Source organism: Tursiops truncatus, chromosome X (genome assembly GCF_011762595.2).
Source record: "Tursiops truncatus isolate mTurTru1 chromosome X, mTurTru1.mat.Y, whole genome shotgun sequence".
NCBI classification, from domain to species: Eukaryota; Metazoa; Chordata; class Mammalia; order Artiodactyla; family Delphinidae; genus Tursiops; species Tursiops truncatus.
Window position 1 is genome coordinate 39,443,177 of NC_047055.1, and position 288,358 is coordinate 39,731,534.

Here is a 288,358-nt window from a genome sequence, read left to right on the forward strand (position 1 = left end):
AAAAAATGTATTACCTATAGAGGGGCATCAACTAGAATGAGAGCAGTTTTTTCATCTAACACCACGGAGGTCAAAAGGAACTGGCACATATTTTTCAAGTGCTGAAATAAGAGAACTGTCAATTTTGGATTCTATATCATGTGAAAATAGTCTTCAGGAATAAAGGTAGAAATACGTAAATTCATTCTAGGATTAAAGAAAACTAAAAGGATTGGTCTCTAGAAGAGCTACACTGAAAGATTGGTGAAGGGGTGTTTTTCAAACAGAAAGGAAATGATACGAGAAGCAATCTGGAGACTCAGGAAGAAGGAAGAAAAAAGGAAAGAGCCAGAAATATGATAATACAATAAACTATCTCTTCCCTCATGAGTTGTATAAATTATAATGATATTTACATGCCATTATCTAAAAATGATAGTTGAAGACTAAAGCACAATCTGATACTCAAGTTAAAGATATTTTAAAATGGAGAAGGTAAAGGGACCTAAATGGAAGTAAGGTTTTCACATTTTACTTCAAGTGGTCAAATGTTGATATCATTAGGCTATGATGAATCCCATAAGTATATATATAATTTAAATTTTTTTGAAGTATAGTTGATATACAATGTTGTGTTAATTTCTGCTGTACAGTAAAGTGACTCAGTTATACACATATATTTTTCATATTCTTTTCCATTATGGTTTATCACAGGATATTGAATATAGTTCTTTGTGCTATATAGTAGGACCTCATTGTTTATCCATCTTATTTATAATAGTTTGCATCTGCTAATCCCAAACTCCCTGTAATTCCTTCCCCCACCCCCTTCCCCTTGGCAACCACAAGTTTATAAGTCTGTTCTCTATGTCTGTGAGCCTGTTTCTGTTTCATGGATAGGTTCATTTGTGCCATATTTCAGATTCCATATATAAGTGATATCATATGGCATTTGTCTTTCTCTTTATGACTTACTTTGCTTAGTATGATAATCTCTAGGTCCATCCACGTTGCTGCAAATGGCATTCTTTCTTTCTTTTTTTTTGAGGCTGAGTAATATTCCGTTGTATATATGTACCACATTTTTATCCATTTCTTTGGAGATGGACATTTAGGTTTTTTCCATGCCTTGGCTATTGTAAATAGTGCTGCTATGGACATAGGGGTGCATGTATCTTTTTGAAGTTTGTTTTTTCTGGGTATATGCCCAGTAGTGGAATTGTTGGATCATATGGTAACTCTATCTTTGTTTTTTTGGGAGGGTCCATACTGTTCTCCACATGGCTGCACAAATTTACAAGACCACCAACAGTGTAAGAGGGTTCCCTTTTCTCCACACCCTCTCCAGCATTTATTATTTGTAGACTTTTTAATGATGGCCATTCTGACCAGTGTGAGGTGGTACCTCATTGTAGTTTTGATTCGCATTTCTCTAATAATTAGTGATTATGAACATGTTTTCATGTGCCTATTGGCTATATGTATGTCTTCTTTGGGGAGATGTCTATTTAGGTCTTCTGCCCATTTTTAGATTGGGTTGTTTGTTTATTTTTGTTATTGAACTGTATGACCTGTTTGTATATTTTGGAAATTAAGCCCTTGTCAGTCGCATTGTTTGTAAATATTTTCTCCCAGTCTGTAGAATGTCTTTTCATTTTGTTTATGGTTTCCTTTGCTGTGCAAAAGCTTGTAAGTTTGATTAGGTCCCATTTGTTTATTTTTGCTTTTATTTCTATTGCCTTGGGAGACTGACCTAAGAAAACATTGGTACAATTTATGTCAGAGAATGTTTTGTCTATGTTCTCTTCTAGGAGTTTTATGGTGCCTTGTCTTATGTAAGTGTTTAAGCCATTTTGAGTTTACTTTTGTGTATGGTGTGAGGGTGTGTTCTAACTTTATTGATTTACATGTGGCTATCTGACTTTCCCAGCACCATCTGCTGAAGAGACTGTCTTTTCCCCATTGTATATTCTTGCCTCTTTTTTCAAAGATTAATTGTCCATAAGTGTGTGGGTTGATTTCTGGGCTCTCTATTCTGTTCCATTGATCTGTATGTCTATTTTTGTGCCATTGCCATGCTGTTTTGATTACTGTAGCTTTGTAGTATTGTCTTAAGTCTGGAAAGGTTATGTGTTCTGCTTTGTTTTTTGTTTTCCTCAGGATTGCATTGGCAATTCTGGGTCTTTTATAGTTCCATATAAATTTTAGGATTATTTGTTCTAGCTCAGTAAAAAATGTCACAGGTAATTTGATAGGGATCACACTAAATCTGTAGATTGCTTTGGGTAGTATGGCCACTTTAACGATATTAATTCTTCCAATCCAAGAGCATAGGATATCTTTCCAACTTCAATTTCCTTTATTAATGTTTTGTAGTTCTCAGCATATAAGTCTTTCACCTCCTTGGTAAGGTTTATTCCTAAATATTTTATGTTTTTGATATAATTTTAAAAGTAATTGTTTGTTTACAGTCCCTTTCTGATATTTCATTATTAGTGTAAAGAACCAATAAGTATATTTTAATACCCAGTGTAACCACCAAAAAATTATACAAAGCAATACACTAAAAATCATTATAAATAAACTGAAATGGCCAAGTAGCCCACAGGAAGTCAAGAAAAGAGAACTAGAAGAAAGAACTAGAAGAAAAAAAAATAATACAATGACAGAATTAGGTTTTAAATTACTTATAGCACTAGATACTTGCACTGTAAACAACGAAATGTCTCAAACCAATAATGTAAGTTCCTACCTCAAGGAAATAGAAAAAGAAGAGCAAAATGCATCTATAAAAAGCAGAAGGAAGAGAATAATAAAAATAAGAGCAAGAATCAATAAAAGTGAAAATTGGAAAACTATCTAGAAAATCAACAAAACAAAGACAAGGTTTTCAAAAAGTCAATAAAATTGATAAGCCTCTGGCAGGACATACAAAAATAAAGAGATAGAAGACATAAATCACCACTACCAAGACTGAGGCAGGGAATATCACTAAGGATCCAGCAACTTAAAATAATTGGACCACTCCTCAAAAACAATACACTACTAAAACTCAACCAAGATGAATTAAACAATCTTAACAGCCCTATAACCATTAAAAAATTTAATTCATAGTTTCACAGCTACTCCCCAAAAAGAAATCTTCAGGCACAAGTGGTTTTGTTGGAGAATTCTGCCAAAAATGAATATATCATATAAGCTGTAGATTACATGAGTTTGGAGCTCTGAAGAGTGGTTCAGACTGGAAGTAATTATTTGGATGTTGTCTGTGTATAGATGACATTAAAATGCACTAGAATAAATGTTATCACCTAAGGAGAAATTGTAGATAGAAGAGATATAATATACTAGAACTGAACCCTGAGATACTACAACATTTAGAGATCACGGAGATGAAAAGAAATCAGAAGAGGAGACAGGAAGAAATGAGACCAGTTAGCAAAATTGTTCATGACTGTAGAGCCACAATCAACTGCACTAGTGATGTAGGAGACAAATCAGGAGAGAGTGGTATCCCAGTGGCCAGAGAAGAAATTATTTCAAGGAGGAGGGACTGATCAATTTTGCCAAACATTGCTGATATGTTAAATGAAAGAGGACTGGGAAAAACTGGCACTGTATTTAACAATGTAGAGGTCATTGATGACCTTGCAAAGAACTCATCAGCTCTTTCTGTGGAATGATGGGAATGAAAATCTGACTGGAATTACTATAAAAATGATTTGTAGAAGAGGAATTGCAGAGAATCAACTTAATACATGGGTGGATAAGATGGTGGGAGCTACTGATTGCTTTTATTTTCTCAGTGAAGAATGCAGGTCATTAGGTGAGAAGGAGAATCAGTGGAGGCAGATTTTAGAAGATTAAGGACAGAAGAGAAAATATGAAATTTTCATCTTCCCATATGTAAGTGGGAAGAGTGAGTGGAATAGGGAAATGTTGTATAAATTACTGAGTTGCATTGCCAGCCCACTGGTGGCTTTCAGGAATGAATTCAAAATGAGACAAGTTAGCACAGTTGTGTGTTTTCTATAGCCACAATCCGCTGCACTGATGTGGGTGTGGAGGAGACAAAGAATATGATTCAAGGAAATTTATAATTTTGCTAAGCTAAAGAAAGGCAATGAAGTTAAGGGCCCATGCATAGGATTGATTATGTTGATATACCACGAAATGTTAGCTGAGCCAATAAGGGATTGAGAACTTCTCTGAGTGAGGGTGAAGGGCAGTAAAAAGATGTTAGGATCATTGAATTGTGGGTCCATATGAAGTCAAAGAATTTTTGGAGTCCAGTGATGGAGTCAGTTGGAAAATGACGGTGGTGGTCTGAGACTGGAACAATTGAACCTAAGCTTGTAAAAGTATAATTAATGGTAATGATACAGTCTAGAGTGTATTACTCTGGAGGTGGGTGGCTGAGATAATGTGGTCAAGTTTAATTGGATAGTAAGCCATGGATTACAGGCCAAAGGATATTGACAGAATCATCTAAGTAGATATTAACTTTATCAAGAATTAGAAATAGTGTTGGAGGAAATGACAGCAAGCCAGCATTAAAATTTTTAAGGAATGAAGAGGAATGATGTGGAGGTCTATACATGACTGAAACAAGGATGAGTAATGGATAGTATAGTCTGATAGCAAGAGATTCAACAGTGGAGACTACCAAGGAAAGAGAGACAATGACTTAGAAGGGACAATTGTTTGGAAGCTGCAACCGGGCACAAAGGAAAGGGTCAGGGTACTAGGGAGGGGACTGTAGAGAGAGTAATGAGAAGTGATTAGACATTTCTGTACTTCCTTATCATTGCAATAATAATGTTTCACTTTGAAATGTTCATTTCTTTGATTACATTAAGTTGAATTATTTTTTCATATGTAGGTGACAGGATAAGTAATTGTGGTCTTAATTTGTTCTAACTGAATTTACTCTCCCCAAGTTTATGGATGGGTCCTTTTCCTTGGGCAGGTACAAAGGTTATACAGTGGAACTCAAGGTAAAAATTGTGTCAAAATCTCATGCTGGATTTTTGTTTACTTTTTGCTTAAGCTCTTTGACACAATTTTCACAAAGGGAAAGGAAAGAGGTAATTACATTTTATATGAGATGAGGTGAGGACAGAAGTACAAGAGCTTAACAGGAGAGAGAGAGAGAGAGAGAGAGAGAGAGAGAGAGAGAGATATTCACCAGGAATAGGAAAGGATATGAGGAACTGTGGTTACTTAAAGCAGCAGGGACCTATGCCCACCCAGCACCCAGGGAGGTACTGTGACCACCGTGGATATGACCCTAGGTATCTGGGCTCCCTGCTTTGACAAAGATTTCCATAGCTACACAAGACACAGAAGTTGCAGAGTCACCGCAAGAGACTAAGTGAGCAATGAGTGTAACAATCTTGACCAGTGTAGACTATAGATCGGTGGGGTACCCCTATTTTTTCTGATCCCTCAGACCTTCGTACAACCCTAGTAGCTAAATAAGGAAAGAACAAATAATGATTAAGTTTAAATTTCCTCTCAGACTGGTGGGATAAGAGTTGGAGTTCAAATAACCAGTTTTTGTTTGTTTTGGATTGGTTTTTGCACATACAGGTTTGTGGAATAAAATTCATAAATACTTTCTACACTGTGAAATGAAGTGCCTATTTTCCCAGCCTGTCGTATAATATTAATTTTACTTTTAGAGAGAAGATTTTCATTTTTGTGTAGTCCAATTTACTTTGAACTTCATTATATTCATTTCTCACTATCTGGACTTGTGAGACTCAACTTCATGGTGTTAAAAGTTTGCTTTTAGAATTTTGGAAATATTGTTCCATTTGGCATGCATTTTAATGGCTACCTGCAAGTCAGACACACTCTTTCATCAGCTAAAAAAGTACCTTCAGGGGATGCCTGGAATTTGATATATCGGTTTATGGGAACATAATTTTAAATTTTGGGATCAATAGTATATTGACAAACTTTGATGACCCTTAAATATGTCTCAGGATGCTGCAACGTTGAGTCATTCTTGTGAAAAAGAATCAGATTCAAATCAAATGTTTGTACAAAACAGACAGTTATATAGCTTGTTTTTGTGCTGTTTTTATGTTATTAAATAACCTTTGTCATTTCTCATGATCCTTGGGTAATTACTAAAGGGGCATAGTGGTCCCTTATGTGTTGCTTTTAAAGGTAAACAAAACTTTAAAAGACACCCTTTTAGTTTTGTTTTGACCTACTCTTTGTTACATTTCAGGTTTGTAGGGTAAAGTAATTTGAAGTTACCCAAAATAGGTCATTACACTTTGGTCACTGGAACCCAGATGGTACTCTGATTAAACAATTGGATTTGTGAGTTTCCATTTCAGGCTGTTGTAAATTAAATAGCACTAAGGACAATCAAATCAAAAAGACTCAGTTTTCCCTTTACTCATGTTTTTATTGGGTCTTTGCTGTATAAGCACCAAATGAGGCACTTTGATGTATGGGATGGCAACATTATAAGAAAAAGTTAATCCCAAACCTGATTTTGTATTTCTCTACAAAGTAGGCTGTGCACTAGCTGCTGAAAATATAAATCCATATAGAATCAATTTTATTCCCTTAGGAACTATTCTTCTTTAATCAGTTGCCATGGTTGTAAACAATATAAAATGTAATACTGACAATGTTTTTTGAAACATGTTGGCCTTTATTACATTAGCTGTCTATTAAAGAGCAGGCACACTCAACCTGACTATCCTTAGGTGAGGGTTAAAGGACCTATAAAGAAAAAAGTGTTATTATACTGGAAAAAGATTGTTAATAGACTTGCAGTGTTGGAGTCTGTAAACCCACTGTTCCCTTTGAGAATGATAAAGTTACCAATAGCGATTTCTATTCATGACCTACACTATCCCATCCTTCGGTAAAGGATCCCCAGGATAATGCCATCTTTCAGCCTTAGGGCATCACCCTGCCTATTCTAATTCCAATCTGTGACGATATTTTTGTTCCTTGGCTCATAACACTGTCCCTTAAAGTAGTTGAAGTCGGTGGGTCCTATGTATCAAGCCGAATGAGTCAATTTGATCATAATGAAGTATTTTGAATTTAGCCTCTAAAAGCCTGAGCAAGCATGTCATGTCCACGTAACCCAACTCCTGAATGTCTGGCCATACTTGACAAATTAGGACCACACCAATTGGCTCTAACAGGAAAGTCTGATGAACACCTCTCCAGAATGTTCTGAGACAATAGGATCTTCATGGGACCGGTCCTCTAACGCTTTTGTGACCTGCTGAGAGAAGTGCTATTCCTCTCCTGATCCTAACTGAAGAACTTGGCTTCCTTGACAATCTTCCATGTTTATCTTCCATTTTCTACCATCACTCTGCACTAAACCCTTTATTGAATGTTAATAAACTATAAATCTTTACTCCACTTTTTGGATAAAGTTTCTCCTCTTTTTTCTCCACTGGACTTCAGGACAGACACTGGGATGGGATGGGAAGGAAGTCAACATTAAAACTTGCTCAGGTTTTACCCATACCCTGTGAGTCTGTGTGTCTGTTTAAAGTTCCACATATTTAGAGGAAAACTAATCCCACCACTGTACCCAGAAAGATTTTACTTTCTAATTCCACCACTGTACACAGAAAGATTTTAGTCAGGTTAATATACCCCTCCTTGGCTAGAATTCCTAATGGAACAATAGGCAGAACATGTAACACCTCCCAATCAGTGCATTATTATATACTTTATAGAAGTGAATATTCCTTGAATGAGTCTTAATTCTGAGGTATTGGACGAGTGTATTTCAAATAATGACATCAATCAATACATTTAAAAACATTTTATTTTTAGAGGTTGAACAATGATTCATTGCAGACTTTCTGATGAAACAATTAGCAGTCTCAAAGATTATTTCAATAAATTTTAAAGTTAGAGCACAGATTGAATATAAATTGATTTAAATAGGCACAGTTTTGAAAAGAACTGAAGAGTACTTAAAAGATCCCATTGAATTCATGTGGCACTATTCCTAGTTTTATCGATAGTGTCTCAATTAAATGTCCTGGCAGAAAACACTTAGTGATTAATTTATCTAGAAACTGGTAGCACTGAAAATATTAAAATGTATGCATTCTAATGGTTTGCGTGTGTATGCTTCTATGTATACATGTGTGATTTCTGCTTTGCCTATTTTACTATCTTAATGATTATCCTTTCTTACTGTTTCCTCTGAGGCTCTTACCTTACTTCAAGAGACCTAATCACACTGAACTTTTCTTGTCAGCCCTTTGCATACATCATTTTCTAGCTTTTGAACATTTTCAATAATTCCTTCTATTTTGGACAAGGGCTTTGGTGAAAGAACTAAAGTACACTAAAATAACACTGTACTCTGTCCCAATGCTACTCACAACTTGCCAGAACTTTCATGCTTCAACTCACAGGACTCGGGAATCTGGCTTTTCAGAAATCCCCCTCAATGCTTCTCTGGTGGGCCAGGGCTTCCAGGTACTGCTGCTACAAGGTGAGGTGTAGTTATAACTTTTTCTGTCACTGTGCACTGACTGTGAAATTTAATTGTCCCTTCACTTTCTTGTTTCAGCTGGCAAAGGATGTAAAAATTCCAGATGGATTAACATCTAAATTGGAAATATTCATTACCTACAAACCACTTTAAATATTTTCAGTCCTTCCTAAGTTGGCTATCCAACATCTCAATCTCCTTTCTTAATATGTGCCCAGCTTCCTTTCCTCATTAGCACCTTATCATTTAACGCTCAATTACACATTTGCAATGTCTCTTGCTTGTTTACTTTGGGACACCTCTGTAGATGCAGTTCACTATTGTGTATATTTATTAGAATAACAGCCACAGAGCACAATGGGAGTTGACTTCCTAAAATAGTTTACTGTCTTACTGTGTTAAAAATATGATTTTAAGATAAAATTTATTTTTGAACCTTAACTGAGTAAATATTATGAAGAAAAAATGAATTCTTAAAAGACTTGATTCTACACGCTACTTAAATGAGAAAATTTTCTGAAATTCAAACATAGCAAGCTCCATTTGCTCAGCGATGAGGTACTTGCACAAAGTTCCCCATGGCCTTTTTGGTGTACAAATTTATAATAATGAAGACTACTTCTAAGGAAATAATTTGACATAAAACTTTGTTTTCTCTTTAAACTACTGCATTTAAAAAGTCATTTGAGTTGTAAACACTCAAGGATAAGCCAGTTTTAAGATCACATTATTGTGTCACAGTAACAGAAATGTGAATCACATTTACTTTTAATTCATGGATTCAGGTTCTCCTAAATTCTCATTATTGAGCTACTACATTCTTGATATAAGTTGTTAGGAAAATCCAAATCATCATTCCTGGCGCCAAGGTGCCAAGAAATAACGTGCTATCATGAAATCACACATAGTCTGCTTTTGTATTTTGGTTTAACCAGGTAGCTTGAAAATTATTATCCCACTAGCACCGTCTTCAGATTTTAGAAGCAGAACTAGAGGAATTATAGTGAGGTATACTTTGTGGTAGTTCTGTTGCTTCTCTACTGCTCCAGAACTAACCATGGTATTGAGGATGGATATGCAGAAATGATGCTTTTCACCAGGTAGCAATTACCATAGGTGACCAAACGCCACCTATCTATGGCGTCTATAACTTATTGGAGTGATGACTAGAATGATTTTTTCACGACTATAAATTTGTAGACCTAGGTATTTGATGAAAGTTGTATTTTCTTTCAAAATCTTTTTTAACCTATTACATTAAGTCCCTACATGTGGACTTATCACTTTTAGATTAATTTCTGATATTACAGAAATAGAAACATGAAAAACACAAGTATTAGCAGCCAAAACTTTTTGCTGTTACATTTTGTAATTTTTGTTTAATGACTGGAGTGAAATTTTTATATAGTTTAATCTGGAATCAGGAAAATATTTAATGCTTCTGATGGTCACACTGTTGGCCAGATAAGAATTTTGATAAATCAACCAATTTGTCTTTGGGGATAGAATTTGACGCCTACTTTAAAGTATTAAAATATACAACTTATTCTACAGTACATGTGTATAGGAGTTCAGTCCTGTATTCAGGCTTGCAAGTGTATTATTCGGTGGTTTTTAAAAACGGCTATTGCACATCTTTGGAGTTTCTGAGGAAAATCAAGCATCCGAGGCTTTCTTCCTTTCTTCTTATCAGGAGAAAACCAGCTTAACATGGGGTGAAAGAACACAACTGTTCTCTGTCTGTGGGCTTAACTGTCATGGAGCAATGAGGAAATGGGTGGCCTTTTCCCCTTTATCACTGTAGTTTTCTCCAGGCATGCAGGTTGTTCAGCCTTAGTCTGGTTTATGTTTAGTCCTTATTAATAATCATTTCATAATCTAACCTTTGGTTCTTTATAGGACTTGGCAAATTTACATATGGTTTGTTGCTATTTTTATTTTTTTCCAAAAAAAAACCCCCTCATTTAGGGCCAATTCTTTTGAAAGCTGTTTGGAATCTAACTTATTACAGGTTTCTTAACTCCATGTTGTAAAATCTGAATATAGATACTGTCCAAACTGTCCAAAGAGTAATGTTTGAATTCACAGTAACAAAAGTTACAAGGTTTGTGCAAAAGATATTGTACACCATTGGAGTACATAGAGCTTGCTATAGTTAATTTTATATATAAAGCTACATTTCTCATTAAAACTATTCTGTGCTACATTAAAAGTATCTGATTTAATTTTTCCCTACCAGTAAAACTGTATGCTCATTTAATATCAGAAATTTAAAATGCAAATTGTATATTTATGATGTTTGTAATTGTTATAATAAATCATTGGAACCTTTTAAACACCATAAGTGCTTTGGAGCTCTTCAAGTTTTCCAAGGGTCATGAAGTAAACCCGGCTATGGCGATTGCGCAGGATAGAGGTAAAGAACAGCTTTAAAAAGAGAGAAAGAGACACCATCAGTAAATATTTAATACATTGCAAACTGATATTTGATAGGTACAACTATAACTTCAATTTATCTTCACCAACGAATAAAATATTAAGCCATACTGTTTTTCAGAAAGGGATTTCCTCAGATTAAAGAATACAAATTTAAATTGGTATGGAGTCTAAATTACAATTAAAAAATAACCTTTTACCATATCCTATAATTGTACTTCATATAGTTTAAATAAAATTAGATTTTTGTAGGTGGAATTCATCTGCTAAACTTCTTGATTGGTTTGGTTAACAATTCTCCTTTGCTATTTGTTTAAAATCTATTTTTATTCAAGCTGGCTTTCCTGTTTCTTTTAATATATGGAAAATATTACCTTATTTAGATGTTCACATTGTTGCTGGTGTTTAAGTGGCCACTGAAATTTTCTACTTGGTGCAAGTCTCTATTTCAGTGGAACAGACTGACATCAATAGACTGAGATTATGAGCTAAACCAATTGGCTTAGAGAGGAACATGTTGTGTAAATATGGTCTGTGCCATAAAGAAAATTAGGACAGTACAATAATATAAATAGCAAACAGAGGTATCCTTGTTAGGACTAAGGTTTTCAACGTCCACAATGGATATACTTAGGAAGGTGTGTGATGTAATGATGATGATGATGATAATAACACTAGCTACCCGTGATTTAACACTTTTATGTGCCAGTCAATCTGTGAGATGCTTACTATATACATATTATTGATAATTTTCAGAATTGTTCCCAAAGTAGTTATTAATATTCCCATTCCTGAGGTGAAAAAGCTAAGGTTCAGAAGGACTAGTCGAACTTCTAGGTTTTTACACGTAATTAGGTGGCAAAGCTGGGACTGCATCCTAGATCTATCCGATCTCAATCACTGGTTCTTGCCATTATATCCCTTTATATTACAAAAAAGTACCTTTTCTTGATGCCCAGTGCTTTACCCTGTTTGTTCTGATATTAGTTCAAATCCTTTGCAATTTCTTCCAAATGTGAATGTTTTCTGGTCTTATTAGAATTATTTCTTCACGCTATTATTTCTCATAACATGTCGGGACTGTAATGATGTCATGCAATTCATTTTTCCATCTAAACTATATGAATTGGTTAAAATTGATCACATTACACAAATAATTGCCAAATCTTGATTTTATTTTTCTTTCCTGTGAAATGGACATAATAATGTCCACTTGTGAAGATTAACTATGATAGCTTCTAAAGTATTTAGCACAAACTCTACCATATAATTAGGTGTTCAGCAAACATAAGTAACTTTTTCCTTCTTCTGTTATTGGATTACGTTGAAAACTATAAAAGGCAGATTTACTCAAGCATTCTTTTTCAAAATATCATATTAATATGAACATGAAAAGAACTATGCACCAAAGACAATAATGGAATTTGTAAGAAATAAAATAAAGGCTAAACTTTGCTTTGGACACAATTAGAAGTTTTACATTTTTGAAAATGATTTCTTTTGAAATCAAATTTCATGATTTACCAAATCAATGCTTCTAATGCAAATTGCAAAATTATTTTTATTAATTTATTATATTATTAAGAGTATGCCAATTTGGGAAATATATTTATAGCCAGAAAGAAAAGGATATAAATTTCCTTAGTTAATTTCATCACTTGCTTTATTTTTGCTTTAACTGGGGGATGTAAACTATACCTTGTCACCTCGGGTACACAGAAATCTCAGCTTCTTAATTGACCTGCGCTTCAGTTCACTTTCCAGAACCCTTGACTGCAAAGAGCGGACTTCAATGGCTTTTTGGCCCCATCCTGTGGCTCGCTGTGAACACTCATAAGCTACAATAAAAATTTAAAAATCAGAAAAACATAATATCTTTCTGTCAGTGATAGAAAATTATAAACGCAGTCAACATTTGATTATTAAGAGGGACATTATTACAGTTCAGGTAAATACATTCCTCTTTTCCTGCTTATAAGACTGTTGTTTGGCCATTATGCTGCTCAACAGTGTTGTTCAAACCTGCTATGTACTATCACCATTGTGACCAACTATTTAACATTGTGAATAACTAGATCTCAGTTAATGTTTGTATTCATATTCTCCAATACCACAGAAAAAGCTAAGGGTTAATCTAACCCTGTTTGTAGAAAGTCAAATCTAGCTACAGTGATTCTTTATTTTATAATCTAGTTGAGGTACAACATCCTGTAAGGGTTTCTACTTGTGCTTAAGTGACATATATGGAAACCTGACTAACTTTTCAAAATTAAAACTGCTAAAAAATGACTCGCTCAAATAATGACTTTAGCAACTCTAATGTAATTCAATTAATTACCATGTTATACATAGAACTAAAGCTAATTTGATACTGCTAAGCGTTTCTCTTGCTCAGGAAATTTTTATTAAGATATAAACTATTGGACCCTGTTTTATATTACTCAGTGACAATAAAGACTATGACAATTGCTTTAAAGCAGAAAACCTAATTATGTAAATAGCTATATAGTCAGCTGACACTGTAAGGTATTTTCTGACATGGGGAGCAGTATTTTTTCCAACAACTGCATACAGCAAAATTTTCTAAACATAATGCACAGTGTACTTGCTGAGCCCAAATACACAGTTCACATGGCATTACATAATTTCTATCTTAATTCTAAAACACATTAATCAGCCACTTAACCTAGCTACTGAGCTAGCTTGTGTATGGGATGGAATCCAGTGATTTAGTTCAGAATGCTTAATGATACTTGCTGTGATTGCTAAGTCTCTATATATTTGTTTGAAAAGCCAAAGCAAAGATCTTATTCGTAAAAACATTCATTATATCTAAAGGAATGTAGATTGGGAAAATCTGGATCTAGGTTAGTTTTAAATAACAAAGCAGTTGTTTTTAGACAGAAAAAGAGAGTAATTGATTTTCTTAATATTAGTGTTATAATGCAATCTTTATATACGCTCAAAATACCCTTCTTACACAGACCAAAATATCATGTTTTTATAGTGCTATAATTTAGTTTACACATAGAGGGATGCTTTTCAATTTTAGTGACTTAAAATAGCTCTTTGTTTTAGGTCAGAAGTTGTCCTGCCTAAGGACAAGAACTGTACCAGATGACTTTTTAAGACCTCTTTGAGTCCTATCATTGTCTACATGTGGCATAAATATGGCATAAATATAGGGGTTCTGTTTCCCATTTGAACTGAATTTCCTTATTCCAATTTCTGATTAATATATTGATCACAACCACTGTAAAGGTTAGAACAAGATTCATTATTTCAGGGTTTTTTTTTCCCAGATCTGTCAATTATATTGTAAGCGTTTACGTCTTGTCACAAAATGGTTTTAAACCCTCTGTGAGTTCTTACCTTTTGAAGAAATTGGAGGTTTTCAGGATAATCCTTAACACTATGTATGCAAAAGGAAAGGATTCTGCAGATGCAGTGCAAAGTGCCATCATCCCATAATGGAAAAAATGTCCATTAAAAAGAAGTTCTTTCAAACTGGTCTTTAAAGCCACATGTGGATCACATTTAGCCATTTTATAGAGATTTCAGAAGCTTCTGGCTTCTTTATTGATAAACTATTTTCTCTCTGTCTCTCTTGTCCTCCTTCCCTCCCTCCCTCCCTTCCTTCTCTCTCTCTCTCTCTCTCTCCCTCTCTCCCCCCCTCCCTCCCTCCCTCACCCTCTCCTTGTCCTTCTCCCTCTCCCTCTCCTTCTCCCTTCTCCTTTATTTGCTTCATTAACCTTATCTTACTTCCAGGCACATTTATCTTCAAGCAAATCATTCTACTCTCTCTCTAATATTTTTACTGTTCATATGCATTATTCTGTTCCCTATCTAGAATCACCTCTGTAGTCATCAAGACTCAGAGAAATACGAGTTTCAAGTTATTCAGATTGCCCAGATCAGCAGTCCTGCGATGGTCAGGAAGAAAAAAAGATGTCCTGGTCTAATGAAGATGAAAATTTTGTAAATGAAGTTTGACGAAATCTTAGTGACAACCTATATGTCACATATTCAGTTTGTATTTGATTCTTCACAGAAATATTACATGCTGAACAGAACACTATTGACTGTATAAAATGGAAGTATTTTGCTCTTCTCTTATGACTATTTGGCAGTCTCCTAAGATAAAGGTAAACCCCAAAAATCAATGTGATGGAATGAAACACTTTCAACACCTGTGTAAAAGCTGCAAGCAAAGGTATTTAAAATAAAATTACAGATTATTGTGGAAAAAAATTACTTTCCTATTTTAATTACATGATTATTAAAAATGAACAACTAAGACAGCCATAATCAGTCTCTTTGTGATAGCCTTGTGAAGTAATTAAGCATAAGACAAACATACACATTACCTTACAAGGGAGTAAGTATGCCATATCCCAAATTAACACTATATGCCTTGAGAAAAAGTGATACTTCAGGAAATAGAAGCTTTTCTGGGATCATCTGAAAGGAGAAAAATTTTATACATACCTACTGAAGATGGTATGTCTTTCCACACTTCAAGGATCTTCTTGAAGAGTTGTTCATTTGCTTCCATGGAAAGGGCTTCGGCATTGAAAGTGAGCATCATGCCAATTCCCAAGGAATCAGGTAAAATGATGATATTCTGTGGTATAATGATTTCCAGGGGCTGGAATTATGTTTCATAAGGATTTACATGTCCAACATTTTATCACTACTACTTTCATTGAAGCAGTTTGGTTGAGCAATAAAGACCAAAAAGGGGTTCAAAATGCAGGGAGGAGAGAAATTTCTATTTCAGTACTAAACAACATGCTATCCAACACTTGAAAAGAGCCTTCCCTATGTCATAAATCTGTCACTGTTTAATATTCTCCTTTATATTTAGGAGAAAACTTTGTAAAAAGCAGAGATATACTTCCAACACAGAGAAATTCATTGAAATTTCACAAACTATTATGTATAATGATAGAAGAAACATTACTTGTTTGATTTCAGATTCATTTCAGCACACTAATTAATACTTTAGTAAGGAATGTGTGAACCAAGTAACAAATACAAAATCACTGCTTATCAACCAATTTATTCAAATCAGAAATAGAAAATTAACTTTAAAATAGCTTGAGTTTAAATATTTACAAGGGGCAGCTTTATAATATCCTTCACTGCTTGAAATATATCCTCCCTTCACAAAAATATGGAATTTCTTATCTAATTTATATAATCTTAAAATATCTTCAATTCAGAGATGTATTAGGTGACAGAAGATGAAATACTAAGAAATATCTAAGAATTTCTAAATTTCATGATGCATAAAACAATGTGACAAAACTTGCCTAAACTACAGATATTGTCACATTAATCATATTTCCCTAAAAATCGAACAATTAATTCCTCTATCATTTTTCGAATTTAGCAAGTTAAAGGAAAAAATGTCAGAAACTATACTTGCCAAACCCAGCGTACTCAGGCCAAGTGCTTGAGGCCATGTCTCAGTCTCAGCAACAACAATTCTTAAAACTAAAATGGGGATCCAGAGGCGAAAAGCAATTTTAATGCGTTCCCTGGGCACTCTCATGAGCAGTTGAATCAGAAAAGAGATGAAGGAAGAGAGAAAAAGAAATTCAAGAAAAAAGATTGTCTCAAAAAATTTGTTTAGAATAGATCTGGGCTGTTGTAAATCCAGAAAGCCTCAGAGGTAATCTTCTTGCTTCTCAGATGATTCCTGAAGTAACCAGATATTCTGTAGCTTTACAGCTTTTGTAATCTAGCACTTTTGGAAAAGTATTATTTTTAGTACATTCTGTTTCAGAAGACACTCTCTCCTCCTTTATATTAGAGTCCTTTCTCTTTTAATGGGTCAAGACACTAGGGCATTTAGCTAAAAATTCTATTTTTTAATACACTTAAGGTATCCTAATTAGGCCAGAAAATGACTTTTTAAAAACCTCACCTTCTCTTATTCTTGTTTCCATAATAATTAACTGATCGTTTCAAAAGAAAATAATTCTTCTTGCTTAGTAGTCAAGTGGAACACAGAATTCAATCTTCCTAAATGACTTTCCAAATAAGTATAAACTTGGACCAACACTGTGGTGTTCAATAATGCACTACCTTCAAAATAAAGGCTATCTGACATGACATAAAAAATAAGATGCAGGAAGTGATGGAAGACACTCCAAGTGAAAAGTACTATAATATTTATAGTAAAATTAACCTACACTCATTTAAATGGCTTTGGCTGGGCTTGGTTCAGTATTTTCTGCCTTATGAACAGTGATTTCTATATAGTCATAGGTGACAACAGAATGATCAGCTAATTAGATTGTTAAATATGACCAAAACTTTAAAAAAATTCTCCACTAATGATCTGACAATTGCTCCATGTAATCTGTCAGAGATATATAGATAATTCTGAAAGCTGTGCAAAATATCACATTACTACAGTGGCTTAGCAGTACATAAAAGTTTTCTCCTGGAATTTTGTATAATGCTAAACTGCTAAAACTTTAGTGATTGTCAAAATGGGGAATTCAAAAAGGGTGAAGCAGAGATTTGTTGGTTCAGTCCTTCCTTTTTAATATAATTTTCAATAGGACAAATATCATTTCTACCATCAAATTTGAGATATAGGAGAATTATATCATGTATGGTACGTGTGTGTGAGGGGTATTGTGTTATGTTCAATCTCTTTAGACAAATGATGTGTATAGTATTTTTACAACTATCCATATTTTAGATGCTGTGCCATATTTTCATATTTATAATTATTTGAGTTAAGAGTTGATGTGCATTAGCTTTTAAAATGCTGAATCTTTGATCAGAAATTCTAAGTATAACTTATACTGTAAGAGAATACTTTATGATAATTTGCTATATATCACAGTTAAAGTACTACAATCTGGATAAAGAAAGGACATACACATAATAATGTTGCAATACTGGTGTAATTTAAAAAAATCTATTAATGCATTATGAGGTGCAGAAGACTAAAGCAAGGGTTGCAAACTCATATGGCTACAAGGGCCAGTTATTATAAATACATAATGGTGGATGGATAGAGAATGTATAGCATATGTTCCATCTAAAAGTGGACAGGCACAAATTGGTTCCAGTTGATTATGGCCAGATAGTAATGTTGGCCTGATATTGTCAGATCATTGGTTTTTCAATAGAAATCCAGATTTTAAATGTAAATGATATTCACTTAAAAACAAACAAAAATCACTGTTGCAGACAAAATCTATCTGCGGAACAGACTTAGCTGTCTGGACTAAGAAACCATCAGTGATTTTTGTTTATCCATTACTACTTTCTGGCACTTTATACTTACCTTTTACATCTCAGTTCTAATATAGATATTGATACTCATATTTTTAAAACTTTAAGAGTTTTGACAGTTGGAAAATTGTGTTATACAGTAATTTCTAGGGATCTTACATTATTTGGCAGGGTCACATCAGACATAACCTCAGATTCTGCATCAATGATGTGATATCCATCTGCTGAACTGAAGAAAATCTTTAGTCTTTTTTCAGAACCAATAGCCAGGTCAACTGTCACTGGCTTATGACCAAGTGTTGGAAACACCTGTAGATATAAAACCAAATATGGCCAAAAGGCCAAAAATGACACTCTGTCTAAGGAGAAAATTCCCCTGCCCTTTTGTTTAACAGGTTTATAAAACCCAGAATTATTTTTAAAGTTACGTAATATATTTAGAGACCTATGTATTATAACTTTTCTTAGGTCTGTTATTACAATAAGAATGATTATATTCAGGTTCTAAATATTGAGTTTTCCTTCGAAGGCCAAATCTCCAAAAATCATAAGAGCCTTGTATGGCCCTGTACTCTGTTTGCTGTCTTTAAATTCCTTGCCTTGAGCTTCAGCAAATGAAGGAGCTCATCTGGTCTCTTAAACCGGTTTGCTGGATCAGCTGCCTGTATTTTTGCCAGTATTCGTATATAGGCTTCATAGGACATGTAGTCTCCTTCGGAGTCTGCTGATTGATCAATGCACACTTGGTAGGGAATGAGAAAGGCCAGACATGTTAACCTACCATAGACTGGATGTACTCTAGGCTCTTATGGCTCCTAGTCCAAGGAAACAAAAAGCCAAACAGGATTCATTGCCAAGTTCAGGTCACAGTAGAGGACTGGGCATCACAGGTTTCACCACACTGTAGTCATGAGGTGGGATTCAAGAACTGGAGTGAGGACTTGGACCAGGAATTGTGTATCAGGCTACACAGACTGTTAGTACTTACCTTCTTTGCTTTCCAGCTCCATACCAGGCAGCTCTGACCAATCAGCAGACACCCAAGAACAAACCCATATCCAAATACTGACAGCTGACCCAAGGCCCAATTTAGGGAGATCAGATCAGGGATGTGATTTGTGTCAGGACAGACCCAGACTATCTATATAGTAGTCTGTGCTATTTATAAAAGAACATATTTATTGTACAAATAGACATTGAGGAGTAGTCATAGATATTAACCCATCTTTATTGTATACATGTGATGTTTTGGCCTACAAAATATACCACGTAATCAGATCCTGACCTAAGATACAATAGTATTTCACGAATATGTTGTTGGGGTCTATCATGATGTATCCCTATCAGTGCTTTGTAAAAACTTGTCCAGGGACCAACCAGTTCAAAATCTCCTGGGTTGTTTGCTAAAAATATAGATTCCCAGGCTCCACTTCAGACCTACTAATTTGGCCTGGAGTTGGGTCTGAGATCTAAACTTTTAACAAATGCTCCAGATGATTCTTATGTATATCCCAGGTTAGGAGCTACTGGACTCTATGTAATATTGCCAGCTCATTAATCAGTCCTTATTACTATAGAATAAATACAAAATAATCTTATTTATGTTGAATTCTGGAGCATTATAAAAAGATAATGAAGATAAAAATAGTCCCTAGTTTATGAGATGTGATTAAAAATTTAGTGTTTGGGACACTAAATGGTTACCTTAAGAGGCTGATCCATAGAAGTTCAATTAAACCATAATAAGGGTGGAAACAGTACTCATAATCCAAATAAGCCTAACCACCATTCCTTGTAATAGTTCTAGAGAAGAATGTGTTTAGAGATCCAGCTTGGAAGGAATATAGAGCCATCCTTTCCTCCCCACCCCCATCTACTGTAGCCCTGGTAATTAGAGCAAAGCCTTTCTCTTCCTTCATTCCTCTTCCAGGTTCATTCCTCTACCATTCCTCTACAATGGTAGAGGTTTCCCCCTTTACCATTGTCACACCTTTCCTTACCTTCCCTCTGCTCTCCACCCCCCACTAAGAGAGAACAGGGACTTTCTCAGCTTCAAGTCATTGGGGTGGCACCCAAAGCTTGTGTTTGTGGCTTTAGAAGAGAAGGTCTTCATGTTGACTACAGGAATTGGGAGTGAGGAGCTGGTGGGGAGGTCCTTTAAGGGGAGGGGTCAGGGATTTCCCTCACACTCTCCCTTGGTGTGGTGCCTGTGAATTATCTAAAAAAGGGTTAAATGATAATTATTGACATGGTATATTTAAATTACATTAATTGTAGAAGAATGGTATATATTTCCGCTACTCTATTCCAAATACTGTTCTGTTTACAATTTCTCAAAAGAAAAACCAAAGGAAAAGGAGACCACTCACTTTAATGGCAGTGCTTTCATCAAAGGACTTTGGTGCCCATGCATACAGGTGAATTGATGATTTCAAAGCAATTGCAATATATGTTGTTTCTTCATGTTGCACTACAGTGATAAAATACAAAGAAGTAACGATGCCACAGAGTTAACAAGAACACTCAAGTATTTGTGTTTGTTGTTGAAAATGTCATAATAACAATGTAAGACCATAGATCATTTATTTTAGAATAGTTATTTGGTTACAATTTGATTCCCAAAAGAAGGTGACAAAAATACTGTATAGTTTTATGGAGTGTATGCATTAGCCTTTAAGAACACTCTAAATTGTACACTGAAAACTACAGAAAATTGCTGAAAGAAATTAAAGAAGACCTAAATAAATGGAAATACTTCCTCTGTTCATGGACAGGTAGACTTAACATTGTTAAATGAGAGATGTGATTAAAAATCATCAGCAGTCAGCAGTACTGACCTTAAGAGGTCAGTACTATCCAAAGTGATCTACAGATTCATTGCAATCTCTATTAAAGTCCCAATGCCCCCCTATGCATAGATGGAAATGCTGATTAAAATTCACTTGGAATTGGAAGAGGTTCCAAATAGCCAAAACAATCTTGAAAATGAAAAACAAAGTTGGAGGACTCACGGTTCCCAATTTCTAAACTTACTACAAGCTACAGTAATCAAAACAGTGTAGTACTGACCTAAGGACACGCATATAGATCAATGGAGTAGAATTGAAAGTCTACAAGTAAAGCCATTCATTTATGGTCAGTGGTGCCAGGACTATTCAATAGGGAAAGAATAATCTCTTCATCAAATGGTACTGTGACAACTGAATATCCAAGCACAAAAAAATGAATTGGACCTCCTACTTCAATCCATATATAAAAAATAACTTGAAATGGATCAAAGACCTAAATGTAAGAGTTAAAACTATGAAACTCTTAGAATTAAATATAGGAATAAACCTTCATGGCAATAGAGTCTATTTGACACCGAAAGCATAAGCGACAAAAGAAAGAAACAGATAAATTGGGTTTCATTAAAATTAATACTTCTATGTATCAAAGGACACTATCAAGAAAGTGAAAAGGCAAAGTATGGAATGGGAATAAATATCTGCAAATCATATATCTGATAAAGGTTTAATGTCCAGAATGTATAAAGAATACTTACAACTCAACAACAAAAAAATAAATAAGCCAAGGAAGATATACAAATGATCAACAAACACTTGAAAAGATGCTCAACAACATTATTCATCAGGGAAGTGCAAATCAAAACTATAATGTGATGCCACGTTACACCCACTTGGATGGCTAGGATCAAAAGACTGACATTTACAGGTGTTGGTAAGAATGAAGAGAAAAATGGAGCTTTCATACTTATGGCAATGTAAAACAGTTCTGTCAGTCACTTTTAAAAATATTCTGGCAGTACTATCTAAGAGAAAAGAAAATATGCACTCCAATGTACAAAGACATGTATGAAAATGTTCATAGCAGAATTATTCCTAATAGCCAAAAAGTGGAAAAAGTGCAAACGTATAAAACAATGGATGTATAAAAAATTGGATAAACAAAAGGTGATATATATATATATATATATATATATATATATATATATACAATGCAATACTATTCAGCAATAAAAAGGAATACTGATACATGTTGAATAGGTTAAAGCATGGATGAACCTTGAAAACATTATGCTAAGTGACAGAAGCTTGTCACAAAAGACCACATAATGTATAATTCCATTTAAATAAATCGTGGAAAAAAGACAAATCCACAGCAAAGAAAGTAGATCAGTAGCTACTTAGGACTATGAGGGGAATAAGGTAAGAGGAATAAAATATGGAGTGACTGCTAATGGCCATGAGGTTTCTTTTTGGAATGATGAAAATTAGATCATGGTGATGGTTACACAACTCTATAAACATACCCTAAAGCCTTTAATTGTACACTTTAATGGGGTGTATTTTATGATATGTAAATTATTTCAATAGAGCATTTTTTTATTAAAAAAGAGAAAAAATATAAAAAGTATATGCTTGCTCTTGGCTAGACCTTCTGGCTCTCATGAAATATTTTGTCCTACTTCTAGATTTATATTTGTGCTAAAACCCCGCTTCTTTGACTGAGACACTGCTTCTATATTCGCTAGCCAGACTTCATCTGAGACTAATATATACGAATTCTCTCTCTCCTCTCCCCTCCCCTCCTCTCTCCTTCTCTTTCTCATTCTGTGTCGCTGTCTCTCTGAGTCTAGCTTTGCTTTCTTTTTTTTTAAACCGTTCAGAAGTAGGTCAAAGAAGCATGATTAATAAACCCCCAAGAAGCAAAGGAATTCTTTGTTAAGCAAATAGTTCCAATAATTTTAATAAACGACAGTAACTGATGTCGGTCCATTATTTTGTTGACCTTGGAAGGCCATGAAAATACCACGCAAGTATGGCTATGTTGTTGTCCTCCTATGTAAAGGTGCTACTGTTCCACCTGTCAGTAGGACAAATGTTATTGGTTGTTATGAGAGCTGGGATGGGTTGGAATGCAGTCAGCCAGGAAAACTGGACTAAACTAGTCCATCTGTTTACCAAAAGCATAGATTTGCAAGATGATTATCTTTGTAAACTCTCTCTTATTCAACTAAAAACTCGATAAGTTAGTAAGAGGCAGTTCTGCTATATAAACTTTTGGGTTAACATCTGGGAATATCTTTCACCTCTGGCTACCACATTTATGTAATATGATTTGGAGGAAATTAGTGATACATAAAACTAGAAGAAAGTAGTATATTTAGTTGATGCCTAAGTTGTCTGGGTGCTCATTTCTACCTTTATTGGTGTTTGTGTACATATGTACACACATATGGAAACCTATCCTTGGAAAGGCTCTTTGTATGCAGAACAAAAACGGTCAGTCAGTGTAGAAATATACTGCTGCAACTCATATTATGTGATTCCAGCTATCTCTTACCTATGCCACTAGTTCTGCCTCACAGGCAATTAGTAAAGAGGAAAGAAGAAAACAAAGGCTGAGAGTAGAGGGGATTTGCTTCAGAAACAGAAAGAATTGGATAACATTACTTCCAAGTTGTTGACAGATTAGAGCAGGACTCTAAGACCTTGGATGTGTTACTCCATTTCACAGTGGATGGTTGTGAAGAGACAGGGGAAATGAAAACACAGTAATCAGATAGGAAATATTTAGCAATTATACTCATGAATATCGACAGTGGGAATGAGAGCCAGCAGATAATTGATGAATTTTCGTTTTGACTCATGGTAAAGTTTCCTGGTCAGTATTAGGAGGGATTTTCTGATTTTGAAAAATAGGAATTATTATGTGATCCTATTTTATTGCTGTTCCAAGAAAAGATAATGTCATATAAATCTCCTTGTAGGTTATTGAAGATACATCAACACCATTTATATAATTGAAGTTAGATAGAAGCAGGAAGAAATATCAGTTCATATGAACTAATTAGAGTGACTGGGAAGGGAAGAAAGGTGAGAAAGTGAACCAAACTTAACTCCAATAGCTATTTCAGTCAATCTATATTTTCTCAATAACAGCCAAGATTGTGACATAAAAGACCTGAAAGGTATCTCAGTGAAATTCACTCATTTTTGTATTTGAAGTTGCAAATTCTTTTCTTTCTCTACTTTGCCTTTCACAATAATGTTCTTCACCAAATGAAGGGAAGCAAAATTTATATAGCTATAGTAAACACGAAATGAGACTTACAGACACTGAAGTGTTCACAGCCTGTCAACTTATCAATAGCTTTGCAGGCTTCCTCTGTCTTGAGCATTTCCTCTTGTCTTCTTTTACTTTCTGGATCATCATTCAAAATCTTGTTTCTCAGCCAGGTCAAATGATACACCCGAAGTCTGTTCTTATGGCCTAATAAGAAAAGATACAATGTTTCAATTCAGTCTATTTTTTTTATATATTAGAAGAACAAAAATGGTAAAGGTATTTTTGTCTTTTTAACCAAATGTTTTCATTAAAGTAAAAATGCACTTTAAAAAATCTATGCTGCATCAGAGTCTTCCCTTTAGAGTTTGGAAATGTGATAGCAAAGTCTCTCAGTCTCTCACTTCCAAGAGATAGCTGAAGTATCTACCAGCTACCTATGTAGAAGCAAATGTAAAATACTTCTTTGGGACAGGTTAAGACTGCCACTGTGCAGGCAACAGAATCACCATCCATTCATTTGTACCTTAGCTTCTTATCTAAGTCATGACCTTTCTGGGATTCAGAGACCCAGAAGCTATCTCTGGTAGTGTGTATATATGAGAAGGGTGTCTTATGTATTGCTTGTTAGGCATTCTGGGCCAGTGAGATGGGTCTTTGTACTCTTTCATTCCAGTATACTTACGAAGTAAGTCCCATCAAATTTCTACAATTCCTTCAGAAAAACAAGCCATTAAAATTACACATTTCTTTTCATATATAGTGACTTTACATCCATTTTTAGGGTTTATGACTGTAAGATTCCTGGGCCCAACAGTAAGATTCTCATTTATGTAATTAATCTTAAATATATTTTTATACAACATTTTTGAGCAGTGTTAGAATTCAAGCATCTATAGCTATTGCCATTCTATTCTCAAATGGTAAAATAAAATTGAAATCCAAACTATTAGATATCTTTCTATACTGACATCCTCAGTACTATTTGATGCAAAAATAATCCACATTTAAGAGAAACTTAAGAATTAAAAAGAGAACATTTGGGTTAGAGAAAGCTGGATAAAACGTAAAGAAATCTGTTATCCAGATGTGCAGTCTGTAAGCCACCCAGATGTTTTCAAAAACTAAATGTTGCTTCTGTGTGCCTCAAGCAATTAAAAATGAATGACCAAAAAATCATGACACTTTAGTATATCTGTAGAGGATTTCTCTAACCAAAACTTAAAGCAAAGTTAATCATATTTAGGACTATACATAATCATTAATTAATGTGCAATATCGTTATTAAGTACAGACAGGAAGTATATAAACACATAAAATTACTGTGATTAGCATAATTTTATTCTACAGTCGAACCATTTAAAAAATTTTTCCTAATCTTTCAACAGTCATTTTTTTGCCTAAAGTCAGCATTAATGTTAATGCTTTCCTGATACCAAGTACTGTTTAGTAATCACAATAATTATGAACATCCATATACTTGGTCTTTCATATTTCAAGGTTCAGGATCTGACTGACCAAAACTAAGAAGTTCAACTACTATGTGGGAAGAATGGAGAGATCTTAGGGGATCCATTCTTGTTACTAGTCCTATCTGTAGGCCCTTATTATACAGCTGTGGCAGAGACAACAGAGTCTCATTTTTATCCAATTATTGTCCTTTTTGTTCTTTGTTGCTTCTAACACAAGAAAGGTATATAGTGGTGGTTAGTGTGGTCGTGTGTGCATGGGTGGGTAAAGCTGTGAGTTGTGAAGATGTAGGTGGCTACTCAGAAAAGACGTGAAAGGATGCAAATGGCATGGTTTTTCTTGTCACTGACCTTGGACAGGTACATTGCAATCAAATATCCAGACACCAAAGGAGAGTCAGAAGTTTAAATTGTAAATAGGTAAGAAAATACAAGTAGGAAAGCCTGGTGTCCCAATTAAAGTGTATATTTATAGTGCTTTCCTATGAATACTTTCACTTGAGAGAGTCTTTAGCCCAGTTTGAAACCTAATTTATCTGCATAATTACTCAGTTAATTTTAGTTCTTAAACAAACCGGAGATGGTAATCAGCAAATTGAGTGGCTCTACAACTTGAATTTGACGGAATGGTCTTCGCTTTATAAGTTTAGTAATGTCTGCCTTTCCGCTTCTGTCCATCAGATACAGATTTGATCGAGTTCCCAACAGCAAATTCACTCCTGTTCGTATATGAAAAGAAAAATGCTATATTAGCTCAGATTACATTTTTATAATTGAATTTATACTAGTATTTTTGCTACTCCAGTGTGCTGATCTATGTAAAGGTGACGTTTATCATCTTAGGCTAATGTTAACTTCATTCTGTGTAAAAATGAACTCTCTGCCAACAGAACAAATTTATTTTCATTAAAATATTGAAGATAATACCCTCTGGCAATATTCTACTGGCTGGTGTCTTGTTTGCCATCACACAAATAGAACTTTATGTATATCTCAGCACCTTTCAGTAGTGTCCCAAACTTTATAAAAATCAATCAACCTTTTTGAAAGTTACCATTAAATATAAAATATGCCTAGTATATATCAAGCCTTCAATTCAGTTGATTTCTCATTGCTAACTGTAACATGGTTTTAATGCTTTTAGAATAATTGCATGTAAATTGTTTTTAAATTGAGTGATTCTGTGTTCACACATATATTAAAAAAACGTATATTGCTAAATGCCTATAAAATTAGTTTCTACTTTCATGTATTTACACTCCTACACTCTGTTATTTGTGTGCTGGCTTTATTCATTCTAATAGAAACACTGTTTATAGACTGAATGAGAAGACTAAAATAGCAGATTGAAGTAAAGTTAGAATATACTTCAAATGGGGGTCAGTCTCAAGATGGTGGAGTAGAAAGACCCTGAACACACCTCTTTCCATGGGCATACAAAAATTACAACTATTTACGGAGCAACTGTGTATCAGAATGACCTGAAGACTAGCAGAAAAGATTTTCCACAACTAAAGACATAAAGAAGGAGCCACAACAAGATGGAAAGGAGTGGCAGAGATGTGGTTTAGTAAAGACCCACACCCCAGGGTCGATGACTCATAAACAAAAGGGATATCATAACCACAGAGGTTCTACTCAAGGAGCAAGGGGTCTGAAACCCACATTGGGTTCCCCAGCCTGGGGGTCTGGCACTGGGAAAATGAGTTCCTAGAACATCTGCCTTTGAAAATCAAGTGGGGCTTATGTTCAGGGGAGCTGGAGGGGCTATAGGAAAAGGAAATTTCATTCTTACAGGGCATGCACAAAATCTCACATGCTCCAAGTGGCATGACGCAGGGCAGATGCAGTAGTGTGAAAGATGCCTGGGTCAGAACCACTTGTTGTTCTTAGAGAATCCCCCTGGAGAGGCATGAGGCAGCTGGGACCCCCCTGAGGACTGACACTGGCAGCAGCCATTTTGGGGATCTCGGTCTACCACATTGACACATATTATAATCTTTTATTTTTCAAAATATAAAACCACAAATGATAAAAATGAGTTACTAGACATTAAGTTCATCTCTGGGTAGTTGCCTGACTGGAATGATAATGAAGTAAACTTTGCTTTCTTGTTATCCAATACATTTTATTAGTAGAACTTTGAGGATGGCTTATTTTTTTCCAAATTGTTTAATCCACATAACTATAATGTTTGCTACACTGCTCTATTTTTAATTTAAAATTCTGTCTCCTGTTCAATCATACATTAAGCAAAGTCTATGAAACTGAAGGTAGGATGTTGGCATTTATTTGGGATTTTTCCCTTCCTTGCATTCATTTATTCTGTTTCATTTATGATTCAGACCCGCTTGAGGTAAAATATTGTCTCAGCATTACCAATGTGGTTACAATTCTTCTGGAACAAAAGGTTGAAAAAGTCTATCAAAGTTAAGATATTACACAAGGAACTTTCTCTACAAATCCTCAAGATATTTTAAAAACAAGAACCTGAAGAAATTTCTTTTAATATCTCATTAGGTATTATATGTTGCATTCTGCCCAAATTAAAAATGCTAAACTTGAATTTTCAAATAATCATAACCTAGTCCAATTTTATATTTTAGCCAAGTTAATTTGGGCCGTAAAGAAAAACAGAATAAAAAGGGTAGGAAGTAATTCAAACAGCAAACTGCATTGAGTAAAAATAAATCAGCAAATAAATAAATAAGCAAGTTAACTACTGTGTGTGTATATGTATGTGTATATATGTATATACTTGGAAATGGTTTTTCAATAGCAAACACATGTTTACATCTATGATTTTTCACAAGTTTGCTATATAGATAAAAATATATTCTTTAAAATATAACAACTCAGTTTTAAGAAACAAAACTCACCCCACAAAGAACCACAGCAGATCTCAGAAGTGAATTCCTTTTCATACATGTGGATTAGTGGTTTTTTACATTCAGGAGAGACATAGAGTGGGTTAACATTGACTTCAGAGGGTTGCTTAGATGATTTCTCAGGTACTTCCACTAATCCAGCATATACTGTGAAGAGAAGATATTGAGAGAACTTACACCATATGCGCTTGAGTGTTTCCACAAATGAGACATAGCTTAGAAATATTCCTTTTCCTTTACTGTATTTTATTTTTTTATTGGAGCTATAATTTCTATAAATCCTAAACCATCAGTTAACACAAATCAAGATGGTCAGAATACATTTCTGAATATGAATATACTTCAAGTTACTGTGATTAAATTGCAAGTAAAATCCAGAAGAGGGACCCAATTTCTCAATTGTAGTTCAAATTTAGGTGCCATAAAGACTAAGTGAAGAGTAGATTTAAAAATATATATACATCCATCTGAATTTATGTCAAATGAGTATCAGAATGATTTGATTCTTTTCTGATAATGAACCAGTGGTCAAACACTGTATTTAATATGTGAACAGACTGCAGCATTCGGAGATTATATTAAATACACTTACAGATGGTACTGGCAAAGTCAGCATTTGCAGCCCCTTCAGAACCTTTGGAAGGAGATGAGTGGCTGGCAGAAAAACCTGATTCTGTTGATACTTCTGATATGTCCACAGTGTCATTCTCATCACCAGGTGCTGCAGGTGCAGCGCCTGAGGCAACGGCATTTGAGGCTTCACTTCTACCACCTAACTCCTAAAAGATGATTAAAAATTTATTTTGACTTTATTAGGAAATTAACAGTGAGAGAAATATGATATGCCTAGCGGTTATTTGAAAAAGAGAATACAAAATTTGTAACATCTTATAATTCTTTATCCTTATAAAATCCACATTTACCAGTAGAACTCAACAATGTTATCAAAAAAGAAATAGGGCTTCCCTGGTGGCGCAGTGGTTGAGAGTCCGCCTGCCGATGCAGGGGACACGGGTTCATGCCCCGGTCTGGGAAGATCCCACATGCCGCGGAGCGGCTGGGCCCGTGAGCTGTGGCCGCTGAGCCTGCACGTCCAGAGCCTGTGCTCCGCAACGGGAGAGGCCACAATAGTGAAAGGCCCACGTACCGAAAAAAAAAAACCAAAACTAACTAACCTATATTGAGACAACTGATGCCAAAGTAGAAATTCAAGGAGCATGAACTCCTTAGCTGTATAATTTACGGACCTAAAATTTGTGGAGTTTTTACTATGCATTAGATACCCTGCTAGGCATCTTATTTACATATTGTTGTGAATCCTTGCAACAACCCAAAAAGTAAGATCATCTCCATTTTACTTACAAGGAAACTAAAGCTTAGCAAAGTTATATAATTTATTCAAGGTCATAGAGATAATTAAGAGGATCAGTTTGAAGCCAAAGTCTGTTTGATTCCAAAGCTTACATTCAGCTATGCTATGGTAGATTCAATTCCATTTTGTCAATTGACAAAGCTAATGATAGAAAATCAACTAACACAAATTCAAGAGTGTGAACATGCTTCAGTGAAAATTTAGCCAGATTCCATTAATTTACAGAGAAGAAATTCAACGATAAAAGTCACAAAATGTGACAGAATTTATGTGGGATGCCATATCCTGTGGAAAAACATACCAACAGGTTTTGGTAAGCCTGTTTGCTGATAAGCATTTCTTTGTTTCTAAACAGTGATTGAGACAGCTGTGCTGCCCTGTCAAAGACTTGTTTTTATGACCTTTCCTGCCACAAAAGTGTTGCCGCATAGCAATGGGAGATCAGCTCGGTGCTTTGTGACCACCTAGAGGGGTGGGATAGGGAGGGTGGGAGGGAGGGAGACGCAAGAGGGAAGAGATATGGGAACATATGTATATATATAACTGATTCACTTTGTTATAAAGCAGAAACTAACACACCATTGTAAAGCATTTATACTCCAATAAAGATGTTAAATTAAAAAAATAAAAGATTATCTCATCCTAAAAAAAATTAAAATAAAAAGATCCATTTACTCTGTAAACGTCAAAAACATTTCTTAAGATAACTGGAGATAACCAGGGGTGCTATGAAAACTGTGCTGGGACATCCTTTTTTAATGTTTTTAATTAAGATAAGTAGGTAGGCAGTTAGGTAGGTAGGTAGTAGGTAGGTAGGATGGATGGATGGATGGAAAGATAGCTAGATAGACAGATAGATAGATAGGTAGATAGATAGATAGACAGATAGAGAGGCAGACATAGATACTTTCCCGCTGATGTTGCTTTCCCATTGGAAACCATCTAGGGAGTTTCCTCCTTCCTTGTTTTCTTTGTTTCCTTCCTTCATTGATTTCTTCCGTAATTACTGTATGCCTGCCATAGACGAAGCCCTAGGTTGGACCCTGGGATTGTGTGAGTAGGTAAAGAAAAGTAATCAAGGATGGATTAAAAATAGTTCCTGCCTTTTAAGAGTTTACAATCTATCGTGACAGAAGAGCAAGTAAACAAATAAATAAATTACAAAGTCATAAGTACTAAAATAAAACGATGGGCAAAATGCTTGCAAGTGCAGATGAAGGGGTGTGTAATTCTGCCTTGGGAAGTCAAAGATGATATATGAGTTGGATCATGAAGGATGACTAGTTCACAAGCAGAGAAGAGGTAAGGGGAAGCCTTATAGACAAAAGGAAGTGCTTGAACATGGTCACTAATTCATGAAAGAGCATGGCATCTTCTAAGCTAGTTATGATAGGACAATAGGCTGGGAAAATAAATTGGCATGATTTTTCCTTTGCCTGGAATCTCATCTCTGTTTTCAGATATCCAATACTCCCCATTTGTCAAGAATTAGTTCAAAACCCACGTGTTCCAGGAAATCTCTGTGATAATTCCTATTTATCTAGCATATGTGAAGCTACTTGAGTATTTTAAAACATATCTATAAAGTCTGTAAACATTTTGTGAATGACAAAATAATTGTCTAAACACAGTACACTACTTCTGTTTTAAATTGTATGTGTTAACACTTCCTCAAATAGTTAAAATAGAAGATAACAATTCCACTCCTAGGTATATAGCTCAAAGAATTAAAAAGAGAGACTCCAACAACTGATATTTGTATACCAATGTTCACAGCAGCCAAAGGTGAAAACGACCCAAGTGTCTATCAACATATGAATGGATAAACAAAATGTGATATATTCATACTACAGAATCTTATTCAGCCTTAAAAAGGAAGGAAATTCTGATACATGCTACAAAATGGATGAACCTTGAAAATATTATGCTAAGTGAAATACAGACACAAAAGGACAAATATTGTATGATTCTGCCTATATAAGGTACCTACACAGAAAGTAGAATAGAGGTTATTAGGGACTGGAGGGAGGGATAATGGGGAGTAAATTGTTTGTTTGAGATGATAAAAAATTTCCAGAAATGAATAGTAGTAATTGTTGTAAAACATTGTGAATGTACTTAATTCCACTGAACTGTACACTTAAAAATGGTTAAAACATAAAATTTTATGTTATGTGTATTTTATCACAATAAAACCTCCCAGAAAAATGTGTGTGTTAAGAGACACTATCCCAAGCATGTGATCTGAGTAATAAAGGTAAACAAATAAGATATTTTTGTCCCTGGAAGAAAATAGGAACCATCCAAATTAGAAGAAATAAAGATCTATCTACAGCTATAATTAAAAGTCTTTAAGGCTTTGGGATAGAAGTTTAAAATATATTTGTAATGGCTGGAAATATGACATATCACATGAAGAAATGCATTCACAAGGAGAAGAGTTCATTCTCCTTTTCAAATGGCACATTACCTCTGGTTTATGTTCAAATTCCTGGGATGCTGGTCTCTCCAATACTGGATCATGTATCTCTGAGCAATTTTCTTCTCCATTGAGTTCAAGGGCTTCACTCTCTTCATTGGTTCCACTGATTCCCTCATTTCCATTACTCTCTTTGCCTCTTCTTCCACTGCCTGTATTGGCTCTGTGTCCTTCATGGTCTCCAATGGCTTCACTGCCCCTAATGGCTGTACTTCCTCCATGGCTTCTACTAGCTCTCTGGCTTCCATTGCTGCTGAAAGTTCCTTCCCCTCCATCACTTCCATCTTTACCATCTTGCTTGTAACTTCCACCTCTGCCACAGCTTGGTCTGATAACAAGATCCAATTAATGATAGAAAACCACCCAACAAAAACATATTTGAAAGTCAACAAATGAAATAAAATTAGTATGCCTTACACATATGTACTATCTCCAGGCATGTTTTTGTTCTATGTGAACACTACTGGTATGATATAGATATGAAAAATGTCCCTATGTCTTGTCAGTCTTAAATATTAAATTAACACCATAGCCACTGTCAATTCCCTGGCTGCATTTGGATGGCAGATGGAAGAGAACTTGCATCCTTTATTAGGAACATGTGTTAGGTTAGTAGCAATAATATGTTTTATTTTCTTAAACCGTAGACTACTTCATGCATTAGCAACTTCACAGCCACATGAATGATCAAGCCCATATTTTTGGTTCAACCACAACATATTTAAATAATTCTTATAATATATGTAATTTATGTTAATTTAAACATGTGCCTTTATTTTCTAACATGTGTATTGTCTGCTTTGCAACAGATTTCCATTGATTGTTCTACTATTATCATCAGGAAGTTCAGTAATATAGATCTCATTAAGTTAAGATAGTCACTTAATTATTTGCTAAGAACACCAAGCTTAGCAAAATGTCTCAATGATCTTTTGCATAAGGGACAACATAAATATGTACCTATGATAATTCTAAAAGCAAATGAATTTAAGAACGGAATTCCTGGTAGTTTTTTAGTTGGCAAAAAAGAAAAAATGTTGAATGAATTGTAGTCTGTTCTGTCATGTATATCCCCAGTAACATTTGAAAATTAAAATAAAATATGGATTTCAATATTATAAAGCAAACAATTCTCCCACTGTTAATTACTTTTCTAAAAATATACTATATTAATGAATCACCTTTGAGAGCAGTTTAAATACAAACCATAAGCACATGTAAATAAGAACACACTGGCTGCTTATAGAGCAGGAACAAGTAACTATATATATATATATAGCATACTGGTGGTATGCCAAAAACACTACTTCACTAAATATTACCTCTTTGAGCAGCTACTCTATAAGAAGATAAAATTGAACAAGCACTGAATTTAGTTACAGCAGTCTTCAGAATCCCAAGGATAATGCTATGTTAGTAAGTTGGAGCTTAAAACTATCAAGTGAGTATCATGTTTGCACTTCATTTTTCTCAGCAAATTTAGAGATTTTGTTCACAAACATCAGGGCTTCAACTTACAATTATTAATAGGCACACTACTTAATTTGTCAGCCCATTTCTCACACTCATTGTGTTTTACAGGGTAGAATGATTCAGTAGCATTAATTTTAACAGAAACACCCAGACAGGTCCAGTTATAAAGAACTTAATAAATAGTTGAATGCTAATAAAATATAGTATTACAAGAAATGCAAAATTAAGTGTTTTGCATTAAAATAATTTAAAATCTATTGTTGAAAATCAACCATTTACCAACATGCAAGTGCAATTCATTCATCCTCTTGGTAATAAATTTTAAAAGTAAACCAAAGATGCAAATAGTTTTGAAATGATAAAATATGGATAATGCAAGTAATCCAGAAAAACCAACCTTGGCCAACTAGGAGCATCATCACGACTATTGCCTTTGTCATCAACAACCTCATCATTGTCATCATCATCTTGGTCTTCACCAGCATCATTAGCCTGATCAACCTGGTTATCCAACTCATCACAGCCATTGTCATGGTCATAAGTATCTTCATAAGCATCATTAGAATCATCATCATCACCATCAGTATCAGCACCAGCATCATAGAGTTCAACATAATCACCATCCTCTTCAGGTGGCTGAATGACAGGTGCAGGAGTTAACCAATCATTCCGGAAGATTTCAGAGAGTGCATTATAGCCTACCCATTCATTTGTCAAGTAAACGGGGGGTGATATTTTTCCTACTTTAAATCCATCTGGAACCTGTGTGCACAAGAAAGGTTAATGTAGTCTCTAGTAGCCTTTCATTTTCTTCTAGATTGGAAAGCTTCCAGGCTGATAATATTTTAAAATGTATTTTCAATTGAAATGAAGATGTTCACTCACTATATAGAGCCAACATTTTTGTGAGGATGAGCTGCCAAAACCCAAACCTCAGGCTATGATCATTAATGGCCTTTCTGGATCACACAGGGCAAAATTTACTCACTTTGTTTTATATTAGTCCTACTTATCTGCTGAGAACTAGACATTTGGTTTTGGTGCTGGAGAAGAGAACAGATGATTTAACATTCTAGAGAAGACTGTCACTTTTTTCCTTTTGCTTTATCCTTTGATATTGGGATTAGCTCTTAAAATTGATATGTTAATTTCCCAGCTCTAGTTTTATACAACATAGGTTGTATTAAAGTAATGTAAACACTTCTAAGAAGTAAATTCATATAAATTCACCTTTAAGTATGGTATGTGTCCTATAAGCAACCTCTGAGCAATCTGAAAGGGGTGTATGTGTAGTAGGGTAGAGGTAATTACAAAAGTAAAACAGAATGATCTGAAAGCAAACTGCAAAAATAAGTAGAAGGCCTTTTTATTTATGAAATTGGAAGGCATTTTATTTTTTGCTAAATGTTTTATCTTTATGCATTGCCTCATCATCCACGAAATATTAGACAAAAACTGAGCATCTAAACCTTACTCCTTAATTTGAGATTAGCTTCTGCAAATAGCTTTTTATCACTCCTCTCCCGAATATGTTATGACACAAGAATGTGAAAGTAAAATATTTTATGATAGATTAAATGTTTTTATATTTTACATTACAAAACATTTTACATTAAATGTTTTTACATCGATTAAATTTAATTTCTAGATTTCATATTCTGCATACTGACATACCAATAGAAATATATATTTGAAAGATTAATTTAAAAACTGAACACTTTAGCCTTTCCCTCGAATGAAGCTGAAAATATGTAAGTTAAAAGAAATTGAAATTTAAAAAGAACAGATATAAATGCTTTAAGAGTTAAGATGGAAACCTACATGGATGTCAACCAGCAACCTCTGATCAATAGTAGAATAAGGTGGTGATGACTGGGACCTCCTCCTGGTCACAGGGCTCTCTTCCTCAGAAGAAGATTCTGTGGAATGCCAAAAAGACATTAGTAACAGTTGTGATCACAGCCATGGACTTCATTTTTATAGTGTACCAGTTCAATCCCTTGGTATTTTTCTTGTAGTCTCTTTCCATTCTGGAGATATCACTTGGTAAATTCTTATGGGGCTAAGATCCTATGTTCTGTTTTCACAGACAGTGACAGGCTCAAGGTTTGTTCTGTTAGACTTGCATGGCTTTTTTTTTTCAGTATTAAGTGTACACTTGCTAGGTATTTCTCTCTATCTGTGTAACAAGGTACATAATAAGACTGGTATACAGATAGTCCCATGGAAAAAAGAGAATGTATCAAGAAAAGGAAGGGCTGGGTGGTATTTCTGGCCTCCCATACTAACCAGTAGAAAAAGAGCCCAACAGTATACTAGAAGATGATGGATTAGACAAAACTTTCAAGAGGAGAGTTGACTCTTGAATCTTAATCCCCCAATTTCTACTCAATGATATATCTTCAAGTATTTCAATACAGTTGAAAAGTGAACAACTGAAAAGTGGCAAATCTTAGCCTTTTTTATAAAGCCAGGAACCCTTCTATAGAAGCTCTCTGCAATAGAACTTTCTGCAGTAATAGAAATGTTCTGTATCTGCATTGTCCAATACAGTAGCCACTATCCACACGTGGCTATTGAGCATTTGAAATATGGCCAGTGTGTCTGAGAGGTTGAATTTAAAATTTAACTTCATTTTCATTTTAGTTTTAATTTTAATAGCCACATTTTGCTAGTTGTATCACAATGCACAGCTCATTTCTATAGTGTAAATATTTCCATTTAAAATGCAAATTTGTCTGGATTAGAAGTCTGGATTTTTTTTTTTTTTTGCGGTACACAGGCCTCTCACTGTTGTGGCCTCTCCCGTTGCAGAGCGCAGGCTCCGGACGCACAGGCTCAGCGGCCATGGCTCACAGGCCAAGCCGCTCCCGCGGCATGTGGGATCTTCCTGGATCAGGGCACGAACCCGTGTCCCCTGCATCGGCAGGCGGACTCTCAACCACTGCGCCACCAGGGAAGCCCAGAAGACTGGATTTTTGATATTAAGATTTGTGGTATAGTAAATAACATCTGTGGTTAAAATAGAGTGAGAATATTTAGGCTCAAAGATCAGTAGATCTGGGTGAGTGTACTTAGAAAAAGCTTCACTAAGGGGACTCTCATGTCCCTTTTTATGGTTTTTGTGTGCTTGGAATTTGAAGATAAATAGTACCATCCCTCTTTTATTTGCAGCCTTGATACATAGCCAAAGTATTGACACTAGAACTCGAAAAAGCATGTATTTGAAAACATTTCTATCTTTTGAGAATATTGTACTGAACACATCTTACACTTTATGTTCACATCGTCTGACACTGTTGTACTTTTGCAATTTATTATCTTTCCGTAGGAAACTATTTTCTCTCAGGTCTTTTGGTGTATCATTAGGCTAAGTAAGAAGTTTGGGTGAATGTCTGAGATTTTGAGGCAAATTTGTAGTAAGGTGTTCTGATTTCCTGCATCATGAAGTATTGAGTCTCATGGGAACTTCAAATCATCTATGTAGCACACACAATAAAATAAAAGAATTTTAGAGCTAAAAAGAACTTTAGCTATTATCTACCCAGATACTCTCCCTTTCTCCCTCCCACCACTGTTCATAAACGTTTTGGGGCCTATTCCAGAGTTTCCTTATTTCAAAATATACAATATGAATAAACCTTAAAGTTTTAGCTGTTTCTTCAGTATTAGCAAAATTAACCCTAGTCAAACCAGAAAGATTCTGGGGAAAAAAGTCCTAAAGTTTCTCTTCACACAGGCTTATCTTATTTCTCACAAGATAATATTTCTGCACAAGGGGACACTACCATTTAAAAGAATTATGCCATTATCTGAGTCTCCTAAGAAGAAGAATGGGGTTTTAAAATTCAGGTCTTCGACTATATGATTTTCATACAGTGTACCTATATATCCATTTAATTATTGACATTTTAATAAAATCTATATGCTATATTTTACAGACAACTTGGGGACTCAGTCAGGCATTTTTCCCTTACTTAACTTACTTGAATTGCTTAAAAGTAGATAGTGCAAGATTTTATGACCCAAGGCATAACTTTTCACTTTGTTTATCTGATATGTCACAAATCTATAATTCATTTAAACTCTCTCAAAAGTACATCATAAAATAAAATACTTATTTGAAATTCATATCACAGTTTGTAAAGTTATTTTCTATGATTTTATGGATTAATTTTTCATTTTGAGTAACTACATTAATTTTTAACATTTAAGAGATACTGTATATATCTTACTTTGGGGAGGTGAAATAACAAACTGATAAATAAAACACATGCCCGCAACTACTCCATTTAATATTTCAATATTCTAAAGATTGCCTATAAATTTTAACCTGTTGTAGAAGCCTCTCTCAAATTCCTTTCCCATATTTTTCACACATGGTTTAGAAACTAAAGCTGACCCCCCCTCCCGCCTCCCTAGACACATTCTTAACTACTACCCAACTGAAAGAAGAAACTTCAGAAAAATTACTTTCCATTTCTCAAAGGTCATCACTGATCACCTAATTGCCAAATCCAACGGCCTCCTGGTCTTAATCTTACTTGGCTTCCCTGACACTATTGATTCATTCCTTCTTGAAATTCTTTCTTAACTTTTGCAAAATAAACTATTAAACATTAACTCCGTTTTGACTGTTTAAACCTTGTGCTTTGAATCACCTGATGCTGCTGGGCAATTTTGAGGATTTTGCGAACTTCTTTGTCTCATGTCAATGGGCTTCTGAGCTTGTTCCAAAAGAGACCGCTGAGGAACACTAATGAAAAGACAGAAAAGCATGTGTCACATCCTAACATTCATAAAGGGAATGTACAACTCCACATCAAGACCAACAAAAGTTTTAAGTATATGGGTATATATCAAACTAAAAAGAAGTAGAGCTTAAGTAATATTTTCCAATTTCCCCAGATCTGCTCTTTTATCTAGAAGAGAGAAACAATTTCCAAAATATAAAAAATTGTCTTTATACAAGTATGTTTCCTTCACATATATATTTCTAAAAATTTCTATGAACTTTCTTTAAGCTAATATTCAGACATTATTGCTACCTGGGTAAAACAGCAAGAAACATAAATTTATAGTGTATGTGAGTATTTTAACATGATAAAAACTAAGTTATTTTTATGTTAAATATTCCACTATTATAATCCTTATTTCAAATGCTTGGAATTTGTGTTTTTTAATGTCCTGTTCCTAATTTAGATACATGGATAAATAGATAGGACACTTTAGTTTTCACTATTCAAATTCAGGGAATATTTAGAAAGTTTCTTTGGACCAGTTCTGCTAAATTTTATAGCTGCTTTGGAATTTCTAAATAGGAAGGACTTTGGTTATTGATTTAGGCCTAGAACAGACAAGAGTCTTTTCTATGACCCCAAATTTCAGGAAAGACTTAAGTTTCAGTTAAATTGATTTCATAAATATAACTATATTTAAAGTAAATATATATGCAATTCATAAATTCAAAACCCTTTTTTGTAAGAAGAACAACCAATTCCAGTTTAGTAGCAATATTGATTTTTATATACCCCATGCTTAACAGTTATATTGATTTTATATCATACCCCATGATACCAAAACAGATACACAAAACTAAACTGATTTCTCCCCCTTTGTTGTCAGAAGGATCATGACAACTCATTCATTGAATGCATAGTAAGAGAAAGTTCCCAATCTTGCTTTAAAATTTTTCAAAATTTCTGTACACCAGTTAAATCTAAGGACACAAATACATGGGGGTTTTAAAGAATAATAAGATAAGAATATACATGCTAAATACTATCAGCTCTATGCTATCTGACCATACTGTCCAGAATCTTGAATACAGTAAGTACTCAATAAGTATTTACTGAATGACTGAGTGAATGAATATAGGTTAAGTTCTCTCCACTATGAGTTGGAGTTGGAAGGGGTATGATTTTCAAGGAACATCTAAATTAAAATTTAGCATTCAAAAAATATGTCATGAAGAACCTAGGGGTAAGACAGGAATAAAGACACAGACCTACTAGAGAATGGACTTGAGGATATGTGGAGGGGGAAGGGTAAGCTGTGACAAAGCGAGAGAGTGGCATGGACATATATACACTACCAAACGTAAAATAGATAGCTAGTGGGAAGCAGCCGCATAGCACAGGGAGATCAGCTTGGTGCTTTGTGAGCACCTAGAGGGGTGGGATAGGGAGGGTGGGAGGGAGGGAGACGCAAGAGGGAAGAGATAAGATGGGAACATATGTATATGTATAACTGATTCACTTTGTTATAAAGCAGAAACTAACACACCATTGTAAACCAATTATACTCCAATAAAGATGTAAAAAAACCCCAAATATAACACATTGCATACATCTAAAATATGAAACATGATCTTTGAAAATTACTGAAGATTATCAATATTACAGAGTTAAAAATTACAGTGACTGGTATAAAATATTGCTATAATATTGAGTTTTAGATTTGATTTTCCCTATAGGTTATTTTAGGTTTGCCCATTCTGTGGCATTAGGTTCTGAGGTTAGCGATTGTGTGTGTGTTTTACCATGTAGTACATCACAAATATCATGTAATTGAAGTGTACATGATACACATGAAATTTCACATCTTTTTATTGTAAATTACTAATTGAACACTGTCCAAGAATTCACTGCTGTTTGTGTTATTAAATTGTGAATGTTACCAGCTAATCATCAAACTAAATAACACTGAGATTGCAGTATGTCCAAAGGTGAAAGATCTAGTTAATGGATTGTTGCAGTTTTAAGGTTTTAAATATGGGCCGGTGATATCATTGATGACTATGTTGTCATTAATATTTTAGTTTTGAATTCACACAGAACTTAGTATCAAATAAATAAGCTTTAATTTCTCATATGACAGTAAATCAGAGTAATCTGAATATAGAAATCAGAGACACATACCTTGAAGAGAACTTGACACGATGTACACGATCCTGGTTGTAAGGCATAGAAATAGATCTCTCTTGAACCTTAAAGATACAATGCAATACTTTGGTAGAATTCTGAATCATACGTTTTTTGAGTTATTAATTCATGGGAAAATGTCATTCTTCACGAAGAGATATTTTCTTAAAAATCTAGCTTATAAAATCTGATTTTCATAAATAGATTGTATTTCATTATTACTTATAGTATAACATTAGAACTACTTAACCATAATTTTTGAATACATCCTTGAATTTTAGTATAACAACAGATTCTGGAGATCATATAATAAAACACCCTCATTTATTATTGAGGAATCTGTATCCCAGAGATGGAAAATGACTTTTCTAAGAACTTTACATCAAGTCAAAGGATATCTTTAATCAGACTGTAGGTCTCCCACCTGCTAATTTAATGTTCTTTCTATGTTTTCATATTACTTTTTATACCAAGTTCAAACTTCTCACTCACTCACCCTTTCTAAAGCTAATACTAGATTTTCAAAAGTTGTAACACACATACACATCACTAAAAACCTCTCAGGAGTCTAAAGTATTCCTTCTTTATTTTAAAAAATTTTTTATTGGAGTATAGATGCAATATTGTGTTAGTTTATACTGTACAGCAAAGTGAATCAGCTATATGTATACATATAGCCCCTCTTTTTTTTTTTTTTTTTTTTTTGTGGTACGCGGGCCTCTCACTGCCGTGGTCTCTCCCGTTGCGGAGCACAGGCTCCGGACGTGCAGGCTCAGCGGCCATGGCTCACAGGCCCAGCCGCTCCGCGGCATGTGGGATCCTCCCAGACTGGGGCATGAACCTGTGTCCCCTGCATCGGCAGGTGGACTCTCAACCACTGCGCCACCAGGGAAGCCCCCCTCTTTTTTGGATTACCTTCTCATTTAGGTCACCACAGAGCATTGAGTAGAGTTCCCTGTGCTATACAGTAGGTTCTCATTAGTTATTTTATACATAGTATCAATAGTGTATATATGTCAATCCCAATCTCTCAATTCATCCCACCCCCCCTTTTGCCCTTGGCATCTATATGTTTGTTCTCTATGTCTCTATTTCTGCTTTGTAAATAAGATCGCCTGTACCATTTTTTTTCAGATTCCACATATGTGTGTTAATATACAATATCTGTTTTTCTCTTTCTGACTTACTTCACTCTGTATGACAGACTCTAAGTCCATCCACGTCTGCACAAATGACCAATTTCGCTCCTTTTTATGACTGAGTAATATTCTGTTTTATATATGTACCACATCTTCTTTATCCATTCCTCTGTTGACGGACATTTAGGTTGCTTCCATGTCCTGGCTATTTTAAATAGTACTACAATGAACAATGGGGTGCATGTGTCTTTTGAATTATGGTTTTCTCTGGGTATATTCCCAGTAGTGGGATTGCTGGGTCATATGGTAATTCCATATTTAGTTTTTTAAGGAATCTGAATACTGTTCTCCATAGTGGCTCTATCAATTTACATTCCCACCAACAATGCATGAAGATTCCCTTTTCTCCACACCCTCTCCAGCATTTATTGTTTGTAGATTTTTTGATGATGGACATTCTGACAGGTGTCAGGTGGTACCTCATTGTAGTTTTGATTTGCATTTCTCTAATAATTAGTGATGTTGAGCATCTTTTCGTGTGTGCGTCAGCCATTTGTATGTCTTCTTTGGAGAAATGTCTATTTAGGTCTTCTGCCCATTTTTGGACTGGGTTGTTTATTTTTATTGATACTGAGCTTCATGAGCTGTTTGTATATTTTGGAGATTAATCCTCTGTCAGTTGCCTCATTCGGAAATATTTTCTCTTATTCTTTGGGCTGTCTTTTCGTTTTGTTTATGGTTTCCTTTGTTGTGCAAAAGCTTTTAAGTTTAACTATGTCCCATTTGTTTATCTTTGTTTTTATTCTTATTACTCTAGGAGGTGGGTCAAAAAAGATCTTGCTAAGATTTATGTCAAAGAGTGTTCTGCCTATGTTTTCCTCCAAGAGTTTTATAGTGTCTGGCCTTACTCATCTTTAAGAAAGTATGTTTTTTTCACTTTACAACTTGACTGTAATGTCATAATCAGAGTTTCAAATACTTTTCAATTCTAAATAAATAAATTTTTATTTTATTAACTATTCATTCATCTCATACAGCAAAAGACTCAAGAAAGAGCACATATAATGATCCAGCTTCCATCAGCAGTGCAGATTTACCTTCTGCCAGCATTAATATATAGGGCCATGGAGTGTTGCCTTGCCTAATTTAATTTTATATCTCTAGGTTTCTACTCAAAATAGTTTTTAGCTACCCCCCAAAATAGATCATTCTGACATTCAACAAGGCAGTCATATTAGATTCTTTAGAAAGGAAAATTCAACATGTTACAATAAAAAATAAATTTAGCATTTTCATGCTGATAACATCACGCTATAGTTTCTAGAAACTATAATAACCTTACTACACTTTTTTTTCTCTTATGTAGTAACTTATCAAGGTTGTCTTTATAATCCAACAGACAGATACATAAGAAGTGAGAAATGTTGTCAATCGTTCACATGTTTTGTTAATGAATGTTTCCAAATACAACCAGATGTTTGGCAGTATGCAGGATAAGCATCTGACTGACTTTTTCCACTTTTGATTCAGATAACTGGAATCATATTGACCCAGTCTAGGCCTCCTGGTTCATGAAGCTGATCTCAGAAAGTTTATTGAAACTAGTTTACCAGAGGCCAAAATTACTCAGAAGAGATAAAGGACCAAAATAAGTAAGGCTAATGCCTAATATGAATTGACTGTATTTGTTCTGAAAAATGGGGAGAAGAAAATGAGTAGTAAGAATAGCATATGTTATGGCAAATGATGTATTCCAAATCAACCAGACACAGCTCATTATATTTTGGGCTTAACGTATCATGCTTATAGTAATAATTCTTATCTGAGAGTAAGAGTAAAGTCATCATTTAATAAGGCAGAGAGGGGGACACATTGCCTCTTGTAATTAAATAATAAAATCCAGCCTATGTTCCTTCTGCCAGTAATTAGTATTTATAAAGCAGTACTCTGTTATTCATTTCAGAGGACTGTTAGTATCAGAAAGAACATATTTATAAAGGATGGACCCAGCAATTCCTCTACTGGGCATATACCCAGAGAAAACCATAATTCCAAAAGACACATGTGGATAGCTTCAAGACGGCAGAGGAGTAAGACATGGAGATCACCTTCCTCCCCACAAGTACATCAAAAATACATCTACATGAGGAACAGCTCCTACAGAACACCTACTGAACGCTGGCAGAAGACCTCAGACTTCCCAAAAGGCAAGAAACTCCCCACATACTTGGGTAGGGCAAAAGAAAAAAGAAAAAACAGAGACAAAAGAATAGTGATGGGACCTGCACCTCTGGGAGGGAGCTGTGAAGGAGGAATAGTTTCCACACACTAGTAAGCCACTTCACTGGCAGAGATAGGGGGTGGGCGGGCGGGGAGAAGCTTCGGAGACATGGAGGAGAGAACAGCAACAGGGGTGCTGAGGGCAAAGCGGAGAGATTCTCGCAACAGAGAATCACTGCTGACCAGGACTCACCAGCCTTAGAGGCTTGTCTGCTCACCTGCTGGGGTGGGTGGGGGCTGGAGGCTGAGGCTTGGGCTTCGGAATTCAGAACCCAGGGAGAGGACTGGGGTTGGCTGCATGAACACAGCCTGAAGGGGGCTAGTGCACCACAGCTAGCCAGGAGGGAGACTGGGAAAAAGTCTGGAATTGCCTAAGAGGCAAAAGACCATTGTTTTGGGGTGCGTGAAGAGAGGGGATTCAGAGTACCACCTAAACAAGCTCCAGAGATGGGCGTGAGCCATGGCTACCAGCACAGAACCCAGAGACAGGCATGAAATGCTAAGGCTGCTACTGCAGCCACCAAGAAGACTGTGTGCAAGCACAGGTTACTATCCACATCTCCCCTCCTGGAAGCCTGTAGAGCCCGCCACTGCCAGGGTCCCGTGATCCAGGGAAAACTTCCCCGGGAGAACACACGGCGCGCCTCAGGCTGTTGCGATGTCATGTGGGCCTCCGCCGCTGCAGGTTTGCCCTGCATGCCGTACCCCTCCCTCCCCCTGGCCTGAGTGAGCCAGAGTCCCCAAATCAGCAGCTACTTTAACCCTGTCCTGTCGGGGCGGGGAACAGATGCCTCAGGCGACCTACATGTAAAGGTGAGGCCAAATCCAAAGCTGAACCCCAGGAGCTGTGCGAACAAAGAAGAGAAAGGGATATCTCTCCATGCAGCCACAGGAGCAGCGGATTAAATCTCTACAATCAAATTAATGTACCCTGCATCTGTGGAATACCTGAATAGGCAACGAATCATCCCAAAATTGAGGCGGTGACTTTGGGAGCAACTATAGACTTGTGGTTTCTTTTCTGCACCTAATTTGTTTCTGGTTTTATGTTTATCTTAGTTTAGTATTTAGAGCTTATTATCATAGGTAGATTTGTTTATTGATTTGGTTGCTCTCTCCCTTTCTTTATATATATATACATACATATATATATATATATATATATATATTTCCCTTGTTCACCCTTTGTGAGTATGTATGCTTCTTTGTGTGATTTTTTTCTGTATAGCTTTGCTTTTAGCATTTGTCCTAGGGTTCTTTCTGTCGGATTTTTGGGGTATTTTTTTAGTATAGTTTTTAGCACTGTTATCATTGGTGGATTTGCTTTTCGGTTTGGTTGCTCTCTTCTTTCATTAATTACTTTTTATTTTTAATAATATATATTTTATTTTTTATTTTAATAACTATTTTTCTTTCTTTCTTTTTTTTCCTTCCTTTTCTTCAGAGCCATTTGGCTGACAGACTCTAGGTGCTCCAGCAGGTGTCAGGCCTAAGTCTCTGAGGTGGGAGAGCTGAGTTCAGGACATTGGACCACCAGGGACCTCCCAGAGCCACGTAATATCAAATGGCGAGAGCTCCTTCAGAGATCTCCATCTCAACGTGAAGACCCAGCTCCACTCAACGACCAGCAAGCTACAGTGCTGGACACCCTATGCCAAACAACTAGCAAGACAGGAACACAACCCCACCCATTAGCAGAGAGGCTGCCTAAAATCACAATAAGTTCACAGACACCCAAAAACACACCACCGGATATGGTCCTGCCCACCAGAAAGACAAGATCTAGTCTCATCCACCAGAACACAGGCACCAGTCCCCTCCACCAGGAAGCCTACACAACCCACTGAATCAACCTCACCCACGGGGTCAGACACCAAAAACAACGGGAATTGTGAACCTCTATCCTGTGAAAACGAGACCCCAAACACAGTAAGTTAAGCGAAATGAGAAGACAGAGAAATACATAGCAGACGAAGGAGCAAGCAAACCAAATAAATGAAGAGGAAATAGGCAGTCAACCTGAAAAAGAATTCAGAGTAAAGACAGTAAAGATGATCCGAAATCTTGGAAATAAAATATACAAGAAATGGGCTTCACTGGTGGCGCAGTGGTTGAGAGTCCGCCTGCCGATGCAGGGACCATGGGTTCATGCCCAGGTCTGGGAAGATCCCACATGCCACGGAGTGGCTAGGCTCAGCCATGGCCGCTGAGCCTGTGCGTCCGGAGCCTGGGCTCCACAATGGTAGAGACCACAACAGTGAGAGGCCCGCATACCGCAAAAATAATTTAAAAAAATACAAGAAACGTTTAACAAGGACCTAGAAGAACTAAAGAGCAAACAAACAGTGATGAACAACACAATAAATGAAATGAAAAACTCTCTAGAAGGAATCAATAGCAGAAAAACTGAGGCAGAAGAACGGATAAGTGACCTGGAAGATAAAATAGTGGAAATAACTACTGCAGAGCAGGATAAAGAAAAAAGAATGAAGAGAATTGAGGACAGGCTCAGAGACCTCTGGGAAAACATTAAATGCACCAGCATTTGAATTATAGTGGTCCCAAAAGAAGAAGAGAGAAAAAAAGGCACTGAGAAAATATTTGAAGAGATTATACTTGAAAACTTCCCTAATAATGGAAAGAAAATAGTCAATCAAGTCCACAAGCACAGAGGGTCCCATACAGGATAAATCCAAGGTGAAACACGTCAAGACACATATTAATCAAACTATCAAAAATTAAATAAAAAGAAAAAATATTAAAAGCAGCAAGGGAAAAGCAACAAATAACATACAAGGGAATCCCCATATGGTTAACATCTGATCTTTCTGCAGAAACTCTACAAGCCAGAAGGGAGTGGCAGGACATATTTAAAATGATGAAAGGGAAAAACCTACAACCAAGATTACTCTACCCAGCAAGGATCTCATTTAGATTCAACAGGAAATTAAAACCTTTACAGACAAGCAAAAGTTAAGAGAATTCAGCACCACCAAACCAGCTTTACAACAAATGCTAAAGGAACTTCTCTATGCAGGAAACACAAGAGAAGGAAAACACCTACAATAACAAACCCAAAACAATTAAGAAAATGGTAATAGGAACACACATATCAATAACTACCTTAAAGGTAAATGGATTAAATGCTCCAACAAAAGACACAGACTGGCTGAATGGATACAAAAACAAGACCTGTACATATGCTGTCTACAAGAGACCCACTTCAGACCTAGGGACACATACAGACTGAAAGTGAGGGGATGGAAAAACATATTCCATGCAAATGGAAATCAAAAGAAAGCTGGAGTAGCAATTCTCATATCACACGAAATACACTTTAAAATAAATACTATTACAAGAAAAAAAGGACACTACATAATGATCAAGGGATCAATCCAAGAAGAAGACATAACAATTGTAAATATTTATGCACCCAACATAGGAGCACCTCAATACATAAGGCAAATGTTAACAGCCATAAAAGGGGAAATCGACAGTAACACAATCATAGTAGGGAATCTTAACACCCCACTTTCACCAATGGACAGATCATCCAAAATGAAAATAAAAAAGGAAACACAAGCTTTAAATGATACATTAAACAAGATGGATTTAATTGATATTTATAGGATATTCCATCCAAAAACAACAGAATACACTTTCTTCTCAAGTGTTCATGGAACATTCTCCAGGACAGATCATATCTTGGGTCACAAATGAAGCCTTGGTAAATTTAAGAAAACTGAAATCTTACCAAGTATCTTTTCTGACCGCAATGCTATGAGACTAGATATCCATTACAGGAAAAAACCTGTGAAACATACAAACACATGGAGGCTAAAAAACACACTACTAAATAACCAAGAGATCACTGAAGATATCAAAGAGGAAATCAAAAAATACCTAGAAACAAATGACAATGAAAACAAGATGACCCCAAACCTATGGGATGCAGCAAAAGCAGTTCTAAGAGGGAAGTTTATAGCAATACAATCCTATCTCAAGAAAGAAGAAACATCTCAAATAAACAACCTAACCTTACACCTAAAGCAATTAGAGAAAGAAGAACAAAAAAACCCCAAGGTTAGCAGAAAGAAAGAAATCATAAAAATCAGATCAGAAATAAATAAAAAAGAAATGAAGGAAACAGTAGCTGAGATCAGTAAAATGAAAAGCTGGTTCTTTGAGAAGATAAACAAAATTGATAAATCACGAGCCATACTCATAAAGAAAAATGGGAGAAGGCTCAAATCAATAGAATGAGCAATGAAGAATGATAAGTAACAACGGACACTGCAAAAATACAAAGGGTCATGAGAGATTACTACAAGCAACTGTATGCCAATAAAATGGACAACCTGGAAGAAATGGACAAATTCTTAGATTAGAAAAGCATGACCTCCCGAGTCTGAACCAGGAAGAAATAGAAAATATAAACAGACCAATCACAAGCACTGAAATTGAAACTGTGATTAAAAATCTTCCAACAAACAAAAGCCCAGGACCAGATGGCTTCACAGGCGAATTCTATCAAACATTTAGAGAAGAGCTAACACCTATCCTTCTCAAACTCTTCCAAAATATACCAGAGTGAGGAACTCTCCCAAACTTATTCTACAAGGCCACTATCTCCCTGACACCAAAACCAGACAAAGACGTCACAAAAAAGATAACTATAGACCAATATCACTGATGAACATAGATGCAAAAATCGCCAACAAAATACTAGCAAACAGAATCCAACAGCACATTAAAAGATTCATACACCATGATCAAGTGAGGTTTAGCCCAGGAATGCAAGGATTCTTCAATATATGCAAATCAATCAATGTGATAAACCATATTAACAAATTGAAGGAGAAAAATCATATGATCATGTCAGTAGATGCAGAAAGAGCGTTCAAAAAAATTCAACAGCCATTTATGATAAAAACTCTCCAGAAAGTAGGCATAGAGGGAACCTATCTCAACATAAAAAAGGCCATATATGACAAACCCACAGCCAAAATCGTTCTCAAAGTTGAAAAACTGAAACCATTTCCACTAAGATCAGGAACAAGACAAGGTTGCCCATTCTCACCACTATTATTCAACATAGTTTTGGAAGTTTTAGTCACAGCAATCAGAGAAGAAAAAGAAATAAAAGGAATACAAATTGGAAAAGAAGTAAAACTGCCACTGTTTGCAGATGACATGATACTATACATAGAGAATCCTAAAGATGCTACCAGAAAACTGGTAAACGTAAATCAGTGAATTTGGTGAAGTAGCAGGATATAAAATTAATGCACAGAAATCTCTTGTATTCCTAAACAGTAATGATGAAAAATCTGAAAGAGAAATTAAGAAAACACTCCCATTTACCTTTGCAACAAAAATAATAAAATACTTAGGAATAAACCTACTTAAGGAGACAAAAGACCTGCATGCAGAAACGTATAAGACACTGAAGAAAGAAATTAAAGATGATACAAACAGATGGAGAGATATACCATGTTCTTAATTGGGAAGAATCAACATTTTGAAAATGACTCTACAACCCAAAGCAATCTACAGATTAAATGCAATCCCTATCAAACTACCACTGTTATTTTTCACAGAACTAGAACAAAAAATTTCACAATTTGTATGGAAACCAAAAAGAGCCCAAATAGCTAAAGCAATCTTGAGAAAGAAAAACGGAGCTGGAGGAATTAGGCTCCCTGACTTCAGACTATACTACAAAGCTACAGTCATCAAGACAGTATGATACTGGCACAAAAACAGAAATATAGATCAATGGAAGGATAGAAAGCCCAGAGGTAAACCCACGCATCTATGGTCACCTTATCTTTGATAAAGGAGGAAAGTGTATACAATGGAGAAAAGACAGCCTCTTCAGTAAGTGGTGCTGGGAAAACTGGACAGCTACATGTAAAAGAATGAAATTGGAACACTCTCTAACACTATACACAAAAATAAACTCAAAATGGATTAAAGATCTAAATGTAAGGCCAGACACTATAAAAATCTTAAAGGAAAACATAGCAGAACACTCCAGGACATAAATCCCAGCAAGATCTTTTTCTGACCCATCGCCTAGAAAAATGGAAATAAAAACAAAAATAAACAAATGGGACCTAATGAAACTTAAACGCTTTTGCACAGCAAAGGAAACCATAAACAAGACCAAAAGACAACCCTCTTAATGGGAGAATATATTTGCAAATGAAGCAATTGACAAAGGATTAATCTCCAAAATATACAGACAGATCATGCAGGTCAATGTCAAAAAAACAAACAACCCAATCCAAAAATGGGCAGAACACCTAAATAGACATTTCTCCAAAGAAGATATACAGATTATCAACAAACACATGAAAGGATGCTCAACATCACTAATCATTAGAGAAATGCAAATGCAAATACAGTGAAGTATCACCTCACACCAGTCAGAATGGCCATCATCAAAATATCTACAAACAATAAATGCTGGAGAGGGTGTGGAGAAAAGGGAACCCTCTTGCACTGCTGGTGGGAATGTAAATTGATACAGCCACTATGGAGAACAATATGGAGGTTCCTTAAAAAACTAAAAATAGAACTACCATACGACCCAGCAATTCCACTACTGGGCATATACCCTGAGAAAACCATAATTCAAAAAGAGTCGTGGACCACAATGTTCATTGCAGCTCTATTTACAATAGCCAGGACATGGAAGCAACCTAAGTGTCCATCGACAGATGAATAGATAAAGAAGATGTGGCAATATGTATACAATAGAGTATTACCCAGCTATAAAAAGAAATGAAATTGATTTATTTGTAGTGAGGTGGATGGACCTAGAGACTATCATACAGAGTGAAGTAAGTCAGAAAGAGAAAAATAAATACTGTATGCTAATACATATATATGGAATCTAAAAAAAAATGGTTCTGAAGAATCTAGGGGCAGGACAAGAATAAGAGGCAGATGTAGAGAATGGACTTGAGGACACGGGGAGAGGGAATGGTAAGCTGGGAAGTTCTGAGTGAGTGGCATGGACATATATACACTACCAAATGTAAAATAGATAGCTAGTTGGAAGCAGCTGCATAGCACATGGAGATCAGCTTGGTGTTTTGTGTCCACCTAGAGGGGTGGGATAGGGAGGCTGGGAGGGAGATGCAAGAGGGAGGAGATATGTGGGTATATGTTTATGTAAAGCTGATTCACTTTGTTATAAAGCAGAAACTAACACACCATTGTAAAGCAATTATACTCCAATAAAGATGTTAAAAAAATATGTACAGCTGCATGTAAAGGATGTTTTAAAACATCTATCATGCCATTCTGTGTGTGTATGTGTACAGATATGGAATTAAACACATAAGAATATATAAAAAATAAGTCACATGCACCCCAATGTTCATTTCAGCACTATTTACAATAGCCAGGTCATGGAAGCAACCTAAATGCCCATCAACCGACAAATGGTTAAAGAAGATGTGGTACATATATAAAATGGAATATTACTCAGTCATAAAAAGGAACAAAACTGGATCATTTGTACTGATGTGGATGGACCTAGAGACTGTCATACAGAGTAAAGTAAGTCAAAAAGAGAAAAACAAATATCGTATATTAATGCTTTTATGTGGAATCTATTAAAATGGTACAGATGCACCAGATTGCAAGGTAGAAATAGAGACAGAGATGTAGAGAACAAACATATGGATACCAAGTGGAGAAAGCAAGGGTGGTGGGGTGGTGGTGGGATGAATTCGAAGATTGGGATTGACATATATACACTAATATGTATAAAATAGATAACTAGTAAGAATCTGCTGTATAAAAAATAAATAAGTGAAATAAAATTAAAAAAATAAGAAGGATGATTGTCCATGACATACATCATAATGGACTACTGTGAAGTATCTTGAAAGAGGAAATATAGTGATCTTGGGCCCTTGTCCTAATTAAGAACAGCAATGAGACTCATGACTCACTATGAGTAAGGCAAGAATTTCTGAGTTCTTCACCCATCCACCTATCTGTCCTTAGTGACCAAAAATTTTTTAGCTAGCTAGCTGTAAGGAATGCTGTCTATAATGACACTACCTTGTCCACACAGGAATTGAAACTGCTACTTGGTCCTCACCAATACCATGTGCTAAATATCTATTAATAAACTCGTGAAAACAAAAGTCAACCTGGACACCAGGACTGACTTGATTATTCCCATAAATCTAAGAAAATAAGTGACAGATTAAATAACCCAGACCCTGTCATAAACTACGTCTCAGGACAGAAATGATCAAGGGAAGAAGTATGTGTGATTGTGTTACAAGCTGAACTACTGAATATTTCATGGGCAATATTTTTACTTAGAAGAATGACTGATGAGACAAACTGTAGTTATTCAACTTGGGTATCTGGCAGGCATTTTATTTAAAATCAACAAAGTAAGCCTATCAATTCAAAGATAAAACAACTGATGTTAGTTGTTAGCAATGATAAAATTGAGTTTTCAATTGAATATTAGAATTTTAAACTCATCTATCACTGTGCATTTGACAGCTTATCAATACTCAATAATTTTTATGATGAAATTGATGATATTAACAAATGCCATTTTTTGGTGTTGTAAAATAAAACATGTAAATATTTGGAAAGATCTACATATACAGTGAACCAATATTTTCCGACTGAGCAATGCACGAAGATACAAAATTGTGTATGAGCAAAACATATATTCACAGCACACAAGAGACTTACAGATTTTAATATTACTGAATATTCAAAATTTCACTGATATGGTTTTGGACTCCACTTCTCTAGTTGTGGTGTATTTCAAAGAATATCCACAATTATCTGAAAAATCTATGGAAATTCTCTTTTTCCAACCACCTATATGTGAGAAGTCAGCTTTTACTCATATACTTCAACCTAAACAACATATGGCAACAGGTTGAATGCAGAAGCAGATATGAGAATCCAGCTGTTTTCCATTAAGCAAGATGGAAAATTGTTATTTTCACTATAATTTGTTTCTTATATTAATATCTAATAGTTTTCTTACTTTTTAAATGAAGTAATAAATACTTTAAATTTTTTGGTTTTAATTTCTAATACATCATACATTGAATGACACAATCCAACTAAGTAAAAGCTTTTGGGGTCTTCAATGTTAAAGAGTATAAAGACATCCTGAGACCAAAATGTTTAAGAACCATTGTTCCAGGCACTTATTAGTGCCACAGCAACTCATATAGAGAAACTCACCTCATTTTCTTTAGGATTTGGAATGTATGGCTGCAATGGTTCTATTTGGACTTCAGCCTGAATCGAATGAAATACTTCATCATTATCTGATGATTCATCTTCCTTTTCCTTGAAACAAAAAGGAAAATAAATATTTTAAACTGTAAATAATAACCTGTAAATAATACGAGCAATTCCCATCATCTTAATGTTCAATTAAAAAATAATTTTCAAATATTCAAATTGATTTAAGCCTCTAGTTTCTAATAGTTTTTGGTCCTGGATCCCTTTCAGAATCTGAGTAATGCTACAGATTCTTTGTAGAAAACTGCATACAGACAGACACATATCTCTGCAAGTATTTTCAGGGGGATCACTGGCCACCTGCAACTCACCTATTAAACCCAGGTTAAAAATCTCTGGTCTAAAGCTTAACTCATAGCCGCAAACTGTCATATTTAATAAGCGGTTATAGCTACAAAGTTTGGTCCTTCTGTGCAGTGGAAGATCTGCAACACAGCAGTGCAAATATTTCTTCTTGATTGAGTCCTAGTAGTTTAGGAAAGTTTCTGTTTTCCCATTTAAGCCAACTGATATTTCTTCAACTCAAACAGAATAATGGGAATGTGTTTTCTTTCCTTCTAGTGAGTTGAAGCACTCACATATGTCTTTAAACTCTAATAAATTTTCAGGTATTTCAAAAGACCTATGACTTTGACTAGAACATCAATAATTTTCTTTTTCTTTATGCTTTCTTTAAGAGTTACACATAAAGGCAGGAATGCCTATACAAGATCCTAGGGTCATGGGATTAGTAACTATTATTTAGTGACTTTTTCTTCCATTTTAGAATGGCTTCTCACATAAATATTTAAAACACTGAATGCCAATAAGTATGGGTCATGCTACTAGTCTTGCAGAAATGCATAAAAGTCTTTTTAAAAAATGCAAAGCCCATTAGATCCAATTGTTACTAAGGCTCATTGGGAATAGTCATTAGCATTTTAGATGCCTTAATGTCAGGCAAATAGTAGCATTCTAGACTCATGCCACCCTTTCTCTATTTGGTTTCTTTTGCTTCTTATCTTCCTGTTTTTTGGGGGACTAGACATTCATTTCCCCTTTTGGGTCTTTCTTTTCTTGTTGCTTTTACCTTTTCTCATGTTAAACATATCAGGGAAATAGTATTTGTTCAATTAACTCAATGGACAAAAACCAAAAGTCTCCCTTATTCAGACATTCAGACAAGGTTCATTTGTAATAACTACATTAATTATTATTAGGTAAATGGATGTTGATACCAGGGTTTAATTTAGGATCTTCACAATGATTCCTTTTATGTAAATGGATGCTATGAAGTATTAGGAAACAACTGCTCTCCTGGTCTTTTTGACCTCTATAATTTGCTTACAAAGCCCACAAACCCTTCAGGATCAGATTAGATTTGCCAGATTGTATCCATGAACTCCAGCCCAATTATATCCATTTATATTAGAGAATTTTGAAAGAATGAAGTTTTGTTGACTAAACCAAAATAAGATAAAGAGATTAACATATTGTACCCCACACTTCAAAAGAGTGCAGAGATGAATTTGTAACTTGTGTCATGTTCTATGCAGGTACTTCATCAATTATGTAAAATGAGTGAAAAATAAGTGAGACAAGTCATACTTATGGTAACCATGTACAAAATGTTTTAGAAAATGCTTTTCCTTCTCAGTTTGACCTTTAACATCCTGATGTACAAAAGCTAGTGCAATTCTCTTAAATAATACGTTCAGCATTCTATGGGAAGGAAGAGCAAAATAAACTTAGAAGTTGGAGGAACAAAATCAAATTTGTTTTTGTGTTTAGTTTTAATGAGTTATATTTGAAATTTTGACCTATGAAAGTAATTTTTTTTTTTTTTTTGCTGTATGCGGGATGCACAGGCTCAGCGGCCATGGCACACAGGCCAAGCCGCTCCGCGGCATGTGGGATCTTCCCGGACCAGGGCACGAACCCGTGTCCCCTGCATTGACAGGTGGACCCACAACCACTGCGCCACCAGGGAAGCCCTGAAAGTAATTTTTAAAGATCCAGTATAGTAACTTTAAATGTGCATATGACATCCCTTTATTGGCTAAGGGAATAATAGGTAGAAATTTAACTAATAATTAAAGCTATATCTCTACAGAGATATTAAGCAATTACCTGGGTCATTCAAGCAAATTTTTCTTTCTCAAATTTAGTCACAATTATCTGGAAATTTCAGGATAATTTATTTGAAGCACAAGTTATTTAGATAATCTTCTCTGGGACACAAGGAATATTTATTTCATTTGGTTTTTACAGAGAGAACACTTGAGTATGAACTAGCATATTTTCTCTGCATATTTGACTTAGGAAAAATATCAGAAACTCTTACATTTGCAACTTGTCTCAATTCTTCCTCATGCTGATTAAAGATATCCTCCCATCTGCGTTGGCGCCTTTGCCTATGGGCTTCTAAATCTGATAGCTCAAACTCTTCAGGTCTGCGTGACAACTTTGCCCGGAACCTCTTTGGTGATAGTCTTTTTGCCAATGCCTGCCTTAGACTAGAAACTTTTGATTTTTTCTTCCGTGCTTGTTCTGGTTGAGAGTAAAACACGTCTGATGACAGGTTTTCCATCAGTGTTTGCAGTAGACCAAGCGGCTTTGAATTATGTGAGTTTGGTGCTCGAAGTAAGTCTCTTGATAGTCCCTCTATCAGTGCTTGAACAGAGCCAACTGCCTGCGTGGGCTCTAGTGCCCAGGCCTGTGCTTGAGGTGACCTTTCATTTTGCCCCTCTACTGGAATGAGCACCTGAGTATCCAAATGTAGTGGCAACAGCACGTGGTGGTTCTGTGACAGTAGGGGCAGGAATACCTGGGCATGTACTCGTAATGACTCAGGTTCCTCTGCCTCTGTCTCTGCCTGTGTAGGCTCAGCAGCCTGTTCCTGTACCTCTGGCTGCTCGGGTGCCCTGTTCTGCTCCAGCTGCTGTTCAGGTACCTGGTTCTGTCTCTGCTGTTGTTCAGGGACCTGGCCCTGCCTTTGCTGTTGTTCAGGTACCTGATCTTGCCCTTGAACTTCCTCTGGTACCTGGTCCAGATCCTGCAGCTCTCCTGAGGCCTGGGGCTGGGCCTGAGCCTGCTGCTCTTTGGGTACCTGGGCCTGTACCTTTAGAGGCCTAGGGGCCTTAACCTGAGCCTGTAGTGGCATAAGCATCCAGGCTGTCCTCCGTAGTCGTGGAGGTGCCTTCATTTGCATCTGTAGGGGCCTAGATGCCTTAGCCTTAACCTGAGCCTGTAGTGGCATGAACACCCGAGCTGCCCCCTGTAGTCGCTGAGGTGCCTGGGCTTGCCCCTGTAGAGGCCTAGGTGCACTGTCATGAGCCTGTAGTGGCATGAACACCCTGGCTGCTCCCTGGAGATGCTGAAGGGCCTGAACCTGTGGCTCTTCTCGATCAGGTAACCACCTTGGCTGAGACGGTTCTCCATGCAGGACTCTAAGTGGTCTGCATCTACTGCTCGTAGGCAATCTCAGAAGCTCATGAGTACAAGAAGGTCCCCTAGAAATAAACATACAAATGAATGCTGTACAATTAGAGTTGTCAGTAGAGTGAAGTCATTCAGGGGAAATGCTTTTATTTTAAAAGATGAACATTTTCTGCAATAAAGGTATCTTCAGTAAATCTTTCTTGAATCATTCCTGTAATGTCTGAAAGTCTTTGCATTACTAATATATTCAGTACAAACGGTCTAATAATATACTTGATCATTCTATTACCAGAAATTAAGGACTCTTTGGGTAGTAATAAAAACTTTTCCTCAACATTTCCACTCAAATATCTCTTGCAAATACAGATCTGTTTTTATTTTATCAGAAAGGATTAAGTTTTCTGAGTCACATACAACAGTATGGAATCAACTGTCTTACATGAATTGCTAACATCAAATTATATATGTAATATGTCTAACGCACCTGAATCTTCTCATGGTATACTGCTCCTTAATAGCTTCTTCTCTTTCAAAGATCAGAGGTATTCCTTTTTATGAAAGAGGAAAAAAATGCATAACAGTCAACAGAGATTAAGATAATCCACCTTAGTCAATGTGCACCTTTACTGCTCAGGAAGCTGAGTGAATTTATAAGGACAAGAGGACTGTAACCCTTCACATAACGCCTAGTTGGTAATGTAGACAATATCCTTGTTCCTAGGCCTACTTCTGCAGCACGGTGCATCTATTCCATAGAGACTAATTTCTCTCAGCATAGGAAAAATATTTAGCAATCTGATTGCTGCAATTCTAAAGAGGAAAAATTGAGAAAGGTAAAAAGGGAAAGGGCCAAGAGAAACTAGATGGTTGGTGAGCATGGCTTACAGGTGTGTACTCTGGATTTAAGGACTTTATGGCTTGGGCTCACATCTATCTTTTGTCCTTTCAATGAGAAGGTAAAAATCTAAATTCTGGGTTTTACACTTGACACACTGAAAATGTTTGGCATCTTTCCTGTCAGCTGTGCAGTACTGAAATATAGAAGCTTAAAAATAAAAGACTTTTCTTTTGAATTTCCTATATTAAAGACTTCGGGAATGCGGCCCCCACTTTTCATGCATCACCTCAGGGACTTCTATAGCCTCATGAAGAAGCTCAGGGTAAAGGCACAGCTGCCAAAGCAGGAGTAAGAGATACTTGACACCAGGAGGGAGATCCCAAAGAGGCCGCAGCTGCAGAAGGTGGGAGTCCTGGTCACTGTTGGCCTTCCCTGAGGGCTTTGACTGGGTTCCTCAGGCTGTGCACTGGCTGAGCATCACCCGCCTCATGGACCCATCCTGCCTCACGTCACCAAACCAGTCACCCTATTGCCAAAATGAGCTAAAGTCTGAAAATTGCTCAGCAGGACCAGGCATAGCACGAGCCTCCTATCTTGTGGTTTCACTTGCCAAGGACCACTATCTAAATAATTCCGTGTGGCTGACAGGGTCTTGGTGCTCCAGTCAGGTGTCAGGCCTGAGGCTCTGAGTGGGAGAGCTGAGTTCAGGACATTGGACAACTGGAGACCTCACAGCCCCACATAATATCAATCAGTGAAAGCTCTCCCAGAGATCTCCATCTCAATGCTAAGACCCAGCTCCACCCAACAGCCAGCAAGCTCCAGTGCTGGACGCCCCTTGCCAAACAACTAGCAAGACAGGAACACAACACCAGCCATTAGCAGAGAAGCTGCCTAAAATCATAATAAGTTCACAGCCATCCCAAAACACACCACCAGACGTGGCCCTGCCCACCTGAAAGACAATATCCAGCCTCATCCACCAGAACACAGGCACCAGTCCCCTCCACCAGGATTCCTACACAACGCACTGAACCAACCACACCCACTGGGGGCAGACACCAAAAACAACGGGAACTATGAACCTCTAGCCTGTGAAAACGAGACCCCAAACACAGTAAGCTGGGCAAAATGAGAAGACAGAGAAATACACAGCGGATGAAGGAGCAAGGTAAAAACCCACCAGACCAAACAAATGAAGAGGAAATAGGCAGTCTACCTGAAAAAGAATTCAGAAAAATGATAGTAAAGATGATACAAAATCTTGGAAATAAAATATAGAAGAGAGGACGAGGGGAAGATGGCGGAAGAGTAAGATGCGGAGATCACCTTCTTCCCCACAGATACACCAGAAATACATCTACACGTGGAACAACTCCTACAGAACACCTACTGAACGCTGGCAGAAGACCTCAGACCTCCCAAAAGGCAAGAAATTCCCCACGTACCTGGGTAGGGCAAAAGAAAAAAGAATAAACAGACACAAAAGGACAGGGAATGGGACCTGCACCAGTGGGAGGGAGCCGTGAGGGAGGAAAGGTTTCCACACACTATGAAGCACCTTTGCGGGTGGAGACTGCGGGTGGCAGAGGGGGAAGTTTCGGAGCAGCGGAGGAGGGCGCAGCAACAGGGGTGCGGAGGGCAATGGGAGAGATTCCCGCACAGAGGATCGGTGCCGACCGGCACTCACCAGCCCGAGAGGCTTGTCTGTTCACCCGCCGGGGCGGGCGGGGCTGGGGGCTGAGGCTTGGGCTTCGGTCAGAGCACAGGGAGAGGACTGGGGCTGGCGGCGTGAACACAGACTGCAGGGTGCTAGTACACCACGGCTAGCCGGGAGGGAGTCTGGGGAAAAGCTGAACCTGCAGAAGAGGCAAGAGACTTTTTCTTCCCTCTTTGTTTCTGTTGCGCGAGGAGAGGGGATTAAGAGTGCTGCTTAAAGGAGCTCCAGAGATGGGCGCGAAGCGCGGCTAAAAGCGCGGACCACAGAGACGTGCATGAGACGCGAAGGCTGCTGCTGCCGCGACCAAGAAGCCTGTGTGCGAGCACAGGTCACTATCCACACTCCCCTTCCGGGGAGCCTGTGCAGCCCGCCACTGCCAGGGTGCCAGGATCTAGGGACAACTTCCCCGGGAGAACGCACGGCACGCCTCAGGCTGCTGCAACGTCACGCAGGCCCGCCCCGCACTCCGTGCCACTCCCTCCCCCCCGCGGCCTGAGTGAGCCAGAGTCCCTGAAGCAGCTGCTCCTTTAACCCCGTCCTGTCTGAGGGAAGAACAGACGCCCTCCGGAGGCCTACATGCAGAGGCGGGGCGAAATCCAAAGCTGAACCCCGGGAGCTGTGCGAGCAAAGAAGAGAAAGGGAAATCTCTCCCAGCAGCCTCAGAAGCAGCGGATTAAAGCTCCACAATCAACTTGATGTACCCTGCATCTGTGGAATACATGAATACACAACGAATCATCCCAAATTGAGGAGGTGGACTTTGGGAGCAAGATTTATGATTTTTTCCCCTTTTCCTCTTTATGTGAGTGTGTATGTGTATGCTTCTGTGTGAGATTTTGTCTGTATAGCTTTGCTTCCACCATTTGTCCTAGGGTTCTATCTGTCCGTTTTTAAAATTATTATTAATTTTAATAACTTTATTTTATTTTACTTTATCTTCTCTTTCTTTCTTTCTTTCCTTCCTTCCTTCCTTCCTTCCTATCCTTCTTTAGACAACGAATCACCCAAATTGAGGAGGTGCACTTTGAGAGCAAGATTTAGGATTTTTTCCCCTTTTCCTCTTTTTGTGAGTGTGTATGTGTATGCTTCTGTGTGAGATTTTGTCTGTATAGCTTTGCTTCCACCATTTGTCCTAGGGTTCTACCATCTATTTTTATTTTTTTCTTAATAATTAATTTCTATTTTAATAACTTTATTATATTTTATCTTACTTTATTTTAATTTATCTTCTTTCTTTCTTTCTTTTCCTTCCTTCCCTCCTTCCTTCCTTCCTCCCTCCCTCCTTTCATTCTTTCTTTCCTTCTTTCTTTCTTTCTACTCCTACTAATTGCTTCTTTCTACATTTTCTCCCTTTTATTCTGAGCCAGGTAGATGAAAGGCTCTTGGTGCTGCAGCCAGGAGTCACTTCTGTGCCTCTGTGGTGGGAGAGCCAACTTCAGGACACTGGTCCACAAGAGACCTCCTAGCTCCACATAATATCAAATGGCGAAAATGTCCCAGAGATCTCCAACTCAACACCAGCACCCAGCTTCACTCAACGAGCAGCAAGCTACAGTGCTGGACACCCTATGCCAAATAACTAGCAAGACAGGAACACAACCCCACCCTTTAGCAGAGAGGCTGCCTAAAATCATAATAAGTCCACAGAAACCCCAAAACACACCAACAGACGTGGATCTGCCAACCAGAAAGACAAGATCCAGCCTCATCCACCAGAACACAGGCACTAGTCCCCTCCACCAGGAAGCCTACACAACCCACTGAACCAACCTTAGCCACTGGGGACAGACACCAAAAACAACGGGAAATACGAACTTGCAGCCTGCAAAAAGGAGACCCCAAACACAGTAAGATAAGCAAAATGAGAAGACAGAAAATATGCAGCAGATGAAGGAGCAAGATAAAACCCCACTAGACCTAACAAATGAAGAGGAAATAGGCAGTCTACCTGAAAAAGAATTCAGAATAATGATAGTAAAGATGATCCCAAATCTTGGAAATAGAATAGACAAAATGCAAGAAACATTTAACAAGGACCTAGAAGAACTAAAGATGAAACAAGAAATGATGAACAACACAATAAATGAAATTAAAAATACTCTAGAAGGGAAGAATAGCAGAATAACTGAGGCAGAAGAACGGATAAGTGACCTGGAAGATAAAATAGTGGAAATAACTACTGCAGAGCAGAATAAAGAAAAAAGAATGAAAAGAACTGAGGACAGTCTCAGAGACTTCTGGGACAATATTAAACACACCAACATTCTTATTATAGGAGTTCCAGAAGAAGAAGAGAAAAAGAAAGGGACTGAGAAAATATTTAGTTGAAAATTTGCCTAATATGGGAAAGAAAATAGTTAATCAAGTCCAGGAAGCACAGAGAGTCCCATACAGGATAAACCCAAGGAGAAACACGCCACGACACATATTAATCAAACTGTAAAAAATTAAATACAAGGAAAACTTATTAAAAGCAGCAAGGGAAAAACAACAAATAACACACAAGGGAATCCCCATAAGGTTAACAGCTGAACTTTCAGCAGAAACTCTGCAAGCCAGAAGGGACTGGCAGGACATATTTAAAGTGATGAAGGAGAAAAAACTGCAACCAAGATTACTCTACCCAGCAAGGATCTCATTCAGATTTGATGGAGAAATTAAAAACTTTACAGAGAAGCAAAAGCTGAGAGAGTTCAGCACCACAAAACCAGCTTTACAACACATGCTAAAGAAACTTCTCTAAGCAAGAAACACAAAAGAGGGAAAAGACCTACAATACCAAGCCCAAAGCAATTAAGAAAATGGGAATAGGAACATACATATCGATAATAACCTTAAATGTAAGTGGACTAAATGCTCCCACCAAAAGACACAGATTGGCTGAATGGATACAAAAACAAGACCCATATATATGCTGTCTACAAGAGACCCACTTCAGACCTAGAGACACATACAGACTGAAAGTAAGGGGATGGGAAAAGATATTCCATGCAAATGGAAACCAAAAGAAAGCTGGAGTAGCAATTCTCATATCAGAAAAAATAGATTTTAAAATAAAGACTATTAGAAGAGACAAAGAAGGACACTATATAATGATCAAGGGATCGATCCAAGAAGAAGGTATAACAATTGTAAATATTTATGCACCCAACATAGGAGCACCTCAATATATAAGGCAAATACTAACAGCCATAAAAGGGGAAATCGACAGTAACACATTCATAGTAGGGGACTTTAACATGCCACTTTCACCAATGGACAGATCATCCAAAATGAAAATAAATAAGGAAACACAAGCTTTAAATGATACATTAAACATAATGGACTTAATTGATAATTATAGGACATTCCATCCAAAAAGAGCAGAATGCATATTTTTCTCAACTGCTCATGGAACATTCTCCAGGATAGATCATATCTTGGGTCACAAATCAAGCCTTGGTAAATTTAAGAAAATTGAAAATATATCAAGTATCATTTCTGTCCATGACGCTATAAGACTAGATATCAATTACAGGAAAAGATCTGTAAAAAATACAAACACATGGAGGCTAAACAATACACTACTTCATAACAAAGTGATCACTGAAAAAATCAAAGAGGAAATCAATAAATACCTAGAAACAAATGACGATGGAGATATGAGGACCCAAAACCTATGGGATGCAGCATAAGCAGTTCTAAGAGGGAAGTTTATAGCAATACAATCCTTCCTTAAGAAACAGGAAACATCTCGAATAAACAACCTAAACTTGCACCTAAAGCAATTAGAGAAAGAAAGACAAAAAAACCCCAAAGTTAGCAGAAGGAAAGAAATCATAAAAATCAGATCAGAAAAAAATGAAAAAGGAATGAAGGAAATGATAGCAAAGATCAATAAAACTAAAAGCTGGTTCTTTGAGAAGATAAACGAAATTGATAAACCATTAGCCAGACTCATCAAGAAAAAAAGGGAGAAGACTCAAATCAATAGAATTAGAAATGAAAAAGGAGAAGAAACAACTGACCCTGCAGAAATACAAAAGATCATGAGAGATTAGTACAAGCAACTCTATGCCAATAAAATGGACACCTGGAAGAAATGGACAAATTCTTAGAAATGCACAACCTGCCAAGACAGAATCAGGAAAAAATAGAAAATATGAACAGACCAATCACAAGCACTGAAATTGAAACTGTGATTAAAAATCTTCCAACAAACAACAGCTCAGGACCAGATGGCTTAAGGCGAATTCTATCAAACATTTAGAGAAGAGCTAACACCTATCTTTCTCAAGCTCACCCAAAATATATCAGAGGGAGGAACACTCTCAAACTCTTTCAACGAGGCCACCATGACCTTGATACCAAAACCAGACAAGGAAGTCACAAAGAAAGAAAACTACAGGCCAATATCACTGATGAACATAGATGCAAAAATCCTCAACAAAATACTAGCAAACAGAATCCAACAGCACATTACAAGGATCATACGCCATGATCCAGTGGGGTTTATTGCAGGAATGCAAAGATTCCTCAATATACGCAAATCAATTAGTGTGATATACAATATTAACAAATTGAAAGAGAAAAACCGTATGATCATCTCAATAGATGCAGAGAAAGCTTTCGACAAAATTCAACACCCGTTTATGATAAAAACCCTCCAGAAAGTAGGCATAGAGGAAACTATCCTCAACATAATGAAGGCCATATATTACAAACCTACAGCCAACATCGTCCTCAATGGTGAAAAACTGAAGGCATTTCCACTAAGATCAGGAAAAAGACAAGGTTGCCCACTCTCAGTACTCTTATTCAACATAGTTTTGGAAGTTTTGTCACAGCAATCAGAGAAGAAAAGGAAATAAAAGTAATCCAAATTGGAAAAGAAGAACTAAAGCTGTCACTGTTTGCAGATTACATGATACTATACATAGAGAATCCTAAAGATACTACCAGAAAACTACTAGAGCTAATCAATGAATTTGGTAAAGTAGCAGGATACAAAATTAATGCACAAAATCTCTGGCATTCCTATACACTAATGAAGAAATATCTGAAAGTGAAATCAAGAAAACACTCCCATTTAGCATTGCAACAAAAAAGAATAAAATATCTAGGAATAAACCTACCTAAGGAGACAAAAGACCTGTATGCAGAAAATTATAAGACACTGATGAAAGAAATTAAAGATGATACAAATAGATAGAGAGATATACCATGCTCTTGGATTGGAAGAATCAACATTGTAAAAATGAATCTACTACCTAAAGCAATCTACAGATTCAATGCAATCCCCATCAAACTACCACTGGCATTTTTCACAGAACTAGAACAAAAAATTTCACAATTTGTATGGAAACACAAAAGACCCCGAAGAGCCAAAGCAATCTTGAGAACGAAAAACGGAGCTGGATTGGTGCTTTGTGACCACCTGGAGGGGTGGAATAAGGAGGGTGGGGCGGAGGGAGATGCAAGAGGGAAGAGATATGGGACATATGTATATGTATAACTGTTTCACTTTGATATAAAGCAGAAACTAACACACCATAGTAAAGCAATTATACCCCAATAAAGATGTTAAAAAAAAAAGAAAAAGAAAAACGGAGCTGGAGGAATCAGGCTCCCAGACTTCAGTCTATACTACAAAGCTACAGTAATCAAGACAGTATGGTACTGGCACAAAACAGAAAGATAGATCAATTGAAAAGGATAGAAAGCCCAGAGGTAAACCCACGCACATATGGTCATCTTATCTTTGATAAAGGAGGCAGGAATGTACAGTGGAGAATGGATCGCCTCTTCAATAAGTGGTGCTGGGAAAACTTGACAGGTACATGTAAAACTATCAGATTAGATCACTCCCTAACACCATACACAAAAATAAGCTAAAAATGGATTAACGACCTAAATGTAAGGCCAGAAACTATCAAACTCTTAGAGTAAAATATAGGGAGAACACTCTATGACATAAATCACAGCAAGGTCCTTTTTGACCCACCTCCTAGAGAAATGGAAATAAAAACAAAAATAAACAAATGGGACCTAATGAAACTTCAAAGCTTTTGCACAGCAAAGGAAAGCATAAACAGGACCAAAAGACAACCCTCAGAACGGGAGAAAATATTTACCAATGAAGCAACTGACAAAGGATTAATCTCCAAAATTTATAAGCAGCTCAATAACAAAAAAACAAACAACCCATTCCAAAAATGGGCAGAAGACCTAAATAGACATTTCTCCAAAAAGATATACAGACTGCCAACAAACACATGAAAGAATGCTCAACATCATTAATCATTAGAGAAATGCAAATCAAAACTACAATGAGATACCATCTCACACCAGTCAGAATGCCAATCATCAAAAAAATCTAGAAACAATAAGTGCTGGAGAGGGTGTGGAGAAAAGGGAACACTCTTGTACTGCTGGTGGGAATGTGAATTGGTACAGCCACTATGGAAAACAGTATGGAGGTTCCTTAAAAAACTCCAAATAGAACTACCATATGACCCAGCAATCCCACTACTGGGCATATACCCTGAGCAAACCATAATTCAAAAATAGTCATGTACCAACATGTTCATTGCAGCTCTATTTACAATAGCCCGGAGATGGAAACAACATAAGTGTCCATCATCAGATGAATGGATAAAGAAGATGTGGCACATATATACGATGGAATATTACTCAGCCATAAAATGAAACAAAATTGAGCTATTTGTAATGAGGTGGATAGACCTAGAGTCTGTCATACAGAGTGAAGTATGTCAGAAAGAGAAAGACAAATACCATATGCTAACACACATATATGGAATTTAAGAAAAAAATGTCATGAAGAACCTAGGGGTAAGACAGGAATAAAGACACAGACCTACTAGAGAACAGACTTGAGGATATGGGGAGGGGGAAGGGTGAGATGTGACAAAGCAAGAGAGAGGCATGGACATATATACACTACCAAATGTAAGGTAGATACCTAGTGGGAAGTAGTCGCATAGCACAGGAAAATCAGCTCGGTGCTTTGTGACCACCTGGAGGGGTGGAATAGGGAGTGTGGGAGGGAGGGAGATGCAAGAGGGAAGAGATATAGGAACATATGTATATGTATAACTGATTCACTTTGTTATAAAGCAGAAACTAACACACGATTGTAAAGCAATTATACTGTAATAAAGATGTAGAAAAAAACCAAAAAGAAACCAGGGAATGAATGTGCAGGTAACAATTCACCATAATGCATATTTTACATTAATTCATAAAATATGTAGCAAGTGTCAATGTGATATATTCATATATATGAATATATATGCATATATTCATATGCAAGTATAAATATTATTATATGGTTGTTAACTGAAGCAGAGTTTAACCTCAACATGCATTTTCCCTAATTTTACCTTTATTCTGAGAGAATGAGAATAAGTTCTGTACCTGCTTATGCTCAGGGGAAATCAAGTCTATGCATTGAGATTTAAACAATCCAAACTCATTAAGAGGAGGTTGGGGAGGGTTTACACAAAGTCTAGTTTAAATACTGAAAACTGAAATAAATTTTTAGAAACCATGAAAAAAATATATACAAGAAACATTTAACAAGGACCTAGAAGAACTAAAGAGCAGGCAAACAGTGATGAACAACACAATAAATGAAATTAAAAATTCTCTATAAGGAATCAATAGCAGAAAAACTGAGACAGAAGAACGGATAAAGGACCTGGAACATAAAATAGTGGAAATGACCACTGCAGAGCAGGATAAAGAAAAAAGAATGAAAAGAATTGAGGACAGTCTCAGAGACTTCTGGGACAACATTAAATGCACCAACATTCGAATTATAGGGGTCCCAAAAGAAGAACAGAGAAAAAAAGGCACTGAGAACATATTTGGAGAGATTATACTGGAAAAATTCCCTAATATGGGAAAGGAAATAGTCAATCAAGTCCACAAGCACAGAGAGTCCCATACAGGATAAATCCAAGGTGAAACACGTCAAGACACATATTAGTCAAACTATCAAAAATTAAATACAAAAAAAAAAATTAAACCCAGCAAGGGAAAAGCAACAAATAACATACAAGGGATCCCCATATGGTTAACATCTGATCTTGCAGCAGAAACTCTACAAGCCCGAAGGGAGTGGCAGGACATATTTAAGTGATGAAAGAAAAAAACCTACAACCAAGATTACTCTCCCCAGCAAGGATCTCATTCAGATTCAACAGGAAATTAAAACCTTACAGACAAGCAAAAGTTAAGAGAATTCAGCACCACCAAACCAGCTTTACAACAAATGCTAAAGGAACATCTCTAGGCAGGAAACACAAGAGAAGGAAAAGACCTACAAAAACAAACACAAAACAATTAAGAAAATGTTAATAGAAACATATATATCGATAATTACCTTAAACGTAAATGGGTTAAATGATCCAACCAAAAGACACACACTGGCTGAATGGATACAAAGAAAATACGTGTGCATATGCTGTCTACAAGAGACCTACTTCAGACTTAGGGACAAATATAGACTGAAAATGAGGGTATGGAAAAAGATATTCCATGCAAATGGAAATCAAAAGAAAGCTGGAGTATCAATTCTCATATCAGACGAAATAGAATTTAAAATAAAGACTATTACAAGTGACAAAGAAGGACACTACATAATGATCAAGGGATGAATCCAAAAAGAAGATATAACAATTGTAAATATTTATGCACCCAACATAGGAGCACCTCAATGCATAAGGCAAATGCTAACAGCCATAAAAGGGGAAATCAACAGTAACACAATCATAGTAGGGGTCATTAACACCCCACTTTCACCAATGGACAGATCATCCAAATGAATCTAAATAAGGAAACACAAGCTTTAAATGATACATTAAACAAGATGGACTTAATTGATATGTATAGGACAGTCCATCCAAAAACAACAGAATACACTTTCTTCTCAAGCGCTCATGGAACATCTTCCAGGATAGATCATATCTTGGGCCACAAATGAAGCCTTGATAAATTTACGAAACTTGAAATTGTATCAAGTATCTTTTCTGACGACAACGCTATGAAACTAGATACCCATTACAGGAAAGAATCTGTAAAAAATACAAACACATGGAGGCTAAACAATATGCTACTAAATAACCAAGAGATCACTTGAAGAAATCAAAGAGGAAATCAAAAAATACCTAGAAACAGATGACAATGAAAACACAGTGACCCAAAACCTATGGGATGCAGCAAAAGCAGTTCTAAGAGGGAAGTTTATAGCAATAAAAACCTACCTCAAGAAATGAGAAAAATCTCAAAGAAACAACCTAACCTTACACCAAAAGCAATTACAGAAAGAACAGCAAAAACAACAAGAAAACAACCCAAAGTTAGCAGAAGGAAAGAAATCATAAAGATCAGATCAGAAATAAATGATAAACAAATGAAGAAAATGATAGCAAAGATCAATAAAACTAAAAGCTGGTTCTTTGAGAAGACAAACAAAATTGATAAACCACTAGCAAGACTCATCAAGAAAAAAAGGGAGAAGACAAAAATTAACAGAATTAGAAATGACACTGGAGAAATAACAACAGACACTGCAGAAATACAAAGGATCATGAGAGATTAACACAAGCAAGTATATGCCAAAAAAAATGGACAACCTGAAAGAAACGGACAAATTCCTAGAAAAGCACAACCTCCTGAGCCTGAACCAGGAAGAAATAGAAAATATAAACAGACCAATCACAAGCACTGAAATTGAAACTGTGATTAAATATCTTCCAACAAACAAAAGCCAAGGACCAGATGGCTTCAAAGCCAAATTCTATCAAACATTTAGAGAAGAGTTATCACCTATCTTTCTCAAACACTTCCAAAACATAGAAGGGGGAGGAACACTCCCAAACTCATTCTATGAGGCCACCATCACCCTGATACCAAAACCAGACAAAGATGTCACAAACAAAGAAAGAAAACTACAGGCCAATATCACTGATGAACATAGATGCAAAAATCCTCAACAAAATACTAGCAAACAGAATCCAACAGTACATTAAAAGGATCATACACGATGATCAAGTAGGGTTTATACCAGGGATGCAAGGATTTTTTCAATATACGCAAATCAATCAATGTGAAACACCATATTAAAAAATTGAAGGATAAAAACCATATGATCATCTCAATAGATGCAAAAAAGTTTTCGACAAAATTCAACAACATTTAAGATAAAAATCCTCCAGAAAGTAGTCAGAGAGGGAACTTACCTCAACATAATAAAGGCCATATATGACAAACCCACAGCCAACATTGTTCTCAATGGTGAAAAACTGAAACCATTTCCACTAAGATCGGGAACAAGACAAGGTTTCCCACTTTCACCACTATTATTCAACATAGTTTTGGAAGTTTTAGCCACAGAAATCAGACAAGAAAAGAAATAAAATGAATTCAAATTGGAAAAGAAGAAGTAAAGCTGTTACTCTTTGCAGATGACATGATACTATACATAGACAGTCCTAAAGACTCTATCAGAAAACCACTAGAGCTAATCAATGAATTTGGTACACTAGCAGGATACAGAATAATGCACAGAAATCTCTTGCATTCCTATACACTAATGATGAAAACTCTGAAAGAGAAATTAAGGAAACACTCCCATTTACCATTGCAACAAAAAGAATAAAATACCTAGGAATAAACCTACCTAAGGAGACAAAAGACCTGTATGCAGAAAATTATAAAACACTGATGAAGGAAATTAAAGACGATACAAACAGATGGAGAGATATACCATGTTCTTGGATTGGAAGAATCAACATTGTGAAAATGAATCTACTACCCAAAGCAATCTACAGATTCAGTGCAATCCCTATCAAACTACCAATGGCATTTTTCATAGAACTAGAACAAAAATTTTCACAATTTGTATGGAAACCAAAAAGAGCCCAAATAGCTAAAGCAATCTTGAGAAAGAAAAACGGAGCTGGAGGAATCAAGCTCCCAGACTTCAGACTATACTACAAAGTTACAGTAATGAAGACAGTATGGCACTGGCACAAAAACAGAAAGATAGATCAATGGAACAGGATAGAAAGCCCAGAGGTAAACCCACACACATATGGTCACCTTATGTTTGATAAAGGAGGCAAGAATATACAATGGAGAAAAGACAGCCTCTTAAGTAAGTGTGCTGGAAAAACTGGACAGCTACATATAAAAGGATGAAATTAGAACACTCCCTAACACTATGCACAAAAATGAAATGGATTAAAGACCTAAATGTAAGGCCAGACACTATAAAACTCTTAGAGGAAAACATAGACAGAACACTCTATGACATAATTCATAGCAAGATCCTTTTTGACCCACTTCCTAGAGAAATGGAAATAAAAACAAAAATAAACAAATGGGACCTAATGAAACGTAAAAGCTTTTGCACAACAAAGGAAACCATAAACAAGACGAAAAGACAGCCCTCAGAATGGGAGAATATATTTGCAAATGAAGCAACTGACAAAGAATTAATCTCCTAAATATACAGGCAGCTCATGCAGCTCAATATGAAAAAAACAAAAAACCCAATCCAAAAATGGGCAGAAGACCTAAATAGACATTTCTCCAAAGAAGATATACAGATTGCCAACAAACACATGAAAGGATGCTCAACATCACTAATCCTTAGAGAAATGCAAATCAAAACTACATTGAAGTATCACCTCACACCAGTCAGAATGGCCATCATCAACAAATCTACAAACAATAAATGCTGGAGAGGAAACCAGCAAGGAACACTCTTGCACTGTTGGTGGGAATGTAAATTGATACAGCCACTATGGAGAACAGTATTGAGGTTCCTTAAAAATCTAAAAGTAGAACTACCATACGACCCAGCAATTCCACTACTGGGCATATACCCTGAGAAAACCATAATTCAAAAAGAGTCATGGACCACAATGTTCACTGCAGCTCTATTTACAATAGCCAGGACATGGAAACAACCTAAGTGTCCATCGACAGATGAATGGATAAAGAAGATGTGGCACATGTATACAATGCAATATTACTGAGCCATAAAAAGATACGAAATTGAGTTATTTGTAGTGAGGTGGATGGACCTAGAGACTGTCATACAGAGTGAAGTAAGTCAGAAAGAGAAAAACAAATACCGTATGCTAACACATATATATGGAATCTAAAACAAAAAAAGGTCTTAAGAACCTAGGGTTAGGACAGGAATAAAGATGCAGACATAGAGAATGGATTTGAGACACAGGGAGGGGGAAGGGTAAGCTGGGACGAAGTCAGAGAATAGCATTGACATATATACACTATCAAATGTCAATTAGATAGCTAGTGGGAAGCCGCCCCATAGCACAGGGAGATCAGCTCGGTGCTTTGTGACCACTTAGAGGGGTGGGATAGGGAGGGTTGGAGGGAGACACAAGAGGGAGGGGATATAAGTCTACATATAGCTGATTCACTTTGTTATATAGAAGAAACTACCAGAATATTTTAAAGCAATGATACTCCAATAAAGACATTAAAAAAAAAAGAGTTTAGGACAACTATATTTACATCTTCCATGTAATCTCCATATAATCGTGTCTTTTCCTGCAGGTTACATTTTGAAAATCTTGCAGCTCTGGTAATTAGCGAATTCTCAACTAGATGTGTGGTCTTCCTGTATCCATTTGTGACTGGTCGGCTTCTGTGTTGCTGGTCCAATAAATTCTCCACCATGGGTAAATAAATTAATTCCTTCTGCTTCTCACTCCAAAATAAGATATGTATATTTATGTAGATGGAAGGAGCTCACTGCAATCAATCTTAGAGTGAATCTGAGAATGCCTGCTATCTTTTTCAGGCTCCCCCCTTGCTATTCCATTACCACTCAACCCTGCCTATGGTGCCCTAAGTTAAATGCGGAATATGGTATACAGCCTATAAAGTTAGAACTTCCTAAGTAATTTCCTCTGGGTTTGATGAACATTCATCCTGCCATTTTTGACATTAAAATCTAGAAGCTTACTTTTATTTGCATAAATGTGTTCCTTTAATTTCATCTTAAAGTTGGAGATTCGTACATAAAATCAACTTTGTATGGTACACTGATATTACTTCAAAATTAGTAGTCAGAAAATGGATAATTACAAATCCATTTATCTCATTGGAGTTAATTAACATATTAGCCAAAAAAGAATAATAAGATATAGATTTTGTTATCTTTTTTAAAATTTTATTTCTTCAGTTAGGAGTTTTCTTAAAATGAAATTGGCATATCACAAAATTCTTCTGGAGGCCTTCAAAGTCTTTGTAAATATGAACACGTGCCAGTTGTAACTGACAAAAAATTATAATCTTATGTATATATATATGATCAGGTAAGAGACAATGAATTAAATGCATATGGCATATTAGTGGAAAAACTAAATATCAGTGGTCTCAGAATTTTTACTTTCAACCTAATTCTTAAATATTTTTTTCTGAAAAAATTTAATAAATTTTGCTCTCATTTGAATATTTATTCCAGTAAAATGAAGATTCACATATTCTACCTTTTTTCTGTCTCTTTTTAATGATTCCAGTAAGGTGCTTCTTTAATGACTCAACAACATGCCCTTCATTTTTTATATTCCGAACAAATGGGTGATGAAGCATGTTTGCAGAAGTAGGACGAAATAAGAAATTTTTTATCATGCACTTTTCCATGAAATTATGGAACTTGCGGGACCTAAAAGAAATGAGTCAAAGAGATAAAAGAGCATTCTCAGGCCTGCCACACCTCCTCCCACCTCCACCCACATGCCACTCTGAAGGTTGTATTTTTGAAGAGAGTTGTCTCTAGCTATTAATAGTCTTTTCAATAGCCAAATATTCTGCAGTTTGACAATATACATTACACAGCAATGCCATTCAAACCTCTGAAGAGGCCAGAGTCAATGGCATTTTCTACCCAAATAATAGTAGAAACTTCAATGAGTTCGGAAGTATGTACATGATAAAAAGTCAAGTGGTGTGAAGGCAATTAAGTGGTTGATGTGATTTATGTAGACCATGAGACTAGATTGGTCATCCCACAGTAGTCATACTTTGAAGCCTGAGTGTTTCACTTGACTATATGCACTTTAAGCTATAAAGGTGCCAATGTAATGATCCAGAAAAGGGTGTTAATAGTACCATGACTAATTAATCTTATAAAATGGCCCACAGAAACAGATGTGACCAGAAAGCCTGAATCTGTGGGAAGGGTTAAATTTAATCACAAGGAAGAATGTCTGCAATCAAATCATAGTAACCACTTCTACCAGGAAAGCAATAAATACTAAGACAAGCAAGAGCTTCAGGTACTAGATCAAAAAGCTTCAGGAAGAAAGATTCCCAAGTTTAGTTGGGCTGTAGCACGCTGAGAGAACAAGTCCTCTTTTCTAGGTCTTTGGATGTTTAGTTTAATGGGTAAAAAGACTGGGCTATATATCACAATCACTGACTGCCTATCTGGGCTCAGTGAGAAACTTCTCAAATGGCTTCCATTAGTCCATCCCATTACTGAAGAAATAACTGAATATGCCACTAATGCCAGGACAGTAATGTCATCACAATATACTATGGAGAGTATTATTTCTGATTGGCTAGCTAGCTCTTAATGAACACTAGTCACTTAGACCCCCTTACTTAAGGTATTGGTTTTTAGGAAATATTGTCCAATAAGGATGTTGAAGCAGGACTGACCAAATGAATTCTGCTACATAAAAATGTCAGGTTAATGTGTTTAAGAGATTAAGTCATTCATCTTTACCATCCGCTGGATTTGACTTTGGGAGCAGATTCTCGCAAAATAACGAATAGGGCTTCCAAAGGCTGAAGGTTACACAGGGCTGCAAAGTAAAATAGATAAGCTTAGAATGAGTAATAAGGGTAACTACAGAACACACTTCTTATTCCAGAGGGGATTCTCACTATTCTTTCACATATCATGTTGAATAGATACTAAGGAATAGATACAAAAGAATGTAGTTAGAGGAAAGCTGATTTTAATGCAAACAGTCCATTATATAAGATCCTAAAGCTTCACTATTGCCAGGTGTGACAAATAATAATAAATTACACTAGATAAAAATTTTGAAATGTGTGATTGATAATTTATATCTAGAGAAGTAAACAATACAGGTGGAGACAAGCACTCTTCTGTGTTTTGTACTGCAGGTATCTACAGCTGTAAAATTGGAATATGTAATTATAGGCTGAAAAAGTCAACCAGACTAATAACTATTTGCAATAATATATAAACAATGATTTAGTAGTCTAAAAAGAGGAGAATAATCTGTTTTGGAAGCTGACAGTCCTAGGAAAAGAAGTAGATAGAGTAACTATTAAGAACACACCCTCTAGAGTAAGATCATCTGTGTTCAAATCCTAATTCTACCTTTGTGACCTTGGGCAAATTACTTAACCTCTCTGTGCCTTGGTTTCTTCATCTTAAAAACAGGAAATATATCAAGAATTCCTTCAAAGAGTTGCTATGAGGATTAAATGGCAACCTACATATAAAAGTGTCTGGCACAGAGTAAGCACTTAATAAATATTAGCTATTGATATTATAAGATTTTAACTATCTGGCACCTCAATTCTGTGCCAAATTACTAGACTTTCATTCTCTTTTTTTAGACACACAGCCATACAAAGAAAAGCCTATTCCAATATGTGGTATATAATTTCATTACCTCATTGGCTTGGGAATTCTGGGATTTTCTGTAAGTGTTTAAATATGTGTCTCACTTCACTTATTTCCTCTTGTGTTTTGATTAAAGAAAACAGGCAGTGCAATAATTCCCCCAAAGGAAAGCCATAGTGTAAATTTCATCTAACACTAGAAGTGTGCCATTCATCTGAGGACATTTTGATATTAATAACTCTTTAGAGGCATCCTTCCTCTCCCAAAATACATCTCCAGAGAAATTACAATGTCGAACTGGCCTCTCATAGTAGTAGAAAGAAACTCCCCAGGGTAATTTCATTAGAGTAATATAAAGGCAATTGTTCAAAGGTCAAACTTTCGTTTCAATTACATGGGTATAAATTAATAGAAGGTGCAGGTATATAAATGAGGGCAAAATTAGCCCCCAGCTCAAAACATCCAGATAATATTTGATTCTCTTCATTCCTTTACTGTGTCCAATCAATCACCAGAATCTGTCCTTTAAACATACTGTAAGTAAATTTTTACAATATTAAGCAGTTGTCATTTATTAACATCTGAGCATCTCAGTTAACTAAAAACATCTTCAGTGTCAAGAGTTAGGGCATAGGCTGGGTAAGTTTTCATGAAAGGAAAGGAGAAGTCCACAAATGAATGAGGCATAGGGTGGGTACAAGAACTATGTCAAACAGCAATTGTGGAGGTTTCCTATATTGTTTAATTTTAGGAATTCCAGTTAATGTCCCCTTCACCCCATATATCCTAATGTTGCCTAAATTTTCACCATTAGAAGCTCATTCCTTTGAAGTAGTAAATCTACTTTAAAAATACATATCTTGATAGATTAGAAACATTAAACTGGGTGTAGTTTGAATTATTTTAAATAACGTGGTTTAACACCTACAATATGTTGAGATCCAAAGGAATCTTCTGAATACTGAAGAAATGGATCTCCTGATGGGACAGGGGTAAAGACACTCAGGTAAAGATTGATCTGGGGTGTAAGGGAAGGACACTACAAGGAATAGAAGTAGGACTATAAACAAGCATGTCTGATAGTATTACAAACAATCTCTACAACACCAAGGAGAATGCTAACATAGGAAAAGATACAGTTCTGATTAAGGTAAATTGGCTGGTGTAGATCCTTGACAAGGAAGGAGAGTTGGAGTAAACTGTCAATCCAGTCCTGCTTCTCCAGGCAACGATTCACTTTTCTATAAAAAACAAAGAAACTAAGAACTACACATATTCAATATTAATTGACCTATGATATTCCGGTGTTTGAATAACTACTAGTAATGTTCTGGCCTTGGTTTAAAGGACTGCACATCAAGTTTGAATTTCTATCCAGAATCCAAGGACTTAAAGTCCTGATGTGCAAGGGTCCTGATTCTCTCTCCTCTGAGAGTCCCTACAGCACCCTTTTAGTGAGAAGGTATTCTCTATTTCTTTTTACTTCCCTGGGAGAGACTCACCAAAGGCAGAAGGGGATTTTGTTATTTGGACCTCAGAGGTAATTATCACATAACTGTCACTTTGGAAGGCCATCCTTTGTGAGATGATAAATATCACAACCTGGGGGATTTCTGTATTTAAATTGATGACAGCCATTTCCATCCAAAATTAATACTCCAGGCAATAAAGGAGACTGGTGAAAGACAAATGTTTTAGCAGTATGGCTATTTCAAGTTGTTCATGACTAAAGTTGCACCATTCCAATGACTACTTATCCAGGCATGCTGGTCCTATTTTCTACTGTGAGTTAAGAATCTCCTGGTCCTCAGCTATCTTTTGCAAAAAGTTGCCATTTGTGTATTCTGTGAAGAACTCCCTCTCTGTATTTCTTCTGTGAGTTGCTCATTACGCCTCTTTTCTCCAATGATTTATTGTTTTAGAATAAAAAAGTGAAACCAAAAAAGGTGAATCAAAAAGTACAAATCTGCAAAATGTAGAAAGCTAGTCTTTTTGGAAAGACAATAGAAATAATATACTACTTGATGCAGTCATTCATCCTAACCAAATACATGCATCAATATTCATGAAATACAATATGTGTATTTAAAGAGAGCAAGAGAGGAGGAGGAAGAGGAAGAGTGGAGGAGCTCAATATAATTTAAGCATGTTTCATAAAGAGAAATAATCATGAGATAATGAGGAATAATATGTACCTTCCCAGTTTCATCTCAATTATATATATGTGGAGTAAACAATTTTTCCATCATTTAAAAACTCACCCAATATAGGTACTTTGTAGCTTTTTGGGCACTAGCAGAGACGCAGCAGTGACCTGATCTCCACATCTGGCTCAGCTTTAATCCAAGCCCGTTCTATGATATGTGATATTCCAAGGGACACCAGGAATTCTTAACAATTCTGTTACCACTATTTCTACTCCCATTAGCCTTGAAACACAGTGATAATATAGTAGATACTGTGCAGATGAAGCAGGTAGGGACATGGGAACCTACAAGATCTGCTTGGAGAGGGAGAAGCAAAGCAATTCCAACCCCTGCCCCCTGACACACACACACTCCAGGCACTTCTCTCACTTCTCATCAATACTAGGAATGTATTTATTATTTATATCCTTGGATTTAGGTATTGAGGACAACAAATATGCTCTGCTTATGGGGTCATACATTAGATGGTTATTAATCATTTATACACAAGTTCACATTCTATTTTCACTTTCCTATCAGAAAACAGTGTCCTGAGAGAACAGAATGCTGACAGGTCATTTAAATGATGGGAAGGAGGGGGAAACAAGAGGAAATGAAGCCTTCTGAACAATTAGGGGCAATGAAGTGGCTGATAGGAGCAAGGAAGGCACCAATGATGAGCTAGACTGACTCCAAAGGAAAATAAAAAACTTACTTCTCAATGTTGTTGAGGATTGGCTCAATTAAAAGGAACTACTGGGGGATTTTCTCAACTGTCACAGTCTGAAGTAGTAGCAGGGTATAACTGTAAATGTTTGGGAACCTAAATGTTCCACCAGTGAATATGTACTGAATGCCTTTATATTCTGTTTGGTTAGGGCTATCAGGGCCAAATGTTATTGAGGCTAAATTGAAACAACACTCAATCATCCTAAAATAAGATATCTTAAGAGAGAAAAATACAAACTCTTCTTATAGACATATCTGGCCATTCTGACTGCAGCGTTCGGTAAGCAGGAAAAGGCCACCATTTATAGTTTGGCACATAGTGTGGCACCTTTGTAGCCAGTACAAGCTAGCTAGTACAAGTGACAGATTTGTACAACATGTTTCCCTAACTTTGAACAAACAACAAATATTTTTACTCACGAGGAGCCCCTTCAGCCATTTCAATAGCAGTGATTCCCACGGACCACACATCACTCTGCAAAAGAAAAGATGATCAAAAAAATGTCACTTAAAAATGGGAAACTGATAGTATTTAGAATCTCAAAACAATCTTTGGCTGAGGGGAGATGTCAATGCTACAGCCATTTTATGGGTTTTCTATAATGGGGCTTCATTAGAGACTGATGTTATAGGAAGATCTTATTGACCCTGTGACCAGCCAGTACTACACTACACAACCAGTTGACATGGGATGGGATTCAATGTAAGGAAAATTCATCTTGGATGTATTGCTATTGTTACCTTAACTGAAATAACAGAAGGAATTTATTGTAAAGAAGTCCTATCACATACTACTAGCTGTAAAGAAGTTGGATCATAGGTAAATGATTTAACTCTTTGTATCTCAATTTCACCTTATGTAGAGATGATAATGGTATACACATCATAGAACTAGTATAAGTATTAAATGAAATACTATATATAAGCACTTCAGCAGTGCCTTGAATATAGTATATTGAAGATAGAATTATTATAATTCTAGGAAATTATGTTCTAGGAGGCTCTAGGAAATGACCCTCACTACTATTAACTGTACTTTGTTTTTTAGAATGTGGAAAGGGCACAGGGCTAGAGGTGCACTGTTTGGCTTAATGACTCCTAAGCAAGTTAACTGAATTGTTAAAACACCTGTTTATAGATGTCTTAGCTTCAAAGGGTTGTTGTGATGGTTTAAGTTTTCTTTAAGTTACATGGGACTAAAAATTAAAGACATATAATTAAAATGGGTGAAAGTCCTTGGAAGACTGCCAAAAATTGTACAGCTATAAAACATTATTTTTTTTACAGCAAGCCACTTAAAGAACATTACACTTCCATTGTCTCCATAGCTCCTAATAGTACTGGGCTATAATAAGCTCTCATCAGGTCTGCTTGCAGATCAAGCAGGGGGCATTTAAGGGAAAGGGAAAAGAGATGAAACTTGAATTAATCAACTTCAAGTATTGAGTCCTAGGTTCCATACAACGAAACCACAATGAATTGTTTGGATGACTTATGATGTGGAGAGTGAGTGTGGTTTTTCCAGTCTATAGCAAATGGAGAGTTTTCTTTCCACACCAGCTTTTTGAAATGTGTACATAGATGTATATTGTCCAAATTGCAGTTTCAGTGGAAATTTTAATAAACAGCATGAATTGTTACTTAATTTGTCTATTCCACTGATTTTCTGTGGTTTGGAGGTGAACCATGCCAAGGATTTTCTCCATTACTCTGAGTAATCAAATTATTATTTTTTTCTCTCTGGAGCTAAGTTACTGTGGGGATTAATAATTGGCTTTACATTTATTCATTTTTAAGTTTACAAAGCACTCTGTCCCTGGAAGTTAAATTTCCATATAAAGCCACATAATATAATATTTTTACCAAGAAGTTGCAAGCAATATGAACTAGACATTCTTCCTCAAATATGGATAACTCCCAATGGTCTACTTTGTCTACATTCTTAGAAAATATTATTTTTATGCACATCATTAAACCACATATAGGAACAGTGTCTAGCATTTCTTATTAGAGTCTATGTGAAAGAAGCAACTGCCTGCTTTTTATAGGGAAATCAGCTTGATGCTTTGTGATGACCTAGAGGGGTAGGATAGGGAGGGTGGGAGGGAGGCTCAAGAGGGAGGTGATATGGGGATATATGTATACATATAGCTGATTCACTTTGTTGTACAGCAGAAACTAACACAACATTGTAAGCAATTATACTCCAATAAAGATATAAAAAAGAATACATTAAAAGAATCATAAAAAGGGAGCTGCCTGCTTTTTATTCTTTTATTTCATAACTTAAAATAAAAAGTCAAAAGTCCTTTCCAAAATTTGATTCCTACTATCTGAATCCTTACACTTACTCTGTAATCATAGGAGCGTCTGGGGTCCTCGTCACAGTCAATCACCTCAGGTGCCATCCAGTATGGTGTCCCAATGAAGCTATTTCTCCTCCCATTAGTTCTGCTCACCTGGGCACTCACTCCAAAATCCACTGCAAAATTCATTTGTCAAAATAATTAATCAGTAACAAAAAGGTCAATAAATTATTGCTTTAACTTGGAAAGCCAATACAAAAGCCACAATGGATAACAGATTTTCATTCCAGCCCAGCAAACTTTACCATGAAGTCTACTCCAGGAACACTGGGAAATAGGCTTTTGCTGGTATTTATATTGGAAAGAGAATCAGCAGTGCTATTATAAATCTACAGTAGGTTTGGCTGAATGTTTACCATGAATATTAAAAATAAAGTTCCATCAGTACACCCTGAACCTCTGAAGTGATAACAAATGTAGTATTTGGACCTGCCACCAAGCTGGAGGAAGACCAGCACTATAAGCAACATCTAAGAAATCTAAAACTTATTAGTACTTTATTAGGAAGTCTCATTTGTGATATTAGAAAGCCCTACCACACTGATAAAGAAAAAGGAATTTATGCTAAAATTTAGTTTAAGTTCTTCTACAGATCTTCTGAATCAGATGCAAATATTTACTGCAGTATCCATATCTTAGCTTAGACTATAAAAGGTCAGTCTTCTATTCATCTGTGGGATATATTATATGAAAATATTTAGTATGGTATCCTCAGAAACAGACAGAAAAAAGGCTAAAGTAGACTGGGGTTATTTAGTCCAGAAAAATAAGACAGGGATGAAAAATGAAGTAGATTTCCTAATTTAGAATGGTTTCCAGGAATCTAGAGGATGGCTAACAACCTTGACTGAAAAGTAGTTTAAAGAACTTGGGAAAGGAAAAGAAAATTTTTAAAGTTAAGAGTTTAAGGCAGTGTTAAAGGAAGGACTAAGAAGAACAATAACAACAAAATGTCCATAATATATGAAAATCATCATTGGGTGTTGCACGATCTCATTAGCTAGATATTTTATTGAGAATAGGTTACATCAGAGCTCAGCATTTTCACTATCCCTGAGGGCCAACATTAAGGGCCAAGAAATACCTATGAAGGCCATAAACTGATATATGACATTCAGAGAAGAAAATGAAAGGAGAAAAGACTGGAAGAAACAGTGATGAATGGAAGAAAAGGGAAAAAAGAAAAGCTGAAGTTAAAAGTAGAGATGAGACCCCAGCAGTGGCATCATTCACCTTTTCTTTAAAGACCTAGGTACCAGAATATGAGGATTATTGATCAATTGCAATTGCAACAGAATCACTGTCCAGTCTCTTTCCTTTCTGTTACTCCCTTTGGCTGTCATTGAGTTTGGTTTCTGCAACTTTCTCCTTATAACATGTTGTTTAAAAATATGCTGGGATCTAAGAAATCTAAAACCAAATGTATAAGGATTATGTATATAATAAGCCTGATTAAATTTTACTCTAGTGCTAAAAGGTCTCTCCTACAGAGTCAAGTACATGATCTTTAGTGCATGGACTTTGTGACAGGTTTTTCAGTGGCTTTTCACGTATTTACAATTTCTCTTCTGTGTTGCAAATGGTAGGGCTGGCCAGCAACTTGACCCAGATATATGGTAGTGCTGCCACATGTGAACAGAGTAGCTGTGTGACATACTATCTACCCTGCACACTTGAATGTGAGATCCAAATGACTCTCATGAATTTTAACACAGTGTCTTAAAATTCTGTTTCTAGCTTTGTAGCTTGTAGACACAAAATACACAGTACATTTTCTTGAAATTACTTTTCACTTATTTTAAGAACAATTATTGCCTCATGCTTCTTCCAGAAATATTCAGTGAAAAGCATTCTCAGTGAATGAACAAACTCTCTTCTTTGGTTATATTTATTTAGCAGAAAAATGGGAATGATTTTAAAGTCATGCTAGAGACATGGTAGGCAAGAATTGATATGATTAAAAAGTAATGCAGGGTTTGATACCAGTGATTTTATGTTCTATTGTATATATCAGTGAGGTCATCTGCCATTACATAGTACTGACATTATTCATATGGTATTATTTAAAAACAAATCAACAATATTTATTTTAAACCTTAAAAGGTGCAATATATTGTCCCCTGTGTGCCTGTGAGACATTATGTGTAGTTTTTCAAATAAATTATGCCATTCTGAACCCTGGAATAGAAAGCCAGGAACTTTTTGGTATTTTGATTTCTAATTCTCAATTTGATTTGGATATTACTGGAGCATTATTTCTAACTGATATCAGTTCTTTAAATATTTGAGGGGAAATTCCAATGAAGCAATTTGTGCTTAAGTCATTTAAAAGTTCTTTGATTTTCTTTGGAAAATATGGCTCTGTGATGTGGAAGAATTGTCTTTTTGTTTAATCCTTGTCCATGGCGCAGAAACTTCCACATAGTAAATACTCAATTCAATTGTTAAAATAAATGTAATAGCTGAATCTATTAGAGGGTTAAGCAATGATCAAAATGTAAAACTCCTATTATACTTGAAAAGTTGTTTTTATCTACATGATTTCAGAGAAGCAGTTAAGTGCATCTTTCTCTTGTCCCAACCTCCCTTCCCAAACAAATTTTCAAACTTTGACTTGTTTTGCAGGCAGGGAAGACACGGCCTAAATAAGTAGAGGGGATTGTTAGTGACATGATAGAAAACACAGTAATCTTAAAGGATTTTTCTCTATTAAGATATTTTGGGCCTCACTTAAAGTATTACAAGAATAAACTTACCTAGTTTTACTTCAGCATTATGAGTCAGTAGCACATTCTGACCTTTGATGTCCCGGTGAATTACACGGTGTGCATGAAGATGAGCTAAGCCCTGCATATATATACATATATATATATATATACACATTTATATTAAAAAGCAACATCAGTATATATTTTTCTCTTTTTCTGGTACTCTTCTTAGTATTTTTGAAAAAACTTTTGGTAAGAAAAATGGCCCAGATTTGCATTTTTCAGACAAAATTCTTTCTTTAGGCTGGTATTACCACAACCAGTTCCCAGACATACTACTTTTGGCTATAAGGAAAGGAAAATAAATCAGGACACCCATGAAAGAAACAAAACACCAAAAATTAATGTTTGTATACATTGGGCCATTTACCGTCCTTTCTAGCCTCCATTTTTCCAACGAACCATATGAGTAAAGACCTGGATATCTTAAATATCATAGCTCGCATTGTTTTACTCTATTCCTCATCCAACCATTTGTTTAGTCCAAAATATTTTCTAGTCAACCTTGTAGGCTGAGAATTTGGGGGAATATGGAAATTCATTTTAAAGCATTTGCCATTTGTATTGGCTTACCATGCTGTCTCCAGACCATTCACCACTAAAACTAACCCTTGACCTGGCTAACCCATGCCCTGGCTTCAGTGAGATTGCTCTAGATACAAACTGGGGATTAATAACAGAAGTAACAGTAAAAACAGCTAATATTTATTGGGTCCTTATTCTTGGCCAAGCACTTTGCTAAGTGCTTTACGTGGAGTAAATTACTAAGTCCTTATAGCAACCCTTTAAGGAAGGTGCTAATACCACCCCAAATTACAGATGAGGAAAATGAGATTTGGAGAAATTAAGTAATTGGCTCAAGGACACACAACTAATACATGATGAACCAGAATTTAAACTCAGTCCAGAGTTTGCACTCTTAATATTTACACTATTACCACAAGTGAATCCAATTAAGATGACAGGAAAGACATTCTAATCTTTTATCAGTGGTGCTGTTCAGTTCTGTTAATATCCTTCTTGGGTGACTCTAAGCACTTAAGACACAAAGAAAAATTTGAGTTTGGTAGATCAAGAAGATTGGCACTTTCATCCAATTTGTTGTTAAAAATAAGGAACGTTTTAAAAGTAAGCCATTATTCAGAGAGAATATCTGTCTGCAAAACAGTTTGTAGATGGTTTGGAGCCATTGAGTAAAACACTGACTTCTCAACTTATCTTAATCTCTAATGACAGTGCTATGCTTTTTAAAAAAAAAAAAACTTTAAAAATCATAACAACATAATAAATACTCCAAGTTGTCATATCCCTGATCCACTGAACACTACAGTCTGACTTTGACAGAGCCATTAAAGGCCACGATTTGGAAGGACCTGGTTAGCCATCTGCTGGCGTACCTTAAAGTTTAAGGACATCATCTGAAAATCTGCTTTCTCTAAAGCCTTTTTCAGTATCCTGACCCAGAAGTTATGTTAAGAATTCTCAAATCATCCTCTATGAGCAGGTATAAGGTACATTGTATATATTACCACCAGGTTTTTTCAAGACCAGGGGAGAATGACTATATGAATGCTCACCTGGAGGATTTCTCGGCAGATATAAGCAATCCAATCTTCTTTCAAACTCTGATTTCTGGTCATTCTCACTACATCAGTGACTGAGCCTGCTGCACATAACTCCATCACCATCTGCAGGGAAGCCAGCAAAGTATCAAGGTTTAGGAAGTAATTCTCTGAAAATATCTGGAGAGTTTTAGTTCATATGGCTTGTATTTATATGCAATGTTTAGACACTAAGACATTGCAAAGACTGGCTCAATTGTCTGGTAGAATGAAAAAGAACTGGGAAAAAATCCAAAGATCTGTGGAGGGAGAGAAGGCAGGTACCACACCAGGGATTTTTAACCAGGACCTGGGATTTGAGCTAAGCCTTGAAGGATAGGTAGTGTTTGTATATGCTGAGAAAGAAAAACGTTCAGTTTATTGAAAACCGAATAAGACTTGCCTTTAGAAAGAAGCTTGTACAGGGGTAAGTCTGAGTGATGACTGGAGTAGAACAAAAAACACAGTTGAGGGAATAGTTTGCAGGTGGAGAAGCAGGATATGGAGGATCTCAAAACAATTTACACTTCAACATTAAGACTAGATTTTTTTAAATTGTTGTTTTATTTTCAAATTCTAGAATATTTTCCCCAAGAAACTGGCAAAATACAACTCCAAGGGGGAAACTGTCAGTTCCATTACTGTAGGGCATTTTTTTCCAAATAACTTTACTGCTAAAGAAAATCTATTTTAAGGTTAATACTTTGACAGTATCTCATTCAGATTTTACTTTATTAATAAATGCAATTTCTCAGGAAATTTATTTTTGCCACTAATGAATCAGGTGCCCAACTAGTAAATTTGCTTCCCTATTTAGCTAATTAGAGGGCTGACCAATGTGAAGGAGAATGTAACTATTATAACCAACTTCACAAACTTTAAGCACAGGTTTATGCATTAATGCCCATGTCAATACTACCTTGACAGTAGAACAAGACATGCCTTTTTTAAAAATAAGTGTAGGTAAGTTAATTATTGCCATAGATGAAGGGAAGCAAAAGGATAAACCCCAAATCATGAATATTCAAAAAGTCTACCTTATTTCCTTTTGGAATACTAAGATTATCTTTTCAGAAAATTACTCCCTTATTTTATATTTGTTCACAATTGATATATCATGTGTTTTTTACCTGAGTATACTCTCCCAAAAAAGAAGAAAAGAAAAACAGCCTAACAAAATCAATAATACAGATAAACCCAAAAGGTTAATTTTCATGTCAACTATATCAAACAGGCACAACATATACACTGTGGTAATGGAAGAAAAGGGGCTCATTTTGAATCACGACAAACATGAATTAAAGCCATTCACTAAGATGAACATTGGAAAATCTTGCTAGTATTACCAGAGTCAGAAGAGCTCTACTGTGAAAGGAATGCAAGGCATTCTCATTTTCCTGGCTTTGTAAGCACAGTGCCTGGCACATACATTTTATACATGGTAATTATTTAGTCATTTACTTCCTATGTGTTCTGATTAACATGGGAAAGAAAGTGTGAATGGTCCCATGAAAATTCTTACCTCAACAAATAACTTTTGCATGCAGTGCCTATTCATCCTTCAGATCTCAGTGCAAGAAAAAGTTTCTCAAGGAAGAGTTTCCCATTCCTTAACTTAGATTCCTTTGTTATTTGCCCACACAGAAGCATGTTATTTCCCTTCTGACAAATTATACATTTATTTGTGTGATTATTTGATTGATATTTGTCTTTGCAAGTAAACTTTAAGTTCCAGTGGGCCAGGGTCATGTCAATTCAGCTTACCATGGTATTCTCAGCATCTAGCAAAGCCTGGCAAGTCGATGGGTTTCGAATGAATAGATGTTGAATGACTAAACAAATTGAGCACTAAGAAACATATCTAATAAGTAGACCGCCATACTGTCAGGAGGAAAAAAACTTGTAAGTAAAAATATATTAAAAGACAAATTTTGTATGCCCCCACAAAAGAAAAATAAAAACAGTAGCCGCGAAAAATGTGCAGTGATATTTAATAAAATCTGAACTGGAATTGTCAGAGAATAGAGGATTTAGTTAACTGGACATTTGGGAGAAAATAGGGTTAAATCGAAGATCTCTAAATTTGAGGGTTCTCGAAGTGTGGTACCCAGACGAATAGCATCAACATCACCTGTAAACTTGTTAAAAAGTCCAAATTTGTGGACCAACACCCCAGACCAATTGAATCAGTAACTCTGTGGGTGGGGCCCAGCAATGTGTGTTTTATCAGGATCCCCATGAAATTCTGATGCAGGCTAAAGTTTGAGAACCACTGTTTCAATTCAATCCCTTGTTGAAAACCATTCTATGTCCACTATCCTGCTTCCTAAAGTTCACACATAAAATGTAACAGAATCTTTCTTTGACTCTTGAAGATCCTGAAAAGTCTCAGTCATTATTTTTTTAAAAAATGCTGCTCTTGACTTGGACTAGAAATCGAAATGTAAGCAAGTGTACACTGACCCCAGATTATGTTCTAAATATTCCTTTTTAAATAAAGATATCGTTGATCAAAGCTCATTTTCCTGTGATTTGATTACGTCTCCTATAGGGGGAGGCAGCAACAATTCTGGTAACTGTAGCATGGGTCTCATTTAGCCTCTAAAATTTATATCTTCATTGATTTGTAATTCATGATGCTATAGGCATGAAGCCTAAGAAAAGGATGTCAACTAACCACTTAGAAAACAGTTTCTAGGAATTATGCTTAAACATAAGTGTATATACTTAGCAAACACTTAAATTGCATTCATATGCTCTTCCCAAATGTGAATTAGAATCTATATTTATCCAGTCATTATTCCCAGGTCCCTCAGGTAGTCTCCTTAGCTATACCTTTAATTTACAAGTAAATGTAGTAACTACATAAAGTTAAAAGCAACAAAACTCTATTAAAAAATATGTTAGATATTTCCAGAGTTCGAGTCTTCTCCCATCCTACCCCTGAGCCCCTTGACAGGCACTTAATTTATTTTTCCATATTTTATCACTCCCATATCCAGGAATCAGAGCACTTTTTTTCCATACTACTTTGATCAGTTGAATGCTTAAGTTTTCCTGTAGGTGCACAAAAATGACATCTCAGCTTATGAAAGTTTATGCCCTCAAGTGAGACTTAGTCTTATGCAATAAGATCAAGGTAACTGAATACACACCCAAAGTTGATGTCTCTGGCCAGGGGGACTCAGCTTGAAAAATGCACCGTAGAAGGACACAATGTTCTTGTGGAAAGAGTACTTCTTCAAAAGGTTGAGTTCAGTCCTGAGATCTTCTTCTTCATCCTGTAGAATAAGAATAGACAATAAAATTCCGAAGCTATGCCACTCAATGACTATGGGACCCTAAACTATAGTAGATCAAAGAAGGAGAATCCTATGGCAACCCATTATATCCCACAGCAATTTATAATAAGATCTCAACTAGAATTGTCAGGATGGAGATCTGGGGTTAACTGGGAATTGGGAAGAAAATAAAGGTTAATTAAATATCTTTTAATTCAATGGTTCTTTAAGTGTGATCCCTGGACCAGCAGCAATGGCCACTGTGTAAAGTTTTCACTAACTGGAATCACCCAATTAAAGTGTAAAATTCAATGGTTTTTAGCATATTTACAAAATTATTCAACCATCACCACAATCAATTTTAGAACATTTTTATCACCCCAAGAGGAAACCCCATACCCTTTAGCTATCACCCCCAAATTCTGCCACACACATTCCAGCTTTAGGCAACCACAAATATATTTTCTATCTCTGTAGATTTATCTATCTTTAACATCTTATATAAATGAAAATCATACAGTATGTGAACTTTTGTGACTAGCTTTTTTTCCCCAGAATTCATCCATTTGTAATACATATCAGTATTTCATTCCTTTTCATTTACCATTCATCAACTGAAGGAGTTATTTCTACCCTTTGGCTCTTATGAATAATGCTGCTATGAGCATTCATATCAATTTTTTGTGTGGATATGTTTTCATTTCTCATTGGTATATACCTAGAAGTGAAATTGTTAGGTCAAATGGTAATGCTATATTTAACATTTTGTTGAAATGCCAAACTTTTCCACAGTGGCTACACCATTTTACATTCCCAGATCAATGATGGTTCTCATTTCTCTATACCCTCACCAACACTTATTATTTTCTGTTTTATTATAACCATCATAGTGGGTGGAAAGTTGTATCTCATTGTGGTTTTGATTTGTAATTCCCTAAAGACTGATGGTGTTAAGGATCATTTTATGGGCAGAGGCATGTCTAATAGAATATCTTTGCCCCTATTTTTAAATTGGGTTAATAGTCTTTTTATTATTGAACTGTAAGATTTATTTATATATTCTATATGTAAGTACTTTATAAGTGTATGATTTGCAAATATTTCCTCCCATTCTGCATGTGCTCATTTCACTTTCTTGATAGTGCCTTCTGAGGGACAAAATTTTTAATTTTGATGAAGTCCAGTTTATCAATTTCTTATTTTGTTGATTGTACTTTTGGTGGCATATGTAAGGATCCATTGCAAATCCAAGGTCATGAAGATGAACTCCAATTTTTCTTCAAAACATTTTATAGGTTTAGCTCTTACATTTAGGATTTTTATCCATTTTGAGGTAATTTTCATATAAAGTAGGGGACTAACTTCATTCTTTTACATGTGGATATCCAGTTGACTCAGCATCATTTGTTGAAAAGACTAGTCTTTCCCTATGAATTGTCTTTTCACCCATGTCAAAAATTAGTTGACCACAGATATATGGAAATAGTTCTATTTCACTGATCTATGTATCTATCCTTATGCTTGCACCACACTGCCTTGATTAATTTGTGATTGACTGAAGTTTAAAGGTATTGGATTGATTTGTCCTATCTTTTTAAATGCTGAAATTCATTATTTTCCTAATCATTACAGTGGTAAATATGTAAAAAAATACTATCTATCTATCTAGAGAGATAAGTGGTCTGAATTTCTACTAGCTATAAATTTCATTTCATTGTAAATAAACAAAGCTCTCCTACAGCATCTATAACACTTCAATTTAAACTTTTCAGGAATACTATTATTGTACAAAGTGAAATATATTTGTAGTATGTAAAAAAAGACTTATTTTTTTAACATCTTTATTGGAGTATAATTGCTTTACAATGGTGTGTTAGTTTCTGCTTTATAACAAAGTGAATCAGTTATACATATACATATATCCCCATATCTCTTTCCTCTTGCGTCTCCCTCCCTCCCACCCTCCCTATCCCACCCCTCTAGGTAGTCACAAAGCACCGAGCTGATCTCTCTGTGCTATGCGGTTGCTTCCCACTAGCTATCTATTTTACATTTGGCAGTATATATACGTCCATGCCACTCTCTCGCTTTGTCACAGCTTACCCTTCCCCCTCCCCATATCCTCAAGTTCATTCTCTAGTAGGTCTGTGTCTTTGTTCCCGTCTTGCCCCTAGGTTCTTCATGACCATTTTTTTTGTTTGTTTCTTAGATTCTATATATATGTGTTAGCATACAGTAATTGCTTCTCTCTTTCTGATTTACTTCACTCTGTATGACAGACTCTAGATCCATCCACCACACTACAAATAACTCAATTTCGTTTCTTTTTATGGCTGAGTAATATTCCATTGTATATATGTGCCACATCTTCGTTATCCATTCATCTGTTGATGGACACTTAGGTGGCTTCCATGTCCTGGATACCGTAAATAGAGCTGCAATGAACATTGTGGTCCATGATTCTTTTTGAATTATGGTTATCTCAGGGTATATGCCCAGTAGTGGGATGGCTGGGTCGTATGGTAGTTTTATTTTTAGTTTTTTAAGGAAACTCCATACTGTTCTCCATAGTGGCTGTATCAATTTACATTCCCACCAACAGTGCAAGAGGGATTCCACACCCTCTCCAGCATTTATTGTTTGTAGATATTTTGATGATGGCCATTCTGACCGGTGTGAGGTGATACTTCACCGAAGTTTTGATTTGCATTTCTCTAATGATTAGTGATGTTGAGCATCCTTTCATGTGTTTGTTGGCAATCTGTATATCTTATTTGGAGAAATGACTTTTAGGTCTCCTGCCCGTTTTTGGATTGGGTTGTTTGTTTTTTCGATATTGAGCTACATGAGCTGTTTATATAATTTGGAGATTAATCCTTTGTCCATTGATTCATTTGCAAATATTTTCTCCAATTCTGAGGGTTGTCTTTTCGTCTTCTTTATGGTTTCCTTTGCTGTGCAAAAGTTTTGAAGTTTCATTAGGTCCCATTTGTTTATTTTTGTTTTTATTTCCTTTACTCTAGGAGGTGGGTCAAAAAGGATCTTGCTGTGATTTATGTCATAGAGTGTTCTGCCTATGTTTTCCTCTAAGTGTTTGAGAGTGTCGGCCTTACATTAGGTCTTTATTCCATTGTGAGTTTATTTTTGTGTATAGTGTTAGGGAGTGTTCTAATTTCATTCTTTTACATGTAGCTGTCCAGTTCTCCCAGCACCACTTATTGAAGAGGCTGCCTTTTCTCCACTGTATATTATTGCCTCCTTTATCAAAGATAAGGTGACCATATGTGCATGGGTTTATCTCTGGGGTTTCTATCCTGTTCCATTGATCTATCTTTCTGTTTTTGTGCCAGTACCATACTGTCTTGATTACTGTAGCTTTGTAGTATAGTCTTATGTCAGGGAGCCTAATTCCTCCAGCTCCATTTTTCTTTCTCAAGATTGTTTGGCTATTTGGGCTCATTTTGGTTTCCATACAAATTGTGAAAATTTTTGTTGTAGTTCTGTGAAAAATGCCATTGGTAGTTGGATAGGGATAGCACTGAATCTGTAGATTGCTTTGGGTAGTATAGTCATTTTCACAATGTTGATTCTTCCAATCCAAGAACTTGGCATATCTCTCCATCTGTTTGTATAATCTTTAATTTCTTTCATCAGTGTCTTATTATTTTCTTCATACAGGTCTTTTGTCTCCTTAGGTAGGTTTATTCCTATATATTTTATTCTTTTGTTGTAATGGTAAATGGGAGTGTTTTCTTAATTTCACTTTCAGATTTTTCATCATTAGTGTATAGGAATGCCAGAGACTTCTGGGCATTACTTTTGTATCCTGCTAGTGTACCAAATTCATTGATTATCTCTAGTAGTTTTCTGGTAGCATCTTTAGGATTCTCTATGTATAGTATCATGTCATCTGCAAACAGTGACAGCTTTACTTCTTCTTCTCTGATTTGAGTTTCTTTTATTTCTTTTTCTTCTCTGATTTCTGTGGCTAAAACTTCCAAAACTATGTTGAATAATGGTGAGAGTGGGCAACCTTGTCTTGTTCCCGATCTTAGTGGAAATGGTTTCAGTTTTTCACCTTTGAGAACAATGTTGGCTGTGGGTTTGTCATATATGGCCTTTATTATGTTGAGGTAGGTTGCCTCTATGCCTACTTTCTGGAGAGTTTTATCATAAGTGGGTGTTGAGTTTTGTCGAAAGCTTTTTCTGCATCTATTGAGATGATCATATATTTTTTCTCCTTCAATTTGTTAATATGGTGTATCACATTGATTGATTTGAGTATACTGAAGAATCCTTGCATCCTTGGGATAAACCCCACTTGATCATGGTGTATGATCCTTTTAATGTGTTGTTGGATTTTGTTTGCTAGTATTTTGTTGAGGATTTTTGCATCTGTGTTCAACAGAGATATTGGCCTGTAGTTTTCTTCCTTTCTGAAATCTTTGTCTGGTTTTGGTATCAGACTGATGGTGGCCTCATAGAATGAGTTTGGGAGTGTTCCTCTCTCTGCTATAGTTTGGGTGAGTTGAGAAGGATAGGTGTTAGCTCTTCTGTAAATGTTTGATAGAATTTGCCTGTGAAGCTGTCTGGTCCTGGGCTTTGCTTGTTGAAGATTTTTAATCACAGTCTCATTTCAGTGCTTGTGATTGGTCTGTTCATATTTTCTATTTCTTTCTGGTTCAGTCTCAGAAGGCTGCGCTTTTCTAAGAATTTGTGCATTTCGTCCAGGTTGCCCATTTCATTGGCATAGAGTTGCTTGTAGTAATCTCTCATGATCCTTTGTATTTCTGCAGTGTCATTTGTTACTTCTCCTTTTCATTTCTAATTCTGTTGATTTGAGTCTTCTCCCTTTTTTTCTTGATGAGTCCTGGCTAATGGTTTATCAATTTTGTTTATTTTCTCAAAGAATCGGCTTTTAGTTTTATTGATCTTTGCTATTGTTTCCTTCATTTCTTTTTCATTTATTTCGATATAATCTTTATGATTTCTTTCCTTCTGCTAACTTTTGTATTTTTTTTGTTCTTCTTTCTCTAATTGCTTTAGATGTATGGTTAGGTTATTTATTTGAGATGTTTCTTGTTTCTTAAGGTGGGATTTTATTGCTATAAACTCCCCTCTTAGAACTGCTTTTGCTGTATCCCGTTGGTTTTGGGTCCTCGTGTTTTCATTGTGATTTGTTTCTAGGTATTTTTTGATTTCCTCTTTGATTTATTCAGTGATCTCTTGGTTATTAAGTGAAGACTTTCAAATTAAAGATACAGTTAAACTCCTGTTCTTAAATCCAGTGAAAAATGATACCTTTGGCTTATTTTGGGCAATGAATTAGAACAGGGCCAACTGACATTAAAAGCAATTAATGTGTGAACTTTTAACTATCTTTAGTTCTCCTCAGCATTTCCCTCAATTACCTTGACTTGAAGACCTGGAGGTAGGGGAAAATGCATCTCTAGAACATTTTTTAGCATTTCCCTAGGCTTTTCCAGTGGATTTATCCATAAACATTCAATTACTATAAAAAAATCTAGACACCTGTATGTCTTTGGGGGAGGGGATGGAGCCATATTTCTCCAGTTGGAAACCCCAATGACAGTTTCTCTTTGTACTTATTGTGTAATAAAGGCATGAATGAATAAAACAATCACTTGTAGCATGAGAATTATATGGAAGTTCAGGTTCCCGTTTCGTCCCAGCCTCCCAAGGAAGCTTGGTTAATAAGTTTCCTTCGAATCCCCTTAACCTGTTTTCTACAAGGTAAAGATCAATCCTTGTGGCTTTCATTCTTGCCATGTAGGACCCTTAAACGTTCTGCCTCCCTTGTGATGTTGCCCTTCTTTGAAATTGTAACAATATCTGCAATCATATAGGAATAAACCTCAGAACCTAGCAATTCTTTATGTACAGGGGCACTCTCAGTTCCTAGCAAAGCATCAAGGTTCTGCTGAGAGAAATATGAACTCATAAAGAGTGCAATAAATAAGAATGAGATGATGGGTGTGAGGATAAGAACTCAAAGAACAGGTTAAAAAGAAGCACAGGTTAGATTGAGTCGTTTAACTTGTTTGGTAGTTTGATATCAAAGAGCTTCCTTTTCTTTTCTGGGTAAGAAATCTCATGTCCTCAGGCAGGAAGAGGAGAATGGCTCGGCTCTAGGCAGCTCTGTAGTTACATTTAAACCGTACTTTTAACCTTGTTTATAGGCAGGCCAAATATTCTGGTGCCATTTTACCTATGAGAAACCTGAAGCCTAGAGAGGTAAGACTACTTTTCCAAGTACTTCTTGGGCTATTTAGTGGTAGACTTGGCATTTGAACTCATGTTTCTGGACTTCCACTTTATTGCTCTTTCCATAAACTCCTGACTTAATGAGATGTGTGTGCAAGTCACAAACTCTTTACCCCAAAGGATTCAGGGTGATTTAGAGACGCTAACTGGCTGATCACTTATTTTTCTTACTAAAATATATAATCAGAGGATACAAAGTTCCCAACTAGAAAAACTTTTAAGAGTGGGTTTCCCATATAAATGTAACTCCCCCAAAACCAATAGACCAAGATCAGATATGTTTGGAAAGCATTAGTATGTTTGTCATTCTCAATTAACAGGAAGTTGAGCTTGTGAGAAACACATAAGTACATTATATCTATCAGGCCAAGTGGGTAATTTAAAACTGTCACATATATCCCAGTAATATGATGCTATAGCATTTCCTGGCTCAGGGCCAGTTGATCCCAGAGTGGACTGAATATCCTGCTTTTTGTCAAGAAGAGGCAGCTCAAGGATGCCAAAACTTGCTTGAAATTTCACCCAGTTCTAGAATCAAAATGTTTTTCCTTATAAAAAGAATATCAGAGAGGGTTTGAAGATGAACTTTAAATGAATTTATTAACACAAATGTTTGATGAAACCAAAATTGGTGAAACAATTATAATTTTCATACCTTACCTTCCACAGCTTTTTTTAAAAAGAATGTGATCATTTTATTATTATTTTATTTATTTTTTTGGCTGCATTGGTTCTTCGTTGCTGCACACAGGCTTCCTCTAGTTGTGGTGAGCGGGGGCTACTTTTTTTGTGGTACGCGGGCTTCTCATTGCGGTGGCTTCTCTTGTTGTGGAGCACGGGCTGTAGGAATGCGAGCTTCAGTAGTTATGGCATGTGGGCTCAGTAGTTGTGGCCCGAGGGCTCTAGAGCGCAGGCTCAGTAGTTGTGGCACACGGGCTTAGTTGCTCCACGGCATGTGGGATCCTCCTAGACCAGGGATCGAACCTGTGTCCCCTGCATTGGCAGGTGGACTCTTAACCACTGCATCACCAGGGAAGTCCCTTTCACAGATTCTTGATCAACCAAAGCATGTTATTAATCAGTACTGGCCTGTTACTTTTGGATATGCTTTGTTTCCCAAGATACACTGTAAACAAAACAGGAGCCCAGTACTTACTAAACCAATCATGAAACTCTTTACCAATACCTTCCTAATATAACTAGAACGTTCTTCCGGATGTGATTGTTAATGGAAAAGGTATTTTAAATGAGCCTGAGAGCATTTATTAAGACACAAAAGGTTGAAAATATCTGACTACTAGATAGTTAACTGCAGGGGAGACAATTAAGAAAAAAAATATCAATTATATTGTAAGAGCAAAATTCTACATTTAGGCCCAGAGAATATTTTGATAGATCACTAACATCTAGATCATCAACATCTACTGAAAAAGAATTTCCTTTGCCAGAGCTTATTCTAGAGCCAGCAAATTATCAGAGTAATAGAGATTGCTTTGTAAAGCAGTTAAAAAGCTTCAAGTAGAAAGCACTTTCACACTCCTTCATGTATTCAAGTACTGTGGCCAGATGTCTGAACACTCTTAGGCTGGGTAGCCTGTTGGTTTTCTGTCTGCTACTGATCTCACACATACAAAAAAGTAGTCATCATTGTGCTCATATATGATGGCAATGTTTCTTAGAATCATAATGGGGGGAAAGCCAGTCAGTCCGGAATACCGTGTAAAAGGTGTAAAAAGGACCTTGCCAAGGCCAATTTTAGGCAAAATTCACTCTTGTTCGCATCATCTCTTTTGTTATTACTCAGCTAAAGGGCATAGAGCACTGTGAATTTACTCAGTCCTTCATCTGCAGTCAACGCTTACCTGTTCAGGGAACCATTTCTTCTAGGCCCTGCTTTCTGATAGATGCTAGTGTTCACATATAATGAATGAAACTATGTGAATATGTTAAAAACATAAATATGTTATCACTTTTAGGCAAGAAAATTTTAGTGGTGGCCTTCTAAAGATAATGATACAACACAAAGGGACTTGTTTAACTTGAAAATTAAAGGAAAGACGGCTTGTGGGCTAATGAGACTTTCAGTACTTACACTGTATCTCCACCCGACAGACTTTTGATATTATTCACTCTCACTCGCCTCCCTATTTCAGGTAAAGGGGTCTGCAAAACCAAGAACAAAATGTTATTAAACCCACTGGTACACTCTGAAAATGATTTATTCTTAAGTGCTTTGTGCTCTTCTAGTACTAAATGGAAGAGTAACATAATATTATTCCTCTCTCAATTTTTACTAATAGTTTTAATAAAAAATCATATTCTAATATATACAGAAACTTGGCACCAAATTCATAGTAACAAATTTTACTGCCATTAATGGTATATTACAATTTGATATTAGTAAAGTGCTATTTCCCCTAAAAAATAAACAAGGTAATTGACACTATCTATGGGCTGAACATGAGTTTTAACTATTTCAAGTTAGAGTATCTGAAATGTAGATTGTGGGTCAAAGTCTCTCAAGTTAAAAAAAGGAAATAAGTATTTTAGAGAGTCTCACTCAAAAAGCACAGGCTGATTATTTGGAAGTCATGGTTTATAGGGCAAAATAAATCCACAAAACCTCAAAATTCATTGAAACTCACGTTGGTTTGCAACATTTGACATTTACTGGCAAAACAAAAAGCATGCAACTCTTTAAATAGTTTCAGCAATTCACTTCCTGCACAAATTGGAAAAGAACAGTTTATGGCATTGATAACAACTCAGTCAACATGTACAATTTTTCAGATATAATATTTGAGAATTTTCCTTTAGGGTGTAGTGAAGTGAATATGTTTTGACCTTGCTATGCTCATGCTAATATTATCTTGAGAAAGTGAGGCACTCATGCTAAAGAAAGAGGACAGAAATCAGGGCTTAACAAATTCTATGACAATATGTTATGAACCACGACACAGCTTTATGAATGTTAGCAGGAACAGTGCCAATTAAACTGCCTATCTTGCGCATCTGTCAGAAAATACATGAAAAATGTGCATCTCAGACAAGTTCTTTTCCTTCTACCTGTCATTGAAAATCTAGTGTCCTCAACTCTCAAAACAAATGGTTGGGGAGGGAAAGAAATAATGATGAAACAGAGGATTAACACAACATTAGAGGAAATCGACTTTTTACTATCCCTGGAAACAGATAATCAACTAGAAATAGACAGGAGTACAGCTATTTTTTCATTTTTACAGAATACTAAAATATATAGCACTTTCATTGTGAATAAAAGTTTTTTATGTGTAAATGTAATAAATAATAAAAATAATATACTAATGATAGAAATAATATTAAATTCTAAATATAATAAATGCAGATTAAGATAATTATATATAACAATGATGGAAAAAACAAATACAATATTTTCTGAGCCGTTTATCACAAGACCATAGTCCACTAAGGGAACAGAATACAGATAGGAGGTAATATTACCTTACGAGCATTCATCACTTTAACAGCTGTAAGTGCACCAGTCTTTTCATGGAGTCCCTGAAACACAGGATAGTAATAAACATCAAATGCTGGGCTATATAATCTAGCAATCAAGAAGTAAACAAAGTAAAAAATATTAAAATTAAATAAGGTTAAACATTGTAGCCTATTGTGAAATATAAAATATTATATAGAGATTAACTATAAGGTATTATGTAGAGGACAGAAATATTAAATTACGAACATTTTAAAGAAACCCCAACCATGTCACTCAAAAAAATCAAGCAAATTTATGCAGTTTGCTTTTTATGTTTTGATTTGAGTAGTGGACATGATTGGCCATTTGAAGGCATTGCTTTCTTAGTATCTTTAATCTAGGTTTACATGGCACTGAAGCACCCAGATAAAAAGTAAAAATTTCAGACTGGAGATAGGGTAAAAGGAAATGTTTTATTGAACATTTTTCCAACTGATTATGTGGTACTATGCAGACAGATATTTCTATTGAACACCTCTTCATATACTAAAAAAGTTTTTTCCATAATGATCACAGATAAGAGTGATACATAATTAATTCAATGGCCTTTAAACCATTTAGTGTGCCCTCAATCATATGAACCAAAAATATTTATGAACAGGAGTTCTGAAAGATTCTTTCTTATTGAAAACACTCTGAGTTCTAAGTACTTGGACTTAGGAAAATGTGAGTACAAGTTACAAGTTTATAATTTTTCATAAATGAACACAGAGGTTTGGAACAAGAGTTCTTGTTTTGTGGCTGGTGCCTTTTAAAATATTTCAAGCTGTAGTCATAGAAAAAATCAGTCTGATATTGATATGAGTAAAGCTTGAACTTGAAACAGAATGCCTTTTATGATAGTTCTCCAGCAGATTTGATTCTTCAGCTGTACTGGGTTAGACAGTATCTCCACAGAATTCAGGTTCACCCATAACCTCATATTGTGACCTTCCTCGAAAATAGGGTCTTTGCAGTTGTTATCAAGTTAAATGAGGTCATACTGGATTACAATGGTCAATGACTAGTATGTTTATAAGAGAAAAGGGAGGGATATTTGCGCACACACACACACACACACACACACACACACAAAGGGAAGATGGTCATATGAAGACAGGAAAAAAGTGGAGTGATGCAGCTATGAGTCAAGAGATGCCAAGGATTGCTGGCAACCACTAGAAGCTAGGAAGAGGGAAGGAAGTATTCTTCCCTAGAGCCTTCAGAGGGAGAATGAATCTGCAGGACTTATAGTCTTGAGAACTATAAGAGAATAAATTTCTGTTTAAAGCCACCTAATTTGTGGATTTATTACTGCAACTGTAGTAAACTAATATAGGGGCAAAAAAAGGACTGTCACTAGTCACAGATCTCATGTGAAAAACAGCCACACTTTTTAACTTATAGAATGATCAAATGAGGGATGGTATTTCTGTATAATATTTTAAATATCTTGGGTAACCTGTCAAGTGAGTAACTATGCAAAATATCGAGATTCCTTGATTTCAGGACAGTGATACTTAAATATATTGTTAGTTTGTTGTTAAACCTCTCTTATAAAGCATATGCTTTGAAGTATATGAATACTGTTTTTAGATGATTCCTACAAGTTTTCTTCATCAAAATAAAGCCAACTGATCAAAGAAGCTCAAAAGAAAAAGAATCCCACTCTACCTATTACTATCAATGTTACATGCTACATGAGTGTCAAAACTCCATTTTATCCACTGATATGTTTGATAGGATTTAATCCCATACATTTAAGGTTACTTCAATCCTATTGATCAAGCACTGTTTGTAAATGAAGCCATGTGTCAGAAATGGATCAGAAAACTTTCAAGGAAATACAGTAACTCTAGAAACACCAGCACTTTGATTTAACTCCAGTTCATGCCTAAGAACTAGCATTAAACAGCTATACTGGTTAGATTGTTGTAGCACTGATGGGGAATGGCATGGATTGTTGGTTTCACTTTATTGCAGTCAGGCCTGTGAGAGTCAGGTCAAGGTGTTGTTGTGTTCAGTTGTGTCCTCCAAAAAAATATGCTGAAGTTCTAACCACTGGTACCTGTGGGTGTGACCTTTTCTGAAAATAGAGTCTTTGTAGATGTAATCAAGTTAAGATGAAGTCATACTCAATTAGAGATGGCCCTAAAGCCAATAACTAGTGACCTTATAAGAAGAGGAAAATTTAGACACAGATACCCAGGGAGAATGCCATGTGATGACAGAAGCAAAGATTGGACCAGTGTGTCTACAAGTCAAGGAAAACCAAGGATTGCTGGCAATCGCCCAAAGCTAGAAGAGGCAAGGAAGTCTTCCTCCCTAGTGCCTTCAGAGGGAGAATGGCCCTACAGACACTTTGATTTTTGGAATTCTAGCCTCCAGAATTGTGAGGGAATAAATTTCTTTTCTTTTAAGCCATTCGGTTTGTGGTAATTTGTTACAGCAGACCTAGGAACTAGTACACAAGGCTAGAAGGATAGAAACTAAGCAAAGGAATAGGGCTGGACTTGGGATACAGTTCAGAAACTAATGATCAAGGTATAAGGAAATGTCTAGGATCAGGCGAGCAGTTTTGGGTGGAGCATGACAGCTACCAAAGACTAGAATTTTTAAAGGAAAGGAAATGTTGTAGGTTATTGACTGATCAGAGAAAAGTAATTAACATTTTAGATATTAACCCCTCATCAGATAGATGATTTGTAAATATTTTCTCTCATTCTGTAGGTTGCCTTTTCATTTTGCTGATTGTTTCTTTTGCTGTGCAGAAGATTTTTTGTTTGATGTAGTCCCACTTAAGTTTTTGATTTTGTTGCTTGTGCTTTTGGTGTCATATCCAAAAAATCCTTTCCAAGATCAACGTCAAGAAGATATTCCCCCTATGTTCTCTTCTTAGGAGCTTTACAACTCCAGGTTAAGTCTTTAACCCATTTTGTGTTAATTTTTGTAAGTGGTGTAAGATAGGGGTCCAATTTCATTCTCTTGCATGTGGAAATTAAACATGTTGGAGAGTCCCACATTTATTTACAGCTCTGGGAGAAAATATATATTAATATTTTAATCTATTTAGCCCCATCATGACGTAGAAAGTATTGTTTTTCTAATTATTCCCATAAACACTTTTTAGTCAAATTTTACTCACATCTGTGTGCACAAATACAACATGTTGGAAACTGGTTCTCACACACCCTTTAGAGGAGTTAAAATGTTTACTCCCTTGATTCTAAGAGGTTTTTGTGAGCCAAAATACTATCCTGTGCAACACAAATATTCGGCTTGTTAGCAAAGGTATTAGCATATATTGCATTATTTGATCTATGGTTAGTAAACCACAAAAGTTTTTAAAGTCTGGAATACACAGCCATCATACTCATGTCACATATTAGTGAGATAACTGAATATCTTTAAAAGGTGCCACCAATTGCCATAGAACAGAGAAAATCAACTTGGTTCCATCCTCATTATCTGGGATTTATTCTCTCACTTGAAAACTGCACAAAATTATTTTGACAGACAAGGAATCCTAATGTGGGGTTTTAAAAACATGCTCACTGTGTCTATAGAGGAATTAAACCCCAGATCTTGGAACCATATATGGGGTTAATATGCCTAACCATTATGCAAGCTTCCATAGAAGTCTAGAATATCCAGATAATAGATAAATGGAAAACTGCTTCCTGTTAACTTAGTATTTCAGAGACTATCTTTTGTATCTGGACTTTTAGACTATTTTTATTTTAAATAATAATTTCAGACTTAGAGAACAGTTTCAAAGACAGTAAAGAGTGTTCCTGTATATCCTTCACCCAGCTTCTTTTAATGTTAACATCTTATATGACCATGGCACAATTGTCAAAACTAAGAAATTAATATTGGTCTAATACTCTTAACTGCATTATAGTATTTATTAGGATTTCCTCAGTTTTTACACTAAAGTCCTTTTTGTAGGACTTGCATTGGGAACCTGCATTCCATTTAGCTGTCATATCTCCTTAGGCTCTTGCAATCTGTGACAGTTCCTTAGTCTACTTTTCTATTTTTCATGAACTTGAGACTTTTCAGGAATACTGGTCAAGTATTCTATAGAATGTCCCTCACTTTGGGTTTGTCTGATGTTTTCTCATGATTAGACTGAGGTCATGGGTTTGAGGAAAGAACACCACAGAGATGAAGTGCCTTTCCTCATTACATCATGTCAGGGGTACATGGTATAACCATGACTTATCACTGGTGAAGTTAACCTAGATCACTTGGTTTAAGTGATGTCTGCCAGGTTTCTTTACTGTAAAGTTACTATTTGCCCCTTTCATACTCTATTCACTCTATCAATCAGAAGTGATTGATGTTGCTTTTGAAGAGGGATAACACTATTCTTGAGCATTTATCTAAAGAACGTAGAAGTCATCTTGAGATAAACAATATTTGTTCAGTGGTGCCATCCTGTGGTTCACTGACTACATAGAAGCTGTTTTGTGATCTTAGCTGAAGGTCATGTTGTCATAAACAGATTGTCTCCCAAATGAGATGTTGAAACCAGCACCAGCAAATTCAATTTCTAGAATGTGTCTTTTATCAATTACAATGTATGTTTTATGGAAATTTAAACACCATTTGTTGAAAACACACATAGAGAACGCTAAGAAAGGAGTTTGGCTTTGAATTCTAGATTGAATGTTAAATAATCTCACATTTCCCACTGGTCTTAGTGACTATTATACAGGAAAATCACAAGGAAAACCTTAAACTATAAATGTGGGTTTTTTGGGTCTGATTTTCCTACCATCAGTAATTCCAATAATATCATGCAGGAGGTACTAACTGCACTGGATTAGCAATGCTCCCTTAAATAGAGTTTGTGTGCAAAGAATGACCTTTTAATTCTCAAGCATCACAGAGCAAGAAGAATATTTTCCTAGCTCTCATTCCTACCATAAGAAAAGAAGCCCTCTCATATTTTTAAATTAATTTTTATTGGAGTATAGTTGTTTTACATTGTTGTGTTAGTTTCTGCCGTACAGCAAAGTGAATCAGCTATACGTATACATATATTCCCTCTTTTCTGGATTTCCTTCCATTTAGGTCACCACACAGCACTGATTAGATTTCCCTGTGCTATACAGTAGGTGCTCATTAGTTATCTATTTTATACATAGTAGTGTATATATGTCAATCCCAAACTCCCAATTCACCCACCCCCCTTTCCCCCCAGTATCCATACATCCATTCTACATCTGTGTCTCTATTTCTGCTTTGCAAATAAGTTCATTGGTATCATTTTTCTAGATTCCATATATAAGCGATATTACACAATATTTCTTTTTCTCCTTCTGACTTACTTCATTCTGTATGACAGTCTCTAGGTCGATACACATCTCTACAAATTGCACAATTTTGTTCCATTTTATGGCTGAGTAATATTCCACTGTATATATGTACCACATCTTCTTTTTTCCATTCTTCTGTTGACATACATTTAGGTTGCTTTCATGTCCTGGCTATTGTAAATAGTGCTGCAATGAACATTGGGGTGGATGTGTCTTTTTGAATTATGGTTTTCTCTGGGTAAATGCCCAGGAGTGGGATTGCTGGGTCATATGATAGTTCTATTTTTAGTTTTTTAAGGAACCTCTATGCTTTTATCCATAGTGGTTGTATCAATTTACATTCCCATCAACACTGCAGGAGGGTTCCCTTTTCTCCACACCCTTTCCAGCATTTATTGTTTGTAGATATTTTGATGGTGGCCATTCTGACCAGTGTCAGGTGATACCTCATTGTAGTTTTGATTTTAATTTCTCTAAAAATTAGCGATGTTGAGCATACTTTCATGTGTTTTTTTGGCCATCTGTATGTCTTCTTTGGAGAAATAACTATTTAGGTCTTCCACCCATTTTTTGATTGGGTTGTTTTTTTGATATTGAGCTGCATGAGCTATTTGTATACTTTGGAAATTAATCCGTGGTCAGTTGGTTTGTTTGCAAATATTTTCTCCAATTCTGAGGGTTGTCTTTTCATCTTGTTTATAGTTTCCTTTGGTGTGCAAAAGTTTTTAAGTTTCATTAGGTCCCATTTGTTTATTTTTGTTTTTATATTCATTACTCTAGGTGGTGGGTCAAAAAAGATCTTGCTGTGATTTATGTCAAAGTGTTCTGCCTATGTTTTCCTCTAAGAGTTTTATATTGTCTGGCTTTACATTTAGGTCTTTAATCCATTTTGAGTTTATTTTTGTGTATGGTGTTAGGGAGTGTTCTAATTTTATTCTTTATGTGTAGCTGTCCAGTGTTCCCAGCATCATTTATTGAAGAGGCTGTCTTTTCTCCATTTTATATTCGTGCCTCCTTTGTGAAAGATAAGGTGACCATATGTACGTGGGTTTATCTCTGGGCTTTCTATCCTGTTCCATTGATCTATATTTCTGTTTTTGTTCTGGTACCATACTGTCTTGATTACTGTAGCTTTGTAGGATAGTCTGAAGTCAGGGAGCCTGATTCCTCCAGCTCCATTTTTCTTTCTCAAGATTGCTTTGGCTATTTGGGGTCTTTTGGGTTTCCATACAAATTGTAAAATTTTTTGTTCTAACTTGGTGAAACATGCCCTTGGTAATTTGATAGGGATTGAATTGAATCTGTAGATTGCTTTGTGTAGTATAGTCATTTTCATAATATTGATTCTTCCAATCCAAGAACATGGTATATCTCTCCATCTGTTTGTGTTGTCTTTAATTTCTTTCATCAGTATTTTATAGTTTTCTGAGTACAGATCTTTTGCCTCCTTATGTAGGTTTATTCCTGGGTATTTTATTCTTTTTGTTGCAACGGTAAATGGGATTGTTTCTTTAATATCTCTTTCTGATCTTTCATCGTTAGTATATAGGAATGCAAGAAATTTCTGTGCATTAATTTTGTATCCTGTTATTTTACCAAACTCATTGATGAGCTCTAGTAGCTTTCTGGTGGCATCTTTAGGATGCAAACAGTGACAGTTTTACCCCTTCTTTTCCAATTTGGACTCCTTTTTTTCTTTTTCTTCTCTGATTGCCATGGCTAGGACTTCCAAAACTATGTTGAATAAAAGTGGCGCGAGTGGACATTCTTATCTTGTTCCTGATCTTAGAGGAAATGTTTGCAGTTTTTCATCATTGAAAATGATGTTTCCTGTGGGTTTGTCATATATGGCCTTTATTTCGTTGAGGTAGGTTGCCTCTATGCCCACTTTCTGGAGTGTTTTTATCATAAATGGGTGTTGAATTTTGTTGAAAGATTTTTCTGCATCTATTCAGATGATCATATGGTTTTTATTCTTCAATTTGTTAATATGGTGCATCACATTGATTGATTTGTGTATATTGAAGAATCCTTGCATCCCTGGGATAAATCCCACTTGATCAGGGTGTATGATCCTTTTAATGTGTTGTTGGATTCTGTTTGCTAGTATTTTGTTGAGAATTTTTGCATCTATGTACATCAATGATATTGGCCTGTAATTTTCTTTTTTGGTGATACCTTTTTCTGGTTTCATTATCACCAGGATGGTGGTTTTGTAGAATGAGCTCAGGAGTGTTCCTCCCTCTGCAAATTTTTGGAAAAGTTTGAGAAGGGTATGTGTTAGCTCTTCTCTAAATGTTTGATAGAATTCACCTGTGAAGCCATCTGGTCCCAGACTTTTGTTTGTTGGAAGATTTTTAATCACAGTTTCAATTTCATTACTTGTGATTGGTCTATTCATATTTTCTATTTCTTCCTGGTTCAGGCTTGGAAGGTTGTACCTTTCTAAGAATTTGTCCATTTCTTTCAGGTTGTCCATTTTTTTGCATATAGTTACTTCTAGTTGTCTCTTATGATCCTTTGTATTTTTGCAGTGTCAGTTTTAACTTCTTCTTTTTCATTTCTAATTTTGTTGATTTGAGTCCTCTCCTTTTTTTCTTGATGAGTCTGGCTAATGGTTTATCAATTTTGTTTATCTTCTCAAAGAACCAGCTTTTAGTTTCATTGAAATTTGCTATTGTTCTTTTCATTTATTTCTGCCCTGATATTTATAATTTCTTTCCTTCTACTAACTTTGGGTTTTATTTGTTCTTCTTTCTCTAATTGCTTTTGGTGTAAGGTTAGGTTGTTTATTTGAGATTTTTCTTGTTTCTTGAGGTAGGATTATATTGCTATAAACTTCCTTCTTAGAACTGTTTTTGTTGCATCCCATAGGTTTTGTGTTGTCATGTTTTCATTGTCATTTGTTTCTAAGTAGTTTTTAATTTCCTCTTTGATTTCCTCACTGATCCACTGGTTATTTAGTAGTATATTGTGTAGCCTCCATGTGTTTACGTTTTTTACAGTTTTTTTTTCTGTAATTGATTTCTAATATCATAGTGTTGTGGTCAGAAAAGATGCTTGATACAATTTCAATTTTCATAGATTTACTGAGGCTTGATTTGTGACCCAAGATGTGATCTATCCTGGAGACTGTTCTGTGTGCACTTGAGAAGAAAGTGTATTCTGCTGCTTTAGGATGGAATGTCCTATTAACATTAATTATGTCTATCTGGTCTAATGTGTCATTTAAGGCTTGTGTTTCCTTATTAATTTTCTGTCTGGATCATCTGTCCATTGGTGTAAGTGGAGTGTTAAAGTCCCCAACTATTATCGTGTTACTGTCGATTTCCCCTTTTATGGCTGTTAGCATTTGCCTTATGTATGGAGGTGCTCCTATGTTGGGTGCTTAAATATTTACAATTGCTATATCTTCTTCTTGGATTTATCCCTTGATCATTATGTAGTGTCCTTCCTTGTCTCTTGTAATTGTCTTTATCTTAAAGTCTATTTTTCTGATATGAGTATGGCTACTTCAGCTTTCTTTTGATTTCCCTTTGCATGGAATATCTTTTTCTATCCCCTCACTTTCAGTCTGTATGTGTCCCTAGGTCTGAAGTGGGTCTCTTGTAGATAGCATATATACGAGTCCTTGTTTTTGTATCCATTCAGCCAATCTGTGCCTTTCGGTTGGAGCCTTTAATCCATTTACATTTAAGGTAATTATCGATATGTATGTTCCTATTACCATTTTCTTAATTGTTTTGGGTTTGTTTTTGTAGGTCTTTTTCTTCTCTTGTGTTTCCCACCTAGAGAAGTTCCTTTAGCATTTGTTGTGGAGCTGGTTTGGTGGTGCTGAATTCTCTTAGCTTTTACTTTTCTGTAACGCTTTTGATTTCTCCATCGAATTTGAAATGAGATCCTTGCTGAGTAGAGTAATCTTGGTTGTAGGTTTTTCCCTTTCATCACTTTAAATATATCTTGCCACTCCCTTCTGGCCTGCAGAGTTTCTGCTGAAAAATCTGCTGATAAGCTTATGGTGATTCCCTTGTATATTATTTGTTGCTTTTTCCCTTGCTGCTTTTAATATTTTTTCTTTGTATTTAATTTTTGATAGTTTGATTAATATGTCTCAGCATGTTTCTCCTTGGATTTATCCTGTATGGGACTCTCTGCACTTCCTGGACTTGGGTGACTATTTCCTTTCCCATGTTAGGGAAGTTTTCAAGTATAATCTCTTCAGACCCTTTCTCTTTCTCTTCTTCTGGGACCCGTATAATTCAAATGTTGTTGCATTTAATGTTGTCCCAGAGGTCTCTGAGACTGTGCTCAATTCTTTGCATTCTTTTTTCTTTTTTCTGCTCTGCAGCTGTTATTTCCACCATTCTATCTTCCACCTTACTTATCCATTCTTCTGACTCAGTTATTCTGCTATTGATTCCTTCTATTGTATTTTTCGTTTCAGTTATTGTGTCATTTATCACCGTTTGTTTGTTCTTTAGTTCTTCTAGGTCTTTGTTAAACATTTCTTGTATCTTCTTGATCTGTGCCTCCATTCTATTTCCGAGATCTTGGATCATCTTTACTATCATTACCGTGAATTCCTTTTCGGGTAGCTTGCCTATTTCCTCTTCATTTATTTGGTCTTGTGGGTTTTTATCTTGCTCCCTCGTCTGCAACATATTTTTATGTCTTCTCATTTTGTCTAACTTACTGTGTTTGTGTTCTCCTTTCTGCAGGCCACACGGTCATAGTTCCTCTTGCTTCTGGTGTCTGCCCCCAGGTGGGTGAGGTTGATCCAGGGGCTTGCGTAGGCTTCCTGGTGGGAGGGACTGGTGCCTGTGCTCTGGTGGGTGGAACTGAGTCTTGTCCCTCTGATGGGCATGGCAGCTTCAGGTGGTGTGCTTTGGGGGGTCTGTGAGCTTAGTACAAATTTAGGCGGCCTGTCTGCAGATGGGTGGGGCTGTGTTCCTGTCTTGCTGGTTGTTTGGCATGAGGCTTCCAGCACAGGAGCCATCTGGGTGGCCGTCTTGTCACAGAGACACCTGAGGGGTGGCCATCCTGTCATTGGCTCCTCCTCCAGGTGCAGTCTTCTGAGGGCCAGGCACTAGGTCTGAGGCATGCAGGGCGCTGGGTGCTCGGGCCTGGAGGGCTACATCTCAGCTCCAGAGTGTAGTGTTAGTAGGCTCAGCTGGTGCCTGGGGTCTAGTTTATGTCTCAGATCTGAGTTTCACCCTCTCATATTTGAGTAACAGAAGATATGTAGTAACAATTGTTTGTAGCCATTCCTGACTCTAGGCTCAAGCCTATTGACATTTGGCACCAAATCACCTATATTTCCACCTCAGGCAACTGTCTGTCTTGTCAATAAGCTCATTTAATTTATTTAAGTTCAGTTATTAATAGATGAAGCTCATATGATATGATTTTAGGGGCAACAGAAGGTCAACTACTCAAAAAATCTCCCCCTCCTATCCACCTTACAACCCACTACAAAGTATAAAATCACTATTATGGCCTCAATTTTATTAAAGGAATGATACTCTCTGATCATTCAAATGTTAGCTGAGAAAGACACATTGATTTATCATTTGTCATTAACACTTTAGCATGAGTTATAGGATCCGATTAAATAACTGCAAGATTGATAATGAACAGTTAAGTGTTGATGGAGGAAGGAAAGGGCTAGAGTCTGAGGAGTTCCAGGAGAGATTGCTCCTCAGCCATAATGAAGGTAGGAGGTGCCTAGAATGGGTGAAGGTGGCTGAGAAGGCATTCTCAAAGTGTGAGGGAGTAAAAAAAATGGGTGGCGGGGTGGAGAGATGAAGAGACAAAATGCAACAAGTCCAATTTTACTGGAGAAATATACAGTATTTAAGATGTATTACCTGAAACAATTACAGAATGAAACCAAATACAAAGACTAGTTAACAACATGAACTCGTTGGTCCCAAATATAGTCTAAGTACAGTTTAAAGGGTTCAAGAGACTAAATATATGATAAAACAAGAAGGTCTTAAATTAAAGTCCTAAGAAACATCCCTTACTAATTTATGATGGTACTATTTTCTAGGATTGTACTCCAAAATATAGTAATTAGGATAAACTTGTATTCTTTTTCCAGGACCATTTGAAATTATCCAGGAAAGAACATAAATTCCTCAATGTGTTGATTTCAATTTGGCAGTGATTTGTGTTCTTATTAATTAATTAATTTAGATAATCAAATAAACAGCATTATTTCATCTGCCTCCCCCAGGAAAAACAGAGTTTATTGCTGTGCTGTTGTTCTTCAATGGCTCCAAGCTGAATATAAGCATTGTGAATCTGTCCTATGAACATAAAATGTGACATGTCCCTGAATTTAGGGCACTAGTTACATATAAAACATTGTTAAAAAGTATATGTGTCTGCTTTAAACAAAAAACATTACAGGAAAATCTTTGTATACATAACAAAATAAATGAAGTAATGGCCATAAAAGAACTCTCTGGTTTACAAATGGACTTATACTAGCTTTCATTAAACACCAAACTCCTCAAATTTATTTTTGGAAAGTCAAATTACCACATTTCAGATTATTTCCAATTTGAGGGAATGTATCAAAAGTAGTAAAGCAAGGTCAACTTGTAGATTGGGAATCCAGAATCAAACTATAGATTACCTAATGATTACAAAAGAAAATTACAAATTGTCAGTATCCTGGTCACTTGAAACTTAGCCTTATTGACTTCTAGCAGACCAACCAGTCCACCATACTTCCTTTTGGCCCACAGCATCTCAAGATTTCCATTTTTGTTTGATTGGCTTATCTTCTGCCTTTGGACCTATTCAGATGGTGATAAATAGCTATTCCACTTATTCATTATGATTTCTGTTAGGAAATCTAGAAGATAGATGTAGATATGGAAGGAAGAGTAGGGAGAAGGAAGAGTAGGGAGAAGGACAGTAGTAGAGCAGGGAACAGGTGACTGCCCCAGGCAGGGCCCAATCTTCTCAAATCCGTTATTATACAGAACCACATTGACAATGATAAATAAGATATATGGGTAAATTAATTACATGCAGACAATTACAATGGAAAAATAAATTAAGGCAATAAAGTCTAGTTCTCAATCACATAATCATATCAAGGATTTAGTCACTTCATCAATAAACTCAGGTAAAAAATAAAAGTTCCTGAAATCTGGGAATATATGTCTTATATTTTGGTATCTCTAGTGCCTAGCACAACGGCTAGTATATAAGACCCTTTTAACGAATACTAGTTAAGTGAATGATGAATAGAGTAACTGGGAAGGCTTCCTGGAAGAGGTAGAATATCAATTGGACCATGAAGATGGCATAGCATTTGAACAGATTCTGAAGGGCAGGATGGACCCAGTGAGTGATACACCATGAACAAAGACTATGAGGTAATACAGATTATGAAGGCACAGCCACTGAAAAAGAAAAGAAAAGGAAAATGTGGGAGTGGCCATAAATAGAAGAGAGATGAAAAGGAGAGAATACAAGAGTGCACCTGTTTTTGTAATGCCAGAAATTTCAGTGTAAATTTTTAAAAACTAAAATCTTGTTTAAAAGAGGACAGAAGTGATCACTGAGAAATTAGCCATTAGTAGTATAGTACTTTATGACTGGCTTTTGTTAGCTAATGGTCTAATGCAAAGCTCAGGTGGTTAAAGCAATGAAAAACCAGCACTGAATTTCAGTAATGATCAATTTCTTGGGGATTACACATTTTAAACCACAACAAATGATTTAAAATAGCAGTTGTGACAGCTGTGTTGGAAAAATCCATCATTATGCAGCAGTTAATTACCACGTTTTCCCCCCCCCGGAAAGAACACAAGACAGTCCTCAATGGCCTTGTAATTTTGATTAGGCTAAAAACTTTATTTTTAATAATGCAGTTAAGGAAACTCTTGTGGAAAGACTGCCAACTATTCGGCAGTTCTTACATAGTCCTTCTAGTTATTTACTTTGCCTTCTGTTGGCAAATCTAAACCACATAATCTCCAGGGCATTCTTTCTTTCTTTTCAATTGGTTTTGTGGTGGCAAAAGGCCACAAGGCACTCACTGCACTCATGTCCATTTGGTAACCTTGTTTTTCATTCACACAGTTTTGTCCTTCTAGTCATTTGTTTGGGTGCCAGCTTTCTCCTAGCAAACAAACCAAGTGAGGCTTCAAGGCCACCAAGAGTGCAGCCCTAAACAGCATTGACTGAGTACTTCATGCTGTGCTGTGGAGGGATAACACAACATGGCTAACAGGATAGTTTTTGTCAGCATCGTGTCTATGCAGAAAAACAGACATGGGTCTCAAGAGAACTTTCAAAGGTTAGCAAGCCCATAACCCTGCCTCCAAGCAGGGACTTTCCTTAATCAATGTTTGAGATGGGGAGTAATGGTGGTTTGGTCCTTGTTTGAAAAGTCTTTTCCTTTGCTTCCCCTTTTAGTCTTCATCACTACCAACAAGCTCAACGATGCCAAAGGAACAGATGAATTTGGAGAAGTCAGGGTTTGGAGGTGTGGCCAAGACTGGAGAGGATCTAGCACAGACTGGTAGTAGTGGTGAGTGGGCAGAGTTGGGAGACGTATAAGGGAACATGTTAACCACCTTACACCTCACTGCTTATCCATCAGGAAGATTTATTTACTCTAAAGATTGCCAAAGGAAGAGATGCAGTCTGTTAGGGGAGCTCCTTAAAGGAACTCCATAGACTTTAACTTTAGATTTGCTTTAAAATGTTGCAAGGAACTCACAGATGTGTAGATGTTTGAAAAGCACAATTTGATAATTGACAAGATTATTAAGACTCACAATTTTTATAACTCCCACAAAGCCTAGTACAGTGCTAGGACACAACAGCTGTGTTCATTAAATTTGATTGAGGGGAAATAGTTATTTAACTGACAAGGGGTACTAAAAAGACTCTTTGATTTGATATTTGCATGAGTACCCCATCATCACAAAAGTCTTGATACAACCAAATGTATAAAAGTTGGAAAATTCTTTTTGGATGTGACTTTCTCCTTTTGGAGAGAATTCAGAATAAGCAGGAGCAGATATTTCTGGCTTTGAGCAGATGGAGCCTGGAGTTGAATAAATACTATTTTAACCTTGACACCTTAAGATAGAAAGCTTCCATAATCAAGTTGCTACAACTTGCAGAACTTGCAATTTTGGGGGAAACAGGAGATACACTTCCTTCAAGAATAGTAACAAACAGATTGTTGCTGGACTTTATATTTTTTATGACACAGTTGTCACTTCTAGGTCCCTATGAAGAAGTGTCATATCTGTATAAATATATCATGAGATTTAATCTGCATTCATGTTGTTTCAGCAACATAAATGAAACTTACATTATAAGTTGGTACTTTATATTTCTGAGGCCTCATAAATTCCTTTTACCTAATTAGTCTATTTACCTATCCATCTCCACTATTAGACTGGCAGCTCTCTAAGGACAAATTTCCTCTCTGTATATCTTTATAGTCTAGCACAAAGCCTGGCATATCACCATCACACAGCAAATATGTGTTAAACTAAACCAAGTCAGTCTCCATATGGAGCTCTAAATAGGGGAGGACAACGCATGGGCAAAGGTGTGTATGTATGTGTGGGTGTGATGGTGGGGGAGTGTGCAGAGAAATGCCAAATTATGTGGGCAAAGATTTGGAGAGAGGCCAGAGTCCAATGTGCCTTATGATACACTGGGTTTTCTGACAAAGACTGAAATGCTGCAGTGCAGCAGGCTACTCCAGGAACTCAAAGACCGTTACTTGTCCATAGATGAATTTCATTTTTTGACCCTATAATCACCTTTGTGGTTCCACTCTGAGGCCACTCAAAGTTCCTCATAATTCTCTTTTGTCAGAGATCCTCAAGGGAGATGATATGTGCTAGTCAGAGGGCATGATCTTACATAAATAATAGAAGTACCAAGGCTCTTGCCAAATTGGTACAAGTTTGGTTTGTCAGGTGAAATTACCTAATTCTTATCCATGCTTCCCTTAACCCATGGCTACTATTCCCAAAGCTTCTTTAGTAAAGAACTGCTGTTTATACCCCTTGTGGCTATATCTACTACAACTACATGAGACAGAAAGAGTTCCAAGTTCCTCGCTTCTTTTTTTCTTTTTGTTAGCAAGCCCCCAAATTACCCAAATTACCTGGCTAAATGGAGCCAAATAATATGTACTGAAACAGAAATTTTGTAGCTAAAAAGCTACTAACCATCAGCATAATCCAACAGAATAATGTTTTTCCTCATCCAGAAATCTGGGACAGTCATAGCAATGCTTATTAGAACTGTGAAGGGAATCGGAAGAGGGCCTTCATGGTTTAGGTGCCTATGTAGCTTAGAAACTGCCCTGTAATTTGAGGCAGTTATGTATGCTTATACAGCAGCTTCAAATGAGTTTTATTACCCTTGTTATTACTCCTGCAGGAAAAATAGGTCAAAATATGTAGCAACATCATTTGCAAATGGAGCTACTCTCTATTGTGCTACAGCATTCAAACAGCAAATTGCTCAAAATGGACAATAAAGCTCAATGTTCTTGGCTGCAGGATACACACAACATTTGCTGGAAATAAATGAATAGCTACTAGTAGGCCACTAAGGGAAGCTCTCAACGCACTGCTATGTGGCAAGCACGTCAGTGTCCACGAGGGACAAAAGTATAAAGCCATTGAGTATTTGTGCTACAAATGGGTGACATCATGAAAACTTTGATGCTGGTCACAAACTCAGGTTTAAAGTCAGTCTGTAACTATGCTCATGCTGAGTAAACTGTGTAAGAACTCTGTGAGACTAGGGACCACACTATGTCAAATGCTCTGAAAACACTTCCAAACAGCTTTGTCTATAATATATAGTGAAATAATGATCAAGTGAGAGATGATGATTTAGTTCTCCATGTGTGAAGCTTCCCCACAGTGATATCTTCCCCCTCTGAAGGCCCAATACACTACAAAAATAAAGAAAGAACTCAGCTACTAGAAGCCACTTTTGTATTCAGATTTTTTTCCTCTCAGTTTCCATTTTCTTCCATTGCCATAGATAGTATCCTTTTTTTCTTTAAGGTTTGTCTGGGCTTCACTATGGGGTAGTTGGTGAGGGCATGGGCAAGGGCAAAGGATGAACCCCTCTATAAGCAAACAGGCTTCAGCATACACTAGATAATGCTTCTTTGCAATGTCACAATGTTTTAACGCAGATTGCTGTCTTTATGCAATGCATGAATCAGTTAACACTCAGGCAAAATGCATTCCATCTGCTCACACAGATGAAAGCTACAGTGTTTTCAATTCCATCAAATAGCACAGCTAGTTGAAAGAAAAAGACAGATGGGTAAGGAAAGAGACTCAACCAAAAGAAGCAGCTTTGCCTCAAAATCTACCCAATCAAAACAGGATCCTCAACTCTCCCAGGTCTGTCTACAGAGGTACAAACACAACACCCTCAGTATGAAGCTAAGGTGGAGAGGATGCTGATGCCTTAAAGAAAAAAAGTCCTTAAAAACCTAATTGTCGGGCTTCCCTGGTGGCGCAGTGGTTGAGAGTCCGCCTGCTGATGCAGGGGACACGGGTTTGTGCCCCGGTCTGGGAGGATCCCACATGCCGTGGAGTGGCTGGGCCCATGAGCCATGTCCGCTAGGCCTGCACGTCCGAAGCCTGTGCTCCGCAATGGGAAAGGTCACGTCAGTGAGAGGCACACGTACCGCATAAAACAAACAAACAAAACAAAACCTAATTGTCTCCATAATCTACAGCAGTGATTAGCAGTTCTCTAAGGCACCTTTGAAGCACCTATATTTGACAGGGATGGACACTAAGACTTAGGGAAATGCCAAGGAGAAGGGAAAATGGAAAAAGAAGGAGTAGTGGGGGAAGTGAGAGAACAGGCAGGGCATAGAAAAGATTGAGAAAGGAGGTGAAGAGAGAAAAATGGTTTCCACAGAAGACAGGCCAAGAAACACCAACAGCTTTCAGGGTCTAATCAATGCTCTAAAGCATAGATGTGAAGAAATTAAAGGGCATTTTCCACCAATATTAATTTGGTAATTTACCACTAACTCCCCATCTCTGCCAGCCTCAAAAAGTTTGGGAGTCCTCATTCTAGCCCCTAAGATGACTTAAACATACATCTCATTGAACTGACCTTTAACTGACCTTTGTGGGCAATACTTCATGCCTTAGATGTTTACCCCCTTATTACTCCACTGATACCCCATTCCTTCAGGATCCTGCTCTGGCCTTTCCAAAGTCAAAGCATTAGCTAACCTTCTCTTACTGATGTATTGGGAAGGTCTTGTCTAGTGACCTTCCTTCTCACCAAGGAACTACACGTGCATTTTAACTAGAGCTGTCTGCTTTTTGGAGGGCCTTTTTAACTCAAAGGAATTATCTAGGCAAAGGGAATTTCAACACATTTTGGCAACTATAGTGCTGGATTTGCCAATAACAGGCTGTTTACATCAAGTCTGCAGAAATGAAATCTGAAGAGTGTGAAATCAACTAAAAGGCTCGAAGTTAAACCCCTCAGTGCATCTCTCACAGTTGTGTGCAGACAGAAGTGGGTGGGGAGAAGGGATAGCGGGATATAGCCTCCCAAAAAATGCTGAGTTGAAAATTGTAACAGGATAAAAGGAGAATGGTGCTAGTACACAGGGAAATAAAAGTACAGGAAGATCTTAGATAAGGCTAATCAAAAGAGGAAAGCTACCGAGGCAAGTCAAATCTAGCAAGGCAATATGGAAGACTAAGAGACTAAGGCAATAATAAGGCTGAATAATAAGGCTGAAAACATATGTTTATGCCAAATACATCATTATTTCATTAAATTCTGTGTGTGTGTTCACACACATGTGGGAGGAGCATCAGTGGGGAACAGTGTGTGCGTGTGTGTGTGTGTAGCAATGACGACTCCCAGATTTGCAGGAAAGGAACAAAAGAGATCTAAAGGATCATGGGGGCGTATAGAAATAAACTTTGGCTTTTACACAATTTTGACTTTTTCCTTTCCTCTTTCAAATAGTTTTGCCATTTTTTCCTGCTGTATTCTCTACCACTAGTCCCCCAGATTAGCAGCAGAGGCACAATTAAGCCCAAGACTTCCTTCACAGTCTGATGCTCCTTTCACTCCTTCACACAACCTCCATATTTAAGGAATATTTATTAAATCCCACCTATATGCTAGACACCAGGCAATATATTATAAAAATTAGTTATAGTTTCTACTTTTAAATAATTTTCTAGATAGTAATAAAGGTACACAAACTACCAACATGAAGGAGAAAAAGTGGCAACTTTTATAAGGGTGCACATGAAAACTTATGAGGTCCTTGAAAGTATCAGAATTATACTTAAGATTTTCCTATTGAAAGTATTTCACAAATCCAGACCAGCATTCCTGTAAATCAGTGAGATCCTATATATTTGACTATTTTCAAATTCCTAGTATATAACTGAAATCATACATAACAGCTACATTTTCTTAGGCCATATGTTCTATATGGTCTCATATTGATGGCAATGCCACATATTACTGTTATAATTATAAGCTTCAGGGTGGATTCTTGATGAAATCCAATGGAGCAATCTGCTAATATTTAGAGGATATAAGGAAAAGAACTGATATAATAGGCTATTTGAATTTTTTGTTTTAATTTTTATTTGTAATGGAAGGAAGAGTTTCATCTGTAAAGATCCCTGTGAATTCAAATGCAGGCACAGATGTGCTGTTTAAATATTATTTTAGCCAGATAAGTGTTTCTTTGACAATGCTGAGACATTAAATAATAGAAATATGTTTGATGAGATTTATTTTCAGGGTGGGTTTGTGTAAGTCAGGGACTGTGGCCTAATTCTTAGTCTGTCATTAGGCCACTACATTTAGGTGGCCTATATATAACCTTAGCAGGCTCATTTTGGCTAATAATCAGACCTTTCAAAAACATATATCAGTTTTCCCAGCACCACTTATTGAAGAGGCTGTCTTTTCTCCATTGTATACTCTTGCTTCCTTTATCAAAGATAAGGTGAGCATATGTGCATGGTTTTATCTCTGGGCTTTCTATCCTGTTTCATTGATCTACATTTCTGCTTTTGTGCTGGTACCATACTGTCTTGATTACTGTAGCTTTGTAGTATAGTCTGAAGTCAGGAAGCTGGATTCTTCCAGCTCCATTTTTCTTTCTCAAGATTACTTTGGCTATTCGGGGTCTTTTATGTTTCCATACAAATTGTGAAATTTTTTGTTCTACTTCTGTGAAAAATGCCATTGGTAGTTTGATAGGGATTGCATTGAATCTGTGGATTGCTTTGGGCAGTATAGCCATAGTATTCCTCAGAACCTCCAAAGAAACAAAAACAAACATATATCACACCTGGCTTAGGATCAGAGTACAGAGTCCAGAGAAGACACTTCACCCATACCTCACTTTGTCAAAAGAGCATCTGTAAGATGTAGCTTTGATTGTCATTTTGCCTTTTCAGAAGATTAAGTAGATTATGCTTCATAATTTAGAAGAATTTTCAGAAAAGACATTCTGAATTATTTCAAAATCTAAATTGAAATAACTTCAGTATATTTAACCAGGTTGCCAAATAGACAATATTAAGAAATCTACTTTAATGACTGGGTAAGAATGATTTTCAATTAACTCATCAAGACTATACCAAGGATAGTTTTTCATTAATTTTTACTGCATAAAATCCAACAAAAATTAATTGAATGCCTGTTTGCAAAGCATTTTGCTAGGAAGTGTGTGATAGAAAATCTAGTGCTGCCAAAGGACTTGAAAAAAATTGTTATTCTTAACAGATTAAATAATCTTACGATTGTCTATTATATTAATTTGCTTAACACTTTTTTCCAATCAACCAACCAGTATTATTAATTATTATGCTATGTGTTTACTACTATTATTTGATATCCATGGGAGGTTCAAAATAGCCCTTTCCTATTTAATCAAAATTATTGCTGGATTGGATAAATATCTGAGTAAAAAAATATTTTTGAGTATATATTAAAATATTAATTTCTCTATGAACTATTTATATATACAAGTTTTTGATTCCTAAATACATGAGGATTTTTGTTACCATTTTGTTGTTGCTTTCTAAATTGTATTGACTTTTGGTCAGAGAGTATGTTCTTTGGGATACAGATTTTTTAATATTTAAGATTTTCTTTATAGCCAAGCATATAACCAAATTTTCAAAATGCCTCTTATGTGCTGGGAAAGAATGTTTGTTCCCTAATAGTTGGTTGCAGAGTTCTACTTATTTCTAAGAAATCAAGTTTGCTAATTATATTTTCATTAATTTTATTTTTGTCAACTTGGTCTGTAAAATTCTGAGACAGGGGTCAAAGTCTTCCACTGTGATTGGGGATAGACCAATTTCTCCTTGTAATTCTATCAATTTAGCTTCACTTACTTCTGATATTTTAATATTTTACCGATACATTTTAAATTTCATCATTATGCAATAAACTTCTTTTAATAAAAATACACTTAAGCCAGGAAAAAAATCCATTTGAGTTCATAACACAAATTAAAATCTATCATGAAAAAAATCCTGCTTTTATTACTTACTTTTTGTTTTGGTTTGTTTTAAGCACCTGACTTACACTTTTTGAGAGTTATGCCACCTAGAGTACTTCCCAGGCTAAGGAGTGTCCCTTGGGCCAAACTTTGAAAACAAAACAACTGACTGAACTGGTTTATCCCTGAATTGACTGACAAATGGCTGTGTTGGCAGAATCTAAAAGAAGAAAAGATTATTTTGCCGTAGTAATGCCTACAAGGCTGTAAGACCAATATCTTTTTCCTAAATAAGTGTTCAACAGATAGGGAAATAGAGCTAGAGACCTGCAAAGCAAGGTAGCAAAGGCAGATTTTTTCTTTTATTCCAATTTTATTTATTAATACACAAAGTCCAATTCCTTTCAGGCCCAAATTACAATATTTACATAAACAGTAGCTCAGCAGCCTTCACCACTTGTGTGGGTTTAAATGTTTGTTGCACCGCTTATCAGAGGCTGCAACATATTGCAGGGTTTCCACTTCAGCAAGACAATTATTTAAAAAAAGATTCCACTATCTCTCTAAGTCCACAAGTGGGATTTCACAAAACCAAAATACTCTGGTTCCAAGGGTCTTTGCTGGTGATATGGTCATGAGTCACTGTCAGTGAGGTAATACAGAAGTTGCTCTTATTTATCATATAGTGTACCTTTATTCCACTGTGAATTATGAGAAGTCAGAAAATTCCTTGTCTTTGTGGGGCAGTACCTGAAAGGGTGTGAGCTCAGGGGCCTCCTCTGGGAGGACACTGTACCTGTAAAAATTGAGCCTTCCCTCCAAGGAATAAAATGCTATCTGCTATCCTCCATTATCTCTCCTCCTGTCTTCCCCAAACTACCACTCCAGGCATAAGCTTAGAGAAATAGTGAAATTGTTTTATAATTGTCTTGCTGAAATGGAACCCCTGTAATATGTTTCAGCAGCTGAAAGGAATGCAAAAACATTTACGTTCAGGGGAGATTCACAAATTAAAATAAACATCTGGGGCAATCATGAAGGGGAAAAATATTTCTGAAGAGGACCCTGAAGAGGAGCTGTGTAGAAGAATGGAGTAGACTCATCCACTTTGACTGGGTGAAGGTGGGAAACTGGGGGAAGCAGGGAAGGGGAGGGAGGGAAGGAAGGAAAGGAGAGGGAGAGAGAGGGATGGGGAGGGAGGGAGAGAGAGAAGGAGAAGAGGGAGAAGAAGAAGAAGAAGACGAGGAGGAGGAGGGAGGGGGGAGGGAGGAGAAGGTAGAAGAGGGAGTGGGGAGGAAGATGATGAAGGCAGGAAGAGAAAGAGGTGCAGGAGGAGCAGGAGAAGGTGGAGAAGAAGGAGGAGGAGGAGGGGAGGGGAAGGAGGAGAGGGGAGGAGATGAGAAAGACTGACTCTCTTTGAGAGTAGGCAAAGTGTGCAGCCAAAGCAATTCATTTTACAAGTCCTTTCTTCTTAGTATCTGTGAAGTTTACTAGTCTCGTAGCAAAATTCAGACACCTTAAATGACTTAGGTTTACTCTTTCAAATTAACTCTGGACTAACCAACTCTTGCCTCAGAGAAAGCCAAATGGAAACTAGTTTTCTACCTTGACAAGTTTAACTACCAAATTACATCAATAAGATTATTCAGGTATTGAGAACCATATATGTGTGTGCATGAGCATATGTGTGTTTCACTTATTAGGTATATATTCATTAAACTTTGGATGGTTTGGTACGTTTGCCACCAGCTAAAATAAATGACAATTTTCTATAAAGATCAGATTTTTTCCTCTACTTGGTACATTTGATGGTTTCAGAGTTTTCCCACTAATACATATTTTATTCCTTTTACTTTTAAAGGATTTCGAAACTTCTAGCTCAAACAATAGGGAGAGATTTTTCTAATCAATAGGGTGAATAAATTTGCAAAATTGGCCGGATATAACTGGGCAGTGGTCTATAGATATGTTAAGATCTCCTCTATACTTACAAGGTAATGAGATGTACTATACCACATTACAGACTAAATATCTGTCTTTTGTCTGTGTCCCATTTAGAGTTTTGAAATTAAGCAGCACCGAGAACTGCAGGATCATTTCTTCAGGAATTTGTAACTCTATGCTCTGCCCCTTCGGATATATAAATTAAACTCAGCATGTCCTTGCAGTATGCATTCTAAATATACTTATAACAATAGAGAAAAACCTTTTTAACCCTTTTTTAAAAGTTTCCATTCAAATTACAACTTTATACTGTTATGCATGACACTGAATGACCATGGATAAAGAAGAACTTAGAAGATCATCCTCTTGCAAAAAGTGACTCAGTTTGGTTTAAACACATTGTTCTCCTGCATTAATGACCAAATTGACTCCAAAGGCAGAGCATCTGAGAGATGCTTTGGCATAAGGTTTTCTTATATAGTTTTCAGATATGACCACACATGGTGAGAAACAACAGTTTGAGAAATGTCAAGGTGAGAAATGAAAGTCTCCTAAATAGAATTCAGAGATTGTTAGGCTCCCTCTTTCATTTGAAAAATACAAAAAGTTCAGACGCTCCTGAAGAGACTCTACTTAAGCCAATTTGAGCATTATCATTTTTTAAAGAGAAGAATATTCTTTTACAAAGAATAACAGAAATCACTGAAGTGATGGTAATTGAATCTTTCCAGGAAAGTTTAGAGGTATTAAGGTTATAAAGCTGAGAGAAGGTTCAATGGTAACCTGGAAGATTGTCTTCAAATATACACATATATATATATACATACACACACACACACACACACACACACACACACACACACATATATATACATATGGTGTGACTACAGGAAAGTGATAAAAAGGAAATAGGCTTTAATTAAAGCGGGAAATATTTTTTTAATTTAATTTTATTTATTTTTTTATACAGCAGGTTCTTATTAGTCATCCATTTTATACACATCAGTGTATACATGTCAATCCCAGTCTCCCAGTTCATCATAAAGCAGGAAAGATTTTGACTAAATGGAAGCAAGAATTCTTTGACAATTAGAATGATAACACATGGGAATGGGTTACCTTCTTTTCACAGAGACTTTTAAAAACTGTGTGTGTGTGTGTGTGTGTATAACTAACTTGAAAGTATGAAGTTTGGCCAGTCTAAATATAGGTTTTGGTGTTGAAACAAAACTCTCTATTCTCTGATATTAACAGTATTCAATAATACAACTGCCTTCTTATCTTTTGCGACTTTAGCATCCTTAGAATCATCTCTAGTGTTTTCATAGTGGCTTTCCTTCTTGTCTTTCAGGAAATGTAATCAATGTAGTACAAAAGACTGGGCTAAGGTTTCATAAAAATCATATATCATACCATCCCATAGCTTAACTATTACTCCTTGTCCACCATTTATACAATATTGCTTTTGTTTTTCCCAGGCCTATCATGCAGGATAAATGGAATATAAACTCCCATGCTAGTTCCTAATTTTTTGGTGAATACAATTCCTAATTCTCAAATCAGTCACTCAGCATTCAGAAGATTTAAGGACAGTTAAAGTATGAATTTGCTAAGTACTATGCAGGGCCTCTCTCACCCAAATGTATTGCCCACTGGAAACAAATTCAGTCAACTCTTGATGCTGCGATGCATCAAGAGCATAACAAGCACAAGCCCCTCCACCCTGGTTTTAACATCTGCCATTAATTGTATCCATCATAAACGCTGACTTAGGAAAGTTAAAGCTACAAACACATGCATTTCATATTTTTAATTTTTTTCTTCCAGTTTTATTGAGATATAACTGCCATATAGCACTGTATACATTTAAGGTGTATAGCACAATGACTTGAACTACGTACATCATGAAATGATTACCACAATACGTTTAATGAACATTATCTCATAGATACAAAATTAAATAGCAAAAATATTTTTATTGTGATGAGAACTCTCAGGATTTACTCTCTTAACAACTTTCATATATAACATACAGCAGCATTAATTATATTTATCATGTTGTACATTACATCCCTAGTAGTTACTTATCTTACAATTGGAAGTTTGTAGCTTTTGACCACCTTCATCCAATTTCCCCTTCTCCCACCCCCACCTCTGGTACCCACAAATCTGATCTCTTTTTTCTATGAGTTTGTTTTTGAAGTATGATTGACATATAGCACTGTTAGTTCCTGTTACACAACATAGGGATTTTACCACCTGTTTTTATAAATAAAGTTTTATTGTAATACAGCCATTTACATATTGCCAATGGCTGCTTTAGTACAAACACACACATTTTAAAACCAACTTTTTCTCTGTATACTTTGTGTATTAAATGATCCATATCATAATACCAAAATATTCTGTCCTCCATTGCTATTTTTTGAAACAAATCTATGAATAATCTTAGCCAAAGGAAAGTTCTAAGGAAAGCACTTTAGAGACTATAAAATATATTTCTTCTTCATTTTGGAGATGTGTGACAACTTTCCTTTTATTCTGATTTTTTAGTGTCTTATGATTATATTTCATTTGTGTAGGATAATTATCTGGCTGTGTTTTTTCTTTTCCCCCTTGTAATTTTAGTGGTTAACCAGTAAAAAATTATTCTTGCATTTAATAGAAGGCAGTCAATGATATTTATATATTACTGTGTTCAAAACTAGCTCTTGAGTAATCCATTTCACAGTTAAGGTGAAAGTACAGTAGAGAATAATTTACTGTAACAAAGACCCAAGTATAATTATTTTCAAAATTAGAAGCCACTCACTTTTTCTTCCTTGATGACAAAATTCTTTCAATAACTATTTTAGAGCAAGTAAGTTTGTATCTTATCACTGTTTCATTTTGTGTGAAGCTCAACTATCTAAATTAAATTCATGGCAGACATCATAAAAATTTGATAATATATGAAAATAATTTTTTAACATTTTTATTGGAGTATAATTACTTTACAATGGTGTGTTAGTTTCTGCTCTATAACAAAGTGAATCAGTTATACATATACATATGTTCCCATATCTCTTCCTTCTTGCATCTCCCTCCCTCCCACCCTCCCTATCCCACCCCTCCAGGCGGTCACAAAGCACCGAGCTGGTATGAAAATAATTTAAATTATTTAAAACTATGTCTATATGTTTATATTTATGTTCAAATTGTTGTTGACAAGAGTGTCAAGACAATCGTGGAGAAGTAATAAATTTTTTTAACAAACGGTGTTGGGATAACCTGCAAAAGAATTAAGTTGTACCCCTCCCTCATACCATATACAAAAATTAACCTGAAATGGATCAGCTGCCTAAACATGAGAGCCAAAATTATAAAACTCTTAGAAAAAAACATAGGAGTAAATCTTTGGATCAGGTAATGGTTTCTTAGAACAACTAAAGAAAATATAGATAAATTGGAGTTCATCAAAATTAAAAGAAAAGAAGAATGGGAGAAAATATTTGCAAATCACGTGTCTGATCAGGGACTTATATCAGCAAAGGATTTGAGTAGACATTTACCCTAGGAAGATTCACAAGTGGTTAATAAGTACATTAAAATATACTCAACAACATTGGTCATTAGGGTAATGCAAATCAAAGCCACAATGAGACACTACTCTGTCTCCACAAGGATGGCTATAATATTTTTTTATAATGAAAAAGAGTGTTGGTGAGGAGGGAAAGAAAGCAGAAATTTTATACACTTTTAATGAGAATGTAAAATGGTGCAGCCATTGTGGAAAACAGTCTTGTAGTTCCTCAGTCATATACTTATCATGTGATCCAGAAATTTCATCCCAAGGTGTATACCCAATAGGATAGAAGACATACATCCATGCAAAAACTTGTACATGAATCATCATAGCAACATTATTTATAATAGTCAAAAATGTTGAAATAACCTAAATCTCTATCAAAACTGAAGAATGGATAAACAAAGTGTGGTATATCCATACAATGAAGTATTATTCAGCCATTAAAAAAGAATGATGCACTGATTCACACTACAACATGATGAACCCTGAAAATAGTATGTTAAGTGAAAGTATCTGGTCACAAAAAGGTCACATATTGCATGATTCTATTATGTTTATGTAAAATTTCTAGAATATGCAAATATTTTGAGATGGTATATTAGTGATTGTCAGTGGCTGGGGGAAGGGGGAATGGGGAATGATTGCAAATGGGTACAGGATTTCTTTTGTGGGTAATGAAAAGGTTGTGGAATCAGATAGTAGTCATGGTTGCACCAATTTGTGAATATATCAATACTAAAAAATACTGAATTACACACTATTAAAAGGTGAAATTTATGTTAATTTTATCTCAACAAAGCTGTTATTGAAAAATGAAAATAAGTTAAATAATGACTGTAGGAACATTAAGTATGAATCTCCTCTAGTCTTAACAGAACAATGTAGCAAAAGAAACAGCTTAATAATAATTGCTAATATATTAGAATGGCACATAAATATATGTTTAATCTCTTTGGACAGTGAAGCAAGCTCTGGTATGGTAAAAAGAGTGTGCTGGTCTTTGAATTTCAGATGTTTACCATTACATGATTATGTGACCAGCTATCAGGCAAGTTACTTGACCTTCCTGAATCTCAGTTTCCTCATCTGTAAAATATGAATGATGATACCTTTCTCACAGGAACGTTTTGGAGGTCAAAAAAATAACGTACATGGAGGACGAGGGGAAGATGGTGGAAGAGTAAGACGCGGAGATCACCTTCCTCCCCACAGATACACCAGAAATACATCTACACGTGGAACAACTCCTACAGAACACCTACTGAATGCTGGCAGAAGACCTCAGACCTCCCAAAAGGCAAGAAACTCCCCACGTACCTGGGTAAGGCAAAAGAAAAAAAGAAAAAGCAGAGACAAAAGAATAGGGACTGGACCTGCACCAGTGGGAGGGAGCTGTGAAGGAGGAAAAGTTTCCACACACTAGGAAGCCCCTTCGCGGGTGGAGACTGCGGGTGGTGGAGTGGTGGAGCTTCGAAGCCGTGGAGGAGAGTGCAGCAACAGGCGTGCAGAGGGCAAAGCAGGGAGATTCCTGCACAGAGGATCGGTGCCGACTGGCACTCACCAGCCCGAGAGGCTTGTCTGCTCACCCGCCGGGGTGGGCGGGGCTGCCAGTTGAGGCTCGGGCTTTGGTCAGAGCGCAGGGAGAGGACTGGGGTTGGCAGCGTGAGCACAGCCTGAAGGGGTTAGTACACCACGGCTAGCAGGGAGGGAGTCCGGGAAAAGGTCTGGAGCTGCCAAAGAGGTGAGAGACTTTTTCTTCCCTCTTTATTTCCTGGTGCACGAGGAGAGGGGATTGAGAGCGCTGCTTAAAGGAGCTCCAGAGACGGGCACGAGCCGAGGCTAAAAGCGCGGACCCCAGAGACGGGTGGGAGATGCTAAGGCTGCTGCTGCCGCCACCAAGGGGCCTGTGCGCGAGCACATGTCACTATCCACACCTCTCTTCCGGGGAGCCTGTGCAGCCTGCCACTGCCAGGTTCCCGGGATCCAGGGACAACTTCCCTGGGAGAACGCACGGCGGGCCTCACTCAGGCTGGTGAAACGTCATGCCGGCCTCTGCCGCTGCAGGCTCGCCCCCGCACTCCGTGGCCCTCCCTTCCCCCGGCCTGAGTGAGCCAGAGCCCCCGAATAAGCGGCTCCTTTAACCCCATCCTGTCTGAGCGAAAAACAGATGCCCTCCAGCGACCTATACGCAGAGGTGGGGCCAAATCCAAAGTTGAGCCCCTGGGAGCTGTGAGACCAAAGAAGAGAAAGGGAAATCTCTCCCAGCAGCCTCAGAAGCAGCGGATTAAAGTTCCACAATCAACTTGAGGTACCCTGCATCTGTGGAATACATGAAGAGACAATGAATCATCCCAAATTGAGGAGATAGACTTTGAGAGCAAGATTTATGATTTTTCCCCTTTTCCTCATTTTGTGAGTGTGTATGTGTATGCTTCTGTATGAGATTTTGTCTGTATAGCTTTGCTTCCACCATTTGTCCTAGGGTTCTATGCGTCCGTTTTTTTTAAAAAATTATTTTTAAAATTTTTTTCTTAATAATTAACTTTAATTTTAATAACTTTATTTTATTTTACTTTATCTTCTTTCTTTCTTTCCTTCCTTCCCTCCTTTAGAGCAACGAATCATCCCAAATTGGGAGGTGGACTTTGAGAGCAAGATTTATGATTTTTTCCCCTTTTCCTTTTTGTGAGTGTGTATGTGTACGCTTCTGTATGAGATTTTGTCTGTATAGCTTTGCTTCCACCATTTGTCCTAAGGTTCTATCCATCTGTTTTTTTAAAAGTTTTTTCTTAATAATTATTTTTTAATTTAATAACTTTATTTTATTTTACTTTATCTTCTTTCTTTCTCTCTTTTTTCCTTCCTTCCTTCCTCCCACTGTCCCTCCCTCTTTTCTTTCTTTCTTTCCTTCTTTTCTCCTTCCTTCCTTCCTTTCTTTCTTTTTCTTTCTTTCTTTCTTTCTTTCTTTCTTTCTTTCTTTCTTTCTTTCTTTCTTTCTTTCTTTCTTCCTACTTCTACTAATTCTTTCTCTCTACTTTTTCTCCCTTTTATTCTGAGCCGTGTGGATGAAAGTCTCTTGGTGCTGCAGCCAGGAGTCAGTGCTGTGCCTCTGAGGTGGGAGAGCCAACTTCAGGACACTGGTCAACAAGAGACCTCCCAGCTCCACATAATATCAAACAGCGAAAATGTCCCAGAGATCTCCAACTCAACACCAGCACCCAGCTTCACTCAACGACCAGCAAGGTACAGCGCTGGACACCCTATACCAGACAACTAGCAAAAGAGGAACACAACCCCACACATTAGCAGAGAGGCTGCCTAAAATCATAATAAGTCCACAGAAACCCCAAAACACACCACCAGACGTGGACCTGCCCACCAGAGAGACAAGAACCAGCCTCATCCACCACAACACAGGCACTAGTCCCCTCCACCAGGAAGCCTACACAACCCACTGAGCCAACCTTAGCCACTGGGGACAGACACCAAAAACAACGGGAACTACAAAGCTGCAGCCTGCAAAAAGGAGACCCCAAACACAGTAAGATAAGCAAAATGAGAAGACAGAAAAACACATAGCAGATGAAGGAGAAAGATAAAAATGCACCAGACCTAAAAATGAAGAGGAAATAGGCAGTCTACCTGAAAAGGAATTCAGAATAATGATAGTAAAGATGATCCCAAATCTTGGAAATAGAATAGACAAAATGCAAGAAACATTTAACAAGGACCTAGAAGAACTAAAGATGAAACAAACAATGATGAACAACAGAATAAATGAAACGAAAACTACTCTAGATGGGATTAATAGCAGAAAAACGGAGGCAGAAGAAGGGATAAGTGACCTGGAAGATAAAATAGTGGAAATAACTACTGCAGAGCAGAATAAAGAAAAAAGAATGAAAAGAACTGAGAACAGTCTCAGAGACCTCAGGAACAACATTAAACATACCAACATACGAATTACAGGAGCTCCAGAAGAAGAAGAGAAAAAGAGAAAAAGAAAGGGACTGAGAAAATATTTGCAGAGATTATAGTTGAAAACTTCCCTAAGTTCTTCCCTAAGAACTTCCCTAAACTCCCCTAAGAAAGGAAATAGTTAATCAAGTCTAGGAAGCACAGAGAGTCCCATACAGGATAAAGCCAAGGAGAAATATGCCAAGACATGTATTGCCAAATATGCCAAGACACGGATTAATGAAGCTGTCAAAAATTAAATACAAAGAAAGCATATTAAAAGCAGCAAGGGAAAAACAACAAATAACACATAAGGGAATCCCCATAAGGTTAACAGCTGATCTTTAAGCAGAAACTCTGCAAGCCAGAAGGGAGTAGCAAGACATATTGAAAGTGATGAAGGAGAAAAACCTGCAACCAAGATTACTTTACCCAGCAAAGATCTCATTCAGATTTGATGGAGAAATTAAAATATTTACAGACAAGCAAAAGCTGAGAGAGTTCAGCACCACCAAACCAGCTTTACAACAAATGCTAAAGGAACTTCTCCAGGCAAGAAACACAAGAGAAGGAAAAAACCTACAATAACGAACCCAAAACAATTTAGAAAATGGGAATAGGAACATACATATTGATAATAACCTTAAATGTAAATGGACTAAATGCTCCCACCAAAAGACACAGATTGGCTGAATGGATACAAAAACAAGACCCATATATATATGCTGTCTACAAGAGACCCACTTCTGACCTAGAGACACATACAGACTGAAAGTAAGGGGATGGAAAAAGATATTCCATGCAAATGGAAACGCAAAGAAAGCTGGAGTAGCAATTCTCATATCAGACAAAATAGACTTTAAAATAAAGACTATTACAAGAGAAAAAGAAGGACACTACATAATGATCAAGGGATCGATCAAAGAAGAAGATATAACAATTGTAAATATTTATGCACCCAACATAGGAGCACCTCAATACATAAGGCAAATACTAACAGCCATAAAAGGGGAAATCAACAGTAACACATTCTTATTAGGGGACTTTAACACCCCACTTTCACCAATGGACAGATCATCCAAAATGAAAATAAATAAGGAAACACAAGCTTTAAATGATACATTAAACAAGACGGACTTAATTGATATTTGTAGGACACTCCATCCAAGCACAACAGAATACACATTTTCCTCAAGTGCTCATGGAACATTCTCCAGGATAGATCATATCTTGGGTCACAAATCAAGCCTTGGTAAATTTAAGAAAATTGAAATTGTATCAAGTATCTCTTCCGACCACAATGCTATGAGACTAGATATCAATTACAGGAAAAGATCTGTAAAAAATACAAACACATGGAGGCTAAACAATACACTACTTCATAACGAAGTGATCACTGAAAAAATCAAAGAGGAAATCAATAAATACCTAGAAACAAATGACGATGGAGATATGAGGACCCAAAACCTATGGGATGCAGCATAAGCAGTTCTAAGAGGGAAGTTTATAGCAATACAAGCCCACCTTAAGAAACAGTAAACATCTCAAATAAACAACCTAACCTTGCACATAAAGCAATTAGAGAAAGAGGAACAAAAAACCCCAAAGTTAGCAGAAGGAAAGAAATCATAAAAATCAGATCAGAAATAAATGAAAAAGAAATGAAGGAAATGATAGCAAAGATCAATAAAACTAAAACCTGGTTCTTTGAGAAGATATACAGAATAGATAAACCATTAGCCAGATTCATCAAGAAAAAAAGGGAAAAGACTCAAATCAATAGAATTAGAAATGAAAAAGGAGAAGTAACAACTGACACTGCAGAAATACAAAAGATCATGAGAGATTACTACAAGCAACTCTATGCCAATAAAATGGACAACCTGGAAGAAATGGACAAATTCTTAGAAATGCACAACCTGCCAAGACTGAATCAGGAAGAACTAGAAAATATGAATGGAGCAATCATAAGCACTGAAATTGAAACTGTAATTAAAAATCTTCCAACAAACAAAAGCCCAGGACCAGATGGCTTCATAGGCGAATTCTATCAAACATTTAGAGAAGAGCTAACACCTATCCTTCTCAAACTCTTCCAAAATATAGCAGAGGGAGGAACACGCCCAAATTCATTCTACGAGGCCACCATCACCTTGATACCAAAACCAGACAAGGTTGTCACAAAGAAAGAAAACTACAGGCCAATATCACTGATGAACATAGACGCAAAAATCCTCAACAAAATACTAGCAAACAGAATCCAACAGCACATTAAAAGGATCATACACCATGATCAAGTGGGGTTTATTCCAGGAATGCAAGGATTCTTCAATATATGCAAATCAATCAATGTGATAAACCATATTAACAACCTGAAGGAGAAAAACCATATGATCATCTCAATAGATGCAAAGAAAGCTTCTGACAAAATTCAACACCCATTTAAGATAAAAATCCTGCAGAAAGTAGGCATAGAGGGAACTTTCATCAACATAATAAAGGCCATATATTACAAACCCACAGCCAACATCATCCTCAATGGTGAAAACCTGAAAGCATTTCCATTAAGATCAGGAACAAGACAAGGTTGCCCACTCTCACCACTCTTATTCAACATAGTTTTGGAAGTTTTAGCCACAGCAATCAGAGAAGAAAAAGAAATAAAAGGAATCCAAATCGGAAAAGAAGAAGTAAAGCTGTCACTGTTTGCAGATAACATGATACTTTACATAGAGAATCCTAAAGATGCTACCAGAAAACTATTAGAGCTAATCAAAGAATTTCGTAAAGTTGCAGGATACAAAATTAAAGCTCAGAAATCTCTTGCATTCCTATATACTAATGATGAAAAATCTGAAAGTGAAATCAAGAAAACACTCCCATTTACCATTGCAACAAAAAGAATAAAATATCGAGGAATAAACCTACTGAAGGAGACAAAAGACCTGTATGCAGAAAATTATAAGACACTGATGAAAGAAATTAAAGATGATACAAATAGATGGAGAGATATACCATGTTCTTGGACTGGAAGAATCAACATTGTGAAAATGACTCTACTACCCAAAGCAATCTACAGATTCAATGCAATCCCTATCAAACTACCACTGTCATTTTTCACAGAACTAGAATAAAAAAATTTCACAATTTGTATGGAAATACAAAAGACCCCGAATAGCCAAAGCAATCTTGAGAACGAAAAACGGAGCTGGAGGAATCAGGCTCCCTGATTTGAGACTATACTACAAAGCTACATTAATCAAGACAGTATGGTACTGGCACAAAACAGAAATATAGATCAATGGAACAGGATAGAAAGCCCAGAGATAAACCCGTGCACATATGGTCACCTAATGTTTGATAAAGGAGGCAGGAATATACAGTGGAGAAAGGACAGCCTCTTCAATAAATGGTGCTGGGAAAACTGGACAGGTACATGTAAAAGTATGAGATTAGATCACTCCCTAACACCATACACAAAAATAAGCTCAAAATGGGTTAAAGACCTAAATGTAAGGCCAGAAACTATCAAACTCTTAGAGGAAAACATAGGCAGAACACTCTATGACATAAATCACAGCAAGATCCTTTTTGACCCACCTCCTAGATAAATGGAAATAAAAGCATAAATAAACAAATGGGACCTAATGAAACTTCAAAGCTTTTGCACAGCAAAGGAAACCATAAATAAGACAAAAAGACAACCCTCAGAATGGGAGAAAATATTTGCAAATGAAGCAACTGGCAAAGGATTAATTTCCAAAACTTTCAAGCAGCTCATGCAGCTCAATAAAAAAAATAACAAAAACAACGCAATCCAAAAATGGGCAGAAGACCTAAATAGACATTTCTCCAAAGAAGATATACAGACTGCCAACGAACATGTGAAAGAATGCTCAACATCATTAATCATTAGAGAAATGCAAATGAAAACTACCATGAGATATCATCTCACACCAGTTAGAATGGCCATCGTCAAAAAATCTAGAAACAATAAATGCTGGAGAGGGTGTGGAGAAAAGGGAACAGTCTTGCACTGCTGGTGGGAATGTGAATTGGTACAGCCACTATGGAGAACAGTATAGAGGTTCCTTAAAAAACTACAAATAGAACTACCATATGACCCAGCAATCCCACTACTGGGCATATACCCTGAGAAAACCATAATTCAAAAACAGTCATGTACCAAAATGTTCATTGCAGCTCTATTTACAATAGCCCAGAGATGGAATCAACCTACGTGTCCATCAACAGATGAATGGATAAAGAAGATGTGGCACATATATACAATGGAATATTACTCAGCCATAAAAAGAAACGAAATTGAGCTATTTGTAATGATGTGGATAGACCTAGAGTCTGTCCTACAGAGTGAAGTAAGTCAGAAAGAGAAAGACAAATGCCGTATGCTAACACATATATATGGAATTTCAGAAAAAAAAATGTCATGAAGAACCTAGGGGCAAGACAGGAATAAAGTCACAGACCTACTGGAGAACGGACTTGAGGATATGGGGAGGGGGAAGGGTGAGCTGTGACAAAGCGAGAGAGAGGCATGGACATATATACACTACCAAACGTAAGGTAGATAGCTAATGGGAGGCAGCCGTATAGTACAGGGATATCAGCTCGGTGCTTTGTGACCACCTGGAGAGCTTGGGATAGGGAGGGTATGGGGGAGGGAGACGCAAGAGGAAAGACATATGGGAGCATATGTATATGTATAACTGATTCACTTTGTTATAAAGCAGAAACTAACACACCATTGTAAAGCAATTATACCCCAATAAAGATGTTAAAAAAATAAAGAAATAACGTACATGAAAGAAGTAGCACAGTGCCTGACACAAAGCAAGCCAAAAAAAAAAAAAAGAATCCAAACAGAACTAATTCATTCAATGCAAGGTGCTGGGCTTGAGCTTTAAAAACAAATTAAGTCAAGGACTTCACCTTCAAGAAGTTCAGGGTCAACTAGGCTATTAAAAATTACCATAAAACAGGTTTATTATTCTTTCCAAGCTTTCTGTGTAGCAAGGGCTACTCAACTGCCTATTTACCCCTCAGAAGATTTCTGTACCCTCCTACCCCCACTGTCACACATGATTATGGAAACATCAAGTAAGTTAGTACAAAGAATTCTACTTGTATATGTTGTTGTTAAATGAACACTATAAAGCAGTTATTTCTCACTGGGGATATCTATAGTATATTTTTAAAAAGTAGTTTACAGTAGAAGCTTGGTTTCCATGCACTCTGTTGAGAAACACATTCCAGTGTGTTTCTGAGATATATGAGGACTTCTCAGTTGCTGCTGTTCTCTAGGTTCAAGCCACATTTTATCTTAACCACACCCTTGTTGGGTTATGAGTAACTAAAATAATGCTGATACTGGCTATATATAATTGTTTGACAAGTCACTGACATAAAAGTACTCTAATTTATCACTGGGGATTCTTGTCTCATAGGTTTCATTTATAGATGCTCTTTATAGGTTGAAGACAACCATGTTCAACCAGAGAGCATAGTTTGCCTTGGCTCCTCTTATTTCTTTTTCAAAATTATCACCTTATCAAGTTTACTATTTTAATAGGTCTATTTGTGCTTGGAAATGGAAATCAGGTCTCCCAAACATAATTAGGTTATATTACAGCATATATTGCTCAATATTGCTCAATGAATTATTCTTTCACATTCAATACTGATACAATCAATGATACAGGTTTTCCTCATTTCTCTAACTGAAAGAAATATTTTTGAGCAAGCAATTACAGGAAAGCAAGACAGTAAAATATTCATAAAATAATACCCACTCCTCTTAGAGGCAATCTTTACTCTTCTAAGATGAGTATAATTCTCTTACACTGAGAATAACTGTTCATTAATTCTTTCCCCCTTCCCCCATAGCTTAAAAAAAATCTACAACAATTCCCAGTGAAAGTGAAAATAATCCTAAAAACTATAAAACTGATAATAGTCTTTTTTACATTGGCCAAAATGTCTTGGGTCAGTTAGATTCTGATTTCGGCAACCTGATACATCACTTTGACCCAGGTGACTCCATCTTGACCCAGACACTGCGATAGGCTAACAGATGTTTCTCAAATTTCACATGACATTATCCATTCCACCTGTTTTTGTGACAGATGATTTACTTTCTGACACTTAAACAAATCTCCCCTCCTCCCACCCTCCCCCCAAATCAGGTCACCTCAACAGAGAATGAGGTGACCTTAATGAGGTTCTAGTCCAACCCCTTAAGCTTATAAGAGGCAGAAACAACCTCCAGAAAGTGTAAGTAACCTTAGCGGTGTCACTTGGAGGAGGGGTGTAGCCAGTGGTGTGGCTGAGCCTGAAATTATGCCTCTGGGGTTTCAGTCTCAGTGCTTTTCTATAACTACATAATTTTATCTCTATAGCATTTTGGATATCTATCCATTCATCCATCCAGATATCTTTTAAATCACTCCCTTTCAAAAATCCAAGGAGAAAACAATTGGAGATGGAGCACATTTTGGGGGGTCGGGTTTACTTAAGTAAAATTTACATTAGTAAAATTTACTTGTTTTACTGTATATTTCTATGTGTTTTGACAACCACAGTCGTGTAACTACCACCATAATCAAGATATAGAGTAGTTTCATTATCCTGGAAAATTCCCTTGGGTGGCACTTTATTCTTACTATATTGACAGTGCTGGTAATGAACTTAGCAGTCAATGGAAAGTTCTGTTTGACTAAATGTTTAGCTTAACTGTGAGGTAACCATAAACACTTTTGGTTCCACTTTTGCTGAAAAGCTTTCTAAAATGCCAGAGTACATTTGCTGCCTTATTATGTAGAAAAGAGAAAGGCAGGAGATACAGACCGATTTACTTGATCAAGTAGGGTTCCTCAGGTGACAAGTCTGGGAGGGATGCTACCAAGTTAAGGAAGGAAGGAAGGAAGGAAGAACAAAAGAGGAAGGGGAGATGGCAAAGGAAATTTTGCTTATTCATATATTTTGCAGACAGTCTTAAAGGTTGATATAGACAGAAGATTTGTGAAACCGTGGGGAATGTGTGCTTGCCTGACAGCAAATGCCTGGAAATAGCTTTTTATGCTTATTTTGTTATTTTCCTCCTTGTCCTACAAGTTATTTATGTAACAAAACCCCAGTAAATTAAGGCTCCCTTAGGTTGGGATTAACCAATCAAGATAGGATTGTAAAAAAATTAGTTTTCTTTTTCTTTTAATATAGTTTTCTACAAATTGATATAAATGCCATCAGGATTTTTTTTAAAAATTTCCTTTTCTTGGCCTCAGATGCTGAGAAATCCAGATCTTTATTATTCAACTAACTCATTTTCTGATGTTAGATTACTGGTGTAATTATCTTTATTCTTCTCCTAATTGGTTTCTGATCTCTCACCTTGATCTTAACAAATGTATATTAACATTATAAATTACCTCAACATTATAAATTACCTAATATTATAAATTACCTTTTTCTCTGAAAAAGGAGAGGTTTAATTTACATATTATTTACATCCGGTTGCTTGGAAACTGGCTAAAAAAGAGTAATGTGGAATCTAAATCTGTACCAACCTTTTGCTTTTTAACTGACAGCCCATTTTATGAAGAGTGTGATTCTAATCAAAGATTATAGAGCAATACTACTTTGTTAATAATAGATCAGAGCAATAAAAATAATGATTGCTTTAAAAAGGAAATAAATCAATCTCAATTTCTTCTACATGCTGGTTATTGTTTCACTATTACTGCAGGACAAAGAGCCATTAGACTCAAATAACTAATGACAACGATAAAAATTAAAATTTTATATGGCTTTCTATGTACTGGGTTTTGTTCTAACAATTATTACCATATATAAGCCCAATTAATCCTCACTACTACCTTATTGGGTAAGTAGTATTATTACACCCACTGTGCAGATGAGAAAATTAAGGGGTCCCATGTCCAAGATCACATAGGTACTTAAGTGTCAGAGCCAGGATACAAATTCAAAACTCCAGATCCTATGTTTTGAATGATTATACAACACTGCCTTTCACTATTTGTTGAGTCAAATAATTCTCTTAACTGAACCCAACAACCCACTTACTGATCAAACCTATTTGATTTAGCATCTATTTGAAACAGCCTCATATATATGGATAGTTAAGTTTAGATACTACTGTATCTAAGAAAACCAGGCCCTTTTACCTGTATAAGTGGTCCTGAGGTACCTATTTCTGTCCCTAAGTAGTCAGTGATCCTGTGGTGGTGGTATCCTTAGCTTGGTATATTGTTTTTTTCTACTTGGAATTGCCTACAAGCATAATAAACATTGATGTCGTTTTCTACTGCTATTGCATCCATGAAGAGTCTTAAATAAGGATCACGCACATTGGCAATAGTGATGTGATGCTGTAATCAAACATCTAGATGTTTAGCATCTTATGTACATAAGCACTAACCCTATGACATAGTGGACTACAATGAGACTTCTCATGGCATCCCAGGAGCATTAGTGTTACTTTATTACAGACTGTTTACATACCACTGAAGACAAAGTGGCAAAAGTGGAAAATAAACACACTCCCAGAATTTGGAATTCCTTTAAGAACAAGAATTCTGGTGAGAGTTGTTAGATACCTAGGTATTTTCTCAGCAAAGGTTTCTCATAAATTTCTTGATTTTCAAATTTTTTGTAAGCAACAATTAATGTATCTAAATAAAATGATTAGATATATTTTCATAAGGTATCAATTCAAAGCTTTGACAAACTGTCCCAAAAGATTTCTTTTTAATTAAAGAAGGAATGATTACAGGACATACATCAATAGAAGCAACAAAAAAGTTACTATCCCCAATTTTTCTTTTGAGTGTGGTTGATAAACATAAAACTTGAAGAAAGATGGTAAAAATTAGGTAAAAAGTATCTTCATGGATCAAATGGCTCAGAGGAAAACTATCAATATAATGACTGTTGATTGACTAATAGCTATAGAGTGACTACTCATCCTAATGACCCTTAGTTTATTTATTAAATTTGTTGTTCTGTTAATGTTAGGTACATTAGAGTGGTGTTTAAAAGTGAGGCATGAACAAAGAAGTGAGGCCTAAGTTAATACCTTAATTACATATTTTATCTTCCACAAAAATATAGTATCTACAGTGGTTTAGTGGATTTCACGCTATCTTCTTTGTGTCAGAGTCAGACCACAATTAAAAAATATTACTGATTCACTTTGTTATAAAGCAGAAACTAACACACCATTGTAAAGCAATTATACTCCAATAAAGATGTTAAAAGATATTACTGTCTCAATAAAAAGTGAGGCATGAATATCTATGGGTCTCTACTGCCAATAATTTTCCTTCATTCTTTTGTTTTATAAGATAAAGATCATCATTTAGGAGATAGTAACCTGAGGAGATAAACAATTATGTATGCTGCAAATGCAGACTTGTCCCCAGCTAGAGGAGGTGAGAGGGCATGAGGAGAAAGCTTCCAGAAACTCCCCCAATTTCAATCTTCTCAATCAGAATAATTTCAATGTCTTTCCCTCCTTCTCTCCCACAAACCCCCACTGTCATTCATAGCTCCTTTTATAGTACTCATTTCAATATCCACTGTATTACAATTATTTCTGAATTCTCTCCTGGTTGAATTATGAAGATACATTTCCCCTTCTCCCAATTCTAGTTTTTGCTTCTTCCCTGAGATCAGTACTTCCATTTTACCGTTCAATATTGTTTCTTCCATTGAACCAAAACTCTTTTTTATCCTTGTTATTGAATCAAAGCACAGAGATGCCAACCTCAGGCCCTTTCACCTTCTCTTTCCCTCTGTTCAACAGCTTATGTATTACCATGTGCACAGTTCATGATTGATTCTGTCAGGAAGACAAACAGTATACTCCCTTCAGGTCACTAGGACAACCCAGTGTTTATGCCTCTTAATTAAGATTAGTTTCTCAAGTGTAGATTTCTGTGTCCTGAAAGGTGGTAACTAACATTTACTGAGTACTTCTTAAGTATCAGGTACTGTATCTTGTGAGGTAAGTATTATTATCATTAATTTTGCAGATGAGGAAACCTGAGGCTCAGACTGGTTAAGGAATTTGCCTAAGGTCACACAGAAAGGGGCAGAGTTAGGGTTAAAACCCAGGTCTGAGTGACTCCAAAGCTCATGCTTTCTGCAATACACTATGCAGCTCCCGAAGGCAATCCAGGAGAGCTAGTACAACTGAGGATTCCCTTGCAAATACTGAAACTCAACCTCAGAGAGAGCAGAATATTTATCATCTGACATGTGCACTTATGATGTCATGTACCAGACCATAGTGAACCTGGGTTTAGTCAACTTGGGTGCAGGTTAAAAGAAACACAGGTGAAGTGTACTTTACTATAAAAAGTTTGGTGCTTCCTGTGACTCAAATGATTAAGTTTCATCTGAAGCCCATCAACCAGATATAAAATTATATTCATGTGGCTTGCAGATGTTAGCGTTTCCTCAGTTTCTTTCTGGGAATATATCAAACGTAGGTTGTGTCTTGAGGCTATTGTGTCTTGAATGAAATAGCCAGCCATATAGTTAATCAAGAGTTAATTTAACCAAATAATTGGTTTGACAATGTTTCTTTTTCATTATTAAACTGATTGGCTAAGTTGACTGGAATAGACCAATCTGTTTGGCGGCAAAACAACAAAAGTTCTAAAATCATTTGCAAAGTATTTCACTCTGTAAATCTTACCAGGAGAGGGGATCATACATCTCTCTCCATTACCATCCTCAACTTCTGCCCTTTCTGAGAAATCTTGCACTGGTTTACAGATCTGAAAGTTCTGCAGAAACATTTAGTGAATTCTAGCCCATCATCACAGGGAAATTTACTGCAGAATGCTGTTACAGTATTCCAAACCATGGCACTAAGCTGCCACCACTAACTTGCCAAAAAAGAACTTTGCGAAGACAGCCCCAAAATGCTACTCGACTGTGTATTAAGATATAAGGAACAAATTGCTTAAGTTTCCAATTCACTAACAGGATACATATGCAAAGCAAGGAAAAGTAACTAATTCTATAATCAAAACCAGGGCTACATGTATTTCTAAACTTTTAGGGATTTGCGGTGTGGGAGTAGAGGAGTGAGGAGATTTGCTTTTATCAATGCCCAAGGACATGCTTGCATAGTTTATAGTTTATTTTTACTGTGAAAGAGAGTCTTAAATACCTTCCTCGAGTCTATATCCTCTAAGAACTTAATCTGAAGGATAACCTATATAAATGCATGTGCTTAACATGGGGACATAGAGTATGTGCAATGGAGGGACAAAAGAGCACCTACAAGGATGGTATATAGCTAAGGAATGTACTAAGGCAGTGGCTCTCCAGGTTGGTGCATGCATCAGAATTATTTAATCTGTTAAAACAAACTGCCTGTCCGCACAACCAGCACTCCTTCCACAGAGTTTGAGTTTCTGATTTAGTAGTTCTGAGGTGGCAACCAAGAATTTGTACTTCTAACAAGTTCCTGAGTGATACTGATGCTGCTGGTCCAGATGCCAAACTTTGGGAACCACTGTGTAAGGGTATTAACATGTGAAAGTAGAATCTGTGAATCAACTGCTCCAAAAGGTCATAAAAATAAAAAATAAAGAGTAATTCTAAGGACCACTGGGACACTGCACTGAACTTTACAGGAAGAACCTGGTAAACCAGGGGAGGAAAAAAACTAATTTCATTACTCAGTTGATGGATGTGAAGTTCACAAGGGTGTAATAGGGTATTCAAAAGGATTTTTAAGTCATTATATCCCACCTTCCTTTGCCACCAAGGCTGTTAAGGTCTTACGGGTTTTGGGAAGTTGAACATATTTCCAGTAAGTCCATATTGACTAGATTTTAATTCTACTGTATGATCTGCCAAGACGTCAGTACCAGCTTCTGGGCTCCCCGTAAAGAAAGTGGTCCCCACTCATGCCACTTCAGCTGGCTTCCTTAATTAAAAACATTGGTGCTGCTTTAGGGAATAGATGCTAACTTGGGAGCCAGGGGAGTAAAAATGAGTTCATGTGCTTGGCTTGGTTTAAATCCTGCTGCTTAGATTTGATATGTGCTTTAATCCCTGTTTTACATGGCCAAATACTAAAAAGAAAAAAAAATAATAAAAAGTCCAAGACTCAAGTCATCTGACCAAAGAGCAACGAAAAAATCCAAGAGCAGATGAATTAAAACCACATTTTTTAAGGGAACGTAGTCTCTTAACTATATGTTGCTCAGGACGTCTGGACAAATGGGCTTTATTGATATCTGGAAAGAAAGATAAAAGTCATGGTAGAATTCATGATTACCAATGTCCCAAAACTTCTTTTTAACGAGACCAGTACTTTCAATATTTCACTATTTTTCATTTAACTTAAAACAACCTAATCTACAAGACCATTTTCCCCATCCCCTCTAACCAGCCTTCAGCCAAGATCCCTGTGCTTGCATTTTCAGCATATTGAAAGGTTCTGACAGGTCTTCTGAAAGGTTTCTTTCACCTAAGAGTCAGTTCCCCTATCTGCCAGAGGACGTAGTAGGACACACAACTCTGGCTGAGGTTCACGTGAGCAAACAGAAAATGGCATTTCAAAATGATATGACATAGTTTAACTAATTTCCCTGAATTGACAAATAAATTTAAAGTTGCTTTGAATTTGTGTTTTTGCCTGCGTGTGTGCATGCGTGTGTGTCTGTGTGTTTCTCTTCACTGAATAGGCCACATCAATCAGCTGTTAAATACAGTGTAACCTAAATGGTAGGGTTAAGTCCCTCCAGCCTTTCTCCTTTTGTTGCTTTGCATTTAAATGAACCAGGGTCAATGGAGGGTCATTCTAAGCAAAAGTGACTTGAGCCTGTGAGAGTAAGAGAAACAGGCTCCCTCCATCAAGGGCAAATGGATAACCTCTGGCAAAGTGTATTTTGCCTTCATCTCCTGCCCCACTTTCACTGGCTCCTCCCATGTCGCCCTTAAGGCTCTCTCTTACAGAGGTGCTACATCTGGCTTTGCTTTCCTTGGGAACAACTCCCATGTTACAAAACTCTCCCTCCCGACTCTCTCATAGCCACCAAAAATAATTTACCTGCCTTGTGCCTCATTTCCCTTGGGATTAGGGTGAGAACTAATCTCATCTGTGCTAAAATGTTAATTAGTAGTTTAATGTATTACTTAATTTATAATATGCATGTAAATAGGTGATTTCTGGTGAGAAGTCCAAAGAAATGACTCTTTAATAATGGGAATTTTCAGGAATGCAGCAGGTTTGTCTTTGGGATATATATTTGGTCTGGGATATCTTTCCTGAAACTCATACCATACTGAGTCAAATCTCTGCCCTCCCAGCACATATGCTTAATTTTTTCCACTTATGAAAAAAGTAATATACCCTCTCTGAGATTTCTAGGTTACACGTAGAATTTCAAGTTCACCTAGGCAGTGGTTCCCAGTCAGAATCTCTTAGTGTGGGTCTTGAACATTTGCATTTTTAAATGATTCCTCCAGAGGATTTTGATATGCACTCCTGCTTGAGAACCATGGAAATACAGAAGTAAGGGCATTCTGCTCCATCAGAAGGCAGCAAGTCCAGGCCTGATACTGCCTTTGCTCATAATGCTGCTTAAACACAGTTTCTTAGTTCATGTCAAATTATGAATTGCTCTGGAAAAAATGCAACATTGAAATCCATGAGTATATATTCTTTCATTCATTCTCTCTCCCTTACTGCCTCTCACCCCACCCCTGCATATCAATTATCAGTGGTTATTTGACCTGCTACAGGGCCATAAGGAACAATACAGAGAGACATTTTAAGATTAGGCAGGCCAGGACTTCACTTAATTTCAGTGCTTTCAAGTGTTCATCGCCATCTAATGTATCTGGGACAAATTACTCAAAATTTTACATAATAATACAAAGCATATGGAGATAAGCATGGTGAAAAGTGACTCTGGAAAGTCAACTAATAAGTCACTTTTACATTTCTCCAGATTTTGTCCAAAAAAATTAAAGAGACTTATAGCAGTCAAGGTCATTTACCACACTTAGAATTGTCAGTATGTAAAGAAAAAAATGAGAGGGTATATGAAACGAAAATAAAAGAACTTGTCAAGGCAAAGAGATGTAAAGTGGGGCTGATGTGAGTTGAAGATAGAGGATTCATTTTTCAGAGGCTGGAATAACTAAAGCCTGATTTATGAAATTTCTTTTTCTCCTTGTATTTTGATAAATACTAATAAGCCTCCTTAATGTAAATTGAATAATATCCTTTATTCCTAGCCGTCACTCAGAAGAGTCTGAAGGTACATTTGAATCGTCATTCTGATTTCAAAAATTATAGTTTCACTGGTATAATAAGAGAATAATTATAACTATAAACTTGAATTATTACAGTTTTAATTAGTCATAATCTGGTATGAGAGGGAAAATGAAATATTTCATCTCAGGTCCCTATGAAGAATTAGCATACTTAGGGGATGACTATCTGGAAATTAGAGCATTAGCTAACATCTAAGAAGCCTTGAACAACTGAGTATGAGTTAACAAGGAATTGGAACATGGTACTTCTAAAACAAAGTGAGGCTTTACACCTTTAGATATTTGACCTTAAGCAAGTCACATCTCCTCTCAGGGTTTGAGTTTTGTCATCTGTAAAAATCTGACCTCTAGGGAGTCCTTCCAGCTCTATCCTGCAGTCAAGTTTGATTCTTCCTCACTTGTCTCAGCTTTCTGACTAGCGAATCTTAAAATAACTTTTATATTAAAGAAAGGCATCCCTCCATCAATTCCTGCACTCAGTGGTAATAACATTTTTATAATGCTTTCAGTCTTGATGAAAGGCTTTTTGCATGTTCTCTCCTGGGGATAATAACAGATGCACTGAATAATGTGTTTATTATCCCCATTATTTTTGTGAAACTGCTGCTTAGAGATGTTAAGTGACCCACCTCCTGGTCACTCACTTCATGGATTAAATTCATATCTGTATGACACCAAAACACATGCTCCCACTATGGCATGGCAGGGGACTAGACAGACTTGATTATTCAAGGATGGAAGCTGCATACTTCAAACTTGTGTCAAAATAAGTCCCTACATGAATTTTTAGCTGACTACTTAGAATCTATACTATGAACCTAAACTGAAACCTTCCTGGCCAGGGCTCTCATCAAAGGGATTAGTTTTTTAAACAGTATGTGTCTACTGTCTAGTTTTTTTGAGAGAAGAGCTTTTCCTCTTGAAATTGTATAGCACAATATCGATAGCATGTCTAATTTATTTCTGTTCTGGTTGGTTCCAAAACCTATATTGTGCACCAGACACTTTGCTGTTGAAAGATTTTACATAAAATTTATTCTTAAAAATAAAAGCCAGTTCTCAGTGAGAAAATTTAATTGAATCCTTCTTAAATATTTACTATTCAGAATAGGCACTTCATGAATGGCTAATTAATTTCTCATGTAGCTTCTAATGTTCCCCATAAAATATACCATGTAATTTGGCTTTGTCAATTGACTGAAAAGATAATTCTCTAATTCTCTCTGTCTTCATTAGAAAGGCTCTCTGAGACTGAGTGGAAGAAAACAATAATGCTTGAAACTGGGAGAATTATATACACTGGAGCCTTATCCTAAACACTCCTTTGGGGCTTGGTGGAACCACCTTCTAGGTTCTCATTGATCTAACTATATCATGTATCAATAGAAAGGTGTTACTTTTTGTACTTACCAATCCTCTTGTGGTTTTATATAGCATAGTTAAAGTGAGGGCTTTGAAGGCCAGAGAGATCTGGTTTCAAACCTGGCTTGGCCACTTACTGCCTGACTTTAGATGGGTTATTTAACTTCTCCATACCTCAGTTTCATATACAAAATGAGAAATAAGATTTATAAAATCTACCTCATGGGATTTCTATGAGGCTCAAGTCAGTTAATGTCTATAAAGAATATAGAATAGTGTCTGGTATATAGTAAGCAATTAATGGTAATGAATTGTTTTGGGCTAGGGTTCAAGACTGATTTACTTTTTATCTATATATTAGAGTGCATGGCCTTCCCCACTTATTATTTAGGAACTACTTTTGCCTGAAACACTAGAAAGAGTTGATGATGGCAGAAGGTCCAATAAATTAAGTCACTGAGAAAGCTGGGAGATGGTGACCTTGTTTCAGGCTCTATTTCTCTCTCTACTGGGGACTCTTAGCAAATCCAGAGAGGGCATAACTAACAATGTCACATCAAGTAGAGAGCTCCAGTATATCACTGCCCCTTTTGTAATCTTCTTAAAATCTACAGAAGCATTCTTCCTGTGTGATTATCAGTTGTCCTTGAGGACATTCTCTGGGCCACCCTGAGGGAATTAGGAGCAGAGCGAGATGGTTGGATTTAAACAGTTCTGCTGGCAATGTCTCTATTCTGCACTGTAGATCAGTCATGCCCTATGTATCCTTCTTTAAGGTAAACTCCCAGTATCATAGGCAAAATGATTTAACTCACAACTCTTAAAAAGAAATGACCCACATGCAGCGGGGCTCTAAACAACACAAATGGTCTTCCTATGAAGAAACAACTCTGTAAATTGAAGCCAGTGATATCCTGGCCTGTGAAACAAAATAACGAAGACTGTTTACCGAGAAACAAAACAAACAAACATCATTGACTGATATTGGCTGAAATCACATTAGGTGCTTGGGTCCATATTAGGTACAATAAAACTGGAGAGTGACTAATCAAGTCATCAGCCCGGTGCCCTTCCACTTTTAGAGAAGGAAAAAAAAAGTGATATTGATTCTCTTTTTCGGCCCAGGGGACTGAGCAGGCAAAATGTTCTCCTCGGCATGTCAAAGAGAAATTTCTCCTTTCCTCTACTCAGCCTCTCAGCAAAGAGAAAATTACACACTTGTACTAGGTGGGCCCTATAGCTACCAGCAAAGCAGCCTTGCTATGGAGCCTGAAAGCACACCAAACATTTGCCAGAAGAAGCAAGGAGGAGTAGCAGCTCTTCTAGGACCAGAAGACCACTCCTATCTAGACATTGGAAGCTTCTTAGTAGGCTGAACTGGCATTCTCTACCATACCACAGCAGGTGGGTGAGATAATCTCCCTCTTACTTCTTAACACAGGGCTGGTGGATGGCAAATCTGTGACCTGGGGAAAGCTGTTCTAGATAAGGCTGGCAGATAAACTATAGGACAGGCCCAGTTAAATTTGAATTTCAAATAAACAAACATTTTTTAGCATAAGTATATACTATTGGGACATACTGACACACACACAAAAATTTGTTCTTTATCAAAATTAAAATTTAACTGGGCATCCTGTATTTTTATTTGTAAAATCTGGCAGCCTTTATTGTAAGTTCTCTCTTACCCTTCTATTTTTAAAAAAATTTTATTTTATATTGGAGTATAGTTGATGTACAATGTTGTGTTAGTTTCAGGTGTACAGCAAAGTGAATCAGTTATACATATACATTTATCTATTCTTTTTCAGATTCTTTTCCCCACATAGGTTATTACAGAGGATCGAGTAGAGCTCCCTGTACTATGGAGTAGGTCCTTGTTGATTATATATTTTATATATAGTAGTGTGTATATGTTAATTTTTTCCTCTCCATTTCCCCCACTCCCCCATCTGATCATCAGGGCCCTGGAATATAAGATTTTAATAAAGAAAACCACAAAGTATAGAATTAACCAATGAAATTTCATTCATCATAATGCTACTTCAGGGGATATTAAAGAAACAATGTATAGTATCTAGTCCCTGACCTCACAGCCTTTTTACAATAAAAAGTTTGATTGGGGCCAAGTGAAGTTACTTGGGGCCACATTTCATTCTGCATATTTTAATGCAAATAAAGGGCAAGTTGCATCCTTAAAGGCTCAAGTGACTTTTGCTTCTATATAAACCTGAGATACAACCTTAGGCACTAAATCTCTGTTGCTATAACTCATTCAAACTGCATTGCATTTCTCTACTAAGTACATAATGATATATTAAATGCAAATAAATGGCAAGATAATTCGCAGCACCAACAGAACTCAGAAGAGATAAGTATTTATAAAGGAGTTGATACCACATTACTATATTTACCAATACTGTAGAAAGGCCAATCATTTGCCTATTTTTTTAAAAAAATACAAACTCTGCTGATTTGTAGAGAGTTAGGAAGGCTTTACAACTCAATTTCAATGGAGTCATGTAAATAGTTACTTTGATATTTATTTCTTTAAATGAATTATCCTTATAAATTAACTGGCCATATTCTAATTGATTTATGTAAACCCTCTCCCAACCCAACTCATCACTCATGCCACTGCCAGATCCAAAATGGTGAAGGGAATGGGGGGAGGTTAATCTGAAAAGTTCTGGCCTCATACTGGAGCATCCCATCTGAAGGGCGTCAGGGAGGTAAGTTGACAGTGCGTTATGCTTCTCTAATCTCCCTCCCTTGATGTCCAAGCATTAAGATCTGTCTGAGAAGTCCCTTCTAAAAACCATTTTGGACACAATGTAAAACATCCATTTTCCATTTTAGTAAGGCTATGGGTACTAGATGGCAACAAACATTTTGGTAATTTCTGTCAAATAATCAGTCAATTAATTATGTCAGTTTATTTTTGGAGGGGATGGTGGTGGTGGTGAAGAAATCAGTCAAACCAATTTTCACATTGTGCTGGCTGGGGTAAACATAGACTCTGCTCCCTACAAATATCACCACTCTGTTTTTCACTTCTCTTAAACTACTTTGCACCTTTCTACTCCCATCTGTTAGTTCTGTCCTGAGTACGGTTGAGGGGAGGATACAACTACCTCTTACTCAGTACAATATGTTGCTCAAGTATGAAAAGGCATAAATCAAGCATGTATGTATGGTGCCCCTAACTGATGGGAGTTTCCCAAGACATGGGACTAGAAATGTAACCCAACAACCAAGGTGTGTATATATATATATATATATATATATATATATATATATATATACACACACACACACATATATATATAGATATATACATAGATATATACATATACATATATATGTATATATATATCAGTGTAGGGCCTTGCAAAATCCACATTACTAAAACTTTTAGAGTTTAACATTTTGGAGCATTTAATTTTTTGAAACTCACTAAAATTTAAGGTAGTTTAAAAACCCATTACTGCAACTGGCAAGCGTGGGTAGAAGGCTGAGAGAAGCAAAGTCATTTGAAGGCTCTTATTTATGTGTTTTTCTTTCTAATGGCTGCCAATCTTCCAAGTCAGGAAATATTTGCACATGTTCTAGACATCTTCCTGAAGGTATGAGGCTCTCTTGAAACCATCCTTACCCTTGGCTGTGCCAAAGACACTACAGCAAACTACAGTACCCCAAGAAAAAATATACTCTTTCAAGCTTCTTAAATGACTCATTCAGCAGAAAGTAATTAAAAAAAAAGTAAGGCTAATATTTCCATCCTTTGGAAATATTTGTCTCTACACAGTGCCACCTTTTTCTAATAGTCAGAGTAGAAATTTACTTAGGTGGCATAATTTTTTTTTTTAGGTGGCATAATTTTTAAAGGCCAACCTGTCTCCAGCACTGGCTTAACAGGGTGTCATTAGTCAATCCTTTCCATCAAGGCACATCTGCAGACAGCCCCTATTAAAATATGTCATTTGGGAGGGGGTCACTTTTGTACACATCTTTTTAGTCCCACAAGAAATTGTGCCAAGCACCCACATGTAGAAGGTATTCTGCTAGTCCCAAAGAGATTAAAAAGGTGATTCAGATAGATTTTTCTGGACACACCTAATTTTTTCATAGCACATACTTGTAGAATGACAACGATGATAATAAAATGAGAAAATGAATGTAGGCAATAGAAAACATACTAAGACATTTACATTGAATTTTTTGCTTGGCATACATTCCTGATGCTCTTTGTGCCTAGTACGTGCAAGGCACTTTATGAGGTGTTCTGGAAGTACAGCCAAAATGAAAATGTCCTGGTCTCTGCCTCTGAAGAAATTTGTGAACTAGTTTTATTTATATATTTATTTATTGTGAACTAGTTTTAAAGACTAATGAATTCTTAGGCATCAACTGCAAGCTTTGGAACTGGTTTTTTACTGTCATTGCAACACATTATTTTGTGACAAGGTGGGAGGAACTTGGCTGCCTACAAAATTCTTGTAGAGGCTAACCACCAGGAAAGCCTCAAGTTCTGCTAAAACTTGCATCTCCATCTGGAGGGATACTATAAGAAGAATTTTACTTAAGCAGCACACCTGGTATACACCTCCTCATCTTCCTCATCTCAATGCCAAACCTGCCTCCATCTACCTGTTCAACTCTCTTCCTCTGCCAGCCTCTAATCTTCCAAGCTATAGCCACTTAGCCCCTACATGTAATTTATTCCCAGCCTAGACTGTGGGAGAAGTTGTGCTCTTAAGCAGGAAACAAACAATTATTCCTAGAAATGCATCTATTAGATAATACACAGATTATTTTTAATTTGTTAATTTTAAAAATACCCACCAATCAGAAACCAATCATCCACAAAGGAGATCCTGAGGTTCTGTTTCATCTTTGAGAGCCACTAATTTTCAATGATCATTTGTTGCCTCGCCCTTCCCTGGGGCTCCCAGTAGGAGCAGTAAGTGAGGCAAAATATCTCTGGCCCTGCTCACTAGACGAGAGTAAAGCATTAGCAAGCACTTCTTTGCCTTTCTAGGGCTTCTAAGGGTTTGAGTGGGGATTTAGTCATGAGCTTCGAGTGTCCTATAAAGCCCATCTGCTTGCTCCAGTCCACTTCTGGAATTCTACTAAGTCCCTCAGACTAGACTGTGCCTTAGTGCCCATCATGAAAAAAACAAATATGCCAGAGGGACAAATCATAAATAATCGTCATCACTGACCTCAGCTCACCAGTCTCCTGTACATTTTTATATTTGGGCAGATATATTTTTCAACTGGCTGATCTAGTTTAGTGTTTTTTGACTCTGGCTTGTACCTGTTGATCTGAATATAATGTAGTAGAGTTAGGAACACAGACCTAGTGGCCAGGCAAATTTTGGTTTGACTCCTGACTTTGCAACTTAATAGCTTTGTTCAGTAACTCAAATTTTGGATCCTTAATTTCTTCTTTTATGAGATGGGGGAGATGATGATAACAATGGTACCTACCTCAAAACACTTGTATGAGATATAAATGATAGTGTAAATTAAGCACTAGGCGCAATGTAAGCACTCAGTGAATGTTACCCAGTTTTTCTTTAATGATACCAGTTCTTAGAACACTGAGCTCACTATCTCTAAAGTGACAAACATTTCATTCTCCATCTTTTTTTCTCACTCAATTTGTGTACCAAATAATTTTATTTAATTTTAATTCTTTTCTCAGAGTTAGGAAAAGCTGTCCTTCTCTGAGGACTCTCAGACGTGTCCTTTTTGATCATGGTGGTGTTTTTGTTTTGTTTCTCTTCAGAGTTAATGATTTATACAAAATGTTACTGGCAGTGCTTAGAATGTAATCAATCTTCTTTTCCCTCAGGGGAACCTGAATAATCCAACCTCCTTTTCCTAGTCATAAAGGAACTCTGCCTATAAATGACATACCTAAAATGAGCTTTATTATTTTTCCAGCACGAATTACACATAAACCACCTCCATATTATTATTTCTCCAATTGAAAAGACACATAATTTATGCCTTATTGTTCCTCTCTCCATGCTCTGCTAGAGGAGGAATACAAATTACTGAGTGTAGCTGAACAGAGAAAAATAAGAGTACTGGTTAAATAACTGCTTAATATTCTGACATTCTTTGATATTTTAGCATTATTTTACTCATAGCCTCTTTATAAGAGCCTGCCTTTAATGTAGCCCCAGCAACATAAAAGTTTAAGAGCTTCCACTTTTGCTTTGGCACCTCCAGAGAGCTACAGTGGCACATTAATTTCTAAATGCTATTTTGGCATCATCTACAAAACTACCTTAGACACAGATACACAAGTATGGTATAATGTTGAAAAGTCCTAAAACCAAGTTAGGGCTCATTGTTATTTTCAAGAGTTAGAAATGCCTAAATGCTATTTTCCAAAGTGTCTGTTTCAAGAAATGTGGAGAGGACCCGGCTAACTAATTTTTTGTGGTCAACTATTAGAGGATCAAGGAAAGAAAGAACTTTTGATCCTTCAACCACCTTCACCGAATTTACTGAAAATCTGACAACAGTGTCATATATATATACACACACACACACACACACACACAGACACACACACACACGTATATAATATTCTATGTAGTATAAATAGATGGTATGTAGAGCTTAGAGGGGAAGATGGCGGAAGAGTAAGACGCGGAGATCACCTTCCTCCCCACATATACACCAGAAATACATCTACACATAGAACAACTCCTACAGAACACCTACTGAACGCTGGCAGAAGATCTCAGACCTCCCAAAAGACAAGAAAGTCCCCACGTACCTGCATAGGGCAAAAGAAAAAAGAATAAACAGAGACAAAAGGATAGGGATGGGACCTGCACCAGTGGGAGGGAGCTGTGAGGAGGAAAGGTTTCCACACACTAGGAAGACCCTTCTCGGGCAGAGACTGCGGGTGGCAGAGGGAGGAAGCTTCGGAGCCGCAGAGGAGAGCGCAGCCACAGGGGTGTGGAGGGCAAAGCGGAGAGATTCCCGCACAGAGGATCGGTGCTGACCGGCACTCACCAGCCCGAGAGGCTTGTCTGCTCCCCGCCGGGGTGGGCGGGGCTGCGAGCTGAGGCTCGGGCTTTGGTCGGAGCGCAGGGAGAGGACTGGGGTTGGCGGCGTGAACACAGCCTGCAGGGTGTTAGTGCACCGCGGCTAGCCGGGAGGGAGTCCAGGGAAAAGTCTGGACCTGCCGAAGAGGCAAGAGACTTTTTCTTCCCTCTTTATTTCCTGGTGCGCAAGGAGAGGGGATTAAGACGCTGCTTAAAGGAGCTCCAGAGACGGGCGTGAGCCGTGGCTAAAAGCGCGGACCCCAGAGACTGCATGAGACGCTAAGGCTGCTGCTGCCACCACCAAGAAGCCTGTGTGCGAGCACATGTCACTATCCACAACCCCCTTCCAGGGAAACTGTGCAGCCAGCCACTGCCAGAGTCCCGGGATCCAGGGACAACTTCCCTGGGAACGCACAGCACGCCTCAGGCTGCTGCAACATCACGCCGGCCTCTGCCGCCGCAGGCCAGGCCCACCCCGCACTCCGTGCCCCTCCCTCCCCCCCGGCCTGAGTGAGCCAGAGCCCCCGAATCAGCTGCTCCTATAACTCCGTCCTGTCTGAGCGAAGAACAGACACCCTCCAGCGACCTACACGCAGAGGCGGGGCCAAATCCAAAGCTGAGCCCCGGGAGCTGTGAGAACAAAGAAGAGAAAGGGAAATCTCTCCCAGCACCCTCAGAAGCAGCAGATTAAAGTTCCACAATCAACTTGATGTACCCTGCATCTGTGGAATAAATGAATAGACAACGAATCATCCCAAATTGAGGAGGTGGACTTTGAGAGCAAGATTTATGATTTTTTCCCCTTTTTGTGAGTGTGTATGTGTATGTTTCTCTGTGAGATTTTGTCTGTATAGCTTTGCTTTCACCATTTGTCCTAGGGTTCTATCCGTCCATTTTTCTTTTTCTTTAAAAAAATTTTTTTTCCTAATAATTAATTTTTATTTTAACAACTTTATCTTACTTTCTTTTACTTTATCTTCTTTCTTTCTTTCCTTCCTTCCCTCCTTCATTTCTTCCTCTCTCTCTCCCTCCATCCCGCCCTCCTTTCTTTCTTTCTTTCTTTCTTCCGTTCTTTCTTTCCTTCTTTCTTTCTACTATTTTCCCTTTTATTCTGAGCCGTGTGGATGAAAGGCTCTTGGTGCTAGAGCCAGGAGTCAGTGCTGTGCCTCTCAGGTGGGAGAGCCAACTTCAGGACACTGGTCAACAAGAGACCTCCCAGCTCCACATAATATCAAACGGTGAAAATCTCCCAGAGATCTTCATCTCAACACAAGCACCCAGCTTCACTCAACGACCAGCAAGCTACAGTGCTGGACAACCTATACCAAGCAACTAGCAAGACAGGAACACAAACCCACCCATTAGCAGAGAGGCTGCCTAAATCATAATAACTCCACAGACACCCCAAAACACACCACCAGACATGGACCTCCCCATCAGAAAGACAAGATCCAGCCTCATCCTCCAGAACACAGGCACTAGTCTCCTCCACCAGGAAGCCTACACAACCCACTGAACCAACTTTAGCCACTGGGTACAGACACCAAAAACAACGGAAACTATGAACCTGCAGCCTGCAAAAAGGAGACCCCAAGCACAGTAAGATAAGCAAAATAAGAAGACAGAAAAACACAGAGCAGATGAAGGAGCAAGGTAAAAACCCACCAGACCTAACAAATGAAGAAGAAATAGGCAGTCTACCTGAAAAAGAATTCCGAATATTGATATAAAGATGATGCAAAATCTTGGAAATAGAATATACAAAATGCAAGAAACATTTAACAAGGACCTAGAAGAACTAAAGATGAAACAAACAACGATGAACAACACAATAAATGAAATTAGAAACACTCTAGAAGGGATCAATAGCAGAATAACTGAGGCAGAAGAACGGATAAGTGACCTGGAAGATAAAATAGTGGAAATAACTACTGCAGAGCAGAATAAAGAGAAAAGAATGAAAAGAACTGAGGACAGTCTCAGAGACCTCTGGGCCAACATTAAATGCAACAATATTCGAATTATAGGGGTTCCAGAAGAAGAAGAGAAAAAGAAAGGGACTGAGAAAATATTTGAAGAGATTATAGTTGAAAACTTCCCTAATATGGAAAAGGAAATAGTTAATGAAGACCAGGAAGCATAGAGAGTCCCATACAGGATAAGTCCAAGGAGAAATAGGTCAAGACACATATTAATCAAACTGTCAAAAATTAAATACAAGGAAAACATATTAAAAGCAGCAAGGGAAAAACAACAAATAACACACAAGGGAATGCCCATAAGGTTAACACCTGGTCTTTCAGCAGAAACTTTGCAAGCCAGAAGGCACTGGCAGGACATATTTAAAGTGATGAAGGAGAAAAACCTACAAACAAGATTACTCTACCCAGCAAGGATCTCATTCAGATTTGATGGAGAAATTAAAAGCTTTACAGACAAGCAAAAGCTGAGAGAGTTCAGCACCACCAAACCAGCTTTACAACAAATGCTAAAGGAACTTCTCCAGGCAAGAAACATAAGAGAAGGAAAAAACCTACAATAACAAACTCAAAACAATTAACAAAAAGGGAATAAGAACATAAATATCGATAATTACCTTAAATGTAAATGGACTAAATGCTCCCACCAAAAGACACAGATTGGCTGAATGGATACAAAAACAAGATCCATATATATGCTGTCTACAAGATACCCACTTCAGACATAGAGACACATACAGACTGAAAGTAAGGGGATGGAAAAAGATATTCCATGCAAATGGAAACCAAAGGAATGCTGGAGTAGCAATTCTCATATCAGACAAAGTAGACTTTAAAATAAAGACTATTACAAGAGAAAAAGAAGGACACTACATAATGATCAAGGGATTGATCCAAGAAGAGGATATCACAATTGTAAATATTTATGCACCCAACATAGGAGCACCTCAATACATAAGGAAAATACTAACAGCCATAAAAGGGGACATCGACAGTAACACATTCTTATTAGGGGACTTTAACACCCCACTTTCACCAATGGTAAGATCATCCAAAATGAAAATAAATAAGGAAACACAAGCTTTAAATAATACATTAAACAAGATGGACTTAATTGATATTTATAGGACATTCCATCCAAAAACAACAGAATATATATTTTTCTCAAGTGCTCATGGAACATTCTCCAGGATAGATCATATCTTGGGTCAGAAATCAAGCCTTGGTAAATTTAAGAAAATTGACATTGTATCAAGTATCTTTTCCGACAACAACACTATGAGACTAGATATCAATTACAGGAAAAGATCTGTAAAAAATACAAACACATGGAGGCTAAACAATACACTACTTCATAACGAAGTGATCACTGAAGAAATCAAAGAGAAAATCAAAAAATACCTAGAAACAAATGACAATGGAGACACGACGACCCAAAACCTATGGGATGCAGCAAAAGCAGTTCTAAGAGGGAAGTTTATAGTAATACAATCCTTCCTTAAGAAACAGGAAACATCTCGAATAAACAACCTAACCTTGCAACTGAAGCAATTAGAGAAAGAAGAACAAAAAACCCCAAAGTTAGCAGAAGGAAAGAAATCATAAAGATCAGATCAGAAATAAATGAAAAAGAAATGAAGGAAATGATAGCAAATATGAATAAAATTCAAAGCTGATTCTTTGAGAAGATAAACAAAATTGATAAACTATTAGCCAGATTCATCAAGAAAAAAAGGTAGAAGACTCATATCCATAGAATTAGAAATGAAAGAGGCGAATTAACAACTGGCACTGCAGAAATACAAAAGATCATGAGAGATTACTACAAGCAACACTATGCCAGTAAAATGGACAACCTGGAAGAAATGGACAAATTCTTACAAATGCACAACCTGCCAAGAGTGAATCAGGAAGAAATAGAAAATATGAACAGACCAATCACAAGCACTAAAATTGAAACTGTGATTAAAAATCTTCCAACAAACTAAAGCCCAGGACCAGATGGCTTCACAGGCGAATTCTATCAAACATTTAGAGAAGAGCTAACACCTATCCTTCTCAAACTCTTCCAAAATATAACAGAGGGAGGAACACTTCCAAACTCATTCTATGAGGCCACCATAAACTTGATACGAAAACCAGACAAGGATGTCACAAACAAAAAAACTACAGGCCAATATCACTGATGAACATAAATGCAAAAATCCTCAACAAAATACTAGCAAACAGAATCCAACAGCACATTAAAAGGATCATACACCATGATCAAGTGGGGTTTATTCCAGGAATGCAAGGATTCTTCAATATACGCAAATTAATCAACGTGATACACCATATTAACAAATTGAAGGAGAAAAACCATATGATCATCTCAATAGATGCAGAGAAAGCTTTTCACAAAATTCAACACTGATTTATGATAAAAATCCTCCAGAAAGTAGGCATAGAGGGAACTTTCCTCAACATAATAAAGGCCATATATGACAAACCCACAGCCAACATCATTCTCAATGGTAAAAAACTGAAACCATTTCCACTAAGATCAGGAACAAGACAAGGTTGCCCACTCTCACCACCCTTATTCAATATAGTTTTGGAAGTTTTAGCCACAGCAATCAGAGAAGAAAAGGAAATAGAAGGAATCCAAATCAGAAAAGAAGAAGTAAAGCTGTCACTGTTTGCAGATGACATGATACTATACATAGAAAATCCTAAAGATGCTACCAGAAAACTACTAGAGATAATCAATGAATTTGGTAAAGTAGCAGGATACAAAATTAATGCACAGAAATCTCTGGCATTCCTATACACTAATGATGAAAAATCTGAAAGTGAAATCAAGAAAACACTCCCATTTACCACTGCAACAGAAAAGTAAAATATCTAGGAATAAACCTACCTAAGGACACAAAAGACCTGTATGCAGAAAATTATAAGACACTGATGAAAGGCATTAAAGATGATCCAAATAGATGGAGAGATATATCATGTTCTTGGATGGGAAGAATCAACATTGTGAAAATGACTCTACTACCCAAAGCAATCTACAGATTCAATGCAATCCCTATCAAACTACCACTGGCGTTTTTCACAGAACTAGAATAAAAAATTTCAGAATTTGTGTGGAAACACAAAAGACCCCGAATAGCCAAAGCAATCTTGAGAACGAAAAATGGAGCTGGAGGAATCAGGCTCCCTGATTTCAGACTATACTACAAAGCTACAGTAATCAAGACAGTATGGTACTGGCACAAAAACAGAAATATAGATCAATGGAACAGGATAGAAAGCCCAGAGATAAACCCATGCACATATGGTCACCTTGTCTTTGATAAAGGAGGCAGGAATATACAGTGGAGGAATGATAGCTTCTTCAGTAAGTGGTGCTGGGAAAACTGGACAGGTACATGTAGAAGTATGAGATTAGATCACTCCCTAACACCATACACAAAAATAAGCTCAAAATGGATTAAATCCCTAAATGTAAGGCCAGAAACTCTCAAACTGTTAGAAGAAAACATAAGCAGGACACTATGACATAAATCACAGCAAGATCCTTTTTGAAACATCTCCTGGAGAATGGAAATAAAAACAAAAATAAACAAATGGGACATTCAAAGCTTTTGCACACAAAGGAAACCATAAACAAGACCAAAAGTCAACCCTCAGAATGGGAGAAAATATTTGCAAATGAAGCAACTGACAAAGGATTAATCTTTACAATTTATAAGCAGCTCATGCAGCTCAGTAACAAAATAACAAACAACCCAATTCAAAAATGGGCAGAAGACCTAAATAACATTTTTCCAAAGAAGATATACAGACGGCCAACAAACACATGATAGAATGCTCAACATCATCAATCATTAGAGAAATGCAAGTCAAAACTACAATGAGATATCACGTCACACCAGTCAGAATGGCCATTATCAAAAAATCTAGAAACAGTAAATGCTGGAGAGGGTGTGGAGAAAAGGGAACACTTTTGTACTGCTGGTGGGAATGTGAATTGGTACAGCCACTATAGAGAACAGTATGGAGGTTCCTTAAAAAACTAAAAATAGAACTACCATATGACCCAGAAATCCCACTACTGGGCAAATGCCCTGAGAAAACCATAATTCAAAAACAGTCATGTACCAACATGTTCATTGCAGCTCTATTTACAATAGCCAGGAGATGGAAACAACCTAAGTGTCCATCATCGGATGAATGGAGAAAGAAGATGTGGCACATATATACAATGGAATATTACTCAGCCATAAAAATAAATGAAATTGAGCTATTTGTAATGCGGTGGATGGACCTAGATTCTGTCATACAGAGTGAAGTAAGTCAGAAAGAGAAAGACAAATACTGTATGCTAACACATATATATGGAATTTAAGAAAAAAATGTCATGAAGAACCTAGGGGTAAGACAGGAATAAAGACACAGACCTACTAGAGAATTGACTTGAGGAAATTGGGAGGGGGAAGGGTAAGCTGTGACAATGTGAGAGAGTGGCGTGGCCATATATACACTACCAAACGTAAAATAGATAGCTAGTGGGAAGCAGCAGCATAGCACAGGGAGATCAGCTTGGTGCTTTGTGACCACCTAGAAGGGTGGGATAGGGAGGGTGAGAGGGAGGGAGATGCAAGAGGGAAGACTAATGGGAACATATGTATATGTATAACTGATTCACTTTGTTATAAAGCAGAAACGAACACACCATTGTAAAGCAATTATACTCCAATAAATATGTAATAAAAAATGAACAAAGTAGTGGTACCGACAACAACAAGGATGAATCTCAAATGCATCATGCTAAGTGAAAGAAGCTAGACTTAAAAGGATAAATATGTGTGCATCTAATTATAGGACATTCTGGAAAACGCAAAACTATGGGGATGGAAAACAGACCACTAGTTGCCAGTGGCTGGAGTTGAGGAAGGGTTGGCTACAGAGGGGCATCAGGAGGTATTTTGGGGGGTGATGGAACTGTTCTATATCTTGATTGTCAAAATAAACTGTATGCCCCCTCAAAAATATATATGGTATGTATATACATATATTTGCATTTTGTGTATATATGTATATACAAACATATATGTATGTATATACATATATACATTTATATGTATATATTATACATATATAAATGTACATATATATACATATATATGTACATTTATATGTATATTCCTATACATAAATGTACATATATAATTTATATAAATATATTCATATATATGCAAAATAAAACAAAACTTGATTTTAAATATATTAGACAAAGAGCACATTAGTATTTTTAGCAATACTCCCAGCACTCTTTAAAATGGGCTTTTTCACATAAATTTTCCTAGGACTGATATATTTAAAACATCTTTAAGTGTAAAATTGAAGCATCAATTTTGTATATCAATTTTTAAAAATTTATTTAAAAAAAATTATTGGAGTAGAGTTGCTTTATAATATTGTGTTAGTTTCTACTGCACAGCACAGTTAGCTATACATATACATATATCCCCTCTTTTCTGTATTTCCTTCCCATTTAGGTCACCACAGAGCAGTGAGTAGAGTTCTCATTAATTATCAATTTTATGCATAGTATCAATAGTGTATATATGTCAATCCCAATCTCCTAATTGTACGCCAATTTTTAAGTAACTGCATTATTTCCCACACAGAGATTTATATTTTATTAAAAATCTATAATCGGGATGCTTTTATCTGATTGAACAAAGCCACCATGCTATAGTTTATTAGTCTTGGCTTTTGTTTAGAAATATGTATTTGTCTCCATTCATTTAAATTTGTCTTTTCTGCTCATAAAACCCATTTATAAAATCAACTGGATTAAGTATATGAAGATATGAAGACATGAGACCATGATTTTTGTATTACCCCAACACACCAAATATAGAATTTCAATTTCTCCCCATATATATCTGTGAACTTATTAAATAGATGTGTAGTTGTGAAAATTTTTTATTGTGGCCTCCAGAGAGCACAAATTCTACATACGACTTTTATTTTTACCTTTCATTTCTATCATGCTATTGCTTCTTCCTCCCTCAAGTTTTATCAGGAGGCAGAAGTAAATTTTGGTATAACACAAAAAGAAAAAGACAAGCCTACAACTCAGAGACTGGGTTATATTCCACAGTTGGAGAGATGTCATGGACATGATAGAAATATTCCATTTTCTCCAAGGCCGCTAAGCCTCAGCACTTTCCACTAATTTGGTCCCCTGAGTCTCAATTTATTTAGTGTATGTTGTTTCTTTCACCCCCATTGCAAATATTCAAACTCAGTTTTCTTGTTGAGGAAAAACTTGTTCCTGGAGGGTGAGTTAGAAGGTTCATTAGACTTTCCACATCCAAAAAAAAAAAAAAAAGGACATCCCTATGTTCTCCCTCCTTTTGCCCAATCTCACCCTGGCACTCCCTTTCCTTTCTGTTACTCATCACTCCCTCCTTAATATAGAGCTACAGTCATAGGGAAAATAACTTCCTTCTTTAAGTCCACTAAAACTAAATCAATAAAAATGACCATCCCCCCCAAAAAAATGGTTTCTGGTAATTCTAACTAACACCTAGTACTTAATATATTGCTTGGGACACAGTGAACATTCGATAAATATTTTTTAATTGTATTATGGAAAATTAAACATTCAAAGCAATGTTTTTATTTAATGGATAAATTGATGTTTCCTATGCTAGAGAAGCCAGAGGATTACTTAAGAAAGACCAACCTCTACTTTTGAGGCATATAATCACAAGGGGGTGATGTCATAGGAAGAAGGAGGAACCAAGAGAGGGATCTGGTCTTATGGTACTGCACCAGGAAGGCACAACAGCCTCGTAAGCCTGTGGCCTCAACTCAGCTTCAGCTTCAGTTCCTGCTTCTGAGGCTTGCAATGTATAATGAAATGCACAGTGTTATGCACTTTATGGGTGCTTAAGCAATATTTGTTGGCTGACTTAATTGAGCTATATTTGCAAAATGGCAAGGATGTGAGGAAACTTTCCTACCTAAAAAGAAAGCATTCACAGTGCTAGACATTTGTTAGGCAAATAAACAGTATAATTTCAGCCTAAAAGGAAAAATATTCAAACCCCTATCCAATAGGCCTAGTGGCTAGGCAATCCAAATGTCAGCACCATGTTTCTGAAACTTAATTTAAAATATCATAAATTGTATGTCATCAACTTTGAGGACGTTTCTTTCCTGCCTTTCTGTTCCCGTTCCCTGTCCTAACTGCAAATCCAGAAAACGTAACTAGTAAACCTAAATATCACCTGTCTGGTGAGATTTCCAAGTAAAAGCAATGTGTCAAGCAGTGATTTAAAAAAAATCAAACTTAACAGGGACGCATTGGACAGTGTTTTAAAAAGAAATTACCGTATTCAACAGTACACTTCCAGAGAGCAATAGATTCAGGAATTTGCTCATCATTGTAATGACACACCTTCTATATCTGACTTAATCTGCTGAGTGCCAAGGGGCAGATGACCCCTCTAATATATCTCAAGGACAGATGGTTACTTATGCCCAGGGTATGTTTTTAAGTTTTAGGACAATAATATATTTGGCCCAGTCCCTTCCTTCCACCAGCATTAACTGAGTTCCAACTAGGCATCAGGGACGTGTGAAAATTAAGCTCTAGATCCAACTGTAAAGTTTTACCCTATTTCAGGTGAATTTTTCCTTTGCTTGAAACAGTTGCCTTGAACCTTTTCCCACTTCTTTTTCTGCCTTCACCACCTGCAAATGGCAACGTGGGAATAGGTGATTAAAGTTAGAAGTACAGTCAAGACGTCATGAAGGGCACGGCAAACTGGTTCACTCTGGCGATTCAGTTCATTGTCTTACCCCAATAGTATTCTGCTTAAGAAAATGCTGTTAATCATTAATCATTAGAGAAATGCAAATCAAAACTACAATGAGATATCATCTCACACCAGTCAGAATGGCCATCATCAATAAATCTAGAAACAATAAATGCTGGAGAGGGTGTGGAGAAAAGGGAACCCTCTTGCACTGCTGGTGGGAATGTGAATTGGTTCAGCCACTATGGAGAACAGTATGGAGGTTCCTTAAAAAACTACAAATAGAACTACCATATGACCCAGCAATCCCACTACTGGGCATATACCCTGAGAAAACCGAAATTCAAAAAGAGTCATGTACCAAAATGTTCATCGCAGCTCTATTTACAATAGCCCGGAGATGGAAACAACCTAAGTGTCCATCATCGGATGAATGGATAAAGAAGATGTGGCACATATATACAATGGAATATTACTCAGCCATAAAAAGAAACGAAATTGAGCTATTTGTAATGAGGTGGATAGACCTAGAGTCTGTCATACACAGTGAAGTAAGTCAGAAAGAAAAAGACAAATACAGTATGCTAACACATATATATGGAATTTAAGAAAAAAAAAAAAAATGTCATGAAGAACCTAGGGGTAAGGCAGGAATAGAGACGCAGACCTCCTAGAGAACGGACTTGAGGTTATGGGGAGGGGGAAGGGTGAGCTGTGACAGGGCGAGAGAGAGTCATGGACATATACACACTAACAAACGTAGTAAGGTAGATAGCTAGTGGGAAGCAGCCGCATGGCACAGGGATATTGGCTCGGTGCTCTGTGACAGCCTGGAGGGGTGGGATAGGGAGGGTGGGAGGGAGGGAGATGCAAGAGGGAAGAGATATGGGAACATATGTATATGTATAACTGATTCACTTTGTTATAAAGCAGAAACTAACACACCATTGTAAAGTAATTATACCCCAATAAAGATGTTAAAAAAAAAAAAAAAAAAAAAAAAAAGAAAATGCTGTTAGATAACAGTAACACAGTTTTACCTTTGCATTGGGCATCATAGTAGTTACTGAGATAAATATTAGGTCTTGCTATCAGGTAGTAAAGTGGACGAAAGAATGGAAAAACATGATGAGAATCATTTTATTTGGTGAAATGAGGAACTACTTCACCTAATAGCCAATAATCAACTTCTATTTTGCAAGGTGGTGAAAGAACTATAAGCTAGTTATTATTATGCTGGTGACAGTAAGAATAAGAATAGTTTACATTCTTGAGTTCCAGGCACTGTGCTAGGTGTATTGTTGAAGAGCCAGAAGAACGCTGGAGATTATCTAACGAAACACATTTATTTTATACTTGAGGAAACAGGCCCAGAAAAGTCAATTTATAAGTATTGTGTCAGTTAATGGGAGAGTCAGGTTGCCACTCACTGAGCCAACCTAAGGTGCTTTGGTCTCTTTCTTAATATTTCATAAAATAACTGTGGTCTCTCCGTGTATATTGCTCTTCAGGAAATTGTTTATTTTTTAAATAGTAACATTAAAAACAAGTTTCAAACTATTTTCTTTTTGTTAATTTGGTCTCACATGGGCAAATTCTAATTCAAATGACAATTCTTAAGCTATGAGACTAGCATCTAAAAGTGAAGAGGAAACTACGTTTTATAACTCTACTAGAGGAAAAAAAGAAAGAGCAGTACTTTCTCCTAAAAAGAGAGAGAAAAATAAAACCCACAATTTTAAGTGAGGTTTGTACTGGCAGGAGGTGGGAGAGGGTAGAAAGACAGGCATTTAATTAGAAGAAAAAGAAGGAAAGGAAAAGGGTTTCAATGTGGAATGTGCAACTCAGCCTTCATTTCAACGTGCACAGACCTCAGTAGATAGCTGGAAACCTGCCAGAGAACGAGGCCTTGGAAACAAGCTGGAAGACATTGGAGAGACTTTAACCAAAACAAACACCAGCAGGGGATGTGGTTGGCAGAGCTGAAAAAGCAAAGGACTCTATGAGTCACTCTGACATTAATTTTGAATGGTATCATGCTTCCATTTTGTTATACAGGGTATCTATACAGAATTGTATATGTATGTATATATATATATATATATATATATATATAAAATATACATACACACATACATATATATTATTTAGGTAAAGAACATGTAACATTACAGTCATTAGAAATATACAATTAAAAAATATAGAGTAGAAAAGTACATCCAGTATCTCACTATTCTAACCATTTAATTCACCATTTTTCATGTGCAAGTTTTAACAGAACTGTAAGAGTATACAAATAATATGCAATACTTTACTAAATATCATAAACATAGTTCTATGCTGCTAGATACCTTCATAAACATTGCTTTTCAGAGAAATAATATATTAACTGAGATAATTTACTTCATTTAATTTTTTACTATTTAGTGTTTTGCTGAATTTGTCTTCCTACAAGTAATAGGAACAGTGATAATGATATCAGTAGCTATCTTTTAAGGATAGCTACCATGTGCCAAGTGCTTTATATGCATTGTTTTTAAATTTTATAAAATCTTGCAAGGTAGGTATTATTAGCTCCATTTTATAAATAAGGAAATTTATACTCAGAAGTTAAGTGACTTGCTCAAGGTCATAGCTAATTAATGGCCAAGTAAGCACTGAATTAAGTCTGTCTTGTTCCAAAGCAGGTCCACTTTTCACCACAAAATGCCACCTTTCTGCTAAAATGAATATATGCTTTTTCTATATTTTTGTATTTATCATAGATTTCCAGAGGCGGAATTATTGGTATAAAGAGTATGAACATTTTAAAAGCATTTACTACATACTCAAGGTTGTTTTCCATGAAGGAGGTATTTATATAAAGTGCCACTATCCCAAAAATTTTTACAGAAGGAAATAAATTTGAGGGAGAAAAAAGAGGTTACATCAATGAGTGACAAAGGAAAATCTGTCTAATGTAAATAAAGCATCTGTAATCATTCACCTTCTGTAACATAGAGGTTTCTAGTTTGAAGATCTGATGGTAGGAAGTGTTCTCTATCTCTGGATGTGAATAGGTACATATAAAAGTCTTAGGAATTATAAATGTGTACAGGACATAGCATATAGTAGATGCTTCATGAAGGTTCAATTTGACATGGACTTCTGGCTCCTGATGAAGATGTGGAAAGCTGAAAGGAGTGCCACCTCCACCCTAACAACAATCAAAACATGAATAACCTACGAAATCATTACTTTTCTTGAACCCAGAGAGAAGTCTCAAGGCAACCAGCCAGCCTGAAGTCTGAAAAAAGACAAGCACTTGCAGGGAGAGATGGGACATGAGCACTGGCTCACCCGTGGCTACAGAGGGAAGACAGGATCACATAGAAGCTGGTATAAAGAATTCTGCTGAACATGGATGGACCTGGAGATTATCATACTAAGTGAAGTAAGTCAGACAGAGAAAGACAAATATCACATGATATCACTTATATGCAGAATCTAAAAAAATGATACAAATGCACTTATTTACAAAACAGAAACAGACTCACAGACATAGACAATGAACTTATGGTTACCAGTGGGGGAAGCGTGGAGGGGAGGGACAGATTGGGAGTTTGGGACTGACATGTACACACTGCTATATTTAAAATAGATAACCAACAAGGACCTACTGTATAGCACAGGGAACACTGTTCAATATTCTGAAGTGACCTAAATGGGAAAATAATCTTAAAAAGAATAGCTATGTGTATATGTATAACTGAATCACTTTGCTGTACACCTGAAACTAACACAACATTGTTATTCAACTGTTTCAATAAAAAATAAAAATTAAAAAAAAGAATTCTGCTGAATTTTTAATGAACTGCTAAAGGCCAAGTATGGGCTAGCATAAGAGTACAGTACGCTCATGAGCCACAGATACAAGAGGAATACATGCACAGTCATAAGCTTTTCTCCACAGATTTCTGGTACTGATCTGATGGAGAGAAGAAGCCCTTGCAGTAGGAAAAGCGTGAAACCATGTGTAATTTCTCTCCCCGCCCCCCATGGAATAAAAGCCCTAAGCCTTAGGGGAAGGGCACATCAAACCCTATTCCCCGCAGGGTGCAGAGGAAGACCTGATATAGCTGGGGGAAATGTAAAAAAAATAATAATTCACTCCTCTATTTCTGGGGGGTAGCGCAGGAATTAGTCCTGGGTCCAAAACATTTAGGATGTCTTACCACTAATAGAGGGGCAGGGTAAATAAGAAAGTCTCACTCTCATGACCTAGAAGCACAGTATCTGCCTAAGACTGGGGTTGAATCAGGAAAACAGAGAACTCCCTGCCCCACACCATCAGGCTAACAAGCACTTAAAGAAGCGATAGCAGTATACCACTAGGGGAGGCAGGAGAGCATTGAGCGAGAATCTGAAGCACAGAAGCACGAGGAAGAAGCTCAGAGAAACCCGAGGACGGTAAATACCCCACCAAACACACACACACACACACACACACACACACACACACACACAAAATAAAAACAAAACCCCTAGACATTTCATATTTAAACTGCTGAAAAACAAAGATAAGGAGAAAAATCTTAAAGGCAGCCAGAAGATAGAAGGAGGAACGAAAATGACAACGGACTTCAGAAACTATGCAAGCCAGAAGACAATAGAGTGTTATCTTTAAAGTGCTGAAAGAAACTACAGTAACTGTCAACCCCAAATTCTATATCCAGTGTAAATATCTTTTAAAAATGAAGAAGTAAGGACTTCTCACACTAAAGCAGAGACTTCATTACCAGAAGCCCTGCACTAAAAGAAATGTTAGAGGAAGTTCTTCAGGCTTAAAGAGTATCGTACCCAGATAGAAACTTGGATTTACCCAACGAAATGAAGATTCCAGAAATAGCTCAAATGAGTATAAATATAAATTTTTCTTCTTTTTAAATTGCTCTAAAAGATAACTGACTAAAGAAAAAGTAGTAGTATTGAGTAGAGGGAAAATAGTAGTAGTAGTGTAGGTTCACATCATACCTAAGAGCAAAATGTATAACAACCATAAGCATAGTACACAAACTAGGACACCACACAGTGAAGTGGTAGAATACTACTTGAAGGTATACTGTGTAATTTAAGATGTATATTGAAAAGTCTTGATTGTGGTGGTAGTTACATGTCTGGACATGTTTGTCCAAACTCATAAAATTCTACACTTAAAAGGATGAATTTACCAAGTGTAAACTATACCTAAATAAGCCCTAGTTTATTTATTTTTTTAAAGATTTTTTTGATGTGGACCATTTTAAAAGTCTTTATTGAATTTGTTACAATATTGCTTGTGTTTTCTGTTTTGGTTTTTTTTGGCCACAAGGCATGTGGGATCTTAGCTCCCCAACCAGGGATCGAACCCACACCCCCTGAATTGGAAGGCGAAGTCCTAACCACTGGACTGCCAGGGAAGTCCCCTAAGCCCTAGTTTTTTAAAAAAGAGAATTATCATGCACAACTCACCTTTTTACCCTCTTGACTTTTCTTCTTATGGCATCACAATTCTGATGACTGCTGATGAGAAACCATCTTTTTGTGTTATCTAGCCTTACCTTTGCTTTTTGCCTTATATAACTGAGGTTTTTACTCCTAATATCTGATGGTGGAGAGAGCTCTATACCTTCAAATCAAGCCAAGTATACACACGCGCACACACACACACACACTTAACTACACACCCCTCAGGAATTAAAATGTGCGTGGAGCCATGGAAATTATAAATGTGCCATAAAGAAGAGAAACTTCTATGTATAAGGTGTAGGTATCTATGCACAAAGTGGCAAAATTTGCTTAGATCACACAAATGTTAACTAATCATTCAGTCTAGAATGCAATTGAAGTAACAGAAACAATATATTTGTGTCTGTATCACATTTCCGTCTATAGCTTATTGTTTCTGTTAATAGGTCAGGTCAAAATGGCTTGAAAAAACTTTTGTCATGAATATTGATACTCTCTCTGTTCCTTATACTCACCAAGGTTCTTTCTGCTTTTAGGATCCTTCCACAATGCTATTTCTCCTACTCAAAGTCTGTGCTTTAGGCACATTTGCGCAACTTTTAAAGATCTCCCCACCCTACCTGGGTAGATGAATTTAAAAAATAAGCTACTTCTGGGCAGATGCAGCCCTAAGGTTACAAGGCTTGGCAGGCAGAGGGCACCTTTGTCTGAACTAGAAAGAGGCCCCTTCCACTGGACCCATTTCAAGACACGTCTACACAACCCATACATAGAGGACCGGTGGTCAGTCGACAGTAAGGATCAGCCTAGGGACAGTGATCTGGTTTTTGAGGGACATTCCTGGGGAAGAGGAACCCTGCATTTGTACATAACATTATACAAGGTTGAGAAAATGTCTATTCACCATATTAGAGAGTGAGGGAAGGGCACCTGATCAAGGTGATAGGGCCACTAAAGCACCCCCCATCTCCAATCCAGCCCTTACCACTGCCCCTGCTCTACCTAGAATGAATCAACATCATCCTCTACAACCATACCTTTGCTTGGTTATCTCATATTTGTCCTCCTGATGTCATTTTAACAGTGATTCCCCCAGGGAGCCTGACTTTCAATCTAAATTAAGCCCCCTGTTCTTTACTTTTATATCACTATGAATTTTCTTACAGAAATATATTACAATTGCAATTATATAGTTATTCCTGTGCTTACTTATATATTTGCCTCCTCCAAGCCCCCACGCACCCACACACAAATACACACATTTAATCACTTACATATTTCTAGACCATAAACCCTGGAAGAGTAGGGACTATCTGTTTTGTTCACCACTTAAGACTATCACAGTGCCTGGCATATATTTTATGCTTAATAAATATCATTAAACAAATGCAGAGATTTTCTTGTTAGATTATTTGGGAAGCTATCACATACGTGTGCACATTCATGTACATAGTATGATATAGAATGCTATGGAAACTTTTTGTAACATTCAGCTTAAAAGTTGAATGTCAGTAATTAGAATGGTATGGACATATAATATCAAACAAGTGATATTTTTATTTGGGTACATATTATTTGAATTAGTTCTCTTTTCCTTTAGTGATTTTATTAATTTTCTGCTAATAATGTTTAGATCTTATGTTTTGTTGGTTGGTTCACTATAGCTTTCCAATCCATTTTTTCGTAATAATTCTCACAGTTGTTACTGAGCTATCTTAATTTGATCATTCTCTCAAAGTGAAATATGTTTTGGCATTATTTGATTTGCAGTGTAGGGTTTCGACTTAACAATCATTTTTGTTATTAGAAAATGCAGAATGAATACCTAATGTAACTCCACTTACCAAATAGATTCTGCCATAAGTACCAAGGCCAATGGTTTTATCCAGTGAGAATATTCCAGTGGGATCCTGCAAAAATGTAGGATAAAACTTTTCAATTTTCTTGGAAAAACAGCCAAGCATTAAATTATCTAGAGTGGAATTTCTAATCTGTCTTGTTCCTTTAGAATTTCCATGGGAAGAACCTAAGTATTATTTACCAAAAGCATAGCGTTGTCACAATCTCCCTGGACTGAGTGTAGTCATTTATAAAAAAGAAGCAATGGTGTGAACATTAACTGTATAATTATCATAAAACTGTAAAATGCATACAATTATGTCTAGTTGAGGCATATTCATAAGTTAATTAGAAAGGCTATTAAAAGTAGAACTAAATTAATTTACTTGCAATTGAAATACTCTTTTGATATCCATCTTTTGAGTGCTAACCAGACAGGCAGAAAGTTTACCATATGGCAATGGTAATATTGAGTAGATATGTAATGATGAGTAGGTACTGGCTACAAAGTCTAGATTGTTTATATAATAGTAATTCTTAAGAAAGAATATTGCCTCTAAATATAAATAACAAAATAACATCATGGTATTAAAAGAGCATCATTTTTTTAAAAAAAAACTAGACAATATGTTTATCAGCAGATTCTTAAGGCTTCCATATTTATCCTTAAACATTGTTTCCTTACCTTAAAATATGGATATTCATTTCTTGTTCACCAAAAAACATGGTTTCTTGAATTTTATCACTATTTAAACTCTTACTCTAGCAGCTTATTTTGCTATTTTAGCAAAAGAGATATGAAGTATGAGTAGATGCCAATTTATGCACAAAGTAATAGGAGCACTGGCAAATTCTTGGAAATTCACATGCCTTATAGAAAGCACATTTTATATATACAAACTTTGTATAACTTTGTTTAAAAATATTTTTATCACTGTGACAAATGTGAGCTAAACAGAAAAACTATTGAGCAAATGCAATGTATATGACAAATTATAGATTCCTTTAAACTGGTGTGATATTTGTTTAATCTAGCAAAAGTGTCATAGGAAAATGACACAGCTCTGGGATTACTTCAGTCAATAAGTATTCAACTGGACAGAGTCAGGAGACTAAAGTTATAGCCCCAGTTCTGCCATTAATTAACTATATGACTTTGTGTAAGTTATTTACTCTCTCTGGGACTCAGTTTTCACATATATAAAATAAAGGTGCTGTGTTAAGTGATTTCCTAGCTCTAAAATTCTTTAGAAAAAAATCAGATTCTGACATTCTAAAATCCAGATGTTTCCAATGCATTGATATGACAATTGTTAGCAGCCCACTTTCTTAAAATTAGCATTAAACTCAATGTCACAATATGCACAGCATTACTGTAGGAAAATATTTCAGGGAACATACTCCCAATGAAAATACAAATTTTTTTTAAATGATAATTTTGAGGATTCAAGAAAACTAAAAATAGATTGTTATAGTGGACTTTGATAATAGGCATATCATTGCTGTTATAATTCATTGAAAAATTTATGGGAAAAAGCCAACAAAGAAGTTCCTAAGGTTTGGCTTGAAGAGTTTATCAATTTAGCATATTTCTTTAAAGGAGATCTTTGAGGAACTTATATGAGACATTATTAATTCTGGAGAAACAGTCTCTGGTCATCTGTCAAAAGAATCAAATATGTTAGCTGATTCCTATCGGTAAACCATTCTTTGTTACAGTTGAGGCTGCATTTTAGCTAAAAACAAACAAACAAACAAACAAAACCCCGATATCATATATCAGAGAATTACTGTATTATCTGAACAAGTTTATTTCCGAATCTTTGAGCACGGTCTTTAATTTCTGTAATCCTTTTTCTAGCCCTCAATAATGTAAGTACTTTACTCATATTTGAACCCAGGTATCTACCTACTCAAAAAAGACACCAAGGAAATGAACGGGACAACAAAATGCCGGTGGAATTCTTGAAGGCCTTATTTTATCTATATTCATGTTGTTTGGAAAATTTTTCCTGCTCACAAATGACCAGAACATCTTAATTCTCCTCATGTTCACATTTAATAAAAAAAAGGTTTTTAAAAACTTTTTTTCTGTTCTTAAAGGCAGCTCATTTTAGTATTCATCTAAGACTATTTTTTTCATTAGTTTTATGCAATATTTTTTGTTTCCATCTCCACACTAATCTCTTTCAAGACTAAATGATTGTCAAACTCGGCAAAAAGAGGAAGGGAACTATGCTAATTACTAGAGTAATATTACTCAATTTCTTGTATCAGATTTTCCACTGAATTATAGTCAGAGAAAGCTTATTCTGGGCTCCCAAAGAAGGAAGTATTGAGAAGTCAACTTTTTTTGGTCACTGTGAAATTTAAAGTCCTCACCAAGGGGGTCTCTATGATTACTTGGTCTTCTCCTCTGCCCTGCTACTCGGAGATAAGAAAACCAGAAGAGGAAAGATCTTTATATTTATGACTGCTATATCAATTTAGAGAATACTTGGTGGTTCAGTATGTTCCGGTGTTCCATTTGGTTAAAAGAATGGTCACTTAACAAGAAAACTTAATTTGTGAAAGTTTTTTTCAAAAGATATTACTAAAAGTCTAAGTTTTAAAACATTTTTGAACCATAAAATGTTGGGCAAATACTCCATACTTCGTTATGTTTTTCTATGTATCTAAATTAACTCTTGCAATTTAAAAGTCCTAGTCTGCCCCCTGAAATCCTGAAATTGGGGAGTTGTTTCTGTCTTCTGAATTCAAGAAGAGGGGGGAAAATGGGAACATTGATGGGTAATTTTATTAAAGGCAGGGGGTTGGGGGTAACAGGAAGAAAAAGAACCACTAGAAGGCAGTGTTTGCTGGTCATGGAAGAGACGCAAAAGCAAAGGCTGATCTACAGGACCAAATACAGCAGAAATTAAGAACAAAGTGGAAATGATAAATGGTCATCATAGGTAGCAATAAATTTCAGATTTAGGGCAGTAAAAGAGAATCATAGAACACATTCCAGTAGTTAGACAGCTAAAGGAAGAAAAGAGATTGCACAGTACCTAGAAAGAGCAGAGGCTATTGTTCTTTTGTTTTAAATATTAGAAAATGTGATTTTATGAAAATAGTTTATGGAGAGAGAACCTGAAAGTGGCAGATAAAACAAAATAAGTGTCAGAGTAAGTTTCAGAGATATTTGGAGGAATGGGCTTCACAATTCAAGTGGAAAATTTAAAAAGGATAATCTCTTCCTTTAGACTAGTGTTTCTCAAACTGTGAACTGCATAGACTCTCCTTACATGAGACTCATCTGGAGAATCTTGTTTAAAATACAGATTCCTTGTCCCAACCATGGAATTATGAAACTAGAATTTCTGTGGATGGGTCTCAAGATCCAAGATCATTCTTGGGCACTGTTCTGGTGCACTAACATAAAACCCACTGCTCTAGATATTGAGGGGAAAAAGACTGAGAAAACTGATTGAAGTACAATGTCATTTTGAGGTGATGCTCTGGGATACCTAATGGAGGATATGTTGAATATTTCAATCTTTGTGGACTAGAAGGTAAAACTGATTCAAAATAGGGGGCTAAGGGACTTGAGAAAGTGAAAGTTTCTCATGACTGAGTGTGGAAAGCAGGCTTGGTCTGGGTGAAGGAAGACTGGGAGAGCTGGCAGTTATATTTAAATATAAACTTAATGTAATTCAAATATAGTTTTTTGGATCATGTACTATTTCAGATCACCTCTGCCACCACTGTCCTCCAGGCCTGTCTAATCCTGACCCCAATATAGATTAGGACTACACACGGCAGTGTCAAATACCAAGGCCAGAGTTGTGAGGAATGTCACTACCATACTGGGCACAGAAGGCAAAGGGGACTATCATAGTGAAAGACATGCCAGATTTGGAGATGAAGAAATAGTTTCCAGTCCCAAGGATTGAGTGACATATGCATAGTAGGGAAAAAACCTTATATATATATATATATATATATCTCCCCAGGTATTGCTGCTGGCAGACAATGTGAAACACACACAGATTATATATATATATATATATATATATATATATATATATATATACACATACATACATATGTATATATATGTATATATATATACATATATATATGGTTTTGCCATTCTCTTTTTCAAAAAGGAAGCACAAACCACAAATCTCTGTACTTTCTTTTCTGTTTTGTCACCTATAGGAAATGTTTATTCAATAGTAAGTCAGGAAAAATGGAAAAATGACAGTAACCCACTAATTAACAAAGAAAATGTAGCTTACCCACCTGGCAGTCTCTGGTTATTATGTTTACTCTTTTATTTTACGTCATTAACTTTAGGGAATTATGCAAAAAAGAAAGTACATTTCTCTCTCCCCTCTCCCTGCTTCCCCAGCTTTCACTATTGTTTAATATTTTAGGTCTTAAAAGATATCTATCTAATAACAAAAATGCCAAATAACCTTCTACTACTTTCTTTAAATCACAATTTGCACAGCCAGCTTGGTCTCTTTCAAAGGTCCTTGTCTTGTGGTCATTTAGCTGGCCAGCCCTAGAATGGACATAATATATCAATCTTAAACTAGACCCATATTTAATCATTCTATACTCTTCAAGATTCTTTTCTTGCTCAGTGTGAAACTCCAAAGTCTGAATCCCCCCTCATTATCTGGCTGTTGCCAAGTTGGTATACTTGGTGTTGACAGATGCCAACTTTCTGACCTCATATGTATCCTATTGAGGATAATTATCACAAGGGATCTCACCATATGCAGGTTTCTTTGCTTGCTTTATCATCTCTACTTTGCATCAAAATGCAAACTTCCAAACAGATAACTTAGATATCTCTTGACCTTTTCATTTACTCTTATTTCTTCAGCAACTTAGGAAATAAGTCAAATGCAAAGAAATCCAAAATCACTAATCTATACCTCAGTGACCAAAACAACAGTGAATGTTTTGCATCTCTAAAAATTTGATGTAAAAAAAGAATTCTAAATGGGGGTGCTCTTCTTCTGCTTGATTTCTCAGGGTTTAGACCCTGATGGATGTTCAGGAAGAGGGGAAACTTATGCATAATTTGCTCACATGGTGAAGATCTCCATGATATAAAATAGCTCCTATGTAATAGAAATTTAGAAATTGTTAGAAGTTGAGGACCTTACGAGACTTTCATGAAGTCTGTAAAATAAGGCCAAACATCAATGCCCTGAAATTTTGTCTTCTCCCTATCCCTATATTAAAAACTAACCTCATCTTTCTCCCCTCCACACCCCCACCAACCCCCAGAAAACTATTTAAGTGAGCTGCAATGTAAAGATTGTAGCCTTTCCCCTTATCTTCTTGGCTCTCACCAAGTTCTCATGTCCAGGGCCATGACCGGGTCAGTTAGTCTGGGCCATTTCCCCCCATTTTTTTTTTTTTTGCAGCAATCAAACCTTTTCTCCTTGTTTTTGGAATTCCGTGCTCTATCATTTCTAGGAGGTCTTTCCCATTCCTCCCTTCAGTCAATTTAAAAAAGAGTTTATTTCAGTTTGCCTATGTGTGGTTTCCATATTTGCCCTAGTTTTTTTTTTTTTTTTTTCTCTTTCCCCCACCGTACACAGAGAATGTTGGAGGAGGGTAACATTTCATTCACTGGTTTTACACTTGGGAGCAAATCTAGTCAGAATGTGAAAGTGCTGTTCAGAAAGGAAACCACCAATTGAGGCCTCCATATTCCAGAAATCTCATGTATACACTGAGTGGAAAAATATTTAACTTTTAAAAATTCTGTGACTTTATTTTATGAAGCTGCATCAATAACCACAATGCTGATTATCTGTAATTCAACACGTTTACATTGAGGCTCCTTTAAAAAAAAGGCTGAGAACAATTTGCTAAAATGTTACCCATGTGCATCACCTCCTCCTCCACATTGTTTTAGTGTGAAATTATATAGGTGAGCCTTGGGGAATGCCCCATTTTTGAGGGGGACAGGTGTCTGCCATCATCAGGAAAACAATATTTAAATGTAAATATGTATAAAATTAAGGCACTGCTACTTTGAATAGTCCCATAACCTCAAGGTTAATATTTAGCTTTCCCCAAAGCAAGCAGGCCACTGCCCTGTACTACAGTTGCCTGGTGATCATTCCAGCACGGTGCATGCTTATTCCCTTTAGAGAGTCCAGGGGCCCTTTGCATTCAAGAGAGGGTGCGAGTGAAATGCCAATCTAAAACGGGAACTTGAAAAACGGATTTGGGTGGGATCCAATATCTGCCAGAAACCAGATGCCAATGAAATAAACGGTGCTGCTAAAATAATAAGTCTACTAATAACGACGGCGATAATAGCTCACCAATCAATTACAACTCTGGAGGAAAGCTGGGCATTTGGGAAAAGGAGAATCCGCAAACGAAAACCACGAGAAAAAGCTAAATCTGGTTAGCAAGTGAGCGCAATACATTTTATTTTTTAAATTGGGGTGTGCAGAATTCACTTCTTCCCCAAGCGGCGTCGAGTTCTTTAGCTCCAGCAATACTAAATCAGGACCAGTGCCCTGGCAGAGTAAGAAGGTTTTAGAAAGTGCTATTAGAAAGTGAGACTTCAACGCTTGAATTTTCTGGCCCGCTGGCACCTAGAAGGAAAGGTCACGCTGAGAGTGGGCATCTCTTCTGGCAAAAGAAGAAGCAAACGACGGGGCGGCAGGGTGACAGAGAGGCGTGCTTTCAGGAAGCCACGCGTCGTCGCGCTCTTTGGCCTCTCCTTGGGCCCCGCTAGGACAAGTACCCGAGCGCCGCTAGACCAAACGGGCCACATTTAGAACAGGTCCCGCTGTTTGTGGCCCGCACCAACCTACTGCCACCTCTTCCCACCATCCCTCTTCCCCCGGCCCTTTGCCTTTCCGTGAGTTTGGAGCAACCCGGGTACCCAGGGGGCGCCTTTCCCGCAAGCCCACTCCCGGGGCCCCCTCCTGCAGTCGCGGTCTTATCGAAGTCCTGGCCTAGCCAGGCTTTCGGACGTCTGTTCCCTCCATCGATGCTCAGAACTCGCAGAAGAGAGCACTTCGGGGGTGACGGGCGTCCTCTACTCACCGGCAAGTGGCCCAGATCCGTGACCTCCTTGTCCCTCCAACCCCCAGGTCCCGCCATGACTTCGAGCGGAACCGGAGCGGGTGACTGAGTTAGGCACGCTCGGGGAGTCTGAGGTGGAAGCGGACAGAAGTCGAAGGAGGAGAAGGGAAAGGGAAAGGGCCGGGGAAGGCAACGGGGTCCAGGGTTTGCGGCGTGGGAGAAAGAGGAGGGGAATGTGGAGGGAAAAGAGCGAGGAGTGGAGGGAAGCCGGAGTTTGAGAGGCGGGAAAACGAGTCTGGCTAAGGCGAGAGAAGAGTCTGAGCGTCCGTCCCGGAGACCAAGGAGTGAGAAGGGTGCTCCGAGGGCGAGAGCGCAGCGTCTGTCCCGGCAGGGTGCGCCTCTTTCAGGGTGGGGAGGGGGGCGGTGCAAGGAGGGGGCCCGGGAGCAGCTCGAAGGGGATTGGTGCAGCGTCACGTCGCCAGGTGGGCAGCCCCGCGGCGGGGAGGCGGGCGAGGGGGCCACTGGCCGAGAGAGGTGCTGAAGGACTATAACGGTTTGCGAGCCGGCCCCCGGCGCCCGCCCCCTCCCACGTCCACCGCTGAGCCCGCCGCCCCCGCCCCCGCTGGCGAGTGTTCCACAGGAAACTTTTTCGAGGCAGCTGCCAGCCCCGGAAAACCGGTCCCGCTCCGCGCCGCTCCCAGTCTGGGCCCCACAGCTCTGCAGTCCAAACAGCCCGCGCCCTCACCTCTCCACGAAACACTTGTGACTTTTCTAGTTGTCTATTTTCTCTTTCTGCTCCTCTAATTTTATTGCTCCATTTATTGCAAAGACCCATCAAGATAGATAAGGAAATGACTTACCACTGGGTTAGGGATCAGACCTAGGCGAGCCCCTGTGCGGGCGGGGCGGGGAGAAAACACCAAGTGCGCCGCAGGGCTACCACAGCTTGGTCTTCGAAGCCACTAGCCTAGGGCAGCGCAGCGTGGACAGGGCCGCTGCGAAGTCCCCTCGAGGGGGTCTACATCTCTTCTAGCCCCGGGCTAGTTGGTACTAGGCCCGGGCTGCCCAGTCGGAACCGCACCTGTTCACAGGTGCTGGGAGTTAAGAGAGACTGAGTCTCAGAAGCCCTGGTTACCCCGGGTCCTAAGTTTGTAGTTCGCCGCGTTCGCAAAGCGCAGAGAAAGTTCCTGCGTCCTTCCCAGTCTCCAGCTCTTGGGCCGGGTTTCATTCATTCGCTCCTTTGTTGCAGAACATTTCCGGGTGCCCAGGCTGTTCGCCTCCGTTTCCCCACAAAGCGCAGGAGGTCCGATACACGGTTTAAAAGAATCTGACAGAGGCGATTTAACCTTGAGAGGTAAGGCACCTCTTGAAGAGTTTATGGGAAAGGGAGATGGTGTGTACGACTAACCGCATTCTAAGCTCTTGCACTGCAAAGAACTTTAGAAAACGTCCCAAAGCTGCTTACTTTCCCTGGAGCTCATCGACTGCTTTCGCGCACCCGCACTCCGGAGTCAGAACGCGATGTGGGGGGTTGTTTCCGGTTTCTTTCTTTTTTAAGTAAAAAATTTCTACCTCCTCTAGGAAGATTTACAGGAATAATTCTTCCCACAGACCTGGAGCTCACCATTTCTGACCCTGGCTTCTAACTTTTGTTATTATTTTCTTTATATATTGGTGGATTTTGTTTATTTCGTGTCTGTTTCAACTTCCGAGTTTGACCCCTTTACATTCCTTAACCTCCGAACCTCAGTGAGTTCTGTAATCGCCACAGTCTGAAGAACCCGGTCTCGCTAAATAAAGAAAATTCTCTGTGAACGGGTGCGGGAAAACCAACTGCCGCCTCCCCCCAAAAAGAGACTCGGATGTTCTGGATCGAATTTTCGTGTTAATTCAAATATGATGTAAACCAAGCAAATTTTATTTTCCAAGAATTCAAATCTTGACAATTCCACCGCACAAAATCTTGCCTTTTTAAAATACAGTTTAAGCATTCCTGAATGATCAGAAAAACTCTTCTAGATCTTGCTAAATATTAATCTGAAAATAACATTTCATAGCTACAGCTGGGCAGGTGAACTAATTAATAGAAAGTTACACTTTTTAATACATATCTAGGTTTTAGAAATCAAGAGAGTCAAGAAATACAACATTTAAAGGAAATCTGAAGAGAATCTTTGCTAAAGGGAAGAAGTGTTGAGACTTTTTTTTTTTTTAACAATGCAGTTTGCTGACGGTAGGGTGTGGGGAAATGCCCCGTGGCCCCCGATGGCAGAGAGTGTTTTAGCCTGTCTAAGGGGACAAGTCCAGACCAGGCAAAAGAATCCAGGCTAGATCGTTGGGCTCTCTAGTTGCAAGGCTCCGTGGGAGGCTAGCGGCTTCTTGACTCCATGGGGATTAGCCGCATCGCCGGGTGGAACCCCCGTGGTAGGGGGAGGGGAAGCTAGGTGTTTGATCAGAACTTGACAGACAACCTACACATTTTTAAAGTTATTATTATTTTCAAGGAAAAAAGAGTTATGGAAGAGCGTGGAAACTTTGCCTTGTAAGCTGCCATTATGGGGATTTTTGTGGCCAGTTTGGGGAAGGTCAGCCCGGCTAGCCGACCAGAAGGCAAATAGATGGCCCCCAAGCATGAGGCTGAGACAAACCCTGAAGTAGGGCACTTGTTTTCCAACTTCAGGACTTCTTTTCCCCTCACCCCACAGCCATCACTTCCCCTTCTCCCTTCCAAAGTGTTTTTTCTCTCTTTATTTCCTGACCTCAAACTGCGTGAAAATAACCCTAGTCAATCCAGAGTCTGGGAACTTGTCAGATTGTATTTTACCCAGAAATAATTTCTTTGCCAACACTTTATGTCCCATATTTATTCCATCCATTTCTCCTCCAATCCATTCTGTTATCTTAAGGCCCTGTGCACTTTGTAACTTTTGATTGTTGTTATTTTTTTAATAGCTAAAATTTATTGAGTACTTGCTATATGTTCTGGACAAAGTGTTTTGTATATAATTATCTCATTTAATTTTGTCAAAAATTCTTCCAGCTTTTAAATTATCTCTGTTTTATAGGCAAGGAAGTTGAGGCACAGAGAGATGAAGTAACTTTCCTAAAGCCTCACAGCTAGTAATTGGAGGAGCCTGGCTTCCAATTCAGGCAGTCTGACTCCAGAACCCACTTGTCAATGACTGTTGAAGGGCCGGTGCATATTTTGAGACTGTGTGAAGAGGAGCCAAATTCAAAAAAGCTTCAGGGTAAGTGAGATCAGATGACATTAGCTAGGCCCCTGAATATCCAGTTCCCCTTTCCCCGCTTTCGGCCTGCAAGCCCTCCTAACAGAAATAACAAGGGCTTTATAAGAAGTAATGGAACCCAGCTATACCCCAAGAGTAGCCAGTGACTTGCCTGTGCAGAGAGTACCAAGTGGATCACCTCACAGGGAAAAATCATGGATTTCAAGCTTAAGAAACTTCCAGAGAAAAAACCCAGCAATTTTCAATGCTTAGAAAATATTAAAATCCATTCCTATTCCTTCTAGAGAGTTTTTTGGCTGAAAAGAAACCTTATTCAGTGGAGGCTTGAAGGAGGCTGTGTTTGTGAGCAATCGTGCTTAGCAGACCGGAGACGCTAAATGGCAAGGTTACAGCCAGTTAGCTCAGTTGGTAAGAGTACTGCAGACATGGTGCCAAGGGTATGGGTTTGATCCTCCAGAGGGCCAGTGTGCATCTCTCTACTCTTTGGCCCTTGATAGCACCTCACCTCTGGCCAGCCAGCGATGCTTTCATCTTTGTATACAAAGAATTGCATATTTGTTTTTTCATGTAAATTGCTAATTGCCGTAATCTGGAGAAATTATACTGTAAGAGCATGTGTGTGTTATGAAAAATACAGATTCAAAAGATTCTAGGCTGCTTTTTCTTCTTTTTTCATTTATACATTTATAACTGGTAATATATATCTTAATCAACACTAAAAATGAATCTCATAAAATGCTTTATTACACATCTGTTAAGCATTTAAACACACAAAATGGTCTGCCATTTATTGTTTTTCCTCCATTCTGACACCTTGGGTATGAAAATGAGTGTCTTGTAAACTTCTGTTAGGACAAGTTTGCAGCCTACATTACTGATCCTTAGTGGGAATAGCAGAATTAGGTTACACAGCAATCTTCTTGACAAGATACTTTGCACATTTGTGATTGTAAATACTCAAGGTCCAATATCTCCCAGTATACATGTGAATGGCTGGGGCAGCCTATCGTTAAAAGTCTCAGGATTCCTCTTTGAGGAAGGAACCTCCTTTGGGAACCATTGGGCTAAAGGACCTTCTTATGGTTTTCATTCTTCTTTTTGGAGACAACTTTGAAACTGTAGGATTTCTGCCACAGTCCCCAACACTCTTGCCACTGATTCTTTGGATTTTTCCTATGTGTCAATCTTCTGGGGACAAAGCAAAAAAAAACACCTGATGTTTCTCAGGCTAAAGGTCATGAAATGTGCCTTCTGACCATAGTTTGCAAAGCTTCTGTCACTTGTCATGGAATGCTCTTAAGCTCGGCATGATTTGAGCTATGCTTGTTTCTAAAATGGGGCCCTAGAAATCTGATCCCAGCTGAACATGGGTCTTGTCGCTATTGAAAACTGGAATGCTACTCTAAAAAAAGACAATTGTTTTATAAAGAGACCTAAAACAGGGAAATTAAAACCAAAAGTCAGTTGAATTTCTGAAGTTAGCCATGGGGCTTCCTTTTTTCTCACTCTTTTCCCTCTTTGAAGGCCATACCATCCTAGTCCTGGAATTCCCAACCCAAGAACTTCAGGCTAGCCAGCCTCCCTCCCTTAGCACAAACACATATAGGAACACATCTACCAGGATGGTAATGAAGCTTATGCTTCAAGATACCTCACTTGCACTTCTAAGGTCCTGGGAGTAGTACTAGTAATTCTGCATTGGCAATTTTATATTCTGTTTTGAAGTGGGCTCCCAAAATTATAAAAGCTTAAGATCCAACAGAACTTGGATTTGGCCCTGAATGCATAATGTATAAAGAACATAGTAAAGTTGAAGTATGTGTGTGTGTGTGTGTGTTTAATCTCCATAATATTACTGAGACTTAAAAAAGTGAGTTGCAATTAGCAATCCACAACTAGAGTGTGTGTATTTTGAAAAGACAGAAAAATAAAAGGAGGAAGAGAGAAATAGCACGGAAGTTTAAGAAATTAAACATTTACGTAGAAAGGAATACATTACATAAGTAGGATGGATATCCTTTGAATTGAGGATTAAAAGGAAAGAGAAAATGGAAGTGATATTGTTATGAGAGTGTGCTATAGACTGATGACAGGAAATATATGGGCAATGCTTTCCTAAATCTAGGTCACAGCACTGCCACTGGGGGAGGAAGTAATAATGATAGAATATTTTTAATGTCTTATATTATTGTATTAGAAAATATCAACTCATTGTGATGTCAAACAACTCAAAGTTGAATGCAGAAAAAGGTAACAGTCTCTACCTTCTCTATCCAATCACATACTACCACCACAACCCCCTCCCCCAAGTTGTTAACAATTTGGTGTACGCCATTCTCGATGACAATAAACTTTAGGAAAACACACACACATGGCATTCTCTCCTTATTCTTTTGTTCCCTTATTTTTTAATTTATTTCTCAAGAAGCAGGATTCTTGTTCATGGCTCTGTCCTGTAGAGAGCAACACATACACGCACAAATACACACAGAATCAAGAATGTCCTGAGAGAACATTACTTCAACAAAAAAATATTGTGGTATACTACACAATAGTGTTGGAAAAGAGAGAAAATTGATAAAGTACTCAGCTGTTGTTCTGAGGGGCAAATCTCTAGGCTCAGAAAAATGACAGACTTAAAATTTTTTTAAAAACCCTACATATGTGATTATGGTGATCTTCAGAATATAATAGAAGTGCTGCAAATTTGAAAACAGGCAAAATTCCAATTTTCAAAACAGAACAAAAAGATAGATTCCAGAAACTATAGACCAGTAAACTTGATATTGGTTCTAAGGGAATTCTCACAGAATATTATATAGATGGCTCCTACGAGGTACTTCCCAGGAGCAAGCAGGGATACATTAATAAGGTACCATGACAAATCACCTCATATTTTATTTTGAATGATGTGACATCAACCTTCAAGGTAACCCCCAGTGAACCAGGCATCTTGTCATTCATGACATGACCTTATGTGGTATCCTCCCACAATTAATGAGGGCTGACCTGTGTGGCCAATAGAATATGGATGAAGTGCTAATGTATGACTTATAAAGCTAGGTCATAAAAGACATTGAAGCTTCTACCTAGGTGTCTCAGATTGCTTGATCTGGTGGAAGCCATTTGCCAGGGTTTGAAGACATTGAAGCAGCCCTGTGGTGAGACCTACATGGAGAAGAACTGAGACCTGTGGACAACATCCAATACCATCTTGACAATTATGTAATGAGTTACATTGGAAGTGAATTTCCCAGCCCCATTCAAGCCTTAAGATGATAGCACTCACAGGTAACATCTGACTGCAACTTCATGACAGACCCTGAACTAAGCCACTCCTAAATTCCTAACCCATAGAAAACATGAGAGATAAGAAAAGATGATATTTTTACACCGCTAAATTTTGGGGTGAATTGTTACAAAGCAATAAATAACTAATCAGATGAGTTGCTCACCAAGTAGACCAGGATACTACTATAGTCAATTTATTTTTATTTCAGTAAAGAATCTTATAATATCCTCTTAGACTAGATAGGCAAATGTGGGATGGAAAAAGCACAGAAGGGCATGATTAGATGAACAAAACAGTTGACCAATGAATCAATAGCAAATTGAAGAGAATTTGTGATACTGATATAAGGTTATGCTGAGCATAATGAAATATATATTCTGGAGTAGCACTGTTCAGTAGAACTTCTGTGGTGGTAAAAATGTTCAATATCTGCACTATTAATTAAGTATGATAGCCTCTAGAAACATGTGGCTGATTACTTGAAATGTGACTATTACAACTTAGTAATTGAATTTTAAATTTAATTTAATTTTAATTGAGGTAACTTTAAATTTATTTATACAGTGCATAATTTATACAGTGTATAATTTAAAATTATACAATGGCTAGAGGCCACTATACTGGACAGTGCAACTCTCTATGATTTAAGAAATAAGGTTTGTTAAAATTAGTGGAAAAATAAATAGAATCCTAAGGAGAGTAACTCTAAAAGGAATGTGATACAGATTTTCTATCCTTGTCTTGGTTTTCAACTTATTTATCAATGTTTTAGGTGACAACATGAAAGACATGCATATAACTTTTGTTGATGAACCCAAACTGTGAAGAATTATTAATATATAGGTTGACCACCTCAAGGCTGAGCAAGAAGGGAGTAGAGCTAAGGAAGTGATTGGGCTGAGACATAAGGTAGTCTTTAGGGTTAATTCAAGGGAAAGGGTCCCAAGGTCAGAATAGGGTAGAGAAGACAAGCAATAAATTGGCCATAGGTTTGGGAGGCAGTGAAGCAGATAAGCTGAGAAGATAAAACTAGAGATGAGACTGGAGCTGCCAGGAAGCTAGAATGATGAATGAGCAGGGGGTTAGGAAAGGGAGGCAGGGGGCAAACTGAAATGCAGCAAAGAATAAGCACAAGTGAAGGCCCATTCTGCTGGCTTTTGGCTGTCTTGTTCCTCTGGTTGTTTTTGCTTATGGCATTTTGCATTCCCTCTGGGCATGGACTAGAGCATTAAAGTAGCAGAGGCATTCTGTAGAGAATCGGACTGTGCAAGAACCTAGAATTATTGGCCTAAACCAACCAGGTGACATTTTACAGATATAAGTGTGAATTTTTGCATCTTGGTTTGAAAAACAAATAATCAATTCCATAAGAACAAGAAGGGGAGAAACAACTTTAAAAGGTAACGTTAATCTAGTATTGCAGTGATACCAGAAAGACCAGTAAGATAACCAAATCAAGGACAATTTTTAAAATTGTACCCAGGTAAAGACACCAGAAGAGGGCTGATTGTTTCAGAATATTATATTTAAACAAATTAAATATTCTCCAAACTAGGGAAAATGAATAATGGTTAATAATTTAGAAATTGTGACATTTGGAAATGTTGAGGTACTGGTGATGTACAGCCTTTTGAGGAGAAGGCTTAGGGAGATGGAGTAGCTATCTTCACATATTTTTAATGGGAAGTCATAATAAAGAGGGATCAGTGGATAGATGTTCCAAGAAGGTAAAACATTTAGCAATTTAAAGAACATTCTAATAGTTGTCACTATAAAGAATTAGCTGCTTTATGAAGGAAAGAACTCTCTCTAAGTGGAAATATTTCAGGAGGAGACTACCCTGGATCATCTTCCCTGGATTTGTACAAAGAACTCATGGATTAGAAGGTAGATTGAACTAAAGCAACCCTAAATCCTTTCCAATTCTGAGAAACTGCAACTACTGTTCTTTCCCCCTATGTATTGTGGTATCTGGCTATTCACTCAGAAGTCATTGCTATTCTGTTTCCAACTTAGGGACATGTACTATCCTTAAGTCACACCCATGAAACTACATTTTATATAAAGTCACAGAACAAATGCTACACTTGGTTAGAATTCAAAGACATAACTAGCTATTTTTATATGTGGAGCAAGTGCCAAGCAATGCAAACATTGCCACCCCTCCTTCCCTCTCCCTTTAGCCTCCTCCTGATCCTAGGCGTTACCACACAAAGTGCACTCTCAATCACAATCTGCAAGTATGTACTTCCATTTCTTCTGTTTTTCTCTTTGCAGTATTCAAACATTAAAGAGGGTCTTTAAGGACAGGTTTTTGTGTGTGTATGTGTGTGTGTTGGGGGGGTAGTGTGTTACTTCTGGGAATGTATGCCTATGCTACTCTCCCAACCATAATTTAGGGAACAAATCCAATCAATTATTCCTCTTATAGTGCTTCCAAGAAGAATCTGTGAGAGTGGTACATGCCCTACATGATATACATTCTCATCCAAGGAGGATACTGAAAGCACAGTGATAGTATTCTTTAATATTTTTCCATTTACAATAACCATACATACTTGCTGTAACAAGTCAAGTCATATATGGATGTGTAAAGAAAAAGTTAATAATCGCTTCTTCTCCCATCTCACATCATTGAGATAATCAGTGTTAATAGTCTGGGTTTCATCTTTCCATACTTTTATCTTTTCTCATAAAAATATGCAAGCATAATATATTTTCCTCTATTTTTTAAGTGAGAAGATAAGATTGTACTATACATATCACTCAGCAACTTGTTTTATTTCACTTAATATTTTATACACAGCAAAGCATATAGATCTAACTTACTGTTTTAAGCGTGTCAGGAAAAGACTGTTAGCTTTGATCACATAAAAACTAAAATAATTCAATGGACCTGGAAAAATATTTGTAATATATATGACCAAAAAATTCTTAATCTCACTAATAGGCAAGGAGCTATTAAAAATTGATAGAGAAAAAAGTCTCTCCAATGGAAAAATGGGCAAAAGCTATGAATAGGCAATTCACAGAAGAAGAAATACAAGTAACGAATAAATATATAAAAACTTGCTCTACTTCATAGTAGTCAGGGAAAACTAAATCCAGAGAAAAAGGATATTTCATTAAAATTATGAAACTAATAAAACTTTATTGTAAAAAAGGGTAACAGTAAAACTATGAAATAAAAGTATATAAAGTAAAGAATAATAATCTCATCTTCACCTTTGCAGTCTCACTTTCCGTGAGTTAACAGTATTTACTATTTACCACACAATTCTCCATTCTTTTACAAACCTAAACAAACCCATAACAAAGACTATTCTTTTACATTATTTTTTTCTTTTTAAATTTTATTGAAGTATAGCTAACTTAAAATATTATTTTAGTTTCAGGTGTATGACATAGTGATTAGACATTTATATACAATATGAATTGATCACCACAATGTATAGTAATGATCTGTCACCACACAAAGTTATTACAATATTATTGACTATTCTCTATGCTGTACATTACATCCCAGTGACTTATTTATTTTACAACTGGAAGTTTGTACTTCTTAATCCTTTTCATCGATTTCACCCAACCCCTCAAACTCCTCCTCTCTAAAGACCATCAGTTTTTTCCTGTTTCTATGGGTCTGTTTCTGTTTTGTTTGTTAATTTGTTTTGCTTTTTAGATTCCACATATAAGTGAAGTAGTATGGTATTTTTCTTCCTCTGACTGACTTATTTTATTTAGCACAACACCCTCTTAGTCTATCCATGTTGTTGCAAATGGCACAATTTCATTCTTCTTTATGACTGAATAATATTCCATTATATATATATATACACACATATATATGTATATATATATATATATATATATATATATATATATATATATATACACATACACATATCACATCTTCTTTACCATTCATCTGTTGATGGACACTTAGGTTGCTCCCACATCTTGGCTATTGTAAATAATGCTGGAATGAACATAGGGGTGTATGTGTATATATATATATATGTATATATTTATATATATATATGTGTATATATATATATATATATATATATTCTAATTAGTGTTTTAATTTTATTCTGATAAATGCCCACAAATGGAATTTCTGGATCATATGGTAGTTCTATTTTTAATTTTATGAGGAACCTTCATGCTCTTTTGCATAGTGATATTACCAATTTTCATTCCTATCAACAGTGCACATGGGTTCCCCTGTCCTCACCAACATATGTTAGTCCTAGCCTTTTAGATAGTAGCCATTCTGACAGGTGTGAGTTGATATCTCATGGTGGTTTTGATTTGCATTTCCTTGATGATTTGTGATGTTCAGTATCTTTTCATGTACGTGTTAGCCATCTGTATGTTTTCTTTGGAAAAATATAGATCTTCTGCCCATTTTTAATCAGACTGCTTTTTTCTTTGATATTGAGTTGTATGAGCTTGTAATATGTTTTGATATTATCACCTTATCAGATATGTGATTTGCAAATATTTTCTCCCATTCCATAGGTTGCCTTTAAATTTTGTTGATTGTTTACTTTGCTGTGCAAAAGCTTTTTAGTTATATATAATCTCATTTGTTTATTTTTGCTTTTGTTCCCCTTGCCTGAGGAAACAGATCCAAAAAAGTATTGCTAAGATCGATGTCAAAGAGCATATTTCCTATGCTTTATTCAAGGAGTTTTATAGTTTCAGGTATTATATTTATGTCTTTAATCCATTTTGGGGTGGTGTTTCTTTGTTTAGGGAATAAAAATGTGGTCCAAAAAAAAAGTGGTCCACTTCATTCTTTTGCATGTAGCTGTCCAGTTTTCCCAGCACCATTTATTGAAGAGACTGTCTTTTCCCCACTATATATTCATAGCCCTTTGAAGGGACTGTCTTTTCCCCACTGTATATTCATAGCCCCTTTGTTGTAAATTAATTGACCTTGTAAGCATAGGTTTGTTTCTGGGCTCTCTTTTCTGTTCCACTGATCTGTGTATTTGTTTTTGTTTTGGTGTCAGTACCATACAGTTCTGATCACTATACCTTTGTAATAAAGTTTGAAATCAGGGAACATAAAACCTCCAGCTTTGTTCTTCTTCTTAAGACTGCATTGGCTATTCAGGTTTATTTTTGTGTGTGTGGTTCCATACAAATTTTAAGATTGTTTGTTCCAGTTCTGTAAAAAATGCCATTGGGATTTTGATAGGGATTGCATTGAATCTGTAGATTGCTTTGCATAGTATGAACATTTTAACAATATTCATTCTTAAAATCCATGAGCACAGTGTATATTTCCATTTGTTTGTGTCACCTTCTATTTCTTTCATCAATGCCTTATAGTTTCCAGAGTACAGGTCTTTCACTTCCGAGATTAAATTTATTCCTAGGTATTTTATTCTTTTTGATGCAATTGTAAATAGGATTGTTTTCTTACTTTCTCTTTCTGATAGTTTGCTATTAGTGTATAGAAATGCAAATGATTCTGTTTATTGACTTTGTAACTACAACTTTACTGAATTTATTTATAGGATATAACAGTTTTTGGTGGAGTCTTTAGAGTTTTCTTATATAGTGTCATGTTATGTGCAAGTAGTGACAGTTTTACTTCTTCCTTTCCAATTTGGCTGGCTTTATATCTCTTTTTTGGTCTGATTACTGTGGCTAGGACTTCCAATACTATGTTGAATAAAAGTGGCAAAAGTGTGAATCCTTGACTTGTTGCTGATTTTAGAGGAAAAATTTTCAGCTTGTCATTGTTGAGTATTATGTTAGCTGTGGATTGGTCATATATGGCCTTTACTATGCTGAGGAATGTTCCCGCTATACCCATTTTGTTGAAAGTTTTTAACATAAATGGATGTTGAATTTCGTCAAATGCTTTTTCTGCATCTATTGTGATGATCATATGATTTTTATACATTGTTAACATAGTGTATCATGTTTGCTGATTTATGGATATTGAAACAACCTTGTATCACTGGAATAAATCCCACTTGAACATGGTGTATGATCCTTTTAATGTATTGTTGAATTGTGCTTCCTAATAATTTGTTGAGGACTTTTGCATCTATGTTCATCAGGGATATTGGCCTGTAATTTTCTTCTTTGTAATGTCTTCATCTGGCCTTTGTTTCAGAGTAATGCTAGCCTCATAAAATAAATTTGGAAACATTTCTTCCTGTTTATTTTTTTGAAATAATTTGAGGATAGCTATTAATTCTTTAAATATTTGGTAGAATTCACCTGTGATGCCCTGGACTTTTGTTTGTTGGGAGCTTTTTGATTACTGATTCAATTGCATTACTAGTAATCAGTCTGTTCATATTTTCTACTTTTTCCTGATTCAGTCTTGGAAGATTTTATGTTTATAGGACTTTATCCATTTATTCTTGGTTGTCTAATATTTTGGTGTGTAGTTGTTCATAGTTATCTCTTATGATACTTTGTTCTTCTGTGGTATATGTTGTAACTTCTCCTTTTGCATTTTTGATTTCATTTATTTGGACCCTGTCTCTTTTTCTCTTGATGAATCTAGCTAAAGGTTTATCAATTTTGTTTATCTTTTCAAAGAAGCAGCCATGAGTTTCATTGATCTTTTCTATTGCTGATCTTTTTTAATCTCTATTTTATTTCCACTATGATCTTTGTCATTTCCTTCTTTCTACTAACTTTGGGCTTCGCTTGTTCTTCTTTTCCTAGTTCCTTTAAATGTAAACTTAGATTATTTGAGATTTTTCCTGAGGTAGGCCTGTATCACTGTAAACTTCCCTCTTAGAACTGCTTTTGCTGTGTCCCATAGCTTTTGGAATATTGTGTTTCCATTTTCATTTGTCTATAGGTATTTATTGATTTCCTCTTTGATTTCTTCAATGACACATTGGTCATTTAGTAGCATGCTGTTTAGACTCCAGGTGTTTGCATTTTCTTCAGTTTCTTTCTTGTAATTAATTTCTAGTCTTACCTCGTTGTGGTTGGAAAAAATGCTTGATATGATTTCAATCTTCTTAAATTTGAGACGTTTTGTGACCTCACATGTGATCTATCCTGGAAAATATTCCATGTACACTTGAAAAAAATGTGTATTCTTCTATTTTGAGGTGGAACGTGTTACATATATCTACTAAGTTTATCTGGTCTAATGTATCATTTAAGGTCAATGTTTCCTTACTAATTTTTTTTTTTTTTTTGGACTGGATGATTTATCCACTGATTTTTTCTTTTTTCGGTACGCGGGCCTCTCACTACTGTGGCCTCTCACGTTGCAGAGCACAGGCTCTGGACAAGCAGGCTCAGCGGCCATGGCTCACAGGCCCAGCCGTTACGTGGCATGTGGGATCTTCCCGGACCGGGGCACGAACCCGTGTGCCCTGCATTGGCAGGCGGACTCTCAACCACTGCGCCACCAGGGAAGCCCCTACTGATGTTTTATAAGTAGGGTGTTAAAATGCCCTAATATTATTGTATTACTCTCAATTTCTCTCTTTATGTATTTGCTTTATGTATTTCAGTGCTCCTATGTTGGGTGTATAGATATTTACAAGTGTTATATCGTCTTTTGGGATTGATACCTTTATCATTATATAATGGCTTTGTCTCTTGCTGCAGTCTTTGTTTTAAAGATTATTTTGTCTGATGTAAGTATTGCTACCCCAGCTGTTTTTGGTTTCCATTTTCATGGAATATCTTTCTCCTTCCCCTCATTTACAGTCTGAGTGTGTCTTTAGCTCTTAAAGTGAGCCACTTGTTGGCAGCATATATATGGATCTTGTTCTTTTAATCCATTCAGCCATGCTATGTCTTTTAATTGGAACATTTAGTTCATTTACATTTACAGTAATCATTGATAGCTATGTACTTATTGCCATATTGTTACTGTTTCTTGGTGGGTTTTATATTTCTATTTGTTTTTATAGTTCTTCTCTGTTTCTTTCTTCTCTCATTTTCCCTCTGTGATTTGATGACTTTCTTCAGTGTTTTGTTTGTATTCCTTTCTTTTTATTTTTTGTGTTTTTGTTATAGGTTTTTGATTTGTGGTTACCATGAGATTCATGTATGAAAACCTATGTAAGAAATGGAAAAATTCTTAGAAAAGCACAACCTTCCAAGACTGAACCAGGAAGAAATAGAAAATATAAATAGAACAATCACAAGCACTAAAATTGAAACTGTGATTAAAATCTTCCAACAAACAAAAGTCCAGGACCAGATGGCTTCACAGGCAAATTCTATCAAACATTTAGAGAAGAGCTAACACCTGTACTTCTCAAACCCTTCCAAAATATAGCAGAGGGAGGAACACTCCCAACCTCATTCTACAAGGCCACCATCACCCTGATAGCAAAACCAGACAAAGGTGTCATAAAGAAAGAAAATTAAAGGCCAACATCACTGAAGAACATAGATGAAAAAATCCTCAACAAAATACTAGCAAACAGAATCCAACAGAATATTAAAAGGATCATACAGTATGATCAACTGGAGTTTATCCCAGGAATGCAAAGATTTTTCAATATATGCAAATTAATCAATATGATACACCATATTAACAAATTGAAGGATAAAAACCATATGATCATCTCAATAGATGCAGAAAAAGCTTCTGACAAAATTCAACACTCATTTATGATAAAAACCCTCTAGAAAGTAGGGATAGACAGAACTTTCCTCAACATAATAAAGGCCATATATGAAAAACTCACAGCCAACATTGTTCTCAAAGGTGAAAAACTGAAACCATTTCCTCAAAGATCAGGACCAGGACATGGTTGTCCACTCGCACCACTATTATTCAACATAGTTTTGGAAGTTTTAGCCACAGCAATCAGAGAAGAAAAAGAAATAAAAGGAATCAAAATCAGAAAAGAAGAAGTAAAGCTGGTGCTGTTTGCAGATGACGTGATAGTATACATAGAGAATCCTAAAGATGCTACCAGAAAACTACTAGAGCTAATCAATGAATTTCATAAAATAACAGGATACAAAATTAATGCACAGAAATCTCTTGCAATCCTATACACTAATGATGAAAAATCTGAAAGGGAAATTAAGGAAACACTCCCATTTACCATTGCAACAAAAAGAACAAAATACCTAGGAATAAACCTACCGAAGGAGACAAAAGACCTGTACGCAAAAATCTATAAGACCTGATGAAAGAAATTAAAGATAATACAAACAGATGGAGAGATATGCCATGTTCTTGGATTGGAAGAATTAACCTTGTGAAAATGACTATACAACCCAAATCAATCTACAGATACAATGCAATCCCTATCAAACTACCAATGGCATTTTTCACAGAAGTAGAACAAATAATTTCACAATTTGTATGGAAACAGAAAATACCCTGAATAGCCAAAGCAACCTTGAGAAAGAAAAACGGAGCTGGAGGAATCAGGCCCCCAGACTTCAGACTATACTACAAAGCTATAGTAATCAATACTGTATGGTACTGTCACAAAAACAGAAATATAGATCAAAGGAACAGGATAGAGAGCCCAGAAACAAACCCACACACATATGGTAAACTTATTTTTGATACAAGAGGCAAGAATATACAATGGAGAAAAGACAGCCTTTGAAAAAGTGGTGCTGGGAAAACTGGACATCTACATGTAAAAGAATGAAATTAGAAAACTCCCTAACACCATACACAAAAATAAACTCAAAATTGATTAAAGACCTAAATGTAAGGCCAGAAACTCTAAAACTCTTAAAGGAGAACAGAGGCAGAACACTCTATGACATAAATCACAGGAAGATCCTTCTTGACCCACCTCCTAGAGAAATGGAAATAAAAACAAAAATAAACAAATGGGACCTAATGAAACTTAAAAGCTTTTGCACAGCAAATGAAACCATAAACAAGACAAAAAGACAACCCTCAGAATGGGAGAAACTACTTGCAAATGAAGCAACTGACAAAGGATTAATCTCCAAAATTTATAAGCAGCTCATGCAGCTCAATATCAACAAAACAAAAAAACCCAATCCAAAAATGGGCAGAAGACCTAATAGACATTTCTCCAAAGAAGATCACAGTGGTCAGAGTGGCCATCACAAAAAATCTACAAACTATAAGTTACATCTCACACCGGTCAGAGTGGCCATCATCAAAAAATCTACAAACTGTAAGTGTTGGAGAGGGTGTGCAGTAAAGGGAACCCTCTTGCACTGTTGGTGGGAAAGTAAATTGATACAGCCACTATGGAGAACAGTATGGAGGTTCCTTAAAAAACTAAAAATAGAACCACCATATGACCCATCAATCCCACTACTGGGCATATACCCTGAGAAAACCATAATTCAAAAGCACACATGTACCACAATATTCACTGCAGCACTATTTACAGTAGCCAGGACATGGAAGCAACCTAAGTGTCCATCGACAGATGAATGGATAAAAAAGATGTGGCACATATATACAACGGAACATTAGCCATAAAAAGAAATGAAATTGAGTTATTTTTAGTGAGGTGGATGGACCTAGAGTCTCTCATACAGAGTGAAGTAAGTCAGAAAGAGAAAAACAAGTACTATATGCTAACACATATATATGGAATCTAAAAAAAAAAAAAAGGTCCTGAAGAACCTAGGGGCAGGACAGGAATAAAGATGCAGACGTAGAGAATGGACTTGAGGACACAGGGAGGGGGGAGGGTAAGCTGGGACGAAGTGAGAGAGTGGCATGGAGATATATACACTACCAAATGTAAAATCGATAGCTAGTGGGAAACAGCCATATAGCACAGGGAGATCAGCTCGGTGCTTTGTGACCACCTAGAGGGGTGGGATAGGGAGGGCTGGAGGGAGATACAAGAGGGAGGAGATATGGGGATATATGTATATGTATGGCTGATTCAGTTTGTTTTAAAGCGGAAACTAATACAACATTGTAGAGCAATTATACTCCAATAAAAATGTTAAAAAAAAACAGCCTATGTATATAGCAGTCTACTTTAATTTAATGGTTGCTTATGTTCTGGCATATATTAAAAGCACTACATTTTTACTCTCCCGTTCTTGTCTTATGTTTTTGACATCATACTTTACATATTTTAATATTTTGTCTTGTTTAATTATTTTAGATATAGATGATTTTACTAATTTTGTCTTTTAACCTTCATACAAGCTTTATAGGTGATTGATTCACTACTTTTACTATATGTTTGCCTTTACCAGTGAGAGTTTTTCTTTCATGATTTTCTTATTTCTAAATATGGCCTTTTCTTTTCTTTTATATTCTGTTTAAAGAAGTCCCTATAATGAACTCCTTTAGCTTTTGCTTCTCTGGGAAAACCCTGATCTCTCCAATTCTGGACAATTTTGCTGAGTAGAGTATTTTTGTTTGTAAGTTTTTTTCTTCCTTCAGCCCTTTGAATATATCATCCCAGTCCCTTCTGGCCTCTAAAGTCTCTGCTGAAAAATCAGCTGGTAGTCTTCTATTGGTTCCCTCATATATAACTAGTTGTTTTTCTGTTGCTGCTTTAAGATTCTATCTTTATATTTAACTTTTGACATTTTAATTATAATTTTTCTTGGTGTAGGTCTCTTTGGGTTCATTTTGTTTGGGACTCCTCTCTGCTTCCTGGACGTAGATGTCTGTTTCCTTCACCAGGTTAGGGAAGTTTTCAGCTGTTATTTCTTCAGATAGGTTTTCTGTAATTTTCTATCTTTTCCTTCCTGGACCCTTACAATCTGAATGTTAGTATGATTGATTTTCTCCAGAGGTCCCTTAAACTGTCTTCATTTTTTATTTAAATCTTTACTGGAGTATAATTGCTTTACAATGGTGTGTTAGTTTCGGATTTACAACAAAGTGAAACAGTTATACATATACATATGTTCCCATATCTATTCTGTCCTGCGTCTCCCTTCCTCCCACCCTCCCAATCCCACCTCTCTAGATGGTCACAAAGCACTAAGATGATCTCCCTGTGCTATATGGCTGCTTCCCACTAGCTATCTATTTTACTTTTGGTAGTGTATATATGTCCATGACACTCTCTCACTTTGTCACAGCTTACCCTTTCCCCTCCCCATATCCTCAAGTCCATTCTCTAGTAGGTCTGTGTCTTTATTCCTGTCTTATCCCTAGGTTCTTCATGACAATTCTTTTTCTTAAATTCCATATATATGTGTTAGCAAACGGTATTTGTCTTTCTATTTCTGACTTACTTCACTCTGTATGAAAGACTCTAGGTCTATCCACCTCATTACAAATATCTCAATTTCGTTTCTTTTTATGGCTGAGTAATATTCCATCGTATATATGTGCCACATCTTCTTTATCCATTCAACTGATGATGGACACTTAGGTTGTTTCCATCTCCTGGCTATTTTAAATAGAGCTGCAATGAACATGTTGGTACACGACTCTTTTTGAATTATGGTTTTCTCAGGGTATATGCCCAGTAGTGGGATTGATGGGCCATATGGTAGTTCTATTTGTAGTTTTTTAAGGAACCTCTATACTGTTCTCCATAGTGGCTGTACCAATTCACATTCCCACCAGCAGTGCAAGACTGTTCCCTTTTCTCCACACCCACTCCAGCATTTATTGTTTCTAGATTTTTGATGATGGCCATATTGACTGGTGTGAGATGATATCTCATTGTAGTTTTGATTTGTGTTTCTCTAATGATTAATGATGTTGAGCATTCTTTCATGTGTTTGTTGGCAGTCTGTATATCTTGTTTGGAGAAATGTCTATTTAGGTCTTCTGCCCATTTTTGGATTGGGTTGTTTGTTTTTTTGTTATTGAGCTGCATGAGTTGCTTGTAAATTTTGGAGATTATTCCTTTGTCAGTTGCTTTATTTGCAAATGGTTTCTCCCATCCTGAGGGTTGTCATTTTGTCTTGTTTATGGTTTCCTTTGCTGTGCAAAAGCTTTGAAGTTTCATTAGGTCCCATTTGTTTATTTTCATTTTTATTTCCATTTCTCTAGGAGGTGGGTCAAAAAGGATCTTGCTGTGATTTATGTCATAGAGTGTTTGGCCTATGTTTTCCTCTAAGAGTTTGATAGTTTCTGGCCTTACATTTAGGTCTTTAATCCATTTTGAGCTTATTTTTGTGTATGGTGTTAGGGAGTGATCTAATCTCATACTTTTATATATACCTGTCCAGTTTTGCCAGCACCACTTATTGAAGAGGCTGTCCTTTCTCCACTGTACATTCCTGCCTCCTTTATCAAAGATAAGGTGACCGTATGTGCGTGGGTTTATCACTGGGCTTTCTCTCCTGTTCCGTTGATATATCTTACTGTTTTCATGCCAGTACCATACTGTCTTGATTACTGTAGCTTTGTAGTATAGTCTGAGTCAGGGAGCCTGATTCCTCCAGCACCATTTTTCATTCTCAAGATTGCTTTGGGTATTCGGGGTCTTTTGTGTTTCCATACAAATTGTGAAATTTTTTGTTCTAGTTCTGTGAAAAATGACAGTGGTAGTTTGATAGGGATTGCATTGAATCTGTAGATTGCTTTGGGTTGTAGGGTCATTTTCACAATGTTGATTCTTCCAATCCAAGAACATGGTATGTCTCTCTATCTATTTGTATCATCTTTGATTTCTTTCATCAGTGTCTTATAATTTTCTGCATACAGGTCTTTTGTCTCCTTCGGTAGGTTTATTCCTCGATATTTTATTCTTTTTGTTGCAATGGTAAATGGGAGGGTTTTCTTGATTTCACTTTCAGATTTTTCATCATTAGTATACAGGAATGCCAGCGATTTCTGTGCATTAATTTTGTATCCTGTTACTTTATGAAATTCATTGATTAGCTCTAGTAGTTTTCTGATAGCATCTTTAGGATTCTCTGTGTATAGTATCATGTCATCTGCAAACAGTGACAGCTTTACTTCTTCTTTTTCGGTTTGCATTCCTTTTATTTCCTTTTCTTCTCTGATTGCTGTTGCTAAAACTTCCAAAACTATGTTGAACAAGAGTGGTGAGAGTGGGCAACCTTGTTTTGTTCCTGATCATAGTGGAAATGCTTTCAGTTTTTTACCATTGAGGATGATGTTGGCTGTGGGTTTGTCATATATGGCCTTTATTATGTTGAGGAAAGTTCTCTCCATGCCTACTTTCTGCAGGGTTTTTATCATAAATGGGTGTTGAATTTTGTCAAAAGCTTTCTTTGCATCTATTGAGATGACCATATGGTTTTTTCCTTCAATTTGTTAATATGGTGTATCACATTGTTTGATTTGCATATATTGAAAAATTCTTGCATTCCTGGAATAAACCCCCGTGATCATGGTGTATGATGCTTTTAATGTGCTCTTGGATTCTGTTTGCTAGTATATTGTTGATGATTTTTGCATCTATGTTCATCAGTGATATTGGCCTGTAGTTTTCTTTCTTTGTGATATCCTTGTCTGGTTTTTGGTATCAGGGTGATGTTAGCCTCGTAGAATGAGGTTGGGAGTGCTCCGCCCTCTGATATATTTTGGAAGAGTTTGAGAAAGATAGATGTTAGCTCTTCTCTCAATGTTTGATAGAATTTGCCTGTGAAGCCATCTGGTCCTGGGCTTTTGTTTGTTGGAAGATATTTAATCACGGTTTCAATTTCAGTGCTTGTGATTGGTCTGTTCATATTTTCTATTTCTTCCTTTTTCAGTCTTGGCACGTTGTGCGTTTCTAAGAATTAATCCATTTCTTCCACGTTGTCCATTTTATTGGCATAGAGTTGCTTGTAGTAATCTCTCATGATCTTTTATATTTCTGCAGTGTCAGTTGTTACTTCCCCTTTTTCATTTCTAATGCTATTGATTTGAGTCTTCTACCTTTTTTTCACGATGAGTCTGGATAATGGTTTAACAATTTTTCTTATCTTCTCAAAGAACCAGCTTTTAGTTTTATTGATCTTTGCTGTCGTTTCCTTCATTTCTTTTTTATTTATTTCTTATCTGATCTTTATGATTATTTTCCTTCTGCTAACTTTGGGTTTTTTTTTCTCTTCTTTCTCTAATAGCTTTAGGTGCAAGTTTAGGTTGTTTATTCGAGATGTTTCCTGTTTCTAAAGGTAGGATTGTATTGCTATAAACTTCCCTCTTAGAACTGCTTTTGCTGCATCCCATAGGTTTTGGGTCGTTGTGTTTCCCTTGTCATTTGTTTCTGGGTATTTTTTGATTTCCTCTTTGATTTCTTCAGTGATCACTTCATTATTAAGTGGTGTATTGTTTAGCCTCCATGTGTTTGTATTTTTGCAGATCTTTTCCTGTAATTGATATATAGTCTCATGGCATTGTGGTCAGAAAAGATACTTGATACAATTTCAATTTTCTTAAATTTACCAAGGCTTGATTTGTGACGGAAGATACGATCTAGCCTGGAGAATGTTCCATGAGCACTTGAGGAAAATGTGTATTCTGTTGTTTTTGGATGGAATGTCCCATAAATATCAATTAAGTCCATCTTGTTTAATGTATAATTTAAAGCTTGTGTTTCCTTATTTATTTTCATTTTGGATGATCTGTCCATTGGTGAAAGTGGGGTGTTAAAGTCCCCTACTCTGAATGTGTTACTGTCGATTTCCCCTTTTATGGCTGTTAGTATTTGCCTTATGTATTGAGGTGCTCCTATGTTGGGTGCATAAATATTTACAATTGTTATATCTTCTTCTTGGAATGATCCCTTGATCATTATGTAGTGTCCTTCTTTTGCTATTGTAATAGTCTTTATTTTAAAGTCTATTTTGTCTGATATGAGAATTGCTACTCCAGCCCTCTTTTGGTTTCCATTTGCATGGAATATCTTTTTCCGTCCCCTCACTTTCAGTCTGTATGTGTCTCTATGTCTGAAGTGGGTATCTTGTAGACAGCATATATATGGGTCTTGTTTTTGTATCCATTCAGCCAGTCAGTGTCTTTTGGTGGGAGCATTTAATCCATTTACATTTAAGGTAATTATCGATATGTATGTTCCTATTTCCATTTTCTTAATTGTTTTGGGTATGTTATTATAGGTCTTTTCCTTCTCTTGTTTTTCTTGCCTAGAGAAGATCCTATAGCATTTGTTGTAAAGCTGGTTTGGTGGTGCTGAACTCTCTCAGCTTTTGCTTGTCTGTAAAGATTTTAATTTCTCCAGCAAATCTGAATGAGATACTTGCTGGGTAGAGTAATCTTGGTTGTAGGCTTTTCTCCTTCATCACTTTCAGTATGTCCTGCCACTCCCTTCTGGCTTGCAGTGTTTCTGCTGAGAGATCAGCTGTTAACCTTATGGGGATTCCCTTGTGTGTTATTTGTTGTTTTTCCCTTGCTGCTTTTAATATGCTTTCTTTGTATTTAATTTTTGACAGTTTGATTAATATGTGCCTTGGCATATTTCTCCTTGGATTTATCCTGTATGGGACTCTCTTGCTTCCTGGACTTGATTAACTATTTCCTTTCCCATATTAGGGAAGTTTTCAACTACAGTCTCTTCAAATATTTTCTCAGTCCCTTTCTTTTTCTCTTCTTCTTCTGGAACCCCTATAATTCGAATATTGGTGCATTTAATGTTGTCCCAGAGGTCTCTGAGACTGTCCTCAGTTCTTTTCATTCTTTTTTCTTTATTCTGCTTTGCAGTAGTTATTTCCACTAATGTATCTTCCAGGTCACTTATCCGTTCTTCTGCTTCAGTTATTCTGCTATTGATCCCTTCTACAGTATTTTAAATTTCATTTATTGTGTTGTTCATCATTGCTTGTTTCATCTTTAGTTCTTCTAGGTCCTTGTTAAATGTTTCTTGCATTTTGTCTATTCTATTTCCAAGATTTTGGATCATCTTTACTATCATTATTCTGGAGTCTTTTTCAGGTAGACTGCCTATTTCCTCTTCATTTGTTAGGTCTGGTGGGTTTTTATCTTCCTCCTTCATCTGCTGTGTGTTTTTCTGTCTTCTCATTTTGCTTATCTTACTGTGTTTGGGGTCTCCTTTTTGCAGGCTGCAGGTTCGTAGTTCCCGTTGTTTTTGGTGTCTGTTCCCAGTGGCTAAAGTTGGTTTACTGGGTTGTGTAGGCTTCCTGGTAGAGGGGACTAGTACCTGTGTTCTGGTGGATGAGGCTGGATCTTGTCTTTCTGGTTGGGAGGCCCACATCTGGTGGTGTGTTTTGAGGTGTTTGTTGACTATTATGATTTTAGGCATCTTCTCTGCTAAAGGGTGGGGTTGTGTTCCTGTCTCGCTAGTTGTTTGGGCTAGGGTGCCCAGCACTGTAGCTTGCACGTCATTGAGTGAAGCTGGGTGTTGGCGTTGAGATGGAGATCTCTGGGAGATTTTCACCATATGGTAGTATGTGGAGCTGGGAGGTCTCTTGTGGACCAGTGTTCTGAAGTTGGCTCTCCCACCTGAGTGGCATGGCACTGACTCCTGGCTGTAGCACCAAGAGCCTTTCCTCCACACGGCTCAGAATAAAAGGGAGAAAAAGTAGCAAGCAGGAAAGAAAGAGGATAAAATAAAATAAAATAAAGTAAGGTAAAATAAAGTAAAGTTATTAAAATAAAATAATTATTAAATTTATTTTTAAAAGTAAAAGAAAGAAACAAACAAAAAAAACGGATGCATAGAACCCTAGGACAAATGGTGAAAGCAAAGGTATATGACAAAATGTCATACAGAAACATACACATACACACTCACAAAAAGAGGAGAAGGGGAAAAAAAATAAATCTTGCTCTCAAAGTTCACCTCCTCAATTTGGGATGATTCGTGGTCTATTCAGGTATTCCACAGGTGTATGGTACATCAAGTTGATTTTGGAGATTTAATCCGCTGCTCCTGAGGCTGCTGGGAGAGATTTCCCTTTCTCTTCTTTGTTTGCACAGCTCCCAGGGTTCAGCTTTGGATTTGGCCCCACCTCTGCGTGTAGGTCGCTGAAGGGCGTCTGTCCTTCACTCAGGTTGGGGTTAACGGAGCTGTTGATTCGGGGGCTCTGGCTCACTCAGGCCGGGAGGAGGGAGGGGCACGGAGTGCGGGGCGAGCCTGCGGCAGCAGAGGCCAGCGTGACGTTGCACCAGCCTGAGGTGCACCGTGCTTCCTCCCAGGGGAGTTGTCCCTGGATCCCGGGACCCTGGCAGTGGCAGGCTGCACAGGCTCCCGGGAAGGGAGGTGTGGATAGTGACCTGTGCTTGTGCACAGGCTTCTTGGTGGTGGCAGCAGCAGCCTTAGCATCTCCTGCCCGTCTCTGGTGTCCGCGCTGTTAGCTGCGGCTTGCGCCCATCTCTAGAGCTCCTTTAAGCAGCGCTCTTTAGCCCCTCTCCTCGCGCATCAGGAAACAAAGAGGGAAGAAAAAGTCTCTTGCCTCATCGGCAGGTCCAGACTTTTCCCTGGACCCTCTCCCGGCTAGCCGTGGTGCACTAACCCCCTTCAGGCTGTGTTCATGCCGCCCACCCCAGTTCTCTCCCTGGGCTCCAACCGAAGCCTGAGCCTCAGCTGGCAGCCCCGCCTGCCCCGGCAGTTGAGCAGACAAGCCTCTTGGGCTGGTGAGTGCTGGTCAGCACCGATCCTCTGTGCAGAAATCTCTCTGCTTTGCCCTCTGCACCCCTGTTGCTGCACTCTCCTCCGTGGCCCCGAAGCTCCCCCACTCTGCCACCCATAGTCTCCGCCCACGAAGGGGCTTCTAGTGTGTGGAAACCTTTCCTCCTTCACGGCTCCCTCCCACTGGTGCAGGTCCCATCCCTATTCTTTTGTCTCTGTTTATTCTTTTCTCTTTTGCCCTACCCAGGTACGTGGGGAGTTTCTTGCTTTTGGGGAGGTCTGATGTCTTCTGCCAGCATTCAGTAGGTGTTCTGTAGGAGTTGTTCCACGTGTAGATATATTTCTGATGTATCTGTGGGGAGGAAGGTGATCTCTGCATCTTACTCTTCCGCCATCTTTCCCCTCTCCTGTCTTCATTTTTAAGTCTTTTTTCTTTTTGCTGCTCTGATTGGGTGATTTCCACTACCTTGTCTTCCAGATCACTGGTCCATTCTTCTGCATACTCTAATCTGTTGTTGATTCCCTCTATTGTATTTTTCATTTCAGTTATTGTATTCTTGAGATCCATTTGGTTCTTTTTTTGTATTTTCTATCTCTTTGTTGAAGTTCTCACTGAGTTCATCCATTCTTCTCCTGAGTTTGGTGGGCATGTTTTTGACTATTGCTTTCAACTCTTTTCCTGGTAAACTGCTTATCTGCCTTTCCTTTAGTGAGCTTTTGTCTTGTTCTTTTTTTTGGAAGGTATTCCTTTGTCTCCTTTATTTTACCTAACTCTCTGTGTTTGTTTCTATGTGTTAGGTATATCAGCTATGTTTCCCTATCTTGAAAGAGTGGCATTATGTGGAAGATGTCCTGTGGGGCCCAGTGGTACAATCTCTCCAGTCAGTCATCAAAGCCAATTTTTCCAGGTGTGCTTGGTTGGGCTCTGGTTACTATGGGTACAGTGGTGGGTAGGGTTGGTCCCCAGACTGGCTGGCTGTGAGGCTTGGCTGATACTTCTGTGTGTATGCTGGTGTATGGGGCTGGTTCCCGGCATTGCTGGCTCTATGGGTTGGTCATGACTGCTGTGGACATCCTGATGGGTGGGACTTGTCTCTGGCCCTGCTGACTATGAGGACTGCCTATGACTGCTGTTGGCATGCTGGTGTTTGGAGCTGGCCCCCTGGATTGAGAGCACTTTGGGAGGGGCACTGGTGCTGGCCAAGGTGGCCCACTGGGTGGGGCAGGGCAGAGCTACTTTGGAAGGGCCTGTGGGGTCGGGTCATGGTGTTAGCTAGGTTGGTGGAGAGTGACAGAAATGGTACCCATAACTGTCAGGCCAGCTAGGTGAAAGATTTTTTTTTTTAAATGACACCTATTGTCACTTCTATGCCCAGAGAAATTTCCACCAGTTTCCCTTCTATCACATGCCCTGAAATTAGTCAATTTATCTCTTTCTCATATGACACAGGTACTCTGTAAGCTGCTGCCTCTGCAGTTGGGCCTTAGAGTAAATGAATATGTACATGAACCCTTCAAGAGTACACTCTCCGTTTTCCACATCCCTCTGGCTCTTCTGGACATAAGCCTGGCTGGTTTCAAAGCCACACAATATGGGGACTTTACTTCCCAATGCAGTCCTCTGGGCTGGGGAGTCTGACATAGGACTCAGAGCCCTTTCTACTTAGAGCAGACCTTTGTAGTTTTGATATTCCTCCTGCTTGGGGGTTGCTACACTAGGAGAGTGGATTCTGACTAGACTACCTCTCTGCCTCTCCTACCTATCTTGATATGGCCTTTTGTTTGTATTCTTTGTTGTAGAAAATCTGTTCTGCTTGTCTTCAGGTCATTCTTGGAGATAGTTGTTCTATAAGTAGTGGTAGTTTTGGTGCATCCATGGGAGGAGATGAGCTCACGATCTTCCTACCACACCATCTTGATCTGGACCAACAAAAGCTATTTTAAATAAAATTGTGACCTCCTAAGTATATTACCTTGAAACCTGCTTTTTTTCATTTAACAATTTTCATGGATACCTCCCTGGTGTATATGCAAAGACTCAGCCCATTGTTTTAAATAGCTACATAGTATTCCATAGGTTAGATCTATCACAATTTATTCAACCTATTGGTGGATTTTCAAGTAGTTTCCAGATTTTATTCCCTTATAAATAATCCTTCAATAAATATCCTTATAGTTATACCTTATGTGCTGATGCTTATATTATCTATTACAGATTTTCAGAACTGAAATTTCTGTCTCAAAGGTTATGTCCGTTTAAAATTTTTAATAATATTGTCACATTGCTTTCCAAATGTTTGGTGGTAAGCACATTCTTACCAGCAGTTTACAAGGGTTCTCCTATTTCTATACATTTGCTCCAATAGATAATTCCAATATTTTTTCTTTTTCTTTGTATTTAATTTATTTATTTAAACATCTTTATTGGAGTATAATTGTTTACAATGTTGTGTTAGTTTATGCTGTACAACAAAATGAATCAGCTATACATATACATATATCCCCATATCCCCACCCCTCTTGCGTCTCCTTCCCACCCTCCCTATCCCACCCCTCTAGGTGGTCACAAAGCACCGAGCTGATCTCCCTGTGTTATATGACTGCTTCCCACTAGCTATCTATTTTACATTTGGTTATGTATACATGTCCATGCCACTCTCTCACTTCGTCCCAGCTTACACCTACCCCTCCCTTTGTCCTCAAGTCCATTCTCTATGTCTGCGTCTCCATTCCTGTCCTGCCACTAGGTTCTTCAGAACTTTTTTTTTTTTAGATTCCAGATATATGTGTTAGCATACGGCATTTGTTTTTTTCTTTCTGACTTACTTCACTCTGCATGACAGACTCTAGGTTTTCTTTGTATTTTAAAATAACAATTGTTTTTCCATGCTGCTTGGTTCATGACAAAATATAAGCCTACAAATGTTCATCCATATCAATAATTATTCTCATTTTAAGCCAATATAATGCATATACATATGCCTCATATAAAATAAAAGGTATTTGCTATTCGACTCTGTGTGCCTAAATTATTTTGTGGGACCTTAATTTTTTAAAATTAAGACTTTATATATTTTGAGCAGTTTTAGGTTCACAGCAAAATTGAGGGGAAGGTACAGAGTTTTTCCAGATACCCCTGCCCCCACACATGCATAATCTCCCCCATTATCAACATCTCCCATAAGAATGGGATATTTGTTACAAATGATGAACCTACACTGACACATCATAATGACCAAAGTCCATAGTTTAATATTAGGGTTCACTCTTGGTGTTGTACATTCTATGGATTTGGACAAATGTATAATGACATGTATGTATCATCATGGTGTCATACAGAATATTTTCACTGTCCTAAAAATCCTCTGTGCTCCACCTATTTATTCCTCCCTCCCCAACTGCTGGCAACCACTGATCTTGCTGTCTATAAAATTTTACCTTTTCTAGTAAAGGGGAAGTCCCATAGCTGGAATTATACAGTATATAGTCTTTTGTGATTGGCTTTTTCACTTAGTAATATGCACTTAAGTTTCCTCTATGTATTTTCACAGCTTGCATAGTGTTGCATAATGTTCCATTGTCTGGATGTACCACAGTTTATTTGCACATTCACCTACTGAAGGAAATATCAGTTGCTTTCATATTTTAGCAATTATGAATAAAGTTGCTACAAACATCTGTGGGCAAGTTTTCGTATGGATATAAGATTTTAATTCCCTTGGGTAAATACCAAGGAGAATGACTGTTGAATTATTTGTATGTTCAGTTATGTAAGAAACCACCAAACTATTGTCCAAAATGTTTATACCATTTTGCATTCTCTCTAGTAATGAATGAGAGTTTCTGTTGCTCCACATCCTTGCCAGCATTGTGTTTCCAGTGTTCTGTATTTTGGCCATTCTAATAAATGTGTGGTGGTATCTCATTATTGTTTTAATTTGCATTTCCCTGATGACATATAATGTGGAGCATCTTTTCATAAGCTTATGTGCCATCAGTATCTCTTTGTTGGTGAGATTTCCATTAAAATTTTTGGACAATTTTTAAATTAGATTTGTTTCCGTGTTGTGGAGTTTTAAGAGTTCTTTGTGTATTTATATAACCAGGCTTTTATCAGATGTGTCTTTTGTAAAAATTTTCTCCCATTCTGGGCCTTGTTTTATTATCTTGACATTGTCTTTCACAGAGCAGAAGTTCTTAATTTTAACGAAGTCCAGCTTATCAATTATTTCTTTCATAGGGTATGCCTTTGGTATTGTATCTATAAAGTCACCAGCATACACAAAGTTTTTTTTTTTAATTTTTATATTTTATTTTATTTATTTTTTTTATACCACAGGTTCTTATTAGTCATCAATTTTATACACATCAGTGTACACATGTCAATCCCAATCACCCAATTCATCACACCACCATCCCCACCCCCCTGCGGCTTCCCCCCTTGGTGTCCATACGTTCATTCTCTACATCTGTGTCTCAACTTCTGCCCTGCAAACCAGTTCATCTGTACCATTTTTCTAGGTTCCACATACATGTGTTAATACACGATATTTGTTTTTCTCTTTATGACTTACTTCACTCTGTATGACAGTCTCTAGATCCATCCACATCTCAACAAATGACCCAATTTCGTTCCTCTTTATGGCTGAGTAATATTTCATTGTATATATATACCATACCTTCTTTATCCATTCGTCTGTCGAAGGGCATTTAGGTTGCTTTCATGACCTGGCTATTGTAAATAGTGCTGCAATGAACTTTGGGGTGCATGTGTCTTTTTGAATTATGGTTTTCTCTGGGTATATGCCCAGTAGTGGGATTGCTGGATCATATGGTAATACTATTTTTAGTTTTTTAAGGAATCTCCATATTTTCTCCATAGTGGCTGTATCAATTTACATTCCCACCAACAGTGCAAGAGTGTTCCCTTTTCTACACACCCTCTCCAGCATTTATTGTTTGTAGATTTTCTGATGATGCCCATTCTAATGGTGTGAGGTGATACCTCATTGTAGTTTTGATTTGCATTTCTCTAATAATTAGTGATGTTGAGCAGCTTTTCATGTGCTTCTGGGCCATCTGTATGTCTTCTTTGGAGAAATGTCTATTTAGGTCTTCTGCCCATTTTGGGATTGGGTTGTTTCTTTCTTTAATTTTGAGTTGCATGAGCTGTTTATATATTTTGGAGATTAATCCTTTGTCCGTTGATTCATTTGCAAATATTTTCTCCCATTCTGAGGGTTGTCTTTTCGTCTTGTTTATGGTTTCCTTTGCTGTTCAAAAGCTTTGAAGTTTCACTAGGTCCCATTTGTTTATTTTTGTTTTTATTTCCATTACTCTAGGAGGTGGGTCAAAAAAGATCTTGCTGTGATTTATGTCAGAGTGTTTTTCCTATGTTTTCCTCTAAGAATTTTATAGTGTCCAGTCTTACATTTAGGACTTGAATCCATTTATTTATTTTTATTTTTAGAGTTTATTTTTGTGTATGGTGTTAGGGAGTGTTCTAATTTCATTCTTTTACATGTAGCTGTCCAGTTTTCCCAGCACCACTTATTGAAGAGACTGTCTTTTCTCCATTGTATATCCTTGCCTCCTTTGTCATAGGCTACTTGACCATAGGTGCGTGTGTTTATCTCTGGGCTTTCTATCTTGTTCCATTGATCTATGTTTCTGCTTTTGTGCCAGTACCATATTGTCTCGATTACTGTAGCTTTGTAGTATAGTCTGAGGTCAGGGTGTCTGATTCCTCCTGCTCTGTTTTTTTCCCTCAAGATTGCTTTGGCTATTCATGGTCTTTTGTGTCTCCATACAAATTTTCAGATATTTTGTTCTAGTTCTGTAAAATATGCCATTAGTAATTTGATTGGGATTGCATTGAATCTGTAGATTGCTTTGGGTAGTATAGTCATTTTCACAATCTTGATTCTTCCAATCCAAGAACATGGTATATCTCTCCATCTGTTTGTATCATCTTTAGTTTCTTTCATCAGTGTCTTGTAGTTTTTTGCATACAGGTCTTTTGTCTCCCTAGGTAGGTTTATTCCTAGGTATTTTATTCTTTTTGTTGCAATGGTAAATGGGAGTTTTTTCCTTAATTTATCTTTCAGATTTTTCATCGTTAGTGTATAGGAATGCAAGAGATTTCTGTGCATTAATTTTGTATCCTGCAACTTTACCAAATTCATTGATTAGCTCTAGTAGTTTTCTGGTGGCATTTTTAGGATTCTCTATGTATAGTATCATGTCATCTGCACACAGTGACAGTTTTACTTCTTCTTTTCCAATTTGTATTCCTTTTATTTCTTTTTCTTCTCAGATTGCCGTGGCTAGGACTTCCAAAACTGTGTTGAATAATAGTGGTGAGAGTGGACATCTTTGTCTTGTTCCTGATCTTAGAGGAAATGCTTTCAGTTTTTCACCATTGAGAATGATGTTTGCTGTGGGTTTGTCATATATGGCCTTTATTATGTTGAGGTAGGTTCCCTCTATGCCCACTTTCTGGAGAGTTTTTAAAATAAATGTGTGTTGAATTTTGTCAAAAGCTTTTTCTGCATCTATTGAGATGATCAGATGGTTTTTATTCTTCAATTTGTTAATATGGTGTATCATATTGATTGATTTGTGTATATTGAAGAATCTTTGCATCCCTGGGATAAATCCCACTTGATCATGATGTATGATCCTTTAAATGTCTGTTGGATTCTGTTTGCTAGTATTTTGTTGAGGATTTTTGCATCTATATTCATCAGTGATATAGGTCTGTAATTTTCTTTTTGTGTACTATCTCTGTCTGGTTTTGGTATCATGGTGATGGTGACCTCCTAGAATGAGTTTGGGAGTGTTCCTGCGTCTGCAATTTTTCTGGAAGAGTTTGAGAAGGATGGATGTTAGCTCTTCTCTAAATTTTTGATAGAATTCACCTGTGAAGCCATCTGGTCCTGGACTTTTGTTTGTTGGAAGAATTTTAATCACAGTTTCAATTTCATTACTTGTGATTGGTCTGTTCATATTTTCTGTTTCTTCCTGGTTCAGTCTTGGCAGGTTATACCTTTCTAAGAATTCATCCATTTCTTCCAGGTTGTCCATTTTCTTGGCATAGAGTTGCTTGTAGTAGTCTCTTAGGATGCTTTGTATTTCTTCAGCGTCTATTGTAACTTCTCCTTTTTCATATCAAATTTTATCGATTCGAGTCCTCTCACTATTTTTCTTGATGAGTCTGGCTAATGGTTTAACAATTTTGTTTATCTTCTCAAAGAACCAGCTTTTAGTTTTATTGATCTTTGCTATTGTTTTCTTTGTTTCTATTTCATTTATTTCTGCTCTGATCTTTATGATTTCTTTCCTTCTGCTAACTTTGGGTTTTGTTTGTTCTTCTTTCTAGTTCCTTTAGGTGTAAGGTTAGATTGTTTATTTGAGATTTTTCTTGTTTCTTGAAGTAGGCTTGTATAGCTATAAACTTCCCTCTTAGAACTGCTTTTGCTGCATCCCATAGGTTTTGGATCGTCGTGTTTTCATTGTCATTTGTCTCTAGGTATTTTTTGATTTTCTCTTTGATTTCTTCAGTGATCTCTTGGTTTTTTAGTAATGTATTGTTTAGCTTCCATGTGTTTGTGTTTTTTACATTTTTTTCCCTGTAATTCATTTCTAATCTCAAAGCATTGTGGTCAAAATGTGGTCTCAAAGCAGTGAGGTGTTAACCTCTCCTACTATTATTGTGTTACTGTCGATTTCCTCTTTTATAGCTGTTAGCAGTTGCCTTATGTATCGACGTGCTCCTATGTTGGGTACATATATATTTATAATAGTTATATCTTATTCTTGGATTGACCCCTTGATCATTATATAGTGTCCTTCCTTGTCTCTTGTAAACACTCTTTATTTTAAAGTCTATTATTTCTGATATGAGTATTGCTACTCCAGCTTTCTTTTGATTTCCATTTGCATGGAATATCTTTTTCCACCCCCTCACTTTCAGTCTGTATATGTCCCTAGGTCTGATGTGGGTCTCTTGTAAACAGCATATATATGGGTCTTATTTTTGTATACATTCAGCAAGCCTATGTCTTTGGTTGGAACATTTAATCCATTCACGTTTAAGGTAATTATCGATATGCATGTTCCTATGACCATTTTCTTAATTGTTTTGGGTTTGTTTTGTAGGTCCTTTTTTCTCTTGTGTTTCCCACTTAGAGAAGTTCCTTTAGCATCTATTGTAGAGCTGGTTTCGTGGTGCTGAATTCTCTTAGCTTTTGCCTGTCTATGAAGCTTTTGATTTCTCCATCGAATCTGAATGAGATCCTTCTGGGGTAGAGCAATCTTGGTTGTAGGTTCTTCCCTTTCATCACTTTAAATATATCATGCCAATCCCTTCTGGCTGTAGAGTTTCTGCTGATAAATCAGCTGTTAACCTTATGGGAGTTCCTTTGTATGTTATTTGTCATTTTTCCCTTGCTGCTTTCAATAATTTTTCTTTGTCTTTAATTTTTGCCAAATTGATCACTATGTGTCTCGGCGTGTTTCTCTTTGGGTTTATCCTGTATGGGACTCACTGTGCTTCCTGGACTTGTGTGGCTATTTGCTTTCCCATGTTAGGGAAGTTTTCGACTATAATCTCTTCAAATATTTTCTCTGGTCCTTTCTCTCTCTCTTCTCCTTCTGAGACCCCTATAATACGAATGTTGTTGCGTTTAATGTTGTCCCAGAGGTCTCTTAGGCTGTCTTGATTTCTCTTCATTCTTTTTTCTTTATTCTGTTCCACAGCAGTGAATTCCACCTGTCCACCTGAATTCCATTCTGTCTTCCGGGTCACTTATCCGCTCTTCTGCCTCAGTTATTCTGCTATTGATTCCTTCTAGTGTGGTTTTCATTTCAGTTATTGTATTGCTCATGTTTGTTTATTTGTTCTTTAATTCTTCTAGGTCTTTTAAAAATATTTCTTGCATCTTCTCGATCTTTGCCTCCATTCTTTTCCTGAGGTCCTGGATCATCTTCACTGTCATTATTCTGAATTCTTTTTCTGGAAGGTTACCTATCTCCACTTCATTTAGTTGTTTTTCTGGGGTTTTATCTTCTTCCTTCATCTGGCACAAAGCTCTCTGCCTTTTCATCTTGTCTATCTTTCTGTGAATGTAGTTTTTGTTCCACAGGCTGCAGGATTGTAGTTCGTCTTGCTTCTGCTGTCTGCCCTCTGGTGAATGAGGCTATCTAAGAGGCTTGTGTAAGTTTCCTGATTGGAGGGACTGGTGATGCGTAGAGCTGACTGTTGCTCTGGTGGGCAGAGCTCAGTAAAACTTTAATCTGCTTGACTATTGATGGTTGGGGCTGGGTTCCCTCCTTGTTGGTTGTTTGGCCTGAGGCAACCCAACACTGGAGCCTACCTGGGCTCTTTGGTGGGGCTAATGGCAGTCTCTTGGAGGGCTCACGCCAAGGAATACTTCCCAGAACTTCTGCTGCCAGTGTCCTTGTCCCCACGGTGAGCCAGAGCTACCCCCCGCCTCTTCAGGAGACCCTCCAACACAAGCAGGTAGGTTTGGTTCAGTCTCCCTTGGGGTCACTGCTCCTTTCCCTGGGTCCCGATGTGCACACTACTTTGTATGTGCCCTTCACGAGTGGTGTCTCTGTTTCTCCCAGTCCTGTCAAAGTCCTGCAAACAAATCCCACTAGGCTTCAAAGTCTGATTCTCTAAGAATTCCTCCTCCCATTGCCAGACCCCCAGGTTGGGAAGTCGGATGTGGGGCTCAGAACCTTCACTCCAGTGGGTGGACTTCTGTGGTATAAGTGTTCTGCAGTCTGTGAGTCACCCACCCAGCAGTTGCAGGATTTGATTTTACTGTGATTTTGCCCCTCCTACCATTTTATTGTCGCTTCTCCTTTGTCTTTGGATGTTGGTTATCTTTTTTGGTGAGTTCCAGTGTCATCCTGTCGATGATTGTCCAGCAGCTAGTTGTGATTCTGGTGTTCTCACAAGAGGGAGTGAGAATACCTCCTTCTACTCCACCATCTTGGTTCCTCCATACCCAAGATTTTCTAGGCATTCTCCTATGTTATCTTCTAGGAGTTTTGTAGTTTTGGCATTTTACAATTAGGTCTGACTTATTTTGATTAATTTTTATAACAGGTATAAGGTCTGTATCTAGATTCTTTCTTGTTTTATTTATTTATTTTTACATATCGAGGTCCAACTATTCTAACATTATTTGTTGAAAATATTATTTTTGCTCCATGTATTGCCTTTGCTCCTTTGTCGAAGATCCATTAACTATATTTATGTGGGTTTATTTTTTTAGCTTTGTGTTCTGTTTCCTTGATTTATTTGTATGTTCTTTTACTAATATCATACTGTCATGATTAGTGTAGCTTTATATTAAGTCTTGAAGTCTGGTAGTGTCAGTCTTCCAACTTTGTTCTCTCCTTCAATGTTGTGTTTGTTATTCTGTCTTTTGCCACTCCATATAAACTTTAGTGTTAGTTGTCAATATTCACAAAATGACTTGCTGGGATTTTGATTGGGATTGCATGAAATCTATAGATCAAGTTGGGAAGAATCGACATCTTGACAGTATTTTCTTCCTATCCATGAACATGGAGCATCTCTCCATTTATTTAGCTCTTCTTTGATTCATTTATCAGATTTATGCAGTTTTTCTCATGTAGATCTTATACATTATTTTTTTTAGATTTATACCTCAGTATTTCATTTTGGGGGGTCCTAATGTAAATGATATTGTGTTTTAAATTTCAAATTCCACTTGTTCATTGCTGGTATATAGGAAAGTGATTGACTTTGTATATTAACCTTGTGTCTTCCATCCTAGCTATAAATGTTTATTAGCTCCAGGAGTTTCTCTGTTGATTCTTTCAGATTTTCTACTTAGGCAATCATATCTTCTGCAAACAAATAGAGTTTTAATTTTTCTTTCTCAATCTGTATACTTTTTATTTCCTTTTTTTGTCTTATTGCATTAATTAGGACTTCCAGGATGATGTTGAAAGGAGTGTGTATGGTTAGGCCATGCAAGATGGCTGTTCTCTTGCTCTCTGTACATCCCCCTTGCTCGACCAGCCCTGCTTTTCTCACATGACTATCCAATCCTCTTAATTATAGGGCTTAATTAGTAACTGCCTTTGAAGTTGCCCCCTACCCCAGCTGCTGGTTTCCCTGCTAATTGATGAGTCAACCTGACGTCAATCTCTCCTATTAATGGTAACTTCCTTCTTACCCGAGTAGTGAAGATGGCTACCATGTTCTGCTTGCCGTCTGCTGGCCATGGTGGAGTGTCACTCCAGGACCTTTGTTTCAGACATGTAAGATCCCCTGTCCAATAAACCCTTGATATCTCTGTCACTGTCTCTGGGCTCTTTCTTCAGTCTCAAGGCTGGGCAACTACAAGGCTTGCAGGCCCACAGGGTGTAGTTTAACAATTGACAAGACATCCAGGAGGCCATGGAAGCTCCTGTGAACACTGAGATGTTGGGAATTAAGGACAGGGAATGGAACGTTGTGGAGGAAATCCTGAGGTGGCTGTCCACTAGCATGTGGGTCCCTGTGGCAGCTGACTACCATGAGAGATGTCTTTCTCTGCCATTATACTGATGATATTTTGTTGACCTCAGGGTCTCTTTCCAGTTTAAAAGTTGCAGCCCTGTGCTCATAGTTCCTCTGACTGCATGTGAATGGCTGGTGAATACAAACAAAACACAAGGACCTGGATTACCTACAAAATACAAGCATACTCCCAACACGCTACCCATAAACAATAACAGACACAGGATTTAGGGATATTGACTCAGGGATAGACTTGTGAATTGGACATGGCCAGTTACCCAGAGGCGTTTGGTTGGGGCCTGTGGCAATGGCAAAGTATCCTTCGGCTTCTAGTCCCAGCTATGGTGGGGGCAGAGCAACAATACAGTGTAGTGGAACAACATCTATATGCAGGCTACAGTGCATTACAACAGGTCGAAGACATTACAAAAGGCCTACCCAAGTCATTGAGCAATGCAGAAAAATGCTATTGGGGGTCTAGAACACCTGTGCATGACATAGAGGACCCCCATGGGCATCGATAGCGACCAAGGAATCCACTTTACCAGCCATGAAGTTCAGGAATGGGCCAATAAAAATGACATACACTGGTATTTCCACCTGCCCTACAACTCCATTACTACCACGCTAACTGGAGGGATGAATGGGCTGCTTAAACAGCAGTTGAGACTGGAAACTTGCTCTCAACATGTGGACCAGAGGCTAACTCAAGCCCTGTGAACTATAACTGAACATCCCAGGAGAAATCGTCCCAGTGCCTATGCTATGTTAACCCAGAAGCAACTAGTCAACACCATCAAGTTCAACTGTTGACCACCGAAGGACCTTTGCTAACTATTGATCAGGACAATAACTTACTTTTGCCCTAGCTACAGGATCTACTTCCAGGTGAATACGTTATAAAATGGCCCTAGGACTGGCAGGTATGTCCCTGGTGGTTTGGGTTTGCCACCCCATGGGGAATAGGATTAGAAAGGGACTTACAGGTTTCACCTGTGTTCTACCCGACCCCACCTAAGACTACTAAGGTAATTTATCCAGATCTCCTACTGGAGAAAGACATCACTCTATTAACCATATGGTCTGTTGTTATACTGCCTCTTCAGTATTTGGCACCGGCTGTGGAAACTGAGGGTGGACCGGTAGTATGGTACTGCAGGCCAGGACAAAGACCAAAGGCAGGGGTGGTATTATCTCAGAATGTTGTTACTGCTTGTATTTTGTTTAATGGTCATGATATTCTTTGTATTGTGCCTGTTAAACATCTCACTTTCATCCCTAGTCTCAGTGGAGGGAATCTCTTCATGGACTGGGCAAAAATGGTGGCCTCACTGTAAAACGAGTTTGATTGCTGGGTCTGCAGTGAGATGCCATTGTTGTCCTCCTCTGGACTTCGATGAAAAACTGACCCAACAAGCACCTGGCTCCAAAGTTAGCCTACCTCCAGGACTCTTGATACTCTTTAGTTGCTGTCTTTATTGCACTTGTGGTATTTGGCGGCAGTGCACTTCTACATACCTGACCCTAGGGATATCATGGAAAAGGGCAGACCAAGACTGTAAGTGTCATGCAGAGTGTGTAGCGGTTGAGTGTATGATCAGGCCACTCAAGATGGCTGTTCTCTTGCTCTCTGTACATCTCCGTGCTCAACCAGTACCTGCTTCTCTCACATAACTATCTAATCTTCCTAATTATAGGGCTTAATTAGTAATGCCTAGGTATTGAATACTTGCCCCTTGCCCCAGCTGCTGATTTCCTTAGTAACTGATGAGCCAACCTTACATCAATTCCTCCCTGTAAATGGTAGCCTCCTTCTCCCCTGAGTAACGAAGATGGCTGTCAGGTCCTACCTACCGTCTGCCATCTGTGGTGAGGAGTTACTCCAGGACGTTTGTTTTGGATGTGTAAAATGCCCTGTCCAGTAAGCCACTGATGTCTCTGTTGTTGTCTCCAGGTTCTTTCCTCAGTCTCAAGGCTGGGCGACTACAAGGCTTGCAGCCCAACAGAGTGGTAAGAGAGGACATCCTTGCCTTGTTCCTGATCTTAGTGGAAAAGCTTCCAGTTTCTCATTATGAAATATGTTAGCTTTATCAAGCTGAAGAAGTTCCCATTTATTTCTACTTTCTGAGAGTTTTAATCACAAACACATGTTGGATTTTGTCAATTATGATGACTTTTTAGATACAGTGTTTCTTCTGTCTATTAATATTTTCATGTGATTTTTCTTTTCTTGCCTGTTATTTTTTCCTTCCCTCTTAGTTGGGATAGAATGGTTAGAGTGGGCTGGAGTTGGATATTTCACTTCACCCAGGTCAGTTAAGCTCTGATTATACCCTGGAAGGTTAGGTTCTGGTTAACAAGTTTCCCATGAGGGTGGGCATTAAGGAGAACCGAGTACTCTGATGTATTGATATTTCAGAATGGTTCCTTTACCTTTTCCCCTGCTGGAAGCACAAGAAGATTTTTCTCCAGTATCTACTGTGAGAACCTATTCAACTCCGGGAGGTAAGTTTCACAATATCATTGGGGCCCCTCTGACTGGGTCCCCCTGGAGTTTTAACTCTCAGACTTGTCCACACTGAGCCTCCAGCAATTCCTCATTTACAGTTCAGGTTTTTCTACCCAGGCATTTGTTCCCACAGCAGTTTCCGCTCATGAGTTTCCATTCTTATAAGCTGCAAATCTCTGTATTCCCGTTTGTCTCTCCAATTTTGAGGACAGTGGTTTGACTTGTGCCCTCTCCTCTCTTATGGTTGTTGATTTTTTTCACTCTGTTCAGCTTTTTACTTGTTTGTTAGAGTGGTGATTTCCAAACACCTTACATACAGAACAGGGTCTTGAATCTATTGATTTTTTTTCTTTCAAGTGTATGGGTTTGTGGCCGGGGGTGATAGTGGTAGGGGAAAGTGTTTAAATATAGCAGAAAGTATTATTACATTGAGGCCTATCATTCATTTCATTTTATCTAACTCTGCAGAATTCTTAGCTCATTCTTTGGTGTCTGGCCTATCTGGTAGACTGATGAGAAGACGTTCAACTAACACAGCCAATGTGCCAACTAAAATTTAGAGGCAATATTTTTGCACACCTCCTGGCCAGACTAGCATAATAATCATCATTTCACTGAGGAATTAAGTTATCATTGTAGTAGTATGCTTTTATGGAGATTTTCTAGCAGATTAGAAACTTCCTAAAAAGAAGGTTCTGATGCTTTATTTGGGGTAAGAAAAAAATAGCAAATATTGATTTTCCAGATTGCAGCCTAGAACTTCTTGGTCAGATATCTCAGTAAGAACAACAGAACTGCCACCAAGGGTCTTTCATGACCCATACAGCCCAGCATTTTGTCTCAGACCCAGAGAAGATTATTTATAATACCTTTGATTTATTGAATGCTTAAATCATGAAAATCACTGTGCTAATGTTTTACATTAATCATCTCATATGAGTTCTATGAGGATGACATTAATATCTCCACTTTTGCATAAGACAATTGAGGCTCACAGAAGTAATTTGTTCAAGGCAGAGTGAGAACTTAAACCCAATTCTGTGAAATTTTAAAGCTACTATGGTCCATGGCAGGTCAGCAAACTTTTTCTATAAATGGTCATATAGTAAATATTTCTGGCTTTGCAGACAATACAGTCTCTGCAACTAATTCACTCTGCCATTGTTGCATGAAAGCAGCCATAGATAATACACAAACAAATGAGAATGGCTGTGTTCCACTGAATCTTTATTTAAAAATACTGAAATTTGAATGCCACATAATTTTCACTTGTCATGAAATACCATTTTCCTTTTTCTTTCAACCATTTAAAAATATAAAAAACATTCTTAGATCATGGGTCTTCCAAAAGCAGGTGGTGGTTCAGATTTGTCTTGTGGGGCCATAGTTTGCTGATCCCTAATCTATGGCATCTCAAAGGTTGCAGAGCTTATCAAGCACATGAATTGAAAGACTTCTTCAGCCATTAACTTTCTCTTAATAGCTCAATATGGGTCAGTCATTCATGCCCACATCTAAGCCTTTTTGGAGATGTTTGTCTATTCAGTACCATATATATACTGATTTTATCTGGTACAAAGTAATCCTCTTCTAAGGACCTATTCAAATATTCTAGCATTCACTGAACAATCCTGTATTTATTGGAGTCTTTTATTTTTTTTAAACTGGCTCTTCATTTTACATACCATGCTAAACGTCTGCCCACTATGCCAACATTTGTTCTACAACATATTCATCCTCCAACAGCTTAGGGGCATCTTCTACACAGCAATTAATGACTCTCATAAAAATAACAAATATGGGGCTTCCCTGGTGGCGCAGTGGTTGAGAGTCCGCCTGCCGATGCAGGGGACACGGGTTCGTGCCCCGGTCCGGGAGGATCCCACATGCCGCGGAGCGGCTAGGCCCATAAGCCATGGCCGCTGAGCCTGCGTGTCCGGAGCCTGTGCTCCGCAACGGGAGAGGCCGCAATAGTGAGAGGCCCGCGTACCGCAAAAAAAACCACAACCCCCCCCAAAACCCCCTAAAACAACAAAAAAACAAATATGTAACTTTTAAAGTATTAAGAGTGATTGAAGGATTATACCATTGTCAGTGATTTCAATAATAGACAGCATTACTAAAAAGCTCTTAGACATTGCAGTCCATTCCAAGAAATGCCTTTTTTTCTTTCCTGATTCCTTTAAACATTACTCTTTTGCACTTTATCCCTCAATGCCAAGAGATAATGGGAGCAGTGGCAGCAAATGTCTTGCTCACCAGTGCCTAGCACAGTGCCTGTCACATAGTAGGTACTCACTTGTTAAATAACTGAATTATTCAGCGTCCCATGTTAGCTGGAAAATTCCCACACTGCTCAGATCATGGGCTTTGATGACTTTGTTGAGATACAGCATAAGATTTAGTCTCTTCAACAGGATTAATGGTCCCCCAAATGCTGGCAGGTCAGAGATATTCTAAAGCTTTGGGAGGAAGAAAAACGGGAGACGTTTTCAACACTTTTTATTTGTCAGAGGATTTGCTGGTAGGCCAGAAAACTACTTTAGAATGATACTGCCTCCTCTTCCACAACTTCTGGTGACTGATGGGATGGAGAATCCCCCAAGTTATTCTATACCACTTTTTTTTTGGCTGCGCCGTGCAGCTTGCGGGATCTTAGTTCCCTGACCAGGGATTGAACCCGGGGCAGTGGCAGTGAAAGTGCCGAGTCCTACCCACTGGACTGCCAGGGAACTCCCTATTCTATACCTTGAAGATCATCATTTGGGCCAGAGTTACTGTCTGGTGAGGGGAATTGCGAAGTTATTTCTTGGTGTCTGTAGGCTTGGCTTTATTATTTGTATGCTCTGTTATCTGAATAAATGTGAGGAAAAAAAGGTTAACAAGATCAAAATTGTGGGTATAGTTTTCATGTGTACCTTTTAGTTTTTGCTGTGTTCCAGAACTGTAGACCCCAACACTAACCATTGTCAATTCTATGGTGTAACTTATGGCTTTCATCATAAGATGGGCAGAGTGTGTATGTGAATAGCTGAATACAAAATCTCCCTCCACTACATTTAAATAAGTTCATAGCCTATGTCTTACTAGTGGTGATGGGTCAGAAGTGTCTGTCACCCTAGAAAAGATGTCCAAAGGGAAACAAAAGTAAGTGGGGAGTGATGGAAGATTATTATTTCAGTGTGCAAAATAGGGAAACTATCTGCCATATCTCTAGGCCCTGACTAGACTTTCTTGGAAATAAGTAGGATTCATTCATTTAAGGAATATTTATGGGGTACCTATTATGTGTCAAATAGACAAAAACTGCCTTTTAACAATTGCTAGGAAAATAATAAAAAGGATAGGAGAATAATAATGGGACTGTCCTTATATAAGGTAGTAAAATTAAAGTCTCATTGAAAAGGTGACATTTAGCTGAGAATGCTACCTGCTATATATGTTTTATGCCTCATTTTGCCGTAAGACCAACTGTTTTATTGAGTTGGGGTAAATATTTTCTATCCCTCTTTTTTTTTTCTGGCCATGCTGTGCGGCTTGTGGGATCTTAGTTCCCTGACCAGGGATCAAACTTGCACCCTCTGCAGTGAAAGCACAGAGTACTAAACACTGGACTGCCAGGGAATTACTGAGAATATTTTCTATATGAGAACTTTTCCCACTAAAATAATCTGTAGATGTTAGAGAGCAAGTTTTTAGGTTCTGTGCAGAAAGGAAGAGAACTGATATTTATTGAGCATTTGCCCTCAACCAGACTCCTCACATGTATTATTTCATTATATTTATTTCCTAAAAGAGGTCCAGGCAGTCTGCATTATTATTTCCATTTTGTGGATGAACATACTGAGACTGAATAAGGTAAAATAACTTGCCCAAAGTAACGTAGGAGTCCGGGATTCAAAATTAAGATTGCTTTTCCTCTGAAATCCATGTTCTTGTTATTATACCATGATGCTACCCGGCAGTGTGAGTTAATTCACCAAGAATACTCATTGCTACCATATTGGGAGAGGTACTGCATTAACAGCTTTAGGGACATTCTTTCACTTGACCCACAGTTGGTTCCTGCAGGAACTACTAACATTCTATGTATGAAGAAATCAAGCATGGACTAGGAGACTTAAGCAACTTGCTCAAGTCACATAGCTAGTCAATTACAGATACCCACTTTCACCACCTGATAATTTTTCAGGAGGTGCTCTGCTTGTCAAGCTTTAGACTTATGACTGGGCCAGTTTGATGTTCCCAAAGTGGCTTTCTCTCAAAGTCAGGTTGAAGGAAATGCTAACCATTCAGTTGGGTCCTCACATTTCTTCCATCCAGGTCCAGATTCTCTGGGACCAAAGTGAGACAGTAAAACAAGATCACTCTCCGAATGCAAAGCAAACGGAATAAGACAGGGGATACTGTTGGTACTTTCCTTTGCCAAAGAAATGCTATTTCCCCTAGGAAATAAAAAAAAGCCAGAAGTCACAAGGGAAGCTCAGCAAGAGAGTGAATTCAGCCTACTGCCAGAAGTAAAATGCCTGCCTGTGAGCACCCCTTCCTTTTAAATACAGTTTTCAATACATTACTACTTTTTTAAAAACACCTTTATTGGAGTATAATTGCTTTACAATGTTGTGTTAGTTGCTGCTGTATAACAAAGTGAATCAGCTATATGTATACATATAATCCCATATCCCCTCCTTCTTGCGTCTCCCTCCCACCCTCCCTATCCCACCCCTCTAGGTGGTCACAAAGCACCGAGCTGATCTCCCTGTGCTATGTGGCTGCTTCCCACCGGCTATCTATTTTACGTTTGGTAGAGTATACATGTCCATGCCACTCTCTCACTTTGTCCCAGCTCACCCTTCCCCCTCCCCGTGTCCTCAAGTCCATTTTCTTTGTCTGCGTCTTTATTCCTGTCCTGCCCCTAGGTTCATCAGGACCATTTTTTTTTCTTTTTAGATTCCATATATATGTGTTAGCATACAGTATTTGTTTTTCTATTTCTGACTTACTTCACTCTGTATGACAGACTCTAGGTCCATCCACCTCACTACAATTAACTCAGTTTCGTTTCTTTTTATGGCTGTGTAATATTCCACAGTATATATGTGTCACATCTTTTTATTTTTAAACATCTTTATTGGAGTATAATTGCTTTACAATGGTATGTTAGTTTCTGCTTTTTAACAAAGTGAATCAGTTATACACATACCTATGTTCCCATATCTCTTCCCTCTTGCGTCTCCCTCCCTCCCACCCTCCTTATCCCACCCCACTAGGTGGTCACAAAGCACCGAGCTGATCTCCCTGTGCTATGTGGCTGCTTCCCACTAGCTATCTATTTTACGTTTGGTAGTGTATATATGTCCATGCCACTCTCTCACTTTATCACAGCTTACCCTTCCCCCTCCCCATATCCTCAAGTCCATTCTCTAGTAGGTCTGTGTCTTTATTCCCATCTTACCCCTAGCTTCTTCATGACCGCTTTTTTTTCCCCTTAGATTCCATATATATGTGTTAGCATATGGTATTTGTTTTTCTCTTTCTGACTTACTTCACTCTGTATGACAGACTCTAGGTCCATCCACCTCACTACAAATAACTCAATTTTGTATCTTTTTATGGCTCAATAATATTCCATTGTATATATATGCAACATCTTTATCCATTCATCTGTCGATGGAAACTTAGGTTGCTTCCATGTCCTGACTATTGTAAATAGTGCTGCAATGAACCTTGTGGTACATGACTCTTTTTGAATTATGGTTTTCTCAGGGGTTATGCCCAGTACTGGGATTGCTGTGTCGTATGATAGTTCTATTTTTAGTTTTTTAAGGAACCTCCATACAGTTCTCCATAGTGGCTGTATCAATTTACATTCCCACCAACACTACTACTTTTTTAAAAGATGTTTTGAACATTTTTATTATGAGGACAGATGTTTTGTTGTTCTACTCGGAAAACCAAGGCTCACAAACCTGATTTGTCTAAGCAGCTGGAAAATATCGAAAGCAGAAGGGAGAGGGGCTGAAGCCTAGAAAACTTGTGAGGTTGAGGGTATATTTTAGGTTCTGCATTGCTGTTCACGCATCCCCTCCCCTCACCTAGAGTGACGGTGCTCTCGCCATCACACATAGCCTCGTCTATAACCTGGTGTCCTCTCTGCATTTTTACCTCCTCATGTACTGTTCTGAGGAAGGGAGCTGCTAAATTCATCAGAAAATGATGGATAAAGCTAAACATTTTCTCTTCCTAAGGAGGGTGGCTGAATTTTAATAATTTAATGTGTATTACAAACTTCTTGACACTGTGCTAAATATTAAATTTAATAAATTTAATTAAGTTTAATCTGTGATAATCCAATAAGGTAGGCATTGTTATTATTAGCACCACCCTCATTTTATAAATTTGGGAAAATGGGCTCAGAGAGATTGAATAATTTTCCCAAGCCCACCAAGCTAATAAGTAGTACAGATATGATTAGAATATAAGTCTGACTGAATCTTAAGTGTGTGTTCTTAACCAATACTACAGTATTTTGGCCTTAAACCAAAAAGACAAAGCACTAACTGCAATTTAGGTATCAGCAAACTGGATGAGGGAGGTATTTGTGGGGTAGTGAGGAACAGGGAAGAAGACAAAAAGTGTCTTCATGATATCCCTATAATCACACCATGAATTAGGCTGCCTATTCCACTCACTACTCATCCACTCACTACTCATAATGATGAAGAACGGCTCTTCCAAGCCGTGTCTCTCAGTCTATATCATTACTGAATGGGTGAAAATATCATTGTTCTATCCTATGCATGAACAATGCAAGCTGGTTCTAATGCTAAATCATACCCTTTTGGAGAAAAGGGAAAAGGAAATTTTTCTCTAGAGAATTGTTAGCATATGTCCCAAGGGGTTTAAATCTGTATACTACTTGATACTAACCTTTGATTTGTTAGCACCCTTTGAAAGTGAATAAACATTGCTCAGTTGGTACAACAGAATCCAAAAGTGTACTAAAGTTTACTCTTCTTGACTTGTGGGTTCTACCCGCTTTGACCATTATGCCATGATCAGTTTGCAGGTGAATGAAATAGTCCCAATTCCCAGAAGAATATATTGAATTCTGAGTTGGGTGATATAGCCATTAATTTGGGGATCTTAAATTATATTGGTCTTGCATTAGTAATGGGAAAAGACAACTGGCTTTTTATCTTCATGGATCTACTAACAGATAAAAGGTTGCTAATATACATGCCATTTAATAGCCTTACTTTAGTAGATGGTAATTTTTAACAACTTTTATTTCTCTCAGACTTCTGAGTTTATTTCAGTGGATTCTGCCCCACCCCAAATTTCACAAGTTCTGTTTCTCCCTTCCCCCAAGTATTGAAGGAGGCAAGTTGGAAGAGGATCTTAGTATGTTAACCATGTTGTACCCTTAATCCCCTTAGCCAAACTTGAGCCCCAAGTCTCACTCACACCATATTTTAGTCACTGGAAAATGTACTCCTTGACGCTTTATTCAAAAATACCACCCATTAAATTTGTGCAAAGTAGCATTTTCAGCAATGTTTCTGGGTTTCTCAGGAGATATATATATATATATATGTATAATTTTTTTCCCTCACAGTATTAGCCTCTATGCTCAAATCTGTCTTACAATATGACATGATTTCTCAAGTAACACTGGTTATTAGAGGTTTTCTGTTTACATTTACAAACACACCCACACAGCGAATTTTCCTTTGGGGAAATTTTCAACAGTATTTCCATAGGCCTGTCTGGCTACCAAATTACTTTTTAAATTTTTTTGCTTACTGGGCTAGGATTTGGCTTCCTTGGGTCTATGCCCTTGGCTTGGAATGTACTCTCATTTATGCAAATGAGGACCCCAACTAATGAGAGATTTTTTTGTTTGGGATGAATATTCTTCAAATATTAAGTATTTAAAATTTATAGATTAAAATTAAATTTAAGTAATATTAATTATTTTTTCAAGTGCCTTTAAAACAAACTACTTTGCTGTGAGAAGAAATCCTCAAGTTCATCAACACAAATACTATATTTTATTGATTTCTAAAGGACAAAAAAGTACTTTCTGGTTCATTTAATGCAGTTTCACTCTGACATATTGCTATTTGTACTGTTACAGGATGTATGTATTGTTATAGGATCAGGATAAACTAGGTTGCAGTGAAAGGAATATGCTCCCTAATTATGTCTTTGTTTTTATCTAAACACATAGTTGGAATACATCACCCCGGTGTCTAAATCTTTACAGAAATTCTGATGGGAAAAAAATGTCATTCTATTTTCTTTTTATTTTCAACTTGAATTGAGAGATTTTTAACATCTTCATTTTATTTAACTTTTTCTTGCTGCCACTGTCAATTTCTATATGAACTATTGGATCACTTGGCTGTTAGCAGTGTGATGACAGCATTTTTATGAGGAAAGGAAGGGTCCTGCTAACCCCCACCATATGGGTACTGGCATGTCGTTAGTTAGATGGCCTTAGAAGGTGAAATAAGAGGCTTAGCTCTGTATTTGATATCACTGGGGACACCCATTTAAAGATGAGTAGCTTTATGTAAATGGTTATTATGTGTTTGCTACATTCTGTTTAACACTCTTCTCCTTTTGAGCAAAAGAGTTGCCTTAATTCTCAGGTCTTCCTGATTGATTCATTCTTGATTCAATATCTTGCCCTATTATGAAGAAATGTCATTATTTTTTGTATTTTTAGACAAGAAACTCATACTGTATTTTTTAAGTGATAAGGAGTTCAGTACTTGCAAAGGTTGGAGTGAGTATAGGCTGACAAGAGTAGAGCAGGAAGAACATTATTCCTGTGTTTGGTGACATTAGGTCTGCTCTTTGACCTGGAAGCTACCTACTAATACTTCCACCCTCCTGGACACTCCTTTTGCTCTTCTTTCTCTGCAAGTGCCAAAAAATATGTTGCTTATGTATGGTGTTGTGGACAGTAGGTGGGAAATATATGTTATTGAGAGATACATTGCCCCCCAAGATGTGATTAGTATTGAATTTATGTTATTGCCTAATGCAATACTTTTAATCATATTATTATTGTTGTATTTGTTGTCTAATGTAGTTTATCAACTTTAAAATGGCCCTGTTTCTCAGCAATTTGTATTTCACTATGTGTAGATTCCATGGTATAAGTTGAAAGATGTTGAAATCCCTCCCTGCTCCCCATTGTCTCTGTAGTCAGCCTGTGCCAGTGCCTGAAGTTCCCAACTTAGGGTATCCTTTCATCCCTTGGATCAAGTCTTTGTCGAAGTCTCCTGCTAAAATATATAGATACATGGGAGTTAATAAATCACCCTGAGCCTTTAATTCCTTAGCTTATATGAATTTACAAGATTATATCTAGTATAAAACAGGCTGCTAAAGGAATATGACACAGGGTAAGGAAGTTTAAATAGGAAGAAATGGGGGAGGAAATATTTTAGATATTTCTGGAAATTGGGCAGCAGGTTGGATTAATTCAACAATTTTGCCTGTTGATCCCAATTAAAGGTACATCAAGTGGCCTAACCCTACCTGCATAGCAGTATATTGCATTAACATTGCCTATCTCAATGGTTTCCACATTGTTATTGTTGCTGTTGTTGTTTGTTCTTATTTACCATCTTTTTTCCCCTTTTTCCCACCTTGCAAACCATGTTGGAGGTCTATCTTTCCTTTTTAGTCTCTCTCCTTTTCAAAGACTCATTTGAATTCTCTTTTGAAGGCCATTTAAATCTGTTAGATTCATCTTCTTTCTAAATGATTTCTAACTGAATAGAGACATGCGGTTGGAACTTGTTTACTGATAGGTTAAGGCATTCAGATAAAAACTGAGAAAATTACTTTATTCTGTTTCTTTTTTTAAAAAAACTACCTTTTTTTGCAATTTTTAAAGCATTCAAGGACCAACAGTGAATTTTCTTAATTTTCTCTTTTACTTCCAAACAAGGAACATTCTGTCTGCTATCCTTTTTAATTTACTGAAGTGAAAGCTACAGGAGATATTAACTATCTCTGCTCCAAGGTTAACATCTTTCCTCCAATCAATAGAACTCACAATAATCAGGCTTACATTGTAGTTTCCAATTTCTCACCTTTTAGCTTCCAAAGCTTTTTGGGTGGTGCTTTAAAAAAATTTTTTTATTGGAGTACATAGAGTTGGTTTACAATGTTGTGTTAGTTTCAGGTGTACAATAAAGTGAATCAGTTGTGTGTATATATATATATATATATATATATATATATATATATATATATATATATATATACATTCCAGAAATATCTTGTAAAGGATTTTATATTTAGACTTGAGTTTATTGTTGGGAATATTAATACCTGCCTTGTGGGGTTATTGTGGGAATTAAAGGAGATAATGTATGAGAAAGCATTTTGTAATCACAGAAATGTAATTCTGAAAGTCTACCTGCCAGCCTCAAAAAAAGCCAGAAAAACCCTTTATGCTTCTCTTTCTTTTGGCTGAGAATCTCTGAATGAGCATTAGTCCTAGAATCAGGCTACCTTGGTTCTATTTTCTGTCACTTTTTAGCTGTGTTATCATTGGACGAGTCACTTAACTTCTATGGGCCTTGCTTTCTTCTTCTATAAAACAAAGATAATATCTACCTAACATAAGTATTGAGAGGATTAAATATGATGATATGAAAAATGCATGCACAGTGCTTGGAACACAGGAAGTACTTAATACATTGTAGGTCCCATCCCACTGGTACCATTGTAGGTAACCATTAAAAGCATGAAGAAAACTTTGTCAAAGTAGAACCTCTATTTTGTCTTACTTGTTGAATTCCACCTTTTCAAAATTGCAAGATCCCCTAAATACCTTCTTCTGGATTTGTGATTTGGTTAAGATGATGATTACCGAGGCAGGTTTACAGTGAAATCTGGAATGATCAGCCTACAGCATTGCTCAGTTCTCCTTGTGCAGTTCCATGAGAGACCCACACTTGTTGGAAGAAGCTAACCTTCACAGAGAGAAGAATATGTTCTTTGGTTAAGGTTACAGGAGCAGCTATACACTCCTATGAAAAGGCTCTAGATATATGCATTGGCACCTCTGATAACCTTTTCTCTGTGTGTTGACGTTTCTGTTGCCTTTGCATAGTCCTTAATGTTTTAATATGTTTAGGCAAAGTTGATAGGCTCTTGCCTAGCAAAGTAGGACTTAGCTACAACAGAGCCTGGTGATTTCCATATGTGGACCTTAATATATGAATTATCTTCCAAGATTTGCTTTCAGAATGCTTGACAGGCACATAAATTTACTGATATCAACCTCATCTGTCATTATAATTAGAAAATGAGGCTTTCATGTCTCAATGATATTCTTGACTTACAAACTAGGCATTATATTCCAAGTATCCCATATGCTCTAGATTTCTTTTGTCTTTTAAGACACTCATGGAAGCTCTGCCAGAATTAAGAGGCTGTCAAAGTTCTATTACAAGCATGGTTTAATTACTGATGTAGGGCAAGGGTAAAGAACATATCATAGATGTTATGGCCAAAGCTGAGCCTTCCTACATTGCAGCCCCAGTTATAAACATTTTTCTGTGATGCATATAAACATTAGTGACTTACATGTCTATCCACCTTTTAAACATAGATCCAAGGGCTTCTGCAAAGCAACTAAGTGGAGGTGGCAAACTTAACATGCAGAAGTATACAGAAAGATTGATTATGGGGTCTTTTGAATATTTTCCCTTAAATATCCCAAGGAATTCAGAGACTCTTAATCCCTAGAAAGGATCCTGTCAAGTTTAACCAAACCCAAGGAATTATTTGGGCCCCAGCTCAGTGGATACAATGGACATATTCCAGGTTGAGACTGGAATTGATATGGGGGTAAAAAGAATGTGAACAGGTTTTGTTCATTTTCCTTTCCTTCTATCACACAGACATGTTTGTTCCCCACTCTCATAGGAGGGTCATGCAGAGGGAAAAATAGAGTGGGAGAGACATAAAGCAAGGGAAAAGTGTGTATGTGGGAACCAAGAAGGCAAAAATGGCGAAAATGTCAAGATACAACTAAGCAGGGTGTTGCATTGGGTTTTGTGCAGCAAAAGAAAATGAAAGTTGGAACCAGAAACTCCAAGAGACCAGAGTGGTCTTAAGGGTCTAGCTGGCAAGAGGTTAGTTAGCTTAGGGAAGGTTCTGGGAATCTGAGCTCAGATTTTTATATAGGATTGGACTCACCCATTAAAATCATTTTCTTTTCACATTTCTGGTATCCACTCAGCTAAGTTTATTGAAGCAGCCATTTGTATAATCAAGGTCATAGTTTTCACTGTTAGACATTTATTTCCTTTTGTATTGTGCTTATCTATGCAGATTATCAATGTGTCAATTACAACATCTTGATCAGCTTAAAGAGGATAAACCCCATTGCACCCAAAGAAAATTGGGGTGGTTACCATCACTGTACCTTTGGAAATAAAAAAGAGTCATGTATGCCTCCCTCAAGAACTTACAATCCAGCTGGTTTTCTCCCAGTAGTTTAGCAGCTTGTAGAATCCCCTTGATATCTCAGTTCTTATTGGCTAGGTTATACCATAATAATATGCCAAAATCACAGTTCTTAAAAATGGCTGATGTTTGAGCCAGATTTCACACTCATCTGTGTGGAAGCTTGATTCCTATTAAGTAAGAGGTTGTGAAATATATGGAAAATAGGAGGTACTTGCCCTCATACAGATCAAAAGATTAGGTTGATTGACACTCTTCAAGCAGGGTTGTACCATTTACTATCTTTTTTCTTTTTTCCACCCAACCTAAGTGGTTTTATAACTCTTCAAAAGTTACTTAACAGAGACTGAGCGTTAAAGTCCTCATCTGTATAATGGGAGTAATATTATTTACCTTACAGGGTAATTATGAGAATCGATGGGATAAAAATACGTAAATTGTCTGTGGTAGAAACCATGAATTGTTTCCCCAAATTCTGCACTATCCTTCTTTCTTTATAGCAGAATGGGTACTTTTATTTTGCCACATGCCCATCTAGAATAAAGGCTTCATCTCCCAGTCTCTTTTGAATCTGGATATGGCCATGTGACTAAGTTCTGACCAAAGCAATTAGGTTGGAGAAGAAGGAAATGACAAGGAACAGGGAGCAACCTCCAGCCAACTGCCAGGAAAGAACTGAATCCTGCCAACTGTGAGTTAGCTTGGAATCAGATTTGTCCCCAGTCAAACCTTCACATGAAACACAGACTCAGTCAACACCTTGATTGTAACCTTGTGAGAGAATGTGAGACAGGAGTTGCAACTAAGCCATGCCCAGATTCTTGACCCACAGAACTGAGTCATTTTAAATTGCTAGATGTTGGGATAACGTATAATGCAGCAGTAGGAAATTGGGACAGGGATAAATTATGAATGGAATATGTGAATTCCAGAAAGTGTCCTTAAGGAGACAGAGTGTGCCCTTCTTCAGCTCCTTTGTCTTGATAGATGGAAGAAGTATACAATGACTGGAACTATAGCAGCTATTTTGAACAGTGAAGTGAGAACAGAGCAGAGCAACAAGTAAACAGGGACCTGGATTCCTGAAATTATTATGTGAAATACTGCTATAGATCATCTGTATCTATCTAAACAACAGAGAGAAAAAATACCAACTTTTTGTTTATTTTATTTTGTTTATTTTGATTTTATTCTTGGGTCTCCTGTCACTTGAAGACAAATCTAGTCCTAGCTAATAGGGGTGTCTGATACTACTCTTAACACCTGATAAATATTTAATAAATACTAGTTTTCTTTCTTTGCATCAAAAAGAATAAAATACCTAGGAACATATTTAACCAATGAGGCAAAAGACTTCTCCACTTAAAATTATAAGACATTAATGAACGAAGTTTAAGAAGACACAAATAAATGGAAATATATTCCATGTTCATGGATTGGAAGAATTAATAATGTTAATATATATATACTACCCAAAGTGATCTACAGATCCAGTGCAATTCCTATCAAAATCCCAATGGCATTTTTCACAGAAGTGGAAAAAAACAATTCTAAAATTTGTATGGAACCACAGAAGGACCCAAATAGCTAAAGCAATCTTAAGAAAGAAGAACAGAGCTAGAGACACACACTCCCTGATTTCAAACTATACTACAAAGCTATAGTAATTAAAACAGTATGGTTTTGGCATAAAAACAGACTCATAGATCAGTGGGACAGAATAGACAGCTAAGAAAAAAACCCTACATATATACGGTCAATTTATTATAAGGAAGCCAGGAATATACAGCGGGAAAAGGACAGTCTCTTAATTAAATGGAGTTGGGAAAACTGGAGAACTGCATACAAAAGAATAAAACTAGACAACTACCTAGCACCATATACAAAAATTAACTCGGAATGGATCAAAGACTTGTATGTAAGACCTTACACTATTAAACTCCTAGAAGAAAACACAGGCAGTAAACTCCTTGACATCAGCCTCGGTGATGATTTTTTGGAACTGACAACAAAAGCAAAGGGAACAAAAGCAAAAATAAATGGGTAGGACTACATCAAACTAAAAAGCTTTTGCACAGCAAAGGAATAATCAACAAAAAAGGCAACCTATTAAATGGGAGAAAATATTTGCAATTCATAAATCTGATAAGGGGTTAATATCTAAAATATATAAAGAACTCATACAACTCAATAGCAAAAACTCAAAAAATCTGATTTTAAAATGGGCAGAGGATCTGAATAAACATTTTACCAAAGAAGACTTTCAGATGGTCAACAGGTACATGAAAATAGGCTCAACATCACTCATCAGAGAAATATGAATCAAAACCACGAGATATCACCTCACACCTGTCACAATGGCTATCATCACAAAGACAACAAATAACAAGTGTTGCCAATGATGTGGAGAAAAGGGAGCTCTTTTTTTATTTTTTTAACATCTTTATTGGATATAATTGCTTTACAATGGTGTGTTAGTTTCTGCTGTATAACAAAATGAATCAGCTATATATATATACATATATCCCCATATCCCCTCCCTCTTGCATCTCCCTCCCACCCTTCCTATCCCACCCCTCTAGGTGGTCACAAAGCACTGAGCTGATCTCCCTGTGCTATGTGGGAGGGGAGGGAATGTATCAATTTACATTCCCACCAACAGTGCAAGAGGGTTCCGAAAAGTCACCTCTTGTGCACTGAAGATGGGAACATAAACTGGTGCAGCCATTATGGGAAACAGTATGGACATTCCTCAAAAAATTAAAAAATAGAACTACCATATGATCCAGAAATTTCACTTCTGGGTATTTGTCAGGAAAAAGTAAAAACATTAACTCAGAACATATTTTCACCCTCATGTTCATTGCAGCATTATTTACAATAGTAAAGATATGAAAATAACTTAAATGTCATGGATAGATGAATGGATAATGAAAATGTTACACACATACACAATGGAATATTATTCAGCCATAAAAAGAATGAAGTCTTGCCATTTGTATCAACATGGATGGACCTTGAGGGCATTATGCTATGCGAAATAAGTCAGAGAAAGACAAATACCATATAATCTCACTTATATGTGGAACCTAAAAAGAAAAAAACTCAGAGATACAGAGAACATATTGGTGGTTACCAGAGGCCTGGTGTGAGGCGTGGGTTAAATGGATAAATGGGGTCAAAAGGTACAAATTTCCAGTTAAAAATAAGTAAGTCATGTGAATTTAATGTACATCATGGTGACTATAGTTAATAACACTGTACTGCATATCTTAAAGTTGTTAAGAGAGTAGATTCTAAAAGTTCTCATCATAAGAAAAATAATGAAACTATGTATGGTGATGGATATTTACTAGACTTATTGTGGTGATCATTTTGGAACATAAACAAATATCAAATCATGTTGTACACCTGAAGCTAATAAAATGTTATATGCCAATTATACCTCAATAATTTAGAAAAAGAAATTCTAGTTTTCTTTCTACTCCAAGTGTCATGGAAGAATGAATACAATATACATTATGGTGAAGTTCTTGTCTTTCAGAAACATGCAGTCTAACTTCAAAATTGTTTTAATGGTTTAGCTAAATTTTTCTCACTAAACTCCATTCCCAGAAGTCTCTCCCTCTTAACATTTAAATATGCCAGATTCTCTAAAGAATGCTGAATCTGTTTTGTAATGGGAAAAATTTATTTTGTGATAGCAATATTCACCCCTAATTCTATCCATTGGGTAAAAAAATGGAGCTTTCTATATTTTTCTTCTTACTTAACTAAGAATCTTTACATATATAATGCGTTCTGGTTTTATCACTGGCAAATTGTATTAATTTACCCAAGCTCCTTACCATCTTGGAGACTCAGACTCCCCATTGGCAAGACAAAAATAATATTACCCTCCTCATAGTGTAGACTAAATGAGATAATGCACCTAAAATATTTATCATAGTACTCCACACAAGTAAATACTATATAAATTCAAGTATCATGTTATTTAAAGTGTTATTATAAATACATTTCTCTAGGGCAAAATTTTTGAGTTGATCTTGGCCTATTTTAAATTAATATATTGACTCTGAGGTCCTCTGGAGACAATGCTTAAACCTGAAAGAATGAGTCTGATGTTGAAATACTCAGGTACTAAGGCAGACTAATAGGGTGGATTTTTTTGTTTTGTTTTGTTTTTGTTCAGGGGGTGAACTTTCCCAAACATCCATCAAATTCCTCTCCATGAAGGAAGGCACCATCGATTCTTATATCTATGGCAGGCCCAATAACAACAGATGATTACATTTTTTTTAAGAACTTCACAGGTGGAAACTTTATCCACCCTACCTCACCTTTATTCAGTATTCCATTATGTTTTCCTGTCCCTTAGCTCTTCAAGAAGCTCTTCCTTAGGTCTTGGTTTGTATACCTGGACTCATAGAAAGACCTAAATACCTAGAAGTTTCTTCACTAGCTGACCTTTGGTATCATTTACAACTTATACAATGTATATATTTAAGGACAAAATGGAGCTCAAATTTTGGTCTCTCTGGATTTTATGTGCTTTTGGCTGTGGGGCTCATCTGTGGGATAATTAATTTTGGCAAATATTTGCTGGCCTGGTTTTCTGGAAGTAAGAGATTGTCATTAATCTGGTCCTAGGTTCTTATGAATTTCTCTATGCTGCTCATCCAGCTGCTTTGGCTTGCCAGAGACTCCTCAATACTAAAATTTTCATACAAAGCTCTGTGCTCTCCACCCGGCTCAAGCAGCTTAGTTCCCTCAGGAGTGTGCTCAGAATTGAAATCACTGGAAAATTATTGTAGCTCTAATTGATGATAAAGAAATCCTGAGCTGGCCCCAGGGTTTAACAGGATCAGATATTTTATAAAAATGAGATTTTGACAGAACAAATAGCATCTATAGGCTTTAATGTTAATGAAGAAGTACATTCTTCATAGAAGATAAAGATGTTCTAACTTGTCATCATGAGATTTCAGTGTGGTTTTCTTTCTTTCTCTGGCTGTGTAGCTAGATATGGTTATACACTTTACTCTCCTTTCGAGGATTTGGGTTGAGTGTGTGTGTGTGTGTGTGTGTGTGTGTGTGTGTGTGTGTGTGTATATATATATATATATATATATATATATATATATATATATATATATATATATACACATCTCCTTATCTCCAGAATGAAGTAAACAGTCTTTTTTTTTAGAAAGTGTGATACTTGTGACTTATTGATATTCATGGTTTTTAACCAGTGGTGCTAAATGTCCACAGGTTTTAATGCTCTAGTCCAGAGACCAACGGAATTTTCCACTAGTTGATGTGATTGCCCGTCAGAGTGTATTTGGAGTCTATTTATTTTCTCTCCCTGTCTTGTATTGTGGCATATCCTACCTTATTCACACCCACTTGGATGGCCATAACTTAAAATAAAAACCTGAAAACAGTAAGCGTTGGTGAGGATGTGGTGAAATTGGAACCCTTATATATTGCTGGTAGGAATATAAAATGATGCAGCTGCAGGAAAACAGTTTAGCAGTTCCTCAAAAAGTTAATCATAGAATTAATACAGAACCCAGCAATTCCACTCCACTCATAGGTATATACCCAAAAGAACTGAAAATGGATGTTTAAGAAAAAAACCTATACATGAATGTACATAACAGCACTATTCACAATAACCAAATGGTGGAAACAACCCAACCCAAGTGTCCATCAGCTTATGAGGAGATAAACAAAATGTGGTATATCCATATAACGTAATATTATTCAGCCATTAAAAGGGGTGAAGTACTAATACATGCTACAGTATTGATGAACATTGAATATGTGATGCTAACTGAATTATGCCAGACACAAAAAGTCACATATTGAATGATTCCATTTATATTAAATAACCAGAATAGGTAAATACATAGAGCCAGGAAGCAGATTGGTGGTTGCCAAGGGCTGGGGGGAGGAGGGAAGTAGTAGTGATTGCTTAATGGGTATGGAGTTTTCTTTTGGTGTGATGAAAATGTTTTGGAACTAGATAGAGGTATTGGTCACACACAAAACATTCTAAATGTACTAAATGTCACTTAATTGTACACTTTAAATGGTTAATTGTATGTTACATGAATTTAACCTCAAAAATGTTAAAAATTTTTTTATCTTATTGGTTTATCAAGGAACTCTACTGGCTTCTTTAGTAGGCTGTCACATTCATGTTGCTTTTGTGGGAATGTGTGTTATAGCAGTGAGGTTCACATTTTGCACTCTGAAATGAATTGGGTTTTAGAGGGCAGAAGATACAGAAAAACACCTCTTTGAGGTAAAGGTATATATTTTTAAAAAACAGTATTAGCCAGTTGAGAGCCCCAATGTCCAGTTAAAAGGCTCTTAAAGTCATCTGGGTCAACCTAATCCCTAATTATAACTCTCTTGGGTGCCATAGATCATGGCTATTGAAAATCAATGAGCCTAACTGAAACGCTAACTTTCTTCTGTTTAACTTGTCGCATGTTATGCTTCAGCAACAGTATCCTGTTTGCACATCTCCAGATATGAATTTTATTTCATTTCTTGTTCTCTTTGTATTTACTGTACATTTTCTTTGGAATGTTCTTCTCCTTGGTCACATAGCACACTTTTACTCTTCTTTTGAGACCTAAGTCAAAGTATCACCTCTTCAAGAAGACTTAGGTAGAATAGCAGAAGGAAAAACTAATATCTTGTACATACTTCTATTAGTCCACTTAGGACAGGTAATTATAATTGCATGCTTGAATTTCTAACTTCCACACTAGACTGTGTTCCTTAAGGACAGGAACTATCCACTATGCTCTCTGCTATGTTATTTTCTGCCTGGGAAATTGCAGGGCCTATAAGAGGAATTCATAAATGTATGTTATGCAAAAGACAGTATGATGTTGGTTTTCTTGGAGGCAAGAAAATAATGAAAACACCCTTGGAAATCTAGTACTATCTGAGAGTGATCTCAGCTGCCATAGAATTCTTTTTGAGAATTTTAGCTTCAAGGAATCCTGTCTCAAAGCCTTAATCATCTATCTCCTCCCAAGATATAATGTCTCTGCTGTTTTGTTCCCAGCTTCTCCAGTTCAGAAAGGTTCCTGATTATTTGTGCTGGCAAGAGTATTTCCTGTAGATGCTCTTAATGTAAAATACAGCATTCTGAGATCATGGGATCTACACTGAAGAACTTTTTTTCTACTTGTATCTGCTGCCATGGCTCAATTGTTCTGAAGACTTGGACACTTCTTTTGTGACCTGATTTTCTCTAAAAAAGACAACTCCCTCATCCCTAGAGCCCTTGAAGGTCTCTAGAAGCTTTAGCGAGGCAGATGAGTCCGCCAACCCCAGCACTCTGCCAGTTTCCATCCTGTACATGTTTTTAACCCTCAGGGTAGAGTGAATGCCTGGAGATATTCTTTCATAACATTTGTTTGGCAAGAAAAATAGAAAAAAATGATAGCAGCCAAGGGTCACAGTTTCTACATTCTGCAAGAATATCTTTAAGCATATTCTGCTTTTATTTTTGTAAAGTAAAAAAGCTCATTTTTGTAACAACTCCTTGCATTCTTTTTTGTTTTGTTTTGTTCCTGGGATGGGACTATCTCAGCTCTAATTCTAGATTGCTTGTATCATTTGCATTTTTGTTTTACTTGAAAGTGTTATGCTATACTCCCTACCTTTTCTCTTATTATGCATCCCATCCTTCCCATATTTAATTTTCAACTTCTAGAGGAGGCACTCTTAATAAGGGACCACTGGCCCTTAATGGCACACATAGATGGGCTTCTGGAAATACATGAAGCCTCTCAGATTTGTGAGCTGAGCAAACTTATGTATATTCATATATTTTTTGAGGAATCGAATCCATAAATTTCACCAGATTCTCAACATGGTCTATGAGCCAAAAATATGTTCAGAACTATCACTGTATACAAACCTAGACAAATCTGCCTTAAGAGACTTCTTCAGAAAATAAAGTGTCTCTGGCCTGAAAAGGAGTTTCTTCTCAAGAGGAGCTTTCTTTTTCTTTGGGGAGTTCTCATGAAATGAGACTAGAACTTTCTGGACTGTAAAAAACTGGTTTTGGAATTACACCCTCACACCTAGAGATTGAGTCTCCTTGTTCAAGCTGCTGGAACTTACAGACTACTAGCTGAGCTGTTAGAAATCACATAAAAAACACCAGTTGTAGCTCCTAAAGGAGAAACAGCAAAGGAACTGTTGCTGGACTTATAAATCTTTTTCAAATATTTGAGGTCCAGTTGTTATTTGTAGGTTGCTGGGGAAAATGTTCCAGCATATTAATATCTGTGAATTTATATGTGTAAACCTGTGTACATTTCTTTATCAATCTGCATTTATTCAGCACTCTAAAATGATTTACACCCTCCCAGTCCCTGAATACCCTGAGGACAGAGTGTTACACATACTCCCAATTATTTATGCATAAAAATATGAGGTTTGGCTATTGGACCCACTGACATAGCTAAACATTTTTGGCCTCCTCACAAGGTAAAGAGTGGAGATGTGGCGGTTTGTGGACTTACATTCCATAGTCTGCATTGGTCTGTGGGGGAAGTAAAAAGTGGGGAGAAAAAGTTTCTTCAACTTCTTAAGCTACACTCTCAGAAACAGTTTCACCCATTGAGGCACAATATCAGAAGTAGGGCACTTTCAGCTTTTGTCAACTTGGAGCTTTAATTTCTGCCCTTAAATCATCCCCTTCCCCAATACTATACGCTATGCATATGTTTGCCTTGGTGAGATGGGGGAGGGTTACATATGAAGTGCATATATTTCATACTTGGTACATTTCTTGTCTAGGATCATAAAAGCAGGGACCATGATTTAAACTTTACATGCACAATGTTCAGCATATAATAATATCTACTGATTGATTTCAATTTTCATGTTGACTAGTAATTTCTGACCTTTGCTGACTTAAAATGATATCTCTGAGTCCTAGAGATAGGGTGGTTGGACTTTCATTTAAAGGTACAAAACCAAAAGGCAGAGATCACCAAATACAGGCATTCTTTTCTTACTGGTGGTCAACTTGGTTTGGATCTAGTTAGATTGGATATAACTAGTTAGACTGGACAAGACTGGAAGCTTCCAGGACTTACTTTCATTCACACAAGCATGACAGATGACCCTTCTAATAGGTGTATTAAAATACACGGAAAAGAATCCAGTTTCCAAAATTGTTCCACATGGTAAGACCTGTGTTGTTTAGTTCAAGTCAATTTAGCGATGAGCAAGGAAGTTTTACAGAAGGGCAAGTCAGATGAACTATTGTTTCAACAAACCCTTCTTTTCTGGGAGCTTATTGGCCATCCATTAAAATGTAAGTGCTATGGGGACAGGCATTTGTATTTGTTTTGTTCACTTTAGTGACCTAGTGAGTAGAACAGTGCCTGGCAGAGAGAGTGCGCAGTAAAACTTTCCAGGTAGACTCAATTAACAAGAGCTTAGTGAGCAGTAATTATATGCCTAACAAAGTGGTAATTTCTTTGAAGATACGAAGAAAATTTTAAATATGAAGCACTCCTTATCCTCCATAAATTTAGAATCCACCTGAGAAGATTAAATAAGCAGATATAAAAACAATTACAGAGACGCAAAAGGGAGGAGATATGGGGATATATGTATATGTAAAGCTGATTCACTTTGTTATAAAGCAGAAACTAACACACCATTGTAAAGCAATTATACTCCAATAAAGGTGTTTAAAAAAACAACCCCAAAAAAACCAAAACCGAAAAACAATTACATGCTAAAACACCCAGACCAAAAACAGATGTTTGAGTTCTCTTTATGGCTCTGCTACTAATATGCTGGGATACCTTGGACAAGTCACTTTATTTGGGGGCAATATAATTTCCTTATTTGGAAAATTGTGGATTACATAAAATTAGAGATTGAAAATAAGACAGTGCTATATTTACAAATTCAGAGAAACAGGAGACACAGTGGACTTGTAATAGCCAAGGAAAGTGTTAGGCAAAAGATGGACTAGAACTTGGCCCTGAAAGATGAATGTCAGTTAATTTTGTGGATGGAAGGATTAAAAGAATTTCAGGAAGAAATACAGTACATACAAAGGCATAGAATAAAATATGAGTTTGACTTAGTTAGGATGTCTTCAATAGTTGAGAATATATTTTGGAGAAGAGGGAGGGATAAAGTTGCCAAGAGGGAGAAGTTCATGTAGTAGGAGGTGCAAAGTGTCAGAAAAGAGACTTGGACCCAATTCAGGAGATAAGAATCAGTCATGTATAAAGTGTGTTTGTATGTGTACATATAGTGTTTATAACAGTGCCTGGCACACAGTGAACTCCATCTATGTCTAAACAATTACGTGCTTGTGTGTGAAATAGAAGGGGAGGTGGAATGTAGTAAATAAAAATTGAGTGAAAAGATTAGTCTGACGAGTGTAGTAATAATAGTGTTCAAGGTGGATTAGAAGAGAGATCAGCTAGATGGGTATTTCACTATTTGAGCATATAGTCATGGAACTATAATCATAGATCCCAGTTGAAAATATTCTTAGATATCGAGTACTTTAACCTCACACTTAAGGTAGAAATCCTTTCTGCATTCTCCCAATCTCTGACAGTTTGCAGTGACAGAGTTTACTGTTTTGCAAGGCAGCCCATTCCATTTATGGGTATTTTGTATCCTTAGAGCTTTCTGATCCTAAGCCTAAATTTGCCTCCTCATGACTTCTACTCATTATCTTGGTTCTCCCCTTGGTACTGCACTGTATATGTCTAATTTTGTTTCCACATCATATTCTGGCTAAATTTTCTCTTTTTCAGGAAAAAAACATTTTCAGTTTATTCAAACATCCCTCCTTGGCATGATTTTAGAAACTTCACCATCTGGACTATCTTATTCTGAAATGTCTTTAGACTGATAGACTTCCCATTAGAATGTGGGTGCCCAGAAATGAACACAGTCTACAAGATGTGGTCTGACTAGTGCTGAGTCCCTCCTTTGAACTGGGCATTCTCTTTGTATTGCTCTCTTCTAACACTGCATTTGCTTTCTAAGAAGCTACATCACACTATTGACTCATTTCAACTTCTGATTGCCTAAAAGCCACAACTATGTAATGGCTTGTTGACCTGGTGAACTTCCTCTTTACTATTTTGGCCTTTCAAACCTGTTGATATCTTGTGAGTAGAAAATCCAGGGGACTAGGCAGGTTGAAAAACTTCTTTCTTAAAAATGTCTAGGTTTGTTGTTATTTTGGGGGAGAAGGGAGTGTTGAGGTATAGTTACAACTCAGTAATTCAAGAGTAGTTGGAAGATCTATCTACTGAATCAGTGAAAAGTCTGAATCACTTTCTAATGTGAAAAAAATGATGTTTGAAATAACAATAGTAATTGGAATAAAGGCTTTGAAATTTTCAAGGAAAGGATGTGTTAGTCATCTTTGAAGAACAGGCATGACTAGTAATTAACAGTACCCTACCTTACACATATTTCATGTTTAGAATCCTTTAAAATAGTCCCTGTAATGGTCAATGTTGGACATTAATTTGATGAGCCAACATTTTTTCCCTATACAGCAGAGAGAAAAATACAAGTAATAGCTAACTCTTTTATAGCAACTACTATATGTGAGGCTGTCTTCTAAGCACTTTACATGTTCATTTGAACTTCTCAATGATTCCATAATGTGAGCACTATTGTTATAATCACTTCCTCATCTCTATTTTACAGCTGAGGAAACTGAGGTATTGAGAATTTAACTAAATTCTGCAAAGCCAGTAATTTCAAATATGGAATTTGAATCCAGATAGTCTGGCTCCAGAGTTGGTGCTCATAGTATTTCTCATATACAATCACTCATTTCAATCAGAATAGCATAATCCAAATACTGATTTACAGTATCTAGAAAATGTCCCCAACTTGCTTGGGCTAAGAAGACCAAACTTAAGTAAGTTAAGTTTCTATACTCCAGACTAATATATCTTCTCTCCTGCAAGTGGTGGTGGTGGTTGTGGGGGAGGAAGTTTTTCAATTGATTCCAGTCCCTTTGTGCATGTAGTATATTTGATTAAACATTTTAAAATCTCACAGATGAATCCACATGACATAAAGACGTTTGAAAAGATTTAAAGTTATATGAATTGGCAAAACATTGGCTGCCCTCCACCTGAAAAGGTGGATGGATGGATAAATATCTTAAGGATCCAGTTTATGAATTGCTGAGAGCATGACTGAAATAGTGGAAAGAGAGGTCAAATAGAAATATTGGATTCTACTTTTGCCTCTGTCACTAATTAGCTCTCTGGCCTTGGATAAGTCACTTAACCTTTCTGAGTCTCAGTTTCCCCCTCTTTAAAATAAGAGGATTAGATGATCTTTCAGGACTCTTCCAATCCTAACATTCCATGTTTTAAAAGATTAAAGGAAACCAATGGTAGAGAAGTAGAAAAAATGTTTAAAGAACCGCCATGAATGGAGCAATAAAACCTAGCCTTGGCCTCACCAGTTTTAATCATCCTGGGTTGTAACTGGAGCTGAAAAACAAAGGAGATCAATGACCCTCATCCTCCACAATGTGGCTCAGAACTGGGTTTGCTCACATTAAAAGAAAGGAAAGGGAAGGGAAGGAAAAAACAAATATTTCAACCTAATAAAGCTAATTTCATGTGAATTGGCATCAGTGCAAAACAAATTAGATGAGTAGTTTACAGTATATCTCCCATAATAATCTGGCTTGTCTTGAAACGTTGAGCTTTTTAAACAAATTTTACTGCCTAGTCTACGGCTTTGTGGTTTCATCGTGCTCAAGGAAAAATGCTGACAACTTGTTTTCTGTTTCCACTGGCAGCATTACTGTTTTTAAATTGAAATGATAAATGGTTGGGTATGGTGCAATGGTAGAACTCTGAATTCTATACTGATATTCTATATTTCTCTTTAATGAATACATTTTAATTCCCTGGTAGGTTTCAACTGTGTTAGACAAAATGGCCATCATGTGATAATTGTAATCAGTGAACAATTATATGTATTTTGGTCCTAATACTTGAGGTTACATCCTAATTTAGGCTTTTTTTTTTTCATTATATGGGAGTACTTTCAAGAAGACCAGGGAACTCTGAAGAGAAAATTCCTTTTTGTTTTTTCTACTTGGGGAAACACAGGTGTGCAGAATATTTTTGTAAATTTTTTTGTCTGTGACTTTCAAAACATTTGAGAACAGTTGATTTGTATTTTCTCCACACATATTGCCAAAGACAGTGCTAGAGACCTTGGAAAGATACATTTTGATCTGAAGCAAGTTTTTTTTTTGTTTTTGTTTTTTTGCCATGTGCTTATGAAATTGAGCACCTGATAATCAAAACCAACTCACCAAATTTGAGCTTAGTTCTTTGATGCCTTATTTGAGTCTTTGGGGGAAAGCTTAAACCTTTACATCTTCATCTGTCAAATGAGCTGATCCAAGCCCCAAACAACATTATGCTCAATGGTTTTTAACCACTGTGGAAGATGGAGCAAAGGCAGCTATCTGTGTTAAGTAGTGTTGTTTATATTGACAAAATTATTCATGGGTGAAGCATATTCTTGTTGGGTCCTCTGCTTGGCGTCCATCTAAGTCTTACTCCTATCTTCAGCATAATCCCAGCATTTCCTGTGTACCCAGTGCTTTCACGAATTCCAGAATCCTTTCTATTTTCTGTCTCTGTCTCCTTCCACCTTTATGAAAATGTATACATTAATTGCCTCATAATTATAGGCTTTTGTATTCCATGTCACTTGAGCAAGTCACTTAGTTTCTGGGCCTCAGTTTTCCCATAAGTAAAATAAAGGGGTTGAAATAGATGACCTTGAAGGTCCCTGTTCAGCTCTAGAATCGTATGAGTTAATACCTGTGTTAATGTGGTATCTAGTAAATGTACTTTACTTCCTGATAGAAGAGTTTGGTAGAATCATAAAGGCCAGATTGTGGCAACTCCCTGGGAATATTATGATTTAACGTAGTTAAAATTATTTTAGAACACCAATGATAGGCATTTCAGGGAATTCCTCATGGTTTTTGATCCTTAAAATCACATTCCATAAATGGCTACCTATTTTGTTTATAGTCAACTCCTTTTGTTGGTTTTCAGGTAGCAAATATCCAGTCATTTCATAACCAGAAGAAAAGATTTATATGTATTCTTTTGGACTTAACTCCTTATTTAGTTGAGTTCAGATCCTCTTAGGGAAATAAATAATATTTCTGAAGTTTCTTTAGCAAATTGTCCTTTACTGTTGGTATCATCCCAGCCACACTTCCCCAGATAGTTCATTATGATCAACTCTTCCAAAATATTGTCTCACTCTGAAAAGCATCACTTCTCACAAATGCTACTCGTGAATCAGATGTCTTTTTTAAGTTAAAAAAAAAACTCCTCTTGAAAACAGCTCATCTAGTGATATTATCAACAAGATTCCTAATAAGCTTTGGTGCATTTTAAATTTCTACGACAAAAAAGTAGTTCAATTTTGCCCAGGTTAAGGAAATAGACAAACCATGGTGGAATTTTTTTTCTTTTGGCTTCTTTTTCTTTTAAAACAAAGAACAAAATGACAAATCCAAAATCTGAGACATCTGGATGTTTCCCATCATGTGGCTTAAGCATCTGCATTTTTTCACTTCTCATCCAGATGTTTTGGTCTTATGTAAACCTAGCTAAAGTGAAGGAGAATATCAAGCAATCATCTGGGGACTTTGATTAACATGGACAGCAAATCTGAATAATCCATGTTCTGAGAGTCCTGTTTTTTGTCTAGCTCAGAACACATTACTAATGAGGTCAAAGTTACCATAGGTTTGTTCCTTGTATGGGCCAGTTAGCTCTGATTTTTTCCATGACCACAGAATGCACCTCTAGCCTCAGCCAGCTGTCTGGAAAATGAGTGTCCTTGGTCCTACAGGTAGTCATGCAAGAAACTGAATAGCTGATCTCTACCAATTGGAAAGTAAAATAAAAATGCGTTTCCTATGGATGGTGGGTCAGTGGTGCCATTTTTGTATGAAAATAATTATAATTATTATAATATTAACTCTTATATAGTGACTATTTTGTGTCAAACACTGTTCTTAGCACTTTATGTGCTAAGAACATTAAATCACAATGTTCACAACAACCCTGTGTGTATTATTATTATTCTCATTTTACAGGTGAGGAAATAGGGTCACAGAAAGTTAAGTAATTTGCCCAAGATGAAAATGGATGACATTCTCATTTTTCTGTTCATTTTCCCACATTCCCTCTGTCAAGAAGGTCAGGTTACAATGTACTGACTGTCTAGAAAATATGTCAAAAGAGGAGAGAAACTTGGATATTTTTGCATAGTGAATTAATTGGTGGACCTGCTACTGTGGCACGCCAGTTGCCCAGTAAAGGAGGTTAATCTAATTCCTATTCTTCCACCCAATATGATAATTATCGGCATAAAAGTACCTTTTGCAAAAAAGAAAAACAATGTTTTTGTTGACAATAAGTCAGTATATAAAGTATATATTTAAGAAACAGGACTATGTGGTTAGGAGCAATGAACTACATTGGGTGGCCTCATAGAACTAAATTGTCTGAATGTTCTGAGGAAGAATGATTTCTTTGACTGGAAAAATGCTTAAGAAACTTTGATCTCCAACCACAAATTGACTTAGAATCCTAAAATTCTAGACCTAGACAGGATGTAAAGAGATAATCTGTTTTTCTTTTTTTTTTAATTGTAAACAATAAATTACTTGTTGAAAGAAGCAAAAGAAAAAAAATTCCTCTTATAGTTTTAAGGACTCCAGGAATTAAAAGTTCACAGATGCTCTCAAATTTATTTGTCCATTTATCAAGAAATGTGATGTGAGCGTCTGCTCTGTGACCAGCACTGTTACGTGTGCTTGGATTATAACAAGGAATAAGACATGACCATTGATCTTCAGAAACTCTTCATCTAGTCTGGTGTATTCTGCTTTAGAAAGTAAAGGCTCTCCTTCCTATAACTTTCCTGCCTATTTTAAATTAATTAATTAATTAATTATTGACTGCATTGGGTCTTTGTTGCTGTGCACCGGCTTTCTCTAGTTGCGGCGAGCAGGGGTGACTCTTCATTGCAGTTCGCGGTCTTCTCATCGCGGTGGCTTCTCCTGTTGCAGAGCACGGGCTGTAGGCGCATGGGCTTCAGTAGTTGTGGCACACAGGCTCAGTAGTTGTGGCTCACAGGCTCTAGAGCGCAGGCTCAATAGTTGTGGTGCACGGGCTTAGTTGCTCTGTGGCATGTGGGATCTTCCCGGACCAGGGCTCGAACCTGTGTCCCCTGCATTGGCAGGTGGACTTTTAACCACTGTGCCACCAGAGAAGTCCCTTTCCTGCCTATTTTTAGTTTAATCTTCTAGCATTATGGAAAAGAATTGCTCAGCATCTTACTAATGGAGACTATGTTCATTAAGCTACATTTCCTTTTCCTTCTGGGCAATGCTAGACTACATTTCCTACCCCCTAAACTCTCTCCCCCTTTCCGCCCTCTTGGCATATGAGTGTTTTTTATGGGCCATTTGGTACCAGCTTCCATGTCCTCTTTCTTTACCAATCTACTGGCTAAATGGTGAGGATTCCTTGGACCTAGAGGATATCAGAGAAACAAAATGGAAAAACCTTATCTCTGACTGTGGAGCAGAGCCTCTCCTCATAACCCCATCTAATCCTCATTGGACTGATTTGAGAAAACAATGCATGCAGGATTGGGGTTATTGACCTTAACAACAGTTATCTATTCTTACTAATACGATGTCCCTTATAAAATTTCTTCATACTTTAAAAGATGGTAATCACTCTGCCTTCAATTTTGGTGGAAATTTGGTTCCTTGTGTTCAATACTTATATGGTTATTAATTCTTTATTGTTCATCAACAGTCCACTCTCTGCACCCCCTCCCACCACTCCAACACACTTCAACATGTCCCATTTTTCTCTTTGTGAACATTGTCCACTTTCTCTGTTTTTCTTCTTTCCTATTACCTTTTTAATTTAAGTGTAGTTGGTTTACAATATTGTGTTAGTTTCAGGTGTACAGCATAGTGACTCAGTTATATATATATATATATATATATATCCTTTTTCATATTCTTTTCCAATATGATTTATCATGGGATATAGTTCCCTGTGCTATACAGTAGATCCCTCTTGTTTATCTATTTTATATATGGTACCATGCATCTGTCAGTCCCATACTCCCAATTTACTCTCCCCCCCCAACTTCCCATTTGGTGACCATAAGTTTGTTTTGTATTTCTGTGAATCTGTTTTGTAAATAAGTTCATTTGTACTATTTTTTAGATTCCACATATAAGTGATATCATATGATATTTGTCTTTGCCTGACTTTGCTTAGTATGTAATCTCTAGGTTCATCCATGTTGCTGCAAAAGGCATTAGTTCATTCTTTTTTATGGCTGAGTAATATTCCATTGCGTGTATGTATGTGTGTGTGTGTGTGTGTGTGTGTGTGTGTATGTATGTATGTATACCACAGTTTCTTTATCCATTCATCTGTCGATGGGCATTTAGGTTGCTTCCATGTCTTGCCTGTTGTAAATAGTGCCACTGTGAACATTGGCATGCATGTATCTTTTCTGATTAGTGCTTTCGACCTTTCTGCCCAGAAATGGGATTGCTGGATCATGTGGTAATTCTTAGTTTTTTAAGGAACCTCCATACTGTTTTCCATAGTGGCTACGCCAATTTACATTCCCACCAACAGTGTAAGAGGGTCCCTTTTCTCCACATCCTCTCCAGCATTTATTATTTGTAGACATTTTGATGACAGCCATTCTGACCCACGTGAGGTGATACCTCATTGTAGTTTTGATTTGCATTTCTCTAATAATTAGCAATGTTGAGCATCTTTTCATGTGCCTGTTGGCCATCTGTATGTCTTCTTTGGAGAAATGTCTATTTAGGTCTTCTGCCCATTTTTTGACTGGGTTGTTTGGTTTTTTGTTGAGTTGTACGAGCAGTTTGTATATTTTGGAAATTAAGCCCTGGTCAGTTGCAATGTTTGCAAATATTTTCTCCTAGTCTGTAGGTTGTCTTTTTGTTTATGGTTTCCTTTGTTGTGCAAAAGCTTATAAGTTTGACTGGGTCCCATTTGTTTATTTTTGCTTTTATTTCTACTGCCTTGGTAGACTGACCTAAGGAAACATTGGTACAATTTATGTCAGAGAATGTTTTGCTTATGTTCTCTTCTAGGAATTTTATGGTTTCATGCCTTATGTTTAAGTCTTTAAGCCATTTTTAGTTTATTTCTGGGCTCTTATTCTGTTCTATTCTGATCTATGTGTCTGTTTTTCTGTTTTTGTGCCAGTACCACACTGTTTTGATTACTATAGCTTTGTAGTATTGTCTGAAGTCTGGAAAGGTTATGCCTCCAGATTTACTCATTTTCCTCAGGATTGCTTTGGCAATTCTGGGTCTTTTGCAGTTCCATATAAAGATTAGGATTATTCTAGCTCTGTAAAAATATGTCATGGGTAATTTGATAGGGATTGCATTAAATCTGTAGACTGCTTTGGGTAGTATGGCCATTTTAACTATATTAATTCTTCCAATACAAGAGCATGGCATACATTTTCATTTCCTTGAATCATCTTCAATTTCTTTTATCAGTGTTTTATAGTTCTCAGCCTATAAGTCTTTCATCTCCTTGGTTAGGTTTATTCCTAGGTATTTTATTTTTTTGATGTGATTTTAAATGGGATTGTTTTTACTTTCTCCTTATATTTCACTGTTAGCGTAAAGAAGTGCAACAGATTTCTGTATATTAATCTTGTATCCTGCTACCTTGCTGAATTCATTTATCAGTTCTAATAGTTTTTGTGTGGAGTCTTTAGGGTTTTCTATATAGAGTATCATGTCATCAGCATATAATGACAATTTTACTCTTCCCTTCTTGTTTGGAGACCTTTTATTTCTTTTTCTTGTTTGATTGCTGTGGCTGGAACTTCCAATACTATGTTGAATAGAACTGGTGAGAGTGTGCATCCTGGTCTTATTCCAGAATTTAATGAGAAGGCTTTCAGCTTTTCACCATTTAGTATTATGTTGGCTGTGTGTTTGTCATAAATGGCTTTTATTATGTTGAGATATGTTCCCTCTATACCAACTTTGGCAAGAATTTTTATTATGAACTGATATTGAAGTTTATCAAATGCTTTTGCTGAATTTATGTGTTTTTTTCTTTTATTGATGTGTAATATCACATTGATTTGCATATGTTGAACCATTCTTGTGACCCTGGAATGGATCTAACTTGATCATGGTGTATGATACTTTTTATGTGTTGTTGAGTTTGGTTTGCTAATATTTTGTTGGGGATTTTGTATCTATATTCATCAAAGATATTGTTGCTTTTTCTATTTTAAAACTCATGGCAAACACCCCCAATCTCTGCCTCCTAGAGTTTCCTCTGATTGAATAACTTCAGTGTCTTTAAGATCATAATTCTTTACTCCAAAGTGAAGTGAAGAATTTGAAGAGAATCAGATGAGATATAAATGATCAAATTCCATCAATTCCTTGTTTAAGATTTTGTGATTATACTCAGTGGAGTAAATGTAATTTTGTTTCTAAATCAGATTTGCTGAAGCACTTTGCCTTTCCTGACAAATATTCTCCTGCAAACACTTCAGGTTTGATCCAGTAGCAAATATACCTATTGTTATGTTGTCTCTATCCTTGTCTTTACAGTGTGAGGGTGCTCAGTTAAGAAGGTAAGTTAAATATTCTAAAATAATTCCTTTGATACAACTAAATTTTCTGAACTTTGGAGTCTTTATTGACTGTGTTTTCTCTTCATTTCCATTTTTCACATCCCACATCCTGCCTATTCCTCTTCATCCTCAAATTTGCCTTTTTTTTGAGAATATCCAGGCCATCACCCTCCATCTCTTATCACCTCACGTGTGGACTATGACAACAGCCCCCCGACTGGCCTCCCTGACACAATTGTTTCCCTCCATCTAGTTCTCCGTACCAGGTGCATGTTGCAGAGATTCTCCTAGCCTTATTTTTTATTATGTGCTCACATAGATTTCTGCCCTTGCTAGCCAAATTTGCTCATCACCTAATAGGACTTACTTATTTCCCCCTCAGTCTTTACATGTGCTATTCTCCACATTTGGGAAATTGCCTTTTTTTCACTACTTGTTCCCTCTGTCCAAACTTAACTCTTGCCCAATTCAGGACTAAATCACCCCACCTCACTTATCAGCTCTGTGTGTATGATATTAATTTTTCTACACTGGACCGTGTTCTGCAAATACCCCTTTCTTCTTGCATTTGATGTGTAAAATACTTGAGAACAGGGACTTCAATTTTTTAAAAATATTTCTATCATACTTTTTGTAGTGGAGAGTACACAGTGGGCATGTAATAGTCACGATTGACTTTAGTAATATCTGGAGAAATTTGTTTGATTAACTAGCAGTGAGCATTTGGGAAGACAAGCTTTGATGGGTGTAGGTGATTTTACAAGTTCTGATTTCACAGCAATTAGAGTGCTGAATAATCTTCTTAAATTGCCTATGGCTGATTTTAGTTCTAAAAAGGACAAATTTGATATGAAAGAGTTTGAAGTGAATTATTGTTTATCAAACAGCCCCGTATATTCATCAGAGTGCCTTGATGTTCAACACTGTGACCTCCTATCAAACATCTTAGAACAAAAATGCATGAGTCATAGAGAAATTTGAGCCAGACAATTTTCTACATTAAATTATCTCCCAGAAAAGAGCAACAACAATTGCAAGTGTTCAAACTTAGCTGGACACTATGGAACTATTTTCTGTCTTAACTTCACTCTGGTTTTATCAGATCACTACCTCACCTTGGAAAATGAATACAAGGAGCATAAAGATTTATATGTGCAATTTTCAGGATATTTCCCTTGGTCATTATTTAATCTTCTAGAAAACACTTGGTGAAAACCAGCTAATTTATTTAAAAATAAAATGCCAAAGGGCAGTAAATGCTTGAAACCAGTGGTTCTATATACTTGTAAGCCCTTCAACCACCAAGTGCATCAGAGAGTCTCCTTCTTTTACTTGCCATGATTTCCTTCTTTCTCACACCAGCCATTTTCCAACTTGTTACAGAGGTAATACATAGGATACTACTCATTTCCATGTTCTCTTGAAAATCTTGTATAAATTTCTATAAATTTCCTTCATAACCGAACTGTTTCTCCTCTCACTGAAGCCTATTTCCTACTTTTAAACAGCCACAGATCTTCAACAAAATATCAACTTTTCACATGATGAAAAGTTGGGTTTGTCTTATCAGAAGCCCTCAAGTGCCATTTTACCCATTTTTAAATGAGAGTGATTGAAAGCAGAACATATTTGGATCTAATTCAATTAAGACTTAGAGGGGATGAGAAGAGATACCTTCTTACGTCTTTTCAAGAACCATCCAGCTACCTTTCAGAGTCTCCAGTTAGATTGGAGCACATAGATTGCCAAACCTGCTGGATTTCACACTTTGTCAAATTAAAACCATGTATGTGTTGTCCATCTCTCTGAGCGTTGTTTATTTTTAATGCAGTTTTCATTTCCTATGTATCTATTGCTTTTGTGCATTTCTCACTTGTCTCATAATTTCTGACATTTTCAGAATTTTTCACCTTAAAATAGCCTCAATTTTAAAAAGTAAGCATACTGTTGGTGGATGAGCTATATAAAGTTGTTATGAATGTATGGGAACTAGTTACATCAGTATTTTTCTAAATTTCCAAAATCCATTTCAGTGAAAAACTGAGAAGAAAAATTTTTCCCACTGTGAAAGCAACTGGAAGAATGCATCATGTTCTAGACTAAATACTTATTATGTCCATATGGGCTATATCTTTTTAAAAAATCTCAGATGAAAATTGAATTTTGAATTGCCATCTAGAAATAAATTTTTATAGATAGTGTACACATTGGTTCCTGAAAATGGTAGAAAAGGTTTCTTGTCAAGTTCCCCAACACAAGTGTGAATGCTCTGTTTTTGACTACCTACTAGTAGTGAAAGGACACATTGTGGCCAGCCAACTCAAATTGCTACCCACGTTTAATCATTGTAAATAAAGGAAGCAGAGAGACCCATGTTATATTTTCAGAACTGGCATGCTCAATACAGAACTATTAGTTTAAAAATACCACTGAACATTCTATTTGAATTAATCTAGACTTCTGTGAAAAACAAACTAATAAAAAGTACAATTGGTCACTTAAACATGTACTACTCATTTCATGCAGGTTATTAACTTAGTAATTACACATATCACTAAAGAACAATGAGAGTAAATACAACTTTGTAACACTTGGAAAACAGTTCAGAATCGATAAATTTCCATTTTGAAATACCTAAAGTTTCTACAGAAGCAAAAATCACTTTTCTCAGTGGAAAAAAAATACATCTATGAAACACCTATGCGTTGGACAGTACTTTTTAAAGGAGCAACTAATTGTCCCACTGTGAAATGAACATGTATCACTGCTAAGGTTTCACATACTGTTGGTGCATAATGCATTTTCTGAGCAGCTGGATATAGAAAAGCAGCAGAAAAACAAGTACTTTGAACAAAACCCATGGATTATAGGGAATCAGTCATGTAAAGAGGTTGAAAGAAATAATCAAAACATGTTACCTAATGTTCTCTTACACATTTGAGTTTCACAATTACAAGGACTGGGAAAATTCTTACACACTGTGTACATTTGTACTTGTTTATATTTGCCCCAAAACATGACTTAAGAACCATATACAAAATGCCAGAATGAAACTCAATTAACAATTGACCCCCCACAGGAATCTTTGTGGAGAGCACACCAAAATTAATCGGAAAGAACATAAAGTAGTAATTCACAATAAATATTAGAATAGGGGCACATTCCTTTCAGCAAATTCATAATATGTTAGATATTCACAGGAATTTTCTGATATGGTACAGTCACAGTCACAATGTGAGGGTAGAGAAGTTTAGTCTATAAAATATACATATTGAAGCATCAGGAATAGAGATACTTCTGAAGGAGCCTTGCACACATGGCCAAGCAGATATTGTGTATGTACAGAATAGTCTGTTTCACAACTAAATTTCAGATGAGAATCACTGCAATTGCTGCTCTAACACTAGTAAACTTGAATCATTTAGTACTTCATCTGTGAATATTGTTTCATTTCTTTTCTACTGCTGACTCTTGCAGTCAATATTTATTTAAATTCAAACTCCAACGATGTTGAAATAAAAGTAGGAAGATGTGAGCATCTTCATATAAAGCTTATAGCAGGTCAAGAGATCATTTGGAAAAAATCCAAATCTGAATTTTTTAGCAAGCAATAAAATGCATAACTTAAAATGTGTTTTCAAATGTGTAAAACTTTGTTAATAGGCTAAAATGCCATAAGATTTGTTTAACACCATCCTAAAAGAACAGCCTATTCATTTGCTTAAGAAATGTACATTGTTTATCTACCTACCAGTTTGCCTACAGAAGATGTGCTTCCCTAATAAAACTAAAAACTCTCATTATGAGTGTTGATTTAGTACACAGAAGTTGTCCATTATGTTGAAGAAGTTCTAAACGTTTCAATCAGATTTTTTCTTAACTGATCTTCCTCTACAAACAATCTTCCACTTGGGATGCCTCAACACTTCTTTCTTGATAATTCCTGATTTTCGGTTACTCTATAGAAGTTGTCTTTTCCCCTTAAAACTTAGTTCAGAAATTTCAAATTCAGTTAAAGTCTTTAAATTTCCTGCTTTCAAATAACATGTAAATACTGAAATATTCATAAATATTAACTTACCTACCAAACTTGCAGTCTAAGTGGTATCATAAAACCTACTCTATAGAATAGAATTTAATATTGTTTTCTTTTAAGGAAGAAATCAAAACTGTACATTGGAACAACGTACTATACTACAAAAGCAGGTCCTTCTATCCCCCCACTACTCTGGAAATGTAAACAAAAAAAATTAGATACAAAAGTGATTTCTGTGCCTTTTTCTTTGAACACCTTTTCAGCACCTCAATGTTATTAGGTGTACTTTTTGCTTGGTATAGCAGAAATTTTTATGCTCACATAGCTGTTCAGAAGACTTCAGATTTTCCGCTACCAAATATCACTGGTGAAGCTAAGCTCTTTGGATGATAAAGGTAGCAGGGAACTGTTCCTATGAAATTCCTGGGTATCTTTCAGGGCATTATTAAGGGGTAGCTGTCCATTGAGTAGTGTCAGAGGCAGGTTGCAATAGGTGTGGTGGTTGTCTAAGGAAGGTACTGGCAAGGTGGTGGTTGGCATCTCGTGTTTATAACCTCTGCAACAGTGCCTCATTTGCATCGAATCTGAATGGTGGAAATCTGGGAGGTCAGCTTGAGATGACACCAGAGAGGCCGAGGTACTGGTCATGGCAATAGATGGTATAGGCTGGAGTTCTCCAAAAAGTCCTTGTTCTGCGGAGTCCAGAACATGACACCGAGAAAGCATTTCTTTTTTCCTGATGGGCATTTCATATACTAAGTGCTTCCAAAACTTAGAATTTAATTTGCTGCTCTTGGGTCCCTTCCACTTGATCAAGGACAGAAGTTTGATGCTGCGCTTTAGTGATTCCACTTCCTGGCAATTCACCTTCCCCTTTAATTCTGTACATTCAATCAAAATCACTTTGATTTCTCCACTGACTAGCATGTTATGGAGTCTGCTTTCCAATTCGAAAACACTCCATCCTCGTCTGAGAATATAGTCTGGAGTTAGCACAATAATAAGTCTTCTGCTTTGCTCAACACATCTTGTGAGATCTTCAATGTAGGCTACAAATCACAGAAAGAGAGAAAAAGTAAAACAAAGACATTTCCAGTCTTTAAAGCATTAGGTTTGCACCCTAGTATAGCAAAGATCCAGTCTTTCACTAAGGTACATCACATTTTCTTTTCTTGTATTGCACACTCAGAAGGCTCGTTGCCTTAAAAATAAAAATGAAAAAAAAATCTTCTAATACTTTTCTTTCCCCTCATCATTACTTACAGTGTTCTGTTAGCTATATAAACTCTGACTTCTTAAGAGCTTAGGTGTAGTTCAGTTATTTTTATTTACTTAATCATTTAATTCAAGGCAGGCTTCAAGGTTAGTACTCTTAAGTGAACAAGCAATCAGCGGGTTGATGAAAAGAGAAATGGAACCTTTTAATGAAGGTCACTGTATTTACGGGTTTGGTTTGCTTTTCCCCCAGTTTCCAACTACTAAACAAGTAGGGGGTCTATGTATATATAATATATATATATATATTATATATATATATATAAATATATAAATGCTTCAAAGATAATGTGCTAGAGATGGTGGAAAATCTCTTCTACAATCCTAGCTTGTTTCTCAGAATACCTTCTGTTCTTTGCAACCTTACATTCTCCATTTTGCCCTTCAAACCCGGAGGTAGGGAAGTGGGGTGTGTGTGTGTGTGTGTGTGTGTGTGTGTGTGTGTGTGTGTGCCCATGAGTTTAATCTGAACCAGCTGCTCTTTGTTCAGAGGAGGAGTGAGGGGTGGAGTCAGAGGTGGGGGGTGGTGTGGAAAGAACAGTAAAGGGGGAGGAGTCTATCAACTGAGAAGTCTTTGCTCTACTTTGTGGAACAATTCTGAAAGTGAGGTGAACAAGTTATGTCCTTTTCCTAGTAGAAAAACACTCAACGAACTCTAGATTTGTTTATCCCATGGAATAATCCTTTTGCAACCGTGCTTCCCAAAGTCTTATCCGCCAAAAAGGGAAACACACACATGTGTTAACAAATGGAGACTTGGACACAGGTGCTGCAACAGAGAGCTGTCTTTACTAAGCAGAGCACAAGGCCTTGTCTAATGTACAGTGCCCTCTAGCAGAAGCAGTGCTTACAGAAGCATAGCAACATTTGTCATTGCAAATCTGCCCAAGGTTACAGACTGCTTTCAAGGAGTCACGTCCAGTACACAGTGAGGGGCCACCAAACAGCCCAGTACAAGCCATTTGAAAAGAGAAACTTATTTTACAGATGCATATTTTACAGATGATCTCTCTTTTCCAGGGTTTTATTTCTACCATTTGGCAGCAAGAACACTTTCACAAGTGAAAAAGAGCAAATTTTCTATACACCCTACAGATAAACAAAAAACTTTTTGAGAGATACACAGAGAATTGCCCATTTAACAATTTGTTGTTACTGCTGTTTTGGTTTTTACTTAATACATTTCAGGACTTTCTCATGCAGTAGTTACAGAGACTGTATCTGAGGGAATAAGGCAACTTCTAAGTGGGGAGGGAACCCATTAAGAATTTTATGCATTTTCTTTTAGAGATCACGTTTTCAAGGAAAAAAAATCAGCATTGAAATCTGCAAAAAATAAAAATGAAAACAAAAAACCAAACAAAAATACCACACAAGTAGCAATGGGGAAGTTATCACTCTGTAATTGTCATTTAGAGAACTGGTGAAACAGAATGGAAGGAAAGGTAGAAAGTTTCAATAGAGTGGAAAAATATTATCCCAATGTATCAACAGCTCTGACTCTTCATTTTCTTCCTTTCTTTCTGCTCCCAAAAAGAAAGAAGTTATGTGGGAAGCTTCATCATTAGAAGTTGGATCTGTAAGATACAGTAAAATAAACTATCATGCATCTTTCCCATTATTCTTTTCACCTTTCCTCCAAACAAAATGAAACAAAACCAAACCCCAAACTTATACATGGTATAAGTGCAGGAGTCCATGAAAACACAGTTTTACCAGGTTATGTATGAGTTAATTGTTATTTTTACAGAAGAATTCCTTACCAAATGATTTACTGAGGAATTATTCCAAGTAGCATTCGTCCCTCATTAATTGTAGCTTTACATTTAATTTTTAAAAATTGATCTGTACAAACCTTGGCAGGAGCACATTTGTCACAGAAACTATACCTCTATGAACAACGCTGTTTCTATGTGTTGGGATGTAATTTATTTTTAAAATATACTTTTAAAAACAAAAGGTATAGCTATACATATCTCTATCCATTTCAAGAAAATTACAACTCAAGTGTTCAGTCATAAGAGAAACTATATACATACACACTAATGAATTTGACTGGGAAGTCATAGGCTTTGGCTTTATTATCCTCTTTCTTGATTGGGGAAGGGAACAGGGTACAACATTTTTCCGCATTAATATTGTTCTCCCCCTTCACCATTCTATTACACTTTGCCATTTGACAGCTAAGCAGAATGCAAAATTTAGGGTTTGGGGGGCTTCTTAGAGATTCATTAAACAGAATTTTCACTTGCCCCCAGAAAGAATGCCTGTCAGGACAGATCCCACTACACTCAGCTGCACAGGGTGTGGGTGTTGAAGGGAACCTTGGAGAGAGGGAGTGGTCCCTGTCTCCTGCATACTACACTGGCTGTGCTTATCCTGGCAAAGCCTAGTGGAGAGTTGAGGCAACCATCCAGATAATTCCGGCTGAAAACCTGCTCTGGAAGAAAAAAAGGTCTGAATTATCCTGGTTTGCCCTATATATACATTAATCATATGCACTGGAGTCAGTCAGTCAGTACATCTAAATTTTCCCTGGGTAGACACAGCCCAAGTGTCCCAAAGAAAACATGAGCCATTTTCTTGGGCCCTGAATTTCGTGTTCCATTTCACTTGGTGAAAAACCAAGTGGAAGTTTTCAGATGTGAAGCCCACATTTCACTTCTTGGGATGGTGATCAGTGGCTGGGCAGCAACCTCAATGTTTGAAAGCAGCTGGGGAGGTGCCGCTAAGAGCTGCCTGGCTCTCAGGAAAAGAAGGAGAGACTGTGCCCTAGCTTCCATATTCTGGCTTGTTCTCTCTGTTTTTCTATGTTTTTTTTTTCTTATTCTCACCCCCTTTGCTCCTCTTTCTTTCTCCATTTCTTTTTTTTTCTTTTCCTGTGCTGTTTCTCTTGTCCTTTTACCTCCCTCTTTGCTTTCTTTCTCACTTTTTTCTCCCTTCCCCTGTCTTACTCTCCCTTCCTCTTTTGCCTATCTCCCTTTGCCCCCTTTCTCCCTCCCTTCCTAAATCTTTTCTTTCTGTCTCTTTATCTTTGGGAAAAAACAAGGACCTAGATATCATGAAAAGTATAAATAAATTAGCAAGGGACCCAACAGGTAGAGTTAATATTTTTTACTTGCTAATCTTTAGCCAGGCAGTCGTTGCTGGCTCCTACACAGCAAGTGCCCAAAATAATTTTCCCCTTACCCTGGGGTTGCATGTCTGTATCCAATGACTGTGAATTGGAGCCTGATCCATTAGGACCATGTCCTGTTTTTGTATGGCCTGTGAGCTAAGGATGATTTTTTAAAACATTTTTAAAGGGTTGTAAAAGAAATAAAGAATATGATGCAACAGAGACCATATATAACCTACAAAGCCTAAAATATTTATTCTCTGGACCTTTACAGAGAAAGGTTGCCACCCCGGAATTAGAGACCAATCAGGATGTTTAGGTTTGGAAAAGTTCCAAATAAACTAAGCAGAAACAGGCATCAAGTTAAGGCATTGCTGGTCCATAGCTAGTGTAGTCCATGACAGGCAGTGGTGTTTGTCATGGTAGGGCTGTGGTTTTGTGGGAGACATGTTAGAAAACTTCAGAAACCATTTTAAAAGGTTTCTTACCACGAAGAGATAATAAAGAAATGTTTTTCAAAAAAAAAAAATCCCTAAATCCACAGCACATAAGAATACTCGCTAAATCTTGCCCTGACTTGTTCAGGCAAATTTAGCAACTGAGTAGCAGGAATCCCTTAAAAGACTCTTTTTTCCACATAAAAATATAAAGTATCCCTTAAATGAAAGGTCATTATTTCTTTGCAGATTTTAGTTTGAAGTAACTTACGATGACAGAAAAAACTAAAGAGGGTTGTGTCTGACAGCATTCTGTTTCTCTAAACAAGGCTATGAAACCACACTAGATTATCAGCCATGAAACAAAGCTATTACACTTAACCTATTTGTGATCTTCACAATTTTGTAAAAAAACAAACAAACAAAAAAAACGGACAGTTGTATAAACCAAAATTCCAGTGTATTTAGAAAAATAGAATTCAGTCTACAAAAGTGACTTGAAAACAGGACACATTAACAAAGCAAAATGTAAACTGAAGGAAGAAATAAAAGGACAAAATAGAAGCAGAAAGAATATAATGGCAGCCCCAAGAAATTGCTTCTAATGGGATGTATATTCTTTCCCAAAAGAACTCAGTACTCTTAAATGCCAGGCCTTGAATCTACTGCAGATGTAGGCAGAAGGACAAGGTGAAAACACTCTCATTCATGAATTTCTATGTGGTCTTGCTACTGCCTACTAACCATATGATTTATCAAACTAATCAATTAGCTACTTATAAATTATCTTTGTGTTGACACTTCCACTTATGTCAGGATCATTATTAGGGGCAGATAGCATATTAAAAATTAAAAGACAAATACTTAGTCTGTAAACAAAAGCATAATTTATTACTTTGCCAGGTTCAAATAATAGAATCTTGGTTGGCTTATATTCACAGCTATGTACAACCAATATCAGTTAAACAGAAAAATCATTAGGGTGAGATAGGATGCATCAAAACTGAATAATACCCCACCAATTTTAGTGAATATTAGTTAATTGATAGCTATAAATGGTGATATTTATTAAACCTATGGGTTTAATAAACCAGTCAATACTTAAAATCAAGACAATTTCTGACAGTGATTGATCCACTCCTATGACTGGTGAGGAAAAACCAGCAAAAATAATACAGGTTTCACATGTATCAAAAAAAGTGTATTACTCAGCACTAAATATTTGGTAAAAAATTATTAGACCTCTGGTATAAATAGAGGCATACAGTGAGGTACTTTATAATGTAGTCTTACTGAAAATACTACCTGCATGTAAAATAATGATACTTAATACTAACCTATTGAAAGAGATACAGGTTGACAACTTCACTCTTTGTCTTGGCCAACGTTGCTAAAGCTTTTGGGTCTTGCTTCTGTATCTGGCAGATGTAAGAATCTGTGTTGTCTGCCACAGATATTGAGGGTACAAAATTTTTTATTTAGCCAGGTGTGTGTGAGGGGAGTAGGGGGCTTTCTGAACAGTGTGTGATATTACTTGCCCTATAAAAACCTTCCCTGGCCCCTCCTCTAAGTCCTTGGCTTGATAATTCATAGTTCACTGGGCTAAATTTTTTGGCAGGAGTTTTGTTTTCTATTGACTAGTGTAAGTGTTCTAACTGATTCTGATTAAAAAGTTGATCAACATTAACATGGATTTGTTGAGTCCTTGTGAGTGCAGGGAACCACAATTTATTTACAGTTTTGAGTTTGGAGGCTGTATTTCTGGTAATGAATCCTTTACTTTTGCTATAGCATTTCACCAGTGGATGGACAGGGAAGCATGACAGTGGGCAGAATTTACTCTGGAATGTTGTCCACATCTCTAAATTCTTTCTCTTCCCTCTTTACCTCTTCACTGAGAATAGAGGTAAGTAATAGAACACATTCAGAGAATACTAAAAGAAAGAAAATGTGGAGAGTAGCAAACAAAGAGAGTCTGCAAAATGTTCTTCCCCTCCTCTTTTCCCCCTTAAACTCATGCCCTAAAAATTTGTAGATATAACTAATTCTAATCAGTGCAATCTTGATAAATATGGAACAAGACAACTTGCTCCTTATATAGTCTTTTCTGTGGTTCCTTTGGTACTTAAGACAATTTTATCCTGGTCTTCTACTTTTTTTTAAGGTGTCTGTTCTTTGTGCTACCCAAAAAGTAGATTTCCTGATTGAAATTCTACACAGTGGATTCTTCCTTTACCTCAAACATTGATGAGAAACCTCAGTCCATTGACCGCAGTATTTTGCTGGGCATATTGGATACAGTTCCCTCTCTCTTGACTAACATGAAGGGGATGGTGGGCTTATCTAATTTTATTCCATGTGAGTAAATTGTACACAATGTGTTAAATTTTCATGCCTGTGCATGTCACCCCTGCCTCACACTTTTTAGGTCACAGACGTCAGATTGCCTGGAAAAGGAATTTATTACTCCCCAAGGACAATTTCCTTGAATGGTATCCAATATGTCCAGCTATTAGAGGAACTATTGGCAATGAGTAGCTACAGATCCATGTACAAAAATGTTTTTTGCATGCCTCACTTCATAAGTGACTAGGGATCATGTGACACCAGATGTATTCTCTAGTCATTTGTCATTTCAATGTCAGCACAATCACATGGCCATTAAAGAACTGAAGATTAGAATAGGGAGGAAGGTCTAGCACATGCAAGAATGTAATCAGACATTATAATTTTCCCTTAAATTACTGAAAGAGTCCTAGGATTCTTGAGTGAGAGAAACTAATAGAAATTTGAGCATGAAAACAAATGGAAAGACAATTTGATATTTGAGGCCAAATTCATAAATATAATTTCAATAGACATGGCTGATCAGCCATACGCACGATAATATTTTTCACTCACTAGTGTCTTTCTCTGGTGCAATAATGCAGGAAGAACTCACACAGAGATCCCCATAGTCTTCCTATGATTAGAAGAGGAAACTGAGCTAAAAGACTTTAAAAGATTTTTTTCTCTTTAATGTGCACTTAATCATCTATAGATTTTTCTAAAACTTCAGCCAGAACTAGCTCAATTTATAATTGTTAATCAGTATTGCACATGCACTTTTAAGCACCTTGCTTGCTTTCTCTTAAGGGCAAACAAAAGCTATAAGATTGGGTTGTTTCTACTTTTAGTCTTGGAGTACTATTCTCTCCATCTGACCAGTTGATTAACTTTTATATTTTTATGCTTTTAAATCTCTGCAGAAACACTGAGATAAGATGGGCTCAAAAGCCTAAATGGTACTCATCCAAAAATGTCCCCAATCTCAGGATCTCAACTGCACAGCTGGGTTCTGTTGGTCACTTGTCAGCTTCAGAGCACATCTGTTCATTCCTAAAGGATCCACTAGGCCCTATGAACACAATGTGCTCTGTGTAGAGTACTTTACACCACAAAACCCAGCAGCTGCATGGGTGAGAAAATCTCTACTTCTCAAGTTTGTGTCTCTAGGCAGTTTGAGTAGGGTGTTTTCTCTCTGGCTTTCTTTTGGTTGCCTGTCACTCCTGACATTCAGATGCCTGTTGGCAACAAAGTTGCTTTTGCTATTCTACTACAGATGTTTCTAGCCTGGGAAGAGACAGACCAAACTTTTACTGGAAAGTAGAAATTCTTGCCACATTCATGCACCAAACCTGAGAAAACATAAGGAAGATCCTGGCCACAGGCTCAAGAATGGAAAGGTAGGTCACTGCCAGGAAAATAATGTCCAGATCTGAAGACTTTTAGTTTTAGCATTTAGGAAAAATGTTTGTGTCAAATCTTCCCACCTGTGCTGTTCCATGATGGTCAAACGACACTTCTCTAGTAGGGCATGCGAGAAGGGTACAGTTACCTATACCTCACCTTGGAGAGTGACATCTTTATATTGAAGCTTTCTGTGAACTCACAGTCATGCGTGCATTGGTGTCAGGGGGAGGAAGAAGGGTGGGGGACACCCATTCATGTACTTCTGAAACTGTATACATTAGAAATATTTGTGTGTTGATGAGGTTGAATTGGAATACCACGAGAGTGGTACAAATGAAACTGAAGATACATCAAAAGTGAAGGCATTAAACATGAATGGGTTTATGTCATAGACTTCATTAGTTTGATTCATAGAAAATTATTGTTGTAGGTCAAGAATGATATTATGAAGTCTGATTTTACAATTCTCAAAGGCCTCATTGCTAGTTTTTAGAGGAAGGAGCAGTCTTGGGTCAACATGTTTTAAATGAGATGTGAGGGACAAACATAGCTTATAATATTGTAACTACTTCCCCCCCCCACAGGAATGTGTCTATATTTATATAGCATAGCCTGTTAAATCTGTACCAATGGCTGCAACTACAGACCACAGAAGCTTCTTTAATAACACACATACACCAAGTCCAAAATGTTCTACTCTGTCATTCATGTGTAAATCAAGTATATTATTCATATACTTCATCGACTTCCTGAATGCGTGCTAAAAATGCCAAGGAAAAACTCGTTAATCGTGACATGGTGACTGCTCAGCCAGCTCTGAAATGTTGATGGAAAAGAAAAATGGTCAAAGGGCCTTTTTAAGAACCTTTGCAGGTTACACTCGCAAATCGGAATTCAGAGAACATGAATTTCCTCATTCAGGAAGGAAGGATTAAAATCAAACACCCTCCAGTGGTTGCATCTAAAAACTGCATAGTTGTCCCAAATGGCTTAGTTGTAAAAGGAGTCTTCCTGTGTACCACTGAGTACCCAGGATCCAAGTCCCTGCTCAGTCTAATTGTTGTACAATCTCAAAAACACTAAAATGATCTTCTACGGACTATAAAAATCTCTCTTCTCCCTAATAACATCATCTTGAGTATTTTTATTTTGAGTTCTTTAAATGCCAGGGTATATGAGGTGACAACCTTCTATTATCTCTTATGTAGCGTGTTATAGTCCTCAACTAAAATCTTGTAGTTTTGTGCTAGGAAATATGGCTTGTGTAAGCCTCATACCCCATGGTCAAGGAGGACATTCAGACCTGTCTGTGATACACCAAAACAACTAATCAATTTCAATCAATTTAGCCAGTCAACTAGCTGACTCAATGAGGTGTAAAATACTCTACCACCTGTTTGGCTAAATTGACACAGCAGGTTGATTCAATTGGCCTGTCATCATCAAAATAGACTATCTGAGAGAACTAAGAGAACACAGTTTGGGGATGCATCTCTCTCACTCTCATGCTCTCTGGGTCTCACTCTCACCCATGCACAATAGCTGCTTCTTTATATAATAAGCAAGTGTCATCTACTGAGTCTCAGGTAAAGTGACTCGCCTGTATTCCATGTTGTCCCTATTTCCTTTTCTGATGTGCACAATGTTGAAGCATTGTTTTCCAGGTCAGAAGAAAGATAATCAAATTTGATGTGTTCGGACATGAAGGGTGACATTTTTAAGTCACTTGGGTTGATAAAGACTGTCTATTGTGGTGCCAACAATTTTGTAATGCAATAAGGCAGAAATTGAATCCATATTGAATCCTACTGAAGGTGACTTGACATAGAGTATAAATTCCACTTTGGTAATGATATTACTTTAATACAATTTAGTACACTATCACTCTAAAAATCGATGTTGCAGAATTTTGATAGTTAACAAGATGCTCTTGGCAAAAATGCAAAAAGTGCATAGGAATCTAAGAAATTAAACCAAAAAATAGTAAAGGGATATTTTTGATATTTCATTAATGATTGCTCAACCTCTTGTAGATATTCTTTCTAATATCTGAAAAAATAAAAGTAGTATACACATTAGGACTGAAACTATTCCTATTAACTACATTTTTTTTCTTTCAGCAGAAAGCTCCTTGTTTAGATTTCACATTCACTTTGTTAAAAAAATGCCTTTCAGATACTGTCATGCAAAAATTAACATTTTTACTTATTTCATTCTTATTATTTCCTCTTGTCTTAAACCAATACTATTAAAACAAAATCAACAAGCATCTATGAAGCATCTACTGAGTTTAGGTATTTTGGTAGATGATAACAGGTGTATGAAGATGAATGAGAGACAGTACTTGCCCTCATGGAGCTTATAGTTTTGCTGAGAAGATAAGACAAATAGCTGGAACACTACATTAAAAAAAGAAAATAATACAAAATATCACAGGAGTAAGGAGTACAAAATTTATAGTCAAACAAGTGATTATACACCACATACTCTAGGGCTAGAGAAATTATTATGGACTTTTCACAGAGGCAGTGTTATGGAGAGTATACATAGTATTTGTAAAGGTGTAGGAGGCTAACATGAACAAAAGTGTTGCACCAGACTGTAGCAGTGTTTAGCTAAGGGTTAATGGATATTATCCTATAAGAAATGGTGAAGAATTTAAGGTTGTTGAATAGGGGAGAGACATGATCAAGGAGGTATACATATTAGTGGGACTAGATGCGTAAGAGGAAAAATAGGGAAGGCAGAGAGTAATCAACATTCAGGAATGAGGTGATTAGGGCCTATACTAGAATGGTGGAAGTGGTAATGGAAAAGATGCAATGGGCACTGGATTTGGGAGAGAGATACAAAAGAATCAAAAATGACTCTGAGGTATCTGCATGTTCCTTGGGGCTCGATCAATGTAGAAGTGGTATTTAAAGTCATGAAAATAAAGGAAATTACAGAAAGAAGTGAGGAGAGGACCATGGGAAGAAATTTGGGGAAATATTACATTTGTAGAAAGTAATATACCAGAAAATATTGTCTGGTTTCTTTCTATACATGTGTAAGTGTGCATACTCATGTGCAAACCCAAACATATACAGAAATGTATGCACACTGAAAAAAGAGATGAACAAAAAAACTCAGTTGTTTCAATTTGTTTCCTGTCAGTTTAGTGACCACAGTAGACTTCTGATAATCTGAATAAAAGTTATTGAGGAATAAATAGCGTGATCTAGAGGAGTGAGAACCGGAATCAAACAGATATAGGTTCTTATTCCATCTCTACCATTTGCCAGCTGACTGGTCTTGGACTTCTTTCAGGCCTTATTTCCTCATCTGTAAGATGAAGATAACAGTACCTGCTCTTTCTCCACATAGGGTTATTGTAAAGATGAAAAGAAATAATGTATGTGAAAATAATGTATGTGAAATAATGTATGTGAAAATATTCTATATACTGTGAAGTACTAAATATATAAGCTTTTAAATTTTGTTAGCCCATGTGTATAAATTACCATATTCTGATTTGTGGTCACAGCTTAATCTCCCCCTCTCAAGGATATTAATATAGACATGCAAATGAATTCTAGCACTTTTATGTTCCCTCAATGGCATTTCAAGCTCGAGGGCAGAGACCATATCTTTTCTGTATTTACCTCACACTTTACTGTGTACAGTACACTGAACAGAAACAGGAAAAAAGTATATATTTTTACTTGAACCTGAATTTATTCTGTAAGCTCATATATAGCTTTCAATATGTAGCATAATTTAAAAGTAGCACTCAAGCCTACATAGTCTAGAACTTCTTAAAAAGAATTTAAATACACAGTGAAGGTGCCATACGCCATGGCCTCACTTTCATTTTTAAGTGGATTTTCTTCTGCAAATCTGGAAATGAGTATTAAAGCATAAATTCAGAGTTATTAGTGACAATGATTGTAGGTATAAGTAGAAGCACAATGACAGAAGACCAGATTTGGAACTGAAATGCATTGAAAATCTGAAATGCAAAAAATCTGAAATGCAAAAAGTCTGAAATGCAAAAAATATCTGACTTATACACATTTTTTAATGATCATCATTTTCTCAGAACACTAAGGCAATATAATAAAGCATACCATTAAAGCACAATTTAAAAACCATACCTAAAATATAAGTGAGAGTGCCTTTAAAAAAATTTGGATGCTAGAAAGTCAGAATACAGGTATTGGGGAAAAATTTGAATTTAATAAAATCTCCTGTAAGAAAAACTATCTAAATACTTGGCTCTGACATATGAAGTCTCCACATAACTTAAGTGAAGCCAAACTTTTAAAATACAAAAATTGAAAGTACTTACTTCCACTTGGAATTAGGTCCCTTTCTGGGATGAAGAGTTTATATCCATAGTGTTTTTCTAGCACATCTGGCAGTATTTCAAGAGCAAACTGCTCTTCTTCAGGGTTGTCACATTCCAAAGTATCTTGGTCCACTTTTGTGTAAGAGAGATAGGCATCATATTCCTTGTTGTCTTAGAAACAAAGAAAACAAAAGGGTTGTATGTATCATTAGGTTCTCTTTAAGTACTAAATGTCTATAATCATTAACAGGCTGGAATATGCACTATAATTAGTGACTGTCATTAATAACTGGAAAAAATAAGTTACATGCAATGCTATAAGAAGTCTAGTACATTTCAACATAACTTAGTTATAGTCGTAGGATATGAACTGAAACTGTTATGCAGTGGGCAACATATAGTCAGGACAGAATAAAAGAGAACTATTATTTGTGACTTTTGGTGTGAATGATCAGCTCAGTGTGTTTGAATGCAGGACTAAATAGACTCATGGATTTGAACTCTTTCTGTGCCAGTTGGCTTGGCTCTGTTACTCGGTCACAGACTATACCTTGTTTGCACAAATATGTGTAAGAGCTCCAAGAGGGGCTGGGCCCTAGAGTGTGGAAGATCGAAATAATCCAGCCTCACTCCTGGAGACACTACTTGTAGCACATGCCATACTTCCAGTTGGTTAGTGTCGTCATCCTTATATACAAAATGCAGTTCATTACCAAATATTAGAGACAGCAGCTGGGTTTTATACAAGTGCATTGCCTGTTTTTCTTGTTCAATCCATGGCCAACTAATTTGACACAAGCTACCAAAAGAACCCTTTGTTTCAGAATATACATCCTTCCAATATTGCCAAATTAGGTTTTCCCTTCACACATTTAGTCAGAGGGTTAACTGTGCTTTGAGAATGTATTTTTTCTTCCTTTGCTATATTGGCTCAGAACCAGTCTCCCCAAAGAGAAAATTCTCTCTCTCTCTCTCTCTCTCTCTCTCTCTCTCTCTCTCTCTCTCTATATATATATATATATATATGCAGTTCTTTCTCAAAATATTAGTCCCCGCTGGTTTTAGAAGGAACACATTGGAAAAGTTATATTGGTTTTCAAAATTCCCTTATTTATAGAAAAAAATTTAAAAGTTAATGTAATGAACCTAGACTCATATGGAACTATTAGTATTTTTTAAATCTAGTTACTTGCAAATAATAATTTTAAAAGACCAGCAAACATTTCAGGATTTGTTTCTAAAACACAGAAATATTTTCCATTAAAACAGACCTGATTAGAATATAGCTAAAACTTGACCAAAAGTTAATTTACAAGATGAAGCAGCCACTCACTTCCCTATACCACTAAAATGTGGTTCTACCTGCTGAAAGAGGAATATGTGATAGGCATATAAAGAGATATAAATACCCTATGGTAGGAGTACGCAGCACCCCCTGACTATCTAGTGATAACTGAGGCAGGATTATATTGTTCTAAGTCTAGTAAGATTCCAGGCTTCACTACCCCCACATGAACGGGACTCTGCTTATTTATATTAAGATGGTGCCTGAAGCCAGGAGGCTTCCCTTTAGCCTGTCCTCTATCTGGAAAAGACTGCTGTGAACCTTGGTTGGGTACTTGATTGCCTAGAAGCAGATGCACATGAAGGACTGCCCTGATAGTTGAGATCACTTGGCTTACAAATGGGGCACATTCTGCTGTTATGCATAAAACGCCACTTGGAAGTGAGAATGTTCATAAGCAATGCTAATGTAAGAACCTCCTGGTAATCCTAGCACCTCTGCCCCTGTTCCAATCAAGCTCAGGATGCACCTGCAGGCCCTTGACTTTCTCCAGCTATAATTACTCACCTGGGACTGAGAGCTGCCGATGATACACAGCTGGAAGAATAAAATAGGCCAAAGGACAAACAGATCCATTTCTATGAGCAGACTGTATTTCATTGTTCTTGATGGATGGTGTTGCTGCCTCAAACTTCATAATGTTAGACTAGACCCTAGTTTCCTCTGACTTTGATAACTCTATGTTACAAACCTCCTGAAATGCAACCACTTATTAATTCATTCAACAGTGATTTGTTGAGCATCTATTATGAGCTAGCCATCTGCAATGACTACCTGACTCTTTCACCCATCTGGCCAGAACTTCTAGACTCATGCCATATTGCTTGTCCTGACTATGACTATTTGCCCTCCAACCATGCCTAATCTCACATATCCCTGGTCCTATCCTTACTTGCTTCACCTATATTCTAATATAGGTGATGCTACAAAGACTTTTTTTCCAGAAAATATTGCTATATTTGCATATCCCAAGTCAAGTTATGAGAAAGAAAATGGATATCTTTGCTATGTGTTAACACCCAACACATCTGGATAACAAATTGTACATAACATTCTAGAAACACATCATTCTTTGGAAAATGGTTGCTTCTGTTTTCAGTCATGTCCCTTTAAGGTGAACTAAAGGTGAAGAGCTTATGGTAGCTGGCCAGAGCAGGAAGAGAGCTCTCAAGCCACCATGTCAGATGTCCCAGAAGGTCTAGGATGCCAGCTAGTGAGCAAGCAGTGATGCAGATGCAACAGTTTTAAAAGTGCACTTCAGCTCTATGTAGACAGCCAAGAAAACCTCATGAAGAGCCACAGCTGTTGCTCACAAAGAGGAGCAAGATGGATAGAGCAATATCAACAATATGATGCAAATAAAGGTTAACAGCAAGTCCTGAATATTGTTTTAAAACCGAATGGCAATTCAGCAACACCACTTTGCTAGGTGAGGCTAATGAGAATTCCTCTGTGTTAAATCATGCTGACTAAGTTCAACTGAGGAACCAGAAAACAGCACGATGGAGACAAAACATTACAAGGAAGAAGGCTCGCACAGTGGTCACCATAGGTATGCTGTTACCAATGAAGAGAGAAGTTATGACAAAGGGAACCAAACTCTCTGTGGAAGAAGTTTCCTGTTGTCACACTGTCCTTTCCATTTTAAAATCTCATTTTAATCCTGTTCACCATTAGGAAGCCATTCCTGTTTACAATGTAGTTCTTCTGGGGCTCTGCTAAACACAGTGCTAAATCCTTAGCTTCTAAAGTGCAAAGACTGTGTAACTTTGTTGATTATTGTGTCTCCAATGCCTACTATACTACCAGTGTGTGTGTGTGTGTGTGTGTGTGTGTGTGTGTGTGTGTGTGTGTGTAGGGTTAATCCAGGTGAAGAATATATGTAAGTATATACATCATTCATAGTGCTTGGCACACAGTAGACACTTAATAAGTATTTAATGACTGCATAATTCAAAGATCAAATAAATGAAGCAACCATTGATGAAATGAAATGAATTATATCAAAAATGTTTAAGAAGTCAGTTTGATAGATTTTATTTTATAAAAAATATGGCATTTTTATAAGAACTTTCAGGAAATGCTACCATAGATATGAATCCAAGAGAAAACATGAACAAAAAGTACATGGGTAAAACTATGGTGTGTCTATGAGATGTCAAAATATTTAAATAAAGAAATGAAAATTCAGTAGGCTATCCAGCTGACATTTGGCATCATGAAACTGGATATTTCTAGAAGGGCTTTAATATTCATTTATTCATCCTCACTACATATCTGCTGACTTTTTAGTATTCTATTCAGCTAGTACAGAGATTGTGTGTTTAAAGTCCAAGTTTCCATGTAGGAATATAAACTATTTTAATTTTCCTTCCTGCTGAAAATCCTTGAAGTTCCCCCCCAATTGAATTTTTCCCTAAGATAATTGGTTTGGAACCAATACACACAATTCTCTAACCAAAATGCTCTAGATTACTTGTCATCTTTGGCCACATGGGCCACATTGGCGATATAGATGCAAAATGTCGTATGATATTAGCATGAATTTAATCTTACAAATATGTACTACAACTGATCAGTTAGTCTGGATTATTGGATATGGGTGATGAAAGTAATTATTTCAGATTAACTTCATAAACTATATCACCTCTTGCAGAAAGTATTAACAAATTGCTTGTAATCATGACCTAAAGCAAATGAATCAGAGCAGACTCCCTTTCATGTACTTTCATATAGACAATGCATCTTTAACATTCCCAGTTAGATACTTTAGCCATTTGTTGGCGCTTGAGAACCAGTGAAATTTTCCTCAATAGCATATTTCATCTCATTATTTTATGTGTGCAGGTTAAGAAGTCAGATCTTTCAATATTAATTATTGTATACAGAAACTGAAGGTAATTGACTACATTTTCATACATATTGTTGGAGCATGTAATTATCATCAGAACAGGCCCTAATTTCTCATATTGAAGATATATCTAAATAAGGGTCTTTGGTACTTTTAAATAGGCTGCTATAATCATTAGGTAAATACACTGCTTTGATAATGAGCATGCATATGTATTCACCAAACAGCATTTGTCGAATTTACTGTGGAAACATAAAAGTCAATTAAAACACACTCATATCATTGTTCATATAATAGTAACAATAAGACCAAAATCAAAGATTCTTCAAAAATTTTGATGTTACATTCACCACTCTGCCTTTCTCCTATCACTATATAAATAAAACAAAATCATAAACTGCTCTCCTTTGAGGATCTCAAAACAAACAAAAGCTCTAACTTTCATTATTCCAATAGAATGAAAACTAAAATTTATTTATTTATTTATTTATTTTTTATTTATTTATTTTTTTTTAACATCTTTATTGGAGTATAATTGCTTTACAATGGTATGTTAGTTTCAGCTTCACAACAAAATGAATCAGTTATATATATACATATATTCCCATATCTCTTCCCGCTTGCGTCTCCCTCCCTCCCACCCTCCCTATCCCACCCCTCCAGGCGGTCACAAAGCACCGAGCTGATCTCCCTGTGCTATGCGGCTGCTTCCCACTAGCTATCTACCTTACGTTTGGTAGTGTATATATGTCCATGCCTCTTTATCGCTTTGTCACCGTTTACACTTCCCCCTCCCCATAGCCTCAAGTCCATTCTCTAGTAAGTCTGAGTCTTTATTCCTGTTTCACCCCTAGGTTTTTCATGACATTTTTTTTTTTAAATTCCATATATATGTGTTAGCATACGGTATTTGTCTCTCTCTTTCTGACTTACTTCACTCTGTATGACAGACTCTAGGTCTATCCACCTCATTACAAATAGCTCAATTTCGTCTCTTTTTATGGCTGAGTAATATTCCATTGTGTATATGTGCCACATCTTCTTTATCCATTCATCCGATGATGGACACTTAGGTTGTTTCCATCTCTGGGCTATTGTAAATAGAGCTGCAATGAACATTTTGGTACATGACTCTTTTTGAATTTAAATCTGGCTTTTTAAAGTAATGACTTACAATTGAACTTCTTTTTTATCTTGGCTTACCTAAGGCATTCCATACACATGTTTCCAAGGCTTATAGTAGTTTGTGGGTGAGGACTGTATGCATAAGGAGTGATATGTAATGATTTCTTATTGATATTGATTGGAAATATGATAATTTGTTCTCTTGAAAAATTAAATCATTTTTGAATGTTCAAAGAAACAAGGCTCAATACAACGTTTTGTTGATATTTCATATATAAGATTTTCAAGGGCCATAAATGGCAAACAGAAGAAAATTATAAGCCACATTCTGAATTTTTTTCCATTGAGGTCACCTTTGAGAATTGTGCTACAATCATACAAAATATATCAGTCCAGATGTACTATGAGCTTTAAAATGAGTATCTCCATAGCTTTTAATATGTTTTTTGAATACTTTGTTTTTTTCAATGCCAGGAAGAGCTAAATATGATCTGTGCCTAAATTTGAATTTTCTGGAAGAAAAAAATGAAATTGATTCTTAATTTCTTTCTTAATAAGGGAAAGGGCTTTGACAGCAATTGTTTGATCTCCTGACCAACTAATATCTCCTTGTTAAACTATTTTTTTGGAAATAAATTTCAAGAAATAAAATTATTTTAAAGAACACCCATATATTCTTTACCCAGGTTCATCTATTAATATTTTCTCCCCTTTGCTGTCTTTCTTGATAGATTAATACCATTTTTTTCTGAACTATTTGAGGGTAAGTTGCATTAGTCATAGCCTTTTAACTCTAAATTTTTCATCATGTATCTCCTAAGAATAGGGATATTCTCTTACATAATCACAAATTCATGCCTTTTAATTGAATTTGAACAATAAGAGATAGCTTACCATCTGCAGTTTCATCACCTCCAAAATGCTGTCGGTAGAAGAGCATCAATTCAATATTGTAGCACTTGTAGATGACCACGAGCAATACAAGGAGGAGAAAGATTGCTCCCAGGCCTCCTGCAAGTTCAATTTTGTAGATTAAATCTGGAACAAATAAAATAAACAGGAAAAGGTAATTAAATCAGCAACACTGAGGAACTTCCCATATTTCTAGTCTCTAAGATGTACAACCCATTCTGTTTTTCTTTACAGAAGATTCTTGCTTAATGCAGTAAGTAGATGCATTCTTGATACATTTGTGTAAATCAATTTCTTGTTAAATTAACTCTTTTCTAAATATTTGAAAATTTTTACTGTTGAAAGTGATGTCTATCTGAAAAAGAATAGTCTCTCCCACTTTGTTTTGAACACATCTAGACCTCACATGTATACTTTTGCTTTAAGTGTACTTCAGGAAACTATTAGAGCTGCCTTTTACTGGGTTCAGGTCCAATATTTTGTTGTTTCTGTTAAATTATCTTTTGGCTTAGCAAGATTACAATCTAATACTTCTTAGGCCACAGGCCCTATTCTTCTACAGGAGAACAGCATCATAAAATTATTCTCAGAATCAAATAAAATCCGATGAGCCTACAGGATTTAACTGTTTCATTTAACCACAGTAGAACATAATCCAATAGAAGGTAGGCAGGGAAATTAGCTTATCCATTTCCCCTACTTATCTGAATAAATGACTATAATTTGTATGTGATATAATATGCCCAATGGGGCTAAAAGAGAATGAGAAATCTAGGCTAATCACTTGGCCTATTCAGCCAACACCAGGCTACCTGATAGCAGCCTTAGGCTTTTCCAGTGGGGCACCGCTAGAACTCTGAGAGTTGGAACAATTAAATCAACACATAATGGAAGGAGACATAGTATATCCTAGGCCCAGGAAATAGTGACTTACATGTAGCTTAATTAGTGATATTAACAAAATCTAGGGTGTATCATCAAAAGAGGGGATAGCATCATGGAATTTAGAGAAAGGGGAAGTCAGAGAAGAATTTAGAATATGAATTCAGCAATGTCCAGAGGAGAAATGCTGAATCTGGAAGACACTAGACCAGAGATATTTTCCACTGTGTGACAGGGAAATTCACTGGTCTCAACATAATACAGATAAAACTATCTTAAAAATTAGCTAAGCTCCCCTTAATCTAATTCCACAATTACCAAGTGATTCTTTTAGTATTAATTCAGCTTACCATGTAACTACAAACTGAAAAAGGGAGTGGCATTTTAGTTTGTACATCAGTTGCTTATGAGTTTGCTTGGCAGCAATCAGCCTCCCTGGATGGATCAATTCTGGGGTACTGCCAAAATCAAATTGATGACAATGACAGACTGCCATTCTTGAAGGTCTCTTGACAGTAAAATCATGAGCCTTTCCCTGGGATTGTCCCTTGTCTCTATATAGGCTTATTGCTCAAGATGAATTAGGCTCAGTATAACAATAAGATTAAGAAAAAAGATGAACATATATAATATATACTACAAGTAATGTATATTATAGATAAAATTTTCTACCAGTCTACTATCTATTCTCTAAGTAATCCTTTAGGGCAAGAATTGTTGGTCCAAATTCATCACTAAAGAATCTAAGACTCAGTAGTTTAATTCACTTACCCAAGGTCATACACCTAAGAAGTGGCCAAGATGGGACTTGAGTCCAGATATCCTAACTTCATATTTAAGGTTCTTTTTATTACACCACAGTTTTGTAAGCTCCTCTGGAAAGTGACGATGAAATTCCTTCTCCCTCTTCCTCCATAGAACTGTTGGTAATGCTTTTCAAGAACATGTGACCTGCGGTGAATTTTGGATTCTTCTGCCCTTTCAATTCCAAGGAAAGAAGCTAAACTACAATTGCCAGGCAGAATGATAGGACCGAGCAGATCTCAGACAGTTTATTGGAGGGTATTGAAGAATTCTGCAGCTATATCAAGAAGGAACGAGGGGCTCCTTGGAGTCCAGCATATGAAAAGTTTTAGGTTTTGTAGGGAGATAGAGAGTTTGGTATTTTAAAGGAGGTGGAGTAATAGAGAAGATGGTAGTGGCCAGAGACAGCATGGCCAATGAGGAGAGTCGCTGAGTAGAAATGTAAGAAATATAAATGTATTCTTTTTCAGTAAGGAGAGAGGGAGAAGGATAGAAAAAAGAAGGGAGTGAAGCTGTTGTGAGAGACAAAATATATTAATAAGGAGCATTATGAGGGGCCACATAATGAGTAGGGATAGGAAATTGGAATCTATCTCTGTCATGCCTACTGCAAGAGGTGGTCATTTGGAAAACTAAGCCACAAAATTTCAGGTAAAAATAATCCTACCTCATATTAGCTCTGCCTCCTGCCCTCCCTATAGAAAATGACTCCCCAGGAACCACTGCCTGCCTCTATGTGGTTGGTAAGGCAGGCTTGCTTATGAGACCTCTGTGGGGCTGCAGTATCACAACCTTTGCTTGTTTTCTTACTGTTTTATCAATTATGCATTCTTTTTTTATTCAAAAAAAATATCAAGTGTCTTTATATTTTTTAACATCTTTATTGGAGTATAATTGCTTTACAATGGTGTGTTAGTTTCTGCTTTATAACAAAGTGAATCAGCTATACATATACATATACCCCCATATCTCCTCCCTCTTGTGTCTCCCTCCTACTCTCCCTATCCCACCCCTCTAGGTCGTCACAAAGCACCGACCTGATCTCCCTGTGCTATGCGGCTCCTTCGCACTAGCTTTCGGTTTTACATTTCGTAGTGTATATAAGTCCATGCCACTCTCTCACTTCGTCCCAGCTTACCCTTCCCCCTCCTGCTGTCCTCAAGTCCATTCTCTATGTCTGTGTCTTTATTCCTGTCCTGCCCCTAGGTTCTTCAGAACCATTTTTTTAAAAAATTCCATATATATATATTAGCATACGGTATTTGTTTTTCTAGCCAGTGTGAAATTGACAGGGCAATATGATTTTTTTTTGTTTACTCTGAAAACTGAATTCTCTTTGATCTTAGGTCATTGATTGACTTGATTCAACATGTTTTTCCTGTTGTAAAATGTTCATTTAATGTTGTAATTTTGTTAACTCTCTGTCTCTGTCTCTCTCCCTCTGTCTCACTCTCTGGTCAGAACAGTTTTCAACTGTTTTCAAAGTCACTGAATGGGATTTTTTTCCAGCAATTTCTATGTTATTTACAGAGTAGAGTTGCTATTAGGTAGATGGAAAGCTTCAGCAGCAGGAACAATTTGTGCTCCCAAGTAGCAGACACCTTTTTCAGCAGTAAATATATGGAAGAAAACTGTGGTGTGAAAAGTACCTTTGTGGTTTCGGGGTCCATTTTATAAAAATATCTTTGAAAGATATTACCTAGTGATGGCTGTTTACATTGAAAACTGTGGACCGAGTCCCTGAGACTCAACCAGTATTCTTTGATTCAGCACAGGCAGTCACATTAAAAGGGAAACATGTATCCTATAATCAGAGGGCAGAATTGCCATCACCCAGTTGACACCTAGCTTTTCTTTTGTCTTCTGTTTTCAACTGCCATTTTCCATCTCAGCAGGATCTATACTTCTAGGGACATTTCCTGACTGAGAAGGTGGAAGTCATTTTATTTGGACTGTGTCGTGTATACGCTTCACAAGGATAGAGATAGCCAGAAGAGCAAATATTTATGGGATTGTAACTTTTTCCAGGCACCCAAAGTACAAGTGTAGTTCTTTTTAACCTTCTTAGTTTGAACCCAGCTAGTTCTTCACTTTGAACATGAAGATCAGACAGCATAGAATGGGACAAATAATAGCTGAAGTCAAGGAACTGGAGAGCAGGAAGACTGGAACTGTTCTGAGCTTGCTCATAAGTTGGGAAGCAGGTTAGGAGATCCCACCTGAGGGTCTCCTATACAGGTTGGGGGTTCAGGGTGGGGCAGTAGCACTAGGAATGAAGAGAAAGAGAGAGTCATTGATATGTCTCTGTTTGTGGGAAAGGGAGTATATACAGAGAAGGCATAATTATCAGAATTTTCCTAGCATTAAGTTCAGAGTCTTGGTTCACCAAAAAAAAAAAAAAAAAGAATTTCTTACTAAAATGTTAGCTGTACTTGTTGGCAAATAGTTCATTGGAGAGTGAGGGCATAGCAGGTTAGTAAATGAAGGTAGAAGTTGCATAGGTAAGAGACATCTTGCTTTGAGAATGCCTGACCCTGTTAATTGCATATATTAGACATGAGTTTTCATTTTACGAAAGGCCTTTTCACTTTGTGAAAGGATTCATGAAATGTTTCTTCTCTATAATGATCACTTATGGCATTTTTGATATTTGACTTATAGATCATCAGGAAGTTATTGTTCCATAAAACGAACCATACTCATATTCCAGGTGGAAATCCTGTGGCTACTGATGCCAGGCTATGTTGTGATAAAGCCTGAAAGGTTCAACTCCAAAGGAAATAACTGAAATTTTGCAATACAAGCCAGAGCTCAGTCTGATTTAATATGCTGGATCAGGACCATAGGGCTTATTGTTCTTTTCTTGACCTCTACCATATTGTCGATAGCTCCTAAAAAAATGGAGTAAGGGAAGATGAACTGCATCCTTTTGCAAAGCGCAGTGAAAAAATTTAAATGCTACCTAAAACAGGGAGTACAAACTGGTATACAATGGGCCAGAAAAAAGGCTTTTGTTGGTCTATATGTTTCCCAAAAAGTAGATACTAATATTTTAAAATAAAAATATTGCATATCCAGACTTTCAACTTCACTTGAAAACCTTGAAGCTCTCATATCCTTAGGTTCACATTTCAGCAAGCATGGCAATAATCTAGAAAAGAATAGTGACTGCCCTTTAAAGAAAGGCATGTTTCCTCTAGCCTGTGTTTAATATCCAGCCCTCTTTTTCTTTTAATTTCAATATCTACCTGGCTATTAATGTCTTTGAGTTTTTATCCCCCAATCTGGAAATTGAATGTTTTGAAAAGAGAAATGCATTCAGATAACCCAGAATAGACACTAGTCAAGGCCAGATCTCAGGGAAATCCTCTCTTTACCAATCCCCGTTACCCATCCTCTATCCTATTGCACCTGTCCTCTAGGAGGACCATTTTCGCCCAACAAATGTTTTTGAGCACTTACTATATTCTATGTGCTAGGGATACAGCAGTAAATAAGGCAGGAAAACGTCCCTGTTCTTATGAAGTTTACATCCTAGTGTGTGTGGGGGGGGGGGGGGTGGGGGGAGTGGGGGGGAGACAAGAAGAAAACAAGTATGTAATATGATATCAGATAGTAGTAAATACAATAAACAGAAATAGAGCCAAGTGAGAGGGAAAAGAAGGTGATGGGTAGTCCATCGATGGATGAATGGATCCAGAAAATATGGCATATATACACAATGGAATATTATTCAGCCTTAAAAGAGGAGATTCTGTCATTTGCTACAACATGGATGAACCTATAGGGCATTATGCTAAGTGAAATAAGCCAGAGCGAGAAAGATAAATATTATAGTGCATGGTATCACTTATATGTGGAATCTCAGAAAAAAAGCTGAAGTCACAGAAACAGAGAGGAGAAAAGTGGTTGTCAGGGGATGGACGGTGGGAAAGGAAATAGGGAGAGGTTAGTAAAAGGGTACAAACTTTCAGGCAGATGAATCTGGTCTGAGGATCTAATGTATAACATGGTGACAGTAGTGGATAACACTGTACTGTATAAACTGAAATTTGCTGAGAAGGTACAACCTAAATGTTCTTACACACACAGAAATAAAATGTAGATGTGTGAGGTGATTGATGTGTTAATTAACTCAATGTGGGGAGTCATTTCACAATGTACACATATATCAAATCATCACGTTGTACACTTAATATATCTATATATCATACAATTTTATTTGTCAGTTTTACCTCAATAAAGCTAAAAATTTTTTTAAAAGAAAATGATTGGGTAGTACTATTTTATAAAAAGTGGCCAGGGAAAGGCCTATTGAGTAGGTAATATTTAAGCAGGCACCTGTATGAAAAGAGGGAATGAGTCATGGGAACAGCTGGGGGAAACAGCAGTGTTTCAGGCAGAGGAAATAGCAAGTGCAAAGATCATGAGCCAGGACTGTGCTCGGTGAGCGTGAGAAATAGAAAGGAGGCTAGTGTGTGCAAGGTTTGAGGCAGATTGTGGTAGAAAATGAGATCAGAAATGTCTTGAAGGCCATGGCAAAGATTTGGGGTTTCATTCTAAGTGTAACAGTGAGGGTCCTGTAATTGGATGGTTCTAATTAGGGAAATAATATGATCTGACCTAGATATTAAAAGGATCACTCCAGATGCTGTGATGAGAATAGACTGTGAGGGGACAAGGGGGAAGCAGGGAGACCGTTCACGGGGCTATTGCAGTGATCCAGGCAATTGATGCTGGTGGCTTAGACTCAGATGATAACAGTGAAGATGGGGAAAGTGCTCAGAGTACATATGTTTTAAAAGTAGAGCCATGGAATTTGCTGGTAGACTAGATATAGCGTATGAGCAGAGAAAAGAAGAAGTCAATGATGACTCCAAGGATTTTGGGCCTGAGCAACTGGAAGGATGGTGATGGAGATGAAGAAGGCAACTGGAGGATCAAGTTTATAGGGAGGAGAAATCAGGAATCCTGTGTGGGACAAGTGAAGCTTGATATGCCTGCTAGATATGTCTACTAGTGGAGTTTTTGAATAGTTGCTGAATAGGCAGTTAGGAATACAACTCTGGAGTTTAGGCGAGAAGTCCAAGCTAGAGATATAAATTTGGGAGATGTCAGCATATAAATCGTAAGCAAAACTGAGGTGGAGATGGAATTGAAATCATCTAGGGAGTGAGTGAGAAAAGGGGACCTGAACCCTGGGGAACTCTAATATTTAACGATTAGGAAGATGAAAATTAATATTCGCAGTTATTCATGATTTAGACACATTTCCTTGCAGAAGCCATGGGAGGCAGCAATTTTGCAGCGTACCTTGGTTTCTAGTGTCAGATTATTAGAAATTTGAAGGGCTGCTAGTGGTTGCTTTACTTATTAAAGGGAAATGGATTTATTTTAAAACTCAAGGCTATTTCTGTCTCTACTGACTGACTATATGGTAAGACCCCCATTATTTTTCCTCAGAGCAGGCTTTTAATTGTAACACCATACACATTTTGTGCAATTTTTTGTTTCATGTTTGAGCTTTGTCTTTCTTTGCACCCTCACTGCCCTGAAGACTATAAGCCCCCCACAGACTTGGGGATGACTATTCCCTAGTACCTAACACGATGCTTGCTATACATGATCCTCAATAATAAAAGAGAACATTATTCATTTATTAACCAGAATGAGTTCTAAGTGCCTATTAGTGGCCAGACACTGCCCAAGTTGCTGAGGATACAGAGGTGCAGCAGAGTCTGGCTTGGAGGATCTCTAAGCCTAAAATAAGACTGAGATGGACAGGAACAAAGCAATCCTTGCAAGAAGGTATCTGGACATAATCAATGTCTGCCCTTCAAGTAGGTGGACAAGTGGTTGCTTAGTGGATACAAGTTATCCAAATTCCATTTAATAACAAATCTTGTTTGAGCATGGTATATTTCACACCATATCATTATTATTTGAACCTTAAAGTGACTCTACAAGGTAGGTATTTTTACCCCTATTTTATAGATGAGGAAACTAAAGTTTAGGATGTCTAATCAGACAAGTTAGTCCTACTGAAGTAGGTAGCCAAGGCAGTGGCTGAACCAGGATCTCCTGAAGCAGGGTCTCCTAGTTTCACTTTCTATATTAGACTCCTCTATACTTAAATACTCCATTATTTTAAGATGAAATCAAGTCCAACAGAGTAAGAAATGGTGCTAGAGAGATAAAAGCATTATTCTCAGAATAATGACATTTCCCTGCTTCTCCTAGAACTGCTGGTCAAGGTTATATATTAGGGCTGGTTGGAAAATAGAAATTCCATCTTGGCTACAAGGTACAACTAGTGACCTTGCTGATTGAATCTGTTCTAGCTCTATAGCCTAGACAAAAAGAACACTGATTGAGAACATTTGTTGTGTTACATTTACAAAACCTTTGCCAGATGCACACATACAGAAAGTATTTAGCCTTTTGCAGTAATCAGGAGTTATTTCATGGTAAGAGCCAATCTCAGAAGTTGCTCCAGCAGCTGGGATTGTTGTTCCTATGTCTGTTTTTATCTCTTTTATTTGTAAATTTATAGTTTCTTTTCTTTGCTCATTATATACAATTTCCACCCCATATGGAATCAACTCTAGAGAGGGATCTACATAAATGCCAAAGTATTTAAAAATATATGCACCTGCTGAAGGCCTTCAACACCAGGTCATATCATGAAATATTGTTCATGATCTTTATTATAATAATTGTAAAAATTATATGATACTATCTATTATTTTTATTTATATTTTAGTCAGGGAATAAAGAAGTGATTTTGTTTCTCATCCAATAGTAAAACCCTTATTATTTAATTTAAGCAATATAGGATGAAGTGAAATATAGAGAAAATGTTTAATATCAATGCCTATCAAATTTTATGTAACACTTATAACCAAGGTATATTTCACCTCACTGGATTTAACAAATAACAACATTTCATTTAATTTATCCACTTCCTAATGGTATGGAAGATCATAGGAATTTTATGCTAATATCCACAGCAAGAGAGAGATATTTCCTTAAAAAGACAAAATGTTTAATAGACATTTATACTAAATGATAAAATCAGGCCAGGAAACATACCTAACTTCAATAGTTACTTGATAGGTAAACAAACTATAGTAACAGTTATTTAAAAAAATACCCTTTTTACGCAGCAGAACACTTGCATGTTTTCGTCCATTTCGGTTTTCCACATGGCAGGTATAATTTGCCAGGTCAGCCTCCACCACTGAATCAAAGATGAGTGCCAACTCAACTTCTTTTTCTCCAAGATGCTCTTTGAGGAGCCTGAAATAAAGGAAAGTATTCTTGGCTGAATTGGTTTGATTTGGGGAGAGCCCAGCCATGCAAGGACTAAAGATGGTTACGTAGCTTACTAAGGTCTCCAGTGGGCTGGAGAGTCCTGACGGGGTGTATGTGCAGAAACTTGGAAAAGAAAACACAAAAAGTGACTCTTAATGCAAAGATCAGATGGAAAATGAAAAAAGTGAGGAATTCACTCAGCAAAAAGAAATATTATCATGCCACTAGGCTTTGATAAATGAAGCCAATATGATTTGTGTGGCAAAGAGGAGGAGACGTTGGACTCCATATTCTAAGCTGAGCTTATGAAAACAAATTGGATTTTTGCAACACGGCATGAAGGGAAAAATGTCTGTAGAAATGTAGAGTTTATGTCAGAGGCTAGAGTTTTGACAACGGGGGCAAGATGGTAAAGAAATGGGCCTTGAAAATGACTGCCTTATGAGAATTAAACTAAGGGTGTTTAGTGGCCTTTTATCCCCAAATATCAGTGAGAAGCCTGTTCTCTACTTTCTCCTGCCTTCTGTCCAATGCAGGTATATACCCCTAATCCTCCAATGACCTACCATGGCCCTGCTTTCTCCCGACATTGCTCGCCATTTGTCTTTCTCCTTCCCTCCACACCCTCCCATGCCCCTAGGAGGAACTGCCCTATGTGACATTTTCTCATAGTGCTGCCTTTTGCTTTCTCAAGTGAAGTTGCAAAGGTTCTTGAATGGCCAGTAACAGTTGTTCTTCACAGAGGAGCTGAGTTGCCAGGAACCTTTCCTGAGGAGCGTGCCTCTTGTTTCTCTGGAGAGTTATATTCTTGTCAATGGCCAGCTGCCTCCTGGGTGAGGTGAAAGTAGGTACACTGCCTACTATTACTTTCTAACTCCTGGTTTTGACCAAAGAAAGAGAAAATTGTGAGTCTAAATAGTGGAAAGCCTGCTGTTAAGTTCTGGGGTGAGGTTGTTAAATACATGAATTTGCAAGATGGAACATTTGGGGCATTTAAAGTAATTCTCATCTCCTTTTTGACACCTGGTTAGGAAGGCAGAGAAGAACATTCAGATTTACTGGCATTTAGCATAAAGTTGGAAAAGACAACTGTACTCAGAGAAAACTGGGTTATAAATATGGGCCTCCCACTTACAAGCTCAAGCTGTATTCTTACAAAGTAATTAACTCAATGGCACCTTAATATAACTCATCTTTAAGTTGGGAAAAATACCTGCCATACTTAACTTTGTTGTGGGGGTAAAATGGGTAAAATGATTTCAAGATTAAATGGCATATGCAAATGCAAATGAATGTTATTAAACACCAACATTTCATTATCCAAAGGTGAACTTTATAAATTTTGGCTCCTCGAAACATATTTGTATTTATACTTATTGATATTTCAATTTGGTTTGGATTAATCTCTTCTGGCTCCCCTTTAAGAGAAGGAAAGACTTAAAGTTGGGTTGGTGAGAGGGAGTTCTTAGAATCTGAGAATCTCCCATACTGAAATCCTAAACCCAGATTATATTCCAAATAGAGATGCTTTTAAAATTAACCCTATTTCTGTTACCTTCCAATAATATACATATCAGAGAGTTGACAATACTGGCGTTGGTAACTTGAGTAAGTCTCTTTAGTATAAGAATTTTCTTAACCATATTTCACTGGTAGTCTATTCATTTTTTTCTTCCTGGCTAAACTTGCAGTTTTCCTCTCTTTCTCCTCTCCCAACACATACCTAAACAAGGAAAAATGGGAATTTACTGTCCTAATGGTTTATATTGAATTTTACTCTATTTTCCCCCTGCTATGTGTATATCACACTATACTCAATTCTTTTAGTTCTGTGTGACCTGCTATGGGATAACCCCCTTTAGGCCAGAAGCTGCTTAAGCACCACAAATTAAGTTTGATTTAAAGCTTCACATGTAGGGCAGCCACAGCCTTTGCCAGGCATAAGGCAGAAAGCTGATCCTGTCCCTCCAGACAAAGCCTTTCCCTCTTCATTTCTAATGCAGTTTCCAAAAACAGCTCTTCACAGGCTGCAGAAAGAATCTAGAGAGAGGATTTGAAAAATGATCCTTCATCTATTAATATATATGAGGTGTCTTAATTATCAGCTCTTGAAAATCTAGAGTAGACCTGCTTTTTTGTAATTAAAGAGAAAATTGGTGTTTATGTCTATAAATCATTCTGCAGAGCAGTCACAATTTCCTAGCAAATATTGATATGTAACAATCTATCAATTATTCTCTGTCATTCCCCTGAGTGCCTAGCTCTGGGATAGGTATTTGGTGTAAGAGCAGTATAAGCACTAAAAGACCAGATGCCTGCTCCCAGTAAGCATTAAAATTTAAACAAGGAGACAAAATCTACACAGCTGAAAAAATTATAGGCGGAATGAAGTAAAACAGGATGGTACAGTCATTCTTACAATGGAATTTCAAAAAAGGGAGAGATTATTATTTACTAAATTAGCTGGAGAAGGCTTGAGAAGACTCTGCCTAAACAAAAGGAAGAAGGAAGTGTTTTCTAGGAGGGAAGATAGGAACAGGTTTTTGCAAAATGTTTGAAAGAGAGACACTGAAGGGACTGGTTTTGGAATGGAGGATACAAATAAGGGGGTCTTGGGATATACTTCAAATAACTTCAGAAGTATCTCATTCCAAGGATTAATATTGAAGGCAAGTTATAGGCAACAGTGAACACTGGCAAAATAAAAAATACTAAATTCAGGTGACAGAAATCACTAGTTTCAAAAGTTTTATTGTTAAGACCTATTATTAAAAAGTAATACTAGAAAATGTTTAGAAGTTGTCACTCTCATCCTTACAAGAGAAAAAGCAAACAAAATAAAAGTCAACAACTTTTCGTAGATCCATCAGAGAATTGAGGTCACAGGGCAAACTCCTGCCCCCTAAATTTGAGATAGCTAGACAATTACTGAGAATCACAGTGTACTGGGAGCAGAAACCCAGGAGCAGGAATCAGCATGAATAAAAACACTTAAAATGTAATTGATGAGTCACTGTAGGCCCAATATGGACTAGATTGAGAGTTAAAAAAAAAAAACAAAACTCCATGGGATCTAATCTTAGGGGTGCCCTGTACTTTCATGAGTTTTGCTTCCAAGAGCCTGTCCAGAGTTTCAGGGTGAAGATCAGAGAATCCTTTATGCTTTTGGCACAGGAAGGGGAAAAGCAACTATCTTGAAATGAGCCCAGAGCACTCTTTCTTCTTAACAAAGGCACGCCCTCAAGTGAAACTCTTTAGCAGAACCTAAATTACTTGGGTTTTACCGAAACTGGGGGAAGAGAAATATCCAACTCCAGCCTCCTCAAGCCTTCCTGTCTCATCTAAGAAAAGGAGGAAAGCTGAGGAATACTTGTAAAGGTCACAGCCTGAAGGTACAGGTTCATTGAAAGACTAAGACTTTACCATAGGATTATAGAATACTTACCACCACACCAATCAAGCTCCTGTATGATTACAAAGGTTTTCAGCTGAAAAACCTGCAAAGCTCAGACCTTATTTAAGAAGCAGTCTCTAGGAAAACTGAAAGAAACAGTGGAGACATAAACAAGTACATTATAGGAAATTTTAGCCTCTTACACCTACGACTACAGAAAACAGTAAACACAGCCTAACTCCTAGCCACATAAACATAAAATCTCACAATAAAGGCCTATTTACTTCAGTTCCTTTTATCTGATATATCACATCTGGCTTTCAATCAAAAAATGATAAGGCATGTTAAAAAGAAAGTCTGAAAAGACAATGCAAGTGTCAGAACCATATTCAGGTATGGCAGAGAATTATCAGAATGGGAATATAAAATAACCATTATTAATATGTTAAAGGCTCAAATGGAAAAAGTGAACAACATAAATCAATAGCTTGGTAGCATAACCAGAGAGATGGAAATTCTAAGTAAGGCTCAGAAGGAAATGCTAGAAATAAAAACACTGTAATAGAAATAAAGAGTGGCTTTCATGGGCCATTAACAGACTGGACGTGGCCAAAGAATCAGTGATCCTGAAGACAATCAACAGAAATTTCCTAAATTGAAACACAAAGAGAAAAGAGCATGGCAAAAAAAGGGACAAAACATTGAACACCTGAGGTATAACTACAAAAGACATAACATACATGTAATCTAAATACCAAAAGAGAAAGGAACAATAGAAATATTTGAAGTAGTAATAACTGAGAATTTTCCAAAGATACCAGACCACAGATGCAGAAGTTCAGAGAATACCAAGCAGAGTGAAAATTAGAAAAGTTACACCTTGATGCATCATATTCTAACTGTATAAAGTGAAAAAATGAGAGAAAATCTTAAAAGAATTCAGAGGAAAAAGCTTAGCTATAGAGGAATAAGAATAAGAAATACATCAGACTTCTCTTTAGAAACTATGTAAGCAAGAAGAGAGTGGGGTGAAATATTGAAAGTGTTGAAAGAAAATTACTACCAACCTAGAATACTGTATCCATTTATCCTTCAAATGTGAAGGAAAAATAAAGACTTTTTCAGACAAATAAAAACTGAGGGAATTTGTTGTCAGTATACCTGTCTTGCAAGAAATGTTAAAAGAACCTCTTAAGAGAAAATGAAAATGATATAGGTCAGAAATTTGGATCTACATAATGAAAGGAAGAGTGTTAGAGAAGGAATAAATAAAGAAAAAATATTTTATTTTTCCTATTCATAATTGATCTAACTGGTAACAGTTTGTTTAAAATAATAATAGCAATAAAAGCAGTTATAAGAAGTTCTGAGGATCTAATATACAGCATGGTGACTATAGTTAGTAACATGTATTTTATACGTGAACGTTGCTGAGATTAGATCTTAAGCATTCTCACCACATTAATAAAAGAGTTAACTATGTTAACTATGTGAGCTTAACTAATATAATGGTATATGTCAATTATACCTCAATAAAATAAAATGAGAGTGAAAATGTAACCTGCAGAATGGGAGAAAATATTTGCAAACCATATATCTGATAACGGGTTAATATCCGTTGGCAAGAATGTGGAGAAAAGGGAACACTGTATACTAATCGTGGGAATGCAATTTGGTGCAGCCATTGTGGAAAAGAGTACAGAGATTCCTCCAAAAACTAAAAATGGAACTACCATATGATCCAGCAATCCCGCTTCTGGGTATATATCAAAGGAAATGAAATCAAGATCTCAAAAAGATATTTGTACTCTCACGCTCAATTTAGCATTATTCATAATAGGCAAGATGTGGAAACAACTTGTGTCCATCAGTAGATGAATGGAAAAAGAATATATGGTTTATGTGTACAATGAAATATTATTCAGTCTCAAAAAAGAAAAGAAAAGAAAATCTTGCAATTTATGACAACGTAGGGGAACCTGGAGAATATTAAGTCAAATAAGTCAGACAGAGAATGAAAAATACTGAAAAATACTGTATAATATTACTTATATATGAACTCTAGACAAGCCAAACTAATAGTGACAGAATGGTGGTTACCAGGAGCTGGAGGGTGGAAGAAATAGGGAGATGCTGGTTGGTAGATGAAATGGGGAATTGCTGGTCAAAGAGTACAAACTTTCAGTTGTAAGATAATAAGTTCTGGAAACCTAATGTACAGCATGGTGACTATAGTTAACAATACTGTACTGTATCCTTGAAATTTGAGAGGAGAGTAAATCTCAAGTGTTTTCACCATACACACACAAAAATGATAACTGTGTGGTGATGGATATGTTAATTAGTTTATTGTGGTAATCATTTCACAATGTATACATATACCAAAACATCACATTGTATACATTAAATATATACAATTTTTATTTGTCAATCATACTTCAATAAAGATGGAATTTTTTAAAAATCAAAAATGAAATAGAGCAAAGAGATTGGATTCCCCCCAAAATAAAAAATAAATAAAATAAAATAAAATAAAATGAAAGCTTGTAATTCTTGGAACATATGGTAGTTCTATTTTTAGTTTTTTGAGGAACTTCCATACTGTTTTCTACAGTGGCTGCACCCATTTACAATCCCACCAACAGTGTACTAGGGTACCCTTTCCTCCACATCCTCTCCAACATTTGTTATTTGTGTTCTTTTTGATGAGAACCATTCTGACAGGTGTGAGGTGATCTCTCATTTTGGTTTTGATTTGCATTTCCCTGATGATTAGCGATGTTTAGCATCTTTTCATGTGCCTGTTGGCCTTCTGCATTTCCTCTTTGGAAAAATGTTTATTCAGGTCTTCTGCTCATTTTTAATTGGGTTCTTTGTTTTTTTGATGTTGAGTTGTATGTGCTGTTCCAGTTTCCATTAACTGTAAATAGTCCCTGAAACCAAACTGAATCCTCCTTTGACGACTAGGTATCTTGCAAGTCTCTGGGTCTTTATTCTGAGTATGAGTAATCATTATCCAGGAATAATGATTGAGAACATCAATAATAGGAGATAGTTTTTAAAAACCCTCTTAAGGAAACAAAATCTTTATTTTAGTGTCATTTGCTTTTTAAAAAAATTCCTGTTAAAGCCTTATTAGTCAAAGACCAGGATCAAGCCCGTAGGCTGACACAATCAGATTTGTTGACTGAATACACTGTGGAAGGAACGCTCCAGAGGAACTGTGGATTGTTTCTTGATTGAAGAGAAGAAAAAAGCATCTTTTGTAACATTTGGGTTCCCACTAAAGATTCTGAGGATGGTGTAAAGAAGCAGAAATAAGTTCTGGATTGATTGCAACTTCTGAGGCAGTTGGTGGTATGGGGGGAGGATTGACTAGGAATTGTGTACTGTCATGAGGTGGAGGTGGTTTACTAATTGGGTATTCCCAGTAATATGAAAATAGCAAAGCAGGTCTGGGCATCACTGGTAAGAAAACAGTAGTCACTCCAAAGAGGTGGGGGTCATTATGGCATTATACAACTGCTGCATGACCTTGGAAGAAACAGTATTTTCTGTTAACTTTGCAGCTGGTTTTATCTGTCTGTCCTCCCAGCCTGATTAATAGCTGGGCTGCTTATTCTCAGTCCCAACTGATTTTTTACTCTTTCAGTCCTGGGCAGGTTTTGACTCTTTATATCCTAAATGTGGACTACAACAGATCATTCTGAGAATTGATGATTCTTGCTAGCTGTGTTCTGATAAAGTCAATGTAGCTCCACTGGAACTATGAATCAACTGCCCAAGGACAGCTCTTCCTCAGTCACTAAACCTCAGATTTTTTAATCTGTAAAATAAACTGATATGATTTATCTCAGATGGTTATCATAAAAATCCAATGTAATTTAGGATGTCAAAATGTTTTTGCAACGTACTGTGTAGCATAGAAACATGGAGGAATTATTATTTACTAACTATAGTTGCTTGTCTCGAGCAGCTTACAATAGAAAACACCATATTTGAGACTAGGCATCTATAATCTGCTCAGTAAATGAAGAGAGATAACAAATATGTCTTAGGTAGCCTTTAAATATTTTATGCATACGTCAAGGCTAAGACCCACTGTAGAAGTGGAACTGTGGATAGTAGAGTCACCACTCCTCCAAAAATCATCCTTCAGATAAATGGTCATTAAGGCTGCCCTTAGGTAAAACTATGCTGCTTATGAAGTTTACTTTTCCATTGAAGACTCCTTATGACTTACAATATCTACACTTACATATATATATATGATGAGTTTTGAAAATTATTTAAGTCAAGACAAAGTGATCAATCAATATTCCTCCTTCCAGTGGGATGACCTGAGAGTGGGAGAAAACAAGGGATTATGTGTGTGTTAGGGGATTGTTTTGTTATGTTTTTAGTTCAATTTTGGGGCAGCCAGAGCAGGTTGGGTGTTTCAAGGCACTGAAAAAGCATGGTGGGAAGCTGCCAAAACAGAGCTCATCATTTTGCCTTGGGCTTCCTGGGGAAAAATTAATATTCCCAGCTCCATATTATTTGTTTAAATTGGTGAGATATTAATAGGTTATTTTGGATCTTTAACATAGACTCACCCTATTTTAAGAATAAAATCTTTTCATACCTGTATCACATTCCCTTCTTTGTCAAGAGCATTTCACTTACTCAAGAAAGGTATGTTAAGGTAAAGGGATGGAAACAGAAGGCTGGAAAGTGGTAGAAGCAGGAGTGAAAAAAACAAAACTTACAAGTGAACAAAGCCCATATTCAACTTGTAGCCTTTTAGGAATTGAAAGTAAATTAAATTATTTGCATTTTAAGAAGCTTGTCTGAAAAGCCTTAAGATAAATTGAATATGTTTTTCAGGTCAAGAATTATACAAGATTTGGTAAACTTGCTTTATGGTATTGGCTGGGGGAAAAACATTAGCTATTGATAGGGAGATTTGTAAAGTGAGATTTATAATCGAAAATTACTCTCCATTGGGGCAAAGCAATTGCACTGAAATTCATGCAGTCTCCATCGACTATCAGATGCAATTCACAACCCTGCAGGGAAGCTTAAGGACTATTATTTCTTGTTTAATAGGATTAGTTCAGTTTCTCTGGCATTTTTTATTAACACTGTGGAATATGTACCTCACTGTAATTTTTTTAAAAAAATTCTCAAGCCTCTGTTAAGATTAATTAAAAGGAAAGTCTGTAAAGGTGTGGAACTGGGTTGGTCTTGCTAGAATGCTCATACCCAAAGACTACTCCTGTTCATGAACTCTCTTACCCCACTTTGCAAGCTGTTCCCATTAAGTTTAAACAGAGGGACAGAAATTAGGAAGTCCTCTCCTAAGGATAGTTTCCACTGTGTCTCCTCCCAATAATAATTTGACTTCTCTGAATAGACGTGGTAGAGCTTGTAGAGAGCAGCTTGTTGCAAGGACTTTAAAATGGTAGATAAAAATAACCAGATTTGCACAACTGTAGCTTATGCTACTGCACATGCAAAATTCCCTTAACATCCCCACAGATGACATCTTTTGGAGTCAGTGGAAATGCTGCGATGCAGTTGTATGGGATAGGCTGGCAGTTGTGATTGGATGCTACATTTGGGTTCAAATTTCCTTAGGGCTCAGTCTCTTAAAACATCATGGACTTTGGTAGGGCTATGCCAAATTTCTGCCTAAAGGGAGATAAAGGAGAATCTGTATGCCCAGAGTGGAGTTTGAGTACTTTGGCAGCAGGTTGCAAGTAAGGAGATACAAGGAACCATGGTGGTCAAAGTAACCCAGAGAACAAACAAATAAGAACTCCAAAACCCTGGTCAGGATTCGATCAAATCTGCTAGTCAAACTGCAAGGGGGGGCTTCCCTGGTGGTGCAGTGCTTGGGAGTCTGCCTGCCGATGCGGGGGACGCGGGTTCGTGCCCTGGTCCGGGAGGATCCCACGTGCCGCGGAGCGGCTGGGCCCGTGAGCCATGGCCGCTGGGCCTGCGCGTCCGGAGCCTGTGCTCCGCGGTGGGAGAGGCCACAGCGGTGAGGGGCCCGCGTACCGCAAAACAAACAAACAAACAAAAAAAAAAATGCAAGGGAACTGCTGAATACAGAGGCTGCACTGACTATAGATTAGGCTGCACTAATCTACCCTTAGGTAGATTTTTTCTTCAAAGTCTTCTATTCCTCTGGGACAATACTAAGAGATAAAAAGGTACAACACATACTTCTAGGATCAAGCTGCTGCCCAGGAAATGGA

The 288,358-nt window shown here is 36.9% G+C and overlaps 2 protein-coding genes across 2 annotated transcripts in view; both read right to left on the reverse strand.

Annotated features, from left to right (window-relative positions):
- Positions 1–7,816: 7,816 nt before the first annotated feature.
- On the reverse strand, positions 7,817–175,528 carry NRK (Nik related kinase). Its single transcript, XM_019949429.3, is given in 30 exon segments — positions 7,817–10,909; positions 12,617–12,756; positions 15,407–15,566; positions 18,338–18,487; positions 18,778–18,920; positions 20,544–20,648; positions 24,296–24,454; positions 26,292–26,435; positions 28,596–28,751; positions 29,197–29,383; positions 32,447–32,783; positions 34,326–34,690; positions 35,750–35,847; positions 38,590–38,684; positions 40,849–40,916; positions 53,517–53,624; positions 55,903–57,070; positions 57,484–57,547; positions 73,093–73,268; positions 74,334–74,412; positions 78,545–78,599; positions 80,476–80,606; positions 83,247–83,337; positions 84,836–84,946; positions 88,015–88,140; positions 96,518–96,549; positions 96,552–96,588; positions 97,906–97,962; positions 168,164–168,229; positions 175,236–175,528. Coding segments are annotated over 30 exon segments (4,761 nt in total). The 5' UTR covers positions 175,293–175,528; the 3' UTR covers positions 7,817–10,813.
- Positions 175,529–250,948: 75,420 nt separating this feature from the next.
- Positions 250,949–288,358, reverse strand: part of IL1RAPL2 (interleukin 1 receptor accessory protein like 2) — a 541,686-nt gene continuing 504,276 nt past the window's right edge. Inside the window, exons 6-9 of the mRNA XM_019949414.2 lie at positions 278,562–278,707; positions 269,705–269,848; positions 263,490–263,660; positions 250,949–251,646 (exon numbers count right to left, since the gene is read on the reverse strand). Of these exons, the coding sequence (XP_019804973.2) occupies positions 250,949–251,646; positions 263,490–263,660; positions 269,705–269,848; positions 278,562–278,707 (1,159 nt within the window). The remainder of the gene's footprint in view (positions 251,647–263,489; positions 263,661–269,704; positions 269,849–278,561; positions 278,708–288,358) is intronic.